Raw genomic sequence first — 281,041 nt, 5'->3', positions numbered from 1 at the left:
AAACGGGAACAGAATAAAATTGAGTGCACTGTACTGTTTAGAGAACAGACTTGACATTATGAGTTCTGGTCTTTATTTGTGCCTCTGCCATGCAGTTAATATGTAATCTTGCACAAGACACATCTTTTGTGACCATTTCCCCAGCTGAAGAATGGGGAAAATACATAAATGAGTTGTGCCTAAAGGCTTAAAGTGCAGTTATGGTCAGAAAAAATGACTAGTAATAGCTCTAATTTAAAAGGAATGCAAACAGTTAAAAAAATTAATAAGGTGCCCTATTTACCTTGTCCTTTTACAAACCCACATTTTCTATTTTTAAAAGTTTTCCTCTGCTGTTGCTTTGTGAAAGATTCACACAAGAGGGGAAAAGGGACGTATCCAGGAGAAACAATGAAAGCGACCCCCTTCTACACACACCCTTGGGGGGAGGGGAGGAGAATGTATTTATTTATTTTCTATGCTCTTTCATCTATAGCTATTTTGAAGAGTTATAAATAAATTGGAAGGTACAAAGCTTTCAGAAAAGTGAAATTTTATTTAAACTTGATAGTGTCCCTTTAAGATATTTGCTCCAGTATGCTTACTTTACCACAGCTTTCTAAAAGTCTACTTTCCCAGGTTAAGTAAGGTATCATTAGATTTATCACTGTCAACAACTCAGTAAAGGATGGGCAACTGGGTTTTTTGCTCCGGCTGGTAAATTTTCAAGACCATTTCAGAATGCCGTTTACTAAAGTTTTTACTAATATAATCCCACTAGCACTACAGGAACGAACAGTTGTGGAACCGTGAGCGGAATTCTGCTCATCAACTGTTATATTTCAGCTGCAAAAACACTGGTAATGTCAAAACCAGAGAGAATTTCTGTGTGACTTTCATATCCAGGAGTTTTTGGGGACTGCAACGCAAAGAATGTTTTTGCTTGTGAACAGAGCAAAATAGGAGCAAAAATGTCACTGAGATATAGCCACAGCACTCTGATACAAATTTCAAAGTAATTTTTTAGAATATAAACTGCACTTTTGGTCCAGTCTTCTCAACACATCTTATTGGGAGTTGTGCTTTTGCTAATAAGTCAATTGCATTGATGCAAGTGGGACTACTCATGATAATAAGTACTACCCTCAGGAGTCAGTGTTTGCAAAATTAGGACCTTAATTTGTAAAGCATGTTGACTTCATCTGGTAAAGAGGCCAGGCATAACTGACTTCATTCAACGTAAGCAAAAGCATGCACAGCTCCACTTGAAGTCAAAGAGGCATAGCTCCGATTAGGCCATGACTGAATTTGTTATCTCCAATCACAAAATTACAGGATTACGTTCTATATTAGCAGCTACGAGCTGAGATCCCAGTTCTGTTCCATGGGATCTGAACGTACCACAAACTGGTAGTTTCTGGCTTCAAAGAGATTTTTCACCAACTATCCCACCCATTTCCATCCTTCAGTGAAGGCAGGAGAAACGCTGTCCAAAAGCCACAATTCACTTTTAAATGTATCCAGAGTCACACAAATTCTGAACGAATTGAGGCCAAATCCTATAATCCTTGTCAAGTGTGAGTTTTTGCTTGAGGAAGAACTTAGAATTTGCCACAATAGCTTGAGGCTAAAACAGCAGCTTCGTTCAATAAAAGATGCAGGTCTTACAATTAAGAAGCAATCCTACTTCTTCAAATAAAAATCAGTTGTTTTCATAAATAAGTCTATGTAGCAATAAGTAGTCTTCCACAGCATTTTGGAAGCAAAAATCATGTGTAATTAAGATTTAATATCTTAGATACAATATTTGAGCAAGCAGAAGATTTTTCCACTGAACAAGATCAAGGCGGAGCGGTTTACTTGGGATTCCCACACAGACAAAGCGCCTTTTATCATTTGTATCTGAGATTTTATTCAAAAATATATTTAATATATAAAAAGTATAAAATATTTGCTACTTTGGTTTGGAACAAAAGCAGTAGCTCTACTGTGGTTTAGTCTCTACCGGTGTATGTTATTGCTAGAGAAAAGCCATTAATAGCAAGTTTTCAACCAAGAAAAAAAAAAATATCTGGTGGTAGTTTCTCCATCTATTTATTTTTTTAAAACGGTTCTTTAATGAAAACAGGTAATTTTATCACTTCGGAGAACATATCTGCTCTCATGAATTTTAAAGCAGGTATTGCTTTTCTCTCTATTTTCTTCCCAAAAGAAGAGCAGACTTAGGGCCTCAATCCTACAGATAAAAAGAACAGGAGTACTTGTGGCACTCCTGTTCTTTTTGCAGATACAGACTAACATGGCTGCTGCTCTGAAACCAGTCCTACAGATGCACATCACAATAGGACTGATCATGGGTATCTGGTAGCTGCCATGGCAAAAGGCCCTATAGAAATTAATACAGTAATAGTTACTTGGCAGAAAAACCATGATTGGGGGAGCTAGTGGGAAAAGGGAAGGTGGAAAAGCTCTCAATTTTACCTTTCATCAGACTTTTAGAGTTCACAGTTTAGCACTGAAACCAAATGCTAATTACTCCAAGTCCCAAGTAATTTGTATTGTGCCATGCTACATGTATTGGACAAGCAATACTTTCTAGCAAACACCAACATCAAATAGAAAGAAATACGTCTTCCCTCCCACCACTAACAAATACCAAGGCCTAAAATGTAATTCCTCTTATGCATTGATATATTCACCATTAAAAAGAAACAATTCAGATGATAAGAAGAAGGATGAGAGATGCATGCTCAGTGCAGCCATACCCCAACATCAGTCTCTTCAGATGTCAGTTGTCTAAGATATCATGGTATTTTTTTACTGTTATAAATTAGCACAGAACTTATAAATCTCTCCTTAAAATAAATCAACAGTCCAGCTAGTTCACGCAAGAAGGAGTCAACATAGCAAGGCAGAAACAAAAAATGGATTTGAAACCAAATATAGCTTTATACAAAATGGCTGCCAGGAGGTGGCAAGGTGTCACCTCTGTGGTCCAGCTGATCCTGGAGTCGCGCAAACTCAGCAAGTTCATTCAGTTCTTGAAACTGCCTGTCTGTTTTGTGGCTAACCAGTGACCTATAGAAGTGGACTGCAAATACAATGAAAATCAATCCAAAAGGAACCATAATAGATGTTGAGGCAATAGCTGCTGCTGCTCCTGGGGTGATGGTGGAATTGTTGCCATGGACTGACTCATTAGAAGGTGTCCCTTGTGGAAGAAATTTCACCCAACACAGCAGCACCACTTCTGCAAGGAAGAGCAAAGTCCCAATGACAGTGGAAAACGCCCAGGCGAGCTCAATGTGCCGGTGCATACGCTCATGCGGAGACTCATTAACAGAGTTGAGATTGTGCACATTACTAACGGCCTCTATATTTGGAAGAATGCAGGTGCTTATCATGAGAGCAAAGAGGTGAACGGCAACAAGCACAGTAGTACAGGCACTGAAAGCTATCAAGAGACCTGGAGGGTAGACATGTTTTGAATCTAGCTGAACCTCCACCATAGCCACCTGGAAAGGAAGAAGAAAGATTTAATACTGAACTGTATATTTTAATCTATCACTTTACAATCAACAGGTTTAACATTAGCCGGTTTGAACATTTCCATTTTAGATCAATACAATATTTTAATGATATAATTTAATTCTCACTACATCTGGACAATGAAAACAGACTTGTCAATGTCACTTTGATTGTCATGCAGTAGTACTATGCTGCAAAGTTTGAGCTCCAGACACTGCAGGGAAGTCCTAATCAGAGAGTGGATAAACATCCGATTTAAAACATTCAAAGCTGGATTTTAAAAAAACTAAAATAAATTTGAAATTATGGCAATTCATATTAAAGCCTAAATTTATTTTAAATCTTTTAAAATAATTTGAATGGAATGAGATAATATTCAGACAGTACATGTTTGCCAAATATTTTAAAATAAAAGTTAAACCACTGAACTGCTGGAAGTCAGTGGCTAAGCACCTGAAACTAGAGTTTGTTGAAGTTCTCAAGAAACTTAACAGCAGTAGCCTCTTCTCCTGGTGCAAAGAATAGTTCATTCAAAGTTGAGAAACCAGTTAGGAGTTGAAAAAGCAAAAAAGCTTTTTTTCCTCTTCAAATTCATGAACAAAAACAGGAGGTTCAGATCTACTACTTCTAAAAATACTGAAGAACATGGTGACCAGAAACAATCAGATCAATTCGTTAGCTTCCTCTAATTAGTTGTTTTAAATGCAATACTGTTTTGATACAAAAAAATAAATTTACATATCCAGCACATTACGGTTGTTTTTATTTAAATAACATTTTAAAAATGCACAGAAAACATTTTTCATTGAATTCCAATTTCCATCCATGCAGCTTGACGCAAGTCAAAAGTAAAAATTTAATGAAGGAAATAAACATCATTCATTATTTTACAACAAAACAATGTAAAAAAAATAAGGCTCTGAATAAGTGTTTAGCTATATAATAGCTTAAATTGTGAGAACATATATAGCATGTCTTCCTGGTTACGAAGAAATACCAAGAACAATCTAGATACTATATTTAATTGCAAATAAACGTTAATAGCAACCAATGAGAATGAACCTTTCTTTAGGAAAACAAAAAGAAAAAAGAGTACAAATGCAAAACAAGATTAAAATAGATATTTAAATTGAGATTTCCTGCTTGCCATGATTTAAAAAAACACTACTGATTTTTAATCAACCACCCTGCCTTAAATCCAAACCAAAACCAGTGTAAATTTCTTATCATGTTAGGTTATAATTGAAACATTTTAACTAATCCTACACTCTGGGCCTGAGGTAGCCAATGGGGCCACATTTCACTTAATCCATTTCTAAGATACATCTATTGTAAGACGCATCGTCAGTAAAGACAACACATAAGTTAATGCCAACAAAATAACTGCCCTGCCAATTCCAAGTTAATTTCCATAAGTCAGCCAGGCCTTGAGGATCAGCATTTTAAGGCTCTGTTAGGCCACAAGGGAAGTGAAACAAATTCTAAAAAAAAGTAGGAATACTTCACTGTATTTTTCCCCAGCCATACAAAATTAGAGATTGTCAGTTTATCCATCTCCTGCTGATCTCAACTACAGGAGTGATGCAGACTCTAAGGATAATAGCTATGTTCATACTGCAGTAAAAAAAACCCCGTGGCTCTCTGCTGACTTGGGCTTATAGAGCTTGGGCCTGGGGGCTAAAAATTGCAGTGCAGGTGTGCAGAAGCTCAGATTTTTGAGACCAACCACCTTCTGGGGTTTCAGAGGCTGGGCTCTAGCTTAAGCCCAAACATCTACACCGCAATTTTTAGCCTTGCTACCTGAGCCCTGCAAGCCTGAGTCTGCTGACCTGGGCCAGCCACAGCCATGCCACAGATCTTTTATTGCAGTGCAGCTGTGGCCTAAGATACATGGGGCCCAAAGCGTAAAGTGCTTCTCCACTATGCTAGGGATAGCCAAATGAGAATGGTGGAGAGGGTTGGGAAGGCTGGAAGGAAAAGCAGTATCTCTACTACTTCCTCTTTGCCTCTATCCCCCAGACATCTAGAAAGCCACTCCTCAGCTACATGGGACAGAGTCGAGGACTAGTTCCCCAGCACAGGCGTCTCCTCTCAAGTCCAAGCACATTAGTAAGGCCGTACGAACTAGCATGTGGTCACCATGCATAGCTGCAATCCTCCCATCCCCAAAGGTTATAGTGGAACAACTCCCAGCAGGAACCATGGGAACTGCAAAGCCAAGGGAGCCATGCCTAGAGGCCTCCATGTGGATGACCCAGGGTTGCAATGATGTCCCAAGGTCCAAAATAGATCTCAGAACATCCACAGGTTTAAGGGGTGGAACTCCCTTCCAGATCTGTAGGTGGGCAGGAAGAACCACGCTCTGGCTGTATGACTTGTAGGAAACTCCTTGAGTGAAGATTTGGAGCTAGTCTCTCAGGTGCACTAGAGCAGCACTTGGCAAACAAGGGGAAGGTGGACCTGTGTAGTTTTAGGCCACCTTTATTTCCCCTGATTTTGGAGTACATCTGGGGCACAACCAAACTACTGGGGGTGGAACCACTCAGGGATGCTCTAACTTGAGGAGGGTTATCACCGATACAAGGATCTACCCTACTAGCCAGGATTGCCAGGGTACACCCCAATTTTTCCCTTCTCGCTCCCACTCCAGAATATCCCCTACACCAGCTGGGCCAGGCAGGGCTGGCATTGGACCAATCTAGCACTCCTCTGTTTGGGCAGAATGCCTTAAAGCTGCATCATCATTGGAGTGGCACTTAGGAGCACAGTTGCCAACTTTCACGCAGTAAACAAGCACCTCGACTTTCACAGTAAGTAAAAAATCAAGCTAATCCCATTTGAAAACAAAGCCAAAACAAGCCCATCCCTAAGAACCCCAACATTCTATGTGACTAGATCCCCCTGGCCCGCAGTCTGGGACTGTGGTGGGCCCGCTGTGCACCGCAACTCTCTCCCCTCTTCTCCCCGCCCTTGCCCCTGCTTGCTGGGAGCTGATCTTAAAAAAAAGGAAGCAACAAGCTACAAGCAAAAACTAGCCAACAAGCAACTCACAAGCCAATTAAGACAAAGACAAGCCCAATTTCTGCGTTTTTTCCATGGGTTTGGCATATCTGCTTAGGAGTGGCCAAGGATGTGGGGTGAAAAGCTGACCCCACTAAATTCAATGGAAGTTTTGCCATTTACTTCAGTGGGGCCAGGATTTCACACCTGATCCTAATGAAGTTCTCCCCTGCCTCTGCCACATGAGGCAGAAATAGCTCAATGTTCCTTTAAATGTAAACTGAGAGGTTTCCATTCATTTTAGAAAACTTCACTTGATGGTCATGTATTATATTTATCATCCCTGCTGGGCCATATAAACTATTTCATTAGTCAGTGCAGAAATGCCCCTAGCAAGAGAGGAAACTTTAAAAGCAACTCTTTCAGAAGATTCTTATAAGCATTTACAGTTGCTTAGAGACTTTAATCCTGCCATTTCTCTTGAAAAACAAATACATTATCCTGATAAATTTGTCTGAGACAGAGCAGTTGCTTTTGAGTAAAGCAGAAATAACAGGAAAATTTCAGCAAGCAACCTTTATCAGAGGGCTTGACAAATTTGTCAGCATGTGTTTAAGTCCAGAAAGAAAAGTGACAGGCTGCATAAGGAATAGAATAGAAAATACTGAAAAGGTTATAAAAACCATGGAAGATTGTCATACTGTGGACAGTGCTGATCACCCGATATGAAAAGAGGATAGAGGAGAAATAGAGAAGGGGTCCAGAGACAGATGATAAAAATAGTTTGACGCATAGAAAGACAAAGACATTAACATTATTGGTATTCTTTAGTTTAGAGGCGAATAAGAGGGACACAATAGAAGTATACAAAATAATGAATTGTAATAGGAAACAACTTTCTTCCACAACAGTAAATCTGTGTAATTTTAAAAAACAATTAGCTATTCATATGGATGATGACATCCAGTTACATTAAGTAGGATTTTATTTTATTTTTTAAAAGAGGGGCTATAAACCCTCATGCTTCAGGGGATAAACTAACCACTATTTGACTAGGATAAGGAAGAAACTTTCCCAGTATGCAGGTTATTCCATCATTTTCCATGCTGAGGTTTTTTGCACCTTCCTCAGAAGCAACCGATACTAGCACTCCCAGAGACAGTCCCCATTTGTTGACTGTAGACAAATAGGCCACAACTCCCCTGTTGTCAAAAATATGCTTGCGACTTTACCACATTTTTCCTCTCTAGTCTGTTAACAGGATCTACAAGCCAACATCAACCATGCAAAGCACTGTGGCATGCCTGGGTTATACTTTGTCTAGACTATGTACTTGCTAAGATAAATAGCCTATACATAGATATTGAAAGGAGAAGTAATAAATAGGCATTTGTTGTCATAATAAAATCAGGAAAGTTGTAGGAAGTGTTTTAAAGGATTTAGTGAAAGACTGCAGGATAAATTTAAGTCCAGTTAAGAGGGAGATTCTACAGCAGCTCTTGAATAATCAGCGTTTACAAATCCTGAACTTCTTTAATTACATTGAGTACAATATTTGTGGTTTTAATTTAGATTGAACAAGCCCATCCAGATGATGTTTTAGAAGAGGCCCAGGCAATGCTTGACGACAGCCAAGAATGAGAACAGGCTGCTGATAAAGATATGAGAAAAGAACAAAAGACTCATTGTTACTTCTTCATTTGAATCATCTTTCTAGATCCATGGTACATGAGATGGTGTGTTTTGTAAAGCAGAGAAGCAGCACCAAAACCTACTTGGTTCTCAAGAAATTAATTAGTTCCTCAAAACTGCCACAATGTACACTTCATTCTGTATTTCCATTTGGACAGGATCCATTTTACTCAGGAGTTTGGACGCTGAAGAGGCCTTATAGGAAGAAATAATTCTGCCCATGAATAAATTAGAAGTAGGTGTTGACCTCCTTTGACACTATATTATAGAAAACCTAAGTCTGATCATAAACCAATTTCCAGGCTGTTTTAATACCAGATGGCCATGTTAAGTGGGCTGAAAGCCAAGCACACATTATCCATACTTTCATGTCAGTTACAAGAATTAAAGTCATGGATGGCACTCTGAATGAAAGTCCTCCTCCTGGAAGGTCTGTATTTATATTTTCTTCAGACCATAGCACTAACTCAGTGTAATACTAGTGCTCCTGTTAAATTAAAAACAGACTAGTACAGATGGGTGAATGAAACTACGTGCTGGCATAGATGTCAGCCTGGTATTGCAGAAAGAGGTGCATTCTGCTGGTGGGTGCAGTTAGGGTTTTTAATATGGGCTTGCTTGACTTTGCCTTCTATACATCCCAAGAGTATTAATTGAGTTTACAAATTTCTGTACATAGGGGTAGCTTTATTGGAACTAAGAATCATTTTCATGCTGCACTGAACACCATTTAAAAAAATTAAATGAAAAGGTGAGATGGAACCTGGTTTGCAGCCAGATACATGACTGCCATACTGTAGTGTGTTACAAAGAGGTCATTTTCCAGCAAGACAGCCATTCCCAAAACACTACCCATAAGTGCCAGGTTTACAATAATGTCCATTTAGTTATGGGGAGATGATTTCTTCCCAAAGTGACTACTAGTCTTGATCCAAAAAGGCTGCAGGTTTCATACAAGAAATTCCTTATAATCCTACAGAAGTATTTTCTAGCTCAACTTGAAAGGGAGGAAGGAAATAGCGATCTATTACGATGCCCTGTCACAGCTGAGGAGGATTTCTCCCATCAAAGCCCAAATGAATTGGCTTTTGGTAGGTGAACTAGATATGTAGGGGCTGCCCAGGAGAATAGAATTCTTCCTACATTTCCTATCACCCACAGGCTATAGTAGCAGCCACAGCCCTCCATATTCCCCCAAGTTTTTTGGCCAAAAGATGCTGAAGTTTAGTTGGACTGGTCACACCTTCACCCTCACTCCCACACAGTAAGTTTCTGCTGAGAACAGCTCTGTGAGATGCTGAGGGGAGGAGTATAGTGCCCTTGCCCAGCATCCCTATGGCATGCCCTCCCTGTACAGAGGAATCCCAGTGTTTCCATTAGTCTCACAGCTTTTTGTGCCTGCACAGGGGAGATGGGAAGCTGCATTTCCCTTACATACTCCATAGTAAGCTATAATGAATTTTCAAAAACATGTTTTGAAATACCCAGTCTTCTCAGTAACTATGTATGGTCTTAGTAGAAGCCACCACTCTACTTAACAGCTGGTGCTCTAGATAAATGTCATCAAGTAGGCCTGAGAACCACTGTGTGTGATCAAAATCCACATCTGGTAAATAGAAGGCAAATTCTAAGCCTAGCTCTACCGCTCTCTTGCCTTCAGTAAGTCACTTAACCGTAGAGCAGTGGTTCTCAAGCAGGGGTCTGGTGCCTCTTGGGGGGCCACAAGCAGGTTTCAGGGAGGCTGCCAAGCAGGGCTGGCATTAGACTTGCTGGGGCCCGGGACAGCAAGCCGAAGCCCCACTACACGGGGCTGAAGCAGAGGCCCGATACCCTGCCACCCGGTGCTGAAGCTGAAGCCTAAGCAACTTAGCTTCACGGGGGCCCCTGTGGCATGGGGCTTGGGCAATTGCCCTGCTTGCCACCCCCTAATGCTAGCCCTGGCTTTTACATGAACAAAAATAGTTGTAGCCCAGGTGGGTTGTGGAATTGTTATAGCATGTTGGGGGGTCCTCAAAGAAAAAGGTTGAGAACGCCTGCCCGAAAACACACATCATTAGGCTGAAGTCAATGAAGGCATGCTAGGTTACGTTAGATATATTTCCAAATTGGTGCAAGAGATATATGTACCTTCTGCAGAGAACTGCTATGAGGATTCATATGTGTAAAGCACAGAAGTGCCATGTTACATCAGAATATCTGAAGCTGATTAATGAAAAAAAAGTCCCTGTTAATCAGTTAGTGTGTGATTAGTTCATCCAATTTACACTGAACTTCTGAATATCAATGAAAATGGGAATGTATTTTTGTTGAGTTCGTTCAATTGACTCCCCAAACTCTAATTTAAGTAAGAGCCTCCTTTAAAAAAACACTGAGTCGAGAACACTATCAATGTCAGGTTTAGTCCCAAGAATAAAGCAGTGTTAAAGTGAGGAAAGAGACTGTGACCACATTATTCTCTTTATGCCTATTTGTGGAGTCAGGAAGGGTTTTGTCTGCACCTGGTAGCCCATGTACCACATTACACTCAAGACTCTGAATGCTGAATCACTGAACACGTAAGAGGATATCTTCACGAAACTGAGATTATTACTGGCACCGTGTAACTAAATGGAGTAAAATGAGTGACAGTTACAGAACAAGATGTTTGTCAGAAGTCTTGGTGACAAGACAAATTATAAGCATATTTTATTTCAATTTTAAATCTAAATCTAATATATACAAAACCGTTGTTTAAACTGTTTAAAGTAAATGCTTAATACCATTAGTATAAACGGGAACAGAATAAAATTGAGTGCACTGTACTGTTTAGAGAACAGACTTGACATCATGAGTTCTGGTCTTTATTTGTGCCTCTGCCATGCAGTTAATATGTGATCTTGCACAAGACACATCTTTTGTGACCATTTCCCCAGCTGAAGAATGGGGAAAATACATAAATGAGCTGTGCCTAAAGGCTTAAAGTGCAGTTATGGTCAGAAAAAATTACTAGTAATAGCTCTAATTTAAAAGGAATGCAAACAGTTAAAAAAATTAATAAGGTGCCCTATTTACCTTGTCCTTTTACAAACCCACATTTTCTATTTTTAAAAGTTTTCCTCTGCTGTTGCTTTGTGAAAGATTCACACAAGAGGGGAAAAGGGACGTATCCAGGAGAAACAATGAAAGCGACCCCCTTCTACACACACCCTTGGGGGGAGGGGAGGAGAATGTATCTATTTATTTTCTATCCTCTTTCATCTATAGCTATTTTGAAGAGTTATAAATAAATTGGAAGGTACAAAGCTTTCAGAAAAGTGAAATTTTATTTAAACTTGATAGTGTCCCTTTAAGATATTTGCTCCAGTATGCTTACTTTACCACAGCTTTCTAAAAGTCTACTTTCCCAGGTTAAGTAAGGTATCGTTAGATTTATCACTGTCAACAACTCAGTAAAGGATGGGCAACTGGGTTTTTTGCTCCGGCTGGTAAATTTTCAAGACCATTTCAGAATGCCGTTTACTAAAGTTTTTACTAATATAATCCCACTAGCACTACAGGAACGAACAGTTGTGGAACCGTGAGCGGAATTCTGCTCATCAACTGTTATATTTCAGCTGCAAAAACACTGGTAATGTCAAAACCAGAGAGAATTTCTGTGTGACTTTCATATCCAGGAGTTTTTGGGGACTGCAACGCAAAGATGTTTTTGCTTGTGAACAGAGCAAAATAGGAGCAAAAATGTCACTGAGATATAGCCACAGCACTCTGATACAAATTTCAAAGTAATTTTTTAGAATATAAACTGCACTTTGGGTCCAGTCTTCTCAACACATCTTATTGGGAGTTGTGCTTTTGCTAATAAGTCAATTGCATTGATGCAAGTGGGACTACTCATGATATTAAGTACTACCCTCAGGAGTCAGTGTTTGCAAAATTAGGACCTTAATTTGTAAAGCATGTTGACTTCATCTGGTAAAGAGGCCAGGCATAACTGACTTCATTCAACGTAAGCAAAAGCATGCACAGCTCCACTTGAAGTCAAAGAGGCATAGCTCCAATTAGGCCATGACTGAATTTGTTACCTCCGATCACAAAATTACAGGATTACGTTCTATATTAGCAGCTACGAGCTGAGATCCCAGTTCTGTTCCATGGGATCTGAACGTATCACAAACTGGTAGTTTCTGGCTTCAAAGAGATTTTTCACCAACTATCCCACCCATTTCCATCCTTCAGTGAAGGCAGGAGAAACGCTGTCCAAAAGCCACAATTCACTTTTAAATGTATCCAGAGTCACACAAATTCTGAACGAATTGAGGCCAAATCCTATAATCCTTGTCAAGTGTGAGTTTTTGTTTGAGGAAGAACTTAGAATTTGACACAATAGCTTGAGGCTAAAACAGCAGCTTCGTTCAATAAAAGATGCAGGTCTTACAATTAAGAAGCAATCCTACTTCTTCAAATAAAAATCAGTTGTTTTCATAAATAAGTCTATGTAGCAATAAGTGGTCTTCCACAGCATTTTGGAAGCAAAAATCATGTGTAATTAAGATTTAATATCTTAGATACAATATTTGAGCAAGCAGAAGATTTTTCCACTGAACAAGATCAAGGTGGAGCAGTTTACTTGGGATTCCCACACAGACAAAGCGCCTTTTATCATTTGTATCTGAGATTTTATTCAAAAATATATTTAATATATAAAAAGTATAAAATATTTGCTACTTTGGTTTGGAACAAAAGCAGTAGCTCTACTGTGGTTTAGTCTCTACCGGTGTATGTTATTGCTAGAGAAAAGCCATTAATAGCAAGTTTTCAACCAAGAAAAAAAAAAAATCTGGTGGTAGTTTCTCCATCTATTTTTTTTTAAACGGTTCTTTAATGAAAACAGGCAATTTTATCACTTCTGAGGACATATCTGCTCCCATGAATTTTAAAGCAGGTATTGCTTTTCTCTCTATTTTCTTCCCAAAAGAAGAGCAGACTTAGGGCCTCAGTCCTACAGATAAAAAGAACAGGAGTACTTGTGGCACTCCTTTTCTTTTTGCAGATACAGACTAACACGGCTGCTGCTCTGAAACCAGTCCTACAGACGCACATCACAATAGGACTGATCATGGGTATCTGGTAGCTGCCATGGCAACAGGCCCTATAGAAATTAATACAGTAATAGTTACTTGGCAGAAAAACCATGATTGGGGGAGCTAGTGGGAAAAGGGAAGGTGGAAAAGCTCTCAATTTTACCTTTCATCAGACTTTGAGATCACAGTTTAGCACTGAAACCAAATGCTAATTACTCCAAGTCCCAAGTAATTTGTATTGTGCCATGCTACATGTATTGGACAAGCAATACTTTCTAGCAAACACCAACATCAAATAGAAAGAAATAAGGCTTCCCTCCCACCACTAACAAATACCAAGGCCTAAAATGTAATTCCTCTTACGCATTGATATATTCACCATTAAAAAGAAACAATTCAGATGATAAGAAGAAGGATGAGAGATGCATGCTCAGTGCAGCCATACCCCAACATCAGTCTCTTCAGATGTCAGTTGTCTAAGATATCATGGTATTTTTTTACTGTTATAAATTAGCACAGAATTTATAAATCTCTCTTTAAAATAAATCAACAGTCCAGCTAGTTCACGCAAGGAGGAGTCAACATAGCAAGGCAGAAGCAAAAAATGGATTTTTAAACCAAATATAGCTTTAAACAAAATGGCTGCCAGGAGGTGGCAAGGTGTCGCCTCTGTGGTCCAGCTGATCCTGGAGTCGCGCAAACTCAGCAAGTTCATTCAGTTCTTGAAACTGCCTGTCTGTTTTGTGGCTAACCAGTGACCTATAGAAGTGGACTGCAAATACAATGAAAATCAATCCAAAAGGAACCATAATAGATGTTGAGGCAATAGCTGCTGCTGCTCCTGGGGTGATGGTGGAATTGTTGTCATGGACTGACTCATTAGAAGGTGTCCCTTGTGGAAGAAATTTCACCCAACACAGCAGCACCACTTCTGCAAGGAAGAGCAAAGTCCCAATGACAGTGGAAAACGCCCAGGCGAGCTCAATGTGCCGGTGCATACGCTCATGTGGAGACTCCTTTACAGAGTTGAGATTGTGCACATTACTAACGGCCTCTATATTTGGAAGAATGCAGGTGCTTATCATGAGAGCAAAGAGGTGAATGGCAACAAGCACAGTAGTACAGGCACTGAAAGCTATCAAGAGACCTGGAGGGTAGGCATAATCTCTTTCTAGCTGAACCTCCACCATAGCCACCTGGAAAGGAAGAATAAAGATTTAAAACTGAACTGTATATTTTAATCTATCACTTTACAAACAACAGGTTTAACATTAACAGATTTAAACATTTCCATTTTTAGATCAATACAATATTTTAATGATATAATTTAATTCTCACTACATCTGGACAATGAAAACAGACTTGGCAATGTCACTTACTGATTGTCGTGCAGTAGCACTATGCTGCAAAGTTTGGGCTCCAAACACTGCAGGGAAGTCCTAATCAGAGAGTGGATAAACATCCGATTTAAAACAAATTCAAAACTGGATTTTTAAAAAACTAAAATAAATTTGAAATTATGACAATTCATAATAAAGCCTAAACTTATTTTAAATTTATTAAAATAATTTGAATGGAATAAGAAAATATTCAGACAGTACGTGTTTGCTGCTGAAGTTTTAAAAATAAAAGTTAAACCGCTGAACTGCTGGAAGTCACTGGTTAAGCACCTGGAACTAGGGTTTGTTGAAGTGCTAAAGCAGCTTTTGACAGCAGTAGGGTCTTCTCCTGGTGCAGAGAATATTCTCTTTATTTCATCTCAATAACTAGTTCATTCAAAGTTGAGAAACCAGTTGGGAATTGAAAAAGCAAAAAAGCTTCTTTTCCTCTTCAAATTCATGAACAAAAACAGGAGGTTCAGATCTACTACTTCTAAAAATACTGAAGGACATGGTGACCAGAAACAAACAGATCAATTTGTTAGCTATAGATAATACTTCCTCTAATCAGTTGTTTTAAACGCAATACTGTTTTGATACAAAAAAATAAATTTATATATCCAGCACATTAAAGTTGTTTTTATTTAAGTAACATTTTAAAAATGCACAGACAACATTTTTCATTGAATTCCAATTTCCATCCATGCAGCTTGACACAAGTCAAAAGTGAAAATTTAATGAAGAAAATAAGAAACTTCATTCATTATTTTACAACAAAACAATGTAAAAAAAATAAGGCTCTGAATAAGTGTTAAGCTATATAATAGCTTAAATTGTGAGAACAGATATAGCATATCTTCCTGGTTAGCATGAAATACCAAGAGCTCTCTCAGGTGCACTAGAGCAGCACTTGGCAAACAAGGGGAAGGTGGACCTGTGTAGTTTTAGGCCAACTTTATTTCCCCTGATTCTGGAGTATGTCTGGGGCACAACCAAACTACTGGGGGTGGAACCACTCAGGGATGCTCTAACTTGAGGAGGGTTGTTATCACCTATACAAGGATCTGCCCTACTAGCCAGGATCGTCAGGGTGCACCCCAATTTTTCCCTTCTCACTCCCACTCCAGAATATCCCCTACACCAGCTGGACCAGAAGGGACTGACATTGGACCAATCTAGCACTCCTCTGTTTGGGCAGAATGCCTTAAAGCTGCATCATCATTGGCGTGGCACTTAGGAGTATCCAAGGTTGTGGGGTGAAATCCTGACCCCACTAAATTCAATGCCAGTTTTGCCATTTACTGCAGTGGGGCCAGGATTTCACCCCGATCCTAACAAAGTTCTCCCCTGCCTCTGCCACATAAGGCAGAAATAGCTCAATGTTCCTTTAAATGTAAATTGAGATGTTTCCATTCATATTATATGACCATCAGGTGAAGTCTTCTATTAGATTTATCATCCCTGCTAGGCCATCTAAACTATTCCCTTATCCAATGCAGAAATGCCCCTCACAAGAGAGGAAACTTTAAAAGTAACTCTTTCAGAGGATTCTTTTAAGCATTTACAGTTGCTTAGAGACTTTAATCCTGCCATTTCTCTTGAAAAACAAATACTTTATCATGATAAATTTGGCTCTGAGACAGAGCAGTTGCTTTTGAGTAAAGCAGAAATACAAGAACATTTCAGCAAGCAACATTTGGTCTCCTTTATCAGAGGGCTTCATTCATTCGTCAGCATGTGTTTAAATCAGAAACAAATGAGTAGTAAACTTATGAGGGTACATACATGTATGTAATCATCAGGGCTAAATTAATACACACTGAAATACTAGTTCTCTCATATTAAGAGTCACTGAAATAATTGGAACTAGTGTCTCCTATCAGTTCAATCCAAATATTGTCTCACCATGTCCCATTAGTGATTTAGACAAAAAAGATCTGTACTGAGTACTGTATAAATTAAATGCATCAGTCTTGTTCACATAATAAAAAAGCCTTCAAACTGTGGAGTACTATGAACACAGCAAGCAATGCGAACAAAAAGAACGAGAAATGGAAAGAAAAAAAATGGAGCCATAACAAGTAGCAACAGACACTCAATTTGTCACTTTCCCTTAGCTGTATCAAACTATGTCTAATTAGATTTCCTGTTCATTACATTTGTATTGAGATGTCTGAGGACACAAATCAACTGGAAAGGATCACTGGATGCATTTGCCAACTTATGCTTTTACACAAACAGCTACAACATACATTCAAGGCCTGTGATCAATAGCTAGTTTCACATATTACAATATACCCTTGACAGGATAAATGTACAGACCTTGTGATTTAGTTTATTACTAGGTTATAAAAGTTTTTAAAATGTGGTTTCTCAACTGTGAGAAGTTTCACATTTTAGAGACATGCGTGGAAGAGAACGATTCAAGACATACCATGACTGGCCACATACACAATATTTATTTTATCCCAGACTACGAAGTAAGCTTTGATCTAGAGCAACTTTTTCAAACATCAGAGCACAAGTTATAACTGGTTATTTGTGGAGCTCAGATCTATGGAATAGGCAAAAAGCTTTAACTGGATCCAGGTTAGACAGGAGTCAGTCTAAAACACACACAGACACAGATCATTATATGCAGCCTGTTCACTGCTGGTGCACCCTTTTCCTGTTCCAATGAATGTAATGGAATGCTGGGGCATACTAGGCATGTTCAGCAGCAAAGTAGATGTATTCTACCTACAGCATTTATATTCACTAAGCAGTGAAGAGTTTCATTTTCATGCACATTAATTTATCTTCTCTCCATTACTTTACTGGTGCTTGTCTTGAAATTTGACAGCTTAGCTGTCAACTCTATTTTAGCCTCAAGAACATTCCATAATTTAAAGACAGCTCAGATATTCTATGCTAATATTTAAAGGAAGATTAATATGACCAAAACAGACTCCAAGTAAGCTTCATCAAATGGATAAGGATGATAAAGACTCCAAGCCTTTTAAAAAATCATGGTTGAAGAATCAAGTATTTAATTGCCCCTTCTAGTGTAAAGGAAGTCTCATGCTTCAGCTAGTCAGTTTCCATGAGATGCGGATTAAAAACATTTAATTTCAGAAGGAGGCAGGAATATTTGGAATTCCAACATGCCCTCTGTTCTTGGGCAGCTGATCTCTCCCTCTAGAACTATTTAGGGTGCTCACATGAGCACACCACACAGAGCTGCCTTAATATCAAAAATGAGGGATGCAAAACAAATACTCTTCCTCTTGTTGATTTAGGGTAAGTTTATCCTGGGCTGCAGAGAGTTGGGGAACCATGTTTAAGATGCAGTGCTCAAACACTGTTTCCAGTTTGGCATTGCCCATATTCACCAGCAAAACAAAACCTTGTAAGAAACTGGTTTAGCTGAAACAACATTCAAACAGTCCTTTAACTTTGTCCCTGACCCAGCAAAAATGGTGCATCAGGTGGCAATAAAAAAGCTGCAGAAAAGAGGGGCATTAGATTTATAGACAGTCCACAAAGCTGTTACTGTGTTGGACGATCATGTTATAAAACTGTTTATTTTTTGCCAAAGTGGCTGGCACCAAACTGGATGCTACTAACCATGTCAAAGAACCAGGATATGCCTTGTAATCTGATTTAAACAGCTTAAACCTTGGTTCCATCCACCCAAGCAAAGTTTCAGTTTTTAAATTGGTTGGGTTGCTTTTATAACATGGCTGCTTAATATGGTAAATTTTGTTGTGGAGACAGGCAGTTATCACAAGAGGTCAGTCAGAATCCAGTGCAAGAGCAGGAAGGGTGTAGCTTCCTCCAGCTCACAGTAAGTGTACCATGTGATTACTGCGAGCAAACTTGAGACTGTTCTCTTATATAGAGGAATTACTGCTAGTGTCAATACATTTTAAAAAACTGTCCCAAGTGTCAGCCTTTTGGATTACATGAATTTAATGGATAGCAAGGACACCACTACGTGTGGCACTAATTAGCCCCATTTTTGGCTCTCTCAGTAGAGACCAATGAATGAACCAACCACATAGTGCCATGATTCCTGGTACCAGTTCCTGACATTTCCTTCAGGCCTGGAACCAGCTGGGTAGATACAGACTATATCAGATACTGGAACAGGAAAAAATTAACTTGGAGCCAAGATGAGTAATAGGAGGGCTGTCGGGGAGAACTCTGCTCCCTCTGAAAGGGGCTGTGGGCAGATACCATTTGCCAATGTGCAAGATTACTAAAACCGAAAGGACCCAATTTTGTTCAAGAGATGAAGACCTGAAAAACCAAATTCAGCATTGATGTTTGAAAGGTAACAGCCTTCCTTCCCGTGAGCATGCAAGGTCTAGTTAAAAGCAAGAAATACCACACACACACACAAACAGCTGCTCCCCTGATACCCACCCAATATTTCATGGGCTAGGAGTGCTCCAAAAAGGGAGCTGTGCGATTTGCCCTGTAGCTGAGAGCCTTAGCTCAGTCAACAGCAAACTGTTCCTGAGTAAGGATCACCAGTGATGGTCTCCAAAAGGGGAAAAGGGGTTTTTGTCCAATCTTTCCCCTAGACAGAAGGGCTGATGGAACTTACAGAGGGTAATTTGGGAAGGGAACGGGCAACATGGGAAACAGAATGGAGTAAGACTAGAGAGACTCTCCATGGTTTCAGAAACAGAAAGGACCTCATGAGACTGAGAAGAAAGGAAGAGAAAATAATGTTGATGTATGTTGATTTGGCTAGAGGTATTGTTAAGCAAAAAGGAAGTTTACTGTGTGAAGTTACATTTTTAAGCAATGTGGTAAAACTAGATATAAGCATCACATGCTGACAAGCAGGAAGCAAGAGAATACTTCCTCCCTGCCTTTCCCTTTTACTAACTCTGAAAAGTAAACAGATGCTTCAAGCCCATTTCAAAATGAATTTTTGCAGAACCTTTTACTAATGTGCATTTAGGGCTTGTCCAAAGCCCATTGAAGTTAATGGAACTACAACCCATGGACAAAATTAAATGAGTTCCACACAGTTGGAGTTGGGATTTTTCAAGAGTCTGAAGTGTTAGGCACCCAAATCTTATTAAAATTCAGTGAGATTTGGGAACTTTACCTTCAGCTCTTTTGAAACTCCTCAGTTGAATACTTAAAGATTTCACACAGGAAGGGAGGCTAAACCATGTTTCTGTCTTGGCTAATCTTGACTGCTAGCAAAACTGTACACACTAAACAACTTTCCCCTCTAGAAGAAGTTGTATTCTCACCCTAATTACAGTTTAACAGCTTTGAATGATTCCAAGTAATTTCCTTGTGGACCATGCAGCATTATACATTACCACACAGTTTGGCACAGAGAGGCCTAACTAGCAGCTTCTGCTACAAATACTGCATACTGTTGAGTGCTATTGGACAGAAATTACATTATTTGTGCATCTGACAATATCATCACACCACCAACTGGCAAGGGGGAAACAGTGATGCGCTAATGAACCTATTCCCACCAGCAACAATAAATAAATAAACAAACTAACACTCCAGTTTATAAGAAGCAGTGATCAATCACTTGGACAACTGCAAAGGAAGCTTGCTTATGGTATGTGTCTACAGCAGTTTGGGAGAAGTAACTTTCCTGGCATGTCATTTTGTCAGTTTCACAAGAATAGCAGCATATGAATTAGTGTTGTGCTTCAAGTTTCAGCACTGTTGTTATGTTTTACAAGCCAAAGGACTGTAAACTTAACATTTTTACTATTAGGGATGGATTTGTTTTCACTAATTTTGAACCCAAATATAGTGGGGGTCAGAAGTCTGACTAATGTTTTTGGATGCATGTTTGAGGAAAGGCTTGAATAAAGAGAAAAAATCCTGTGAGAGAAAGAATAATATGGAGCATAGATTGGACAGAGTGAGAAAGAAGCATACTAATGGACAAACTGAAGCCTTGTGCACACACCATATAAAAGCCATCCACTGGGAATGAGGGAGTCCTATTGCTAATCAGAGACACCCCCTTAGATTTAAAAAAAGTAAACTCTCCTTGGGGAAAATAAAGAAATCAGTTTTAGGTATAGGGGGCAAAGGTTCAAGTCAGTGAACTCTACTGCCAGCACTCCCCTGCCTGTGGGATTCAGTTGTTAAGAGCATCCCGATATAGCAGAAAGGCTTCAACAAAGGGCCTGGGGGACGAGAACCTGATTTTTGTTGTCATTTATATTAACAAGAGAGCAGTAAATATTATTTCCAGAGGGTTTTGACTGAGTCATAGATTTGGATCCTGTCCACAATCACTGGTCCCCACTTTCTATAGAAAGCAGAAAAGAAAGAAACCCCCCTGCTAACTCAAGTGTATCTGTATTATTTAGAGAGGACCCCTTTTCCCCACCCCCAAAAAGAGGGACTCCTATTTTTGGTAGCCAGGAGTTTATGCTGTGGTATGACATAGTAACAAATGGCCACTTGTGTTCCCTCTCCCACAGTTAACATCAAATACTAGCATTAAAGTGTAATTAAAAGACTGGTTTCAGAGTAACAGCCGTGTTAGTCTGTATTCGCAAAAAGAAAAGGAGTACTTGTATATAATAAGTATATAATAAGATCTTCTAAACTTTCCACAGTATGCATCCGATGAAGTGAGCTGTAGCTCATGAAAGCTTATGCTCAAATAAATTGGTTAGTCTCTAACGTGCCACAAGTACTCCTTTTCTAATTAAAAGACTGTCTCCTTGAGTTTAACATGACAGGTGCTGTCTGCATGGAGCACAGAGACAGCTTTGCAACTACACCACCACCACCCAAGACCACATTAGATTTCAGCTGGCTACAAAAATCAAAAGCTGTGTTGTGTTCTTCACCCACCCAACTTCTCCTATGGTTGCTATCACCTACACACAGCCATTTCTCCAGAAAGAGTTGGACTGCACTCCTCAAGTTTACAGTCAAGTTGCAGTGGATCCCATAAGGCGAAAATGGTGATGGTGAAGTGGTCATGGGTGCAGAATCTGATTTCCAAGTGATTTCCAGATTTTCTACTGGCCCAGACTAGATCTCACATAACAATTGCTGTCACTAGCATTCCCATCTATGATTCAACCGAGAGTGATGGAGCAGAAGGGTAAGGAGCCAATGGCGCTATTAAACTAAATGACTCATTACTAGATTTCCTATATTTAAACTCTGCAACTTTCAATAGTTTAGGGAAAAACTGGATTAGGCTATTAAGATCGAAATCTCACATTTCTCCCCCCCATGAAGCTAGTAACATTACTAATTTCTTGTAATATGGAAAGTCCCTTCTACAGATCTAATGTCAGCCTCTAAGTGGGATATTACTTGAGACACTAATCGCTACATTAATAAAACTGAATGTAGAATTGTCAATGCAAGTGCAACCCAACAAATAAGACTGCTCTCATCTCCCCTCCTTTCCCAGTCTTCTTCTGCCGTTCTTTGTGATCTCTTTCTGCCTATTATACATGTTCAAGCAAGAAGTAGATTAAGGTGCACATTTTTAAAGGATATTTAAGTGTTGCTGCACTCAGCACCACAATGCCTAACTGATTTAGGAGACTATCATTTTCAAAAAGGATTTAGGAATGTAGGAGCTCAGATACAATTGAATCCTAAAACCTCTGGAAAAGAGACTTAAAAATTGCTCTAGTCAGTGCTGGAACACCTAATATCTTTACAAATTTCCATTCCAAATTCCAACTTTCAGCACCCAGCTATTTCACGTCTAGGGCTGCAAACAAAAAAAAGTTTACAAAAATATTGTATATAGGATTTCCCCCCACCCCTGCCAGTTTTCATGTTCAAGGACAGCTGTACTGATTCTATCTCTATCAGTCTTCATGACTGTGCTACTCATTCTCACGGAGAGAAACACTTAAAACAGAAAAAAATGATGATTAAAAAAAAAAAAAAAGACTGAGTCAGTCTTCCTGACTAGTATCTATACCATTCAGTGAGACTTATTGTAAGGAGCTCATACAAAGCCTCCTGACAGTACAGGGAAGCCAAGGGACATAAGCATGTTCATTAGAAATTGAAAGGATAACCAGTCAGAGTCCCCTGAATCCATTACTAATTACTTTAAAACACAAGAAACAATACACTGAAATAGATCATTTATTCATCTAGCCTAGAATCCTGTCTTCAAGAGGTTTATTACTACATCAAGTCTGAGGATAGCAGAAATCTTTAATACTTGATAGTGGCACTGTTAGTAGAGAACTAATACACAGGGATTATTAAACCCCATTTTGTTTGGTAGTCTTGGCCACAAAATTAAACACAACTATAATTAGATTAGATACATCTTGAAAAGGTAGCATAAATTAATCAATTTTGTTCTGTAGATAAACTGTGCAAGGGGGGGCCAGGTTGTTTCTTGCCCTTTGCATGAGATACAGCGTGTGTGTGTGTGTGTGTGTGTGTGTGTTGCATCCCCACCCCAACAATGGCTAAACACCACCCTTTGCAGCATCCAAATTCTGGGCCTGCTCTAAATTATGACAGTCTTGAATGGCCATCTAGACACTGTTCTATGGTCCAGAAAAGCTGGAACACAGAGCACTCCATCCACCTCCCATTCCTCAGCCCATTATGTCCCTAGGCCAGGGCTGTGCAAAAGGGCAACACATGGTTGCTCTGCCAACCCTATGCCAGCAGAAGAGCCATTTTATATAAGGGATATTCCCAAGGGTTGTGTTCTGCCCTCTTAACGCTGGAGCAGTGTAAGTGGACTGTAGAAGGGGGGACAGAATTAAGTCCACAGTATATTACTACAACTCACTGAAATACAGCAGTTGAGGATTATTTTATTAATAAAATGAGAGAAGCATACTTAAAACTAACAATTACCTCTTAATAAGAGCTTATTGTAAAGAAAGGCTTTAGAATTAGCTTGTAATCTTTATGGGTCATGGACAATGTCTTCCTATGTGTTCGTACAGCACCTATAGCAGTGGGGCCAGGATCCTGATAGAGCATTTTGATAATACACCTTTGTTGGGGGACGTCAGAGTTATAAACAAAAACTCTGATGGAGTATTCAGAAAGATATATTTGCCACACTTCAGAGGCAAGAGCAGATGTTTCTTTTGCAGCACTCTGTATTTGGAAGCTTGTATACTAGTCAGCTAGATGACAATACAGCCACAGTTTGTACAACTGGATCCATCTAAGAGGGTCAATGACTTTGTCCAGTAAGGAATGTCCTTCAGTATAAAGAACCACATAAATCTTCCTGTTACAATAATTTAAATTCACAATTTATGCTAAGGTAGCTTTACAGAACCTATTAACAGACGCTCATGTTGTTTTTTATTTCAACAACTGTTTGGATTTAACGAATTCCCCCATAGTATGTGCAACTCAAATACCATCACATTATACCAGTGCATGATCACCTGACAACGAAACAATTTAAGATGTGATATTCGATCAGCCTATTTTTATTGTCCAAGCAGAGTGAAATGTAAGACTTAAACAAACCATGTAAGTGAAGGGTCAGATTAAAGTTTCTTTCAGTTTAAATATACTAAAGAATAGTAACACCAGCATCAGATTATTGTTTTTAATATTTACATACTTTTAACCTGACTGTGTCTTTAATGAACAGCCTTCTTCATTTTGGAACAACAACAAAATGCAATGTTGACCGTTACTATGTAGCAGTAACACTCTCCAGCATCCACAATAAAAAGCTGAGCTAGAATGACCTGTTACATTGGAAACGCAGTACACGGTAACATATTTGACAAAGATGAAGAAAGTTAACCGTGAAAATTCTCAGGATTTTTAAGAGGAAATTAGAAACAATGCAGAGAAATTAAACAGTTCTTAAAAACAAATTGAACTAAGTGGCTGATATATATATAAACCATGTGGCACATTACAATTCCTAGGTATAGCAGTACCATTATCCTTCCTACCTATCTCTGGCTCAAGCATCCCTCCTACAGCAATACCTGACTCTTAGTTTTGGCTCTAGCAGCCAGGTAGGTGTGCAGAACTCTCCTACATCCAGGGATTTGGAGCGGAGCCCGTGGAGCAGCTCTGGAACATTGGAGCTGCAGGTTTTTGGCTGGAGCTGGAGCGGAGCCGGAGCACAGCTCCAAAGCCCTGCCTACATCCAGTTAAACCACCACAGGTTGCTAAGTGACTAAAAGTAAAAATATATATTTAATTTTGTCTAATCAGATTTAGTAATCCTTTCCCATCTGAAGGGCCTTCAATTTGAAGTAGTGTCACATCCAAGCTCATACCCATCTAAGCTGAGTCAGAACACCAACCCCTTGGCAGCCCTGATTAGACTACTACTTGCACTTGTAATATATCTTTAACTCAAGGATCTCAAAGCACTTTAGAAAAAATAATCCTCACAATACCCTGTGAGGTAGCTATTATGGCATTTTACAAGTGAGAAACTGATACACAGATATTAGCTGTCTTGATTTAGTTCACATAAGTCAAATGCACAAAATACTAGTTAACGTTCCTTTCCATTGTTGTATCATAGTAACAGCAGAATGCAGCAGAACAGACACAGACTAGCTTAAAATTCAGTCCCTAAAGCCCGTTCTGAACTTGAGAATTTTACTTAAAAAAAAAAAAAATCCCATTGATACAACTGTTGGAATGGTGGTATTAGAAGATATGCTGCTTTAGCATCCCTGCTGCTAGATACCCTGCTTCTAAATACCACTCAAAGCAAATCTAATTGACATTGTATTTTAAATGCCAGCAAACTGCCAACACTAAGGCTCCTAATACTGCCAACACAAATGGAGGTGAAAAACAGTATAAACAATTATGGGTAATTTTTGCAAAGTTTCTCTAGTGCGGACAAGGTCAGAACCTAACAGGTTCTCTGTTAGACCAGTCAAGATAATTAACTGCTTGGTTACTCTTGCTCTTTTTAAGGGCCCTGTGCAGACACTGCAACTTACAACCTAACTCACCACTTCCAGCAACCTGGGGCTTTGCTCATTTGTTGGCTCTGCAAATCATAATGCTGCCCCAACTGCAAGTCTCCAAGCCCCAAAGACTTCCTCTTAAAAATCTGTATGTCACAGATCCACTTGAGTGTCCCCTCTTGGCCCACACGCCAGACCATTGTGAGGTGACCCAGCTGCCGAATCCTGTGTTTTAAGACTCCAGCATCTGAAAGGAGCCCAGGCACTGTCCCTATTTTAGGGCCTCTGGGCACATTCTCAGCGTGCAGATTTTTAATCTAGTCCTCACAACTGAGAGTTCAGACCGTGCAGCCCCCTGTCCCTGGAACCAGTGCTGGCCCATTAGACTCACCCCCCATAGCTTAAACACACCCTCACCCAGAACTCTATAAGAGAGTTTACCTCTTCAAGGGCACACGTGATAGATGTAAGTGCTTGACATACACACAGACTTTGCACATGATTCTGAACCACCACTGCTCTATTTAATAGCACAAGAAACACAGATCTCCATAAAAATAATAAGCTCTGTATTCATGTCCCTGCCTCAGTTTCCTCATCACTGCAGGGCACTCTTTGGGAGAGATCAGCATTGCCTGGTGCCAGCTGAGCTCCTTCTGTTTGCAGTGCATGGCTTGGGTTCTGAAACATGGAGTCTTTATGCCCCCAGCTTGCCTCCTCTGATCTTGTCTTATCCATCCCCTGCCTATCTATGAATCTCTCTGCACCTTCCCCCAGTAAATCCTTTTATATCCTCCTGCTCTGTTGCCTTCATCTTTGTCCTGCTTGGAGAATTTCCATTCTCTCCACTGCTGCGGACAAGGGAAGAGAAACCCATTGTCCCAAGATGCCTCACCCTGAATAGATGGTTGCTGCATTCTGATGATACACCACTGTACCTGGATGCAATGGTGGATACACACAGACAGGCATTCATGATACAGCAATTTTTATAACTTCATATCAACCAGAATTCATAAATTGTAAATAGGTTCCCCAAATCATCAGACTGGTACTGGGCACTGTGTGACAAGGGATGCTAGACTAGCTAAATCCTTAGGCCTACTTCAGTGATGCAGTTACTAAATTACAGTCTGCAAATATCAGAACCGAGTGTACATTTCTCTCAAATGAGTACACACATTACAGGTCAGGACAGGTAACATCAACACAGAATGATGTTAATATAAAAAAGGCTTTCAGCAACCATCACTGCAGATACATGGAATTTGAAACCTGACTTGAGCATTTGCAAATTTTCATTTGTATATACGTAATTGACCCTTGAACTACATTTACATTAGTACACACTCCATTTGATTAAACACATCCCAATTAATCAGGCTAGCTGTTTTATTAAAATTTATTCCTGGGTGCCAGTTTGCCATTCATTATCATCAATCTAATAGTTGCTACTTGACCACACATGTATGAATTTAGCATAGTGAACATACAGTCAGTTAGTGCTAAAGAATTAAGGTATGTTTAGCAAAGTAGTGTGGTCCAGTGTATAAGGCATGGGAATGAGAGTCAGAAGACCCAAATTCTATTCTTGACTCCTCCTACTGATTCACTGTGTAACTTTGGGCATGTCATTTAGCCTCTCTGTGCCCATTTCCCTCCACTCCAAAAGTGGAGGTAATTATACTTAACTGCTTTTTAAAAAAAACACAGATCCATGGTTAAAAAGTGCTTTAGTGGTGTAACAGTCTAATGCTGGAGGCCGAATTGTCTCTGCACTTATACCTGTGCAACCTTACTGGAGCTAGTGGGGTTGCATGGACGTAAATGAAGGCAAAGTTTAGCCCCTACACTTTAGCCTGGGAAAAGCGAACCACAGCCACAGGGAGCTGCGGGGGGCTGTACCTGCGGACAGGCAACAAAAACAAAATGTCTCACGGTCCGCCAGCGGATTACCCTGATGGGCTGCGTGCCGAAGAGTGCTGACCCCTGGATTAGAAGATTAAATGCAGTGAGAAGCATTTGTATTTCTCTCTCTCCCCCCTTTCTTTTTAAAGTGGCCTTTTCTCTTAATAGGGAGATTAGGGTGTCCCAATTAGAGGACTACTCTATGGGATTGTTTACATGGTGGGGTTATGTGCTTTGCAGGGGTGTGATATCTAAAGCATGCTAAATTGTTATGCATTAATTGGTCCACATAGACCTGGCTGGTGTGCACTAAAGGTTCCCTAGTACACTTCAACATTGTACTTTTTCAAACAGCACTATGTTAAAATGCACCAGCAGGGTCTACATGGATCTATCAGCATGCAACACTTTGCTTTAGAAATGCTTTAGAAATCATACACTCGTAGAGGCACATTATGTCACGATATAAACAAACCCCGTAGCAGCAAAGCAATGGAGTCAAAGGTTGATTCCCAATGGCAACTTACTAGATTTTGAGAGGGGCAACTTCCCAAAAGTTAAAATGCAATGGCTATTCAGATTCAACATTTCCCACTACTGAGTAACTGGACTCTGCTAATTCACAAGTGAGTTTGCCCTAGAGTTACCACTGATACTAGTTACTATGGTAACTAAAACCAGTAGTCTGCAACTCCAGGACATCATACACTGTCAAAGAAGTCATTGTCAGAGAAGGAATGAGACTTAAGGCCATCACCCCTTTATATCCAAGAGTCACTTTTAGTAGTCCATATTGTATATAATTACATTCACTGCATATAGTTAAATTAATACAGCAATTAATGGATAAAAGTAGAACTGTGCTAGTGAGCTAATGATGAAAACAAGTAGTATTGGTGTTAATTAACACAGATTTTCTTTCAGCTCTAAAAAAAGTCATTTAATCTGCAATATTAAATCCCTTAAATTTTAACAACATACAAACTAGAAGACAATAGAAACTAAAGTTCTTTTTCTCATTATCACCTACCACTTTTAAAATAAAATATGGATGCAGGAAATTGCCATGATAAACTACTCAGTCTCATCAGAATGGGTGTTTAGTAGAATACACTGCAGTGTAATTGTGCTTAACTACCAGCCTGATGCATGGTACTCAATGGAGAACTAACTGCTATTCTGAGCACAGTTGCCTGTCAGTCAAATGGATGCCTGTCTACCAATGCCACTAAAGAGTTGCATTCTGTTTTTAGCCATTGAAGTATGACAGTGACATTTATTTGACCGTCAGGAGGTTGTTTTACACCAGTCACTTTGTTCTGTTTTGATATCAAATTTGAGTTATGTTATTATTTGAAATAAAAGCAATTTCATGGTTTACAATCTAATATAGTACTCATGTCAAAGGCAGGTGGTCTGCCCTTTTCTCAGCAGTGTTGGAAAATGCAACACACTTCTAAATACAGGGTTTTAGAGGTCTGGTTCCTACACCAATTAAGGATAGCTGAAGGTTTCCAGCCCAAAAGAACACATTCTAATTAAAAAAAAAAAAAAGGCACTGAAAGCGAGAATGCTGTTTCAAAACAGTGTGCTGAAGAAAAATTAAAGAAGACATTTCTAAAAATATACACAGAAAACCTCCACAATTAAACAACTTTTGCAGCGTTAAAAATGGTTTGTAATGGAGTCCAGCAGGCCACAGAAATCTCCCGTGTTACCGAGGAGCTCATCCCCAGAACTTTTGAGGGTCAGGATTTTTTATTACATATATAAAATGCATGCATACACCTCAGAAGAGAAAAAAATATTGATGATATAGATTCTTACATAAGAACAACCATACTGGGTCAGACCAAAGGTCCATCTAGCCCCACATCCTGTCTTCTGACAGTGGCCAATACCAGGTGCCCCAGAGGGAATGAACAGAACAGATAATCATCAAGTGATCCATCCCCTGTCGCCCATTCCCAGCTTTTGGCAAACAGAGGCTAGGGACACCATCCCTGTCCATCCTGGCTAATAGCCACTGATGGACCTATCCTCCATGAATTTATCTAGTTCTTTTTTGAACCTGGTTATAGTCTTGGCCATCACAACATCCTCTGGCAAGGAGTTCCACAAGTCATGTGAAAAAAAACCCTCATTTTGTTTGTTTTAAACCTGCTGCATATTAATTTCATTTGGTGACCTCTAGTTCTTGTTTTATGAGAAGGAGTAAATAACTCTTCCTTATTTACTTTCTCCACACCAGTCATGATTTTATAGACCTGTATCATCTCTTTTCCAGGCTGAAAAGTCCCAGTCTTATTAACCTCTCCTCATATGGAAGCCGTTCCATACCCCTAATAATTTCTTACTATTTAAAAAGCCATGGTTTTCCTAAAAATAAGATTCAGGAGTACAACTGGAAACCCGTATGACCAGCATAATGGGCAGTTAAAGGGACAGTCAAATTTAGTTCTAGTCAGGTTTTTATTATTTAGGAAGTAGACTAGACACTACATCTGCCCTTGAGTCTCACAGTGTGCGTGTTTTAAATATTTTTCTATTCCCTGTGGCTATGTGAAAGAACCACACAATCAGTGAAACTGACTGAGGAAGCAGCAAAATTGATTATACACAAAATTCTATCAAATGGCTGAAAATGAACATAGAGAAAGAGATAGTCTCTTTCAGTTTTAACAACCTTAGGCATTACATGTAACAGTGGTGAAAATACTGGATACAGAAGTACTATTTTTACACTGAAGTTTTCCTTTATAATGAAATAAGATAAAGCAAATGCAGTTGTGTTTCTTATTTGAGAGCCGTGAAGTAGGTATTAGGGCTATTTAACAGATTTAAAAATCATTTAGCAGTTTTTCCACTTCTTGAATGACAGCACTCTAATACTATCCAGTGAATCCAAATGAATTTAAAACCACACAGAGGAAATGGGCTCTAGCAAAAACATCAAAAATAGAAAGATTCTGGTACAATTTGCTGTGTGCGGTAAGACTTTTGCACTAGCTCAGAACCCCCATGAAGTCAACAGGAATCCACATGGGGCACAGCAATCCATGCAACAAATTAGAGGATGGGAGACTTAATGTACATGATTGTAGGAGAAGATGCCTATAAGCTGGACCTAAAGATACATGATCTTCAAGCCTCCAAGGACTTACTCATGCTCTTAAGTTTATGCACATTAGTAGTCCTGAAACAGTGGTATAGTCAATGGGACTACTCACATGTGTAAAGTTAAGAACATGTGTAAGTCCAAAGGATTGGGGCCTTAAGCTTTAGGTGTAGACTAGGCCTAGGTCAACCCTAGCTACACTGCTTAGTTGATCTAAACCCCAGCACAGACATCCTAGATTGACAGAAGAGTTATTCTAAGGACCTACCTACCAGCTCTCGAGGGGGTGGATTTACTACACAGCAATGGAAAAGAACCTTTCCATTGTGGTAATAAGTGTCAATGCTACAGCAGTGTAGCTGAAGTACTGCAGTTGTGCAGCCTAAGTTAAGTACAGTGATGATGCATTGTCCAAGAGCCTGATTCTGTACTCAGCACTGTGCCCTTAACTGCCACTGCCAACAGGAGTAGAAGTTGTTTATATAATTTCAGGGCCATAACCTGATAATGAAGAGCAGTGGTATAGCAATTAATACTAACATTGCATGTGAAAATGAACAAGGTGGCATTAAAAAAAAGCCAGTTCAAAGCATGTATGTAAATAACTCATTTTTCTTCAAAAATCAGCCTGAAAAAATGCAGGCAAGATTTTGTGGAGAAATTGTTTATGGAAAACTGCTTTATTTTTGTAAGATGCAAGATATGTTCAATGTTGTCCCAGTCTACAATATGCAGAATCCCAAGTTTACAGTGAAGGGGAATGGAAGTCCTGAATTATTTCAATGCACTGGAACACATGGATTATATTCTGGTTATAATGAACCCATTCTGGGAGAAGCTACTGTACCTGGAAATAATATACTCCAGAGATGTGCTCACTTTTGGATCAATGGCAAGGAAGACAAAGCAGTCAGTAAGCCAACCAGCAGAATAATAAAACCCAGGAGCAAAATAATTACACATTTTGGACAGTGTTAGTAAACCAAAGATGGAAGAAAGTGGGTTATGGAAGAAGCCAGTGTATAAATCACAAAATAAAAAATGGTGATATGCAACATTTGCTGTGCAAATCCTTCTAGACCGTTTGAATCATCCTCCAAACCACCTCCTGCTTCATGAACAAAAGACTAAATTCTTCCCCCTCCAGCTTAACTTCAGCCAGGGAGCGAGCCACAGGCTGGTGCTGACAGTTCAGGGTTCAATTCTCCCAAACTCATTGGAGGTGGAAGCACCTGAGCCAAGACGTCCCATTTAAATGGGGGACCAGACACCCAGCCAGTGATTTATCTGGGGAATGCGAGGAGAACGCGATGGGGACCGGGTCCGCAGAGAGGGCGAGGCAGACACATCACACGTCGTCCAGGAACAAGTAAACGGCGCATCCTAATAGATTTAGCTCCTGATAACACAAAGGGCGGGCACAGGCGGTATTTACGGTACAGAGGGGAATATAAACCCACTGGGGGCACCAGAGCCAAGAGTTAGCTGGCCGCCCTGCAGGGTACGGTACGCTGGGCCGACCCAGCGGCACTGCTGCCCCCCGGGTTACCTGTAACCTGCCCCCGCTCCCCCAGAAGAGCGCGGCGGCCGGCGCCTGCCCAGCAGGCGGGAAGGAGGGGAGCGCTCACCATCGCGAACCCCGAGAGCAATGCGGAGGTGCGGCTGGAGGCTTTCAGCTTGGCCCGGCTCAGGTAGAGCTTCCGCCAGGACAGTGCCTGCATCGAGTGCTCGTTCAGGCTCATGGTCTCCGGCCGCGGCGGCTCGCAGCGGAGCGGGGGAGGAGAGGAGCGAAGAGAGGGCGCCTGGCCCGGCTGCTAATCCCGAGGCGCCGCCTCCTCCTCTTGCTGCTGCTGCTGCTGCTACTTCCTTCCTTTCCTTCCGGCTGCAGAGATAGGCCAGCAGCTGCACCTAGCACCCCCCGGCCCCAGCTCCGCTCCGCTCCGACCCCTGCCGCAGCTCCGCGAGCCCACGCGCCAGCCGCTGCCCCGCCTCGCCTCACTGGGCGCCGCGCACACGCCTCGATGGCGTAGCCCCGACTCCTAACCCTTCCTGCCGGATGCGGGCTGCCCCGCCCTCCGCGTGAGGGGAGCGGCGCGGCGCGGCGCCGGGCGATGTAGGTCCTACTAGTTCCCTTCCCACTCCCAGAGGCCGGGCCTTGCGGCTAGGTCAGCGCCGACTGAGGGGCTGGTCCTCCCCTGTCCCCCTTCCAGTCAGGCTGGCGCCTCTATTCTTCCCTCCCTCCCTTCCTTCCTCTCGGGGTAGCCTGGGCTGGAGCCCCTGCCCGTCAGTCCCCCCCGGCCTCCCTCCTTCTGCTCACGGTAACCTGGGCTGGAGCCCCTCGCTCCCTCCCCACCCAGTCCAAGGAAGTTTGTTTATATATGTGTGTGTGTGCGTCACTGACTTTGGGTTCCTTGGTTTGTCTGAAAGTCAGGTTCAAGATATTTTAAGTTGAACAGGGCTGCTGCTCACCTGTCTCTCCATCATCTTCAAGTGGAGTTTTGGGAGCTCTGGGAGGAAAAAAAAAAAAAGGCTTAAAGTGGCTCAAGTTGGGCATCCAGTCAGTAGCCGCTTGTGAAAGTGTCAGAGGGGAAGCCATGTTAGTCTGGATCTGTAAAAGTGGCAAAGAGTCCTGTGGCACCTTATAGACTAACAGACGTAATGGAATATAAGCTTTCGGGGGTGAATACCCGCTTTGTCGGAAAGTGGTGGCCCTAGAGCTGCAGAGATGAGCTTGGCAGGGGAATTAGGTGGGTTGTCCTTGTCCTCTGATTTATTTATGGCTTATTTTGTTTACTACCGAGTGCTTAAATCACCCTAAGGTTATGTCTATACTGCACACCCCTGGCAGCAGCATATAGGCTATGGGGAGCGTACACGATGCAGTGAAGAGCAAACTGTCTACTTTGGTATGCCTACACTGCAGTTAAAAACCCATCGCTGGCCTGTGCCAGCTGACTGAGGCTTGCTGGGCTCAGGCTCAGAGGCTGTTTAATTGAAGTGTAGAGGTTCAGGGCTCCCCAAGCCTGGGCTTTGGGACCCTCTAACCTCACAGGCAATGTTCCCTCTAATTTTCAACAGGCCATGTGCGCAAAAAATTTCTTCTGTGCTGCTGCCAAAGCAAAAAAAAAAAAAAAAAAAGCCAGAGTGCGTGCAGTGTTTTGCCGTCTGCGTGGGGTTTAATATCTATGTGCGTGCGCATATGCGCACAGCTTAGAGGTGATAGTGCTCACAGGGTCCTAGAGACTGGGCTTCAGCCCAGTCCAAATGTCTACTTCAAAATTAAACAGCCCCTTATCCTGAGACAGTTGGCAGCAGCCAGCCACAATTTTAATTGCAGTGTAGACACACCTACTGTGGTGTGTAGCTACAGATGGCAGTGGGAAGCTTCTGGAGCCTTTCCTCAACCACTCCCCAGTGCATTTCCCTGCAGTGGGGAAAGAATCCAGCAGCAGGATACAACTCTGCTAAACACAGCAGTGTAATGGGGGAGGTACTGCTTAAGGGTGTAGAGAGCCTCGTAGAGTATATGCCAACAAGGTTTAGGCCTGTGCACAAGTACTCCTTTTCTTTTTGCGAATACAGACTAACACGGCTGTTACTCTGAAACCTGTCTTTAAGTAGTGCTTCACTGTCTACACTGCTATTTATATCAGTGCGGGGGGGGAGGGGCATGTGTAGTGTCTGTATGCTACACAGTGCAGTAAGATTTGTGCAATGTAGATGTACCATAAATCTTCATTACGTCACTCTTTTACATTCCCTATTCTAGACTTACTGGGTCAAATTAATCCCCTCATTAAACATCCAGATATTTTCCTCACTTTCAAATCCAATCTGGCACTGCAGACTGGGGACAGGGGTTGCAAATTCTAATATTCCAGCACAGGCAGTTGAACTCAACTGCCAAATTCCAACTGCCATGGAACCTTCTGATCCCAACATTCCAAGCACTGGCAGTTGAAGTCCAACCACCAGGCCACCTTCCTTTCACTGTATTTTTTATCTTCCTGGTAAAATATATTATTTTTACATTTATAGCAATGCATAATCTCCTTCCTTAGAAGTTTTTAAGGTCAGGCTTGACAAAGCCCTGGCTGGGATGATTTAATTGGGGATCGGTCCTGCTTTGAGCAGGGGGTTGGACTAGATGACCTCCTGAAGTCCCTTCCAACTCTGACATTCTATGATTCTAAGATGTAACCACCTGAATCCTAACCCATGCTTCCACTTAAAATTAATGTAACACCTAAGTACCCTTTGGGAAATTTTCTGTGCCCTACAGTTGGTAGCAGATAAGTCAGAATCAGTAAGTACTGTTGTGCAGCAGACAATAAATGTTGATGTTGAGATTTTCCACTTCTCACATTTGTCAACTGAACAGGTATGTCTGTCCCCACCCCTTCTTTGAGTCTCTCTTATAAAAGCTATCCTCACCAGAATTTCTCCATTCAATGCTTTTCCAGCTTAATGTTGAACTTTTTTGTTGTTGTTGTTGTTTGTTAATATCACAGAACATATCCCAGGAATAAGTAGTGTACATTTTCTATGTTTTGATTAAACTATTCCCACTCTTGCTATACAGATTATTCTATAGCCAAAAGTCTACTGATCATTGAGTTGTCAATACTATCTTATTAAGTTAAGAGGAATGTACAAGGGAGCCTACTCGGAGATTGTCCTTAGGATTTCAGTTAAATCAGTAGAGAGTCACTAGAGTGGGAGAGGTGTCTATTGTGGAATCACAACTCTAAGTCATATTTCTGTGACTCGCCATTCACCCTCTGTAAAATGGGCTTACTTCCTATCTCTTATGAGGTAAACTCTCATGAAATACTTCACAATTTGTTAATATTTGCATTTGTATAGTACTTTCCATGGAATGATTACAATCTGGCATATTGTTTATAGTGAAACTGAGTAAGATTTTAAAATTGAATGCATCACCACATTTACTATTACTGAGGTACAATGTATTGTTCAATGATCTTATTAAGCATTCACATTGTGGTTTTGCCTACAGAGTGACCAGGTCAAGGCCCTATTTGCTAGCTGTTGTATAAACATCCTGACAGTCCCTGTCCAAAGATAACAATTTAACAAAAAATGGAATTCCCACCCCCCACACATGCAGTTTTCCTGTGTAGGGATTGCAGACTATGTTGTGAGGAACAGCTTCCAAAATAATTCTGGGACTCCTCACTTGATCTTGCATCCAAAGACTGAGCAAAAGGTCTCAATGCCCTGCCTTTATGTATTAAATACTGTCATAACCATAAAGCTAAGGGTAGCCTAGAATTCCTCCTTACCTGTAAGGGGTTAAGAAGCTCAAATAACCTGGTTGGCACCTGACCAAAAGGACCAATGGGGAAAGAAGATACTTCCAAATCTTGGGGTGGGGAGGCTTTGTTTTGGTGTGTTCTCTTGGGAAGCAGAGAAGCATCAGGTCAGAAAACTCCTTCTCCTGTAGACCATCCTAAAAGTCTCTCATATTACAAAAATTGTAAGTAAAAGCCAGGCAAGGCATGTTAGATTATCTTTTGTTCTGCTTGTGAATTTTTCCTTTGCTGGAGGGAGGTTTATTCCTGTGTTTTGTAACTTTGAACTAAGCCTAGAAGAAGTTCTGTTGTGTTTTTTTTAATCTTTTGTTACCTGTAAAGTTATTTTCCATCCTGATTTTACAGAGGTGATTTTTTCTTTTTTTAAAAAATAAAAGCCTTCTTTTAAGAACCTGACTGATTTCTGTATTGTCCTAAGACCCAGGGGTTTGGGTCTGTGATCACTTTGTAACCAATTGGTTAGGATATTATTCTCAAGCCTCCCCAGGAAAGGGGGTGTAAGGGCTTGAGGGGGATATTTTGGGGGAATAGGAACTACAAGTGGTCCTTTCCCTGATTCTTTGTTAAATCACTTGGTGGTGGCAGCGTACCATCCAAGAGCAAAGAATTTGTGCCTTGGGGAAGTTTTAACCTAAGCTGATAGAAATAAGCTTAGGGGTTCTTTCATGCGGGTCCCCACATCTGTACCCTAGAGTTCAGAGTGGGGAGGGAACCCTGACAAATACCTTTTCTGAATGCATAGGCGATTTGTATAATACACTATTTAGCACTTAAACAGCATTTTTCACCTGAAGTGCTTATCCTGTTTTTGTAAGGCATAATTATTTATTATTTCTGTTTTATAGAAGGAGAAAGCAAAGCACAGAGAGGTGAAGTGACTTGGCAAAGGTCACGCACCCACAAAAGGGATTCAGGAATCCTGGGTCTTAATATAAAGGTACTCGTTGTGTCACAGTGAGCTTGTGTGGGTATGCAGAGGTGTAAGTGAGAAAAAGAAATATGCTAACATAGTTAAAGTAAGAACCTGAGAATACAAATGCACCTAGTAGGTAAGGATGGCTCTGCTTTCTATTCTCAGACACGGGAGAGGACAATCACATCCCAAAGGCAGAAGCTATTTTACATTTGGTTTACTTGCATTGGCTATAAAAGGCACCGAGGGATTGATTTTCCACCCCATGCATCTTCTGTTATTCACACTAGTGTAGAGTGTAAAAATACTGTCATTCTGATTTGGTATCATTTTACACATAAGTGACAACACAAGAAATCAGGACCTAAACATTTTGTTTTCTTAGTTCCTCTTTTCATGCTTCTCCTGATCTGTAAGTTCATTAATTTAGCTATATATCAAAAGACAATGATGGAGTCCATACAAACATGACCATTATTATACCTTTTATTTAATTTGTACTGCATATTTTAAAGTTACCAAATCAGAGAAATCAGATTGGTAACTTGAAGCTTCAGATCACATTTCCCGGGATTACAGGTTCCTAGCCCAGCAGAGTTGACCCAGCCCTTCATCCTTTCCCAATAAATCAATCAAATATTTAGTTTGGCGAGACATGGTCTTTTGGTCTTGTCTGCTGTATATGATCATTAAAGCCCCCACAGCACCTGTAAGAGTATGGTTTGCCCTTAAGGTTTTTTTCCTGTAAAATGTCTTACGCCCCACTCTTGTGCCACAAGTTATGCATTGGTTGGTTGCTGCCCTCCACCCCAGAGGGGGTTGCATCTCAGTACTTCTGTGCATATCTAACTTTCACATCCATTTGGATTATAAACCCTGTATAAGTGAAGAGTATTAACATTACTTTTTGCTCAGTTGTCTTTTAAGTCTGTAAGCACACATGCAAAGAAAACAAGTACAAAGAGCATTTTTAGTATTTCTCAACATGCAGTAGTGGGATTGTTCAAGACAACTAATTGCAAAGTCATAAGTAGTACCCACGTAAAGATTTTAAATGAACTACCATGCCTTACTTAGAAAGCTGGTAACCAACAGGCTTTAAATGTTTCCTCTCCCACCTCTTCAAACAAGAGCTCTTTAAGGCTCTGTGGTTTAGTTTGTGGGGGAATCTTAACTGTAAAAATATATTTGGGATCAGTGCTCAAAGCCTATGAAAGAGCACAGCTCTACACATATAGATAATAAGATTATTTAGTAGCTTTACTTGTAAGTGCACACGGTTTTGGTTGAACCATAAAATATTAAAGCAGCATAGTTAATCACTAGTTTAGGCTCCATTTCCCAAAATAAATTTATTTTAAAATGATTGTGTTCTAATGTATGAGGCTAATGCAAAAATCTGAAGTGGACTAATGATGTCTGGAAAGGGGAAATTAATAGCATGAAGAAAACAGCTACTCTGTGGGTGCTCCAGGGCTGGAGCACACACAGGGAAAAATTGGTGGGTGCTCTGCACCCACCAGCAACCATGCTCCCTGCCCCACCCCAGCTCACCTCCACCTCCTCCCCTGAGCGCGCTGCGTCCCCGCTTCTCCTCCCAGCACTTGCTGCTGCAAACCAGCTGTTTCACGACGTAACAAGCTCTGGGAGGGAGCGGGAACGCAGCGCTCTCAGGGAAGAGGTGGAGCCGGGACAGGGATTTGGGAAGGGGTTTGAGAGGGGGCAGGGCAGGGGTGGAGGTGGGGTGGGGCCAAGCACCCACTGGAGCCAGCAGAAGTCAGCACCTCTGAACTACAGAATAGTTAAGTCTGTCAGTTGTTCTAATAACACTTCCTTACTATAGGTCTGTGAGCTATAATAAAAATAAAATAATTGTTCAGATAAACAAGACTTTAGTTCTGTTTAGAAGTTATATTCAAAGTGGGCTGTCTACTACCATTTTCGATCCCCTAGGTGCAATTTTTGGGCATTATCCTGCTTGCAGAATTGTGTGTGTTTACTACACAACTTCACAAATGTTTTCCATTGCCTGTAGTGATACTTTTAGCTTACATAATGCAATTAAGAAAGTTAAAATAGCAAAGCCAACATGCTTACTTCCTTTGTGATTTTAGGTATATACAAGAATGCTTTTAGTCCATTGTCTCTCTAGTCTTTCCCTCTTTTACATTTCACTTAACTAGGAAAGGTATTGAAACATACAATAATCCTGCACACTGATGCATTGAAGCAGCAGTCTTGTTTCATTTCCCCAGCCTATTAATGCATGTTCATATATATCACATCCACATTTTCAAACAGCAAAAAGCCACCCGCATAGCCGTTAGAACATAAGAACAGCCATACTGGGTCAGACCAAAGGTCATCTAGCCCAATATATTGTCTTCTGACAGTGGCCAATGCCAGGTGCCCCAGAGGGAATGAACAGAACAGGTAATCATCAAGTGGTCCATTCTTTATAGCCCATTCACAACTTCTGGCAAACAGAGGCTGGGGCACCATTCCTGCCCATCCTGGCAAATAGCCATTGATGGACCTATCCTCCATGAATGTACCTAGTTCTTTTTTGAACCCTGTTATAGTCTTGGCCTTCATAACATCCTCTGGTAAGGAGTTCCACAAGTTGTGTGAAAAAATACTTCCTTTTGTTTGTTTTAAACCTGCTGTCTATTAATTTCATTTGGTGGCCCCTAGTTCTTGTGTTATGAGAAGGAGTAAATAACACTTCCTTATTTACTCTCTCCACACCAGTCATGATTTTATAGACCTCTATCATATCCCCCCTTAATCATCTTTTTTCCAAGCTGAAACCTCCCAGTCTTATTAATCTCTCCTCATATGGCAGCCGTTCCATACCCCTTATAATTTTTGTTACCCTTTTCTGAACATTCCCAATTTTTTTTTTTGAGATGGGGTGAACACATCTGCACGCAGTATTCAAAATGTGGGTGTACCACGGATTTATATAGAGGCAATATGATACTTTCTGTCATATTATCTATCCTTTTCTTAATGATTCCCAAGATTCTGTTCACTTTTTTTGACTGCTGCTGAACTTTGAGTGGATGTTTTCAGAGAACTATCCACAATGACTCTGAGATCTCTTTCTTGAGTGGTAACAGCTAATTTAGACACCATCATTTTATATGTATAGTTGTATAAACATATAGTTTATATGTATAACCCTACAAGACCTAGCCGCCGCCACCACCACATCCCTACAAGCCCTAGCATTGGCCTTTTAAAATAAACTTAGTTTGATCTCCAATTGTTAGAGGACAAACATCTTTTACTTTAACCAAAGTATTAAAATTATAATACTGTCTACCTACATTTTTTCCTCCAGCCTATGTACAATAAACTCCAACTGGGAAAGGACAAACCCAACAAAGTTAGTTCTTTTACTTCTTTTCCTAACTGCTGGTCATTATAAACCCTAGCATTTCTCTTTCCATCCCAGCCTCCTCTTGAGGTGCTAATTAGAGTCAGCTGTACTTAATTCACTCTCAGCTGGAGGTGCCTCCCTCAGCTGACCCTGAACCCTTTCTGGGAATGAATGCATAAAAGCCCAGGCTGCTGTTTGATGTAGTGGGGCCTTTACATAAGGGCACAATAGGGATAGAATTCCAGGATTCCTTCCTGAGGGCACTGAAAGATCTGAACATCCCATTGCAGAGGTGCACCTTTAATTCTGTGCCATGAATGTACTTTTGTATGCCCTAGAATAGGGATGAACCATTGTAACCCTCCAGCATTCTTAATGAGGTACAGTATTCGGCACAGAAATAGACGCATTCATGCCACCCTCTGCATAGCAGCTTTTCTACAGTATATTGTTAGCTGAATATGCAAATAGTTGTTTCCATTTGTTTCTGTTATTTGTTTCTGTCACAGAAGAAAACTGTGTTGGTGCAAAATGGAAATTAAAATGGAAGGTTTTGCATAAAAAGTATAACAGGTAAGAAACTCAATAGGCAGATGAGGAAAGGATTGTCAGCAGTCTCAAGCAGTGATAAGTCTAAGGCCATGTCTACACTAGCACTTATGTCAGCAAAAAACACACTGTTGAGCACCATAAGTTTTGATAGCATAAGCACTCGTGCACAGATGCTCTCCCGCCAACATAGCTACTGCCACTCGTTGAGCTGGTTTTATTATGTCGAGGGGAGAGCTCTCTCCTGTCGGGATAACACAGCTACATGAGCGCTCTTACAGCAGCACAGCTGTATCAGTACAGCTTCTAAGTGTAGACATGCAGAGCAGCCCTCCTTGGAAAGATGTGGGATGTAACTTCAAGTTGCAATCACCGAGCTTCCTAAGTGGGAAAAACATTGATCCAGGGCTGGCGGAGCCTTCCCAAAAGTGGAAGGGCCAGGGGCTTCTGCCCCACCCCTTCCCCTGAGGCCCCTCTTTTTCCCCTGGAGGTCCCACCCCCAGCCAAGTCTGAAGCCAGAGTGGGGCTGGGGAGCCTGTCCTGCTCCATTGGAGTTGGGTGGGGCCAAAAGCAGCCCCCAGCCCTTGTCCCCGCCCCTCGGGCCCCCCGCCCAGGGCAGGTGGAGGGACCCAGGCTCTCTACAGCTGCCTGCACAGCTCTTACCCCGACCCAGCTCTGGCCAAGGGGCAGGGCCTGGAGCTGCAGCCCGGCAATGGTAAAAGATGCACAGGCAGCTCTGGGGAGCTGGCGCGTGCCACAACTGCCCGGGCTCCTGGGTGGAGCTCCACCAGCTGCTGGCCTGGCCAGGGGGTGGGGTCTCAGGGGGAAGAGGAGGGTAAGGGGTCAGGGTCCCATGGTGAAAAGTGGGAGGGCCATGGGCCCCTGGCCTCCCTGTTCTGGTACCCCTGCATTGATCTGGTCTGGCTAGAGAGCCACAGAAGTATCTTTTCACATAATGTCCAAGGGCAGCAAAATGTTTAAACATCTGGCTTTTCATGTCCATCCAGGCTAAGATGCCTGACAGGTAGTCCATAGTTTATGAGGAAAGGAAAAAGGTTTAAGGATCTGATTTTAGCAAAATTTATTCTATTTATCAGGAAACAAATTTCCCTATGAGCTCAACAAGGGTGAAATTCACCCTGTCCCACACACAGCCTGAGTAAACATAGCATTGACAACTTTCATGATTCTATCATGAGTTGTGAGATAGTAGGTGTTTTTCTTAAAGCTCCAGCTCTTACTGTCACCTGAACATGGATAGGATGTAGCACATTGTGCACATAATGGTACTATAAATAATGTTACTAACATTAACAAAAACAGATTAATTGTAGCCCATCTCCCAACAACCCAGCCACCCCATGACCATATGAATACATTCACTAGTTTGTTTTATTTTTGTAAAGGAACATTGGAATTGTTGTTCCAATGGTCCACCTAATCCAGTACCCTGGTTGATAGTGGTCAGAAAAAGGGGCCAACACTCTCCCTGCAGAGGAATAACCTGCCCGGACGGGAAATGCTTCCTCACCATGAGGTTTAATACCACTTATAATTTTTGTTATTCCATCTAAGGCAAGTGTTGATGTTCTCATCATTCATATAAATGTCCAGTTCCTTTTTGGGTCCAAGTTTTTGATTAATTATAACACAAAGTGAAGAAAATATTATTTTATTGGTAAAATATATATTTTTAAAAGAAACAGAACAAGTCTTTTATGAAAATATTTAGTTGATATGATGAACCATAAAACATGGTTATGAAATGTTAAAATCAATCATTTCTGTCTCAATATAAGATTAAAAAATATCAATGTTCTGATGCTGGAAGCCCACAGACTTAGACTTTGATACTTCTGAAACATCTTTACTTCCAGAATTTTAGTAACATGTGCTCTAGTTTCTCTGTAGGTGTGTGTTTGTGTTTGCTTGATATGCCAAGAATTCCAGATTATATTGATCTGAAAAAAAAAAAAAAAAAGAGAGAGAGAAAATTTCCCCCCTGTCTCTGTGGTATCTTATTGATGGACTTTTTGTAACAGGGACTTATTTATTTAATTGATTGATAGATTTGTTCCTGATGATTCTCTAATTACAGTTATTTATCCTGTACTCTACTACTCTGGCCCCAGTCCTAAATGCATGCTTAACTTTAACCATTGTATTCCTGGCTTAAAATTAAGCCTGTGCATGCAACTTCAGGATTGGAATTTTAAGGGGGCAATAGATAAGCATGCATATTGATATATAATAAACATCACAACACCTCACAACTCTTCATGTATTCTTCCACATAACATCTCTGTGGCAAGAAAGACCTAATTTTATAGATAGGAGCTTTTCAAAAGAGACTAAACACAGATCCCCAAAGGTATTTAGGTATCTAACTCCAAATAAATCAATGACTGTTAGGGATCCTCAAAGGTATTTAGGCGCCTACCTCCTAATAATTTAAATGGATGTTGGATGCTTATATTCCTTTGAGGATGTGGGCCTGAGTGACTTGCCCAACATCACACAAGAAGTCTGTGATGGATCCTGGAATTAAACCTGGCTCTCATGAGTTCTAAGCCACATCTGAACAGTCTTTCCTCTCGCCATTTGCCATAGTTCATTGAGTCTTCAGTTTTTCTAATGAGACTGCCACCAAGGCCTATGATGTTGGCTTTGTGATGTGTTAGTTATATGTTTTGCACAATATTTTAATCTATCAATTAAAGTGTTAATTAACTGACTCTGTATGCAGAGGGGCTAAACAGGAGTCTATGTGAGTGACTGTGTTCTGTTGTATAGAAGTGCACAGAAACAATAAAGAACAAAAAGCTATTGCAACTGATTTTCTCGTCTAATTGGTCTGGGAACAAAGCTATGCAGAAATACAACTTGCTGTCTGCTTGTGAGGTTTCTATTGGCTTCTAAACTGGTATGACAGTTGTTTAGATCCCTTACTCTTTGGAATCTTCTTTTTTTTTCTATTTTGATAAAGGTTAAGCATTTTGTTAAGAAATGTCACTTAAGATATTTGTAATTCCTCAGTGTACAACAATGTGGACACCTGGGAACTGATCCAAAATATCTACCTTGTTTTACACAGACTTCCAAACTGCCATCAGAGAGTAATAACTTTTGATCACTATCAACCTAAACCAGATTTGAATTGGTGTCTTAGATGTGAAAAGCACTGGTTCCCCTTACCAATCCTAGCATTAAGCAGTTCTCCTAAAGCCCCGGAAACCCAAAGGCTGAAAAAAGAAAAGGAGTACTTGTGGCACCTTAGAGACTAACAAATTCATTTGAGCATAAGCTTTCGTGAGCTACAGCTCACTTAATCGGATGCTGTAGCTCACAAAAGCTTATGCTCAAATGAATTTGTTAGTCTCTAAGGTGCCACAAGTCCTCCTTTTCTTTTTGCGGATACGGACTAACACGACTGCTACTCTGAAACCTGCCAAAGGCTGAATGGGTCCTAAGTTTGTTAATATGAAATGGAGCCTTTTAGCACTACTTGAAATTCCAATCTATCTTAGTTCAATACTACTTGAAAGTTGTTTTCCTGTGACAGCTATTTAGTAGCCTATATTAAATAATTTATTACGTAAGGAAATTGTTTAAATACATTCTGCTACAAAAAGGGTATTTCAATCTCATAAAAGTATTTTAATAAAGCCAGCGAGAACTAAAAATAATAGATGCTACTGAAACAGAGCTCCTAAAATAAAACCCATCTTTTTTTATTGTGTAATTTTCTTTCCTTTGTAGCAGCATATAGACCAGGGGTTCTCAAACTGGGGGTCGGGACCCTTCAGGGGGTCACGAGCTGCCAGCTTCCACCCCAAATCCTGCTTCGCCTCCAACATTTATAATGGTGTTAAATATATAGAAGAGTATGTTTAATTTATAAGGGGGGTTGTACTCAGAGGCTTGCTATGTGAAAGGGGTCACCAGTACAAAAGTTTGAGAACCACTGATATAGACTACACCTTCCAAACCCAGAATGAATTTTATAAACCCTCTCCCAAAGGACAAGCATGTTGAGTTCCAGGGTTTACAGAACTGTAACTGGCAGCAATTTCTAAAAAAACACATGCCCACCTGAAAGAAAACGTTAAATACATTAGTGCAATTCCTTTTAAAATGAAAGCGAGTAACTTGTTGCTTTTTGCACTTCCCTTGTTTTCTTTATTGCCACTGATCAGCCCTTAAGAAAGCAAACTTCTGTGGAGACAGGCATGGGTTGATGTTGTTTTGCAGAGAGAGTTATGTGTGACTTTTTTCTGAGTATAAGTTTCACATGCATTTCACATTTTTGTGTGCTTTGTGCATGTAGCATGTTTCATATGCATGTCTTATAATCATGCACCCTGTCTCTGTGCCTCTTGTCTGCAAGTTTATCTCCATGTGTCTAACGTGCATGGTCCCATGTATGTGTCATGCACCCTAGGTACAGCCTAGGTGATTTTGTGCATCTTTCGGTATCTTTTGTGCATGTGTCTAAGGATAGATCGGTCTTCTGTATGTTTTCATATCTGCATCAGTGCTGTGCATGTCGGTAGGTGTGTCTCGTGTTGTACATGTGTATGCAGGTCCCCGTATGTGCATATTCTGTGCTTAAGCATATCTGTACACCTGTTAATGTCTTCGTATGTCTTGTGTGCATGTGTGTGGTTGCAAGTCTCTGTGTGAGCCTGTGTACTTTCTTTTCTCCTCATATTACAGAGTGGCCGCTGCCTCCAGCCCCTTCCAACCCCTGACACTCCAGCTCTCCCCATAACAAACAGCTCAGTGAGTCAGCGCCTGCGTGCAATGCCTGCTCACACTCGTGACCTAACAACAACACACCAATATGAGCAGCCAGCCAGCAGCGGCGGCGGCAGCAGCGATCTTTAGTGTTGGGTGCAATCTGGTCCCCCCCCCACCCTGCAGCCGCCTCCTCCCCCGGGCCTCCCCCCCTCCCCGAACGCGATCGGCAACAATGTTTACGTTCCGGGGATTATGACGCCTGCGCCCCACTCCACACTCAGTGTCTGAAAATGGTTCCTTAGGACTTTGCAAAACGCATCGACTCCCCCTCCCCTTCCCTCCCCCTTCCCCAAAAAAGTGCTGGTGCAAAATTGCAAAACTTTAGAGAGACCTGGATGGCTTTTGTTTTTCCTCCTCCCCATTGGGCCAAAAAATGCAGGACAGGAACTGTTGACAATTAAGTGATGAAACTCTCCAAAAAAATGGAGGCAGAGAAAGACTCTGGAAGAAGATTGGTGTGTAGCTGGCTTGTCTATTTCCTATTTGTACATTTTAATTGATTTTGCTTAATTATTTGCAAAGGGAGAAATGCATGTAAAAATGTAGGCAGCAGAGCTACTTAGTTTGCAAGAGATCAGCTTAAACACTTGGGAAGGGGGTGGAATTTAAGTGAGGGGAAGGAGAGGGTGGGACAATACTCTTTTTTTTTTTTTTTCCTGTTGGTAAAGGATTGTACTGATGAAGTGTGTGTTTTTCTAGGGCTAGCTGCTGGGGGGATTTTAAATATATGTACAGAGAGAGGGAGATCTGGATTGTAAAGTGCTTGGATTTGAGCAACCCCAATGGAGGCAGCTGGTGTATTTGGTTCCCCAAAGGGAGCTAGCTTTGTGTACAGCCAGCCCTCCCTTCTGCAGGCGGGTGTTTGCATGCGGAGTGTGTTGTGTGTGGTGTGAACGTGCGGTTCTGCCTTGTGTCCCTGCCGGAGAACCAGGGGCTGCTGTTAACAAGTTACACGCTGGCTCTGGGGGAAGCAGCAACAGCAGCACCGGCCTCTGCTGTTTTCACCCGGGCCTACTCCATACACACCCCTCATCGTGCATTTAACTCATTCCTGCCCTTTCTCCCTTGATTCCCCCCTCACTTTTTGTTCCTTAAACTGCACAGCTTGTGACTGAACAGAAATAACATGTGGATCATTGCGGGGGGTGGGGAGAGCGCAAATAAATCATAATGTTAAATAATGCAGTTTGTTTTTAACTCGTGGCTTCCGGTGTGACTATGGAAACACTTGGATTATGTAAATACTGCAACCTGAATAGCGTGTATCAGAGTAAATGGAGAATTTTGTGCGAAATAAGTTAGTTATATCTTACACAAATAATAACATGATCGGAAACACGATGTGTTAACAAACAAATACTGCCTGCCGTTCACTTTTTTACGGTCTTGCAAAGTGCAGCAGTGCTGGGCTTTGAATTAGTGATTTGTGTAAATCTCTTCACTTGTTTGGCGTTTAGAGATATTTCTCTCCCCCCCCCTCCAAAAAAAAAATTAGTGCAAGGGTTTCCTGTAGCCAGACACCTGGTGCTTTGGGTTAGTACGGTGTTATAAGGAGAAAGGGCGTGGAGATTCTTCTGTACTCAAGCTCACGTTGTATAAAGTATTGTTAATTTTGCAGCCTTGATCATGATTTTTCCCAGACCATGTTTATCCAAATATCCCCAACGTTGATACATTTTTCCTTCCCCAAAGTCCACTTCCCACCCCGGTCTATATAATTTGCTTTGTTTTCTAGCGATCTATTGGTAGAAGGAGATACGATGAGAATGAGGACCTCTCGGACGTGGAGGAAATTGTCTGCATCAGGAGTTTTAATTTGGAGGAGAAATTAAAGACTCAAAAGTATCATGGGAATTTCGTGCATGCCATGGAAGGGAAAGGTAAATGCCTGGCTGTCTCAGGGATGAATGGGTGGGTGCCTCTTCTTTGCTTTGATTGCTCTAGAGAAGCTGGTGGTGTCTCCACGTGCAGTTTGTGGTTTGTTTCGTATTTCCCGCCTGCATCCCCCATTCCAGGGAATCCGGTGACGAATCCAGGCCGAGCAGCAGGGGAGGGGGTAGAGGGATGGGTGTTTCACACTGGGGCCCTAGCTTGGACCTAGCCAGGAAATAAACACATGTATGCTTTTCTGTGTGCATTTCCTCTGTAGTCAGAGGTGGGTACGGGCGTTGGGACTGCTCGCATCATTCCCATGTAACCTGGTCACGGATGTGCAACTTTTTGCTTTGACAATGACATGAGTGTATCAGGATGTAGCTTGTAGAGAAACCCCAATGTCTCCCGCCTCCCTCAGCACAGGCTATTAGCGTGACCTCAGTTCAGCTTCCCATATTTTAGGGAATCAGGTTCGTGGAAAGGAGCCGCAGAAAACCCCCAGCCCCCACTCAGCCTCATGGTGATTCTAGCTTCTCCCTCTCCGCCCCCTATTGAATCAAGGTCCCATTTGCTTCCAGTTTGTCAGTTTCAAGGGATTCAATTGAGATTATTTGGTTATCTAGCATCAGGGGGTTTTAGAATAAATAACTTTTTTGTGTTTATATCATATATCAAATTACAGCTGCCCCTCCAAACTACCTGGATTTGCTTATGTGATTTAGCTACAAAGTAATAAATAATCGAAGTCAGCCAGTGCAGCTAGCAGCTCTCTTGCCTGCTGGGAAGGGATGTGAAGGGGATTGGTTTCTTAGGGGGATCAGATGGATTGAGGGCTGCTGTTGCAACTGGTCAACGTTATTTACTGTGCTATTACTAAAAATGACACCAAATTCCACTTCTCCTTCCAAAATCCAACCTCACTGGGGACACCACCGTCTGAACCAGTTATCTCAGTAATGTCCAATTATTAGCTTTGGCTGTATTTCTCATCAGATGGCAACAGCAATTGAACCACTAATTTAATTTAGACTATTTTCTTCTTTTTTCAAAGCTAAGCCTTGCAATGTACACTTTTAACTTGCTTCAGAAGAGCCATTTATGTGGTGAGGGAAATCATGTCTGCCTTCTTGACAATTTATTATTTTGTGGGGAAGTCTCCCCCTCCAACACCTGTTCCTTAGCTCTAAAAATATTCAGTAATTTTCCAGAGGGGGATTGGATTCTACTTTTCTCTCCAAAAATTCTTAATTTCTTTCATTGCTACTTGCTAACAGTATTACAATCCACTATTTCTCTTGCTTAGCAGCTTTGAGACTTCTGGGTAGCTTTTCCCCTTCTAGGGAACTTGAAAATAAATGAGTGTCTTTTGTTACTTTGTTTTGGTCTATGTCTACTTGTTCAGCCCTGCAAGAGATTTGAATGCTTTGTTGAGTCTTTCTAAATACCTTTATTTGCTCCATTTTCAGTTTGCCTCTTTAATTTTTCTATAAAATCAAGAGTTGAATGTAACCAAGGCAAAAATATTAAATTTGCTGATCCTGCTGCTGAGTGAGAGTAGAAATATCAAGATATCTGATCACATGGAATTGGTTGAATATTCTTAATCATCTGCTTCCTTGTTTTTATTTTTCATGGTAGCACCTCTTTGATCCCTGGCCAGGAATGTGGGTTGAAGGTTTTCTTCAGAGGTGCTGCAAAGCTGCTGTGTGATTTTTGGCCTGAACACAGAGCCTACCAATGCTACTTATTCACTAGTGTAATATGCTATGTATCTGCTGTCTGCTTCCTGAACTAATATTTATCCTTGACACCCCTCACCCACTCAGATTTTGTGTCTTGAATGTAGAGTGCCGTACTCAAAAGGGTTTTTTTTTTGTTAATTTATTACTAAAGCCAAATGAATATTTTTAGTATTAATGCATTGATTAATAAATTGATATTTTTGCTAATGGATAAATACTTTTTGTGTCTTCCATTAGTTGACTGAAAAATAGATTATAGAAGCTGTATTCTGATTGTTCTAAAAATAAGTGCAATTATTAAAAGTTAGTAAAATAATACTAAAATAAACAATGGTCTAATTTGACAGCTCTCGGTGGGGATGCTTTATCCACACTTCTTGTCACTGTTAATTGAATAAAAGAGGAAAAGTGTTGTAAAAAGAGAGGTTAAGAAACAAGTAAGAAGGGGAAATTTTAGTACTGATTTCCCTCACCCCCTTACAGTTGTTCTGATAGTAAATAGACACAAGGTGTATAAATCTGAGGATGGTAAATCTCGTGCAGAGTCCCATGAAGGATGTTCTTAGATAATTAAATTACTTAAGCAATTAAAAGTGGTTATGTATATGATGTATAGATTGGGTGTTTAGAACGGTTACATTTGGATGGCTGAGGAGACAAACGATACATGTTTTTATTTTTAAGCTATTTACATGTTTATTATATACAAGGCATCCTTTAGAGATGACACATAGGACTTACGCTCCTTTATGGAAGGAGGATTACAGATCACAGGTACGTGCTGTGTGGCCACTTCTAGATTTAATTTCACTTCTATGGCTGCAGAATCCAAATAGACTATGGAGTTCCTGAAGCCCCCTTTATTACCCCTCCCCCATCAGTGCTTATCACTTTTTCACTAGTCACTGAATCACATGCATCATTGTTTCAGGTATGACATATGGCATTCAAACCATTGCGTATAAACGTTAACAGTTCATCTTAATCCTCAGAATGAAATAATAATGTGATAGTGTTCAGTGTACAGACAACCAAATCTGTGTCCAGTGTTCTAGTTATTTTGGCATTAAATTAATAATTTCTATTGAAAAGAGATTTCCTCCCTCCCTCTCATCACCTTAACTATGTCAGAAATTACAATAAAATTTCCAGATTATAAGATCCATAGTGCAGACACACACCTGCATAACTTTAAAAATGCTTCATTTTATAAATGGAAAAGATCTATGTAGCTCGAAAGCTTGTTTCTCTCGCCAACAGAAGTTGGTCCAATAAAAGATATTACCTCACCCACATTGTCTCTGTAATATTCTGGGACTGACATGGCTACAATAAAACTGCATATAACTTTACAAATGTAAGTAGTCCCAATGAACTCAGTGGGACTATTCACATGTAAACTAATATGTGTGTAAGTGTTTGTAGGATCAGGGCCTTACACTGTACTGCTGTAAAGCCCAATAGAAACAGTATATTTCTTAAAACCCAAATATATAGCTTGATCCTTATATTTGCTCTGTATGTGCCAGGCCTCTTAGCAGTTACTTAGTTGTGAATTTTCTGTAAGTGTTAATTCAGCATTTTATCATAACCAGGGCTTCTCAGCCTAGGACAACTGAGAATCTCTGAATGCATTCTGCTTTATGTGCATCAGTGAATAGGAAAAATAGAGAGCAGCTGGGAGAGTATTGTCAATCACTCAGATTTTGCTTTTGACCTAAAAATGTTCACTCTCTTTGCAGTTCTCTTTAAGTGATAGTGAGCTTTTAATTTAGAGAAATTAAAATGGTGAATCTTGAAAAAATCTAGTGTGAAGTGAGAATGTCATTGTAATTGATTGTTTTTTATTCAAATATTCAAACAGATTTTACTTTTGAGTATGTGCAAAGAGAAGCTCTCAGGGTTCCCCTTCTCTTCAGAAGTAAGGATGGACTGGGAATTAAGTAAGTTACAACAAAATCTTACTTATTAGTAAATGTTTACAAAATTATAACTTTTCACTTATATGGTCTTTCATCTGAGGAACTCAAATGCATTAAAAGCATTAAGCCTCACAACACCCATTGGAGGAGGGTAGGATGATTATATTTAATTTACACATGAGCAGATTGAGGCAGGGAAAGGTTAAATGGCTACAGTGTGGTTGTATACACCGTCACAGAGGGAGTCAGGGACAAAGGTGGAAACAGAGCCCAAGGTTTCCAGCTCCCACTCTGTCCTCTAATGACAGGATATGCACTCTTCCAATTTTGACTTTTACGTTCTATGCTGTCTCACACAGTAAAAACAAGCTGTCAGATAAGTTACAGAATCTTTATTACTGGTGAAGCCTGAAGATTGAAAGAATGCACTATGATTTTCAGCTGGCAGGTGGAGCTTGCAGAGGCAGTGGTTAGAAAAAACATCTTTTGGATTCTGAACTGGATTTGGAAATGTTTGGGAGAGAATACATAGGGAGTCCCATGATAACATTTGTAGACATTTTTCTGACTTGAATTTTTCTCACTTTAATGCTTATCAAAGGGAAGGAGCATGTGTGCCCCAGTCTGCTGTGATGAGCTTAAACAGTTTTCAACAGCCAGACTTGACTAGCCAGTTTCTCTGACCCTTACGAACTGCTGATATCATTCTGGTGTCTCTTCCCTTTTCTAGTGGGAAGGCACTTGGCTAACTGATGCTGTACTCTGTTTCCCCCTCGTATAACACTAAGCACATCATGTGTGCAGCTTCTTCCAATAGATGGAATTCACAGCTAGAGGCTGTCAGAGTAAAGAACTGGGGCTAGATTTTTAAAGAGTCTAGGTAATTTTTGATGTGTAAAATAGGCACAAATCAAATCTGATAGATTAGGGCCTAAATGATCCATTGGAGGGGTCTGGAAGGGAATCTCCACTGGACAGTTGGTCAGGTGTATTGATTTGCCTCTTAGGGGAAATCCCAGGTTCTAATATAATTTTTGTTAAAATGTGCATTGATTCATGTGTGAGCTTGAAATAGAATTTCTTGAAGGAAGTGTAAATATGTACTTGGGATTGACTGCCTTTTGGTCAAAAGAATGTTAGAAATGCAATTTATATTCATTTCCAATGCTAGGAGTGAGATACATAAGTACATTTTTGTTATTTTGTATTCTGTGGAATAATATAATTCCATCTCATCTAAATGTGCACTTCTAAGTATCTATAAAAAGAAAAGGAGGACTTGTGGCACCTTAGAGACTAACCAATTTATTAGTTATTAGTTTATGCTCTAATAAATTGGTTAGTCTCTAAGGTGCCACAAGTCCTCCTTTTCTTTTTGCGAATACAGACTAACACGGCTGTTACTCTGAAACCTAAGTATCTATATTTCTTTTTGCCAAGAGTAGTTGATATGTGATATATATATATATGTATACACAAAAAATTGCATTAAAATACTATGTGATCATGTAATTGAAAGCTGTATCATAATGCATATGTACAAGAGGGCCAAATTAGGGTGGCATAGGCACCTTAATTCTGGCATTTCCTAATTTTTGAGTTCTTGACTTTGCAACCTTCGTACTCTTTTAGTGTGTGTGTGTGTGTAATTTCCTAGGTTTAAAAAAACCACAAGTAATAAAAACAGAAATTCCATCAAGTAGCATTGTATTGACACCAACATGGGTCTTGTCAGGGTTAGAATCTTTAGATCCACCACATAGACCTTTGCCACTTTAGCTAATGAAGTAATTTATAGCGGTAGTAGGTTGTCATCCTTTATGTAGACCAGCACTAGAGGAGGATAGGACACTTCACCTTGGGTTTCACAGATATTTGCTATAAGTGAAGGAATGGTGAGACTCAAGAATTTTGGGTTTCAGTCTGTGCTCTGGAGTGGAGTGTGCTGTAGTGGGCACAGACTCTTCTGATCTGTCTTCTTAAGTGAGACTCCTTCTGCCCTTTCCCACTTCTGGCTCCTCCTCCAGATTCTCCCCCTTCCCCTCCCGTCTTCTTGCCTTGTCAGTCCCAGTCCCGCTCCTTGGTTCCTCTCTCTCCCCTCTGCTTCCAGTCACTCTCCCCTCAGCTATGTTCCCTGACCCCAGTGGCTCCCAGTCTTAATCTCCCTCCCCGGGATTCTCGTCTCAGTTTCCTCCCCTGCCTCCATATCCTAGTTCCTTTTCCCAACCCGTACCAGTCTTCCCCCTGTAGCCCCGCTGCTTGTCAGATGTGTCTTTCCCCCCCTTCTTTCTTCTGCTTCACTTGTGGTCAGTCCTCTTGCCCAGCCAGTCCAAGTCTCCCCCCTCAGCTTCTCAGTCTGATCTCCATCTCTGCCCTTACTCACTGGCTGCCTGGACCCTGGTCCCTTACTCCTCCATTTCCTAGTACCAGTCTCCTTGCCCATCCAATTATAGTCTTCCCTTTTACCCGAATTCCTGGTCTCCTTCTTTCTCACTTCTGGTCCCAGTTTCCATCCCTCTCTGTCCCCCAGATTCCTTTTTCCAAACTATTTCCTCTGCAGACGCATCTCTTGTTCCTTCTGCATTCAATTCAGGAAGCTTCCTTTTCTACTTTCTGGGCCCAGAGGTGGAGCATTGAGAGCACAGGAGAGAGAGGCTCCTGGCTCTCAGGTCAGGTGCCTGGATTCACAGCAGCCCAGAGCTGCAATTGCAGGGTAACTCCTGCTCAGCCCTGTTTTGGATCATGACCATTATGGATGGAATGTTTGGGGAATTTAGCTGCTGAAACCTAGGAAGTCTCTGCTGAGCATGTACCAAACTGTGATTGTTTTTCAAAGTCTTGTAACTTGGCCAAATTTGGGGAGATTTTCACAGCAGCAGAAAAAGACACTTCTGACACAAAGGCCAGATTTCAAGTCCCTGCTCCAAAGCATGGGGGCACAAGACCTTTTTAAAAAAAAAAATCACCAGGATTTTTTTAACATAAATAAAATAACCATATTTTTCTCTAGCCTCGTTCTCAGAAGTGGCTTAACCATTTGGGCTTAAGTTATCCAGAAAAATTCAGCCTGAGGCAGACACCCAGCATGGAAAATTTCAACCAAAATACTTAAAAGTTCAGCAAAGTTATAACCAAGTGAAAACAGCATCTTATAATAGGAAGTGTTGGGCAACATTAATAATAGTTGGTGTTGCCAGCTCTGTCTGTAATTCCCAAAATATTTTTTACAAGATTAGAGTCAAGATTTTAGCCCCAGTGTCGTCACCCAATCCACATTTAGATAAACACATTTGTTGACCTACATTCTCCCTGCAGTGTCAAAAGATACAGTGTTGTTTACTTCCTGTCCCAAACTCTTGGGTAGCATTGCTGTACCTTGCCCTAGAGGAGGCTGCTTTTTAGTAGTTTGGTAGATGAAATGATCCCTATTTGCAGTATGCCAAACACTTTGAGATGAAAAGATATATTTGTGTGTGTGTATAATGTGTTAATATGACACACACTGTATACAATAGTTTTAGATCTATGTAACATTTAGAAATAGTTGTTGCTATGTACTTCCAATTCTGTTTGCTGTTAAACAGCTTGCATGTCTGTGGCTGGCAGATCTACAAAGTGTATTTGAACAGTTCTGTTGCCATGTATGGTTGTCCTCTTGAAGAGCAGGAAGTGTGGTAATTGATGAGGAGATTATTAAGAATGAAAGTAAAGTTAAAAAATTACCTTGGTGTTTTTCCACCTCATATTTCCAACCATGATGAGCTATTATTTCTAGTGGTCAGAAGCAGGAAATACAAGTCATGATCTTTTAGCAAAAAGAAAAGGAGTACTTGTGGCACCTTAGAGACTAACCAATTTATTTGAGCATGAGCTTTCGTGAGCTACAGCTCACTTCATCGGATGCATCGGAGCTGTAGCTCATGAAAGCTCATGCTCAAATAAATTGGTTAGTCTCTAAGGTGCCACAAGTACTCCTTTTCTTTTTGCGAATACAGACTAACACGGCTGTTACTCTGAAACCGATCTTTTAGCAGCCGTTGTCTTCCTTAGGGAGATATTTGGAACAATTAGACACTCCCATGATCATTGGCAGTTGTAAGATGATTGTAAGTTGGAGAGATGGTGCGTCTGAAAAGACATATTGTCTCTTTTAACCATCTGGCAGTCATACCACATTGTGCTGCAATTAATCAGAACTCACAAGCTAACCAGCCTTGGCGCAGGTCAGTACATGAATTGGAGACCTTTCTAAGGAACACCTACAGCGTTTCTCGAATGCGGCCACCACGGTTTTTTCTTGCGGCCAAAGCCTCCTGGGTGACAATAGGGGTAGGGGGGAAGCAGTGGCCCTTACCCCATTCTGGAGCCCCAAACACTGTAGGAGCAGGGAACCAGTATGTGTTCTCCAGCTTCCAAGGGGCCGTGGGGCTTGGCCTTCAGCCCTGGGGTGGTGGGCGGCAGGCTCTAGCTGTGCAGCAGTGGGTTCCTTTCCCCAGCCGCCAGGCTTCGGGCTTTGGCCCTGGGATCGCCCTCCCATGTTGCCGCTGGCCCCACTGCCTCCTCCAGACCCCAGCTATGCAGTGGGACCCCAGGCTCCAGCCCCAGGCTCACCCCTGCACCATTGCCCTGACTCCCACTGCCTCCTCTAGCCCTCCACCCAGCCCCCCATCCAGCTCCCCATCCAGGGCTTAATTTTGTCTTCCAGCTCGCTGAGGCTGAGTAAATCTGCTGTGAAAAGTGATATTAACAAATGTACGACTATCTGTTTTCACAGTAGCAGGCTTACTAGCTGGCAAGTCTGAAAAAAACAACAACCAAAAAACCAAAACATGCAAAGCATATTATTTGTGTTTCTATTCTGTTTAGGTCCAGTAAAGAATAGAGACAACTGTACATTATTTTTATTATTGAGTCTGCAAAACCCTACTTAAATAAATTACAATGGTTTGGACATGTATATTTGCATATTTATTTGTTTTTCCTAAAATTAATTAAGTATTTTAGGAAAAATCGTCTGAGTGGTCACACTCTGAGGCCACCAAAAAATTTGTTGTGAGAACCCCTGAAGGTGCTTCAGGAAGACATATTAGTGACTGATAGTTGGCACTCTACTCTGTGCATCTGTATGTATCAATACACATCATATCATTCAGGTACTGTTTTGTTGGAGGTGACATATTTTGTATGAAACAGAAAACTGAACGCTTACGGTCAGTACAGATCCCAAGGATTGTATTTTATGTTGGCGTGTTAACCCTAATGTTAGGCCAAATTCAAAGTCAGGTAATTACATTCTGCCTCCCTGATTTCTCCTGCAGTTTCAGCTGGATACGTTAGTCTTCTCTCTCTGCTCTAAACTGTTGTATAGTGTTTCTTTCTGTACAACTGTGTTCTATCCCAGGAGTGGCTTCATTTTGGTGTTCGGAAAAGTGATCCCTATATATCCTTTACCAAACTCATATAGTTGTGTGAGTTTTGTTAACCTGGGCCATGTCTACAGCTGTGCCGACGTAAGAGCGCTCATGTAGCTGCGCTATGCCGACAGGAGAGAGCTCTCACGTCGACATAACAAAACCGGCTCAGTGAGCAGCGGTAGCTATGCACACAAACACTTATGCCGGCAAAACTTATGTTGCTCAGGGGTGTGGTTTTTTTTCATGCGCCCGAGTGACAAAAGTTGTGCCGACAGAAGCGCTGGTGTGGATAGCCCTATGTCGGTGAGAGATGCTCTCCCACCAACATAGTTACCGCCGCTCATTGCAGGTGGTTTAGTTATGCCAATGGGAGAGCTCTCTTCTGTTGCCATAGAGTGGCTACATGTGAGCCCTTATAGCTGTGCTGCTGCAGCAGTACAGCTGTGCTGCTATAAGGTCTCTAGTGTAGATGTGGCCTCAGTGCTTTTGATGCTTTTGAAGCACTTTGAGATCCTTTTTTACAAGCTGCAGTATAAATGAAAATGATATTGCAAAGAAAAAGTAGCTGTTCTCTCCCTTCACCCAACCCCACTGCTGACATTCTGGATTTGTAATCAGACTTGACAAATGGATGGTATTTACTGAGGACACAGACGGTACTGGAAGTCTGTGGAGCTGCAATTTGTACCATACTGCAGGGTAAATCAGTTGTAATTGTGCAAGGGCTGAGCATAGCATCTGTGGTGGGTGGAATAGGAGGGAAAAGGGTACATTTGGAGCAGCAGGGATTTTTGTTTCTGTGGCAGCATATCAAAGCTTACAGAGGGAGGTATAAGCAGCCAGTGGAGATGGTGTAAATTAAAGCTGGACTTCCTAGCTGTAAACCTAGCACGAAGTGGGCTCCACAACATTGACCACTCAAAGAAAAGGCGTACTTGTGGCACCTTAGAGACTAACCAATTTATTTGAGCATGAGCTTTCGTGAGCTACAGCTCACTTCATCGGATGCATACCGTGCAGTTTCCACGGTATGCATCCGATGAAGTGAGCTGTAGCTCACGAAAGCTCATGCTTTTGCAGTTTCCACGGTATGCATCCGATGAAGTGAGCTGTAGCTCACGAAAGCTCATGCTCAAATAAATTGGTTAGTCTCTAAGGTGCCACAAGTACTCCTTTTCTTTTTGCGAATACAGACTAACACGGCTGTTACTCTGAAAATTGACCACTCAGTTTGCATTCAGCACTGTGGAATTTTCACTCTGGCACAAGACATGGTCAGGGGTTGTAGAGAATAACAAACCAACTCTAGGTGTCCTCTCCAAAGTACTGAGCATGTGGTTTCATTTTGAAGGGAAGAAAGGTATTCCTCCACCTTGTTTGTTTCTATAAGTACCACTAACTGGTGCTAGGGCAGTAGGAGTTCTCAGCAGATTGGGTTTGCCCACTTGCCTTAGTCAGGCCTGTCTTTTATTTTATTTGTTTGTGTATGATGATCTATACAAATGCTAAAAAGGGCACCTATCCATATGCACTAGGTGCCTTATATCTACAAAAAGAAAAGGAGTACTTGTGGCTCCTTAGAGACTAACCAATTTATTTAGTCTCTAAGGTGCCACAAGTACTCCTTTTCTTTTTGCGAATACAGACTAACACGGCTGCTACTCTGAAACCTTATATCTACAGTATTTCTATGTTATGGGGTCAAGTGCACCAGTTTAAAATAGTCACCTCAAATCCCCTTTGTCCTCAAATAGTTCTCCTCTTCCCCATTCTCAAGTGGTTGGGTAAAAATCTGAGCCTTGCAAGTGAACCCTGAAGGTTATCAGATTAGGTCTGTTTCAGACAAGGAAGATAGTGAATTCCACAGCTGTGGGGCCCTTGCAGAGAGAATGCAAATCACAGGAACAAAAAGATAACACTTACCTCATGGGGATATTGTGAGGGTTAATTGTTTGCAAAGTGCTTGAGATGGTCAACTGGAAGGTGCAATAGAAGTGTAGAATATTATTGTGTTTTGTCAAAAGACCTGACCACATGTAATTGCTGCTAGCAGGATTCTAGCACAGGCTCCCCACTTGTGAGCAGAGACAGTTTTTTGGTACTAGTGCTAATCAAACTAACCTCAAAAAGCCAATAATGTGTCGTGATACCACTCCCTGTCTTCCCCTGTCAAAAACAACAACAAAAAAATCTGGCCACACTGCTCAGAGAAACCATGCTTGATCCCTGCTAGTAATAACCTTGTGTATTGCAATATGCACAAATACCATAATCTTATTTCTATTTTATCCTCGTAAAGAAAATGTGGTCACACTTTGATAGCATTTAACATTGCTTTTTTTTTTTTTTTTTTTTGCTAATTATAGAATGCCTGACCGGGATTTCACTGTCAGAGATGTGAAGCTATTAGTGGGTAAGTTATTTTGAATTTACTGAACTAACTATATAGTTCAGTGTTGCTTTTAAATATTAGCTTGGTGTAAGTGCCCAGATATGTTTGTAGACACATGTGATAACTCACAGAATCTGGGAGGAGGCATGGAGAAGCAGTTCATAAATGAAAAAGGAGAAAAACCTTATTAGCAATTGTGCAGACCAAGCTGTGAACCATATGCTGTATAAATGGCCTCTTGTAAGTAAGGTGAATGCTTTACACTAACAGGTATCAGATACCTGTCCTCCCAGCCAAATGGCACCAGTAATTAACTGCAAATACATTTCTATCTTGGAAAGCAACAGTTTCACTTGTTGAGCTTGTGGCACCTTAGAGACTAACCAATTTATTTGAGCATGAGCTTCCGTGAGCTACAGCTCACTCCATTGGATGCGTGCCGTGGAAAGTGTAGAAGATCTTTTTATATACACACAAAGCATGAAAAAATACCTCCTCCCACCCCACTCTCCTGCTGCTAATAGCTTATCTAAAGTGATCACTCTCCTTACAATGTGTATGATAATCAAGGTGGGCCATTTCCAGCATAAATCCAGGGTTTAACAAGAATGTCTGGGGGTGGGGAGGATAGGAAAAAACAAGGGGAAATAGAAAAGGAGGACTTGTGGCACCTTAGAGACTAACCAATTTATTTGAGCATGAGCTTTCGTGAGCTACAGCTCAGCTCACGAAAGCTTATGCTCAAATAAATTAGTTAGTCTCTTAGGTGCCACAAGTCCTCCTTTTCTTTTTGCGAATACAGACTAATAGGGCTGTTACTCTGAAAGGGGAAATAGGTTACGTTGCATAATGATTTAGCCACTCCCAGTCTCTATTCAAGCCTAAGTTAATTGCATCAAATTTGCAAATGAATTCCAATTCAACAGTTTCTCGCTGGAGTCTGGATTTGAAGTTTTTTTGTTGTAATATCACAACTTTCATGTCTGTAATTGCGTGACCAGAGAGATTGAAGTGTTCTCCGACTGGTTTATGAATGTTATAGTTCTTGACATCTGATTTGTGTCCATTTATTCTTTTACGTAGAGACTGTCCAGTTTGACCAATGTACATGGCAGAGGGGCATTGCTGGCACATGATGGCATATATCACATAGGTGGATGTGCAGGTGAACGAGCCTCTGATAGTGTGACTGATGTTATTAGGCCCTGTGATGGTGTCCCCTGAATAGATATGTGGACACAGTTGGCAACGGGCTTCGTTGCAAGGATAGGTTCCTGGATTAGTGGTTCTGTTGTGTGGTATGTGGTTGCTGGTGAGTATTTGCTTCAGGTTGGGGGGCTGTCTGTAGGCAAGGACTGGCCTGTCTCCCAAGATTTGTGAGAGTGTTGGGTCATCCTTCAGGATAGGTTGTAGATCCTTAATAATGTGTTGGAGGGGTTTTAGTTGGGGGCTGAAGGTGACGGCTAGTGGCGTTCTCTTATTTTCTTTGTTAGGCCTGTCCTGTAGTAGGAGACTTCTGGGAACTCTTCTGGCTCTATCAATCTGTTTCTTCACTTCCGCAGGTGGGTATTGTAGTTGTAAGAATGCTTGATAGAGCTGTTGTAGGTGTTTGTCTCTGTCTGAGGGGTTGGAGCAAATGCGGTTGTATCGCAGAGCTTGGCTGTAGACGATGGATCGTGTGGTGTGGTCAGGGTGAAAGCTGGAGGCATGTAGGTAGGAATAGCGGTCAGTAGGTTTCCGGTATAGGGTGGTGTTTATGTGACCATTGTTTATTAGCACTGTAGTGTCCAGGAAGTGGATCTCTTGTGTGGACTGGACTAGGCTGAGGTTGATGGTGGGATGGAAATTGTTGAAATCATGGTGGAATTCCTCAAAGGCTTCTTTTCCATGGGTCCAGATGATGAAGATGTCATCAATATAGCGCAAGTAGAGTAGGGGCGGTAGGGGATGAGAGCTGAGGAAGCGTTGTTCTAAGTCAGCCATAAAATGTTGGCATACTGTGGGGCCATGCGGGTACCCATAGCAGTGCCGCTGATCTGAAGGTATACATTGTCCCCAAATGTAAAATAGTTATGGGTGGTCAAAAATATTATTTTGATGGCTTTATTAGAGCACATCTATGGTCTATGCATTGTTAGAATAAAATAGGAAAGATGAAATCATGTAAGAGAATGAGGAGCTCTTCTTAATCTCATGTTACTTAGACTGTAAATTCTTTAGGGGCAGAGACTGTCTTTTTGTTCTGTTTGTACAGTGCCTAATATGACATGGTATTGGTCCGTGACTGGGCTTCTAGGTGCTACAAAAATACAAATAAATAATATTTTAGCTGCTGAGAAAATCCACACTTCTGAGGTTGTACATAGTTGAATCTCTTCTTTTGTGTGTCAGAGGCTTAAAGCAGGTGACTTCTGTTAATGCTAGTTGGTTGAACCCCAGAATAAGGCTGTGTAGATTTACACCAGAGCTTCTGATCTGCCATCTGTCTGAAACTGGTGAAGTCACTGAACTGGTTATGTATAGAAGTTCTGGGAGAAGTGTCGTGTTGCATAACAGACTGTTACGTAGAAAAAACAATGTAAGTGGGAGAGTTGTCTCTTCCCCACGATTGATGTCTCTGGAAATGTTAGCGGGCAGAGATTCCTGTTTATATTGGCCAGGAACATTAGCGTGAGAATGAACAGCAAAGCAGGAGGATGTTTACAAATAATATTCCATTTTGTAAATTAATGGAATGGGAATAAAGAATTTATTTGAGAATAACTGGTGTGAGAAGCATGAAATTTCTGGTGTGAGAAACATGAAATTTCTCACAGTTGGGTGGAGTGGTCTCTGTATACACACCATGTCAAATGTGGAATATTATGTAGTAATCCTGTTATATTTGGATAAGCTCCTTCTACAGATCCCAAGCCTAACCTATAATTTGGTCAATAACATTGTCTCCCATTGTTTGATTCTTTGGTATCACAGGTGAAAACTTGATTTTAAAAAATTCCATCTAAAAATGTTTGTGGAATCTGCAGGTCTGCAGCTCATATCTGTCAATTCAAGTTTTTATGACATTCAACATCCATCACAGTAATATCTGAGTGCCTTACAATGCACGCAGGTCCACATTTAGGCCTGGTGGAAACAGGTGCAACTCCATGGGCTGTGGCTAATTTCTAAAATATGTATGAATAACCTCAAAGTTCTAAGCTTGTGGTTTTCAAACTTCTGTATTGATGACCCCTCTCACAAAGCAAGCCTCTGAGTGCGACTTTCCTTATAAATTAAAAACGCTTTTTTTATATTTAACATTTATAAATGCTGCAGGTGTAGTGGGGCTTGGGAGTGGAGGCTGACAGTTCGTGACTCCCCACGTAACAACTTTTTAACCCCCTGAGGGGTCACGACCCCCAGTTTGAAAACCCCTTTTCTAAGCTGTAGTTGAGTGAGATTTATACGAAATACCGTTTCAACTCATTTATCCAAGATTTTTGGCTTAGTGTGTATGGTATATTTTCACATGAGATCTTAAAAAACTGAGTTCATGTCTGATCTGTGTGAGAATTAAAGACCCATGGAACTTCTTCTTAGAGTTGGTGTGTCCCTATGTCTTTGGCAAAAATCCCCCACCCTTGTGAATTTAGAGGTGTTTGCATTTCAGTAATACTGTGTGTACAAAACTTGTGAAATGCTCGGGGGAGCCTTCAGGATAAAAGGATGAGAAAAATTACTTATATCTTTGTCAAAAGAATATTTTGTAAAGACACTGGGTAACGTTTTTCAGAGCACCTAAAATAAATCACATTGAGTGTTAATTGGATTTTGGTTCCTAAGTGACTTAAATGCCTTTGAAAATCATGTCTTCCTGTTGATTTAAAAATCTTATGTTATAAAGAAACTTCTTTACCTTCCTTACTAATAACTCCTATGGTTGGGATTTCCAAAGGGACCTAGAAGAGTTAAGTGCCTCAATCCCAGTGAAATTAATGGGTTTGGTGTCTAACCCCTTTAAATCCCTTTTTAGAATCCCAGCCTAAAGTATTAAAAGAGAATTTTAAAAATCCAGTTGACTTGTCACTCTTTTTGCTTCTTGTTTATTCTTTGCATTTCTCCCTTCTGAATGACAGTGAAGCTGGTGTCACTCTTGTGTATAGCCAGTGTCACTTCTGGTACATAATGTTTGCAATATTTGCATTTCATTATTTATTTATTTTAAAACAACTGTGTTCAGTGGAATCTTAAAATACTGTGGAAATATTATTATTGTTTTTGGGCTTCAGAAAAGTGTTATAACAAAATGTAATTATTGTACCCAATTTGACAGTTTTAACATTTTTCTAGAGACTGTGTGTGTGTGTGTGTGTCTGTGTATATATAAATATTACAATTTTATTTTCAAAGAATGACCACTTTAAATTAGAGAATTATAATAATCGTTCTAACTAAACATATTTGACTACTAACTCCAAATGAATGACATCTCAGATACTCTTTAAACCTGAAGGCAGTGGATTAATTTCAGTGATTGGAATTTGTCTGATCTGTGAAGTGGCTGTGAGCCAAGAGTATAAATGGAGAGAGGGAGAAAAACAATTGGCCTACTTAGGAACTTCAGACAATACTTAAAAGAGGAAAAACTCAGCTATAGTTTAATAACTAATAGGGCCTTATAACTTCATTCTGTAATGCGGATCTGAATGCTAGATCTGAAGGGCAGAATGTCATTGCCATTTGTCATAAAGTGCTTTACAGTTTCAAGAAGAGTGTTAGCGTCTACCTAATTCTCTTCAAACTTACTGTTTAAAGAGGTAAAAAATGTTGTTTTATTTTCATTTAGTTATTGTGTTCTCTTCATGAAGTGTGTTGAAAAACTTTGTTGCTTTTGTCTTTGCTCACCAAGGAACCATTCAGAAACCTATAAAAGGGTCTAATGCCCTCTTGAATTAAATCCATGCATCTAGATGCAACATTAAAAACTAGACATGGCAAAGCACTAGAAACTGTATTGTTGACAACAATCCTGCCTGGGTCCCAGGGGATGATGGACTAGATGGACCTAATAGATCTCTTCCATCTGTGATTTCTGTGATTCTATTAACTCTTGCAGTCTTGGCTGCAGCTTTTGATCTCAGAACAGAGGGTTAAAGGAAAACCAAATGCCTATGTTCACATTCCTTTACTTTTTTTCTTGGGAGCAGATGAACAGACAGACATGACTGTACCTAGATTTTGCTTCTGATTTGGCATTTGAAATGCCAAGAAATAGAATTTGAGCCAAAAATCTCAGTTCCAAATTGAGCATTTAAAGAAATATGAGTAATGGCTTGTGCCTCAGCTGTGAGTTTATAATTGTGTTTTACTGACACAGATAAAGGGAGAAACTAACATAAGATCCTTGACATTCTGAATGGAAAGGGCCTTTTAAATGGAAGTCTGTGGCCCCAGCAAGTGCAGGTTAAGTCTTCCATTTTGTCTTTGATTAGTAAGACAGACTGCACTCAGTCATGTCTGCTGTAAAGAAAGTCTTTATATCATAACTAATGAAGACATTAAGGGTCTGATCTTACCTGCAGTGCAGTGCGTGGCTAAACTGTCATTTGCTTAAGTGGGAGAAAAATTGGGCCTGAAGGGTGAATACTGCCCGTGAAATTAATAGTAGTTCATAGAGCAAAGGCCCAAGCAAGATTGCCCTAAGTTTGGCATTGGAGCATATTGTGCACTACTGTAATAGTGGCGAGTATGCTTCACGGACTCTGTGTGATGCCATGCTTTACAATGGGGCATGGTAAATAGTATTATCTTGGTTTTACAGAGGAGCAAACTGAGGCAGAGAGGTGAACTGATTTGCAGAGAGGTTTATGCAGCAAGTCCAAAGCAGTGTAAGGAACAGACCCCAGGAGTTCTGACTTTTGGTTACTATTGTAACCATTAGACTCTTTCATCCATGTGCAGTGTGTGTGTGCTTAATATATGACCTGTCTGTGAGCCTGATCATAGCCTCTCCTATGCAGAGGAGAAAGAGGGCATAGGACACCCCTTAATTAATTTAGGCAGGCAGATTTTGTTTACGCAAGTTGAATGTGGTCAGCGCAAAAAGGGTTAACCCCCCACCCCCATGACAGTAACTTTCAGTTTATATTTAATGGCCACAACCTGTCAAGAGCTCAATTGTGTCTCTCTCAACTAGTCATTCTGTTATTAAATATTTGTATTGCAGTGGTCCCCAGCAGCCCTACTTAAGATCAGAAACACTTGCTCTAGTTGATTTACAAATGTGAAGGAAGACAAAGACCCTGCCCCAAATTATTACACTGTGAGAAGATATGCAATAATAAAAGGGTGAGGAAGAGGGTTGTAAGAAGGATATATACACATTTTAGATATATAAATTAAATTGCTAAAGTAAGTATCAGCATCTCTATCTGCTCCTCATCCTTGTTCACTAATTGGTGGCTCTGCAGAAGTAGGTCTTGTGGTGAGATTTGAAGGACAAGGTAATGGCTCTGCAAGTCACGTCAGGGAAGGACATTCCATGCCTTAGGCAGCATGGAAGAAAGTGCAGAGACAGTTACGAGAAAACAGTATTTTAACTTTCTGGTTCTTGGGTACTAGCACAGTATATCTTGAGCTGGGCTGTGCAGATCTGTTTCTACTTTGTGCTAATAGTAGTCCAATCTGGGACTTCTAGGATTGCTATAGTCCAAAAAAATAAGCCCTTCCCTGTACTCTGGATAACTGCTTCCTAAAACATTTTGGTTCAGTCCTCTTGTGTGTTTGCTGCTCCTCTGGTTTTGGTCTTGTCTGCAAATTGTGTCATGGTTGAATTCACACCAAACTCTAAAGTGACTTGGAGAGATTTGAGCAGTGGGGTCTGGGCAGAACTAGGGAAACATAGTTTATAAATGTACAGTCCCACACTCAGGAAGGTGAAATAAACAGTACAGATATGAACTGGGATGAAGTCACATGACCAAGCAGTATAGAAAAGGACCTTTACTGTGCAAAACCCTTTTTCTCATTTATCCTTAATACAAGTCTAATGTTACTTTTTCCATTGAGCGGATGCTCAGGTTGTGTCAGTGGAGGTTTGGAATTGGGAACTGGGAGGGTGGATTGGGGAGGTTTTCTTTGGAGGAACTGTGCCACAAGGAGTGGGACCTAAAATTCAATTTAGGTCATGCAGGGAGGGAAAAAGTCTGCCCGCAAATCCTTATGCAAGTTTTGATTGAGACTGGCTATTCTCCCTGCATATGTAGGTTTTGTCCTGTCAGTGGGGGAGCCGTATATAAAGGAGAACGGGAGAGCTGAGTCAAGATTTTCTAGGCTGACTTGCAGAAGGCTTTTGCCCTTGGGGTGTAAAAATATGAATGTGAAATATTTCCATTCCTGGTAACATTTCTCCTCTTCTTGTTCACGTCAATGCTGTTTGTGTTCCAAAGTATGAAATGGATATATGCTACTCTCTGGGTTCTGCTTTCTTGTTATCCTGCAGTAGCACAATTCTGCAATGTTCACTTTGCAAACATTTTGGGAGGATATTTAAATTCAAATGAAAGTGTGAATTAAAAAAGGTAATTTAATGGACCCTGTTCCATTGTTTCTTGTCATTTAAAAAAAATACAACCAAAGGGTTTTACAAAATCCCAAGTTTTGGGCCTAATCTGATGGTGTTACATAAAGACATAGACAATGGAATAGACTGTGGAACTGGTTCCAGACAGATGGCCTTCACCCTAACACAGGAGGAGGATCACAACTAACTAACTAAGAGTTGTTGCTTCATTTTGTAGCTGTGTTCAGGACATGAACCAGGTAGGGCCACTAGTGGTATATAAAGGAGCAGTCTCCTTAACCCTTCCAGGGCCGAACTGAAGTTATATTGGGGCCCCTGGAGAAAATCTAAGCAGGGGCCCCTACATCTTCCACAAGGTCCTGAAAACTACACCCTGTTTAAGCCCTGCTTCCACAGAAGGGTCCTTAGGAAATAAGGCTTGCAGGGTTTGCCGCTTCTGAAGCGTTCTACTGTCCAATATTGCAATAAGATCCCCATGCATACAGGATATTGAAGTAACTTCAGTGAAGATAGGTTTGCTTCAAAACTGAGAAAAAGAGCCAGTCACAAAGTTTATGGGTATTTGGATCGGGGATTTTGACTATGCTCTTTTGAAAACGGTTCTCTCCTTATGCTATAGTACTATAGTTGTCTTCTCCATATCTTCTCTAGGATCATCCTAGCTGAGCTTAAATAGTTGCTTCCCATTTTTCGTCTAGTCAGTGTCACAGATTGTTACCTGCATTCCTCAGATGAAGCTGTTGATGAAGTCCCTCTGTGATCTCTTTTATTATTTTTCCCTTTAGAGTCTATTTTTTGGTCGAGTTTGGAGTGATTTGTCCAGAGAGAGAAGCTTCTAAAATCAACATGTTGTAATACTCTCTTTAAGGTTAAGCTTATAATTTTCTTTGTTTTACAATTCTTCAATTTATTTCCCTTCCATGTGTTCCCCAAACAGTGCTCTTAATAAGCACCCCCTTGTAACACAGGACTGACCTCCACTCTCAAAGCCCAGGATGGTATTAAAAAAGAGAGAGCAGCCTCACTTGTGAATCACTTTCCAAAAATAGTAACTAGGGCAGCACTCCTAGTCTCAGAATTATTCACTTTGCAAAACTCAATGGGCCAGATTCTTCCTCATATAAATCCAGTTCAGTGGAGTCACATCCGGGAGGAATTTGGCTCACTGATGTGTTAATCTGGCTAACACTGTAGTGGTGTCCCCCAGTGGATGATTGAAATTAACCTTTTGAAAACTGAGAGAGACTGGGAAGTGAAGTAATATCTTTTATTGGATCATCTTTTGTTAGTGTAGAGGACAAGCTTTTGAGGTTCACAGAGCTTGTTCTTTCTACCAACAGTGGTCCAATAAAAGATATTGCCTCACTCACCTTCTCTCTCTCATACCCTGGTACTAACACAGCTACAACAACACTACAAACAACCTTTCAAAAACGGACATTTTCCAGGCTGCCAGCCATATGAATTAAGAGACAGTCTGCATTTTCCTCACTCTTGTGTGTTTTAATATAATGTTTGGTGTGGGTATATTCTAATAATCTGTTGATCTGCATTAAGTCAACATTGGTGTGTTTGAATGTTCAACCTTAATGTCACAAAATTAAAAAGTGAAGTCCCAAAACAACTTGACCAGACCCATTTCACACATAGGCCACAAAGAATGTTGGATGACTGTGCCATCAAATGTATTATTTAAAGCCTGTGTGAAATAATACACCATATTTATAAAATCAATCTCCAAAGTATTGACTTTAATTTTGTAGTAATGACATTAGCCATTTGTGTTGCTCTCCCTCTTAAATAAGGCAATTCCTATAAAGCAGTGGGTCTTAAACTGGGGTGCACACAACCTCTGGGGATGCGAAATGCCCTTTCTGGGCGTGCAAGACATGCCAGATTTTTTTTTAAGATAGATCACTGAAAACACAAATTAAGCACAGGCATGTAAGTACACCTACTTTGTTTCATCAAACTTATGTATTTATTAACATTATACATTTTTTAATGATTATTGTAATATACAAACAAAAAATATATCTAGGTTTAAAGTACTGACCTACTTCAACAATTTTTGATAAGGGGTGCGAGAACATATTTTGAGAACCAAAGGGGTGCAGGCTACAGTAAAGGTTAAGAACCACTGCTATAGAGCATATGGGGGCTCAATTAATTGTCATTGCGGCTTGCCAGTGTAAACCACAAAGTTAGTTTCCTAGGAGGCAGTTTGTGGATTATTTTTAAATCATTGCTTAATCTAGTGTAAAATCCTTCTAAAGATAGAAGTCATTGGTGAAAGCTTGTGGGAAGAAGCTTTGATAGCTATATAGTTGGGGGATTCCTTTTAAAAAAAAAGTTGGCTAAGAAGGGATTTCAGCAAATAAGCTTGATCACCTTTCTCCACCAGCCTGTATTTAAAAGCTCTCAGGCACCTGCAGGAAAACCCCACCTGCTTATTTCTATTGCTCCATTTTTTCTCTGTGTGTGTGTGTGCTTGCTGTGGTGTGCAACTTGAAACTCCCAGTGAAATGGAGATAGGGCACAGTTTGTAACCTGGATGGTTTTGTCTTTGCCCCTCTGACCCGTCTGGATATTGAAATGTCATTTAAGACACTGACTTCAGCATACAGGCTGTGCTTTGTCTTTGTCAACTAAATCATATTTTGTAATTAAAATTAATGTTTAATCCACAGTTAAAGTCACTTCTCCACCTAACAATAACTAATGTTGCTGGGTTTTGCCTGTCCTGGGAGGCATGTCATTGTATTGTCTCTTTCTCACATTTTTTTAGGCTCACTTAAAATGAGTTTTAAAATTCTGATGAGCTACATAATATCTCTTGATGTAATTATATGGTGGTAGTTGTCCGTTCTGAGTAGTTTTCTCTGTCCCTTTGAAAGAGTTAAGGGACATAGGATTAGCAGATCAAATCATTGCTTCAGACAGATAGGTATTCTGCTCTTAAAGCACATGACTGGGTATGCATTGTTCTCTATGGGTGGGGCAGAAGGGCTATGTGACACCTGCTATAATCGGCAGACTCCCTGAAGCATGAAAACTGACCCTGCCTTTGCATATCTAACTACACATACACCTTATCATTGACCACCTGCTGTAGGGAGTGTCAAATGCTGACAATAGGCTTTGTGAACTGTTTCTTGCTTAAATATACCTACCATTATCCTGGAGCCCTGGTGGGCTGGCCTATATTCCACCTTGGTCCCGAGGCCCGCCCGGGGTATCAGTTGGCAGCTCCTTCACGGGGCCGTGAGCGCAGGCGTGTACTTGGCGCTGTTCATCCCAATCCCGGACACCTGCCGCTTTTGCGGCGTGAGGGAAACCCTGGCGCACGTCTACCTGGAGTGCGCCAGGCTGCAGCCCCTATTCCGGCTCCTCACGAATCTTTTGTTAAGATTTTGGTTGCACTTTTCCCCTCGCCTCCTTATCTATGCACTCCCTGTCTGTGGTCCCACTAAGTCACGGGACCTCCTGGTCAGCCTCCTCCTGGCCCTGGCTAAAGTGGCCATCTATAAAACCAGGGTGAGGAGGTTGGCCGATGGAGTCTCCTGTGACTGTGGGGCCTATTTCCGATCCTCCGTCTGTTCACACCTCTGGGCAGAGTTCCTCTGGGTGGCATCCACTGACTCCCTTGACGCCTTTGAGGAGCAGTGAGTGCTGTCCGGGGTTCTCTGTTCGGTGTCCCCGTCTGGTTCCCTTCGTTTGACCCTTTGACCACACTCCTGTCCCTGTTGTTCATTAGTTATCCCCCCGTAATTATTTGGTTTTCCAGGTCCTGTGGACCCCCCTCTTAGGCTGGGGGGGTCCTTCCTGGATCCCAATAAAATTATCCTGGAGAGTCCTCTTCTTCTCATACTATCTGGCAGTATGAATTAAGGAGAGACTGATCAGTTTTCTCTCTACTCTTCATGTTCTGAAGTACCTCAGTCACATCTCGCGTATCAATTCTCTTTTCAGGGCTAAACCCAGTATTATTTATTTATTTATTTATTTATTGTCAATTCTTGGGTGCAAGCTCCTTCCTGGATCTCTGACAAAGCACTTGAGGATACTGAGTTTGTGTGTGTGGTTTTTGGGAGGGGGGTGAGGGGGTGAGAGAACCTGGATTTGTGCAGGAAATGGCCCAACCTGATTATCATGCACATTGTGTAAAGAGTTGTCACTTTGGATGGGCTATCACCAGCAAGAGAGTGAATTTGTGTGGGGGGGTGGAGAGTGAGAAAACCTGGATTTGTGCTGGAAATGGCCCAACCTGATGATCACTTTAGATAAGCTATTACCAGCAGGACAGTGGGGTGGGAGGAGGTATTGTTTCATATTCTCTGTGTGTATATAAAGTCTGCTGCAGTTTCCACGGTATGCATCCGATGAAGTGAGCTGTAGCTCACGAAAGCTCATGCTCAAATAAATTGGTTAGTCTCTAAGGTGCCACAAGTACTCCTTTTCTTTTTGTATGTTCATTGATACACTCTCCCACCACTCTTCGGTCTGAGGTGGACTAGATGAAATTCTCTCCTGAGCCAATCTGTGTTGCTCAGCTGGAGAGGTTACTCTCACTTTTGCAGTAGCTTTGACTTGAAGTTCTGTTATTTCTCACACTGCAGCTGGGAACTTGATCAGCATCGTTTAGCTCTTCAGGAGTCCTAGGCCTATGGTACACTTAAAATTTAGATGGACATAGGCATGTCTGTGAGGGGTGTGAAAAGTCCACCCGCCTGACTGATGTAGCTATGCTGACCTAACCCCCTGGGTGGATGCAGCTGTGTCAACAGATGAATGCTTCCATCAACATAGCTACTGTTGTTTGGGGAGGTTATGTTCCTACACTGATGGATAAACCCCTTCTATTAGTGTAGGCTGCATCTGTACTATGGAGTTAGCAGTTAGGCCAGCATCGCTGCAGCAACATGGTTATGCTGGTATAATCTCTGTAGTGTAACCAGCATAGACAGAGCATCTTGAGTAACCAAAGGCAAGCCTAGCCATTTAGGGCCTCATTTTCAGGAATACACAGTTTCTGGCAGCTCTCATTGACTTCAACTGAAATTGTGGGCACACAAGACCTCTAAAACAAGGCCCTTAATTTCTCTCTGCTTCTGCTTGCCCATCTGCAGTGATAGTACTTCTCTCATCCTTCCAGGATACATTCGTTTACACTTGTGAAGTGATCCAAGATCCTCAAATAGAAAATACTATAGAAATGCAATATTAAACAGTGCACACACTTTGACAGACTGTTTATTGGGATGCCATGGAAGATTTTTACACTGCATGACCTCCACATTCTCCCATAGCCGAGAGCTCTTTGCTAGATTGAAGGAAACCTTGGTTCAGTTCTCTCTTCTAATATTGTTCAAGTTAGCAGCGATGACAATGTAGCAGTTCAGACATTAACCAAACAGTATTTTTATTTTAGCAAGATACATGTTACTGCAAAGATTAAGGAAACGAACTGTAATTCAAAACATGTGCATGGCAGAAGAGAGTTATGCAGGGTCTGACCAAAATTACCTTCCCAACTGTCTGCAAGGTAGATTTACAGGGAAAGTAGGAACAGATATTTGAGAAATACTTCTTTTAAAACACTCATGTGAAGTTCCAGCAAGTTTATATAATTAAATTCAGATGGCAAATATTAGATAGAGAACTGGCCTTCTACACAAGTAGAAACATTAGTAACAAAAGAGTGCAATGGTGCCGGTCACAAGTGCTACTGGTTGCCAGAGTGACCATTCTTCTGTTATTCCAACCTTACTTGGATTAGCGCACACTAGTTGCCAGCACAAATGCTGACCAAGCTAACCCCTCAAAAAGTTTTAACAAACATGGAGGGATGAAGTGATTAGGTCTTTTTCCCCCCCAGATCTTTTTTGTGGTTCTAAAACGTTAAATTGACAGATGACAGAAACGTCTACCTTTGGATTTTATACTGCCTCTTATCACTGTAGTATCTTAGCACCTTCTCCATAAAATCATTAGCAATAACAAAGTCCCTCCTGGACACCAAGGAGTCTCTGGCTCTTTCTCTTTTTAGGGTAAAAACTCTGCTTGGGATATTTATTTGTTACAGCTCTTTTTTCCTGTGTGTGTGTGTGTGTGTATATATAGATGAGGGTGTGTCAGTGTTGTGTCTTTCTTGCTATGGTGAAGGAGATATTTTTCAGCATTTCCTATTGATGATACTCTGCATTTGCCTGTTCTCCTCTGGAAGTTTTGTCCCATAGCTAGATCCCCTTGACCGAGAATCCTTTGTCCCTATCTGTCTCTCACTTCATTGTGGGCTTTATGATCTACATTATCCCAGAGGGCTGCAGCTGTCTGGGCAATTCATGGATTGAAATTTTCAGGCAGAGCCAGAAATAGAACTCAGTTACTCTTCCTCCTTGCCCTAGGGTTTGACTGCAAAACCATCCTTCCTCCTCTAAAAAGAGTACCTGTAATAACAGAAGGTTATAATAGTTGGTCCAGAAAGAAAAATTAAGGTATAGTCATTAGATGATTCACCATGAATCTGAAGTATCTTCACTTTTTAAACACTTGATTAGCCTAGTTAGAGGGAAGATTTTCAGCTTAGTCCCAGAATATTCATTTATGTGCATCATGGTTCTAAACGGTAATGGCAGATACCCTCTTAAGATTTGAAATCCCCCTCCACCCCTCACTTTATGGAAACATTCTCCCCACATCTCCATGACTCCAGATGCAGTCAGTTTTTTTCTTTCATATGTGCAAGGGTATGAAGGGTAAGGTGTGTATTGTGGTTTGTGTCAGAAGCATCCAACCAGCAGATGTAAAGGAGCCTGGAGACTCAACTGAGGCCCTGGGATGTCCATTATAAAAATGCAATAGCTATCAAAGGGGAGAAAGGAAAACGTGAAATTCAGGCTCTCTCTTTGTTCTAATTTGTGCTAGCATAGGAATACTGCAGTCTGTTACTTGAGAAGATTTTGTTATTACTAAAAAGATTAATATTAATTTTATGTGAATAATCATCATGGTTCCAGGGTTTTTTTTGATACAAAAATTTAAAAAGCCCCAAAAAACCCAAACCACTCACCTAGAACTGGATTGGCACTTTCTCTCAAAACAAAAGCCAGTTTGAGCTTGGCTTTGAAAATCCCCTTTATATGTTTGTAACTCCAACAAAACCCCATTGGGCTACTGAATGAAAACTGGCAAGTGAAAGTGACAATTTTGTTTTCATTAGTCAATATGAGTGAAATGCAGAAAGCAAACTGGACAGTAAAAGCTTTTTGAAAATGTACTACAGTAGAACCTCAGAGTTACAAACACCTCGGGAATGGAGGTTGTTCGTAACTTTTTCAAAAGTTTACAACTGAACATTGACTTAATACAGCTTTGAAATTTTACTATGCAGAAGAAAAATGCTGCTTTTAATCATCTTAATTTAAATGAAAGAAGCACAGAAACAGTTTTCTTACCTTGTCAACTATTTTTTTAAAACTTTCTCTTTATTTTTTTAGTAGTTTATGTTTAATACAGTACTGTACTGTTTGCTTTTTTTTTTTTTTTTTGTCTCTGCTGTTGCCTGATTTCATACTTCTGGTTCCAAATGAGGTGTGTGGTTGACCAGTCAATTCATAACTCTGGTGTTTGTAACTCTGAGGTACTACTGTATTTGTTTTATTGAAAAGATTCATTCAAATTCTGTACTCATAGACTTTAAGGTCAGAAGGGACCATCATGGTCATCTAGTCTGACCTCCTGCACATTGCAGGCCACGGAACCTCGCCCACCCACTCCTGTACTAGACCCATCACCTTTGGCTGAGTTACTGAAGTCCTCAAATAATGATTTAAAGACTTCAGGTTACGGAGAATCCACCATTTACATTAGTTTAAATCTGCAAGTCACCTGTGCCTCATGGGACAGACGGAACCGCCCCCTCCCCCCCCCCCCGCCAAGGGTCTCTGGCAATGTGATCTGGGGGAAAATTCCTTCATGACCCCAAATACAGAGATCAGTTAGAGCCTGTGCTTTTGTGCAAGACCCACCAGCCAGACACCTGGGAAAGAATTCTCTGTAATAACTCAGAGCTCTCCCCATCTAGTGACCCATCATTGGCCGTTGGAGATACTTAATCTACATACCACACAGACTATGCTGACAGCTTGTGCCTCACGCTCTCAAAGAAACTGCGGAACCACCTGATCAAGATCCTCTACAGCAAACAGGGAAAGATTAAGAATGAGCTCTCAAAAATGGATACTCTCATAAAGAACCAACCTTCCACACAAACTTCCTCGTGGCTGGATTTTACTAAAACTAGACAAGCCATTTACAACGCACACTTTGCTTCTCTACAAAAGAAAAAAGACACTAAACTTTCTAAACTACTACATGCTACAAGGGGCCACAGCAATGGTTCCCTCACCCCACCTAGCAATATTGTTAACCTATCCAACTATACTCTCAGCCCAGCAGAAGCAGCTGTTCTATCTCGGGGCCTCTCCTTCTGCCCCTCCACCCCCACGAACATGATACAGTTCTGTGGTGACCTAGAATCCTATTTTCGACGTCTCCGTCTCAAGGAATATTTCCAAAATACCTCTGAACAACATACTAATCCACAGAGGTCTCCCTGCCAACACTACAGAAAGAGGGATTCTAGATGGACTCCTCCTGAAGGTCGAAACAGCAGACTGGACTTCTACATAGAGTGCTTCCGCCGACGTGCACGGGCTGAAATTGTGGAAAAGCAGCATCACTTGCCCCATAACCTCAGCCATGCGGAACGCAATGCCATCCACAGCCTCAGAAACAACTCTGACATCATAATCAAAAAGGCTGACAAAGGAGGTGCTGTTGTCATCATGAATAGGTCGGAATATGAACAAGAGGCTGCTCGGCAGCTCTCCAACACGAGTTTCTACAAGCCATTACCCTATGATCCCACTGAGAGTTACCAAAAGCAACTACAGCATTTGCTCAAGAAACTTCCTGAAAAAGCACAAGATCAAATCCGCACAGACACACCCCTGGAACCCCGACCTGGGATATTCTATCTACTACCCAAGATCCATAAACCTGGAAATCCTGGGCGCCCCATCATCTCAGGCATTGGCACCCTGACAGCAGGATTGTCTGGCTATGTAGACTCCCTCCTCAGGCCCTACGCTACCAGCACTCCCAGCTACCTTCGAGACACCACTGACTTCCTGAGGAAACTTCAATCCATCGGTGATCTTCCTGATAACACCATCCTGGCTACTATGGATGTAGAAGCCCTCTACACCAACATTCCACACAAAGATGGACTACAAGCCGTCAAGAACACTATCCCCGATAATGTCACGGCTAACCTGGTGGCTGAACTTTGTGACTTTGTCCTTACCCATAACTATTTCACATTTGGGGACAATGTATACCTTCAGATCAGCGGCACTGCTATGGGTACCCGCATGGCCCCACAGTATGCCAACATTTTTATGGCTGATTTAGAACAACGCTTCCTCAGCTCTCGTCCCCTAAAGCCCCTACTCTACTTGCGCTATATTGATGACATCTTCATCATCTGGACCCATGGAAAAGAAGCCCTTGAGGAATTCCACCATGATTTCAACAATTTCCATCCCACCACCAACCTCAGCCTGGTCCAGTCCACACAAGAGATCCACTTCCTGGACACTACAGTGCTAATAAACAATGGCCACATAAACACCACCCTATACCGTAAACCTACTGACCGCTATTCCTACCTGCATGCCTCCAGCTTTCACCCTGACCACACCACACGATCCATCGTCTACAGCCAAGCTCTGCGATACAACCGCATTTGCTCCAACCCCTCAGACAGAGACAAACACCTACAAGATCTCTGTCAAGCTTTCTTACAACTACAATACCCACCTGCAGAAGTAAAGAAACAGATTGATAGAGCCAGAAGAGTTCCCAGAAGTTACCTACTACAGGACAGGCCTAACAAAGAAAATAACAGAACGCCACTAGCCGTCACCTTCAGCCCCCAACTAAAACCCCTCCAACGCATTATTAAGGATCTACAACCTATCCTAAAGGATGACCCAACACTCTCACAAGTCTTGGGAGACAGGCCAGTCCTTGCCTACAGACAGCCCCGCAACCTGAAGCAAATACTCACCAACAACCACATACCACACAACAGAACCACTAACCCAGGAACTTATCCTTGCAACAAAGCCCGTTGCCAATTGTGCCCACATATCTATTCAGGGGACACCATCACAGGGCCTAATAACATCAGCCACACTATCAGAGGCTCGTTCACCTGCACATCCACCAATGTGATCTATGCCATCATGTGCCAGCAATGCCCCTCTGCCATGTACATTGGTCAAACTGGACAGTCTCTACGTAAAAGAATAAATGGACACAAATCAGATGTCAAGGATTATAACATTCATAAACCAGTCGGAGAACACTTCAATCTCTCTGGTCACGCAATCACAGACATGAAGGTCGCTATCTTAAAACAAAAAAACTTCAAATCCAGACTCCAGCGAGAAACTGCTGAATTGGAATTCATTTGCAAATTGGATACTATTAATTTAGGCTTAAATAGAGACTGGGAGTGGCTAAGTCATTATGCAAGGTAGCCTGTTTCCTCTTGTTTTTTCCTACCCCCCCCCCCAGATGTTCTGGTTTAACTTGGATTTAAACCTGGAGAATGGTCAGTTTAGATGAGCTATTACCAGCAGGAGAGTGAGTTTGTGTGTGTATGGGGGTGGGGGGGATGTGACAAAACCTTGATCTATGCAGGAAATAGCCCGACTTGATTATGTAAAGAGTTGTCACTTTGGATGGGCTAGCACCAGCAGGAGAGTGAATTTGTGTGGGGGGGTGGAGGGTGAGAAAACCTGGATTTGTGCTGGAAATGGCCCACCTGTTGATCACTTTAGATAAGCTATTACCAGCAGGACAGTGGGGTGGGAGGAGGTATTGTTTCATGATTTCTGTGTGTATATAAAGTCTGCTGCAGTTTCCACGGTAAACATCTGATGAAGTGAGCTGTAGCTCACGAAAGCTCATGCTCAAATAAATTGGTTAGTCTCTAAGGTGCCACAAGTACTCCTTTTCTTTTTGCTGTTAGCAGTTCGGCTACATACCATTGTTGGCAGTCTCATCACACCATCCCCTCCATAAACTTACCAGGCTCAGTCTTGAAGCCAATTAGGTTTTTTGCCTTCACTGCTCCCCTTGGAAGGCTGTTCCAGAACTTCACTCTTCTGATAGTTAGAAACCTTTGTCTAATTTCAAGCCTAAACTTGCTGATGGCCAGTTTTTATCCATTTGTTCTTGGGTCCACATTTGTGCTTAACTTAAATAACTCTTCTCCTTCTCTGGTTTTTATCCCTCTGATGTATTTATAGACAGTAATCATATCTCCCCTCAGCCTTCTTTTGGTTAGGCTAAACAAGTCTAATTCTTTGAGTCTCATATCGTAAGGTAGGTTTTACATTCCTCTCATCATCTTGGTAGCCTTTCTTTGCACCTGTTCCAGTTTGAATGAATCTTTCTTAAACATGGGAGACCAGAACTGCACACAGTATTCCAGATGAGGTCTCACCAGTGCCTTGTATACCGATACTAACACTTCCCTATCTCCACTGGAAATACTTCTCCTGATGCATCCTAGGACTGCATTAGCCTTTTCTTGGCCGCATCACACTGGTGGCTCATAGTCATCCTGCGATCAACCAATACATCGAGGTCTTGCTCCTCTTCTGTCACTTCCAACTGATAAATCCCCAGCTTATACCAAAAATTCTTGGGCAGGAGGTTTTTCTTTCCCAGTTATTGAAGTCATGTGGCTCATCCTTTTGTCTTCATCTTTTTCCTTACCCTTCCCTTTAATGACTTCTCACTTTCTTTTTATCCATCTTCTTATGATGAGACTGCTGTACTGTACATGCCTCATTTTATACCCTAATTTCATAATAGGTCATGATGAAACGGAGATAAATCATGCAAGCGTTGATCACTTGAAATTATCCTGTTCCTATAAATCAAACCAGCACCCAATAACCAGGGATTTACATATTCAGCAGTAAGCTGTGCCAATAGGACTTGACAGATTTTTTTTTTTTTAATGAAAAGCATTAGATCTTTGAGGTAGCTAACTACACATGCAGTCACATATGTTGTTCACATGGTGTAATGTGATTTCTCAATTGTTCCTCTCTCTCTGATCCCAGTGCCTGAGGGTCTAGGAAGAAAGAATACAACCATTGATTTTCTGATGGAACTGGCAAAATTGTGGAACTTGACTGTTCCCTCTCTTGGGAAGAGTTAGAGCTAGGGCCGGAGGCTAGTCCCAGAGTTTGTGAATGAGTGTGTCAAGTCAAGGCTGCATTAGCAGCTTGCTTGGAATCTGAGTGCTGCACCTAATTTGTGTACAACTGAAGCAGTTTGTAGCTGCCCTCATCTGAAACTCTGGGACTACCTTGATTTGATTGGCTTCTACTCATATCAATCATATATTCCTGAATAAGAGTGCCTTTTTTTCCATTTTGGCTTAGCTCCCCATGTGGATTGTCTTATCCGCTTTGTGGATTATTTCATAATTGCTGATGCACTTTGAATTCACACCCTACCTTAATCTGAAATAACTTTAAATGTAGACAGGCTCTTAACTAACATGTGTTAACTAACACATCCTAGAAGTCTAATGTGCTAAATCTGTATTTACTTAAGATAAACTTCTCAAATTAAAGCCTGAACGCTAGATTTCTAGTACTAACGGTTAGCTAATATGTTGACAACACGTCTTTTAATTCAGGTCTAGACAGACTCTCAAAATTGTTGGCTTGATTTCACTGCTGATTGGTAGTGACTACGAGCTCTTGCTGTCTGATGGGTATTTAAGGTCTAAGTCCAGTTTGTAATGATTAAGTGGTTATGACAGGAAACCACTACCACAACTGGACCCCTTGTGGGCAGACTCAGCAAAAATGTCAAACAGGGAAACAGACATGGGCTGGAGGCCCACATTAGCAATTCACCATTGATACTGCGATAATGCCACCATTCTGTCAAATGCTTGGGCCACGTGTACCGCTGGTGGAGCTGCTCTGGTAATGAAATACAGGCTGCTGGAAAGTTTAGTAATGTAAAAAAGGCTACGAAAACTAAATTGCCCTCTCCACCTATGGGTGTGGTTCCTCAGCTCTGGGCACAATAGGAGTGGGGAGGCTGCACTATTCTTGTCTGTGCTCCATTGTACATACTCTGTAGGGAAAATAGATGACTTCAGTCTCTATTGCTGTTAAACTAGCATTTCACTTATTTTAAAAAAATAATTGCCCCAAACTGTGTGTTATCACTGTGGGGTGCAGTAGTGATTTGGACCAATACTGTAGGGTAAAGGAATACTTTTTAACAGGGTTCCTATTAACACTAAATTCCTTAATCTGTATGAATGCACTTTCTCAATATTAAACCTATTTCCTATTAAATAATAGAGCCCTTTGTCAGGAAGACCTTTTGGAAGAAATTGATGTCTCAAATAAGGGAAAGGATAGGGTAAAAAAAAAAATCAGAAAAAAATTTAAATCCCAATTCCCCCTCACCCCGCAAAAAACACAGTACAAAAGATCTTATATCACTTCTCCTCTCCTCCTTCTGTGTATGTTGTCTAGTTAGATTGTAAACTGTCCATGGCAGGGCTCTGCCTTACTGCAGAGAAATGGTTCTCAACCTTTCCAAACTACTGTACCCCTTTCAGGAGCCTGATTTGTCTTATGTATCCCAGTTTCACCTCACTTAAAAACTGCTTGCCTTCAAAATCAGACATAAAAATACAAAGAGTTACAGCATACTATTACTGAAAAATTGCTTACTTTCTCATTTTTACCATATAATTATAAAATAAATCAATTGGAATATAAATTTGTACTTACATTTCAGTGTGATACTTACCATATAATAGTATATAGAGCAGTATAAACAAGTCATTGTATGAAATTTTTAGTGTGTACTGACTTCACTAGAGCTTTTTATGCAGCCTCTTGTAAAACTAGGCAAATATCTAGATGAGTTGACTTACCCTCTGGAAAACCGCTGTGAACCCCCAGGGGTACACATACCCCTGGTTGAGAACCACTGCTGTAGAGCACCTAGTACATTTGTATGCTATATTAAATATAAGCAGTGTTCTAAAAATGACTGGCTGTCATACGAAAACATTTTCCTCCCTGATGTTTTGTCCGTCTGAAGTTTACCCCAAAAGCTCATCTTGGAATTAGAGTGCATGTTTTTGAAAAGTGTAAAGTTATTAATTGGCTCTGTAAGGTGTCACTCAGAGCATTATTCACTTTAAGCCTCTCTCTTTAGTCCAGTCCCATAAAATGCAGGTTTCATGAGACTTTTACTGGCTCAGAGCATGACTGCAGGAAGAGCTTAAGTACCATAACTTTTGTTACATGAAAAACCTAATCACATGGGTTATTGCAGTTTGATGGAAAATAATAAAATTGCAGACATCAAGGTGGGGGAAGGTGCATGACATACTTTTAAAGTTACATCTCCATAAGAAGGAAAGACTATAACCTCTCTGTGCAAAGGCCCTTTCTTCTGCAGGCCAGCCATGTAGTGGCACTGTGAGGGCTGAAAGCAGGAACTGGATAGGGACAGACATTTGGAAGGGGAGGGATAATGAGAAAAAGCAAAGAATGTCAAAGAAGCTGGTTGATGGCTTTGAAATATTTCTCCAGTAATGAGGGGTTAAACTGCACCTTCAGGTTGGGAAAATGCTGGGGCATGAAATTATTATTGTTGTAGATATGCAGAAGAGGTTTGTGAAAGTGTCCTTGTTAAAACTCTATTTTCCTTTGTTCTTTAATGCCCCCTGGTGGATCCTGTAGCTACTATATATATTAATTTCATTTGTTACTCTATTGCTAAAATCAGGAAGTTTTACTGATCACTAGGGTTGAGCGAGGACCTTTGGAATCCACTTTCCTAGGGATTATCCCCCTCCCAATTTGTGTTGTATTACAGTGCTTTCCCACAGCATAGATGAATATATGCTTGCCTTACTAGGAAAGGTCAGGTGAGGTGTAGCTGTGTGTGGGATCAACACCCGCATTCTGGTCCAACTAACTGGTGAACTTGGGCTTTTTGGAGCCCTACCAAAACACTGATTAACAGAGATTTCCCACAGTAAGTGACATAAATATCAGAAGGCTATTGCAGCTTGATTTCTAAAGTTCAAGCCCCTCTGAAGGACTTTTTTTTTAAGCTAGATTTGTCTCACATGAGTTTGGCTCATAGTTTCAGCTAGGTCAGCATCCTCCAGGCACAGCCCCTCTACTAGTAGTTGAGGATTATAGCTAATTCACTTCAGGGAGGCTCAGTCCTATCATGGACCAGTTTTTGGATCATCCCTACCCATAGGGCACATGGTCTTGCCTCTACTGGGGGAGACAGATTTCACCCTTTACTTGCCAACCCATGCAAAGGGTCTGTACATTTGAGGGAAGAGACCTAATATGCTAGACAGAAAACACAAAAGGAAGATTTCCCTCCGATTCACCTTGGTCATCACTTGCTCACATATTCTGGTCACCTATTACGTATTCCAGATTTGTTCAATCCCCACTAATATCAATGTGAGTTCCATACCTGGAAAGAGAGCAGAACATATTGAGAACTGGAGACATGTTGCCTGAATAATACTCTCATGCCATGTAAGGTCAAAAGTGGGTGAGTAGCTTTCCTCCAGTTGGAAACCTAGATAAAGTTGAAGCCCCTGCTCCACCAGCTCAGGATTAGGTGTATATATAGTCCCCTCGTGGCTCTCTCTCTCTGGCGAATTGTTACAATATGCAGTAAAGAAACACAGTGTGGTTACAAACTGCAGTGCAGATAGAAAAGAGTTTTGGCAAATGATTTGGGGCACAGGTCCAGCAGTTCCCAGGAACCTTTGTTAAGCACACTTCGTTTTCTGGAATGAATCCAGGCAAAATCATTCACAAAATATCCTTTGTAGAAACTTTTGCTGCAGCAAGTGTGGCACCTGTAATGAGCAATAGTGCCAAGAAGTGCAGCTCTTCCCCTCCATAGTTGTGAATAACAGTTTGCCTATTGTTGCCCCCTAGAAAGTGTGTATTACCAACAGGCAGGGATTAGGTAGTAGGAGAAAATTTTCAAAGCAAGATAGCATGGTCTAGTGTATAAAGCACTGGAATGAGTCATGAGCTATATATAGGTAAGGCAACTCAGCTACCCCATCTGTATGTAATGGGAATAAAGATATCCATCTGAGAGTAGTGTTATATTTAATTTGTTAATGTTTGTGCAGTGGCTTGCTAACCTATAGGAGCTACAAAGGGAGAGCATATTTGTATAGTTTGTCCATATTTTTTCTTGAATCCCCGTAATATGGATTATGCCAGGACTGCGGACCAGAGCAACCAGAACAGATTTTCTGTGACCGTAACATCATCCATGAGTCCCTTTTTTGCTTTCTGGTTCATATATCTACAGCTAAACTCTTTTTTCCTCCTTATTTGCTTTCTTTTGTTGTTAGGGGGTGGTGAAGAGCTTGTACCTCAGTTACTCTCCATCTGCTCCTCAGGGGATTAGCTTGTGTTCCATGAATAAGCAGCATCACATGTAGAAGAGAGAGATTTCTTTTCTATGAAGTAAAATGCCTTCCCTTGCAGCCTCGGCATCACTGTAGCTTTCTGCCTCTAAATCAAAGCCAAGCCTGCTGCAGAAAAACCCCCAACTCTTCCACTTCACCCAGTAACATCCAGGCCTGCCCACCCATGGGTTAGATGGGCAACTTTCCAGGAGCCCAAGGGCTACATAGTATATAGCAAATTGCAGGCAGCTTCCCTAGTTTGTAATGGAATGTGTGCTCTTTGTAGACTACAGCTCCCAGGATGCAGTGGTCCATGTGGAGCTGAGTGGTATGATGAAGCATTCCACATGTGACCTGTTGTTGCTGCAGCCTACCCTGCCTTATTAATATGAGTACATCTACACAGCAATTTAATACCCGCAGCTGGCCTGTGTCAGCTGAATCAGATTTGTGAGGCTCAGGCTGCAGGACTGTAAAATCACTGTGTAGATGTTCGGGCTTGGGCTCCAGCCAGAGCCCAAATGTCTATGTGGCAATATTTAGCCCCACAGCCTGAGCCCCCTCAGCTCGTGTCAGCTGAGCGAGCCCAGCCATGGCACATGCCACAGGCCTTTTATTCCAGTGTAAATGTACCTTATGAGGTTGCCTATGTCCCACACTGCAGAGCATTATGGTCTGCATTTGTCCAGCAGGCTGGACTTCGGCTGCCTATGCTTTAACTTATTCTTCGTTAGTTGCTAGCTGGGAGCTGGCTAATTTTTAGGGACTTGAGTGAGCACTGGAGGCTCTGTGACAGAGACAAGGGGGTGATTTGTGGACCCTGGAGATGGTCAGGGTTGGGAGTCCAGGATGAAGTAAATCCTGACCTGACCTGCCTCCCCACACCTGGAATCTGTCTCGGCTGCTTTCCAGTACTCTTGACCTGTTTCCCCTTACTGCTGGTTTCTAATTCCTTTCCCTTTCCTCTGGACGGGAACCAGTGGTGGGGGAACAGGGGTTTTATCAGGAGGTAAGAGCTAGAATCGGCATGAAGCCCAAGCAGCAAGGAGGTGGGTGGGGAGCATGAGGCCACTAGCCCATATTGGGGAGGGTGGAATGTTCTTGCACCTTGTGGTGATACTGTTGTAGGGAGGTTGAAAGGGTCTTGTTCTCTGACTCTGTGGGAGGGAGGCGGGACTCCATATATGGAAAGAGGAAGGATAGGTATTAAAGAAGAGTATGGTACTCTTACCTTCCTCATCTCAGTCCATAATGTTGAAGAAGGGAGTATTCAGGTACTTATCTTGAATGTTCAGATGGTTGATCTAAAGATAACTAAGCCATCCTGAGTTTGCTTTTCTTTTGGGCTGTGCCTTGCATTGCCATCAAGGCTGCACTTTAGTCTTCAGGGTTACAAACAGTCCCAGCAAGGTTGGTTCCTCAGTCCACAGCCTCACTCCCTGACACAGCTCAGAGTTATATCCTTTGCCTTAAGGGCTGCCAGTCTCCATCTGTCCTCTCCTTGCCTTGTGTCCTTCAGGATCTATGCAGATCTCAATAGATAGATTGGTTCTTTGAGCCCTCTTTGCACCCCCTATTGCTGTCTTTGGAAGTGCCACCTCCTGTGGAGGATGGAGGGAAGTATCTCTCCACTGGTTTTCCTGGTCCTCTTGTCAAATTTTTCTTCCTCTGCAAACAGGGATGGCCTTACAGCATTAATGAGGTTGTGTAGGATTTACCTATACAGGGCACCAGATTTCCAGAAATTGATTTACTAGTGATTGCCAGAAAGTCTGGCTCCTTTGTATTATTTTAACTGTGTTCCCAGCCTACTTGTAATGAGCCTGTGAAGAGAACATCAGCTTGTTAGTGAGTTGGACAAGAGTCTGAATGTAAAGATTAGTCTCCTTAAATTTTGCATCCTTGTAATATAACACAAATTACAATGAAATATCATCAGTTGGAAATTTTCAAATCTTGTGCGCCAAATAGTGCCTGCCAATAGTATGTGCACGAACATTGCATTCACATACACCACTTTTCATGGTTGTTATATTGCACCATGGATGTACATCGTACTGCACAATGCAGATAACAAAGAGTTCCTGCGCTAAAGGAGCTTACAATCTAAGTTAGGATGAATCAAAGAGGAGGTTAAAGGAAAGATTACAACAGGTCCAGGTGAAAGGTAAACTCTCAGGTTGGAGGGAGGTTATTAGTGGAATTCCTCAAGGATCAGTCTTAGGACCAATCTTATTTAACATTTTCTTTAATTACCTTGGCACAAAAAGTGGGAGGGCTTAATAAAATTTGTGTATGACACAAAGTTGGGAGTTATTGCAATAGAGAGGAGGAACATGCCTTCCCTTAAGAATATCATACAAGAAGATCTGGAAAACCTTGGAAACTGGAGTAATAGAATTGGGATGAAATTTGATAGTGCACAGTGCAACTAACAAGAATTTTTGCTATAAGCTGGGGACTTACCAGTTAAAAACAACAAAGAAGGAGAAAGACCTGGGTGTGTTGGTCAATCACAGCATGAGTATGAGCCACCAACCTGACGTGGCCATGGGAGAGGCTAATGCAATCCTAGGATGCATCAGACAAGATATTGCCAATAGAGATAGGGATGTGTTGTTACCATTGTACAAGGCACTGGTGAGACCTCATTTGGAATACTGTGTGCAGTTGTGGTCTCCTATGTTTAAGAAAGATGCATTCACACTGGAACAAGTGCAGAGGGAGGCTTCTAGGATGATCAGAAGAATGGAAAACCTACCTTACTAGAGGAGATCTAAGTAGCATGGCTTGTTTAGTCTAACAAAGCAAAGGCAGAGGGGAGATACAATTTATTTCCATAAATATATTAGAGGGATAGACTCCAGGGAGGGAGAAGTTGTTTAAGTTAGGGGCCAGTGTTAGCACAAGAACAAATGGATATAAACTGGACATCAACAAGTTTGGGTATCAGATTAGACAAAGGTTTCTAACCATCAGAAGAGTGAAGTTCTGGAACAACCTTTCAAGGGGAGCAGTGGGGGCAAACTTGTTTCAAGTTTTTGTTTGAACATCCTAACTTGTTTCAAGACTGAGCTTGGTAAATTTATGGAGGGGATGGTATGATGAGATTGCCTACAATGGCATATGGCCCATCTGGGACTGCTCGTTGCAAATATCTCCAACAGCCAGAGATGGGACACTATGTGTAGAAGGCTCTGAGTTACTATTATAGATAATTCTTACTATTATAGATAATTCTTTCCCAGGTGTCTGGCTGGTGGATCTTGCCCACATGCTCGAAGTCTGACTGACTGCCATATTTGGCATCACGAAGGCATTATCCCCCAGATCAGATTGGCAGAAACCCTGGTGTTTTATTGGGTGGTGGTGGTTGTTGTTTTTTTTTTTTTGTCTCCTCTGCAGAATGGGGGCATGGGTCAGTTGCTAGTTTGAACTAGAGTGAATAGTGGATTCTCTAACTTGAAGTCTTTAAATTAATATTTGAGGACTTCAGTAACTCAGTCAGAGGTTATAGGCCTATGACTGGAGTGGGTGGGTGAGATTGTGTGGCCTGTGATGTGCAGGAGGTCAGACTAGATGATCATGATGGTTCCTTCTGGCCTTAAAGTCTGTGAGGTAAGAGTGCAGGGGAGTGGGCTAAGAAAAGGGAAGAATGATCAAGAAGACAATTGCATTAAGTTGTTATAACACATTGACCTGCTGTCACCGTTGCAGGGCTAGTTGCACCTTTGTACCATTTCTGCTCTCTCAGTACACCCTTGTGCCTTTACTGATCGTGGTGGGGAATTCCACAGTTCTCCCACTCTTAGGGTGGGCCCTGGGCGACAGCATCCTTTATATCAACAGTTCTTACTCTGCAGGTCTGACTGAGTCTGGGCACCTGCAGTCCTTTCTTTCAGGAGCCTGTGACCAGTGGTGCACAGAACCAGACAGTCTTCTTAAAACAAAATTATTGTTTCTTGTAAAGTAGAATCAATGCATAAGAGGAAAAAAAGGATTTTTAAATAATAAACAGTCTACATGCATGTGTATGTTATCTAAAGCCCTACCATCCTTCGATGGTGACCTAGGCAGGCCTAGCTTCTCTGACTCCCCAGTTCAAGGTCCTGTGTCTCGGGCCATGTCTACACTACAGACTTTGGCCAATGCAAGTTACTTCAGCATAAAGCTGCCGCAGTTAGTGTGTTGCTTGTGCGCATGCACACTTGGGTCCTTGAGTTGCTACTGCGCATACTTACCAGGAGCGCTTGTGTCAATGCACAGCAAGGTATACTGAGGTTAGGCATCCCTGTGTGCAACCCGCCACTGTCCAGCGTGCTGTCTTTTGGGAAGTTTTGTCAATTCATCGTGGGGCAGAAATGAATCATGCAGGGGTGACTGGGAGCAAGTGTTCAGCTTCGCAGAGGGCAACTTTCTCCATCTCTTAATGTCATGTATATCCCATAATTTTCATGCCTTTTTAAAAAATCCCACAAACCCACACCTCCCTCCTTACTGTCCACCATCTCTGACAGAAGCATGGAATCTGCAGAGCTCTGCACTAGTGTCATAAGCATTGCAAGCATAGGACGCACGATTCTCTGGTATTTGCAGAGCTGCAAGAAAAAACGAATCAGTGGGGAATATGATAATTTCTTGGAGGATGGATTGCTGTGGAATATACCGAGAACTAATTCAAGATTGTTGGTGGCATTCATGGATCAGCTGCAGATGATGGAGCGCTGCTTCTGGGCCCAAGAAATGTGCACTGACTGATGGGAACGTATTGTAATACAGGCTTGGGATGACGAGCAGTGGGTACAAAACTTTCGGATGTGCAAGGCCACATTCCTGGATCTGTATGCCAAGCTTTCCCCAGCCCTCAACACCAGGACCCCAAAATGAGAGCTGTGCTAACAGTGTGGAGAAGTGAGTGGCGATTGCAAGATGGAAACTTGCAATGCTGGATTGCTACTGGTCACTGGGAAACCATTTTGGAGTTGGAATATCCAGTGTGGGAGCTGTTGTCATGCAAGTATGCAGGGCCATAATCTTCTTGTGCTGTGCAGGACTGTGACCTTCAGCAACGTGCAGGACATAATGGATGGATTTGCAGCAGTGGGGTTCCTGAACTGTGGTGGAGCAGTAGATGACATGCATGTCCCTATTTTGTCACCATTGTTCTTTGTTACAGAGTACCTCAAGAGAAAGATCTATTTTTCTATGATTATGCAAGCTTTGGTGGGTCACCGGGGATGCTTCACTGACATCAGTGTTGGCTGGTCAGGGAAGGTGCATGATGCTCACATCTTTAAAAACACGGGACTGTTCAGAAAGCTGCAAGCAGGTACTTTCTTTCCCGACTGGTGAATTACCATTGATGATGTTGAAATGCCAATAGTGATTCTGGGGTACCCAGTCTACCCCTTGCTCTTCTGGCTCATGAAGCCATATGCCAGCGATCTCGACAGCACCAAGGAAAGATTCAGCTACTGGCTCAGCAGGTGTAGAATGTCCCTTGTAGTAGATTAAAGGGACCCTGGCATTTTTTACTCACAAGATTGGATCTCAGTGAAAAAATATCCCAATGGTTATAGCTGCCAGCTGTGTGCTACATAATATCTGTGAAGCAAAAGGGGAAAAGTTGCTGCCAGGGTAGACCTGGAGCAGCTGTCTGCACGAACAGGCAGACACAAGGGCTATTAGAATTGCTCAACACAGAGCTATGCAGCTCAGGGAGGCTTTGAAAGAGCACTTTAACAGTGAGTCACAGAAATGTATTGTGGTGTACCATGCTCTACCTGGCCCTGCTGTTTTGGGGCCTATTAGGAATTGTGTGTTGCTTGGTGTACATGTATGACTGTAACACTGTCAATGCATCTATTCTGCAGTGCTTGCTCTACGTTTATAAATATTACACTGGGTTTGCCACTGATACTGTGAGTTGTGTCAGACTGTACAGTAACAAGTAAGTGGGTGCTTTCAGAACTGCTAGGCACTTTGTAGCATATGTTGTGAACTAACAAAGATGAATTATTTTCCAAATAATAGAATTTTATTCAGTAACAAAACCATTGAAAAGAAAAATCTGTGCAAGTTAAAATTTAATAGATTAAAAAACTTAAAACATTAATGGAACAGAACCTAACAAGGGGAAAGAACATTCATATTCATTTTACCCACATATACAGCAACTGTAGCTTTCACCAAGTCAGTGTATGTGAAGCTGTGGTTGTCCATAATGTCACCTGGAGTGGAGTGGCAGCAGGGGTAGGGATGTGGAATGTTGAGGGTGGTGTAGGGAGGTGCTGTAATTGAGTTCTCCATGAACTGGAAAAGTAAACAAGCTCAAGATTGTTGACCCTATAGGTTCACAAGAGTTTGCAGCTTCTATGTTGCTGCTGGAGAAGCTACATTACCGTCTGTTGTATCTTCCTCTTTTCCTGCTGGGACTCCTGGGCCTTTCTCCTGTTCGCTCTTTCCTTCTCCAGGCTGTCTGCAGTGTTCATCCTCCAGGCCCCTTGCTCACAGTCTGATGCAGCACTGGCTTGCAAGATCCAACTGAACGTGTCGTTCCAAGTCATCTTTTTTTCTCCTTATTTGGCTCAGGTGTTCCATGGGTGTGGAGGGGGAACTCCTCAAGGCTGCAGCAGCTGCAGATAAAACACCCAGAGGTCAATATAGTCACATTGTCAATACAGTCACAATGGAAAGTGAAAGTTAAGATTTAGAACTCCCTTCCCTTGCTCCCCTAAAGTTTTAAACAAGACATGCTTATTGACACTTCTGCTTCGGAATGCTTGTGCCCGTCACAGCATCAGCCAGGGTGAGTGTCGTCTACCAGTGGTGAGGGAAAGGAGGAGGGAATTGCTTGGTTGCATGAAACTATGCGTATAGGGCAATGGCACTGAATAATGGCACCATTTTCATAGGCAGTGGTGATTTTAGCTGATATCTCATTCCTGAGGGTAACAAAGGCGCTGCTGCTGCTGGTGTCCCAAAGCTGCCTGGGCCCATGTGTTGCTAGCCTGTTTACTGCAATGACACCTGCTGAAGTTAATGCTGACTGGTGTGGGAAAGAGTCCTAGCATGGAGGAAGAAATAAGGCTACCATCCCTAAAAACCTTTGGGAGAGGACTGCAGAGTACCTCTGCAAGAGTTTCATAGAGATCTCTCAGGAGGATTCAATGGACATCCCTGTGTACAAAACCAAATTGCTCCACATGATCCCCCTTGTCTAACTCTATGGGGAGGTGGAAAGCAAACAACATTACCTCTCTTTGTTGTACTGCTACCTCTTCTAGTTCAAGTAAATTAATTAAAAGTTGATAGCTGTGTCCTCTTTAGTTGGGGTTGCCATCAGTACGTCATTGTAATGGGAAGTACAATTACACATTTACCTGAGGTTCCTTCCCCTGCATTGGGCTTACCCATGCTCAACTGCTGGAATTGACTGGACTCTGGTGGAATCTCAAATGGGTCCTAGCTCATGGCCTAGTTAGAAACATTGCATGTCCCCCATTCTCCACTACCTCCTTCTCCTTGCTGTTCATGCCAGGGACTTTTGGCTCAGGATCCTTGGATGCATCCATGCTGGTTTGCAAGGTGGTTGTGGGGTCTCCACCAAGTATGTCATGCAGATCTTTGTAAAAGCAGTAGGTCTGCGACTCGGTACTGGATCAACTTTTGGCCTCCCTGGCCTTCTGATATGCCTGATGCAGTTCCTTCACTTTCATGCGGCACTGCCACTGGTCCATGTCATACCTCTTCTCCTGCATCCTCCATGCAATCTGCTCATAGATGTCCGTAGTTGTGCTTGCTCAGCCTTTTCTCCCCACAGGCCTGGGACATCCAATATCTTTATGTCTACTTTTAGTCAGAGTGCATATGGAGGATGTAGTTGGCATGATCAGCTTGACAGTTGCACACAACAGTGGAGAGCTGCTAGATGTGTTTGTCTACACCTTCACTAGCACTAAATCCACACTAATTTTTTTTAAAGTGAAATTTGATTATATGCAAATTATTTTAAATATGGAAATATTAAATAATTTACACATTTATTCACATGATAGAGACTAAATGACACTAACTTCCCCCCTGCCCCCCAAAGGGCAGTAACACTAGAACTTGGATTCCTGAGACCAGACCGAGGAGTTGAATCTTGGTCACTCAACATGCTGGCAAAGAGCGCTAACTGCAGGGCTACTGGGACTGACCCAGATATACATGCTATACATCTTTCTCTTTGGCTATGAAACTTTATGGACTTGGGTTCCTTTCCAGAATCATGATCATGTCTGTCAGTGGTATCAGTGCCAAAGGATGTTTTTAATAAAGTCATACGGTTAAAACTGTCATTCTTGCTGAAATATTGCTCCCAAGCACACAGTGGGCCTGGTGCTGTAGTTATTAATGAGTTTCTCTGATGGCATTTGCAAACCTTCCATTTAGTTTTAATGCATTTTATTTAGAATTATTTCTTCAGGTATGGAAACTGTATTGGAGGGCGTTTTTTTGGAAAGGGATGAGTTTATTTTTTGAAATCCTTTCTTGGAAATGAGGCATGTCTCTCTTGAGTTCGCTCTCTCTCAAAGACAAATGAGCTGCTAATTAGACTCTTATAACTTTTGGGAGAGATGAAACCTCCTAGTGGCCAAAGAGGACTGTATGAAACCGAAGACTGCTGAAACTGCTGTTTAGCATTCTGGAGCTAATGGGACTTGTGCATATGCCACTTGAGGAGCTGAAAATAAGCTTGTATCCAGTGAGCCAAACAGAAGACCCAAAGTGCTTAGTGCGCCCCCTGGGAGGTCAAGTAGGAATTTTTTAGAGCATTCAGAATCCCAGAGGTGATGCTCAGTACCTCACAGGGTCAGGCTCATACATGGCATTTTTCTCTTTGTGGACAATTTTGACCACAGTGTAGTAAAGGCATCTTGGATGTTTAGAAATGTAGAGGACTATCTATCTATCTTAGCTACTTATGTGGCCCCCATTACCATAGTATCTCAGCTCCTCACAATTGTTGGTGTATTTTTCCTCACAACAACCTATGTGAGGTAGGGAAGTAATATTGTCCCCAATTTACAGATGGGGAACTTAGCCACAGAAAAACTAAATTACTTGTCCAAAATCACACAGAAAGTCTGTGGTGGAGCAGTGACTTGAAATCTGGTATTCCAAGTCCTAGGCTGGTGCCCTTCCTCTCTGCTGTCTCAGTTTGTGCTGTCTAAGACCAGAGGGTGGGAAGATTTGGGTTCCTCTCGCCTGTTGCCAGGGATACACTGGGATTCCCCAGGAGCCTCAAATTGTGATTGCCCTGGACTTATGAATTCAAAATAAAACAAAAATAAATGTTTTTAAAGTGTTCTGTGTGTTTGCAGGAAGCCGTCGGATTGTGGATGTGATGGATGTGAACACGCAAAAGGGAATTGAGATGAGCATGTCTCAGTTTGTGAGATACTATGAAACACCAGAGGCTGAACGTGAGAAGCTCTACAATGTCATCAGCCTGGAGTTTAGTCACACAAAGCTGGAGAACATTGTCAAGCGCCCCAATGTGGTAAGGGGTCCTGTTATTTTGTTGTTTATTTTTAGCCTCTTCACAATCACGCAGCTACTTTACAGAATCATAGAATCATAGAATATCAGGGTTGGAAGGGACCCCAGAAGGTCATCTAGTCCAACCCCCTGCTCGAAGCAGGACCAATTCCCAGTTAAATCATCCCAGCCAGGGCTTTGTCAAGCCTGACCTTAAAAACCTCTAAGGAAGGAGATTCTGCCACCTCCCTAGGTAATCGCATGCTCTGTGTACATAGGACACAAATCCCACATCCCTTACGTGGGGCCTGATCCAGGAAGATGCTCAAATTAGGGCTGTCAAGTGATTTAAAAAAATGAATTGCGATTAATTGTACTGTTAAACAAAAATAGAATATCATTTATTTAAATATTTTTGGATGTTTTCTACGTTTTCAAATATATTGATTTCAATTACAACACAGAATACAAAGTATACCATGCTCACTTTATTTTTGATTACAAGAATTTGCAGTGTAAGAAAACAAAAGAAATAGTATTTTTCAATTCACCTAATACAAGTACTGTAGTGCAATCTCTTTATCATGAAAGCTGAACTTGCAAATGTAGAATTATGTAGAAAAACCAAACTGCATTAAAAAAAAAAATGTAAAATTTTAGAGCCTACAAGTCCACTCAGTCCTACCTCTTGTTCAGTCAGTCGCTCAGACAAACAAGTTTGTTTACATTTGCAGGAGATAATGCTTGCCGCTTCTTGTGTACAATATCACCTGAAAGAGAGAACAGGCGTTCTCCTGGCAGTGTTGTAGCTGGTGTTGCAAGATATTTATGTGCCAGATGCGCTAAAGATTCTTATGTCCCTTCATGCTTCAACCACCATTCCAGGAGACGTGCATCCATGCTGATGATGGGTTCTGCTTGATAACAATCAAAAGCTGTGCAGACTGATGCATGTTCATTTTCATTATCTGAGTCAGAAGCCACCAGCAAAAGGTTGATTTTCTTTTTTGGTGGTTGGGTTCTGTAGTTTCCGCATCGGAGTGTTGCTCTTTTAAGACTTCTGAAAGCATACTCCACACTTCATCCCTCTCAGATTTTGGAAGGCACTTCAGGTTCTTAAACCTTGGGTCGCGTGCTTTAGCTATCTTTAGAAATCGCATGTTGGTACCTTCTTTGTGTTTTGTCAAATCTGCAGTGAAAGTGTTCTCAAAATGAACAACATGTGCTGGGTCATCATCTGAGACTGCTATAACATGAATTACATGGCGGGTGAAACAGAGCAGGGAACATATGGTTCTCCCCCAAGGAGTTCAGTCACAAATTTAATTAACGCATTATTTTTTTAACGAGCGTCATCAGCATGGAAGCATGTCCTTTGGAATGATGACCGATGCATGAAGGGGCATACGAATGTTTAGCATATCTGGCATGTAAGTACCTTGCAATCTGGCTACAAAAGTACCATGCAAATACCTATTCTCACTTTCAGGTGACATTGTAAAGTCAGGGAACATTGTAAAGTGCAGTTAGGTAACAAAAAAAAAATCTACATTTGCAAGTTGCACTTTCACGACAAAGAGATTGCACTACAGTACTTGTATGAGGTGAATTGAAAAATAGTATTTCTTTTGTTATTTTTACAGTGCAAATATTTGTAATAAAATAATATACTTTGATTTCAATTACAACACAGAATACAATATATATGAACATGTAGAAAAACATGCAAAATATTTAATAAATTTCAGTTGGTATTCTATTGTTTAACAGTGCGATTAAAACTGAGATTAGTCACGATTAATTTTTTTAATCGCAATTAATTTTTTTTAGTTAATTGCGTGAGTTAACTGCGATTAATCGACAGGCTTAGCTCAAATAGCTGCAACTTCCATCAACTCCAGTACTTAGGACATCTGTCTTTACCCAAGCAGGTTGCTGTTGTTATTGACAGCAGGACTGAAGCCTAGGGAAGGGGTGGGCTTCAGAGTCCGCACTCTGGCCCAAGCTGCAATTTCAAAGCACTATTTATACAGTTATTTTTAGAGCATTGGCATGAACCCTCCTAACCCAAGTTTGTCACTCCGGTCTGAGAGGGTCACTCCAAAATGCTGTGTACGCATGCCCTAATTGACACCATCGTTATAGAATTAATTCCCTGGAGGTTGAGGGTTATGTGTGTGCTCCAGCATGCTCTCTGCCCACATAAAACAGAGGCTGTGGGTTCAGATTGCAAATCAGGTGAATGCCATGGATAGCAATATCCGGATGCAGGAATTGTATGAGGATCTCAGCTATCTAGCTATTACCTGTGAACACCAGTTCTGTGTCACACATGGCCATGGTATTCATGGAATTGGTATGTTTGCTATTTCTGTGGGCTGAATTATCTCCCATTGGCTCCCTCTGAGGGTTGGGTATGCTATCTACAATACCTGGTAGAGATGGGAAGTTCACTAGCACATAAAATTCTTGCAAAATTGGGTGTTGGGTCTGCCTCTCTATTGGGAAGCTGATCCTGCAGATCATACCATTCTGGAAGTCCTCTAGGGACACAGAGGCAGGGGACTGGCTGATACCAGTAGCATCCTTGAAGGTCCTTTGAAAGGACGCACAAGTAAGGATGCTGGATACAGCACTGACCTCTACTGGGATTGAGAGGAGATGGCTCCTCTGGGTTGGCCTCTCTAGCTCCCATTACAGCAGCTCATTACAAAGTTGCTGGATGGCTTCAGAGGTGAACCTGTATCATTTTGTGACCTGTGCCTCAGTTAGGTCTTGTAAAGTCCTCTGAGGCTTACTGATCTTCTTAGGATGGTAAGAATGACACTTCTGAGTTTGAAATTCTTTTACATATTGCCTCCTTTCCTTGAGTTGTCTTTTGCTCCACTGAGGCCAAATGCTGTACTACAACCTCTGTCTTGTGCTTGACCCTCTTTTGCCCTCCCTTTTTCGAAACCTGGTTTGTGTGCCTCACCCATTTAATAGAGGTTAAGGTCCAATGGGCCATTATGATTATCTAGTCTGACCTTCTGCATAACACAGGTCAGAAAACAATGAACCAGAGATTTATCCCTGCTTCACATTCCATGCTGGGATTTGATCCCATTCCCTATGACACCCAAAGCAACCGTTATTTCAGTAATCCATGAAGCTATCTCCACTCTCCATATCCTTCCCTTCATCTCTATCCAGTTCTCTCTCACTCTGTTTTGCTCAGCTCCCAGTATTTGCTCTTGTCCACACTTTTGAAAATATTTGGCCTTGAGACAAGGACTTTGAAGAATTCTGTATCCAAGTGTTATCCAAGGAAATGTTAGGTAGGCAGTAATGTAATTACTCATGGTGGAATTTGGCCAGATCACCAGGGTAATGTTCCTTGAAAACATACAATATCAGAATAATTCAATTTTTTAAAATTGTGGTTTTGATGTGCATGATCACAATTTCTGGGATACAATCTACACATATGCAATTGAATACTGGCACTGTGGTGATCCCACACCAGCAATGGTCCAATCCCAGAAGTGCACTCAAGTGCCATTGAGTCAGAATCTGTGCCCCTTGAATTCAGTGGCATAACTCTCTTTGATTTGAATGTTTGTAGGATTTAGTGGGGAGTTAGAGTGCTCAACCCCTCACAGGTTTGGGTTTCTGATTGAAACAGTGAGTTTTATTAAGGAAGATTTCACCATCTCTGAGCATATGCAAACTGCCAATCTGCCATTGTTGCCAATCACTGTTCCAGCTTTGACTGCTGGGAGTACATCCCACCACATGTTTACTGACTAACCATTGGTTCTGGTGGGGATTTTAGGTGGACTTAGTCGATTGGGTGGATAATATGTGGCCGCAGCATTTGAAGGAGAGGCAGACCGATGCCACGAATGCTATTTCGGAGATGAAGTATCCAAAAGTGAAAAAGTAAGTTTCTTCTAGTTTCTAAAAAATTCTAATCTTGACCTCCCTGGTTAATTCCTGTTTGAACTCACATGCTGGTAGCTGAGGAAGTATTGATTTGTTCAGTGAGCAAGGGTGGATGCTAGCTTGACTAACCTGCTTGATCTGTGTAATATTAGTGGTCTTCTACAGCTTTGAAGGAGATTTTGTATTTTGTATTTGGGAACTTTATAATGGATCTCTCATGTTCTTATGGCTTGTCATTGGTTTTATAACTGTGGATACATTCTGTCTTTCATTCTAAAATACTACATCAAATGCTCAGTGTAAAGTTTGGGATTCACTAAATGCAAATAATAAATATTTTAAAAACCTTGAATTTTTTCTTTAATATTTTAGACGAGAATAGCCACTTGTCCTGCCCTGCCCTGAGAATGGCAGGCTAGCTCTGATCTGGAATACTGGATCTTGTTGGTAAAAGAATTGTTGTAATAAATCACTTCTTAGGACAGCAAAAAGGTCAGAGGGAAGAATTGAGCCTTTCACCTCTAGGCTGATGGTTCAAAACCATCCCAGGTGATTAATGGCCAAAAGTTGTAACAGACTGAGGACTGTTTGGTGAAATGAGCTTGTGCATCTCAGTCCATTTCCTAATGGGTAGGTGTCCCCATTGAAAATTCCATCACTTTAGTTGGTGCTAATTGACTTTCTTGCTGGCATTCTCAACAGAGAAGCCAAAGATATAATAGGCTACAGAGACTGAACTTTTTCACTTCAGAGGTCCTAATTGAGGCATATTTGAGAGGTAGTATGAGAGAAACTTGCACTGTCTCTGCCTGTCTTATACCAATTATGTGGATAAACTTACGGCATCACTGCCTCTTATCATGATGTCACTAAGAGGAGAGGAGCTGGGGTGTGTGGTAACTAGCCAAAATAGAGAAAAATTAAGGAAATCTCTGATGAGTGACTGGAATGAAGCTTTCACTCCAGTATTTGATAGTTTACCCCAGTTTGGATGTTTCCCTTGAAACTGTTTTTCATGTAATGGTGGGGAAAAAAAGATTTGGGGCCTGAAAACACACATGGCAAATTTCATAGGATTTAGTATGCTAAGTGAGACATAGGCTAGCGTTAATAACAGAAACAGCTAGTGACCCTTCGAGTGAATGAATATTACGTAGTGCTGAACTTTTAAAGTAGGTTTTGTATTGGCTGCCTATTTCTGTTTTAGAGGCATGTTCTAAATATTAAACGTGGTACTAAAGAGACAAAGTGGGTGAGGTAATATCTTTTATTGGACAAACTTCTGCACTAAAGCTTTTGACACAGTCTCCCATAGTATTCTTGACAGCAAGTTAAAGAAGTATGGGCTGGATGAATGGACTATAATGGATAGAAAGTTGGCTAGATTGTCGGGCTCAATGGGTAGTGATCAATGGCTCCATGTCTAGTTGGCAGCCAGTATCAAGCGGAGTGTCCCAAGGGTCATTCCTGGGGCTGGTTTTGTTCAATATCTTCACTAATGATCTGGAGGATGGTGTGGACTGCACCCTCAGCAAGACACTAAACTGGGAGGAGTAGTAGATACGCTGGAGGGTAGGGATAGGATACAGAGGAAATTAGAGGATTGGGCCAAAAGAAATATGATGAGGTTCAACAAAGGCAAGTGCAGAGTCTTGCACTTAGGACGGAAGAATCCCATGCACTGCTACGGACTAGAGACCAAATGGCTAGGCAGCAGTTCTGCAGGAAAGGACCTAGGGGTTACAGTGGACGAGAAGTTGGATATGAGTCAACAGTGTGCCCTTGTTGCCAAGAAGGCTAATGGCATTTTGGGCTGTAAAAGTAGAGGCATTACCAGCAGATTGAGGGAGGTGATCATTCCCCTCTATTCGACATTGGTGAGGCCTCATCTGGAGTACTGTGTCCAGTTTTGGGCCCCACACTACAAGAAGGATGTGGAAAAATTGGAGAGAGTCCAGTGGAGGGCAACAAAAATGATTAGGGGACTTATGAGAAGAGGCTGAGGGAACTGGGATTGTTTAGTCTGCAGAAGAGAAGAATGAGGGGGGATTTGATAGCTGCTTTCAACTACCTGAAAGGGGGTTCCAAAGAGGATGGCTCTAGACTGTTCTCAGTGGTAGCTGATGACAGAACAAGGAGTAATGGTCTCAAGTTGCAGTGGGGGAGGTTTAGATTGGATATTAGGAAAAACTTTTTCACTAGGAGGGTGGTGAAGCACTGGAATGCGTTACATAGGGAGGTGGTGGAACCTTCCTTTGAGGTTTTTAAGGTCAGGCTTGACAAAGCCCTGGCTGGGATGATTTAGTTGGGGATTGGTCCTGCTTTGAGCAGGGGGTTGGACTAGATGACCTTCTGAGGTCCCTTCCAACCCTGATATTCTATGATTCTATGTAAAACATGCTACTGACAGCCAGGAATTACTGAGTTCTAATCCCAGCTCTGCTATTAAACCAATCCATGAGGTTTTGCAAATCACTTAGGACCAAATTCTAAACTGTAGTGCCTAAAGTTAGGCAACTAAAATCTCATTTAAGTATTTAATTAAACGTCCCAATTTTCAAATGTGCCAAGCAGAGGAGACTCACATTTGATGTATTTCAGTTGCTAACTTTAGGCACTCAAGTTTGAAAACTGTGATTGAGATTTTCAAAATAGTGTAAGGAATTTAGATACTTTTCCCATTTAAAATGTTTTAAATTGGAAAAGTGGCTAAATCCCATAGACTGCTTTGAAAATCCCAATCTTTGGTGTTACCTTCTCTCTACCTCTGTTTCCCCATTTGTAAAATCAGAATAATATTTACCTACCTTGCAGAGGAATAAATTAATGTTTGCAAAGTGCTTTGAAGATAGAAGACATTCTGTAAATGCTCTTTATATAATAACACAAGTCTGCAGGTATCCTTCGGGTACTGAAGACGTATGTACATATCTGCCACAGCACTCATTTTGTTGGCATCCTGAAAAATCCAGGGATTTTAGGGTTAATGAACTTCGTTTGAAAATTGCAATCGTTATTTGGTGGTGAATCAACTTTCTCTTACCTGTGTGAAGTTTTCACTAATCGTGTCTTCTTGATTTGAGGAGCTATTTATTTCAATTCAAATGAGTACAATCAAACCTTTCCATCCAGTTTCTTGTGATTATTTCTAATGCCAGAAATAGCTAAAGAGAATCACAGTAAATATCTATGAACCTTGGAATCTATATTCAGGAACAATTTGGTTTTGCTATTATTTGATTTATTTTATCACTTAAATGCTGTTAAGAATTATTTCGGTTTTTGTTGTGTTGGCTGCAAAATAATTGCTGAAGTATGTGTGATTTCAGCTGCCAGAAATAAGAACATTACTGTTGGGTTCTGTATCAAGACTGGGGGATTGTTTTCTATGGGGAAAATGCTTAATACGTTTCCCCCCTTAAATTAAATTTTAAAATCTTTCATCAGAAAGTTGCATGGGAGAATTTTCTTTGGAATATAAGAATTCCCATGCAGGTCAGAACACAGATCTATCTCATATGGTGCCCTGTCTCTACCACTGACTCTGTACCAGATGCTTCCATGCTAGAATTCCATACTGGACAATTAGGTCCTGATCCAAAGCCCTTTATAGTTAGTGGGGTTCTTTCTATTGACTTTGAAGGACTCTGGATCAGGCCTTTATGAAATAGAAACTTACTTTATCAGTCCTAACTGACAGGGGTTAGGAAGAGTTGTTTTATGCTGTGAGACCTAAGAGAATGTATCCCCAAGTTTTATCCTATGTAGTATAAGTGTGGATGGTCTCATTATTCATATAAATTTCCAGTGCTTTTTTTAAAATCCTACTAACCTCTTGACCTCAATGATATCTAGTCATAATTCGTTTCACTGCTTAATTATGTTTTTTAAAATTTAAATATTTTCTTCTATCTGTTTTAAATATAAACTGCCTTTCACTTATTCTGGTATTATGAGTGGGTAAATAGGATCAGGTGCTCATATCTTCTCTATATACTCATTCATGTTATACACATCTGTCATGTTCATTTTTATATGTCTCATCTCTAAGCTAAACAATCTCACTGTTTTCAGACTCTTCATATTAAATTCTTTTTCTGTCTCTGAACATTTTCATCACCTTTCTCTGAACTCCTATTTTTGCTACCTCTGACTCCAGTTTTACTTCTGTACCAATGGAGTTTCATTCTTTGTGTATTCCACTGCTTACCACAATGTTTATTGCACTCTCTTCTATTGAATGTGTCCAAATTTCTCATAGTAACTAGCATATTTTCAAAGTGAAAGCCAGTTTGTTCTGAGTTACCAGATGGTAATTAACATACAACAAGGATGTACAGTTAAAAAGTGAAGTGCAGCATTTATTTCACTACGTAGTGACATTAAACACTTGGGGAAGGTGAAAGCCCAAGGGCTAGGAAAGGTTCTTATCCAAGCATTCTGCACAAGCCTAATCCTGCGAGGTGCTTAGCACCCTCAATTCTCATTGACTTTGGTGGAAGTTGAAGGTGCTCTGCACTTTAATAAAATGAAACAGTTTGTTTAGGTGCCTAAATATGAATTTGGTTTCTAACTTCAAGGGACTTGACTAAAGTCACGCAGTGAGTGAGTGGCAGATGATCAAATAAAATCCAGGCACTCTGTCTCCCGGTCTCCTACTCTAGCCATTAGACCATGCCACCCTTACATTTATTTGTATTATAGTAGTGGCTAAGAATCCAATCAAGGTTCAGGGCTCCATTGAGACTGTACAGATAAGAAATAAAAAAAAGACAGTCTGTGCCCAGGAGAGTCTCAGTCTACATGCCAGACATGATGCAGCAGACAGACAAACAGGGTGGAGATGCAGATGGGAAGCCTATGGAGTGTCACAAAGGTGGAAGTGATGTAATTGCAGTGACAAACTAGCAGCAGCTTTTTGAAGGGGCATGATGGGGGTCAGTGTGACTGGCATCAGGACCATACAGGAATGGATTACAGTAGTTGAGATGCAAGATGATGAGGACTGAACAATCCATGTCAGTGCTGGTATCTGCGTGATGCTGCTCCTTAATTTTAGAAAAACACTGGTGTTTATCCTGTGCATTCCTGACTTCTGGAGTCTAGAAATGGGACTGTTCCACTCTGGTCCTGTCCTTAAGTGTGGCCGTAATACTGGGAGCTTGCTGTATGCTATACCCACCATTAGAATGATCCTTACAAACAGAAAGCACTCTAATGACAGTGATTGTGGTTTTGCAGACACAGATGGTATCACCAGACACAAATGTCTGTCTTGGCTACTGTGTGTAAAGTTCTGTGCTGGGAATGGAGTTAGAGAATGCTCCATCTGCTCTGCTGGTTCAGTTATTAAAATGCACTTGGAGACCTCTCTGGCTTTCACTTGGATTTGTACCATTAACTTTTTAAAATAATTTTATGTTGTGAGGTTCTTATTTGCCCATAAGTAAATGACTAATATCTGAGAGAGAACCTAGCAAACTGCAGTAGTTGGGCAGCCATATTAGATCAAAACTAAAGTAAAATATAAAAGATTTTCTAAACACCACCTCTAATTTAAAAGAATAATAAGATACAAGTAGTTGGGGGACTGAATAGCTAAATGATAAAGTGTCTTTCTTTCTCTTGCTCATTGATTTAAATTCAGGCCAGGTTAATAGAGTTTGAAAGTCGTTACAGTGTGATGCATGTTCGGTGGCTTATGTTAAATGAGTTCAGGAGGTCTCAGTCCAGCTTCTAGTGCCGTTCACATCACAGAAAACACTACCAACTGTTGGCACAATCTGCCTGCATTGGTCACGTTTTCAGCAGAGAGGCCCCTGGGTTGTATGGACACGTCAGTAGAACTACTTTTGTGCCATAGAGGTGGCCCCTGCAGGTCAGGGTAGACAGCATAGGAAGGTTGTGCTGCAGCTGCCCCTTTTGTGGCTACATGGGGAATTTGATTTCCAAGGTTGTCAGTTTGGCATGCTCCATCACTACTGACACCCACATTTAAAACCAAACAAAACCCTAACTATTTTTTAAAGAAGATTTTTCTGAATAATTAACCAAGAAGGACTCTGCCCTCTGAGCAGTGTGATGACAATATTTGAGCCCCCGGAGATAACAATTCAGAATATGAATGAATGCTTTGCAAAAAAGCAAGATTTTCAGAGCTTTTATGAGAGTAAGGACTGTGTTTTATTAATATAAGAAATGTATAAATATTATGGGCCAGATTCTTGGCCCCACTCTCCTCCTTTTGCACTACTCAAGTGATGTGACGAGGGCAAAAACTGCTTGTAGCTCCCTAGCTGGAAATCCACCTGGCATAGGGGAATCCTCAGTGAGCATAGAGCCATCATAGCTGGTGCATCCCCTTTAGCCCAGCATAGGGGCTGGGGAGGGAGCATGGTCAGCATGAGATGGGCTGGCCTCCAAGCTGGATTCTGTCTCCTTTAATGCACAATGGCTATGCAACTGCCTTGATTAACCCACCCCTCACCAAGAGGGGAGACTGGAACATCATGGGAGATGTAATTGACTAGAGAGCCTGTCCTTTGGAAACAAATGGGAGCATAAGGCATCTGAGCTACGCCTCCCATGAGGCACTACAGCAGTATTTCTGACTTGGGTTTTCTATTTTTCACCAAAAACTAAACATTTTCCATGAAGGGGGAAAAAACCCCTAGTTTACAAACAGCTGAAATATTAAGCCAGTGTTAAATCTCCCCCAAAAGATGGAATAAATAACAGCTTTCCTTATGAGCACTCTGAAACTCTCCTGGTTTCATTTATGTTTTCATATCCTGAGCTGCACCTTCTGTGTCAAACTGTGAGCCTGATCCTGCAAACCCTTATTTTTATGAGTAGTTGTTATTCAGTGAAGTAGTCCCATTGAAGTTAATGGGACTAGCTGACTGAATAAGCATTACTTACCTGAGTAAATATTTTCAGCATTGGGCCCTATATCATTAGATTGGCAAGACTATTTGCAAGGTAGTAGTAATAGAGACCCTAGCCCAATTCACAGTTATGGGTGTGGTGAAATAGTGACAGATGGTTCTAAAAACAGTTGAGAAAAATAATTAATAGATTTTGTGTTGCGGGAAGATTTTTCAAAGGGTTAGGGATCCACAACTGCACTTTGTGCTTTAGAAAATTTCCCCTTTACTTAATAATTGACCTTAGCTATTATAGAATAAATCACTGCTGTCTTTTGTTAAACAAAGATGGTGTTTCCCATACAAATAATTCACCTATCCACTAAAATAAGATGCTGGTCTGATTTCATACCCTGTATCAGGGTCAGTCTTATTCCTCTTCTTTTTGGCTATGTTTTATCAGTACATGCCAATATAGTCATCCCTTTGCTGAACAGGGATAGATTTAAGCATGTGATTAAATATTTTGCTGAAATAGAATCTAATTATGAACTGGGGTGTGCCTCTCGAGGCAGAAATTTGTCCACTGTGTGGAGGGGCTGCTAATAGATTGTGGAACTGGTGATCCTGGAATACAGGCTGACACTGTTTTCAGCATGCTGTATTTCTGATGGCGCTTTCTCTATTTTTTATGAATTGCTTTTGGTATGAAAAGCACTATATGATTATAATTATTCTAAGTAAAGGAATATTAGGCTGATAGGCAAAAGTTCTTATCCACACCCATTGGATAACAAAGCTTTTCAGACATGACTGAACAGAGTAACACTGTGTCAGAAAAAGCAGACATCATTCTGGCATGTATTAGCAAGATAGGGTTGCCAACTTTCTAATCGCACAAAACTGAACACCTTTGCCCTGCTCCTTCCCTGAGGTCCCATCTCCCGCTCACTCCATCCCCCCTCCCTCCATCACTTGCTCTCCCCCACCCTCACTCACTTCCACTGGGCAGGGGTTTGGGGTGTGGGAGGAGTTGAGGGCTCCGGCTGGGGGTGTGGGCTCTGGGGTGGAGCCAGAAATGAGGGGTTCAGGATGTGGGAGGGGGCTCTGGGCTGGGGTGTGGAAGGGGGCTCTGGGCTGGGGCAGGGGGTTGGGGTGTGGAAGGGGGTGAGGGCTGTGGGTTCTGGGAGGGGTTTTGGGTTCAGGAGGGGGCTCCAGGCTGGGGCAGGAGGTTGGTGCAGGAGGGGGTGCAAGAGGCGGGCTCTGGGCTAGGGCCAAGAGGTTTGGGTGCAGGAGGGGGTTGGGATGCAGGAGAAGGCGAGGGGTGTGGGCTCCAGGAGGGAGTTTGGGTGCAGGAGGGGGCTGGGGCAGGAGCTTGGGGTGCAAGCTCTGGGAGAGAGATTGAGTGCAGGATGGGGTTTGGGGGTGGGAGGGGGTTCGGGGTGTGGGCTCTAGCTGGGCAGCGCTTACCTCAGGTGGCTCCCAGAAGCGGCCAGCATGTTCGGCTCCTAGGCGGAGGGGCCAGCGGGCTCTGTCCACTGCCCGCCCCTGTAGGTGCTGCCCCTGCAGTTCCTATTGGCCACTGTTCCTGGCTAATGGGAACTGTGGAGCTGGCAATTAGGGCGGGGGCAGTGTGAGGAGCCCCTGTGGCCACCACTGTGCCTAGGAGCCAGACATGCTGGCTACTTCTGGGAGTTGCGCGGGGCCAGGGTAGGCAGGGAGCCTGCATTAGCCCTGCTGTGCTGCCGACTGGAGTTTCAGCAGCCCTGTTAGCGGGCTGACCACAGCCACCAGGGTCCCTTGTTAACCAGGTGTTATGCTCAAAAACTGGATGCCTGGCAGCCCTATAGTAGGAGTGTTGTAAGTAAGACACGAGAAGTAATTCTTCCGCTCTACTCCACTCTGACTAGGTCTCAACTGGAGTATTGAGTCCAGTTCTGGGCACCACATTTCCGGAAAGCTGTGAACACATTGGAGAAAGTCTAGAGAAGAGCAACAAAAATAATTAAAGGTCTAGAAAACATGACCTATGAGGGAAGATTGAAAAAATTGGGTTTGTTTAGTCTGGAGAAGAAAAGAATGAGAGGGGACATAACAGTTTTCAAGTACATAAAAGATTGTTACATGGAGGAAGGAGAAAAATTGTTTTCCTTAACCTCTGAGGATAGGACAAGAAGCAGTGGGCTTAACTTGCAGCAAGGGTGGTTTAGGTTGGACCTTAGGAAAAAATTCCTAACTGTCAGGGTGGTTAAGCACTGGAATAAATTGCCCAGAGAGGTTGTGGAATCTCTGTCACTGGAGCTCTTTAAGAGCAAGTTAGACAAATACCTGTCAGAGATGATCTAGAAATACTTAGTCCTGCCATGGGTGTAAGGGACTGGATTAGATGACCTCTTGAGGTCCCTTCCAATCCTACGATTGTATGATTTGTTCTCAGATTAATGCATTAATCTCAAACACCATATTATATAAAGCTCACAGAACTTGCAGTAGTTCAGAGCTGGCTGAAATAACCATCAATATTTCAAACAGATACTATTGTCACAAAGATAAAGATGTGTGTTGCACTTTGACAGGTACCAAAAGGTCCTTATGATCAGTATTTGCCAGGGTAGACTGGGCTGGTTTGCTGCACATTGGCAATTTAGCACATTCCCTGGGGACTGCTATTTTATGCACATTTCTTTTTTTTTAAAAGGACTTATTTGGTTCTTAAAGTTCAAAGGTAACCTTGCAAATGTATATCAAGTGTAAGCTGTGGTACTGAGATCTACAGGCAGCCTGAATTTATAGCACTGAGGGTATGTCTACACAGCAATGAAACAGCCCTACAGCCCAAGTCGGCTGGCATAAGCCAGCCACAGGGTTTTCTTTGCTGTGTAGACCTACTGTGAGAGGCTTGAATTTCTTCAGTTCCTCTGTTTGGGCTGTTAACAGCAAAATCTTAGGGTGTACATTATTTTCTTACTACTCACAGCACACAAGAAGAGGAATAATCATACTGTGAAGATTCGCACAATCCACTGTGAGCAGCATTTTCATTTTGGCATCACGTGTGGGTGGAGTTTGGATTGGGGACAGTGTTTGGGAAAGTACCACTTTTTATTAATTTCCAATCTGAGCTGTGGGTATGTGTGTCTAGAAAGTCTGACTCTGCAGTTGCTTTACAAAACATGGGGATCAACCTAGGTGCACTCAGAAAATATGGGCTTTCTCTTGTTATCTCCATTTTGTTTTTGTCTGTCTGAGGTAGATCATTAGCTCTTCAGGGCAGGGACGTCATCTTTTAAGTGCTCTTAAAGTACCTTAAAAAGAATACAGACTAACATGGCTGCTACTCTGAAACCTTAAAAAGAAAAGGAGTACTAGTGGCATCTTAGAGACTAACCAATTATTTGAGCATAAGCTTTCGTGAGCTACAGCTCACTTCATCGGATGTATTCAGTGGAAAATACAGTGAGGAGATTTATATACACACAGGTTTCAGAGTAACAGCAGGAGAGTGGGGTGGGGGGAGAGAAAACCTTTTGTAGTGATAAACACCCATTTTTTCGTGGTCTGTGTGTATAAAAACATCTTCTGTATTTTCCACAGTATGAATCCGATGAAGTGAGCTGTAGCTCACAAAAGCTTATGCTCAAATAAATTGGTTAGTCTCTAAGGTGCCACAAGTACTCCTTTTCTATATACACACAGAACATGAAAAAATGGGTGTTATCGTACACACTGTAAGGAGAGTGATCACTTAAGATGAGCTATTACCAGCAGGGGGGAGGGGGAGGGGGACACCTTTTGTAGTGATAATCAATCCACTCCCAGTCTTTACTCAAGCCTAAGTTAATTGTATCCAGTTTGCAAATTAATTCCAATTCAGCAGTCTCTTGTTGGAGTCTGTTTTTGAAGTCTTTTTGTTGTAATATTGTGACCTTTAGGTCTGTAATCGAGTGACCAGAGAGATTGAAGTGTTCTCCAACTGGTTTATGAATGTTATAATTCTTGACATCTGATTTGTGTCCATTTATTCTTTTACGTAGAGACTGTCCAGTTTGACCAATGTACATGGCAGAGGGGGCATTGCTGACACATGATGGCATATATCACATAGGTAGATGTGCAGGTGAACGAGCCTCTGATAGTGCGGCTGATGTGATTAGGCCCTATGATGGTGTCCCCTGAATAGATATGTGGACACAGTTGGGAATGGGCTTTGTTGCAAGGATAGGTTCCTGGGTTAGTGGTTCTGTTGTGTGGTGTGTGGTTGCAGGTGAGTATTTGCTTCAGGTTGGGGGGCTATCTGTAGGCAGGGACTGGCCTTTCTCCCAAGATCTGTGAGAGTGATGGCTAGTGGCATTCTGTTATTTTCTTTGTTGGGCCTGTGCTGTAGTAAGTGACTTCTGGGTACTCTTCTGGCTTTGTCAATTTGTTTCTTCACTTCAGCAGGTGGGTATTGTAGTTGTAAGAACGCTTGATAGAGATCTTGTAGGTGTTTGTCTCTGTCTGAGGGGTTGGAGCAAATGTGGTTGTATCGTAGAGCTTGGCTGTAGATGATGGATGGTGTGGTGTGGTCTGGATGAAAGCTGGAGGCATGTAGGTAGGAATAGTGGTCATTAGGTTTCCGGTATAGGGTGGTGTTTATGTGACCATCGCTTATTAGCACCATAGTGTCCAGGAAGGGGATCTCTTGTGTGGACTGGTCCAGGCTGAGGTGGGATGGAAATTGTTGAAATCATGGTGGAATTCCTCAAGGGCTTCTTTTCCATGGGTCCAGATGATGAAGATGTCATCAATATAGCGCAAGTAGAGTAGGGGCATTAGGGGACGAGAGCTGAGGAAGCGTTGTTCTAAGTCAGCCATAAAATGTTGGCATACTGTGGGGCCATGAGGGTACCCATAGCAGTGCCACTGATTTGAAGGTATACATTGTCTCCAAATGTGAAATAGTTATCGGTGAGGACAAAGTCACAAAGTTCAGCCACCAGGTTTGCCGTGACATTATCGGGGATACTGTTCCTGATGGCTTGTAGTCCATCTTTGTGTGGAATGTTGGTGTAAAGGATTTCTACATCCATAGTGGCCAGGATGGTGTTTTCAGGAAGATCACTGATGGATTGTAGTTTCCTCAGGAAGTCAGTGGTGTCTCGAAGATAGCTGGGAGTGCTGGTAGCATAGGGCCTGAGGAGGGAGTCTACATAGCCAGACAATCCTGCTGTAGGGTGCCAATGCCTGAGATGATGGGGCATCCAGGATTTCCAGGTTTATGGATCTTGGGTAGCAGATAGAATACCCCAGGTCGGGGTTCCAGGGGTGTGTCTGTGCGGATTTGTTCTTTTGCTTTTTCAGGGAGTTTCTTGAGCAAATGGTGTAGTTTCTTTTGGTAACCTGCAGTGGGATCAGAGGGTAATGGCTTGTAGAAAGTGGTGTTGGGGAGCTGCCTAGCAGCTTCTTGTTCATATTCCGACCTATTCATGATGACGACAGCATCTTCTTTGTCAGCCTTTTTGATTATGATGTCAGAGTTGTTTCTGAGGCTGTGGATGGCATTGTGTTCTGCACGGCTGAGGTTATCGGGCAAGTGATGCTGCTTTTCCACAATTTCAGCCTGTGCACGTCGGCGGAAGCACTCTATATAGAAGTCCAGTCTGTTGTTTCGACCTTTAGGAGGAGTCCACCTAGAATCCTTCTTTTTGTAGTGTTGGTAGGAAGGTCCCTGTGGATTAGTATGTTGTCCAGAGGTGTGTTGGAAATATTCCTTGTGTCGGAGACGTCGAAAATAGGATTCTAGGTCACCACAGAACTGTATCATGTTCGTCGGGGTGGAGGGGCAGAAGGAGAGGCCCCGAGATAGGACAGATTCTTCTGCTGGGCTAAGAGTATAGTTGGATAGATTGACAATATTGCTGGGTGGGTTAAGGGAACCATTGCTGTGGCCTCTTGTGGCACGTAGTAGTTTAGTGTCCTTTTTCTTTTGTAGAGAAGCAAGGTGTGTGTTGTAAATGGCTTGTCTAGTTTTTGTAAAGTCCAGCCATGAGGAAGTTTGTGTGGAAGGTTGTTTTTTTATGAGAGTATCCAGTTTTGAGAGCTCATTCTTTATCTTTCCCTGTTTGCTGTACAGGATGTTGATCAGGTGGTTCCGCAGTTTCTTTGAGAGCGTGTGGCACAAGCTGTCAGCATGGTCTGTATGGTATAAAGAAAAGGCGTACTAGTGGCACCTTAGAGACTAACCAATTTATGTATGGTATGTAGATTGTAATGGATTTTTTACCTTCAGTCCTTTTGGTACAATGTCCATCTGTTTGCATTTGGAAAGGAAGATGATGTCTGTCTGTATTTGTACGAGTTTTTTCATGAAGTTGATCGATTTCCACTCCATACGGCTAAATGCAGTGCCTTGCATGATGACAGGTTTCAGAGTAGCAGCCGTGTTAGTCTGTATTCGCAAAAAGAAAAGGAGTACTAGTGGCACTACAAAAGGTTTTCTCCCCTCCCCCCCCTCCCCGCCGCTCTCCTGATGGTAATAGCTCATCTTAAGTGATCACTCTCCTTACAGTGTGTATGATAACACCCATTTTTTCATGTTCTTTGTGTATATAAATCTCCTCACTGTGTTTTCCACTGAATGCATCCGATGAAGTGAGCTGTAGCTCATGAAAGCTCATGCTCAAATAAATTTGTTAGTCTCTAAGGTACCACTAGTACTCCTTTTCTTTTTGCGAATACAGACTAACACAGCTGCTACTCTGAAACCTGTCATTAAAGTACCTTGTGTGTATACCATACTTAATAATTGGCCAGGCTCGTCAGGCCACACTCTCAACTTGATGGCATTTCTCTGTCTCTTATGTGATAACTTTTGAATGCCACATTTGATCAATTCCAAAATTATAGAGAATGTTCTAGGTGTTAGTGGCTATTGATTTTGGGGAACACCGAAAGGGAGAAAATGGGGGACACATGGATCTCCTGCCATCTTGTTAGCACAGCCACAGCTTCCAGCACATCTGCAATTGTCTGTAATCAAACAACTTGTTGATAGCACCCGTTATCACTTTCCAATATGACAATACCACCATCTTATCTCTGCCAATCCTCCCAAATTAGTTTAACATGTTGACAGCCTGAATGACTAATTTTCCAGACAAATCGTAATGGGGGAAGGAAGGGGTGGCATGCGCACAGGCCCTGGGGTGGGGGAGATTGCAGGACCTTGGTCGGGGGAGGGAATAGGGGTACACAGAACTCCTGACGAAGGGGGAGGGGGGTTGAGGGACTCTGGTATGGGGAGAGAGGGGTATGTGGAACCCACACAGAGACCTTGGCTTTGGGGGCAGGGGGGACACAGCCCCAGGCATGAAGGAGGGGTGAAGGGGAGAGTTGCAGGGAATTCCTGAAATAGAGTGGAATGGGAGGGTGGTAGACAGGGAGCTTGTGGGGTGCAATGAAGGGGTGCAAGGAGACGCTGGTGTCTGCAGTGAACAACCTTCAGAAGCTATGAAGTGTGGAACCTCCTAATTATTAATGGTCTTGCTGTAAGTGGTGCTTTGTTTTAATAGGATTTAGAAGGAAGCTGGGTTGTCTTCTGTAGGAAAAGCTGGTTATGGTGGATCTAGCTGCTCTATTCCTGACTTGTGTAGTATGATAGGAAAGAGAATTAATGTCTATCGAAAATAATGTCCTGGGTGGCCCACTGTCCTGATAATGGTAAATGTTACTGATCTTGCACATCCTGCCCAGCAGGAGGTGTGCATGCATCCTACCATGTGGGAGTGTCTGGTTAGGTTTCCTGGTGGGATCCCTTATTCACTGCGCAGGGTGGTGGTGGTGAGGAGATGGTATGCAAAATATCATGTCATGCAGGAGAGACACTAATAGCTAGATTTCCTGAGTGCTAAGTGTGCTGGTGAGCTGGGTTCAGTTCTCCCTTCCTGCTTCTTGGAACCACTGTGCAGCCTGAACTTTATGTCCTACTTACAAACTAATGTCTACTTTGGCCCAATTGAAGGGAAAGGTGGCTGCAGTACATGAAGAATTCAGCTTCGCGGAACTTGAAGCTGTGCTGTGAGAGCCTTGAGGGAGCTGTGTAGCTGCTCTCTTTAGGCACAGGGATAGCCACTGCCATGTGGGGCCTTTAAGTGCACTGGTGTTGAGGGTGGGGTGGAGTACAGGAAAGCAAAAGAGTCTGGATGTGCTGGCCCCATGTCTCCTGGGTGACAATGGTTTCTTTTGTCTTGTGGTGTAATTTGTGGCTTTCAGTTACAGGGAGTTTAGTTTCAGAGTAGCAGCCATGTTAGTCTGTATCCGCAAAAAGAAAAGAAGTACTTCATCGGAAGTGAGCTGTAGCTCACGAAAGCTTATGCTCAAATAAATTTGTTAGTCTCTAGGGTGCCACAAGTACTGCTTTTTTGTAGGGAGTTTAGTGTCACTCAGTGGGTCAGGCAGTTATTGAGGATTCTCCTAAAGGTGCCTATTGTTTCCTGTTGTTTTCTTCCATGTCACATTTTCAGATGCACTAAGTAAAGGCTACAGTAACAAGGGGAGATGTCAGGAGCTGTGTGTTTAGGATCCACCATGAGCTTTGGCCGCAAGAGTCAGCTCCCTTCGAAGTATCAGTGGAATTGTTAATGGACTGTGTGTGTGAGCTACCTCGTTTAGGAAAGACAGTACTATTAACAAATAAACCAACTGCCTCTCTTATCTCCCCCTCACGACTACCTTGTGCCTCACAGAACACAGAGCACCAGCCACTGCTTGTTTTAAAAAAAAAAATCCAACAAATAAACAGAAAGCTGTAGCCTGCTTCTGCGCTTTGGTTTGGCACTTGTAGTTGGCTCATGATTTTGTGGTATTCGGTTTCAGGCTTAGGGATTTCAACCAGCCGGGGTTTGCTCCTGGGAGGAAGGAAGAGCGAGCTATACTTTTCTCATTGGCCCGAACAAAAACAGAAGCATCTGCTGGGGTTTGGGAGTGGTTTATGGGCTGAGCTTAGTGGCAGGGGAGTCCTTGTAATGCCAGAGGGAATAGAGCCGTGTGCTGTGCTGTACTTATAACGAGAGAAAAGGAAGGAACTGAGCTCAGGGTAATGGACTTATGTGTGTGTGTTTGCTTGTGTGTCTGCCTCCTGAGTTTCTCTGCATGTGCCTCTGCATCTCTCTGTTTTCAAGTGTGTTTGTAACTCAGTGTTGGTCTGTTTCTTCCGTTGTATCTCTGCATGTGAGTGTCTCGTGTTGCTGGTGGGCTTGAAGCTGTGAATGTGGATTTGTGTGTCTGAACATAGTATCTGTGTTTGCTTTGAATCTGTCTATATGTTGTTCCTGTGTTTGCCTAAGGGGTTTTCTCCATCAGTGCTGTTTCTGTATTTGTTGTTCTGTTTGCTTGTGAGTTTGTGGGTCTCTGTATGTTGTCTCAATGGGTACTACATTTCCTCAGATCTTTTCAGAAAGAAAAATGTAATTGTGCATCAACTAACTGTTGAACAGTTTCAGGATACTAGAGAGAGCACAAAATAAACTCTAGCAGGGAAAGGGAGGCTTTTAAAAAAAAACAACACCCTAGATTACAAGCAGCTGCATATTTAAAAAACCCAACCAGGGGTGTGTAGTGAGATAAAGTTGAGTCTGCAGGGACTGGAAATTGCAGCACTTGTGAAGAAACAAAGCTTGATTAATTGTTTGTGCTTGTATTGGGGGGGTGTGTAACTCTGACGAGATTCTCTATGTCCTACTTGAAAGTGCGTTCCTACATTCACGTTACCTGCTCCGGCCCAGAATGCTTAAGGCAGAGACTAGAACTGTAACTGAAGGAAGCAGAGTAGATGTTGTTTCTAGTTTCCTTTCATCGCGGACATTTTGTTGTGGAAAAGCTTAAAAACTTGAGCTCTCTATCCAAATTAGAAGCCGTTAATGTTGAGAAGCTGCCAGCTGAGGTTAGAGTGGTGTCTGTGTAAGATTAGCTGTAGCATGGAGCTGGGCTGAGGAGACCATGTGACTGCAGTGTACATTGGAAGAGGAAGCTGTAGAGGTCAATGCAAAGGCATTGTGCCAGAGTCTGGCAACAAGGGAGATTGCTGTATGGCGGCAGATCGCTTTTCAGACTCCTAACGCTTTCATTAACTGTTTGGTGTTGGACAGAAGCATCCCTGTTAGATTAACAACAGAAATTTAAGGATGGAATAACTTGTTTGTGATTGGTTTCAGTTGTGGATGGAAAGAAAAACTGATCTTTCCAAATGCTTTGTAGGTTTTATTAACCACCGTTTGTGGATCTTTCACTGAATCAACCTTTCTTGGGAATGGAAATTATTCTGTTTAGAGGAGTTTCAAGACAACATGCTATTAAAAGAAAAAAAGTCGAATGTTTCCAGCTATCTCTGCATCAGTGTGTTCTCAGTTACAAAGCTCATTTTGAGCATTTTGTGGTTTAACTGGAAATTTAATTAATTTTTTTCCCCACCTTCAGTACAAAGAGACAGCCTCAAGTTGTAGGTTGACGGTTATTTAAAAACAAATAAAAGCCCAGGAAGTATAGAGAGGGCCATTTGCAACAATACAAAGTATCTGACTATCGACAGGCAATCCTAGGTGGGCAGTATTGCCTTGGACAATTTGTTTTAATTTGGTATGTTTGTAATTGATTTTGTGGAGACTGAAAATAATGGAGTCTATAATAATTTGTGTTTGATTTAAAAATTTTGTTCTTCCAATGTTTGTCAAGACCTCCTTTGAATTGATACATTCCAGGTTATTTTTGTTTTATTAGCAATTATTCTACATCTGACTTTCTGCAGGCTGGTATAAAGAAAGGAAACTTCCTTTATAAGCTTCTTTTTTGTTTTTAATTTCCATCTGACATGTAGTCAGCAGCATCCTGGGAGAGGAGAATAAAACGAGAGATTTAAAAAAAATGTATTTGGGAATGAAGGACTCATATTTTGAAACGGAGCATATTTGGAGTCTAGACAGCTTCTTGGCTAGCTGTGATTTTTTGAAGTATCTGAAATACTCCAAGGGTGGAAAAATCTCTATCTCTGCTTCAAAATGCTGCTGAAATTCCAGAGTGGGTAAGAGGAGAGCATTATTATTGTACAAGGAGAGGTTTTAATTGTGAGACGAAGGCACAGGACTTTTTTGAAGCACACAAATTGACTGTCTTCATGACAGCATTGCGTATCATTCTGTCAACTCCAGCACTGGATGGGGTTGCTAGGCAGCAGGCTCTTATGTATCCAACCTCTCTCTGATTTGCTAGCCTTCTGCAGACACATGGTAAGGTCCTTTCTAGCCTATCATCTAGAGGGACTTTTGCACGCCGTCTGCATACAGCTGAGATTCTCTACCTGAATGTGATGAGAAAAAGACACAGTTAAATGAAACCTTTTTTAATCACTTTCTGATACTGTTTCCACAACTTAAAAAAAAAAAAATAGCCATGAAAGGGCGACTGGAACAAGGAAAAGAGGTTAGTGGGTTAAGTGGTGTGTGTGTTCTCCATTTGCAAAAGGTGCCTGTTGTGAGAAGGGCGGCTGTAATTCGGCCATTAGTTACAGATGGTGGCTGGAGACTCGAGATTCATGCAGTGAGCTGAGAGCCGTTGTATATCTTTGCAGCAGTGTTGACATTAAACTGCTCTGAAAAAAATAGATCTAGAGGGCACAAAATGCAGTGATCTGGTACTTTGGAATACTGCAGACTGATACCTTCAATTATTCTGCACAGATATGTTTGGAAATGGGAATGAAAACAGTTTATTTGCCAAATGAAGCTTCCATCTCACTGTCCCCCGCAAAAGTTGCAGTGGTAGTAGTTAGGTGATTGATGTCCAATGGGATTTATATCCAGATGAGATTTTTCAAAACTTTGTTCTTTGAATCAATCAACACACAACTTTTGGTGAAGGTTATGGCTCTTAGTAATGGAGGAGATCACACCTGGAATAGAGAATGGCGTGGTGATTATTTTTGACCAACTTAAGTTTAACGTTTCCCAAGCCTTTTATAGCTGATAGCTTTCTCTCCAGACAACTGAATAACATACAGAATTATAGGCATATTTTTCCCAACAGAAGTCCAGTTAGAGTCCTGTTTTTGTCCTATTAATATGACTAAATGAGGTGTCTGTAGAGATATAACAGCTTCATTGGCTTGAGATCTCTACATATGCAGCTACACTGCAAATTAATAAATAAGCAGTGTTGTTTTCAGACTGCTTATTGTAACTCTTGATTTTTATATTCCCCCCACCCCAATGTGCTTTTCAGGTACTGTTTGATGAGTGTGAAAGGATGCTTCACTGATTTTCACATTGATTTTGGTGGCACTTCAGTGTGGTATCACGTTTTCCGAGGAGGGAAGGTAAGTAGACTTGACAGTATAACATCTTTATTTTTGGGGATTTCTTGTGAGGCCTGTTCTGCTCTTTGTTTGTTTGTTTGTTTTACTTTTGCTTGTAAGTGATCAAACTGTAAATCGCTTGGCTTGGCTTGGCTTGGCTGATGAACATGGAGTTTGCTAAACAGGGGAGATAGCCCTTCAGTCTGTGAAACAAGTACATTGAATACTCCAGGGCACCAAAATATCAGAAAAGTTTGATATGAAAAAGCTTATTTTATGCTTCTGGGTACTGGAAGTGTCGTGTAGCATGTAACTGGCCATATACCACAGCTGCATCCATGTGTTCATATCACATCTCCTTAGGTTGCCAGAATCTCTGTGCCTCTTCTTAGCTTTCAGGATCCTTTAAGCATGTGCATGCATATGTACAGGCACACCCACTCATTCAAAAACAGAAGTACTTGAATATGCAGCATAGAATCATAGACTCTCAGGGTTGGAAGGGACCTCAGGAGGTCATCTACTCCAACCCCCTGCTCAAAGCAGGACCAATATAGCACAGATAGCTATAGCCGCATTCTTCTAGGTATACTGGTTTAGATATAGCTAGTCTTTTCTGAGATTTCAGTGGAGATAGGTACTATGTGTATTGAAGTAAGTGCAGCAAATAGAACATCTCTGTGCTCCAGATATTGTTCATCTACATATCTAACTGAGCTGAAAGTAATATTCTATTACAAGGTTGTCTGGTATATTAAGCACTTAGTGGACTCCAGTTTACAGAGATGATGTTTTGTAGAAGCAGTGTGACAATTGTGAGTAATCTTGCTGCTTCCATCGTGTATACCAGTTACTGCTATAATCTGTTAGGGACCTCTGTGTACAGTACATGGAAAATTTATACTTTATGTTGAAAATACATTTGCTTATGTGTATTCACATCATTGGCACCCTTTAACTTCGCTGAAAATGCTAGCTCTTTATTTTCATTGCTTGTTTGTAAGAGTTAAACTTTTGTTTTATTTTTAGATCTTCTGGCTGATTCCGCCTACTCTGCAGAATCTAGAACTTTATGAAGAATGGGTTCTGTCGGGAAAGCAAAGTGATATCTTTCTGGGAGACAGGGTGGAACTATGCCAAAGAATTGAGTTGAAACAAGGCTATACGTTTTTTATTCCTTCAGGTAACTGTTAATAACTGTGACTATTGTCGGAATCATTAGAATCATTATGTTTATTAACAGTTCCTATCCGTAATATAAAAACATCTCATCTAAGCCTCCTTTTGGTTCTTCTGTTGGCCATCTCAGCAGGAAGGCTAGGGATTGAATGACTCAATCCCATAGAGATGGTCCCAGAAGGACATGCATGAAGCACATTGGTGAGGAAGTGTGTTGTACCTGGTCTATGGATAAAAAGAGGGCTTTGGTGTGCAGCACTGTCAATCCAGCATTCTCATCTGCACTGAATTTACTGTAAATATCTGTTTAAAAAAAAAAAAGTCACAATTAATTATTTTTGTCTGCCTGTTTGGAAAAATACATTTTTCTTCTTGTTGTGAGATATAACTGTGCTCTTAAATATCTCCTGCATCCAGTCTGTGATCTTTTCCAGGCAGGTTTCACTTGCAGTTTAATAATCCTCAACCAGACTCTCAGTCTCTGAGCCAGAACTCAGAGATGGGGTGTGATTCCTTGAGACACATTGTAGTTGGGATTCTCTCACTCGGGAAGGGCAGGCAGTATCTGCACCACTGCCCTCCTTCATGGGTTGTGTCTGGGAAGAGTAGCTTTAATCTCTTCAGGAGCCCAGTCAATGGAGGTTGTGCTGAATCTACACATCTTCCAAGTAGCATGGCCACACTGCCTCCTTGAACACACAGCGCATCTGGGGGCTTCAGTACCTGGCTCAGGGCCCCTTGGCACAGCAGAGGTGGTGGGTCTTTTTCTGCTGATGGGGAAGCTTTAACCCTGACTTATGCCAGCGGAATTGGGTTAGCCAAAGGCTGAATCAGGCCAGTGGTGTTCCTCATATTAGAGTATGCCATGCTTTCTTCTCTTTGGCTGTAGTGTGGCTGAGTTTGTTTACAATGGCATAACAAAGCTACCTGCCTGTAGCAGATCTCGCAAGGTAAATATTGGCAGCTGTCCTACTTGATGGCAATGGAAGTTGCTTTAGAAACAGGATCAGGTTTAAATCATGGAGACATGAACAGTGCAGGGACTTCAATATACAGTCAGGGGATCTTTCTTGATAAGAGGGAGCTGTGTTTGTGTCAGCTGTGAGGGCTTTGCTGCTTTGGTAACAATTTGGCAAGGATTGTGACAGGCAAAATGACTGTGGGTGTGGGGTAATGAATCCATTAAAGGAATTAGGTCTTCCTTTGAAGTGGGTCAGAATGTGATATTACTGTTTGAATTGAATGTTTTAATGTGCCTATGCTGTTTGCATTGATCCTGTTAGTGCCTTTACGACTTATCTTCACTCCCTCCTGGACAACCTCCTACTAATAAGTCGTCTTGTGTGTTAGTTTAGTGATACTCAGCAGATGAAATGAAGCAAATTGTGTCCTCCTACTGGGAGCTTAAATAAGGAACAATGTAATATGGTGGTTGAAGAGGGATGAATCCAAATATATATATTTAATATAGTTATTGATTTCCTGAGAAAGGCCAATGTGCAGAAATTCTCATATCTCAACCATTTCAGGCTCCATGCTGTTTAGAAAAGGTTGTCCCAAAACTCTTATGAATAATTACCCCAGAGCACCAAGCATGAACTCCACAAAGTTTTTACAGTGAGAATGTTTGTGTTGGAAAGTTTATCCGCAAATTCCTTATTTCATTTATGCTGAGGGGATGGGTTAGTTGAGGAAGAGACTATTTTTAGGTTTCTATTACATACTGAAAGGCCCTATCAAAAAAGACACAGGGATGGTCTAGTCAATTGAGCACATTCCTGGAGACCAGGAACTTTTTGTGCACTTATCCTGGCTGTGACGCTGACTGTCTCCTGTGGCTTTGGTCAGATCCCTTAACCTCTTTGCTTTGGTTTCATCTCATGTGGTTATGAGCATTAATTAGTTAATGTTTGTAATGCACTTCGTAAGAACTATGTATGTATGTATTTATAGATAGTGTTCCTGTTGTCATACCTGGTGCCTATTAAACAACCGTATGTAATTCAGAATTGGTATAGATGAAACCCACCCAGCCTGTATTTATTCATGAGACAAGTGCTCTCTGGTTACAAATACAAACTAAGAATATGTAAAATAAACAGATTCATCTTGCACGGTTTCCTAATAATTCCCAATCTTGGATAGATTCTGGATGGAGGAAATTCTACAGCTAAGGGCCCTCCCCTAAGAATGCCATGCTTCCCACTCCTGGAGTTTAGCCTTACAGTAAGTAGAGTATACAGGTGGAATGCAGCAGCTGTGATAGAGCATATGAGGAGAGTCTGTCCCAGGCCACTTATGGCTTTAGAGAGGAGAACAAACACCTGAATTGCACCTGGAAACAGGCCAAGAGCTAGTAGCGCACTGTGTTGTGTGTTTGTATTGGCCTGCTCCACTTGAGAAGCAGGAGGACACATTTTGCACTAGGTGAATCTTCCAAGTGTTCTTTCAGGGTAGTTCTAAGACGGTGGTTCTCAAACTTTTGTACTGGTGACCCCTTTCACACAGGAAGCCTCTGAGTGCGACCCCCCCCCCCCAATAAATTAAAAACATTTTTTAATATATTTAACACCAGTATCAATGCTGGAGGCAAAGCGGGGTTTGGGGTGGAGGCTGACAGCTCATGACCTCCCATGTAATAACCTCATGACCCCCTGAGGGGTCCTGACCACCAGTTTGAGAACTCCTCTTCTAAGAGCACATTATGTATCCTAGTCTGAAGATGACAAAGGCATGGAAGGCTGTAGTGAGGTGTGCATCAGAGATGTAAGGTCACAGATTCCTGGATGATAAAAGGCCCTTCTGGCCTTTGATAATCAGCAATGGATCACATAAAACCCTGAGACTGTAAATGGCTTGGACAAGGATGGTGGTAACCGTTACTGGAGGGAGTAGTTAGAATCCTCATCAGTGTTTCAAGGTATTTTTCTGTGCCCAGCATTACCATCTTAATCTTTTCTGGATTGGGTTTAAACCATGTGGCTTTCATCCAGGGCCCGAACTCAGCAAAGCACAGAAAGACTGCAGGATCATGGCTATGATAATGAGGAGGAACTGAGCTAAGTATCATCAACATGCTGGTGTCAGTGTGGCCAAGACATGTCTCAGTTTCCCTTAGCAGACTCACATACACATTTAGGATATGTCTGCAGTGCAGCTGGGAGGTGTAATTCCCAACCCAGGTAGATGTACACATGGTAGCTCTGCTCGAGTTAGCACCTAAAAAAGCAGTTTGGCTGCAGCAGCACAGAGGGTGGCATGAGCTAGTCACGTGACTACGTCCTCAAGGGTCATGTGGGACTGTACTTGGTTCGCTAGCCCAGCTGCTGCCTGTGCTGCCACAACCAGAATGTTCATTTCAGCCTCTAGCTGCAGCAGAGCTAAAGCATGTACATCTGCTCCTGCTGAGAATTACGTCTCCCTGCTGCTGTGAAGACCTACCCGAAATGGGAGGGGACAACAGGACTGTCTCCTGTTGGACCCTGTACATGAAAGTCCTTGAGGAGAATTAACAGTGACTCTCACAGCCATCTAGGACCTTCCCAAAGAAATGGGTGGAGTCATTATAAAATGGTCCCAGTCCACCTCTGCCAGTTCCCACTGGTGAGTTGGTGACACTTCATGATCAACAGTGTCAGCATATGTCTACACTACCAAAAAAAAAACCCACCCTGACTTGGGCTTGAGCTACAGGGCTAAAATAGTGTAGAAGTTTCTGCTTGCACTGGAGCCTGGGCCCTGAGACCCATCCCCCTCACTGGTTTCAGAGCCTGGGCTCCAGCCCAAGCGGGAATCTCTGCACTGCTGTTTTTAGCTCCATAGTCAGAGATCCATGAGCCCAAGTCAGTTGATCCAGGCTCTGAAACTTGCTGCTGTGGGGCTTTATTTTTTTACCCAGAGCTGTAAGACCTAATAAAATTAGTAAGGAACCTGGCCTCTTTCTATTAATCAAATGGAGATAATCAGTCCACTGTCAGTATTTAACAGATAATAATAACCAAAGAAATAGTGTAGTCTCTGAGGTCCCAGGTCTAAAGCTAGATTGATAGGGTTCCAGGACAGTAGAGAAATCTAGGTGAAGCTGGAGTTGGTTTGTCAATAGCCTTGCCCCAAAATGGAAGGTTCAAGATTGGTGTGACTGCCACCATCAAGAGATGGTTTCTTCTGTAGAGGCCTAGCCACCACTTGCTTTAGAATGGTAGGCAACTTGCCTTCATGGAAGAAGGCAGTAGTAATTTCCATTAATAATGGTCCTAGTGTCACCCCAAATTGGCTTTTAGTAGCTATAAGGGACAGTGTTCTGTCTTGCATGTGGCTAAGGGGCCAGCACACCCTGAACCTCCATCAGCTAGATTGAATGAAATTTAGCCAGGTAGAGGGCATGTTTGATGGTTCTTGCTTTGATATTGAGTCCACAAACTGATACCTATCTGATTGATCTTATCTTTAAAGTAATGGGAAATTCTTCATAACGAGAGAGTTCATTCTGTTTCCATTTGGAGGCAATCACAAGGCTGCTCACCACACTGAACATTTTTGCTACTCTAAACTTGACAAAGATTACATGGGGGAGGAAAAGCTTAAGATGATGATGCCTCTCAGCCTGCATCATTGCCATGAAATAGAAAAAAATTCTCTTGGTCACAATCAGATCAAGAGCTTGTCTAGCAGTATTTGTGCTCTAGATTCCTTCTTTGTTGCATGCCTGTGTACTAAGGCAACATGCAAGGGCAGTGTGTGGGCAGTGGATGTTTGGAGTCCATTACAGTGATGGTCATGGACAAAAGATTGTAGCTTGCCCCTAGGACCCTGATGCACTGGGCCAGTGGTTGAACAGCATTATCAGAGAGCTCTGTGAATCAAGAGACTACTTTAGCCACTTCTTCTCTGGCCTCTCTCATATATGGATTACTTCCCTCCAGTCCATTTGAAATACTCTCCCCCACTCAAAAAAAGTAGTAGTAATCAGACGATGTCACCCCACCTTTCAATCTCTTCAGTGACTCCCCTTTGACCACTACCTCAAATTTAAACTTTTTGTCCTTCCCTTTAGTGCCCTGAAACCACCTCCCCTGCCCTTTGGCCTTCATCCAGTGTCTTGTTTCTCATCTTGTCTCCTGCTACCCTTCCTCTCCACCTACAAATCCAGCTTTGGAGCCTCATTCATCTTCTTCACCCTTTCTCCTTCTCTCCATGCTTTTTTTCCTCAGTCACCCCTTATACGTGGAATGCCATCCCCATTCTTGGTCTCCAAGCCACCACCCTTCACTACTCTCCGTACTCAACGTACTTCTAAAAACTCACTATCTCGAAGTTACTCACAAAAAGTGAGTTATGTTAACATAATAAATAAAATGAAAAACTCATCCAATTTCTAGTCCACTTCCTCCTCTGGATGTCCAAGCATGTCCCATCTTTTCTGTGTCTGTCACTTAAATTGTAGGTGATTTGACCATGCCAAAGGCATGATAATACTACACCTTCCCTTATATATTCCTGCAGTCATAGTAATGATATAGAAGCTTGGATTGTGTTAGTTCACTCTTCTTCCTAGATTATTTGCAAGGCCTTCATTTTTCTGGGGTCACATTTTCAAAAAGTGACCTCCATTTGTGTATCTCCTTGTGCCTGCGCAGACGTAGTGCATCAAATATGTATGTATTAGTGTTTGGATGCACAGAGTTGCACTGGTACGGGTGGAAGCCCCTTATGAAAATCTGGCTCATGATATTTTCTCACTGGCTTCTGTCAGAGTCGTGAAAATAAAGGGGATGAAGCTACTAGAAGTATTGGGGCTATGGCCTCTGCAGAGGTGGACTGAAAACAGCCTTTGAATTACTTAGTATCAGAGGGGTAGCTGTGTTAGTCTGGATCTGTAAAAGCGGCAAAGAGTCCTGTGGCACCTTATAGACTAACAGGTGTATTGGAGCATAAGCTTTCTTGGGTGAATACCCATTTTGTCGGATGCATTACTAGGTATTACTGGTTACCGGAATGTGGATGAAATAGCAAAAGCTGAATGCGTAGATTTTCTTTTCGCCCTTTGGATAGGGCTTTCACGGACTTCAGTGAAAGTCACCCGTGAGCACTGTAGACAGAGCACTGTAGACAGGCTCTGAATTTGACACTCGCTGTTTTGTCTCTAATTGCAGGGAGAATCTAGTACAATTCAGGGGCTCAGCCTAAAGAGAATTTGCTTATGCTCTTTCAGATGGTAAGCTTTCCATGTTCATAGTTTTAATTTGAATACATAGAACACATGAACAAGTTGCAGTCTGTGATCTGGAAATTTAGTGAGACAGCTTTGAGAGAGAGCGAGTTCTTTAGTAGCCAAACCGTCTTGGGTTCTCATTTTATCAGTTCTTATAGCAAAGGAGTGATGAGCTGGGCCATTAGTTGATTGGGAGACCACCAAGGAAAGAACAGGAAATTTTGTTGCTGACTCGCTAAACAAAACTCTCCTCCTGAATTCATAGCCCAGCATAGTATTAGGAGGTTATTGTGCTACTGGAGGTGCCATTTTTTGTGTGAGACATAAAATCCCAAAATTTGACCGTATATTCATATTGCCATTAAAGATCCCATGGAACTTTTACAATAATAGGGGTGTCAGCTTTGAAGTCCTGTCAAAAATCCAAACTGGATAATATGCTTTTAACTGGATATGGCATTCTTCTTCACTTCCTTTCTTAACTCGTTTAGTGTTGCTGTATGGTGTTAAACAACAAGCGCATCTCATCCCAGAGCTGACAACATTCTGTTGGTGGGAAAAAGTGATTTCCTTTATGTATAGTTTTGTAAAACGCTTTGGGATCTTTTAGAAGGAAAGACCCTGTGTGACTGTAGAATATTATTATAATCGCTGGAATTTTTGGATAGAAGTGAGACTCTTACAAAGTATGTGCAGTGTTCTGTGTTGCTCCAGAGCATTCTTGTTTTCAATCAAACACAGCAGTTATGATGTTCCCTCTGATGAGGCTGTTATTGGGTGAGAAAATGGATGGAAGGGGAAGACAGAATCATAGAAATGTAGAGCTGGAGGAGTCCTCAAGAGGTCAGGTAGTCCATCCCCCCTGCACTGAGGATATATGCAGGGGCCTTGGGTGTGATTCACAAAGGTTCAGGGTGCATTAAGTACGACAACAGTGATGTCTGATGTGGATGGGATTCTATTTATTATTAGAATGTGGACCCTAGATCATGGCTCTGTTGACTAAGCCAGGCTGTATGTGAGAACTTTAATGGATAATGTTTATACCAAGGGCAGCAGTAATTGCACAGTAAAAGTATGACTGTTAAAATGCTTTTAATTGAGTTGCTCTATGGATGCATAGCCATGCTGCAGATTTTGATTTTCCAAGACTTTGCTGGTTGGGATTTTATACTCCAAAACTGAAACCAGGGGTGATTCAGATCTAGGTCTCGTTATATCTGTAATGGGGTGACTACCTCCAAAGTGCCCCCTCGTGGCATGGGGTAACCCTGCAGCATCCCTGCCTCATTTTCCCTTTGCTCAGGGCTCCTCAATTTCACAAAAGCTTTCTTGTAACCCGTATCACCCTTACTTGGGCTGGTTTAATATCACAAACAGTTCCAAAATAAAGTCCTCAAAGTCCAAACCATGTATTTTAAGGTTGATCTACACCTCTACCCCGATATAACATGGTCCTCGGGAGATAAAAAATCTCATCGCGTTATAGGTGAGACCGCGTTATATCGAACTTGCTTTGCCCCCCCCCCCCCGTTCCTTGTTCCCTGACCGCCCCCTCCAGAGCCCCATCCTTAATCACCCCCAGGACCTCCCCTGCTCCCTGTCCCCTGACTGCCCTGACCCTTATCCACACACCTTGCCACCTGACAGGCACTCACCAGCAGCGGCGGGAAGCGGAGCAATGTGGCCCCAGCCCGCTCCACTCTGCCACCTCCCAACCGGCGGTGGGAAGTGGAGCGCTGCGGCTGGGAGGTGGCGGAGTGGAGTGGGCTGGGACCGCATTGCTCCGCTTCCCGCTGCTGGTGAGTGCAGGGAGGTTGGGGAAAGGTCCTGCATTCACCTGTGGCGGGAAGCAGAGCACTGCGGCTGGGAGGTGGCGGAGTGGAGTGGGCTGGGACCGCATTGCTCCGCTTCCCGCTGCTGGTGAGTGCAGGGAGGTTGGGGAAAGGTCCTGCATTCACCTGTGGCGGGAAGCAGAGCACTGCGGCTGGGAGCTGGCGGAGTGGAGCGGGCTCGGGCCCGGGCTGCTCCGCTTCCGCCACTGCCGGTGAGTGTGGGGGGGATGCCTTCCCCCAAGCCCCCTCCCCTGAGTGACACGGCTGGGGCTGGGGTGAGGGACGCGGAGCAGGCTGCTCCCACCCCCACCGTCGGCCACTCTGGGACTGTGGGGCCACCAGAAGTGCCCCCCCCAGCTCCTGCCTCCCAGACCCTTGGGGGGGAGTCCCTGACCGCCCCCAAGACCCTCTGCCCCTTATCCAACCCCTCGGGCTCGGCCTGGCACCCTTAACATGCTGCTCAGGGCAGTGTGTCAGAGCTTTACCGTGTTGTATGCGAACCTGTGTTATATCAGGGTAGAGGTGTATTTGCCCTTCATCAAGCCACTCCCAGGCCTTTCTGCCTGGAGTCTTCCCTTGGTAGACCACTCCCAGCCATACCTAAGGGGAATCTTTTCCCCCCTGCTATTTCAGGGTCCTCTGCAGGAGCCATCTAACTCTCTGCAACCCTCTCATCCCCACTCTTAGGCCTTTCTGCCTAGGGTCTCTCCCCAGGCCTCCTCTTTATTTACCCCAGAGACCTAATTGGGCCACACGATCCATTGGTCACATGACCTTCATTTTCCCTATCTGAGGAGGATAGTTGTCTGTGCCACAAGTGCGACTGACAAGGGCCAACCACTCTGTGGCAATGTGTAAACCTCAAAAATGCAAGGGTTGCAAAGGAAAGGGTTACTGATAGATGGTTCTGGTTTTGGCCCAGCTATTTTTATAACCATCAGTGTTATGTTCAGTTCTAAATTCTTAGCAGCTTCTTGTTCATAATGGATGGTGGTTGGTGGTCTAGGGGCCTGGGTTCTGTTCCCAGATTGTCCATAGACTCGCTGGAGATCTTAGGCAAGTTACGTAGCTTCTTTTGTGCCTTTATTTCCCCAGCTGAGGGGGGGGGGGGCTCTGAGGTTCAATTAATATTTGTAAGGGGCTTTGAGATCTTCTGGATAGTCTTGAAGGACAATATACATCCGATGAAGTGAGCTGTAGCTCACAAAAGCTTATGCTCAAATAAATTGGTTAGTTTCTAAGGTGCCACAAGTACTCCTTTTTCTTTTTGCGAACACAAACTAACACGACTGCTACTCTGAAACCAATATATTAGTGGTTAACTGTTCAATTTGCTGAAGGCAGAGTTTAAATGATGTAAGGCTTACAGTTTCTAAACTACCTGTGATGTTATTGGGGACAAAGTTATTTTTTTTTTTTACTTGTCAAACATAAGGAAGAGTCATTGCAGGTATTTTGGGCTGTGGGGCACTATCATGACCTAACCACTCCTCTCTCTTGGGATAAGAGATATCAGGAAGGTGGGACATCCTGGTGTAATTCCCATTGGTTGATTATCTCACTAGACAGTTAGCCCTTTTGACCTTTATTTTTGAAACATATTTATGAGATTTTCTACCCAAAGTTCTGCAGAACTATAGGAAAAGAACAGTATATTTTCATTACAATATAGCAAACATTTGTTCAGTTGCTAAAGGAAACAGATGCATCAGTGCTCTGGCTTGGAGTCTGTAGTCTACTCCTTAGCTTTATAAATTAAATGCCCTTTTTTATTATTCTCAGATGCCTCATTAAAGATACAGTAGGAATTTGCAAGCCCCCACAATCTAGTAACAAGTTTGGAATGTTTAATAATGCCTGTTTTATAGAACTTCAGAAGATAATGAGATTCTATCTTTTTTTAACCATTCAGAAAGGCCTTTGTTGTTAATTTTACCTTCCAGGTTTACCTGAGGTGATAACAGCTAAATAATCGAGTGTATGGTAGGAGCAATAGAATGATCTGTAATTGTGAACTAGAAGAGGTTAGCTCTGAACCTCCTGACTAAAATGCCATCCCTGTATTGACTATGGACTCTACAAAGGAGGGAGTGTTGGGGAAAAAGCAAGTGTTCATTAATCCCCAAGAACTGAAATAATAAAGATCAACTTTAGGAACACTCAACCTGAGTGGGCTTTTCTCTTGTTGTTGCTTGATAATTGGGGCTACAAAAGGTGAACAAACTGTTTGTACTTTTTAATTCCAACCTCTTCTCTTTGTTGCTGGTGAAAGGTGCTGGGTTTACAGCCCTGGAGTCTGAAGTCCTTTGCCTACAGAAAAGAATGGTACAAGTAGTGGCAGTGTAGGATTTCCCTGCTGTACCCTGACAATTTGCCTCAGCTCTGAGCTATAGGAACTGTCTCCAGAGGAATTAGAGGGTAGATCAGGTTCCATTTTCATTCAGATCTTCATCCCTTTTCTGAGACTACCAACGTCTGGTGGTGCTTTTTCAATTTCTGTCCATTAGAAATTAGACTGAATCTCATCAAATAGCTATCAAATTGTACCACTACCAACAGGGGCCAGGTTGAAATGGATGACCTACAGGGAAAAGGGTTTCATCCATTACCAGTCTCTGGACCCCTGCAGTCTCTCACACAAACAAATCTAATTTCAGTCTCAGGTAATAGTAGGTGGTTTTGTTTTCATCTTTCAACCAAAATGTGCTATTCCCCCTGCTTTTGATTTTTCAGTCCTTAATCCCTTTGTTCTAATTTTAGTCTCATGCTATTTTAGCATCAAAGATGGAATGAACTTTGCTAAGTTTTTTTGGTGTACTTTGCTTTTATGAGATTATTACTGAGGGGCAGATAATATCTCACAACCAGCAATAACCCATGAAAGATTCATGCTTTTGCAGTAATATCAGGGCTTATGTCCTCTGTAGGCTCTAAGGGGGAAAATTGATTACAGACATACTTAAGGGATGTCTTCTGCAGCGTGCATAGCAGTATTTACAGGGCAAAAAATTCAAACGTGCATGAGCTTGTCTAACATTGCATCCACTAGGGGGTGACATGATCACACATGCAAACAGATCTGATATTCCATCCAGTAGTAGTACTGGTGACCTATCATAGCAGGACTCAGAAATAAATGTAGTGTATTATTACATACATGATGATAATGAGGGAATGCCAGTGCCTTCCGATTATGACCTCAGTTACCTTTGTAGCTCCATTTTGTTCACCTATTCAGGAAAACCCTCTTCCTTTTTAAAAACCCACTTGTGTGGATGCTGCACATTGGAATTGGGAAGCTCAGAAAGCCACTTCATGTTCTTGTTCGCAACCTAGTTGTTTCGTAACTTGCTGATGTCTGAGCTGTGGGAATGAATCAGATGTAGCCGCTGAGCTTGTATGGTCCCTGAGCTTGTTTCCCCCAGTATTACAATCAGGAAATGTAAAAGGTGTTTCCTACTTACAACTTCTCTCTCTGTACTCTCCTCTTCACCCCTTCCACTCTTCTAGCACTGGCCTCATCTCTTTCCCCTACACCAAATCTGGTAAGTGTTAGTGCAGGAGTCTTCACCTTGCAATTTCTAACCTTCTGGACCAGACTTCCTGTGTCATACTAACTTGTCAACTTTCCATCTTATTTCTGATCTCATCTGTAAACATCTCTTCTCTCTTGTATACATCTCCTAGTGTCGGTATCTTTCTATTATCAACTCTGCGTTCATCAAGCAGGCCTGAAGTATTTTAGGATATCGTGTGTCTGAAAGTGGTTGTACAACATTGGAGTCAGATTCTGCTGGACCCCGCATGGCTGTGCAAGGAAAAGAAAAGCACAAGCATCTTCTCCTCTTTCTTGCTTCCTCTTGCAGGTGCTGGCTTGAATCCCCTGGGAGAGCATAGTCCCTGCTTCCTCTTAGGTCTCCCTGTGAGTGTTAATTATGTAAAAGGGATAGGAAGTCCAAAAAAAGAGCATGGACCTGGGTTTGGTCCCCTTCCTCACCAGCCAGCGGAGATAGCTGAGTGCAGAGAGAAGAAAGTGCTGTGTGCTTTCCAAGAAAGGCGAAGCTGCTGCACCCGTTTGCACTGCCTGGGAGCCCACAGAAAGTTCTGGTTGACTTCCTGGTCTCCAGTGGCTGGATTGGCCCTCCGCACCCCCTGTAATGTGCCTGAAGGACATTCTGCCCCTACGGTTCTGTTGTGCTTTGTCAGCAGATCTGAGTGTACCCTGCCCTCTGAAGTTCTTTTCTGACTTCAGTGGGTTTAATGCTGTTATTTCAATGTCTCATTACTGGGTATGAGTCTGTTAACAGCACTAGTGTCATTTCTTGTTTGTTTTATTAAAAATGTGTATTTAAAGGGGCTGATTTTCAGCCTGGTCTCTGAGTTTTGGGCCCAGATATTCCGAGAAGGCCTTAGCTGGACCAGTTTTGCTTCTAACAACTACAGGCACAGATACTATAGTAAGATAAGTAACTACTTGATTTGTGGCCTTAAGCAGGGACTTAAGCATATTACCCACAAAAGTAGAGGCTTCCTCTGAAAATTGATCTTCAGATTCTCTGTTGCCCTCTTTACTGGCTCTTTCTCAATGACAGGCTCAAAAATGGGCATTATTTACTCCCTTGTCAGTAATATTTCTGTTAAGGATTTATTGTGTCTGAGGCACTGTTCACTGGAGCATTGACCTGATGGTTAGGTAACAGCTCCAGAGGAACAGTCACTGATCACATCAGGGGCGACTACTAGTGAGTTTGGGGATCATTAACACAAGACCCCTTAGTATCTATTGGGGCTTGTGAGGCTGAGATTGAGAGGTCTGGGGAGATATGATGAGACTAAAATCCATGGGGGAAGAAATAATGAAAGCAGTAGCAATCTCAACTATGATTTCCCCCGAGAGAACATAATCTGAGCAACCTAGGCCACTTTTGATATTGTATGGTGGAATTAAAAAAATATATTTTAAGGTCTAAGTCCTGTGTTGATATTTTTTTGCATTCTCTGTAAAACGAAAGAACCAAAAGCAATAGTTTCTTTCTCTTTCTCTTCCTCCACCTCCACTTGCTGTTGCTTCTAAAGCCAAGTTCTTCTTTGAGTGTAGGTGTCTGTGTGCTCCAGTATACAATTGTTGGAGAGGTTTCAGAGTAACAGCCGTGTTAGTCTGTATTTGCAAAAAGAAAAGGAGTACTTGTGGCACCTTAGAGACTAACCAATTTATTTGAGCATAAACTTTTGTGAGCTACAGCTCACTTCATCGGATGCATACTGTGGAAAATACAGAAGATGTTTGTTTATATACACACAAATCATGAAAAAATGGGTGTTTATCACTACAAAAGGTTTTCTCTCCCCCCACCCTACTCTCCTGCTGGTAATAGCTTATCTAAAGTGATCACTCTCCTTACAATGTGTATGACCTTGATTATCAAGGATTAACAGGAGCTTACAGCTGTATCAGTGAGCCTTTTGGAACCCATGGGGTTCCCACCCTCCAGTCAAAATCTCTGCAGCCATCTCAGCCGGCTCAATCTGCTGAGCATCAGGAGCATCATTGCCACAAGCACGATAGTGTTGGTACTGAGACCAGTGCCAAGGGATCCCTTGCACAGCAGTTGCAAGTGAGCTAGGAACTGGACCAGCCCCCAGTATTGTTAGCATCCTCTTCCTCATCTCCTGATAAGGCAATTGTGGTGGAGCCTGTTTCTCCACTTCTGGACAATGTTAAGACTCATCAGTTGCTGTTAAAGAGGATGGCTATGGCTCTTGATATTCACCTGGAGGAGGTCCAGGAAAAATCCCACAAGCTGGTGGACATTCCATTGTGCCCCAACTAGAATAGCTCTTCCAATAAATTAGGCTTTTTTAGAGCCTACCTATATGCTTTGGCAGAGCCCAGCTTCCCTGCCCCTGACTGCTAAAATGGCTGTTTAAATCTGGAGAGAAGATGCTATGTCCACTCCCACGGGTTCAAGCATGTATATAATCCCCCTCCTCTATGCTTCCTTGTAGTGGCAGCTGCCAAGGAAAAGGAAAGATGGGCTCATAGGAGCGACATGGGCACTAGGCTTCAACCCCAAAGAATAAAGAGGACAAGAAGCTAGACTTATTTGGGAGGAAGTTGTATTCCACAGGTGGATTGTGCTTCACATTGCAAACCAACAAGCTTTGCTGGGACACTATAATTTCACCCTGTGGGATATGCTTTTGAAATTTAAAGACTTGCTTCACCTCATCTGGGAGCCTCAGTTCCTCACTTTGATAGTGGAGGACAAAATGGTTGCCAGAACAGCTCTGGTGGCATGTCTTGATGAAGCAGATTCTGCAGAGTACAGCATGGCCTCTGCCGTCACAATGAGGTGCTCATTTTGGTTGGACTCTTCTGGACTCCCTCCAGAGCTGCTAGAGCCAGTGCAGGACTTATCCTTTGAGGGGTCATTGCTCTTTTCAGAAAAGATGGACGAGACTCTGCACAGTTTCAGGATTGTAGAATGAGCCTGAAATCCCTCTGTGGAAGGGATTCTGTCTTCATCAGTGTCAGTGTTTTCAGGGATTTATTTCTTGAGCCCAAGACCTATCCAAGAAAAGGAGCAGAGGTTACAAATGGTGATCTCCACCACCACTTCCCTCTGTTTCTACAACCACTGGTGTTTGCAGAGGCAGGCAGCTTCTTCCAACAGCTCATTTTGATAGGTAGGTCAAGAGCAGTCTACCTGTTCTGAGAGTGCCATCCTTTTCTGTTCTAATTTTTGCAAACGGTTTGTCCTATTTCTATCATGCTTGGACCCACATCACAACAGATGGGTGGAATCTAAGCACGGTGGAAGTGGGATATTTGCTTCCTTTTATTTCTACCCCAGATTTCTGTCCTCTTTCCCTCTTCAGGGACCTCTCCCACAAGAAAGCATTACTGCAAGAGGTACAATTGCTTGTTTTTGTAGGTGCTATAGAGGAGATCCCTTCTGTTTTCAGGAAAAAGGGGTTTTACTCCCAATACTTCCTGATCCTAAAGGCAAAAGGGGATCTTTGACCTATTTTAGATATAAGGCAGTTATTAAAAATATGGAAATTGTGGATGATCACTTTAGCTTCTCTTATTTCCTGGAGATGGGACAGGTATGCTGCTCTCAACTTAAAGGATGCCTACATTCATGTGGCAATTTATCAGGGCCACAGAACATTTCTAAGTTTCACCATCTGGGGCTGCCATTATCAGTTCACAGCCCAACTTCTTTGGTTTCTCAGTTGCTCCTCTTTTATTTACAGACCATATGGTAGTGGTAGCAGCTTTCCTCTGGAGATGGGGGGGGGGGGGGGGGGGGCTGTTGTGTGTGCCTGGATGACTGGCTGATAAGAAGTTGGTCCAGGTTGCAGGTGGTGTCCAGTGTCTGCATAATCTGGTCCACCTTCAACATGCTCAGCCTGTTAATCAACACAGACAAGTCAGTCCTGTCTCTGATACTGAAAATAAAATTTATTGGAGTGGTCCTGGACTCCACAATGGCCAGGGCTTTGCTACCACAGATGAGGTTTCTTGCACTGCAAAGCCTCTTTCTGGACTTGAAGGCTTATCTCTCTCCATGGTAAGACTTCTGGGGCACTTGGCCGTGTGCGCTTACGTGGTCCATTACTCCAGACAGTGCTTCAGATCCCTTTAGGGCTTGGTGGCAGAGATACATTCTCCAAGAAGGCACCATGTAGGTATGTTAGTGCACATACAAAATTGCATCTTATCTTCCCAAGATTTGGTGGTTAGACCCAACCAGTGCATGTGGGGGAGTTGTGCTAAGGTGGGGTGAACGTGCTTATCTTAGTCACAGATGCCTCGGATCTGGGATGGGGTGCTTATGTAGGACACCTGCAGACACCAAGTCTCTGGTCTCCCTAAGATCGCAGTCTGCACATAAACATCAGGGAGCTGCGGACTGTCAGTGTAGCTTGCATGGCATTCCTTCCTTGCATCAGGATGAGGGACGTATTGATGCTGACTGACAATACAACAGCCATGTTTTATGTAAACAAGCAGGGAGGAGCCTAGTCCTCACTACTCTGTTGGGAAGCAGTCTTGCTCTGGGAGTTGTACATCAGTAACTCTATACTGCTGATGATGGCCCAGCTCCCGGGGGCTCAGGATACACAGGCAGATTGCATAAAGAAGTTGTTTATCAACCATCATTAGTGGTCCCTTCACCCAGACATAGCAAGGTCCATTTTCGAGCTCTGGGGAACATCTTAAGTGGATCTGTTTGCCACAAAGGTCAACAAAAAATGACACCAGTTCTGCTCCAGAGCAGGTCATAGCCCAGGTTTGCTGATGGATGCTTTTTTACCGCCATAGTCAGCGGGTCTCTGTACACTCTTCCCCTGCATAGCTCTTCTGCTCAGAGTTCTGTGCAAGGCTAAACAGAACAAGGCAAATCTTATAGTGATTGCCCCAGCTTGGCCCCACGAGCATTGTTTTTCTCAGTTCTCAGACCTATCAATCAGTCCCCCATTGCTCCTGCTTCATGCAGACTTAGTTTCACAAAATCACAGCCACCTCTTCCACCCCAACCTTAAGGTTCTTCACCAGTCGGCCTGGAGACTTCATGGATAACATTGGTGGAGGAGTCCTGCTCCAGAGAGGTGCAGGAGGTACTGCTGAATAGTAGAAAACCATCAATGAGGACAGCTTACCTCGCTAAGTGGAAAAGGTTTTCTGTCTGGTCAAGGCTGAAAGGTGTCTCCCCTGTCTTGGTTCTATTCAGCATATGCTGGACTATTTTGGTACCTGAAACATCAAGGATTAGTGATTAGCTTAGTTAGGGTACACTTAGCAGCTATGTCGGCATTTCACCCTCCTGTGGATAAACACTTCCTTTTTTCCAGTCCAATGGTTGTAAGGTTTTTAAAGGGCTTGGACAAGGTGTTCGCACACATACAGAGTCTTATTCCACCATGGAGCCTGAATTTAGTCTTAACTGTGCTGATGGATCCTCCCTTCAGCCCTGTAGTGACTTGCTGTCTGTTACACCTTTCAATGAAGGTAGCATTTTTAATAGCCATTACATTGGCCAGGAGAGTAGGGGAGTTGAGGGCATTAGTATCACATCCTCTGTATACTTTTTTTATGTAGATAAAGTTTACCTTTGTGCCCATCCAAGGTTCCTTACAAAAGTGGTCTCCTCTTTTCATATTATCCAAGTAATTTACTTACCGACCTTCCTTCCAAAGACTCATGGTAACAAGGGAGAAGAGCTATTGCAGACTCTAGATGTTGGAAGAGCATCAGTGTTTTATGTGGAACAGACTAAACCTTTCAGATCTTCATTTCAGTTGTTATTGCATTTGTGGACAGCATGAACGGCAGCCTAATTTCTACACGGAGGATTTCAGCGTGGATGTCCAGTTGTATTTGCTCATGTTACCACTTGGCTACTGTGGAGCCGTTAGATAGCATATTAGGTCATTCAATTAGAGCCCAAGTGGCCTGGCTCATGTGTATTAGACAGTTGCAAAGCAGTAACCTGGTCCGCATGTCACACGTTTACCTCGCACTATGCAGTTTCTCAACAATCCGATGATTCTAAATTTGGACAAGTGGTCTTCCAGTCCTTGTTCAAATAGATTCCAATACTGCCTCCAAATAAAATTGCTTGTGAGTCACCTACAGTAGAATGGACATGTGCAGTCACTCGCAGAAGAAGAAATGATCACTGACCTTTCTGTAACTGCTGTTCTTTTAGATGTTTTGCACATGCAAAACACGATAAACCCTCCTTCCCATTGCTATTGGAGTAATTCCAGTAGGAAGGAACTCCGGAGGGGGGCGGGGTGTGTCTGGGTTGGCTTGACCCTTTATGCTTGTGTGATATGCACGAGACAGCAGAGGGCATGCTCAGGCTGCTCCGTCGGATGCTGCTGAGGGTGAAAATTCTCTGAGAACTGTGGACTGGAGTGTGCAAACACCCACAGTGGAAGGCACATGTGCAGCGCATCTTGGAGAACAACAGTTATGGAAAGGTTAGTAACAGTTTTTTCAGCTCAGTGAATTTTTACATTACAGTCGTAAATCTCTGACAACAGATTTTTTAAATAACCTAGAACAATTGACAGCACTATAAAATTCCTTAATAAAGCAATCAAATCCAGTGTGTACAGTTCAGTGTGGTGCGATGTATTGTGAGGAGAGGAGTGTTGCCTAACAAAGCCCTGACTGGGATGATTAATTGGGGGATGGGTCCTGCTTTGAGCAGGGGGTTGGACTAGATGACCTCCTGAGGTCCCTTCCAACCCTGATATTCTAAGATTCTAATGGTTAGATCAGAGGACTGGGAGTCAGGACTCATGGGTTCTATTCCCATCTCTGACACTGCTTCACTGTGATCTTTTTGAGCCTCAGTTTCCCTATCTATAAAATGGAAATAATTATACCTACCTCATCAGAGTAGGTTGACCCTGAGTTGCCAGATACTACCCCATTCTACCCAACATGTCAGTTTCTGAGACTTGGTAGCAGCTTAATTTTTTACGCACAGTCCCAACCCTTTCCCTTATGTCATGTGAATCTTTGAATCTTTGATCATCTGGTAAAAGCAATTAACTCCAAGCTCCATAACTTTATTTAGGATCCCTCTCTTTCTCACACCTCCATATGGCTATGGAAAGCTTTTAAATTACATTTATATGTTTAAGTGATATATTTAATGTGATATGGTGCACTGATCTGCTTGTGAAGAGGCTTTATAGTCGTGCTGCAAAAGACCATTAGAGATGTCAAAATCTTCTTTACTCAGTTGTGGTTTTGTAAATTTCGTGGGCACTATCAATTGCAGCTTTCATCCAAGCCAGTTTATAAGTGTTGTCCCTCTTTTCCAGGTGGGGAAAGTGAAGCACAGAGAAGTTAGGTGACTTCCCAAGTGTACACAGAGCCTGTGGGTGAGCAGTGAACAGAACACAGGAGTCCTGTTTCCCAATCTATTGCTCTGATTGCTAGGTTACCCTACTTACTCAGCAGTTTTTTATATATGCATATCCCAGACTAGGGTATTATTTCTTGTAGTAGTTGCCCTGTGAGGAAGGAAAGAAGCTAGACTGATTTGGAGTGACAAACTTCCTTGTTGATTGTGAGTGAGTCAGTGATGGAATTTACTATACCTATTGTAAGAAAGATGCAATAATAACCCAGAGTTGCCATTGGGCACCTGTAATTTTCGCTTCATTAGATTCATCATGTGGAATTAGATTCGTAAAGTCAGAAAAAGGTATCAAGAACCAGGCTTTGTGTTCCCGGAGAGAAAATTTTAACTTGAGTTTTTTCTCGGTCCCTCAACTACTGAATGCTTCTCAGTGAAAGCACTGTGAGCCAGTGTCCTGTCATATATGATGGTTCAAGGGCTTCCGAAGCATAACCCAGCAGGTCTACAAGCTCTACCAGGGGAAATGCTTTTGTGCCTTGTGGCGGGAGAGTTCACCCTGTAGGCCCAGGTTGCATTTTCCTGCTGCCTCGCTGATCCTGAGACGAATGAAAACCTCCCCAGCTTTAATGGGAAGCAGTGCACAGTTTGGAAGAAATTGACAGCCCCTTATGCCCCTGCTTTCTGGTTTATTAATTGAAATGCTTATGATTTAAAACAAGAATTAATGTTACAAATTCCTGGGGTCCCAGATCATTAATAGGATCAATTCCTTTGTCACTGCTGAGATCAGAGTCTAGAGTCCTGTGTATCCCATGCGTCAGCTAATCACGTGACAGGCAAACAGTGCAGAGGAAGGAATGCAGAGAAGCCAGCTGCCTGAACTGCTATGGCTTGATCTGATTGGATGGTGAGCATCCTCTCCTCCCTTTGGAGTCAATTAAGGGAACTTTCCTTGCACGACTGAGTTGTTAGCAATCTCATCAGCTGTAGTGGGAGAAACACTAAGGACTTGCCAAGTAAAAAGATTTTCAGTTGTTTCGAAGAATTGGTAATGGGATATGGAGCTTTCATCTCTACAGGATGGCTGGTAGTGACCTGAAGTTGCTACTGTCTGATGGCTGTTTGGGGGCTTGTGTGATATAAGTTTGGTGTGTCTCAATCCATCTGCACATCACAGATCTGCCACCACTGTTAACATGATTTGTGCCCCTGTTTGGTGATGTCAGAAGAGAGACTAAGAGCCGAATGGGCTATGGAGAGTGAACTTCCTTCTCATCTATGGGTTGTGGTTGACTCACATTGTTGCAGCAGCATAAGGGAAGCTTGCTTAGCCTCCACCCATGTTGTCTCTGTTCTGTGGCTAAATAGAGGAATTCAGTCTCCAGAGTTGTTATACTATACACACATACAAACACTGTCTTGCTATTACAACAGTCTTGAAGTGTGACCTTGAGCAAGTCATTTAATCTCTGTGCCTCAGTTTCTCTGTCTGTAGAATGGGACTAATAATATCTGTATTCCTCCTGGTGGTCTATGAGAATTTGTGATTGATTGTAAAGTCATTTGTGATCCTACATAGCATGAGGCATTCTCAGTTCTTTGCTTTTCCTCTTTAGGATGGATACATGCAGTTTATACTCCAGTAGATTCTCTCGTGTTTGGTGGAAATATCCTGCATAGCTTTAATGTTCCCATGCAGCTTCGCATCTATGAAATTGAGGACAGAACAAGGGTAAGGATGCTTGATTCTCTTTCTAAGCATGCAGTTCCTTGACAGTATCATGTATAAAATCCTTTTCATGTCCCTTTCTGAAAGATGAGAACTAGCGGTATCTCCATATCACAGTGGTTGGAACAAGAAAGGTAAATGCCACGCAACAAGACCCTCCAAGTTGGCTTTTCTTGGTGGGATTTGCTCACCTATTTGCCCCCAGTTCCCATTGACTAGTCACTGTTGAGTCTCTTGTCTGGTTTTATGTCCCCCTGTTGACCCCCTGTAGTGTAAACCAGGGGTTCTCAACCTTTTTCTTTCTGATACACCCCCCTTCCCCCCCCGCAACCTGCTATAAAAATTCTACAGCCCACCTGTGCGCCAACAACTATTTTTCTGCATATAAAAGCCAGGGCTAGCATTAGGGGGTAGCAAGCAGGGCGATTGCCTGGGCCCCATGCCACAGGGTGCCCCGTGAAGCTAAGTTGTGCAGGCTTCAGTTCCGGGTGGCAGGGTATTGGGCCCTGTGCTTCAGCCGCATTTGATGGGGTTTTGACTTGCTGCCCTGGGCCCCAGCAAGTCTAATGCCAGCTCTGCTTGGTGGCACCCCAGAAACCTGCTTGTGGCCCCCCAGGTTGTCCCGGACCCCTAGTTGAGAACCGCCAGTGTAAACTTCTTTCCTTTTTGCATGGAGGTACATTGCCCTTTAGGGTACACTTTCCCCTCCTGGTGTGAGCGAAGAAGACCAGAGAACTAATGGAACTAACATGGTTCTGCTCCCAGAGTGGGATGGGGGAGCCATACAAAAGCTGCACAAGGGAACTACATTACTCATTGTTTGCACTCTGCAGAGCTTTCTTCCACAGCAGCTCTGCGCTAGTGCAGGAGAAACTTTGGGAATTGTGGAGGGCGGGGCGTGCATTGAGTCCACACATATGGCCAAAACACCCACATAGTGGAGAGAGTATCAGATCATGGAGTAAGTGACTGTGTGAGTTCTACGCTTGGAGGGTGAGAACTGGGCCTTTGGTTAGGATCCTAGTTACTTAATAGCTATAATTATTTTGTAGCTAGATAAAATAAGACTCATAAAAATCTCAAAAGTGTGATTCTGTTTTAGTTGCCGTGTGTGTGTGTGTGTTTTTTCTTTTGTTTTTTGTTTGTTTTTTTTTTGGATAGCCCGCCACAGTATTGTAATGTAGATATTCAAACATCAGTTTATGTAAGTTCCTTGCCTGAGGATGTTGTGAAGGCCAAGACTATAACAGGGTTCAAAAAAGAGCTAGATAAATTCATGGAGGATAGGTCCATCAGTGGCTATTAGCCAGGATAGGCAAGGATGGTGTGTCTAGCCTCTGTTTGCCAGAAGCTGGGAATGGATGACAGTGGATGGATCACTTGATGATTACCTGTTCTGTTCATTCCCTCTGGGGTACCTGGCATTGGTCGCTGTCAGACGACAAGATAATGGGCTAGATGGACCTTTGGTCTGACCCAGTCTGGTCGTTCTTATATACAGTCCTGATACAGTTATACTGGTATAACCCCCTGTGTGGACACCCTCATTCCAGTGTAAGATTGGCTTTGTTCATTTTAGGTTATATCACTTGGGAAGGGATTTAAGCTGAACTGAAATAAACCACTCTTATACTGGAATAAGTGTCTACACTGAGAGAGAGGGTGTGTGTTAGTTATACTAGAATAACTAGTAAATCTTTCCCATATAGAAAAGGTTTATTTAATACTGTAATTTATTGAAAACGAGCAGTATTCTCAGTGCTGTTCATTCCTACAAGAGGGCATGATCCCTGCCCCTAGGGATTTCAGTCTAAATTAAACACTTCTAACAGAGACACAATACGCAGGGTGAGGGCCTCGGCTTCAATTGTGCACATTTTGCTTAGTGACTCTACACCATTTCCTCACCAGCATGAAAAGCCTTTTTCCATGCAGCCTCTCTCATTCCAGTGTTCGGACACCAGGACGCTACTCTATTACTTTCCAGGGGATACAAAGGCTGACAGGTCTTGTATTGCTAAGCATTGATGAAAGGTATTGGTTTCCTGGAGGAATTTGGAGAGAGGGAGTATTTGGCACATAGGAAGGAATTCTCAGCGGGAGAGGTGGCATGGCAGAAAGGGGCAGTTAAAAGGGAGATCTGGGCAGAACGAAGGGCGTGAGAGTGGGTGTAGGAGGAATCAAGAACAGAGACGAAGGCAGGAGTGGAATTGTGCATGGCCTTGATGGGGAGCATGAGAAGCATAAACTTGATGTAAAAGGCAGTGGACGGATTTGAATAGGGGAGTGCTAGGAGGAGAAGCTGATCTTAGCAACAGCATTTAGAGTAAACCAAAGGGGGAGGTAAGATGAACTCTAGGGAAGCCACAGAGAAGGAGGTTGTCGTAATCAAGGCCAGAGGTGAACAAGGCCTAGCGAATGGTATTCGTGGTAGAGCAGAAAGGAAGGATTTTAGAGAGATTGTAGCAGAAAGATTGGCAGGGGTATATTGGAGCCTGGATGTAAATGAGAGGAGAAAATCTAGAAATCTGGGGGATGAGGACAGTAGACCTGTCACCAGTGGCGTAGACAAGGGGAAGAAGAGGGCTATGGAGGAAAGATGTAAACCAGAAACAGCGTGTGAATGAATTACATAGAAAGCCATGGAGAAGATGGAAAAGAGACCGATAATATTACTGCAGCAATAGAAGAGTAGGAGCATTACTTTCCTAGGGAGTTGAGCACTCACTGCTCCTATTGACTTCAATCAGAGTGGTGGATGCTCAGCACCTCTGAAAATCAGGTTCTTTCTTCCAAGGCAGTTTGGGTGGCTCTTGACTTTTCAAATGTTCATCAGTATTACACTAAGGGAGACATTGGCCAAGTCCCAGCGAGCAGTTAGGTGTCTAACTTGCACTGAGAAGTTGGACACCTACCTGCCATTTTAACTTTGAAAATCTCCCTTAAATTGTTGTTTGGAAAAGGATGCTTTCCAAATTGGAAGCCCACATTTTAACCTTTAATTTTGTAGGTTTCGTCTAAGATTGTTTCTGCAAAGTACATGTAATTCTTTATCATTTTCCCCCTAAATAAATGTTTCAGTGCTTAAAAGGAAAAAAATAAAAAAAGTCTGCCAATGGCCTAGAAATCAAACAACCCTACAGCAACAAACTCAGCACTCAATGCAGCTATATGATAACAATGTATTATACTCAATCCAGCATTCCTGAGCAATCCTACAATAACAAAGACATGTAAACAATCAAATGCTTACAGGTAATCCTACAATAACAAAGGTGTGTATGCAACCCTATGCTAATGAATTGACCTGCAATAAAATGTGACAGAGAAAATAAAAATACATATGTTTTTTGTAAAATGGTGATTAAAAAAATCCTGAAATCATTATACAAGTTTCTCTTAAGAGTAAATGTTTTCAAAATGAACAGAATGCCAGAATGTACTATTCAGTTTACTTTGTGGAACAAATATTGTAATTTCTTCTTTATTTGAATAATCCTCACTGAGTGGTATAGCCAGATCGTGTTTAATGTACTTGAAAGCGAGTTCGCCAGTGAACAGACTGCAGATGGGTTTCTCCTGAGTATTGATCTTTCCATTGTGTGTAACACAGAAGTAAATTACACGATGTGATTCACAAAGTAATTGCCACACTCAGATCAAAGTGTAATCTGGGTGTGTTTCCCCTCTTGATTTTGCACAGAGCAATTTTACAGAGGTTTCACTGTGTTTAAACCTGCTGTATAATGCTTAATCATCTTTGATTGCTGGTATTCAAAACCATTTTTATGCTAGGTGCAGTTGTTATTGTCTTAGCAGCTAAGACAAGGATAATACATCGCTGAAATGGTAATGCTGATTTAGAGCCCAATAAAACCCCCTAGCTTGTACACTTGTCATGCTTATTCTATCTTAATTTCTCATATCCCTGGGAGATTTTTAAAGAGGGTTATAGCCATTTAAAATAGTTTTTAAGGAGTAATATAAAACACGTCTATTGTTGGAAACAGCTTCTAATGTGCAGTTGAGGTAAACAATTATTCTCTAGCCTTGGAGTTTGTAGAGATTTTCATTTTGCAGTCTGCCTTTCCTAGAGGCCAATTAACAGCTAGTCAAATAGGCCAAGCTCGTTTAGCTCTCTGCTAGACTAGCTTGGGTAACTGCAAAGGTTCATCATTTTGGCTTAGGGGTGTTATAGATTCAGTATTACCGAAGGAGAATAAATGTTAAGCTATTCTCAGCTGATCTAGATTTAGTCACATTAATGTATTTGAACCTGTATGAATATACAAGCATTCAAAATATATACGTAAGGTGGTCACTCACAGATGATGGTATTTACTACTGATTCTGTTTTCTGGAACCTAAAGTTAAAATTTAAAATTGATAAATTAATTTTTTTCCCAAATGAATTAAAAAATTGTTTTAAAATATTACGATGAGAATGATTCAATGCGAGTAGAAGATATAATGATTTTTTTAATAGATATAGTGGAAGAAACTAATACTTTCTAGGGGAGAACGTGCCTCGCATGTGCTTGGTTTTTTTTAGTTTTTTGTGTAAGTCTCTAAAATAATTTCACTTTGAACTGTAGAAACTATCATATTCCAGAGAGAATTTTTCTCACTGTACAGGAATAATTAAAAATGTATTCAGTGGATAGTAAATTATTAATCATAGAAGTTAGAGCTGGAAAACGTCTATTAGATTATTCAGTCCATCCCCCTGCTGGTGCAGGATTTAGTCCCCCGGCAGAAGATACATTAGATAGTAAATTGTAAACTGATCACAGATAACTTTTGGCTTCATAATTATTTTTTTTAAAAGTTCATTTGACCTATGGATATACAATGGGAAAAGGTATGGGCATGTACATCATACAGTTCACATCTATTACAACTAGTAAATATCTAGGAAGGTCATAAATGTGCATAAAGCACATTTAAGAAAGTTTTGAACCACTGTCAATCTTAGATTTACTTCTACAGCAAAAGGCACCATAGACCTTTGTACAATATCTATTACTATATATGGTAGCTCTTACTTTTGAAGGTTTAGAAAGCAGAGCCATCTCAGGCAAATAGTGAATTACAGAGGCATGGAGGGATTTGCTGTGGGTTGGAACATTGATAGTGAGGCAATTAGGAACTCAAATTGAATATTAAAGATTGATATACATAATGGGAGCACTGCATGCATTACTGCCTTGTCTTTCACATTGAATTAACATTGGTAACAACTAAATTTGGTGAAGCTCAGAATCTGTCAACAAATGTTGAGCAATGATGTCTTTAATATTCCCAGGCATGTGGCTGAAAACCTTTTGAAGGCTGAGGGGTGGAAGGCGGCTTCCTGTTTGTAAGTCAATTCTTTGCAAATTTTGTTTCCTGCAGTGCTCTCTTGGAAAAATTTGAGTTCCTTTATTAGCATATATTTTAGCATGGCTAATTTCCCTTGTGTTCTGTAATAGTGATAAGTGACATGATCTCTTCTTTCTGATATGTAACCAAACCAAAAGGAAAAAGGATTCTCCCATACTATAATGCCCTGAGGTTGAATGTTGTTCTCGCATCTAGGTTTTGGTTTTTTAGAAGTACAGTGCTGTATAACACACAACTTAGGGAATGTTTGGAACGATGCAGCAGCAATCAGTTGCATCTCTCTCAGCAACATTTGACAGCATCTGGGTTCAGATTTGCCAGCTACATTTGTGCTGAGTTTATGAGGTCTCAGCTCTGGTGAACACTTTGGATTACTTATACTCTACCTTGCAATGCACTTAGTTTCCTTAATGACATGTTGTTTTACTGTTTAAAGTGTTTCAGTTTCCCCTACAATGGGAGCAGATGCAAGGTTTTTTGACTATCTACTCTGGGCACAATTTTCAAATGTGGACATTTTAGTAGAACATCTGAATCCCACAGGTGGATGCTCAGATCATGCAGGCAGGTGTGTAAATGTCTGTTTTGCACAGCCAAGTGCCAGCATGAGTTTCCAGATGCTGTATTTAGTCGTTCTATTTAGACTCCCATGTTTAAAGAAAATGGACTGCCTGTGATAATGATCCTTTCTGGTGCAATGCAGTTTTCATTAATGGTGGGCAGACATGTGTTAGACCTGTTGGTTAGGTGAGAAGTTAAACTGCATAGAATGTGTTAAGAGCAGGTCACATAATCTTGCTGCAATGTATGCAAGCTAGGTTTTATCCAGCTCACAAAATGCAAATTCAGTGCCTGAAGGAGTAAGAACTGTTCAGTGTAAGTACCTGTGCATGCAAGGTATATGGCATTCATTTTTTTAAAAAACACAGCAAATATACATATGTATTCAAGCACAGCAAATGTACACACGTATTCCCAAATTGGAGGTTCCACAGTGTCTTCCTTGGCACAGAGACCTCCCTTACTTGGAAAACTGTTAGAGGGGAAAAAAAAGCAGTTTCTTTTTCTTTTAAACATGAAATAAATATCACAGATATACAGCACTGAGAAATCAGCGTCTAATACGAAAACGGCAAGGCTGGGAGATAAAGGGAAGGGGATATCCTGGCAGAATTTTTTGGTAGAATCCCATTTTTCTGTTTGATTCAGGGCAAAAGTTGATTGACTACCAAAATATTAAGAGTAGAACAAATGTAGGGGCCATTTTTTTTGTATTTAATGTTTGAATGTGATATACCAACAATCAAAATTTTGTTTTTGTTCCATTGTTTAATCAAATGGTGGTATTGTAAAGACCTGAGTTGACAAGGATCGAGTTTCCTGCTTGGCTCTTTGTAGGTAATAATGCTGTTTTGACAAATCATGGAATAATTTTTAGGAAATCAAAAGAACCCACATTTATTTTAACTTGAATTTTAGTGACTAACATCTGTATGTGACCACCCTATGTTTATACAGTAGATCAGTAATACCTTAGGGGGCCATGCATCAGTTTCATGATTTCCCAAGACCACAACACCCTCCTCACTTCCCCCATCAACCCAAGAGGGTACAAATTAGTGAACCAAGAAATGATGCTATCATAGTAGGCAGGCAGGCAATCTCCTCATTTTGTATGCTGAACACATACATCTCACTCGGCTCCCACCCTCTTTCCCCTCCCCCTCCTGCATACCGTTTGTGCTCTTGATAACATGATGAAAATGATGACTGGCCCTTGTGCTGCAAACTTCTCTCCCTTCCACATGGATTGACAGTCTCAATCTTGCTTTCAGGTGCATGCCAAATTCCGTTATCCTTTCTACTATGAAATGTGCTGGTATGTTCTGGAGAGATACGTGTCCTGTGTGACCCAGCGCTGCCACCTCAGCAAAGAATACCAGAAAGAATCAATGTTAATTGGTGAGTGAATCCTTCGAGTGCATATTCAGAATGGACGCTGGCACCTCAGACTAGTCATTGCTTTGACTTTTGCAAAGCAGACTGTAAATTAAATTGGAGAAATCTAGAAATCCTAATGAATTATTTCATTATTTGGGGATGGAGAAGATTTGAAGCTCAAGCATTTCACTGAACCGCCACCCTTCCTTGAATGATATTTATTGAGCATTTCCATGGCAAATGGATCTCAGAAAAATAATTTCAGATTTGTTTATTTCTTGGTTTCAGTAATGTTTGTGTTGAGGTGATCTGCCAAATGGTTGAGGATTTACTGTTGCATTTGGCATATTACCTTAGCAGCCAAAAAGTCTGCATTGCAAATGTGTTCTGTTGGGTTGGATAGTTAGCACTTCTATAGCACTTTTTGTCTACAAAGTGCATTACAAGCAGCCACTAAATCTAGCTTCTTTTTTCCTTCTTTTTTTACATCTCTGGTTTTATTTTTCCCAAACTGGTGACTAGTTTATTTAAAAAAATCAAACAAACGTACATTATCAATAACTTAGATGCAGGCAGGGCAAAGAAACCTTTAAAACAATAACTGAAAGTGAACAGTGGCAGAGATTTATGGATGGGATCAAAGTGGGAAAGCACCAAGGGTTGATACTGACATGAGCTTGGAGTAAGCTTGAGGTCTAGCAGTACAGCTAGAGTTCTAGCCTTGCCTATCAGCTTCATTTATTTTATTTCCAAAGGACCACTGGGCCATGTCATCTTGCTTTTAGGCACAGAAAGGCTGAATGTAGCACAAGTATCGGCTAGGTCAGGCTGGTGCATCTGGAAGTGGAGAGAGGAACTAAAGTATTTCCATCCCACCCTTATCCCCACTCCCGGCCATCATTGTGAATACCAAATGTTTGGGAGCCCCAGAGGTTTTGGAGAGAATGGCCAGCAGTCAAGATATAAATGGCCACCTAATGCATCCTGACATTTCAGTGAGGGGGCTGCATGGGTGGTAAGCATCACTCTTTAGTGAGCCGTGCTGCCAGGGAGTAGCGTGGAGAAGCTGACTGTCTGCACAGATACTCTGAGATCTGAAGGAGCTCCCTGCAGATCTCAGCATATCTGTATGTATGGAGGGTCCTATTCTGCAGCCCCTCTGTGGGCCATCAAACTTCTCCGCTGAAGGATTAATAAGTCAGGAACTCCCAAAGCATACTGTGTGGCGTGCTGACTAACTCCTCGCTTCTGGCTGATTTTGTTCTGGGGGAAGAAGCTCTTTAAAGAACCATTGACAAAACTGTCTGTCCTTGTATCCCCTGGAAAGTAAAGAAGCAGCGCTTTGATGTCAGAATGCTGGCATGAGAGGTGCTGTGCTTCTGACATTGAGGCAGGGGTGGAGAGTCATTAAGTTGTACAGTGAAATCAACACGTTTTAGAATGAATGAGGTGCATGGAGATGGGATGGCTCAGGAGATTGAACATAAGATATGGAACCTTCCCCATCTAAATCACCAGTGTGAATCCAGGTCAGCCCAGTAGTGACTGTTGGTGATTTGGTCACCCATGCGGAATGTGTCTCAGGTTATGTCTACACTAGATAGCTTACAGCGACATTGGTACAGCTATGCCACTGTAAGATCTCTTGTGTAGCTGACGGGGAAGAACGCTTCCATTGACATAATTAAACCACCCCCAACAAGCAACGGTAGCTATGTCGCTGGGAGAAGTTCTCCCGCTGACATAGTGCTGTGCACAATACCAGTTATGCCTGCGAAACTTTTGTCGCTCAGGGTGTGTGTGTGTGTGTTTTTCATACCCCTGAGCTACATAAGTTTTGCTGACATAAGTGGTAGTATAGACATGACCGTAGTCCACTTCCTAGTGGTGAGGCATCCAAGGTGCCAAATAGGCTCATTTTGGCAATCTCAGTAGGCTGAATCAGCAGAATAATGGGCCACGGAGATTAAATTGTCTTCAGCTCTATAGATGGTGCTTTTAGGCCAGGATTGAGGCAGTATGGAGAACCTTGGATTGCCACTGCCCATACTGTAGGAATTCTGTGGATGCAAAGAGAACTTTTGGTGTCCCCAGGGCTGTCAGTCCAGCCCTTTGCACCAGCACTAAAATTATTTAGGCTCAAAATTGTATTTTGGATCCAGAATACTGGGATGCCTGCTGCAGGAAGAAAATGTTGTGATGGAAAGAGACTGTTCATTGTGGGGAAGGAGATAGAAATGGGGAGTTCAGGGTGATAGAGTAGGAATCAGTGCATAGGTGGTGATAAAGGGAGCAGCCATCTTTAATTGGGCCCCAGTTTTCCTCCAGACTTACCCCCAATTTTGAGAGACATGCTGCTTCTCTATGGTTTGAACTGGAAAGGGTACTTAGAGCCTTCAAGGGAAAAAGCCTCAGTAAAAATAAGTCCAAAGATCAGTAATAGTTTGAGCAATCAGGATAAGAGGTGAATGATGCAAGTCAGAAGTGCTTTGAAGGACTGCTGCCTATAGAAATACTTGGATTTAAAGAGCAAAATTCTATATCTCTCTGAGAAGAATGCTGGTCCTCTCCACTGTGTGACTATCACATTGTCTAGGATCAACAGACACCCTTTCATCCACCCTGGGGCTCTGCCAGGACAGCACAAGCCTGGCAGGAAGAAGAGGCCTGTGTCAAGAGGGGGAAAGTTTGGAAGCCTGAGTTGCAGTGAGCACTGGCATGGGGCATGCCTTCTCTCTCTGGGTGCTGTGGGAAGCAACTTGCACTCCTGCACTGTGCAAACCCCACAGTGAGACACATTGTCTCCTTACTTGGCTATTGGGCCTGGGGAATGAAAATGGGGTTGATTGTAAGGAAGGCTCCTTTTTCCTATGGCTTCAAAGGTTTCTCAAATATTCTTTAAATAAGTTTCCAAATCCTGTTTAAATCTAACTCTCCCTGATTTTCAGTAACCTGTTGGAAGCTTAAATTTGTTTCATTATCTCCATCATGCACACATGGATTTGTTATGGAAGGACTTTTTGCTGGAGCTGCCCACTGGCTTGTTATGGCAATGTTGTTAATATGCGTGTGTGTGTGTACGTACGTGTGCAGTGCACACATCGTCAGGTTGTTCATGAGTTTGTTATTGTAGGGTTCCTCTTGAATTTTGTACTCCAGATATTTGTTGCAGAGTTGTGAAGGTTTCTTTATTATTATAGGAATGCTTCTCAGAGCAGGACTGAAGGTACTGATTCTCTTCCTCCTTGTTTGAGTTCTCTCTCTACTTTCCTGCTCTTCATTTGCAGATTGGTAGTAGCAGCTAATTAAGAGCTAATCCCCCAGTTTGATTAGACCCTTCTGGAGTCTCACATTTCTCTTGCCCTACCATCTTACTGGAACCTGAACCAAAACTCCAGATCCTAATGTAGTAATACCTGCTAGAATTCTTCAGCAGGGATAGAACCTGGGACCTTCAGCCGTAAAATCACACCACTGCTATGTGCAATGGAGGGAGGCATGATTACAGGCACTTTGACAGTATATTATGTTAATACCACCAGACTTCAAACATGTTAGGATCTTAATCTGACCTTGCTCTCTTGAACAGACGTGTACTTTTTACTCACTTAAACAGTCTCTGTCTACAGCATATTTTATCACCTGGCTGCCACCTTCAAATTCAGTTCACTAGCATACTAAACAGTGTCCGTCTCAGTGCTGATTTCTGTCATTGACTCCTAGGATCTTCTGTCTAGTCTAAGAAAAAGACATTTATTTATGCATCTTTGTCATAATCTGTTTTTTATTCCCTGTCAGACTGTACCTTTTAACTGATTATATAAGTGTGAGGGGCCTTACTAACGGCTGTTCAAAAGGCCAAGTTTATTATATCATCTGGATTCCCACTTTTGGTATTTTGGTGGTTTTTTCAAAGAATTCTAACAGAAGAGAGAGAGGTATGATTTCTCTTGGTAGGAGCTGTGATTCTGTGTCCCTATCACATTGTACTACTTAGGATATTTCTCTGTCCTGCTCTTAATTATACTCTGTCTGTGCTCCCTGTACCGAGGTGAAGTTGCCTAGTCTGTAATTTTTGAATCACCTGTAGTTTTTTGTTTGTTTGTTTTTTGTCCTGCCAGTTGGAATCAAAAAGGGCACTCTATATGAACTTCCTACCAGATTTGACATGTGCTGCTCCAAGATGGAAATGCCTACAGGATTCTTATCCTTAGAATTGTTGAGTCTATGTTGGATGTTTTCAACAGCAGTTGACCTACGTGTGTCCTTCAGTCAGATGTGAATCTTGAGACTAAACTGATAAAGAGTAATTGGGAGAAGATGTGGTGCTAGTCATAAAATACTCTATCTGTATCCTGTAGCTTTTAAGATTCCCACTGTAAGATGTTTCACAGGATGGTTTGCACTGTACATACAGCCTGATGGGTAATAGAAATGTGCCATATGGAATGATGGAGAAGCCATTCCTTTTTTCCTTCACACACAGTATAGTGGATTTCCCACTGAAAGAGAGTTTATGGATTATGTTAGGTGATTTTTATTTGGGAAAATACTATGATTAGATTCCTCGATGCCATCATTTCCTTTTTTAGGCTGCTATAAAGAACTCACTCGCTACCTCTCTGACACAAAGTACCAGACTTTGGAGCTGAGAATGGCAATTCCTAGTGTAGCAGAAGAGTATATATTGAACACACTGTACTGCTGAAGGGAAAGTTAGCAACTTAATCCTCTATTGAAGAAGGTAACTATGTATAATCATCCCTGTTTTGCAGACGGGCAAACTGAGGGAGAGTGATTGTGATTTGCCCAAGGCTATACAGAGAGTTATTGCTTTAGAAATTGGGAGTTCCTATCTCCTTGTCCTGTGCTAAGACTGATCACCCTTTCTTTTTCTGGATTACAACACCACGCAATCTCTCTGTTTTCCATATCCAGAATTGTTGTATGTGTGAGCATTTTTTCCCCTGTCCTTTTTTGAAAGGATTTAAATTGTGTTAGGAGGGAGACCTACAGTGAGTGATTCTTGGCCTGGGGGTAGCCAAAGACACTCAGGATAATATGTGATGATAAGAAAGTCAAGTTTGTATACTGTAGTGTTCTGGATTGGCACAAACCCTGATGTGCATATGAAGCAGTGACCCCAATTCACAGAGGAATACATATGCTTATGATGCTGGGAGACACCACTTCTTTATTTAATAGATTGCTTTAAAAAGTAAGCACAGTACAGCATTTAAACATTTTAAAACACTCAATTAGGCCCCATGTGCAGTTCCATGGAGGCCATTTAAACAATGTTTCTGGTAACATGGCTTTAAAGTGGCAATGGGGGATGGAACAAACCCTGTTAGATCTCTTCTACAAATTGTTTACCTATGCCAGGTGGGAGCCCGGGCTACAAAATAGCTTTTAAAAATAGTTATAATGCAGTGTTGGCTGGTGGAATGACTAAGCAGAGGAAACCACAATTGCAGTCAGCAGGGTCTTTTCCTTTAGGGAGATTTTATAAACAAGAAAAAGGAACAAATAACATACTTAGCAAGGGAAACAGAAAACTCCCAGTTGGGGATTAACCCTTTGTTTAACACTGAATCTTAATCCCCCTAGTTGCACCAGTGCAAACCCCATTGTACATGTGCTGTACCTGGACAGCTTGGGGCTTGCTGTACACCAGTTGAGTTTATCTACACTGGGGGCTTGCACTGGTGTAGCTGTACTTGTGTAAAAATGCCTAAGGTGGACAGGCCCCTGGACAGGCCCCGGGACAGACCCCAGCACACCATAACTAATGGGATGTGTTGGCATAAAAGTCCAACCCTCAACTCTTAATGAACCTGTAATGGCCAGTCTCTGGTTGCGGCATCCTGCCTCTTTCTTCCCCCAACTTTCTCTGTGTGTCAGGCAGCACGAGGGGCCTCAGCATGAGTGGGATGCTGAGCCTGCTCTTCATCTTTATAAATTATCCCTTTTCAAGTCTCCCTGTTTATGCTTTGGAGAATGGGGGGGGGAACGTACTGGGGAGGTCACGGGGCAAAATGAGCCCAAAGGGAAGACAGCTCCAGGAGCAGGAGAACTGCTGAGGAAATTCCCCCTGAACCAGCTGTAAAACAGGCTGGAGGAGTGGGACAGGGCAACAGAGAGCTGCTTTGCAACCCTTCAGCTCCACTGAGATTTGCACAAAGTGGGGGTGTGGAGAGATGCTGAATAACACTGCCCACTGAGGCATAAGCACATTAGGACATATGCCTAGTGTCCCAGCTCCCAGAGCTGTGGCATGCTGAGAGAATCTCCGCTTTCAGTGGGGGGAAAAAAACATTTTTAGCCCTTGTGCTAGCAGAGAAAAGCTTGCAACCATAGAACCATAGAAGTGTAGGACTGGAAGGCATGAACCAAGTGTAACCAACACAACAACATTGGTTGAGTGCAGATCGCCTCCAGCAGAGGGAGGAACAGCAGCCAATATAATTGGGGAGGAAGATGCCTGACCTTACTATTATTCCCAGATTGGACCAGGGCTCCACTGCTTTGAGGGGTGGGGCCTGGGTTTATTAGCGGAGTTAGGATGCCCCACTGGGCTCCACTCCTTCCCTCTGGCCTTTTGGTTCCACTGATTAGATCAGAGATAAAAGGTGGTGGTGTATCTCATGTGCCACCCACTAGTGGCACCAAAACATCATTTGCAGTAGATGTTGACAATATGATCTCCTTCTCCTTTCTTAGGTGACCTACCCCAGTTACAGCTATCAGTGGCAACCACCTAGCATAGCTGTGCCTATACAAAGACATAGTGTAGGCAGGCAAAGTCCGTGTAAGCCACGATTTTCACTGTTCCACATGGTCAAGTAGACGAAGTTGCACTGGTGCAAATTACAATTATAACTGCTTTTCATATCCACACCTGGGGTTCTGCTGCAGCTACGCTGGCCACCAATCACCAAAATCCCTCCAGCGTAGACAAGACTTCCATACTTTAATCAGCTGTGAAGTAGCTAACATTGCTGAAATTTAAATGATCAGAAAATGTGTTTATGAATATGTTTTAATTTAACAGAAAGGCTGTGTGGCCTCTGGGATAGGGCACCAGCCTGGAACTCAGGAGAACTGGGTCCAGTTCCTGGCTCTGCTTCTGGTTTTCTGGGTGACTCTGGGCAAATCATTTCCCCTTCCTGTGCATCAGTTTTCCCACCTGTAAAATGGAGATAATGACTTTTACCTGCTCTGTAAAGCATTTTGAGGCCTATGAATGAAAGCACCTAGTGTGGACAAAGAAAAAACAGTGTTAGCTGGCTGTGGGTAATCATAGTGGTGTTTGACTGTGCATTAATTAAAATATGTTAGCTTAACGTTTTCTCATAGTACACTTCCTAGCGTAAACAGACTCTAGGAGGGCAGCCTGGCACTGGGGAGAGTTAGCAGAAACCAAAGAAAGTGGCTGCTTCTGAGTGTTGTTGTCAATCATTATATCACACCGAATAAACTATTCAATGCACTAAATACTGAATTTGATTATGTTAAAGCCTTTACAAGGGGTGGGGGGGGGCGTATTGGAAGGGACAGAGAGAAGGGGATAGAGAGAAGGAGGATATTTACCTTCACTGTAACCAGGGCTTGACTGGGTTAGGGCCTGCTGGGTCAGTGGCCCAATACTTTTTTGTTTTGGTTTGATTTTTTTTGTTTTTTGAGGCTTCTGTCTTGTTCTCCCAGAAAATCAGTTTAAGCCTTCTCCCCAAAAAATAATTCTCAATCTAATAAGATTGTGAGGAAAACATTCTGTGATGTCTGTTTGTTTGAAATAATAGCCCAGTAGCCTTGATAAATGTGAAATGCTCCCTTCATTTCTATCAGGTGTTACCTAACTGAACTCATTTTCGCAGCGTAGACAAAACCTCATGAGGATTTTTTCCTAGCATGCCTGAATTTAGCAGTTAAGCAACAACTGTCTGCTTGCTGCATCTTTCAGTCTTCCAGCTAGTAAGTACAGTTTGTTTTCTGAGAAGATGATGGCACATTCTTTCACTCACAGTCAGAACCTTCTCTGTCATAGAGGTTCACTTCCAATCTCTGTGATTCTTTGCTTCAGTATTTGTGGGAAGTTTGCTTATTATTATAATGCAGCCAAATCCTGAAGTCCTTACTTAGGCCATGTCTACACTATCAAGCTTGATGCAGCACAGCTGTACTGACGCAGCTGTGCGCTGTAAGATCTGTCATGTAGCCTCTATGCTGACAGGAGAGAGCTCTCCCATCAACATAATTAAATCATCTCCAAGGAGTGATGGTAACTATGTCGGTGGGAGAGCGTCTCCCGCTGACAGCGCTGTCCACACCAGTGCTTCTGTTGGGTGTAACTTATGTCACTCAGAGGATTTTTTTTTCATACCCCTGAGTGACATAAGTTATACCAAGTAAAGTGCTAATGTAGACTTAGCCTTAGTGTTTTAGTCCTTCCTCAAATAAAAGTTTTGGGTGAAGAGAAACTGTGGAAAGACTCAAAATTTGGACTGCTGAAAACAAGTAAATGAAAACAAGGAGATGAGACACTTCATTGCTCAGTCACATGTTTATTGCTGTATCTCTTCTCTCTTTTTTTTTTTTTTTTTGCATATGTCTGTCTAGGACTGGATCCTACTCCCGTTGAAGTCAGTGTCAAAAGTCCCATTGACTTGGTTGGGTGCTGCCTACACGAGCATTTTTAACTAGAAATTCCCACCAATTAACACCAGTTCATCTCTGCTAGTGGTAGTAATGGGGAAAATGCTAGTGTAGACAGGATAACCATATTGTTTTGTAGAAAAGCAGGTATAAACAAAACTGCAGTTAAAAGGCTTTTAGAGCCTTGTTCAGTACCCTTCTTGTAATGCTGTCATCATTGGAGCTGCTCTGGGGTCAGCAGCAGTGGGTATTTTCAGGGGAAAAGCCTACTGTAGACGAGACCTAAGAATGTAAATTCTTCGGAACCAGGGACTTCGGGCTAAATGCTGAAAAAGAGTTAGGCTCCTAACTGCCATTGATTTCATAGGAGCCTAAATAGAAGTTAGGAGGCTAACTCTTTTTGACCATTCAGCCTCTTGTCCTTCTATTTATCTATAAAGCAACCAGCATGCGTTTGGGGCTGTATTCATAATAGTAATGGTTATTCAGTTGTGGGACACTGTGTCAGTCACTTCACTTCTCTGTGCTTCAGATTCACATCTTTAAAATAGGCATAATAGTATTGATCTGTCTAACAGAGGTAATGAGTGTTCTTGCAGTGCTTTAAGATTATTGGATGATAGAGACCATATAAAACCAAATATTTGTATGTTTTATTGACGACGATCTGCAAAGGAAAAAAAATAGTTTTTGCTTTGTAATCTATAAAGAAGGCCTGAAAGAATGGCAGTAAGGTGGTTTTTTTTTTCCCCCTGCTTGTGTTTCTAGCTTAGAAATATGAATGTCAAATCTGATCTCACCTGTTTTTTCTGGAAAATTAATGATACGTCTCAAATATATGAATTGTGATTTTTTTCCCTCTACCCTTAACTGAGGGAGTTTGGAGATTTGAAACTTTTTGAAAAGCCATATTGTTCAGTCATTTGCGTGAAATAGATGTTAATGAAACCCAGCAAAATCAGTTTTAAATTATCTGAACAAAACTCACTTCCTAGATGTGTGTAAGAGTTACCAGGCACGACCATGTGCCAGTCTAATCTGGTGATCGCTAGTCCTGACAGGAGGACTGTTTAAACTACAAATTCATCAGGATAAAGATTTAATTTTCTTTGTGTGTCTTTCAGATGCCACAAGAAAACCCAGCATAGACAGCTTCTCATCAGATTCCTGGTTAGACATGGATGAAGAATCTTGTGATGCTCATACCCGGGAGGAGAAAGAAGACAATTTGGATAAGAACACAAAGTCCTTGGGTGATGGTTGCTCCTCACCCAACAGCACACACTCTGAAGGGAAGGATGTTGCAGGGAAAAAACAGAAAGCCACAGTAATGAGGTACCTCAAAAGAACTTTGTCCAATGAGTCAGATGACAGTGTAAAGTCAACAACCCCCACGGACTATCCCAAAACACCAACAGGGTCGCCAGCTACAGAAGTCTCAACCAAGTGGACTCATCTCACAGAGTTTGAACTGAAAGGTTTGAAAGCCCTAGTAGAAAAGCTTGAATCTCTCCCAGAGAACAAGAAGTGTGTTCCGGAAGGCATTGAGGATCCTCAGGCACTTCTGGAGGATATGAAGGTGGGTATAACTGCTTTTAAAGTTATAAAATGTATATTCCATAGGCCGTGCACACAATAGAAGTACACAAAGTGAGGCCTGTAGCGTTATGCAAACACTTGTCCTCAATGTGAGGGAAGCCCACAGAGACAAGTCCTAGCATGCAATGGTCCCCTCCTGATCTGAATGCCACTCAGATCTGGAAGGAGAATATTGCATGGTTGGCCTTCTTGTCTGCATAGACTGCTTCTCCATATTACAGATATGGACATCTACAATCTGATCTGCTTAATCAGGTCCGTTCTGGTTGGAACTGCCCTCAGTGTCACAAAGTTTGTGTACCCTTGCTATGCAGTGCATGGTATAGCCCATGTACATAAACACATACATAGAGAGAGAGTCTTATTTTATATGTATCCATGTATTTTAATATGCCTTTTTAATCCACTGTGCTTTCAGGTATGTCTGATTAGCTGATTTAAATACTTGATCTAAATTTATTGATTTAAATACTTGGTCCTGGTACAAAAAACAGACCCATCTAACTTTCTGAAAGGCATTTTCTTTCCTTAGTTTCCCCCTTCTCTTTTTTGTTTCCTCCATTGCCCTCTGCAGCATGATGGTTATTGCCTAATGGTACAGTGTACTTTCTTTGGAGATGGTGGGATAAGTGAGTGGCTGCTAAGACAGAACTAGTCTTTAGGTAATAGACATAGCATCTGGGATTGTGCAGGAGTGATGACCTCATCTGCTTTAAGGGCAAAGGGGAAATCTCAAGAATAGGCAAAAAGCCTAATTTTTAACATGGTCTAGTTCGTTCTAGTCCCAACTCTGTCACCTTAGGTAAGTTATTTTATCTCTCTGTGTCTTTGTTTCCCTGTCTCTAAAATGGGGATATTAATACTCACAAAGGTGATGTGAAGATGAATCCATTAGTGTATTATTTTTATTTATTTATTTATTCATGTTTGAGCAGTTTCAGCTAGAAAAAGCAAGGTTAAAATTTCTATTAGCCCTTCCTTTATAAATTCCATATATTTTTTAAAGTATATAACCCATTCATAATCATTTGCTCTGATTTCGAATGATGAGTAGTAACCCCCACTCCTGTGCTTCGACCACTAGTCATTGCTGCCTCTCTGGACAATGTGGTTTTATTTATTATTCTTTGCACCACAGAGTAAAGAAGATATGTCCTGCTTATCATGGCTTATACAGCTCTCGTGTGAAGAAAAATGTGTTGTAGAAGTATGTTGTAGAAGTTGTGTTGTAGAAGTATAGGGTCTGTACTTTTTCAGCATAAACTATGTCACAGCTGCTTAGAAGCAGCCCAGATGCCATTTAAATAAAAAAGCTATAAACATATAGTGTGTAGCACAGCCATCTTCCACAAACTTGGAGCTTGGAATCACAATACATGGTACTCATTTTGGTAAGCCACAGAGAGTGCAATTCTGATCGCTGCTTGTAGAATTGGCTACTCTGTATATGTTTTGTGTGTTTGCACACAATCATGGTAATTGATTTCACAAGCTGCTTTGTGATCTGCCCCTATATAATCTGAAATAAGAATTAAGCCCTGAGACCAGGGGTTGAATTGGGCAGAGAAGAAAGGTTGTGGTACACATCAAAGCTTCACACAAACCCGGCTCCACTTACAAAATAATCTGCATCCTTTTAAATGCCAAACTGAGATGCTACTTACAGTAAACTGTGCAGATGTTCAAAATATGATTATGCATGTTGTCAGCTGTCCCTTGGTGGGGTTTGTATATATCCATGGACTGTGCTGGGGTCCTTTGGCTTGGTTTCCCGTTGCTAGAGGTCAGATGCTCTGCTAAGGTACTTAGGTTTGGCTCCTTCTTGATTGGGGAGAAAAATAAGTGGCAGTATATCCCAAGTTTCATCCTCTTGGGGCACCAAAATGAAATGTCACTCTCAGTAGATTGTGCAGATTTTCAAAATATCATCTCTCCCTTTTCTTTGTGCTTTGATCAATAGTGTAATAGACAACAGTGTTGACATTTAAATTAGCATCACTGGGGAGTTAACACTTCACTGAGATGAACTGGGTCAGTTAACATCTCTTGGAGTGATTATTTTATGTTCAGTGCAAACTCAGGCAGGCATCACTGTATTGATTAAACTTGGATCACATTCTGTAAGTTTTATTTGCAACCATGAGATGTATAGAGACTTGATTTTTAAATCAAAGGTAAGGTGCTGGAGAACAAGAAGGCAGTTAGGGAGAGGTATAGTTAGGAGGAGAATTAAGCTTTTCGTACTTCTAAGTTCTTGAATTTGAAAGGTTATGAGAGAGTGGAAATGTTAAGGTTTAGAATGAAAGATTTTCTGTCATAGGCTCAGATTTCGATAAAAACAGAATACATTCCAGGCTGGAAATTTGGTAGACTACGGAGAGGTCCTGGTTATCTCATGTAGTGTGAAAATGTCACCTAAGAAGAAACTACAAACCATGGCAGTTTATCACCACAGACAGCCAAATACAGTGACTGCCTTGACAACACCATTAAGACTGTCGTGTCAGATGTCTGGTTGCCAGGCTGAAGGGAACACCCTTTTGGTCACCTTCCAGAAAAGGACGATTCAAAAAATTTAGGGGCTCCAGTTAGACAGACAGTAAGGTGCCAGCCCCATATGTCTGCCTAGTTCATTACATTGTGACAACTTCAGTGACGGCAGCAGATAACAAGGACAGAAGGGGAGATGTAAGAATTCATTTTAGCTATTAACTTCATACACACAGCATAGAGAACTCTTCCTCAAAGTGCATTATGTGAAGTTTGTTTCTTTCTGTCAGCAGCATGAGGGTGAGTTCTCTGAATATGCCAGTGTGAGTTTGTTGCCAAGAGAAAGGAAGAACACTCCTATTTCAGCAGGCATCATTGCTGTACCTGGCTTGGAGAGACTTGGAATGATTTCAGTTTCTGGTGCTGCCAAGGAGGTTGTTGCTATCTGGCTTCAGTACAAATTCTACTCTGGTTCCTATCTGTACTGAGAGATCCCAGTTTTATGGACTTTTCTGAGGTGGGGTTGGGTTTTTATTTTTTAAAGCATGGGTTCTCAGACTTCCTCATTACGTGGACCATGATGGTGTCATGGAGCATCTCCCCTCCCAGTCTCAATTGCATAGACTAATTTCCATCCCACTGGCAATAGAATAACAGCCCTGGGTCAGCTACAGCAACAGCTTACATGGGCAAGTAATGTCAGGAAAATAGGCAGTGGAACCATCACCATATGACGAGTCAGCAATCCATGGACCACAATTTGGGAACCATATTCTCTTTTGATCAACTGCTCACAAGGGGATGCTCTCTCTATATATGAGAGATCAACCAATGTTTAGGGATGTATTTTTAATTGACAGATTTTGTGCAGGAGCATATGTGTGCGTTTACTTCTTAATACTTACGTGTATGTCCTAGTATAGGGCACATGCAACACACTCCCCTACTTTCTCTGACCCACTGGATATAGCCTTTCATCTCTGATTCTGGGTCACTTGTTCAGATCTAATCTTGTTTGGTAGTGACTGAAAGGTGTTGACAGGCCTCTGGGAAATGCGCTTAGTGATCTGAGCCCAGCTCTCAGTGAACAGGTGTCCATGTCAGAAAAACACAACCATCTCTGACACTAATTGACCCCCTTGCTGTCAGATAAGTTAAGGATTGAATTGAGCGTGGAGCTGAGCTCTCCCCTTTTCTGGATGGAGACACATTGGAAAGGCAGTGTGGGGAGTCTTACTCTGGCACTGTCCATCTGTCTTGTCGATAAATGGGATTTCAATCTCCAGGGCTGTTAGATTGTCACCTTTCCGGATGGCAGTGTCCCCATTGAATAGTGTCAGATGATTTAGGAGCTCATATGCTGTGTAAGGAACTGACACAAGTTTAGTTTTCAGTTTCCCTTCTTATCAGGAAAATGAATTACTTCACTTCAAAGGGTCTCTTACTAAATTAACAAATAGGCTTTATGTAGCTAATGAAGTTGTATTTGCAATACAGAGCAGTAATCCAATCTCCTATGATTTAAATGTATCCCTGCTTAAGACAGGAGGGTATGAATTGTATATGATTTACCCCAACTGGTTCTGTAAAACTCCACATCACTGAATACAGTAGTTTGTCTCACCTGTTTAATTACCTATGTCCTGTTTTCCGGAGAACATTGTTTTCCTGAAGCATAAAGAAGACTAAAATGTTATATAGAAAAAATCCTTTGAATGGACTACATTAAGAAATTAACGTGCTATAATATACTTTTTTTTTAAATTATTCATAGAAGAGACTCATTTGAGACTTTCTAGATACAGCAGAATCTTTGGATATCCCTTCAGAGAAGTTGTCTCTTTATATGCAGGTCTCAAAACTGAGTGTAGACATTTTTTTTTTTTGGTAGCATGTAAATTACACACAAAAAAATGACATTAAAGGAACATTAAGAACATAAGGACGGCCATACTGGGTCAGACCAAAGGTCCATCTAGCTCAGTATACTGTCTTCTGACAGTGGCCAATGCCAGGTGCTTCAGAGGGAATTAATAGAACAGGTAATCATCAAGTGATCCATCCTCTGTCACCCATTCCCAGTTTCTGGCCAACAGGCTAGGGACACCATCCTTGCCAAAGAGCGGAAAGTCAACATGGATACAAATCAGGATTAATTTCTTTGATATCAATTTCCTAGCTAGGTGCTGCCCTATAATAAGGATATTAACTGCAGCGCTAGGTTATGTGGTGGGAAGCCTCTGAAGCCCCAGACTCTTTGAGGCTTTAAAAACTGTTACAGGAAGTTTGAACTGCATCCTGGACATACAAGGAGCTGTTGCCAAAATGCACGTAGCTGGTGGTGAAAGTAATTTTGCCTTTAAGCTTCTAAGAAGGTGTTACAAACAATAATGAGATTAACAGTTTACCATTTTTATCAGACAACACCTGTAATAAATGTCCTTTTAAGCATCCCAGCTCTGAAAAACTGCAGATTGTCCAGACATGGAGGACTTGCTTTACAATCTCAACAGTGGTTCTTCCAGGGAGAGCTATTGTTGCTGCATGTATGATGATAGATATAGTCATGTGACTCTTCAACCAGGAAAGAGACATAAATATCCAGACATAGGGCTGGATCCTGCCTGTGCCTGCATGTTTCTGCAGGGAGGAGAAAGTTTTGGGGCAGTCACATATTTTTGTGCAATTATCAAAAAGGGATGGAGGATCCAGACTGTACATTTGCCATGGTGCACAAAAGACTAGGAGAGCTGCCTGCCTAATGCCATTTAAAGTGCAGTAAGGGACATGACCGAGTCACAGTACAGATGTCTATATTCTCCTGTCCATATGCACAACAATCACTAACTGTGAACCTTTTGTTCTGCGAAGGCAGCAAACATTCCCCCATGGTGCTTTAAACCAGTTCTACATATGGCATCCTGCCTTCTCCTGGTAGGATGTCTTACTGCATTATCTGGGTATGTGCCAATGCCTGCTGTGCTCAGGCTGTTAGTTGGACGATCCGGTCCTTGGCTACATAGCGCCACCTTACCCATGTCAGTTTGATCTTTACAAAAGGACAGCATGTGTAATTTCTTTGTGTTATTCCAAGTGTATTTCCTATTAAAAACAATCAGTGTATTTTAAGATCCTTTTATATAGTGTGTGAAATTTCTAATGATTAAAACTCCACTCTGGGGACTGGGGATGCCTGGTGTCTATTGTTATCTAATTAAGCTTTTTCAAGAAGTTAGTGTAATTGGGAGCAACGCCATTGACATGTTTGTGGTTATCTTATCAATTCAAATATGAGGTAATTTTCAATGCACAGATCTTATTTACTTTATTAGAATGATTTTTTTTTTTTTAATTTATGAAGGCTCATTTGAGCTTCAGTTTTCAGCAGACCATTGGAATCTTTGTTCGACTTTTGACTCTTTAAGTGGTTGTTTATGGATACTCGAATCCAAACTGGAGGACTCTGCCGCTCAGTTTGTAAATATAGGGGTAAGCACAGGGAGCTGATTATGGATATTCCCACTATCACAATTTATTATATATAAAGACAATTTCTAATTAGAATAATCCCGTGTCTCTATGTTGAGTTACATGGTAATGAAAACAACTTCTTCGAGTAGTGTCCCTGTGGGTGCTCCACTTTAGGTGTCTGTGTGCCCCTGCACCTCTAATCAGAGATTTTTGGTAGCAGTGTCCCGTTGAGCCCGCACATGTGCTCTCCCTCCCTCGTGGTCTGCCTCGAGGCTATTTAGCACTGCACGGGCGAACCCCCCCACCCATTTCCTTTTCTATCGCCTTTGGCCTCTGACCAAAGGAGCAGTTGTCCCTTCCTTATCTGTGTCAACTCTGACATCATAATCAACAAGGTTGACAAAGGAGGTGCTGTCGTCATCATGAATGGGTTGGAATATGAACAAGAGGCTGCTAGACAGCTCTCCAACACCACTTTCTACAAGCCATTGCGCTCTGATCCTACTGAGGGTTACCAAAAGAAACTATACCATCTGCTCAAGAAACTCCCTGAAAAAGCACAAGAACAAATCTACACAGACACACCCCTAGAACCCCAACCAGGGGTATTTTATCTGCTACCCAGGATCCATAAACCTGGAAATCCTGGACACACCATCATCTCAGGCATTGGCACCCTGACAGCAGGGTTGCCTGGCTATGTAGACTCCCTCCTCAGGCCCTACGCTACCAGCACTCCCAGCTATCTTCAAGACACCACTGACTTCCTGAGGAAACTACACTCTATTGGTGATCTTCCTGAAAACACCATCCTAGCCACTACGGACGTAGAAGCCCTCTACACCAGCGTTCCACACGAAGATGGACTACAAGCCATCAGGAACAGTATCCCCGATAATGTCACAGCAAACCTGGTGGCTGAACTTTGTCCTCATCCATAACTATTTCACATTTGGGGACAATGTATACCTTCAGATCAGCGGCACTGCTATGGGTACCCGCATGGCCCCACAGTATGCCAACATTTTTATGGCTGACTTAGAACAACGGTTTCTCAGCTCTTGTCCCCTAATGCCCCTACTTTACTTGCGCTACATTGATGACGTCTTCATCTGGACCCATGGAAAAGAAGCCCTTGAGGAATTCCACCATGATTTCAACAATTTCCGTCAACCTCAGCCTGGACCAGTCCACACAAGAGATCCACTTCCTGGATACTATGGTGCTAATAAGCGATGGTCACATAAACACCACCCTATACTGGAAACCTACTGACCGCTGTGCCTACCTACATGCCTCCAGCTTCCATCCACACCACAGCACATGATCCACTGTCTACAGCCAAGCTCTGTGATACAACCGCATTTGCTCCAACCCCTCAGACAGAGACAAACACCTACAAAATCTCTATCAAGCGTTCTCACAACTACAGTACTTACCTACTGAAGTGAAGAAACAGATTGACAGAGCCAGAAGAGTACCCAGAAGTCACCTACTACAGGACAGGCCCAAACAAAGAAAATAACAGAACGCCATTAGCCATCACCTTCAGCCCCCAACTAAAACCTCTCCAACGCGATCACCAAGGATCTATAACCTATCCTGAAGGATGACCCATCACTCTTACAGATCTTGGGAGACAGGCCAGTCCTTGTTTACAGATAGCCCCCCAACCTGAAGCAAATACTCACCAGCAACCACACAACAAAAACACTAACCCAGGAACCTATCCTTGCAACAAAGCCCGTTGCCAACTGTGCCCACATATCTATTCAGGGGACACCATCATAGGGCCTAATCACATCAGCCACACTATCGGAGGCTCATTCACCTGCGCATCTACCAATGTGATATATGCCATCATGTGCCAGCAATGCCCCTCTGCCATGTACATTGGTAAACTGGACAGTCTCTACGTAAAAGAATAAATGGACACACATCAGACGTCAAGAATTATAACATTCAAAAACCAGTCGGAGAACACTTCAATCTCTTTGGTCACTCGATTACAGACCTAAAAGTTGCAATTCTTCAACAGAAAACTTTCAAAACCGGATGCCAAAAAGAGACTGCTGAATTGGAATTAATTTGCAAACTGGATACAATTAACTTAGGCTTGAATAAAGACTGGGAGGGGATGGGTCACTACACACAGTAAAACTATTTCCCCATGTTTATTCCCCCCCCCCCCCGCGTTCCTCACACATTCTTGTCAACTGCTGAAAATGGCCCACCTTGATTATCACTAAAAAAGGTGTCGTTCCCCCGTCCCCCCGCTCTGCTGCTGGTAATAGCTCACCTTACCTTATCACTCTTGTTACAGTGTGTATGGTAACTCTCATTGTTTCATGTTCTCTATATATATAAATCTCCCCACTGTATTTTCCAAACTCTTTGCGGAGAAGACAGATTTTCTTTCCACATCCTGAAGGATTCTCAGACCGCACTACACTCCTTAGGAATCTACACTGTGGAACAGAAGAGAAGATTTTCCTCTCAACCACACCACAGATCACAATCTTCTCAATACTTACCATCTCTGTGCTCTTATGAGCCACAGTGTAAGAGGCCCAGGGGTCAAAAGTGAGAACAGTCTGCACCCCAGTCCATGACCTCTCAAACTGCCTCTTATAAGCACTTCGATGAGCTGGTCGGGGGCCTGAACAATGATACCTTACAGCATCAGCTGCCATCTATACACCTGTCACACCACTCAGAAGTCACCTTACCTTACTTCACAGTAGTTAGGACCAGCTCGAGAGCAAAGAGGTTGATTTCTAGCCCTGAACTTAGACTGCCTACTTCCATATCTCAATACAACCATCGTACAGGAGATTTCCTACTGCTTACCTTTGGGGCAGGATCATTATAGGTACAGACTGCTCCACACAGGGTATTCTCCAAGATTCACTTCATTGTAGTGGCATACTAACCCCAGTACAGTGACTGGACTTTATCAGCACCAACCTGATGAAGTACAAGCGAGAGCGCTCCTCACTACCCGCATTCACCACCCTGGGACACATGTCTCCCTAATATGCTGGGGAGCTCACCTACACAAAAACAAGATTCAGGACAAATGGTCTTCCACAGAAATGACCTTCCATATCACTCTTTTGGGGTTAGGGGTGTCAGGAATGCCTGTGCACAAACTCTGCCTTTCATCAAAAACAACACACAAAGGTTATGATGGACTTAATGTGACCTGTATGTTTTGTATAAACTGCCAAGGAGCTGCCAGATCTCCCTCCCTCTGCAAGACAGCATTCAAACTTTGGAATTGATGTACCCATCACAATGTGCTCATCTCAGCTGTCTACAAGGGATACAGAACGGGATAACCAACAGTCTCAGTTGGAATTTTCTCACAACGAGTGTATACTGAATTCACAGGTGCTTCAAGATACAGCCACCCTTTGAGGAAACATTCACTGGCAATTGCCCTCATATTCCCAGTGGACAGGGCCCACTTGTATGTCCTTTCCCAGTTTCCTACCCTATCCAAGATTCTGTTGAAAATTCAACTAAACAAAGCGAGAGTTATTGTGATTGCCCCTCTTGACCAAGTCTGGCTCCCTTACCTGATGCAGATGGCAATATGCCCTCCTGTTTCTCTGATGTCAGCCCATTCCTCACCCGCTCTCTCAAAACAATGGGCTGACCCTTCACCCCAACCCAGGGGTCCTCTGCCTCCAGGCTTGGATCTTTCTTTGTTCCAAGGCTTAGAAGCAGAATGCTCTGACAAGCTGAAACACATGTTGCAACACAGCCACAAGTTGACCACTTCACATACCTACCTACAGAATGGAAATGACTCCACGTTTGTACCATTCCAAACGCACAGACCCAACCTCATCTTTCCTCCCTCTGATTTTGCACTACATTTTAAACTCTCACTCAGCTCCCTTAAGGTACATCTCATGGCGAACATGGCTTCCCACTTGGAGTTTGCTCAACCACTAATGCGTAGACTTTTTAAGGGCACTGGGACTCTCTTCCACCATGTGACACCACCCGCTCCAGCCTGGGACTTTAATCTAGTTGTCAGAACTTGGACTACACCGCCCTCCGAGTCCAGGGCAACTTGTTCTTTCTTACACCTGTCCATGACGACAGCATTTCTAATTGCTATCACCTCAGCTAGGCACATAGGAGATATAGCGGCCCTGATGGCACACCCATCATTCATGGCCTTTGTCTTTAAAAAATAAATAAATAAAAAATAACAACTCTAAGGCCATATCCCAAGTTTTCCCTACTTTTTCTGCACTTTCCATATGAATCAACAGATCCATCTCCCTGTTTTTTCCCAAAACCACATTGTGACAACTGGGAGACAGTTGTGCATATACTAGATATTAGAAGGACATTAGCATTCTCCTTGGACAGGACTAAGGACTTCAGGAAATCCCCTAAACTTTTCCTTTCGTCCACAGAAAGATCCAAAAGCTCTGTGATATCTCCTTAAAGACTATCCAAATGGGTCTCTAGTTACATTAATCACTTAGCAAGGGCGCAACTTGCTTCCGTCCATACGCACTCCATGAGATCACATTCCTACCTCAGTCACATTCCATAGGATACCCCTATCTCCCCAATCTATAGAGCAATGATTGGGGCCTCTGCGAAAGTATGGACAGAACATTATGCGATCGCTGAAGATTTGGCCACTGACACCATCTTCAACTCCACAGTACTCTCTATAGTAAAAGACTCTGCTCCGAAGTCCCAGCCTCCAGTGGTGGGTACTGCTCCGGAATCTCCTAAAGTGGAGCACCCACAGGGACACTACTTGAAGAAGAGGAAGTTACTCACCTTGTGCAGTAACAATGGTTGTCGAGATGTGTGTCCCTATGGGTGCTCCACAACCTGCCCTCCTCCCCTCTACTTCGGAGTTCTCTATAGGGCTCTGTGGTAGAGAAGGAAGTGAGGGGGGTTCGCCCGTGCAGTGCTAAATAGCCTCGAGGCAGACCATGAGGGAGGGAGAGCACTTGCGTGGGCTCAACGGGACACTGCTACCAAAAATCTCCAATTAGAGGTGCAGGGGCACACAGACACCTAAAGTGGAGCACCCATAGGGACACACATCTCGAAGAACCATCGTTACTGCTCAAGGTGAGTAACTTCCTCTGTTTCCCATGGCAGAAGCGGTATGAGCCAGTGTAACCCACTCGCAAGACATCCAGTACAGAGCATCAGAACAAAAGCATTCAGAAAAAAGCCAATTTCTTTGCTTAATACCCTGGCCTCAAATTATCCATAGCCTGAAGCTTTGTTAGTAAGTGTTCAGAAACCTGAGGGCCTTACCTGATTCACAAAAAATTTAGCAGATTTCCACAGGAAAGGTAAGAATAGGTGTAGGGTTGCCAGTGGAGATGACAGTGCTCTTCATCTGAATGCTGATGGAGCTGACCTATTACAATTTGCAATGCTCCATCTTGGCTTAAGCGCCTGGTATCTGAAGTATTCAGATACCCTGATGATAGCTGTGTCCCACACAACTGATGGTAATTATTAATTATTTGTATTTCCATAGTGCTTCCATCCTTGTCATGGATCAGGACCCCATTGTGCTAGGTGTTGTTTAAACAGAAAACAAAAAGATGTCTTATGACTGCAGGAGGTAGTATTGGTGGACTTGGGTCTTTCCATTGTCTTCATATGGCTTCATTGTTTTTGGTCAATGTTTTTCATGTGCTTTTGAACATTGGCTACAAGCACACATGCGTGGTATGTTTTGTATTTTTTTTAAGAGTGCTTTACGAACCTAATTTTCCATTAATAGTACATGATGAGATTTGTAATTCCTTTGCACTCTGTGCAGAAGATTTCACTTTAAGTGAACCATGAATTTTAGCAGCTGGATAGAGAGGTTTATAGTGGATTGAATGTTTGGAGGTTTGGAAATTATCAAGTCATTTACAACCACAAAGTTAACCTAGATAGAGAGAAGTAACACTCTTCCTACTATTCATCTTTTAAGTTTCAAAAATAGCTCTCTGACTAATTAAGCTGCTTTCATTTGAAACAGAACATTCTGAAGGAACATGCTGATGACGACCAGAATCTTGCCATTTCGGGGGTCCCTGTGGTAGCCTGGCCTAAGAAGACCACAAAGGTAATGAGTCACATTTGCTATCTTTGCTTGCTAATCATTTCAATTCAAGGTTTCAGTATTCATTCTGCTATAGTTTGATAAGATATTTAGGGGCTGTTAGCTTTCTTATGATTGATCCCATATTTTAATTGGCTTATAAGTCAATCAGATGGTGAAACACAGCATTCAGATGCTTCCATAGGGAGAAACTGTTTCACTTCCAGTTTTAAAAAAAATCTGTTTAATCCTTATTTACGCATTTGAATCTTTTAAAAACAACTAGAAATTGTACTGTTTTCAGACACTTTTCACATTCATGCAACAAGAGCATTAATGTAAAAATTTGAAATTTGACAGCCAGTTATTAAACCATGATAAAGTCTGAGAATGTTCCACGTGCAGGGCCAGTGAGATTCCATGCGCAGGACCAGACAGACAGGCAGAACTGTAGGGTCTCAATGTGTGGATGAGACGATGGTGTAGGGAGGAGGGGTTTAGATTTATTAGGAACTGGGGAAACTTTTGGGAAAGGGGGAGCCTATACAGGAAGGATGGGCTCCACCTAAACCAGAGTGGAACCAGATGGCTGGTGCTTAACATTAAAAAGATTGTAGTGCAGTTTTTAAACTAAGGGCTCTGGGGAAAGCTGACAGGTGTGGAGGAGCACATGGACCAGACAGAGACATCTCTTAGGGGAGGATCTATTAATGGAGATTTTCTATGTCCTAGTAAGAAGGAGAGGATGGAAAACGATAAAATACAGGTAGGATATGATGAGAAAATGAAGTAAAAATCTTAAATGAACCAAACTGTACCATAGAATCTTTATAGATAGTAATTCCATGCTCTAATGAGAATATAGCAATAGGGATATATTACCAACCACTTGACCAGGATGGTGATAGTGACTGTGAAATGCTCAGGGAGATTACAGAGGCTATAAAAATGAAAAACTCAATAATAATGAGGGATTTCAACTGCCCCCATATTGACTGGGTACATGTCACCTCAGGACAGGATGCAGAGATAAAGTTTCTTGACACCTTAAATGACTGCTACTCGGCATAGCTAGTCCTGGAACCCACAAGAGGAGAGGCAATTCTTGATTTAGTTCTAAATGGAGCACAGGATCTGGTCCAAGAAGTGATTATAGCTGGACCGCTTGGTAATAGTGACCATAATATAATTAAAATTAACATCCCTGTGGTGGGGAAAACACCACAGCAGCCCAACACTGTAGCATTTAATTTCAGAAAGGGGGACTACACAAAAATTAGGAAGTTAGTTAAACAAAAATTAAATGATACAGCACCAAAAGTAAAATCCCTGCAAGCTGCATGGAAACTTTAAATAGAGTCTCAACTTAAATGTATACCCCAAATTAAAAAACATAATAAGAGAACCAAAAAAGTGCCACTGTGGCTAAACAACAAAGTAAAAGAAGCAGTGAGAGACAAAAAGGCGTCCTTTAAAAAGTGGAAGTTAAATCCTAGTGAGGAAAATAGAAAGGAGCATAAACTCTGGCAAATGAAGTGTAAAAATATAATTAGGAAGGCCAAAAAAGAATTTGCAGAACAACTAGCCAGTGACTCAAAAAGTAATAGCAAAATTTTTTTAAAGTAAATCAGAAGCAGGAAGCCTGCTAAACAACCATTGGGGCCACTGGACGATTGAGATGCTAAAGCAGCACTCAAGGACAATAAGGCCACTGCAGAGAAACTAAATGAATTCTTTGCATCAGTCTTCACGGCTGAGGATGTGAGGGAGATTTACAAACCTGAGCCATTCTTTTTAGGTGACAAATCAGATTTAGGTGTCATTAGAGACGGTTTTGGAACAAATTGATAAACTAAACAGTAAAAAATCACCAGGACCAGATGGTAGTCACCCAAGAGTTCTAAAGGAACTCAAATGTGAAATTGCAGAACTACTAACTGTAGTTTGTAACCTATCATTTAAATCAGCTTCTGTACCACATGACTGGAGGATAGCTAATATGATGCCAGTTTTTAAAAAGGGCTCCAGAGGTGATCCCGGCAATTACAGGCCAGTAAGCCTGACTTCAGTACTAGGCAAACTGGTTGAAACTATAGTAAAGAACAAAATTGTCAGACACATTGATGAACATAATTTGTTGGGGAAAAGTCAACATGCTTGTTGTAAAGGGAAATCGTGCCTCACCAATCTACTAGAATTCTTTGTGGGGGTCAATAAGCATGTTGACAAAGGGGATCCAGTGGATATAGTGTACTTAGATTTTCAGAAAGCCTTTGACAAGGTCCCTTACCAAAGGCTCTTAAGCAAAATAAACTGTCATGATATAAGAGGGAAGGTTCTCTCATGGTTGATAACTGTTAAAGATAGGAAACAAAGGGTTGGAATAAAAGGTCAGTTTTCAGAATGGAGAGAGGTAAATAGTGGTGTCCCCCAGGGATCTGTACTGGGACCAGTCCTATTCAACATATTCATAAATGATCTGGAAAAAGGGGTAAACAGTGAAGTGGCAAAATAAGCAGCTGATATAAAACTACTCAAGATGGTTAAGTCCCAGGCAGACTGTGAAGAGCTATAAAAGGATCTCACAAAACTAGGTGACTGGGAAACAAAATGGCAGATGAAATTCAGTGTTGATAAATGCAAAGTAATGCACACTGAAAACATAATCCCAACTATACATATAAAATGATGGGGTCTAAATTAGCTGTTACCACTCAAGAAAGAGATCTTGGAGTCATTGTGAATAGTTCTCTGAAAACATCCACTCAATGTGCAGTGGCAGTCAAAAAAGCAAACAGAATGTTGGAAATCATTAAGAAAGGGATCCATAATAAGACAGAAAGTATCATATTGCCTCTATATAAATCCATAGATGTGGTACTCCCATACCGTGAATACTGTGTGCAATGTGGTCGTCCGATCTCAAAAAAGATATATTCGAATTGGAAAAGGTTCAGAAAAGGGCAACAAAAATGATTAGGGGTATGGAACGGCTGCCGTGTGAGCAGAGGTTAATAAGATTGGGACTTCTCACCTTGGAAAAAAGACGACTAAGGGGTGATATGATAGAGATCTATAAAATCATGACTGGTATGGAGAGAGTAAATAAGGAAGTGTTATTTACCCCTCATAACACAAGAACTAGGGGTCACCAAATGAAATTAATAGGCAGCAGGTTTAAAACAAACAAAAGGAAGTATTTTTTCACACAACACACAGTCAACTTATGGAACTCTTTGCCAAAGGATGTTGTAAAGGCGAAGACTATAACAGGGTTCAAAAAAGAACTAGGTAAGTTCATGGAGGATAGGTCCATCAATGGCTGTTAGCCAGGATGAGCAGGGATTGTGTCTGGGGACCTGGCATTGGCCACTTTCGGAAGACAGGATGCGAGGCTAGGTGGGCCTTTGGTCTGACCCAGTATGGCTGTTCTTCTGTTCTTGTTAATGGTGGTGCCTGTTCAAAAACTGAGAATTGCTTATACATGTAGTAAATGTTTTTGACAGGAGAGAGGGTGTTTGACTCCTGTGTTCTAGTCCCAGGTGTGTAGCCTGTGACAAGTCACTTATGTTCTCGGTGCCTCAGTTTCCCCATCTGTATATTGTGAATAATACTCTTCTTCTTTCACAGGGGTATTGTGAAGCTTAATTAATGTTTATAATTCATTTGATCTCATTAGCTGGACAATGATGAAAAAGGACAGTGTATTTAAATAGTGGCATATTTACTAAATTCCACAGTTACACAACCCTAGCAGCAGCTTTGTTACATTAGAAAATGTTTTATAGCTATACTTTTATTGTCCTTTTGTATTCTATTAGCTTCATAATACATAGTTTCTCCAAAATATCACTGTCAACAAAGATCACGTTTCTTTCTGAAAATGTGTTACTTACTATTGCTACAAGTAACTCCTAAGATCACTAGAAAGAGACTAGAGAATAAAATTATTTTTCTCTTTTTTCCAGTTTGTCTACTCTTTGTATAATCTCTTTCAGCCCTTCCCTTCTTTGGTCAACCAATTCTCCCAGTTTACGTGGCTCTTTCACATAGCAACAAGGAAGAGTGAAACTTAAAAAAAATTGTTGAGATTGTAAACCTCAAAAAATGTCAGGGAGGACTGAGGCAGATATAAGACCTGAAATACTTTTCAGTTATTTTTTTTAACTTTTTATTTTTTAGATTTCAAATTGATCTCTCATTAAATACACACTTATGTTCTAGATGCAAAAAGAACGAGGAGTACTTGTGGCACCAGCAGTGTTTATAGTGTATAATATATATATTTTAAAACCTTTCTAGTTAAATAATTACCACAGAAATTAGGTGGCACCAGAGGAGCCAAATTAGTAAATGACATAGGTCTTAAAAAAAACTGTGTAATTTTATCCTGACTTGGGAGAGTGGAATGACCTTCAAGTACCTGCTTAATGGAAATAACATGTTTTAACAACCTGGGTAGCTACCTGAGAGATAGGGATGCCCTGCCATGAGGGCTCGCAGAGAAATCTCTATGTTTTAGAAGCCTTCTATGGGTATGTCTACACTACAAAATTAGGTTGATATTATAGAAGTAGATTTTTAGAAATCAATTTTATACAGTCGATAGCTTATGTCCATAGTAAGCGCATTAAGTCGGTGGAGTGCGTCCTCACTACTGTGGCTAGCATCAACTTATGGAGCGGTGCACTGTGGGTAGCTATCCCACAGTTCCCGCAGTCTCCGCCGCCCATTGGAATTCTGGGTTAAGCTCCCAATGCCTGACGGGGCAAAAACATTGTCGCGGGTGGTTTTGGGTATATGTCGTAAGTCGCGCCGCCGCGCCCCTCCCCACCCCCCCCGGTGAAAGCAACAGCAGACAATCATTTCGCGCCTTTTTTCCATGCAGACGCTATACCCCGGCAAGCACGCAACCCGCTCAGCTTAGCTCACCGACACCGCCGCTGTTGTGTCCTGGGTGCTGCTGGCAGCAGATGGTGCAGTAGGGCTGCTAACCATCGTCATACACCGCTTCTGCTGCAACTCTGCTCTGCTGCCATTGTTTCGATAGTGAATTTCTACATGTTGTCTGTCATGGGCTCCCGGCTACGTGTGTTCTTCCTCGGGAAATGTGCATGGTGCTAACGGTTGTCCTCCACCGCTTCCGTTGCAACTCTGCTCTCCTGCAGACGCCATACCACGGCAAGCATGGAGCCCGCTCAGATCACTGTGGCAGTTATGAGCATTGTAAACACCTTGCGCATTATCCTGCAGTATGTGCAGAACCAGAACCTGCAAAAGCAGGCGAGGAGGTGATGGCAGCGCGGTGGCAAGAGTGATGAGGACATGGACGCGGACTTCTCTCAAAGCACGGGTCCTGGCAATTTGGACATCCTGGTGGCAATGGGGCAGGCTCATGCCATGGAACACCGATTCTGGGCCCAGTAAATAAGCACAGAATGGTGGGACCGCATAGTGTTGCAGGTCTGGGATAATTCCCAGTGGCTGTGAAACTTTTGCATGCGTAAGGGCACTTTCATGGAACTTTGTGACTTGCTTTCCCCTGCTGTGAAGTGCAAGAATACCAAGATGAGAGAAGCCCTCACAGTTCACAAGTGAGTGGCGATAGCCCTCTGGAAGTTTGCAATGCCAGACAGCTACCTGTCAGTCGGGAATCAATTTGGAGTGGGCAAATCTATTGTGGGGGCTGCTGTGATCCAAGTAGCTAGCGCAATCACTGAGCTGCTGCTATAAAGGGTAGTGACTCTGGGAAATGTGCAGGTCATAGTGGATGGCTTTGCTGCAATGGGACTCCCTAACTGTGGTGGGGCGATAGATGGAACGCATATCAGGGACTGGACCACCTTGGCAGCCAGTACATAAAGCGCAAGTGGTACTTTTCAGTGGTGCTGCAAGCACTGGTGAATCACAAGGGACGTTTCACCCTTATCAGTGTGGGATGGCCGGGAAAGGTACATGACACTTGCATCTTCAGGAACTTTGGTCTGTTTGAACAGCTGCAGGAAGGGACTTACTTCCCAGACCAGAAAATAACTGTTGGGGATGTTGAAATGCCTATAGTTATCCTTTGGGACCCAGCCTACCCCTTAATGCCATGGCTCAGGAAGCCACAGGCAGGCACCCGGACAGTAGTAAGGAGCTGTTCAACTATAGGCTGAGCAAGTGCAGAATGGTGGTAGAATGTGCATTTGGACGTTTAAAAGCGCGCTGGTGCAGTTTACTGAGTCGATTAGACCTCAGCAAAACCAATATTCCCATTGTTATTGCTGCTTGCTGTGTGCTCCACAATATCTGTGAGAGTAAGGGGGAGACATTTATGGTGGGGTGGGAGGTTGAGGCAAATTGGCTGGCCACTGATTACGCGCAGCCAGACACCAGGGCGTGCTGTGCATCAGAGAAGCTTTGAAAATCATTTTCATGACTGGCCAGGCTACGGTGTGACAGTTCTGTTTGTTTCTCCTTGATGAAAACCTGCCCCCTTGGTTCACTCTACTTCCCTGTAAGCCAACCGTCCTCCCCCCTTCGATCACCGCTTGCAGAGGCAATAAAGTCAGTGTTGATTCTAAATCATGCATTCTTTATTAATTCATCACACAAATAGGGGGATAACTGCCAAGGTAGCCCCGGGGTGGGGGGGAGGGGAGGAGGGAAGCACTGGGTGGGGTGGTGGATGAGGGGAGGAGGGAAGGACAAGGCCACACTGCACTTCAAAACTTATTGAATGCCAGCCTTCTGTTGGTTGGGTGCCCGGAGCTGTGCTGCCCCCCCCTTCCCCCCCCGGGTTCTTGGGCCTCTGGGTGAGGAGGCTATGGAACTTGGGGAGGAAGGCAGGCGGTTACACAGGGTCTGCAGCAGCAGTCTGTGGTCCTGCTGCCTTTTCTGCAGCTCCACCAGATGCCGGAACATATCAGTTTGGTCCCCCAGTAGCCTCAGCATTGCATCCTGCCTTCTCTCATCTTGCTCCTGCCACCTCTCATCTCGCTCGTCCCTCCTGTCCTCTCATTCATTTTCTGCTTTCCTGGACTCTGACATTGTTTGCCTCCATGCATTCTGCTGAGCTCTTTCAGTACGGGAGGACTGCATGAGCTCAGAGAACATTTCATCACGAGTGCTTTTTTTTCGTCATCTTATCTGTGCTAACCTCTGGGATGGAGTTGATAGGGGAAGTGTTGAAACATTTGCCGCTGGGGGAGGAAAAAAAGGGAGAGTAGTATTTTAAAAGACACATTTTAGAGAACAACGGGTAGACTCACAGTGAACCAAGCTGTTAACATTACATAGCACATGTGCTTTTGGTACAGGGTCGCATTTTGCCTTTTATATTGAGGGCCTGCTGGTTTGGTGTGAGAGAGAACACTTGCAGGGCCGGGCAACAGAATTCGGCTTGTAGGCAGCCATGGTAAGCCACAGTCTTTCGGCTTCTTCAACCTTCATAACTTGGGAATGGTTTCAAACAGCAGCACCCTCCTTTCCCATACCAAGCACCTGGTGGGTTGGCCATTTAAAAGGAGGGGCTGTGGTTTTCGGGTTAACATGCAGCACAAACCCAACTAACTACCCCCCCCCAATTCTCTGGGATGATCACTCTCCTGAGGATAACACAGAGAGATAAAGAATAGATGTTGCTTGAATGCCAGCAAATACCGGGACCATACGCTGCCATGCTTTGTTATGCAATGATTCCAGACTACGTGCTACTGGCCTGGCATGGTGAAGTGTCCTACCATGGAGGACGGAATAAGGCTGCCCTCCCCAGAAAGTTTTTGCAAAGGCTTTGGGAGTACCTCCAGGAGAGCTTCATGGAGATGTCTCTGGAGGATTTCTGCTCCATCCCCAGACACGTTAACAGACTTTTCCTGTAGCTGTACTGTATTGTACTGGCTGCAAATGCATCCCAAGTCTTCAGGGCAAATTAATCATTAAACACACTTGCTTTTAAACCATGTATTATATTTACAAAGGTACGCTCACCAGAGGTGCCTTCTCCGGCTTCATGGTCCGCGAGCCCGCCTTGGGAGGGTATTGGCTCCAGGGTGATAAACAGTTCCTGGCTCTCGGGGAGAATGGTTTCTCTGCTTGCCTGCTGTGCACTATTCTCATCCTCCTCCTCATCATCTTCCTCATCCCCAAAATCCTTATCCCTGTTGCATGAGACTCCCCCCTTGCAGGTGTCCATGGACAGGGGTGGGGTAGTGGTAGCCCCCCCCAAATTGTTTGCCTCTTTAGTTTTTTGGTAGGCTTGCCTGAGCTCCTTAATTTTCATGCGGCACTGCTGCGGGTCCCTGTTGTAGCCTCTGTCCATCATGTCCTTAGAGATTTTTTGCAAGTATTTTGGCGTTTTGTCTTTTGGAACAGAGTTCTGATAGCACGGATTCGTCTTCCCATACAAGCGATCAGATCCACTACCTCCCATTTGGTCCATGCTGGAGCTCTTTTGCGATTCTGGGACTGCATGGTCATCTGTGCTGATGAGCTTGCCACGCTGGCCAAACAGGAAATGAAATTCAAAAGTTCTGGGGCTTTTCCTGTGTACCTGTCTAGTGCATCTGAGTTGAAAGTGCTGTCCAGAGCAGTCACGCTACCCCAAATTCGACCCAGCGATGTCGATTTCAGCACTAATCTCGTCGGGGAGGAATACAGAAATCGATTTTAAGAGCCCTTTAAGTCAACAAAAATGGTTTCATCATGTGGACGGGTGTAGGATTAAATCTATCTAACCGTGCTAAATTCGACTTAAACTTGTAGTGTAGACCAGGGCTATGGAAGTTTCATTTCTAAATAAATTATGAAATTATATGGAGTAAAAAAACTATTAGCCTAATTTTCAAAGGGGTCCTGGATGGGGGAGGAGGGACCTCTGAAGTTCTACAAGGAATTTTGTACTTGCAACTTTTTGCTCAGATATTTTTCTGCATTCATTTATTTGCCCACCCATACACAAAATATCTGATCAGAAACTTGTAGGTGTGTAAGTGATGGTATTGTTTAAGAGGCTGCTTTAGAAAATGTGGCCCATTATAATTAACTAATATTTAGGAGTTGACAAACCCATCAGAGCTGGGAAATTTAAAATGAGAATCAACACTCTCCTCGGCTCCTCAGCGAGTCTTTAATGGAGTGTTAGTTTTACTTGTACATTTCCTGGCTTTGGGGGTTTAAAGTTGAATAGATATTTTTGAAAGATTATTTTTATTAGTACCTTTATTCAGTCAAAGTCCACTTAACCAAAACTGTTAGCTGAAATTAAATTGGCTGTACTGAGCACAGTTGGTCAGGATACAGGGTTTATCTGTCATCCAAAAGCTGTTGCTATTAAAAGCTGCTGATTAAACCACATGCTACAGGGCAGTTGGCACAAATCTTTTTTTAATTTTTTTCTTTTCCTTGGTTATTGTTGTTGTCTCACAGATTCCACAAATCAATTGGTCTATGGTAGTGCAAGTCGTACTCTGGATGCCACTGCATGCAATGTGCTTGTGTTGCCACTAGCCCCTACTGCAGTAAATAAGAACAGTAAAATATTGTTATAGACTCTCTGTTTGAATATAAACGGACAGATCTTTACTGGTAACATTTTAGTGCCTATGTGACTTATTTTGACTTCACTTTTGAAAATGTGAGTTAGGCTCCTAAGTCACGTAAACATTTTTGAAAAGTTTACCCGACCACGATGGGCAGATGGAAGGTGCTTAGATACTACAGTAATGGTTAGCAATAAAAAACCTCAGGATATAGATAGGCAGCATACTCTCCGCTCTACCACTGTTGATAGCTGCTTATTTTGTCACCTGTTGAGAAGCATTAAGTGGAGCAAGACTTCTGTGACCGGAGGACAAACAATGTGTGGGATTTATAAAATAAAGCTAACAAAAAATGTGATCAAAGAGCTTTTGTGCTGCATCCCTTGGGATTGTGGCTTAGGGTAACAACTAGGATCTTAATACTGATGTGTGAGTTTTGTAGGTTTCAAAGTTTGTTAGGCTTCCTGTTCACCTTTAAATTGGAACCCTTGATGTTTATTTACAGTAACATTGTTGAGGATGAGAAATGCAACATATTTGTGTTTTAATCTTACATCTCCTTTGAAAACCCATTGGCTATGTGTGTTTTAATGTTTTTGATACTTTTAACTATTTTAAAAGTCAGTGCAAGCATCACAGTGCTGAAGAACAACCCTGCAATAACAAATGAATACACGCTAGCAAGCATGAACAAACATGGGGGGGAAATCTATAAAGAATCAGACATCGGTTTCAAATTTCCAAACAAGAACAAAGATTTAAAAAATATGAAAAATCCCTTTTATTGTTCTCTTTAAAATATGTTTTTCTTAATCTGTAATTAGCATGAATCATTTCTTGAGATAAAACACAAAAATGCATTTTGGGTGGATAATGGACAAATAATTGTGAGTTGGTATTTTCTCAGTGAAGTTTTGAATGGATAAGTATTCATGTCATACAAACCATCTCCACAATTGGTAATAGTCCTCTTGTATGGTAACAGAGAAGCCAATGATTGAATGTGATAGGGAGACTTGTCTTAAAGTTGGTTCTTTGAGGCCAGGGTTGAAGCACATTGGCTAGGCAATGTGGGGGGAAGCTTATGTAAGGAGAAAGTGGAGGCTTGCTATGGGGCTTGGTTATGCTATCCCCATCCCCTCTTTTCCATCTCAGAGCCCCTTTAATGAGGGAGAAGACTTGAAACAGAGGAAAAATCCTTCCTAGTAGTAAAACTGGTCAATAGAATGTTGAGTCTTGAAGGCCTTAAGGGTTCCATGACCGTTGAACACAAGACAGGACAGCTGAAGCCACATGGGAATTTTTGTTTTTGTAGTGCATGGTATATGAAGCATACCAAATATGTAACAGTTCCCTTCTCAAGAGCCTTAGAGTCTAATGAGACAGCAAGTATCCTACAGCATAGTACCACACAGAGAGAGAATGGCAAGAAGAGAGCATTGGAGCTGGGATGCTGGCTACAAGGGTGAGGAGTGTCATCTCATTCTAAGTTCATGAAGAAAAACTAGAGAAATGAAGTGAAGGTCAGGAAGAAGAGGCAGTGAGCAGATTACATGGTTCCTGCTGTCTTCAGGGAGAAGTCACCAGAAGAGATTTAAAAAGACAGAGCAACAGGTGAAGAAGAAAGAAGAAAGCCAATGCTGAATGCCAAAACTTACAAAAGAAAAGGGAAATGATTCTAAAGAAAGGATGGGAAAAGCCCAGAAATGAAGGGAAGAAGGACGGAAGTGAGAAAGCAGAGAAGGGAAGTAGGAAAAGTTTGAGGAGAGATGCAGAAAATGAAAGACCAGAGCAAACAAAGAGCAGAAGAAGAGAACCACAGGCAAAGCAGAAGACCCCTGTGGAGAAAGAAAGTGAATAATTTATACTGGGTAAATAATCCAGTAGTATAAGGGCTTGTTTAATTATGATATTGAATTGCTATTGAAAGAAAATTCATTTAATAATCTGAATTGCATTCGAATAATCTGCAAATAATATTTTCATATTTAAAATTGAGTCATAGTTAGTATTATGCATTATCAGCATGTATGAAGAGCCACCAGCATGCTCAGCTCTGTACAAGATGCAAAATAAAGCTAGTCCTTGCAGAATCTAAAATTCTGGGGTCTCTTGCTAACCCTCCCCCTCAAACTCATGATTCACAATGAGTGAACTAGTGGATACACAGGCATGTTAGCATAGCTGGGTATCAGGAAACACCCTGCACACATTGCAGTCCCCCTCCCCCCTTACAAACTTGTGCTGCATGGGGGATGTCTTCTGCTAAGCCAACCCCACTCTGTCTAGGCACTGTATTAATACAAATAATAATAGTAGGTCTCCGATTAATGGCAAAATATCTCTCTAATAAAGAGAGAACTTCCCTTCAGCTTAGTTGAACAGGGGAATGTTGTTTACCAGCCAGCATCATAACCTTCATGCTCCTTTTGAATTCAGAAATACAAGTAGTCCGATTTGGGAAATAGTGAGACATTTCCTTTACCTTTCAAGCCCATGGCATAATGAGTGGGATCCCATAGGGATCAGTTCTGGGTCCGGTTCTGTTCAGTATCTTCATCATTGATTTAGATAATGGTATGGAGAGTACACTTATAAAGTTTGTGGACGATACCAAACTGGGAGGGGTTGCAAGTGCTTTGGAGGATAGGATTAAAATTCAGAATGATCTGGACAAACTGGAGAAATGGTCTGAAATAAATAGAATGAAATTCAATAAGGACAAATGCAAAGTACTGCATTTAGGAAGGAACAATTATTTGCACACATACAAAATGGGAAATGACTGCCTAGGAAGGAGTACTGTAGAAAGGGATCTGGGAGTCATAGTGGACCATAAACTAAATAAGAGTCAACAGTGTAACACTGTTGCAAAAAAAAAGCAAACATCATGCTGGGATGTACTGTATTAGCAGGAGTGTTATAAGTAAGACAGAAGAAGTAATTCTTGCATTAATTAGGCCTCAACTGGAGTATTGTGTCCAGTTCTGGAGACCACATTTCAGGAAAGATGTGGACAAATTGGAGAAAGTCCAGAGAAGAGCAACAAAAATGATTAAAGGTCAAGAAAACATGACCTATGAGGGAAGATTGAAAAAAATTTGTTTTTGTTTTTGTTTTTTTTAGTTTGGAGAAGAGAAGACTGAGAGGGGACAGAACAGTTTTCAAGTGTGTAAACAGTTGTTACAAGGAGGATGGAGAAAAATTGTTCTTCTTAACCTCTGACAAGAAGCAAAGGACTTACATTGGAGGAGGGGAGGTTTAGGTTGGACATTAGGAAAAATTTCCTGTCAGGGCGGTTAAGCACTGGAATAAATTGCCTAGGGAGTTGGTGGAATCTCCATCATTGGAGATTTTTAAGAGCAGGTTAGACAAACACCTGTCAGGAATGGTCTAGATAATATAGTCCTGCCATGAGTGCAGGGGACTGGTCTCGATGACCCTTCGAGGTCCCTTCCAGTCCTATGATTCTATGGTCTCAAAGTGTACTAGAAATATTACCTTCATTCTAAGAATGGTCTTCATATTAAAGGATCCTCTGTGGACATCCACCAAAAATGCACTCTGTTCTGCCTCCATTGGTCTCTATCTGGAATGTATAAAATAAGACTGGGATAAAAGACCCTGCTGCCTGTTAATGCTCTAGGGTTCTTGGAGACATACAGCTAAATATGCTGTGGGGAGGCTCCAGAGTTAAAGGATTTGGGGGGGGAGGTGTGAGGCAGGATTTCTCTCACCCTCCAGCGATACTCCCCCTGTTGCTGATATAGGGAGCAGTTTCATGGGCTGTGGCTCTCACAAATTACCAAGTACTTTGGCATCACTCTGTCTCCAAAATTCTAATGCTGCAGAGCTAGAAGATTGCAGTTGTCTAGCACATGGAAAAATGGATTTGAAAATGTGATTTTTGCAGCCTTGGAAAGCCACTGTTGCTTGATAGCCAAGATAAGTGGTCCATTGATATGCACTGGAAACATCTGCATCACGCTTCCATTTTACATTCTCCAGCCGTCCTATGAACTACTCCTCTTCTCCTTCACTTCATGCTTTCTTCTCTTCTTTTCCACTGGCTGTCCTTTCCGGGAAGCTGCATTCCTGTATCTTTGGATTACTATGTAACTTTATACTGACTGAAAATCCAGAAAAAAATGAACTGGAAAAAAAAAGCCCCAAAACTAAAGGAACCCTAACTGCTAAGATTAACACCAGCCCTTTGAATTATGCAGTAGACCAGTTCATCCACCACTGAAATGTAACAACTGTGTATCAACACACAGGAACATTACACTCTGCATGGAGCTGTATCTTAAATCTGTTGGAAAAGAGTAGTTAGTGCAGAATTTAGTGTCCTGCTTAGTAAGCAGCATTTCTTTTTTGTGAGCATGTTAACCCTGCACTCTGTGACCTGCTCTGGCTACTGATTGGTTTCTGGGATAATTTTTAAGATGTTGGTTTTTAGCTATGAACCTCCTAATGGCCTGGGACCCACCTATCTATGAGATCATCTCTTTCTTCATGACACAGTGCTACAGCTGTGGTCAGTGGAGGCACGTGAGCTGAAGCCCCTTTAATATAAGAGAGTTGGGGCAGCTAGCAATGTTTCCTCCATTAAAGCCCTGGACCTTTGGTATTTGTTTCCTTCCCAGATCTGTAATAGCCCAAGTTTGTTCGCCTTCAGGATATTACTGCAAAGCCCACTTTTTCTGCCTTTGTCAAAGGGAGAGAGTGTTTCAGTAGGATTGGCTAGTGGTGAGGTGAGATGTTGGTGGGGATTGTGTGGGGAGGCAATTGATTTGTGTTATATTTCTATTGCCACTGTGTTATTTGAGCTGGGATAATTATCAGGTTTGTTTGTTTATTTTAGTAAAGATAGTTAAGGGTGTCCAGAGCATCGGATGGACTCTCTTTCATTATAGTTCAGTAAAAATTTGAGTAAATACACAGTGGTCTAGGACAGGCAGTGAAGATAACCTGTCCAACTGAAACTGTAAGGGAAGTTTGGTGGGCAGAATATCATCCCTGGTGTTAGAATTAGGGCATTGGGACTAATGCCTCTTCTCCTGAGAAGAGTGTTAGGAACTGTAACATCACCACAAGGGTTAGGACCTAGATTTAATGTCTCATCTGAAAAAGGGCATTTGTAGCATAACCAAGCCCCATAGCAAGATGCTTGGATAATAATTTAGTCCTATGACAGGTCAAGAATCTTAATTCATAAATACCACTATTAGTTATTGATTTTATCTGATGAATAATGCATTTTTAAAGTTTACTCTCCAAAAAAATCTTGTTCCGGCTTCCATATTATGCACGACTGCAGAAGCTCAGAACACAGTCATTATTCCAAGGTTTGTATGGAAACCAGACTGAGACTTTTACTGACTTCAGCCCCTGATAATTAGATATTTTACCTGATATCAGCTAAATAGAAGATTTAACAAAGATCAGTAAAAGAAGGCAAAGAAAAGTTAACCACAAAAATGCTTGGTTTGGGTCATTTTAAAAACCAGATTTCACTTGGAGAAGCATTTGACAAAGAAAAACTGGTTTTGGACAGAGAAATACTGATCTTGCTGAGCATTCACAGCTGCCACTGAAGTCAGTTGGCATTGCAGATGTTCAGCATCTCTCAGGATCAAGTCCATGGAGCAGACGGGTTTGTCTTTCCCCCATTTTGATTTTATTGCTAAAGGATATCTGCATGAGAATAAGATGTTGGCACTCATGTGCTTCTGCTGTTTGTGCCTCACTTCAAGTTATTATCTCAGTTTGTGACAACATAGTTTTCGTGGAGATTATGATATTGATGAGGCTTATATATGACTCCACATGAGATGCAGTCAGAGCAAATGATTCTTAATAGAAGAAAGGCCCTGCTTTCAAGTAGTTCTCGCTATGACCTGCTCTACACTTAAGTTTTATTAGTATAACTGTCAAAGGTGTGATTTCTTTTTCAACTGAAATAGTTATGCTGATAAAAGCCTTAGTAGGATGTAGTTATATCACTATAAAGGTGATTTATTCCAGTATATCTTCTTCTGCTGCTTCCTGAATCCAAATAAGCTGTACCCAGTATAAGCACTTTTTATATGGACTACATCCACATGGGGGGAGGAGGAGTTGTCATTGTAACTATACCAGCATAGTTAAAGCAGCAAAACTATCTAGTGTAGACAAGCCATAGTTATATGAAAGGAGGGAAGAACTAAACCAGAAAATATTCTGTATGGTAGAGTTGTTTCTAAAGATGTTTGTCAAAGGTTTCTTTTAACAGTTAGCTGCTCCATAATGGTCAGATTTTGGGGGTACAGTTATAATCCGAAAGTGGCTATAAAATGATGGGGTAGATCTAGTCTTTTCAGTCATTTCAGATCACTTTCGCTCCATTTATAAGTCAAAAGCATATTTTTTCTATCTGCAAGCCTTGCAAATTGTCCTTGGGATCTGAGAAGCAAGGTGGGTTCTTTCAAGGAGATGCATCTTCACTAGAAATACAGATTCTGCCATTAAAACTCGTTTATCAGCTTTGTCAATTATGAATAAGGCCAACTAGAATCCTTTCTACCATAGTTGTGATGGCTGGGCAGCATGGCTTGAAATGGTCTGGGTCATTTTTAAGGCTTACATCTTGTCCTCCAGAATCACCATTTTCTTAATTATGTCTCTAGCCTTTGTAGTTGGGGAGAACGCCTTGAAAATGTGAACCAAGTATAATTGATGCAGGGATGTATGCCTCAGTTTGCAGAGCCTGAAGCAACAGCTCTGAGAGCTGTGAAGTGCACCATTCATATTAATGGGGTATTAACTCAGATGTCCAGTTAAAATAATTTAAATGTCAACAGTGTTAACTTTCATTGCTGATTTACAGAGGTAGGTGATTTATATTATGATTTGCACAATCTGACATTTCATTTTGGTGTCACCTGTGGTGATTCTTGGGAGATGCTGCAATTTATTTCCCCCCTAATATGGCTCATGGAGTCAAAAGGCTCCAGGGGAGTAACAGAGCCCAAGGATGGGCATCTAAACCTCTCTCCTCAACTAGCCCAAGCATTCCCACAGAAAAATGGAAGCCTGGTCTGCCCTTGTTGCAGTTGGTGTGGGACCAAGCATCATCCTTCCTGACTCTAGTAGCTGCTGCTACTCCCTCTGTTGGAGGCTGTCTGCAGACTCAGGCAGACTTCTCTATATTGTTTACACTTACTTCGTGTTTTCAAGTTTTCTTTGTAGCCATTAGGGCTACAAACAATTTTTTTTCACGCAAACTTGGATTCTGGAACCCAAGACACCTGTCTGTTGTGCCTATGCCTTAATCTGGCCCTGCTTGTAGGTGTATTTGAACCCCCCTGTGGGGGAGCCAAGTCTGAGAAGTCAAGCAGAGTCTCTCAGATTATATTTTGAACATTTGCACAATCTGCTCTGAGTGATGTCTCATTTCAAGTGGGCAGAGCTTGGGAGAGTACTGCAACTCCAATTTGAAATCTGTAGGGTATTACCAACAGAAGTAAAGCCAAGGAGCAGATATCATTTTAAAGTACACAGAGTAAGAATAAATCATATTTATATAATTACTTTTCTGATCTTAGCAGCTCCTTGGATCCACAAATACAACGACATGCAGAGTGTAGATCTGATCTGGTGTTGCTATCTAAACAATTTTTTTAAATGCCAGTGTCTCCACCTAGAGTTCCACCCAGCACTTTGAATTTGTCCTTCTGGATTCTATTTCTTTTGAGGTTCAGAAGTAGTTGTCAAGTGGATGAGATGGTTTCAGCACTAAACATTTTCCTCACCTCTTTTTTTCTTCTTGAAGGGGCATAATCAACTTCTCCCTGACAAATATTTTACTTAATTTTGTCACATATAACAGCTGAGATGATTTATAACTGATGGAGATGAGAGAGAAAATACACACTTCTCTGACATTTGTTTACCTGATACCTTTGATTGCAATTTGTGTATAGCCATTATTATAATGAGGAGTCCGGTGGCACCTTAAAGACTAACAGATTTATCTGGCGTAAGCTTTCGTGGGTAAACTCCATACATCTGAAGAAATGGTTTTTTTTTAATCCACGAAAGCTTACACCCAAATAAATCTGTTAGTCCTTCAGGCGCCACAGGATTCCTCGTTGTTTTTGTGGATACAGACTAACATGGCTACCTCTCTAATACGATGTCATTATTGTTTCCGCTGTAAAGTTAGCCTGTTATGTGAGTCTTCTATAGGCCCAATTCTGAAGATTTAAGCATCTGCTTAACTTTATACACTGGGTGAAATCCTGGTCTCACTGAAATCAATTGCAAAATTCCCACTGACTTCAGTGGGACTAGGATTTCACCCTGTGAGTTAGGCCCATTAATTTCAATGGGACTGCTCACTCTATAAGTGCATAAATTAAGGACATAAATCTTTGCAGGACTGGAACCTTCAAGGCACAAATGGGGTCCTCATTAAGATGCTACTAGCACTGTGTGGCCCTGATCATGACTGGGGCTTTATATACTTTTGTATAAATATTTAACCCTTTAAAAATAGGAATGTGATTGTAGAAACACAAAAACTGGCAGGGAGACCCAGATGCAGAGATAGTCGTGGAAACTGCACCTAACTCACATTTTAAAAACCTGACTTTTACATGTAAAGTTTTCAGTGTCCCTTGAAAAGGTGATCTGTTTAAGGAGATGTGTAAAACAAAATGGAAGCAGTAATAAACAGAATGCCTTCTTTTACTGTCAATTCTTACGCAGCTGTGAAGAATATTCTGCTGAATACTGATACTGTGTAAAGCTAACACGTGTGTTCACTATCGCCCTCTAATTACATCAGAACACTTCACAGTGTTCCCTGGCCTGGGAAGGGATTTGTTGTTTGATTGCCGTTTTAGCTGCTGCTTCCACGTGCACCAGAATGTTGCAACTACAAAAACCCACAGCTTTGCATTTTAACTCGGGGGCTCTAAATAGCTCTTTCCACTATCCTTAACAGCTACCCGCTGCTGTGCATTGTAGGTATTTCCTTTTCTAAAAATAATCTTTTGCAAAAGACCACTCCGCCCTCACCTAAAAAAAATCCCAGTCTCCGTTTACATTTGCTTCAGCAACATCAGCCCCTTCGCACTATATGTGCATCTATTAGTTTAATTAACAGAAGGCTGTTAAAAATAATACCCTCCCCCAAGAACTAATTGAAGTAGGCAGCAACCCCAGATGTGTTCTCTCCAGCCATGAAACTGACTGAGCAGAGAGACGTCTCGGAAAGAAACCTGTTCTTACCATACACTCCTTACGCCCTCCCCTCCTTTATCTATGTCATCACAACCACTGGCAGGCCTTCTTTGTGTAACCAAATAGCTGCTGGATGGCAATTGGTCAGTCAGTCAAGGCCGGCCCCTTCCTGGATGGGCTTTATGAATATGCATGATTCCCTTCCCTTCGCTCTCCCTCCCCCCTCCTGCGCGTGTGTGTATGTGTGTGTGCGAGAGAGCGAAGCTCTGCTTCTAGCAGCAGCAGCAGCCTTGCTCCAGCCATGTCAGATTGTTTCAGCCTGGGCCCACCATGAGAAATGGCCATGTCTGTGAGTGCAGACGAGGAAGATTATGAATCGGAACAGGATCAGGTTAGGATCTTGGAGGGTGTAGACGGGAGGGGGATCTAAGGCAAAGTTTGCACTAGGAAGGAGGGGTTGTGGTGGGGAGGAGGTTGTGAGAATGCAGAGTTACTATGTGATCTGCTTTCACTAGAAAGCTGGGGGGGAGGGGGAAGAAACAATGTGAGATCAATGAATGTATCATCCTAGGGTTTCCCTGCCTTGCCAAGAAAAGAAGAGTGGGAGCTACTCATGTTAAAGGGTAAACACCTAGGGCACCTTACGTTCTGTGTTTTAAGGGCAGGCCTTTGAACTTAATGGGTTTTTAAAAATCAGATGCAGTTTTTTTTCTCCGAGACACACAGCTTTCCCCCACCCTAGCAGCACACTGCTGAGCATTAAAATGGACCCTTGTGCACACTGTACAAATTGTTTCATTTAAAGCTGTTTTTGGTACATGGCTGAGCTGAGCTGCTTTATAAATACCCATGCATATTAGGGAAAGTGAGGTGGGTGGGATTATGGTCTATGCTGTTCTGCTGTTTGTGACTGTAGATTTTTTTGCTGTCGGCCGGATCCCAGGAGGTACTGAGAATCATCAACTGGTATTGATTTCAGTGGGTGTGCTAAGCAACCCCTACATGATATTCAGCACCTTGCAAGATCAGACCCTGTATGCTGAGTTGATAGGCAAGTACAGTTACAGTATATGTGGGAGGGGTCTCCTTGTTAAGTTTTTATCATGTCTAGAATTATTTTAATAAGACTCCTCAAATATTTGAGAGATCTGTGACTTCAATAGCCTAATACGGAACTAGTTACTTCACCATACTTTGATGTATACTCATCTCCACTTCCAGAGGTGGAATAAAATAAAACAAAGGATGTCTTAAAAAAGAGAACTTTGCCAGTCTCTCTGCAAGGTTTATTCTTCTGAAGGTTTTTTTCCCTCTTGGGGGAGGAGAATAAACTTTAAATTTATGAAGTAATCAGTAAAATAATCCAGAACATATGTTCTAGATTGCATATTGTACTCTCTTGCAGAACAGCCTAAGTAATTAAAAATACGCTCTGAGTAGAATTAAACATATGTATGCAATTAAAACAGATAAACTTTTTCATAACCTAAGGTGTTCTGCATTTTAAAATAAATTTGAAAAATGATTATTCAAGAAATTGACATACTCTGCCATAAGAAGATAGACTCAAAACGTAGCCTGTTTCATCCTTAGTAATTTTGCTACTTGTTTAACCATTAGTTATTGCGCTAAAAGAAGCAAGGCTAAATAAAAAAGAATTTAGATTTAACAATTCCTTGCTACAGTTTCCCTGGCACTGCTGTATTGTATGTTGCCCAAAATAGTTAGATGTGTTGTATTACCAGTGTGCAGTGGTGATAGATGTTTGTGCACTAAGGTTCTATTGGCTTGTGGAGTAGTGGTGTCCAAGAATGGTCTTGGGTGACTAACTTTATTAAGAGTACTCATACATTCTGAGGACAGAGAGAGTTTACAGGCAACTATTGCCGCTTGATTCACTGCTAAACTAGACAAGGTGTTAAAGTTTCCACCTGCCCTTTTTTTTAAAAAAAAACTATGTCCTGCATATACCCACCTGGCTGCTTCCATTGGTTTGCTTGATTTTGATGTGACTGGTATATACTTTTAAAGTAGCTTAGCTATAAGCAAGAGGGCAAGATTCGTGTCAGTGGCACTATGCTAGATGTAACATGGAGGTAAAGTCACTACTGAAAATGATGGTGCTTAATTGATTTTTAAACGTGGTTATCTCCCTCAGATTTTCACTTCTGATAAAATCTGAAAGCCTGTTAACATTTTAAATATTACTAATTTTTAAAAAAACACACCCACTAAAATAGAGATTCTTTCTGCACCATGAAGCTCTATGAGGCCTGGTCTATACTTAAGTTTTACCAGAATAACTATTATGATTAGGCATGTGATTTTTTTTTTTTAAACTGAAATAGTTATACCAGTAAAATCCGTACTGTGGGTGCAATTATATTGACAGGTATAAGGCACCTTTATACTAAATAGACCTTCCCATATGGAAATAGGTAGACCAGTATAAAGCACCTTTATCATGATATAACTGCCTCTACTCTAGGAGGGTTGTATTGTTTTAACTTAACCGTTAGAGTTAAACATAATATATTGATAGTCTTGGTGTCTGCTGCCTTAAACTAGTTCCTTCCTCATTAGTGTCATCTTACCGAGAATTGCTGCAGTGCCCCCCCTCCTTCACCAAATCAAGAGTGTCTATCTAGTGTGAGGTTTCCTACCTTAAATAATGGAGGGGAAAGAGTTTAATGCTCAAGAACTGTTGACTTCTCTGCGTTTGTCGAATTCAAGGTTGGGTATGTGTAATGGAGCCACAGTCTTTTAGGCAGTTAATAAGGGTCTGTTTTGGTTCAGGCTAGTGCTTTTATTGCTCGCTGTATACTTGGCTAGGGCCTGATCTAGACTCAGAAGTTAAATTGGCGTAACTACAGTACTCATGGGTATGGTAACAATGCTGACCTAACCCCCAGTGTAGATGCAACTAGGTCAACAGAAGAATGTTTCAGTCAGTCTAGCTACCATCACTCAGGGAGGTGGAGTTCCTGCAGCAACAGAAAAATCCCTTTCGTCGTTGTAGGATGCATCTGCACGACAGTGGCAAACCTACAGCACCGTAGCTATGCCACTGCAGTGCCCGTAGTGTAGACATGGCCTAGGTGTGGAATACTTGTAAGACAACAAGTGTCTGTTTCTATCTAATGGTTCTCTAGTAGCCTACATAAAGCGAGCTTACTATTCCAGTTCCCAGTGGACAAGTGTACACATCTCTGAGCCCACGACCACAACTGATGATGTTTGGTAACCTGGCTGGTGTTCTTAGCAGAGATGAGGAACTCATGGGTACTCTGGAGACCCAACTCCCCTCTCATCCGTAGAGGTGGTCTTTGGAGTTTGGGGCAGAATCATGTCAGTGGGATATTCTAGGAAGCTTCTGCTGTCACTTCCTGTTCTGTGGATCGACAAGGAGGTTAATTTTACCAGAGTTTTCACCAGCACTACATTTGTGGGGGTTTTTTTTTTTTTTTTTTTTTAAATGAACTTAAGCTCCCACTAAAACCTTGACACTCAATAAATGATAAGGAATTAACTGAGTCAGAGGTCTGCTCTACTCTGTTTGGTAGTCAGTAGGTTTCTGTTGCACCGAGTAACATTGTAAGAGCTGATGGCTGCTATGTGCTGTGGTCAGAATTAAGATGTGGCTGCTTCTGGCTAACTTCTTGGCTCCTTATTTACCTGATGATATAACAAAAATATTTGTATTTAAAATTCCTCTATGTTGAGGTTCTTTAAAACCTGTCTTATTGAGAGGCAGCATGATCTAGTAGTATGAGCACAGGACTGGGAGCCAGGAACTCGTAAATTCTAGTCCTAGTTCAGTCACTGCCATCAGTTGTGGCCTTGGTTAAATGACTTGACTTCAATGTTTTGCCCATCTATAAAATGATGGGTAACGTACCAGCTGTGCAAGAAGGCTGTGAAAATTGGTTAATGTCTATACAGCACTTTGAAGATGTCAGACCGTAGATATGTGAAAAGTGTTTTTGCTATGAATGATTTGTACAATGCATGCACAGGTTTTTGTGTAATTAAATTCAAATTCCACATGGATCACAAGTGGAATTAGTTGGGTCTCATCCCATTACCTGCTTGTGTAAATCTCAAAACCACCACACAGTTTGGAACAATCCTGACTCTTTCAGGAAGGAAATCAGACTGGAATGATAGTAGAAGGTGTTGCAAGTCAGGGTTGAGGTGCATTGGCAGAGTTGTGTGGAGGGGATTTGCACATCCCTGCTTGGAGTGATAAGTGCAGAAGCCACTCGCACAAAAGCTGTCTTCTGGGCACCAATATCCCTCCTCTTAGGGGCAAGCTGGGTCCTCCTTTTTCCCCAGACCAGCACACCTTGTCCTTGGACCCCACCCTCCCAAGTAGAGGATGCTGTATGTGGGTGCCTGTGCTGACATAATGCCACCATAGCCCTGATGGAGTAGTGATAGCAATGAGGGCCCCCACACAGAGTTCTCTGCTTGGTGGAGTGGGAGGAAGTCCACCCACTTACGATGCTTGGGGCAGTTTACACCTCTTGGAACTATTATGTCAGGCCCTCTCCAGAGTCAGGCTGGTCTCAGTGCATTGATTAACCTCAGGTCATATTTTTTTAGCCTCTCTTCGCGACCATGAAGTTTAGAACCTTTTTTGGTAAAAATGCTGAGATTCTGATCAAAGCTGGGGCTTCAGGCATGGCCTGACAGTGCCTGTGCTTTAGTTTAGCTCTGGTCTAAAACCTACTCAGAATGGGAACAATCTCTTTGGCATCTTCACTGCCTTAGGAAAATGGTTCTCCAGCCATGATCTCGTAGTCCATTAATGACTCCGAACGAGCTTTGGGAGGATGCTGACTTTTCAAGTTACGTAACCCTAATCACATACGTTTAAAATATGTGTACATACATTAGACACTGGCTTAATGAGTTCTGAATACTGTTTCTGCTAGGTGCTTTTCATTTTAAATGACTATCTAGAAAGCCTTAAAAGTATGAACCTAAATTCTGTTTGTTTCTTCATTCTCTTCATGTCAGTCACTAGAGCATGTTCTGGTTTGTTGTAGGGCTGCTAATTAACCTAATTTTTCATTACAGCAAACAGCAGGGAAACATTTTGACTTTTGGGGAAGTAGGAAAACTGGGGGTCTGATAAACTTGACAAGCTTTCTCCCTTTTGTTCTCCTCCTCTAACATCTCCCACTACCACCACTGCCCTCCCAAAAGTTAAAATTCAGGGTCTCCATTCATAGTAAGACCACATCTTGCTGTTCAAACTAGTAGTCTTTTTCAGTCCTTAGTGCTTATAAGATCGATGTGCTGAAACTGCACCAAGGTATACGTAACCAGGCTGATGAGTAAAGGTTTCCCAACTCACCAAATGATCAAGCACATGTCATACCTAGGATAACTTGGTTTAAATCACTGATGACCTGATTTTTAAGAGGCACTGAGCACTTGCAGCTCTCATTGACTTCAGTGAGGTTTGTGTGTGCTCAGCACTTTTAAAAATCGGGTTACTAATCTCTCAGGGTATATCTACACTGGAAAAAAAACAACAACCCCACAGCAGTGAGCCTCAGAGCCAGGCATACAGAGCCACCTCCTTCGCTGGGTTTCAGAGCCTGTGTTCCAGCTGAGCAGGAATGTCTACACTGGTATTTTTAGCACTGTAATTCGTGCCTGTAGGCCCAGGCTCTGAGATTTGCTGCCTTGGTGGTGGTTGGGTGTTTTTTTTGTTTGTTTTTTTTGCAGTGTAGACATACCCTCAGTGCTGCCCCAGTTTTCCTGTCTGCACGATGGGGATATTTACTACTTATGTCACAGTGATAGGAAGATGAAACTAAATTTAGTTTTTGTAAGGGACGGACTTTGCAATTCACAGATAAGTGTTAGAGTGTTTATAGCCCAAATGTGCCTCAGATACCCAAACCACATGTGTGTATCAGGGTATGTCTACACTGCAATTAGACACCCACGGATGCCTGTGCCACTTGACTCAGGCTGTGGGGCTCAGGCTAAGGGGCTGTTTAATTGCAGTCTAGACATTCAGGCTCGGGCTGGAGTCCGGGATCCATGACCCTCCAATCTCACAAGGTTTGGGAGGGACAGACTGTTCTCTTGAGGTCATGGCAAGTTCATAGGCTTTGGACCTCAACACAAGACCAGTAGAGCATTGATGTTAAGGAAATCTGCAAGGCCTTTCGGGGGTAAGCTGGGACAGGGTATATTCCTTTATCAAAATGTTTAATTGTGAGGGATTGGGGAAGGAATGGTCACTCCTCCAGGATCCTCTGCTCCTTCCCCTACAACAGCCCAATGGGTCAGTGGCCCCTCACTCTGGCAGAAGAGGCATGGGCACAGCTTCCTTTGAAGACCCTTGGAAGTTGGAGGGTAAGTAACAGAATTGCTTGAGGTAGTCATTGGGATAGATTTGGACTGGCCCCCTTGGGATGGACTTCATGAGCTGAAAGAGATCTTTTCAGTCTAATTTCTGATTCCTTCCTTCACAGCCCTGGGACTGAGCCAGAGCTGACTTTTGGGGACTGGAAAATCAATGGGCACAGGGTGCGAATATTATCTTGTCAGGGAAGGATGGGGGCTCTGAGGTGGGAGATGAGGGACCCCTTATATCCTAAAGCCAATCCAAGACTGAGCTTGCTGCCTACTGCTTATTTGAAGATGGAAGGTCTGAGTCTCTTGGCTAATATCAGGCTGGAATTTAATGTCTGGCTTTTTGCCACACACTAAATAAAACACAAAAAGCCCCAAATCATGTAGGAGTGTCCTCCTTCAGTTTGAATCTGAGCCCCTTTCTAGGAAAGCAATCCACAGGCTAGATTTCATACTAGTGGTGTATTTAAACTACCAAGTTACAGCCCCAAGAAACTGTATACAAGGCCACTCTAGCCTCACTAACCAGGCTATCATTTGTTTAGACTATGGATTGGTTTTGGTCAATCAGTACAAATAAGGAAATGCGAATAGTCAACTGGGCAGGCTGGTGCTATTGTGTATTGTAGTCTGAAAGATCAAAGGTTTGCATCTCTTTATTTTTCTTCTGAGTATTAGGGATTTATAAGGAAATCCAGGTTGTGTGATTCTGTCTGGCTTCAGATTCAGTCTCTGTCCTCTCACCCCTCCTGCTTTGTTAGCTGCAGTTTCTGACCATGTTAAATCCCATTTGTTAGATGTTGTGCCCCAGCTAGCTGCCAGTGGTTGGGGCACAGGCCTGGAAGTCAGGGAGCCTGGGTCCTCTTCCTCGCTTTGCTACAGTGAGTACGTTTAGCCTAGAAAAATAGTTTTTAAATACAACTTAACATGTTTTAATTAACACTAATGTAGATGGTATTTAATGCCTTTTAAAAAAGATTAGCTGGTCATAGTCAGGCTTGGTGGGAAGAAAGTAGGCTTTTTCTGGTCAGTGATGACAAATATGAACCTTGTTGGTTATTTATATGTATTTTATTACATGGTACGCTCACTCTTTAAGGCCCTGCTTTGTGCTCCGGATTTTGCACATTACCTGTGGGAGGATTGGGTTTTTGCTTAAAGGAAGTGCTAGACCATAGTGTCAAAACTAAAGGGAAGATTGAGGTGAGTATAGGGAGAATATGCCTCTGTTGGGGTAAGGAACTCATCCCTTATTTGGGTACTACTAACCCATCCCTGCCAGAGCTGACTTTATCTCTGCAGTTCATATAAACACTTCTGGAAAGCAAGTATTCAGTCTTTAGAATGTCTGAAATGGTTTTTAAAATACCTGCTTTTGGTTCATTTTCTGGTGGGATGATGCCTCTTCTCAATGCAAGTCGCACACATTGTTTGCTGCTTTGCTTTTGTTCCATGCCATGTATTTTTCAGGAGCAAAACATGAACCTTTTACAGTTTGCTTAATATAAGTGTGTGATCTACTTGGTGTTTTCTCCCTCCTCAGTTATGATGATGTGTCTGTTTGAATGGAAAAATAAGTTAATAGATGCCCAGTTCCCTCCCTTCTCCCAGCAGAACCCCTGGGACATGGGTTTCTCGCAGGTGAAAGGAGAAAATGTGTGTTAAAATAATGGCAGCCTATCACAGGTAACTATAGAAATTAGATACAGAGCTTGTTAGGTCAAATCATATAGGGAGATTAAATATGGCTCTGTGTGGTTTTAATTGTGGTGTGTGTGTGTTTTAAGAAAGAATGGGGAAAGTTTACAAAACCAAATTAAAATGTTTCTGTTAGCCTTCCTTTTTTTAATTCCAGTGGATAGTTTTGGGGTGGGATTTTTTCAGATTTTGGTTTGTGTTTTTTACCAAACCTTCCCCTGCAGTACTAGCTACCCAAAGTTAGACTTGCACTTGTACAGCGGGAAGAGAAAGTGAAACTATTCTGCTCTCTTTCGACATGCTGAGAAATGCATAAGGTAGGCAAATCTCAAAAGTAATAAAGTAAATGGAGTTTGCAGCATTTTTTTGAGAGAGCTAGAACATGATCAGTAATGCAAGAAGGAATTGGGGAGAGTGGTTAGATATGGGGCCATATCTTGCTCAGTTAACCTTTATGATCCTGTAGAAGTCACTAGTGCAGATCTTTTAAATCAAGAAGAGAATTTGGCCTCTGTCACTTTCCCTTGAATGTGGAAGCATATGGCTGGATTTCTTGATCCAGATGCCCAGTAGTGGATAAGTGAATATGTTGCAATTTCACAAAGAATCTTTTAAGTTAAAAATTTCTCAGTACTTCTCAAGCTTCTGGAAACATGGAAAAAATGTGCTTTGTACAGCCTTTCCAGGCATCTCTGGTGAGAAAGTTTATTGCCCGTAATGTAGAATTCTAGTGTTTCATTTTTGAATACCTGTTTGGTGGTGTTGGAAGAGGGATTGCTGGAAAGTATTCTATGGTGCCTAGGGCTCATATCCTACTTTATCACTTATGTGAATTCAAATTCCTCTTCCCTACCATGATTTCAAAGTTTACAGTGTACCACCTAGCCCCTAAATTTACTTTCACCTCCTCCCTGGATACCTCCTTTTCAGATGGAGGAAAATAGGACCAATAGCATTATCGAAACATCAGCCTGGGACCTAGGAACTGCTCAGCTCTGACACAGATTCCCTCTGTAGCCTTGAGTAAATCACTTGGGCCCCAGTACTGCGATGAGCTGCGTATGAGTACGCTTGTATTGAGTTCAGTGGGGCTCCATCTGTGCAGAGCTCATTGCAGGATAGTGATCTTAATCTCTCTGCTTCAGTTTCCCCATTTGTATAAAATGTGGTACTATCTCAAAGGATGTCGAGAGGGTTGGTGACTCTAAAAGCGACAGTGTGTATGTGCTAAGTATATTCTAGCTATAAAGATGAGATGTGCATTAGAAATATACATAGACAGGAGACGTTGGCATCAATAAAAATCCCCCCCCCCCAAGTAAAAGGAGATTCTGTGTCTTAAGCAATAAATATAATGAGATATTCATCCTGTGTCTCTGGCATTTCCAGAACAGAACAGTTGGACGACCCAAAGGGAAACTGGGCACTGCCTCTGCAGTGAAGCTAGCTGCTAATCGGACGACTGCAGGAGCGCGCCGGAGAAGAACGCGATGCCGCAAGTGCGAGGCTTGTCTACGTACAGAGTGCGGCGAGTGTCACTTCTGCAAAGACATGAAGAAGTTTGGTGGGCCTGGAAGGATGAAGCAGTCCTGCATTATGAGGCAGTGCATCGCAGTAAGTGTCCAGTTGTAGCTATGGCTCTCTTGAGACACCTTGACAAGCCTTGTTCTGGTGGCTTGTGTCAGAGTGTACCTACCCATCTTTCAGAGATCCTACTGTCCCTGGTGACTAGACATGGGCTATAGAACTCAATCCTCAAAGTTCATCTCTCCTATTTTAAAAGCAGTCGGCAAAGCAAGCCTGGATCCCATTTGAGAGATGCTTCTCAGACCTCTTTCCTCCCCCTTCTCTCCAACCTTATTTAAAAATGTAATTTTGGATTCTCAGTAGGTTTGGTGTGGGGGTCAGCATGAAGAGAGGATATTAAAAATGTGCCAAAACTTGCATCTTGAATATGAACCTCTTTGAATTTCAGGATGGTGGAAAATTCAAGTCCGATTCAAAACAAAGGATGGGGGCGGGGGGCTGTCTTCTGCTTTGGATCTTGTCAGAATCCAACCAACCGTACCACCTCAACTAAAGAAGGTGGAAATCTTGAGCTAAAATCTCCCACAATGTTGACACTGTTGGAACCTGGATCTCAGACTAAACCAGATCCGGATTTGTATTTGCCACCTTCTCAGCTGTTCCTTTCACACTGAGTTGCTGTGGTGTTCCAGTGGTACATCCACTCTCTGAAGGGAGGAAACTCCAGCTTTTCTGTCCCATTTTAGTTGTGGTTAGCTGTATTTGTAAGTTTGAGAGTTTCCCCTGATGGATTCAAAGGCCTTATCTGTGCTGGGATCAAACTGTGCTGGGTATTATTACTATTTGCTTTTTTTTTTTTTTTTGAAGGAGAAGCACATTGTCTGCTGGTGGTGGTAATACTTCTGTAGTGGCTTCCGTCTGATCTTAGTTTAGTCTCCCAGCACACCTATGAGTTACGTACATTTATTAACTTTATTTTTTATTTGAGGAAACTGAGGCAGAGAGAAATTGTGCTTTGTCCAGGGTCACACAGCAAGTGAGTAGAAGAGCCCTGCATAGAACCCAGATCTCCTGGGCCTGATTTTCAAGAGTGTTCAGCACTCAGCAGCTCCCACTGTTCTCCATAGGAGCTGCTGGGTGCTGAGCTGTTCTGAAAATCTGGCCCTCTGGCTCCCAGTCCTGTGCTAGGCCATTCATCCCTTTTAGAACAGGGGACGTGGATTCACTTCTTCTGGGTATGTTCCTGGCTCCATCAGACTTGCTCCATGACCTTGACCAAGGTTCTTAGCCTCTCAGTGCCTCAGTTTCCTGATCTGTAAATTGGAGGGAATACCTCCCTCTCTGTAAAGTACTTTTGCAGCTCTAGCGTGCTTTTCATCCGAGTACTTTCAATGATTATTAACTGAGCTGTGACATGAATTTATTGACCAGTTTGGATGGAGAAATTTTTTAGTCATGCTAGTCAAATCTTGCTCCCTCTTCTTGTTGAGGGTCTACCGGAGGTTTATAACATGGCTTCACGGTCTCAATCGGTCAGGGAAACTGCTATCAGCAACCAGTTTCAATCATGGTGTATAGTCCTGATCCCTGTGAAGGAGACGGTTAGCAAAGTTGCACTCTTCTGTCAGCCAGTAGTTGCTTGAGGGATGCTCCATTTCTTCTGAGTAGTCCTAAACAAAGCAGGGCCACTCCTGCTTTGGGGGGAAAACAATGCTAAAACCATTTTCCCTCTCTCTGACCAGTTCAGGTGTGTGTCCAGAATGATCACAGACCTTCATGGAACTGGATTCTGTTCTGGGCATCTTTCCCTATATTCTATGGGAAAATATTTTTTCCTAGATCAGTTCTATTTCAGCAACTTTATGTCAGAGAGCTATAGTCTGATCACATGATTGGGAGTCAGGATGCCCATTGGTGCTAGTACCAGTGGGAATCTTATTTCCACTTCTCCCTTGCAAAGAAGGCCTGTAGAATTGTCTGGTTACAGTTTAAAATGGTTCATTTTGAACCATTGTAGTTTGTAACCGTGCCTCGTGTTCCCACTAGCCATCCTGCCTTATATAAACTTGGTCAGTGTGTCCTTCGGTTGTTGCAATAGCAGTACATTGTGGGTACATATCCCACAGTTTCCAGCACAGGTCCTCAAGGCGAGGCTTTGTGGAAGTAATAATCCACAGTTTGTTCTAGTGCTGTTCAATAGATTTTTGCTTTCCAGTTTAAAAATATCAATTGTATAAAGAACATAGGTATTTGGTAACATTACAAGCCTTAAGAGAACCTGTACTGCACTTCATAAAACAGGAAACTAATCTGCATGAAATGACTGAAGCTGCAGTAGCTCAGAACAAGAGAGGAGATGAGTATGTGAGATGTTGTGTGTTGCACAGAGTGGTTCTTCAAGGTGATGCAGGGGCATTGTGCTGGGAGGACCAATTGTAATGGTTTAGCTGCAATACTAGCAGTTTGTCAACATGGGCATTTCAGTGGTGTGGGGTGACCTGCGGCAGGATATAGAACTGGAGACCCTTGCCCCAAGCAAGAACAATTACAATAATGCTGACAATGTCTGTGCTTTTGCAAACACTTTTGTGCATAGACATAGTGTGTTACAAGCATGGCAGCTGCTTGCAATACAAAAAATTTCTAGTAGGCAGAACTTCTGTGGCTTTGAACTTAACTTCTGTCAGTTTTCCCCAACTGCAGACTGGAGATAATCTCACAGTGTGTCTGAGGATTAGTTAGTTAATGTTTTAGAAAAGTTCTCTAAAGATGAAGTGTGCTGCATAAGAGTTAAGTATTTATTGACATGGTAAGGTTTAGAAGGGTTACCAAAGTTTAGATATTAACAGTTGATGTATTGGGCAGGCTGAACAGTAGTATCTTCAGTGTCACTCATTTTATTTTATCCTGCCTGAGATTTCAGACTATCTGCAGATTTCAGTCAATGTAGTTATCCAATGATGGTTTGTTGGGATTTGTATATACTTCTAAAATAAATCCTTTGCCATGAAAGCCAGTTCTCAGCTCTTGAGTGGTTAATACATAAGTAGTGATATATAATGGATGGATACATAATTATAACCAGCTTCTTTTGAATGTCTTTGTTCCTCTCCTTGTCACAAGACTTGTACCATATTGCAGCAAACCAAGTACTTGTGTAACTCCCACCTGCTCGGTGTGGCACTCTGTCCTCCTCAGCTGTAGAGATGGAGTCTGCTACAGCCTGGACTAAGAGAGAGGTGTCTTTTAGCTCATGCAGTAAAGGCTCATGCATTTAACTCAAGAGGTCCCAGGTTTGTTCCTTGCTGATGACATCCAAGGTGGTCAGCGTTACGCTTGTATGTGTTTTAGTGCAAAGACAGTTTCCTAATTAGACTGACATTCTGGCACTTTGATACCAAGATAAGAGAAATAACTAAAGTAGGTGGAGAATTGCAGCATCTTAACTGAGATCTGGCCTGGAAGGAAGAATATCTCCATTGCTAGAAATTCACCCCTTTACCTCCTGTGTTCTTATACAGTGCCTACAAAATGGTATCCTAATCCTGATAGTGGCCTGTAGGTGATACTATGATATAGATATTAATCATGGTTAGATCTGGGAGTTGAGAGATTTGGGTTCTGTTCCTGGTTTTGCTGTGGACTTGCTTTGTGACCTTGGTTGATTCCCATAACCTTCCTCTGCTCTTTCTCTAAAATAGCGTTGCTGCCTACCTGCCAAGGGAGGTTATGAGGTATAATAGACCAGTGTTTTTGATGTTCTAATTTCTCTTCTTTCTTCTATGTCACTCTGTTACCGTAAACTAACTCAAAAGCAGGGTTCTGTATCTGTTTACTGTAAATTTCTAAGACCAAGACCAAGGCATATGTGCTGATGTAGTTAAGTGGGCAGGATTCATCCCTCGGGTTGTCCATTGACTTTAGTGGTATTACAGCGGGCCAGGATCATCCCTAATGTATATCATTCACTATTTGTTGCTCTGGAGCACTCATCCTGCCATTGACGTTCAGTGCTTCTTACATTCATTAGTTAGAGTTGGTGGCTCTCAGTACTTTATAGAATCAAGGACCCCATACCACAAACTGCTCTGAGATTAGTCAAATGTAAAATTAAATGTTTTGATAGTCTGCTCCATTATGTTACCTATGCCCTAATCTCTCTCTCTCATCTGTGCAAACAGCCAGTGCTGCCTCACACCGCTGTGTGTCTAGTGTGCGGAGAAGCTGGGAAGGAGGACACTGTGGAAGAGGAGGAGGGCAAGTTTAATCTCATGCTAATGGAATGTTCCATTTGTAATGAAATAATACACCCAGGATGCCTTAAGGTGAGTCCAGAGAAATGACACTGACAGTAGCAATAAATAGAGACAGTCACTTCCTTCAGTTATCAATAAAGTAAAACTAACTGCTTGAAAGCTTTTTTGTGAAAACTGTATGAGAATGTAGAGCTGGTGCAAGGTGCAGGTTGGCCGCTCGGGAGCCCAAAACCCTCTCTAAATAAGGAGCATTACTCAAGAGGATCCTCTTTGACATTTAGTAGCTAGTAACCCCAATGAACAGGGAAACCACTGCTTTCCCAAAAGAGCTTTCAGATTCCTTCCACCTCCTTAGTATTTGACATAAGTAAAGATACCTCTCCTTAGCTATTTCCAGGTAAATAACTCTGAGGTGAGGAGATGAACCTGTGAACTTTCTTAGAGCTTCGGAGTTATTTAAACAAAACAATTTGGAAGTTAGGAGATTAGAACATTGTGATTCAAATAAACCTAAATGTCAGTCTGGAAAGACACAGTGAAAATTCCAGTGCTGACCCAACATCTAGCTCTTCCTCCCCTTACAAATGGTAGTAAATGTGTGCCTCCCACCCAGCCAACCTAGCTACTATAGGAAAGAAACTGAATTTGTCTGTTTAGATGGATTACAATAATATGGTCTGGTTGTAAAATAGTACAGCCTGCATGCTGTTCCCGCCTGGCCCTTATTGGGTGTAGGGTGGTCTTAGGCCCAACTTGTGAGGGTGAGTAGGGTAAAGGTTTAGTTGTCTGTTCCATATGTTGCAGGTAAGTGTGGGCAAAGTTGATCTCTGGCCTAGAGTTGAGCATGGGGACTCGGGGCAAACTACGCATGTCTACACTGTGATTAAAAAAAACTTGTGACATAAAGTCTCAGCGTCTGGGTCAGCTGACTCAGGCTCGTGGAGCTTATGCTGCAAGGCTAAAAATAGTGATGTAGATGTTTGGGCCTGGGCTGGAGCTCAGGCTCTGAGATCTCTCCTCTTGCAGGGTCTCAGAGCCCAGGCTCTAGCCTGAGCCCAAACATCTAAACTGCAATTTTATAGCTTAAGCCCCATGATTCTGAGCCAGCTGACCTGGGCCAGCCTTGATTGTGCCACCCAGGTCTTTTATTGCAGTGTAGACATACCCACTGTGACTGGGGTAGAGGCAGGATCTTCCACTTGGATGAAGTCAGGAGACTGTATGAGAGATGTTGTGGTCCTTTGCCTGTACAGAGAAGGTTTGTCTCCCACCTTTAACTAGAGTGTTCTTGCAGTATGTAAGACTGTATGTGTGTGAGAAGGAGAGAGAGATGGCTTCTTTAGGACAGTGGAGGGTGTATGGCTGGAGCGTTCAGTGATTCAAGAGCAGAGTTGAAGCTGGCAATGAAATCTCAGCTAAGTATTTCTAGACTCTGACATTTGTAAATTGAAAAGTCTGTTTCACATGAGTTAAGACCACAATCCCCACACTTACTACCAACCTTTCTACACCTCAGAAAGGACAAATGGGTAGCTCAGTTCATGTGTTTGTCCAGACATAAACCTTGTGTTCAGCAGAGGCTAGCTCCGAGCTCATTGAGCTTTCCCAGCAGTGTCTGTGTCCCGGTAGTCTCTAGGGAACACAGCAGGTATGTTTTATACTTCCGAAGTACTCAGCGTTAGCCGAACTCTGCTCCCATTGACATCAATGGCCATACCCTTCAATGGGAGCAGAGTTAGGTCAATACTGAGCACATCTGAAAATCCCACCCTCTGTGTGGGCTTTTGCAGCCACTTGACTGGGAGACTTCTGAGTCACTCCATTCCAGAACTGATCCTGGGAGCGATTTCTCCAGCTTGAGTCACTCAACCATTCTCTTCATCATCGTCATCCCAATTTATGGTTAAAATTGTTTTGGTATTGCCACAGTAAAATGTATTCCAACATCCCCTACTCCCAGAAGGCAAGAGTTGGTGCCTGTGGGACACACTGTGACGGGAAAAATACTTCTGTTCCAAAAGGCCAGAGCCCCATGCTCTGAATAATGCTGTCTGTATTATCTCTCAGCTCCTTAATCTCTGGGTGAGGAATGGAACAATTTTCAGAGGTGCTCAGCACCCACAGCTCCTGTTGTAGACAGGAGGGTGGGGGAGGGCAGGCTGCAGTTGCTCAGCACTTCTGAAAATGAGGCCTTTAGTGTGTTAGCAAAAGAGTGGAGCTAGTGGTTAGCAGGGGAAGGAGCTGCGTAGTCTGTCCTGCAGGGCACGTCAGTCCTGACCTGCAGCACTGCTTCACTATTGCAGTACACCAAACTCACATGCCCAAACTACTCCAAATTTTCCTCTGTCCTTCCCTCCAGCAACACAGAGTAACATTATTCAGGATTTGGCCTGCAGGACAGAATCACTGTTTAGTGACAGTTGAAGCACTGACTTCCCCAAACCAAATTTGGGGCTTGCTGACATGCAAGCTAGCTATGCAGGATGTGGGTCAGACCTGTGAAATTCAAGCAAGTACTACTGCTGTCCTGCATATTCATGACCAGAGACTAACCAGCCAAGTGCTGGTTTGGTAACATAGAAGAATCACTTCCAGTGTCTGTGAAAATGGAAAAGTTTGAGATATTTGCAGTTCTGCCCTGGGAAAATAGGTGTAGGTTTTTTGTTTTGTTTTTAGCAAGTAAAAACAGATAACACACCCTAGGATTCCCTTCCCTATCCCTGGCCGGAAACACCATGTCAAACTGAGCTTTTGGGGGGCCCCTTACAGCTTGTCCTAAGAAAGTGTTGTGTGGCCTGGGAGACTTGTGTATCTCCTCAGCTTCTCTGGAGCTCCCAGAATTCCTGGTGACCTGTAGCAGTGTGGTATCCTCCAATGCCTTTTCTGTAGGTGATCCACTCAGGGTGGCTGCCTTAGTGACATTTATTTACAGGACGAAAAGGACACTATCCCACCAGGGATTTGGGAGCCTCCAGTGTTTTCAGATTTCTAAGGAACCACATTTAGTTTTTTCTCAATAGAAGAGTGTTCCCTCTTTCCTTTTAGTCTCTTCGTCATCAAGATGTGTTCTTGGGGCAGCTTATTTTTTCCAAACCTTGTGAATGAATTTATTGCTAATGAGTGCAAGAGGATGAATGGCATTAGGTGCACTGGTAGAGAAGCATGCATGGAGTCTAAGACCTTCTCTATACAAACACTGCTGTGCCAGTACACTTCATTCCCCACTTGTGTCACCCCCTTCTTATTCTAGCACTGCCATGGCACATGGCTTTTGCTTAATGTGGTCAGATAAACACTGTGATTCCCACAGCCTTTAATAGGACAACTGCATAGTTGTGTAGTTCCACATTTAGATACCTTGAATTGCTGTCGTCCTGCTGGACATTCAGTGCTGAAGGAGCTACAAGCTGTGGTTTAGACATCTACCTGCTGCTTGGTTTTTGACAGATTCAGTGGCAGGTTTTTGTGTGTCTCATTAGTTTGCCTACAACTACCCACATCTATTCAGTGCTTTAAACTTCACGCAAAGGGGCCTAATGGCCTTTGTCTCCTTTTAGGTAGAATTTGATCTATTCAGCCCAAGAAATAACTTGTTTCTGACTTGGGACTGCCCCAGGGGCTGTTTCCTAAAGATGGAGGATCTATATAACTCGTGGCACAGTCCCACACCTGTGAAGGGGGAAGGGAGGTTTAAGTGATAGTCAAGATAAAAACGTTTAAAATTCCTCCCCTGTTTGCTTACAATGCTTGAGATTATTAAAACTGAAAGGGCTCTTCAAAAACAAAACAACTGACTTATCACTCTCACTGGATAGGGAAACTAGAGCAGTCGCTGTCTGTCTGGTTCAGAGGCTCCACACTGTAGCCCTCTTAGTACTGCAGGAGAATATGCAAATAAGAATGAGCTTTTTCACTGACTTACAATAAATTCTTTTTTGGAGCTTTTCTTTGGACTGCATGAGTCTTCCAGGCCCTTTATAGCACTGTCCTTGCCTCTATTTCAGACTTAGCCCCCTCGTGTCCTTTACCCTGCTGGTAATTCTAGCCTTGATGTCTTATTGGCCTTGCTTCCAACCTGCCATAATGTATTGAATGTCCTCCTTACAAGCTACTTTGCTTTCCGTATAAATATAAATCTTCAGATGCATTTCTTCCACAATGTCAAGAAGTGAATCTAATTTTAACAGTTTTTTTTAAGTTTGTAATTGACTCAAGGTATGAACATGCCATAAATGAGTAGCCATGTGCTCTCACTACCATAATCCTTGTCTTTCCTCACCCCATCCCGACCCTACTGTTTAATTCCACTGTGCCATATCTAAAATAAGACTAAAGGTACAATTTTCAAAAGCACCTAAGTCCCACTTTCAAAAGTGAATTAAGGGCTTATGAAAATTTTATCCCATTAGCTCTTCAGGGCACGACCATGTTGATAATTATACCATATAGCCCTTAATGCAGTTTTGGAGACTGTCTTTTTTAAAAAACAAACACAATACTAATAAACTGGATAGAATGAGCTTTTCTTCTCTGTATACTACCTATTGAATTGATGAAGAAGAAATGGCTAACTTTGAAGGCAAGGGGGCTATAAAATAAAATTGCTAGGCACACCATATCTTTGAATGAAAGTTTCAGCCTGTCCCCTGTAACTGACCTGGCAAATTCCATTTTGTTGGTATTTGGGCTGCAGCCTGGCATGGGGTTATTTTCCTGCATGGAGTCGAGGTTAACATTTTAAGGAGCACTCTTAAGTACATTACAAAAATCCTCACTTTTAAAAACACTTTTCCATGTTAATGAGGATGGGAAGGAGACCTTTGTGTCTGTAAAATGAGGATAATGATATTGACTTACTTAGTGAAGTGCTTTGGGATCCTCCAATTAAAAAGCGCTGTATAAGAGCTGGGTGATTGATTATTTATTTATTTTATTATTAAAAGGCTGATCTTCTTGCCAGCCCACTGGAGGGAAATGAGTGAAAGAGTGTATTGTAAATTGGAGATGAAGGAGGGGACAGTCTTAGATTAGGCAACTGGACAGCCCATTTCTCTACAAGTACAGGATATGGTATCTTAATAGAGAATGCGTCAACTATTAAACAGGGAATACTCCTGATCTCAGCCAACAAGCCAAAATTTAAAATCCATCTCAAGTACCAAACTGGCCAGTCTGTTTTTGATTTTGGTTTTTGTTTTGTTGGTGGTGTTTGGTGAGTAAACTTACAGGGTTGGGAGTATGCATGTCATAGTGCCAACAAGGTAGTGCTGTTCCTTTAGTGCATCTATCCTAGAGCCACTGGAAGAGAAACAACTGATCTGCGATACAGGATAGCAGTGCAAAAAGTCTGTCCCCTGCTATTGTAATGACTACTTTGAGATGACAATAATCTGTATGTGGACTTGCACTGCCACTTAACACTATTAATTGCAAACGGGTTATGCCTCTTTCCCTCTAGGTGAAGGAATCAGATGGTGTGGTTAACGATGAACTACCGAACTGCTGGGAATGTCCAAAGTGCAACCATGCAGGGAAAACTGGGAAAGTGAGTTTCACTGGAATATATGACATAAGCATGAGACACTAAATCTGGTGTATTCTCTCTAACATCCAGATCTATTTTTGCTGTCTTGTTATGGCTATGAAACAAAAGCACTGTTAGTCTAAAAATCCATGTAGTAAACAAAGAGACACATTGTCAAATAACTTGAGACTATTTAAAAATCTTCTCTGCTTTTCCTTATTGTACGTCATTCAGCTGAGACAAAGAAAAGAAATTAGTCAGCACTCCTCTTGTTTGCAGTCATTTTCACTTTAGGATTCTATGCACTGACAGACTGTAACCAAAACATTGTAGGAAATCCTGCAGAGGAGGGATGTTTAAATCCAAACTAAAAGCTGTTGTTTTTTTAAATTTTGTAAATCTGTATTAAACAAAATCTGAAATGTCCCTTACAACTAGTGAAATATTATATTCTTTATTATCTGAGATGGAGGTAGAAGGTATGTTACAAATAGGAAAAACTCCTTAGAGGTTAAAATTCTTTACCACACTGACTGCTTGTGAATAGCCACTTAGTGTTTAATCAACTGCTTGTAACCAGACAAGCTTCAGATGAAATGCATTGTAAACAGCAAAAAAAAGACATAAGATATAAAGTTTGTTTGTGTTTTCTCTCTCTTTGGCGTACAAGCAAAAGCGTGGACCAGGATTCAAATATGCGTCGAATCTCCCAGGCTCACTGCTTAAGGAACAGAAGATGAACAGAGATAATAAGGAAGTAACAGATGTAGCAAAACGGAAAGGGGAATGTGAAGAAACCCCCAGGCGGAAATCTGATGAACATTCCAAAAAAACGCCTGTTGATTCTATTTTGAGGAGAAAGTCAGATGATGCGCATATGCGAAGGAAAAGAAAATTTGAGAAACCCCAAGAACCTGCTATGAGAAAACGGGTATGAGAGGATAGAACCTCATTTCCTTAATGTGCGCACACACACGGGCACTTGTTGTGGGTCAGGGGCTGATGTCTCTTGCACTTCTGCTTTGAGCTTTCCTTTGAGTCTCTTGAATTCCAGCAAGTGATAGTTACAAAGGAAATTACATAGTACTTTACATTTCTTTTTGAAAATTATCCATCAAGCAGAACAGTAAAGTTTATCCACCTGAACTTTACTTTACTTTACTTTTTTTATTCAGGGACAGAGAACACAGGGCAAAGAACTGGCTATTTACTTTAAAAAAGAAATTCTGAACTAAGTGAGCCGCACTGTAGGATTATTATTTTTTTTTTTAAATGGGGAGTGGTCAAAAATAGTTTCAGTCAACCCTTTTCATCTCTAGCCACTGGGTGGCACTCAATAGCTTTCTCTAACTAGCCATAACTACATAAGCAGTAGTCATACTTCACTAAGTAACTGATCCTTACAGCATCTGAGATAATATTCTCAACAACTTACAGAGAGCAGGAGGAATCTATCTATAGCTTTCAGCTGCAATTTGGGTAACTTTTTAAAATCTGACTTGCACAGTTTATTTGGGCCAGAAAGCATTCAAATGCTTTAGTTTAATTTAACGTCTAGGGATTGCAGAGTAGCTTGTCTATGGAAGTGAAAAGGGGGGACCTGGCTTTAACTTCGGTCATGAGTAAACGTGTGGTGATTTCAGTTGTGTTTAGTGGGAGTTTTTGTGCTAGTTTTGTAGTACACATAAATTCACTACGGTAAACAGCCCAAGATTTGAAATAGAGGTGATACAGGTAGTGATTGAAGTTGCAGAGGCAGAGTAGGGGGGCTGCATGCACAGTGGCAGTCCGCATGTGTTTGGTCTCTAGCCAGTGCTGTTATTCTCTAGCCAGTGCTGTTATCTGCTTGCCTTTATGGGCACTAAAAACTATTTGACTTAGTAGAGGATGCTGGTATGTGTTTCCTACATGCCTCCAGAATGTGGGACACTTTGATGGTTCTGTAGAGTGACACCACAGTACACTGGGGAGGAGATTATGGGGAGATGTTAAATGTTCATTGATGGACTTCAGCCATTGAAAACCACAAACCATTAGTATTCAGAAAGGCAAGAAACAAAGTGTGGCTTGATTATTGTATAGTGGGTTAATTTGCCTGCTTCATTATGCTTTGCTGTAACCATTCACCGAACCAGCTATTAATTGAAGAAAATTGGTATAGTATGAATTTTTACTAGATACCTACACAAAAAATAAACTATTTGTTTTCTTTTCTTTCCTGAAACAGCTAAAACTTGGTAAAGAAGAGAAACTCTTCAGGAAAAAGGTACTTTGACACCTCTTTAATTTGTGTGCTTCCACTTTTTTCCCCTCTTGTGTTCTGTGAGCTGCATTGTGGTTCAGTTTCTTTAGCAATCCCATTGCAGTGTCTTTGCTACCATTTTTACTGCATATTTGCATCTCAGAATCAGAAAACATCCTCTTTCTGGATTCACACAGAGGTTTCCACCTGAGATTAGTTGATTTTTTTTTTTTTTAAATATTTCCTATTGTACAATCCTCTACTAAAATGCTGTTAAAACAGTGTCACAGGGCGGCACAAGTTTCCTTCCCCTTGTCCCTGCGCCCTGTGCTTAGGCTGGCAAAAGAAAGGGTCTCAGACGCCTCTTGCAGGTGCTTCACCCGTGTTCTTTTATTTATAGTGGCTGTACAGTCCCAATTCCCCCAACACCAGTCCCTGCTCCGACCCCTCACTGGGTCCTCTGGCCTTTGAAGCTTGTGCCAGCCAGCAGAGACAGAGCCATGACCCTCCTATCCTTCTGCCTGGCTAGCCTCCCCCCACTGAGCTCTTCCCTGGGTTTATATGTCTTCCCAGTCAGCAACCCAGCTGGTTCCACTTGTCTCAGCAGATTATGCTGAGCCTGCCCTCGTTAGGGCCTGCGGCTGGGCTCCCGGCTAAAGGTCTTGGCCCATATACGCGGCCACCCTACAGGGAAGCAGGGGGAAGTCGGCTCTTTAGCAGGGCATCCAAAGGTTTAATACTTCTGCCCTGTGACCCGTAGGCTATGTCATTTTCAAAGACTAGTGGGTAAAATTCTCTTTTCTGTACTGATGTTCTACTCTCTCTCTACATGCACCAATCTTGCCAGACCCAATAACATAATTAATTTGTGTAATGGTGCATGAGGTAAAATCTGTCCTGACTTTGATGGTGACCTTGATGGCTTGAGGGATGATCTGTTTGCCTTTTATACACTAGCATATGATTAGAAATGTTGTAGGTCATTAAATTATCCAGCTCCTAGTTTCTGACTCTCTGATATCCTAGGATGGAGAATGACATAAGGTGACTATCGTGTGAAGAAGTTTCCATTTAATTAATCTAAATTACCTGTCACTAACTTTCAGTAACTTCTCGTTCTCCTGTAATAAATGTAAAAAAGGAGGAGTTGATCATCTTTCGCTAATCCCTCTGTAATCTTAATTCCCTTAGTCCAGTCCCTTGTAGCTTTGGTTAAAGCTCCAAAAAAAACCCCAAACTGTGCATGAATGATACATCCCCATTTAAAAGCTAGGAGCATGTCCTTTTATTAGATCCATACAGTTTATTGCAGCAGCATAGAAATTCTGGCATAACAATCAGTGTGTTGATAGTGTCACACCTCCTTTTGCCAACCCCATCCCTGTTTCCTACAGTGCCATTTCATTTTAGTTTTAACAACTGTTGACTTCTCTCTTGCTTGTAGTGATCAGATTAGACCCGAAATCTTCCCCTTTTTTGGCATGGTATTGCACATCTCTTGCAACTGTGTCCCACATACATCAGTGTGGGATTTGATTAAAGTAGACAAGTCATGTTTGATTCCTGCTTACGAAAAGTGACTGGATCAGGGAGGAAGGTTCCAGCTGACGCCTCCACAGCCCCACTTTCAGTCAAAGTTTCTGTGAACTTCAGGTCTCCTCAGACTAGCAGTGTATCAAGGCTGTCAGTAGGATCACCCATTTGTATATATACACACTATGCTGGAGAGAGACTGAGACAATGAAGTGCACTCCTTGGGACATAAAGGGGTAGCTACCACTCAAGGATCCAGCAGCAAGTGGCAGAATAGCAGTATGCCAGGAATATGGCTTAGTAATTGCAATACAGAATGTTCCAAAACTTGCTAAATCAAATGAACCCAGTGTTCTTAGCCTGCGTTGCTGCTTGGGTGAGTAAAACCATTGGTCTTGAGTGCATCTCAGGAAATACAGTGGCTGTTTTTTAAAATGGGAAATTTACTTTCTGAACCACAGTGTCCTGAGACAGTTTTCTCCTACCCAACAGAGATCTCCTGAGGAAGAGAGCATTTGTTTACATTGTGGTGTTACCTGCTGCATATATTAATTGTTTAACTGGCGCTCACTTTCTGTGCTACCAGCAGATCCTTAAAAATTAGATTGTCCGGATGTTTTAGGAATATCCATGTTAAATATAAAACAGTCCCCGGGAGTCCTTAGGGTTGCTCGTGAACTTACGATTTTTAATATACAATGCCTCTTTAAAATACCGTCTTAGGTGTGGTGCCACCAGTTATTAACGTTCCACTGTAGTCGGGAGAATGTTTGGATGTGGTCCTTTACCCTATTGCCCTCTATGCAGGCAGCTGGGAAGCATGTCCTCTTGCACAAGGTGCTGTTTGCAGGCCCTGTGACACGAACTCGTTAATTATCAGCTCTACTAAGCCTCAAACTCTTCCTTTTCAGAGGCGATCATGGAAGGCTACAGATGACCGACCTGCCATGGCCAAACCCCTGCGGCGTTTTAAACAGGAACCTGAGGAGGATCTGCCAGAAGCACCTCCAAAATCCAAGGAGAGTGACCAGTCGCGGTCGAGCTCTCCCACTGCGGGCCCCAGCACCGAAAGTGCTGAGCCCAGGGACAAGAAGAAGATAAAGATGAGGCGGAAAAGGCGGCTTCCAAATAAAGAACTGAGCAAAGAGCTCAGCAAGGAGCTCAATCAGGAGATCCAAAAAACCGAGAACAGCCTTGCCAACGAGAACCACCAACCCATCAAATCTGAGCCAGAGAGCGAGAATGAGGAGCCCAAACGTGCTCTGTGCAATAGTGAGAGACTCCACAGGTTCAGCAAAGGGTTAAATGGGACTCCCAGGGAGCTGAGGCACCAGCTTGTGCCAAGCCTGCGAAGCACACCTAGGGTGATTACTCGGCCACCACCTTCACTCTCTCCTCCCAAATGCATTCAGATGGAACGCCATGTAATCAGGCCACCCCCCATCAGCCCTCCTCCGGACTCACTCCCCCTAGATGATGGGGCAGCCCATGTGATGCAAAGGGAAGTCTGGATGGCTGTCTTTAGCTACCTCAGTCATAGCGACTTGTGCATCTGTATGAGAGTTTGTAAGACCTGGAACAGATGGTAAGGAGCTGAGGGGGATGATGCTGGTTTTATCTTACTTCATGATGTGATGCATGGAGGTATAGGATAATCAGCACTTACTAATTTCTCTTCTTCCTGAAGGGGATTTAAGCATGTGTGAAGTTTTAGGGGAAGATGATGCTCTCCTCAGTTCACATGGAGTGAGGGTATGACCACAAATGCTGGCCTTTAACAAAATGCAGTTCAATCAAAAATAGTGTAAATATTTCTAGGTGAGGTGTGTTTGTGCAGGAGCTGTTCTGCTTTTTCTTGAGAACTCGAGATCACCTACAAGGCTGGTAAACACACAACCACATAACATCTCTCATGCCAACTGTATTCCAAAATCCTCTAGTTAGACAACAGCAGAGAGAGCAGTGTACTAGTATAGGAAGTAGAGGTTCCTGAATCTGGACATCATTAGGTGCTTGCCTGGCTGCCATTAACTTGAGTCTTTCCTCCATCCAGTTATTAAATGCCTCCTGAGATTCAGACAAGATATCCCTTTGCCCCCTGATCACTGATTTAAGAGGTGCTTCAAGCTGTTCTAAGATCATCTTTGCATATACAGGGCACATGTGGGAAAGAACTTGTTTGTTGTATTCTCAACCCTCTGCTTTTTAACAGCAGTTTCATTAGTAGAATATCTGAGTGTATTTTCCATGCTAATTGTTTTATTGTCATTTATGGTGTGTCTCTTTGGGCCTCTTATATAAATTGACTCAATAGGTCAATGACCGTAACCCAACAATAAGCTATAATGTATATTATGAATCTCATAGCCATGTTTATACACTTGGCTGAACTTCCAATAAAGCATCCTCTTGGCTGGCTGCTCAGTTGTATCAAAACTCTAATATTTACCCAGACAGGCAGATAACAGACTCTTTCATGGCACTACCCAGTAATGAATAGGATAATTGACAAACTGATAACTCCGTGGAGAATAAGGTCCATGGAATTGCTTCCACTGTGGATTCCTTTGTGATTTTACAAGAAGCTTGTAAACCGATTTTCTCCAGCTAAGTACAGTGTTTCCTAATGCTAGATAATTCTCGCAAGTTCGTTAGGATTTTTGCATGGCTCTGTTGCACATAGCAAACTATAGCAACATGGAAGGGGCAGAGACACAGAAGCTGTGTGTGTAGGATTAAAATAGAGATGCAGAGCAAGAGATGGAGATTTCAATCTTACAAGACTCACGAGTTTAGCTAAAAGGAAAACTGGGGAAATCGGAACAGTCAGTAGCACCTCCTTGGTCAAAACTGACCTTCAAGTCCAAAGGCTAAGAAAAATAAGAACTTATTCTGGTTTGTTGAAGCTATACGATGGGATTTTCAAAAGCTCCTCAGTGACTTAAGAGCACAGTCTCACTGAAAGTCAATGGGACTGTGCTTTTGAAAATCCCTCCCATAACAGGGTTTCATCTGTTGGGAAGAAATCCTTACATTTTGGCTTTGATGAAAACACTTGAAGAAGCTTTCAACTTGTGTAACAGACTCTGCTTGAATGTATTCATGAGCTCTCCCTAGCCTCTTCAAACAGATCTCCCTGCTGCTGCCATTACAAATACATACACTGGTTTCTCAGCTATTTTTAACTCGTAAGACATTACAAAATTCAAACCAAATACCAAATTAACAATTGTGGTGTTATTGTAGGTGCTGTGATAAAAGATTGTGGACCAAAATAGATCTAAACCATTGTAAATCCATCACTCCACTTATGCTCAGTGGCATTATCAGGAGACAGCCTGTAACCCTTGATCTTAGCTGGACAAACATATCTAAAAAACAGCTGAGCTGGCTCATCAACAGACTCCCAGGTAAGTGACATTGTGACTGGTGTATTGATCCCAGTTTAGATATTATGGGGTCTCTAGGGAGAAATCTCTGTGAAATGTGTAATGAAACAAAATTTAAAATGATACAAAAGGGATCTAAGTGGCCTCAGAGAGAAGTATTAGGACACAGAATCCTACAGCAATAGTATGACTGGAAATTTTGTGGTGATTGTTCAGAGTCCTATGTGAAACGAGTGGGATAGGTCCTAGTGGAAAAATGTCCAAATCATTAGTATAAGCAGCCTTGTTAGCCAGCCTCTTAAGAGAAGTTTAGGGTCAAATGGGTGATGGAGAACTCTGTCTCCAGGGAGACAGTCACCCATAGTGGTGGATATTCCAGATCAGGGGTGAAGTACAGTGACAGGGCATTGCGGGGACATTTGCCCTGTCGCTGCCTGTGTTAGCTCTGTTCTGTGGTCAGAAGATTGCAGACTCTTTGAGTGTCAGGATCTGTCACCAGTGCTACATTTATCCTTAAAATTAACCTAAATTGGACTCTACACTAGGATCAACTATGGCATTTCCTTTGTTTGTATCTCCAGGTCTACGAGACCTGCTGTTATCAGGGTGTTCATGGATAGCTGTCTCAGCACTCTGTAGTTCCAGTTGTCCTTTACTCCGAACCCTGGATGTTCAGTGGGTGGAAGGATTAAAAGATGCACAAATGAGAGACCTCTTGTCACCACCAACAGATAACAGGCCAGGTAACAGATGGATTTATTAATAAATGTAGCTTGGCAAGTGTCTTTCATGTGCCAATAGGAGGTAGCTGGCTTGCGGGACACGACACTTCTTGGGGCCATATCCTCAGCTGTAATAAATCAGCGAAGCTCCTTGACCTCAGTGTTGCTACTACAGTTTACATTAGCTGACCGTCTGGGCCCTGTTCTGTAGAATGCGGACGTATGTGAGATGTGTGGGCCAGTACAGCTACAGTGCTGGACATCCTGTGCTAAGTTCCTCGATAACAAGCTATGGCCTCTGGCCACTCACTTCATCTGCTGTGCCAGCTTTCCCAACAAATGACTTTCCTCCATTCGGGCTGCAAACGTGTATACTTTAAAAGTGTGGAAATCTTTTCTTTCAGTTCAGAGGAGCAGTAGCTTTTTTTTGGCCTTATCAAGGCCTCATATCAGCTCAGAGCAATATTGTGTGATCTACCAAACATGCTGGATCTAAACTTGCAAATGCATAGTGCTTGTTCCTATGAATAATTCCATTAAAGTCTTTGGACCCTTAATTATTTTACTGGGACCACACTTTTCCCCCATCAGGGTTTGGATTTGTTCATATGCCCGTGCAAACAGGAAATTTATTCTAGACTCTTGCATGCTGATGGCTACAAATAGTTCTATCAAAATCATTAACAAAGCTATCATCAAAAATATTGAGCCAAAATGCATTTCACATCTCGCAGACTGCACGACTGGAGCTGAAATAAGTCTCAGTCTTCCATTTTGACTCACTGTTGAGTTGGGCTTGGGTTTGTCAGACCTCAGTTTTTGTTCTTTTGTTCCCATTATTGTGTGGAACCTATGCAAAAGGGGAAAGTGATTGACTGCCAGGGGAAACAGTGAAAAGGACTTTAGATAAAGTGCTGTCAAATGCACAAGCTAAAAGTGAAAAAAACAGGAGGAAAATGTACTCTCACTGATGGTTACCTTGAGGGCTTCTTGAAACAGTAGGTAACTTAAATCACTTCTGTGTATGTGTAACTGTCCATTTAAGTAAATTGGGGGCATTGGCACCATAAGTTACAGTGCATTTTGTGTGGGGTTGGTTTTCAGTCTGCTGCTGATTGCAAAACGAGAGAAGTTTAAAAAAACAAACAAAAACTTTTGTAAACTTTTGTCTTACAGGTCAAATTGACAACCGAAGTAAACTACGGAACGTAGTTGAGCTGCGTTTGGCTGGTCTGGATATTACAGATGCTTCTTTGCGATTGATCATTAGGCACATGCCTCTGCTTTCCAAGCTCAATCTTAGTTACTGTAACCATGTGTCAGATCAGTCTATTAACCTGCTGACTGCAGTAGGAACCACCACGCGTGATTCCTTAACTGAAATTAACTTATCAGGTATGTGGTTGGAGGTATGAATGAGGCTCTGCCTAATTGAACTAGAGCTTGTAGTGGCATGAGAGATGCTGGATTTGTATGAAATATAAGAGTACGAATTGCAGGGGAGAGAGTTGACTCAACTGTCTCCCTCCTTCCCCCTGAAAGAGCTTCATACACTCTATTAGCCACATACCCCCCCCGCTAGCTCACCTGACCTTCCTGGGGAAAACCAACTAGCAATTCTCCTTTGTCCACTTAGCTTTCTTTTATGCTGGAAAATTCACTCTCTTCTGTCTCCAGGCTAGAAACCACCACACTTTACTTTATCCATCCTCCCTGTGTGATTGTAAGCCCCCTCTGCCACCACTCATGAAACTGGCTTGTTTTGCATTTTTATCCAATGTGACACAACTGGCTGCAAAGACCAGAGAATTGTCATCAAGCTGGTGGGCTTTAACCCATTGATTGTATTGACCAGTGCAATGATACAAGAGCAAATGGGGGCATGTCACCAGTCTGTATAAGTTGTCGTTGTATTGACAAATTAAGACAAATTGATTAATTTCTCTCCCCTTTGTTGTTTTCCTGACAGATTGCAATAAGGTTACTGACCAGTGCCTGTCCTACTTTAAACGTTGTGGAAACATATGTCAAATTGACTTGAGGTACTGCAAGCAAGTGACAAAGGAAGGCTGTGAGCAGTTCATAGCAGAGATGTCTGTGAGTGTTCAGTTTGGTCAGGTGGAAGAGAAACTTCTTCAAAAACTGAGTTAGTTAAAGGACAAGTGTGTAAATATTGGGGCAAGGGGTGGGGAAGGGGCTAAGAACATGTAGGGATTTTATTTTCAATTGGGAAACCAGAAAATATCAAAGATTGGATTTTACAGTCCTGTCAAGGAGAGAACATCATTAAAACTACCCATGTTAAGAATTTCAACCTGTGCCATTTAATTCAGTCTACCTGGGATGTCCTGCACTGGCTCTTATGCAAATTCATAAGGTGACTGTTATTGATGATAAATGTTCACACCTGGAAGAAGACGACTGACCTGTTGTTTCAAGTACCACAGCATGTGCTTGGGTAGTGTAAATTTAATTTCTGCTCTTCATTTCTTAAAACAACAAAAAAAAGTCGGTGTCATTAAAGTGGACCACACGCTGCATTTCTGCCTCCTTACCACGTTTGGTTTTACATCTTACATTATGCAGAACTATTTTTGTACAAAATTGTTTAAAAGTTATTTATGCAATGTTTGAATGCATTACCAGTGTTTTGGTTTTGGATTGCCAATTTTTATCTTTACAGTAGGCGAGAACTTAACCTATACTTCGTAGACAAGGTATCCATCCGCAAACGTGCCCAGGTCAGGAAAAGTAGGTTAATACTTTCAATTTAAAGCATGTTTTAATGGAAGTTTATATCCTGCTTTGTATACTTCAGAAGTGACATAAGCATGTTGTGGAAATAAGGTGTAAATGATAGTTGAAGTAAGACACTATGCCAAGTTTTATCTGTATAGAAATCACCTTTTTCTCAAAATTTTAAAAATTCCAGTTTCAGCTTTTGCACATAGGAGGGTTTCACTCTGTAGCATGAGCTCTTGTACTCAATATTAAATTAATTTATACAGTGAGTCAAGCAGTAGAATAAATGGTCAAGCATAGTCTTTTTTTCCTCTTTCTTTGAAGTGTGAGTTGAGTTCTCATTTAAGGTTTATAACATGGTTATTTCCTGATTGTAAAATTCTGCATTGATAAGTGCCATTGTTGTAAGGTGTTGTTTTCGTAGAATTTCCTGATGCAGTTTTACCTTTGTTGAATTTGTATAAACAATTGTACAAAAACAAGACAAAAAGCCTAAGAGGGTTTCTATTCAAACTTGAATTGATAAAAATTGTTCTGTTTGATGCAGAGTCAAAAGTATTTACAGTGCAGTTCTCATCTGAAGAGTAACTTTATTAAAAACAAAACTGCATACCGCTTTCTTACGCAACAGCTCTGTTCCCTGTGTGTACTCAGTCATGACTTTCTGCCTTTAGGAACAAAACCAGATTGTTCACTGTGTTTTGCTCTTAGCCATGCAAAGCCACCAACTAAGACTGAGGTGAGCAGGATTTTATTTCTTTTTGTGTGTGATCAGTCGTGAGGTTTCAGTTATGCATAAGCAAAACCATTGAGCAGAAAATGGCACAGTGGACACAAAACACTCCAGGGTTGCACAAGTGTAAAGTGACCTACTCTGGCCTGAAGCATCTTTCACTAGTTGTGATACATAAAGTCATGTCTCTCTAATATATCAGAATTCTCTAAGCATGCTGATAAAGGAGAGAGAGTTGATCATTTTATTTCCAAAAAGTCTGACAAAGCTCCAAGGTTCTGGACCAGAACCTGTGGTGTTTAATACACATATAACCTGAGAAAATAATAAACAGTAAAATGGCATAAATTCCAGGTAACACAATTATTTAGATGAGACGAGACTAAAGCTCATGAACAATTTCAGAAGGACCTAACGTCTCACTAGCTGGGAAGCAAAACTGCTAGATGAAATTCTTTGACAAGTGCAAGGTAATGAATGTTGGAAGGATGAGCACACAACTACCTGTATATTGCAGGGCACTCAATTTATTATGAGAAGACCTGGATGTACTCCTGTGGCCAGTTCAGTGAAACCATGTGCACTGGCAGTCAAAAATGAAAATGGTAGGATGGATAAGAAGACCTGGAAAATGTCAGAATAGACTGAAGCACTTTCACTGTTGGACTTGTGAGATGTGGTTCATCTAAGCTCGTATTTTCATCCCAGCATGACTCATCTCTCCTGTTATGTTTGCAGTGCTGGTAGTTAGAAAAAACATCTTTACTTATAAAGTGAATACATCTTGATGTGGAACCCCCTACTGCCATTCTTAATTGCTTTTATTTGAAATGATTTTATTCTGAAGAATGACTGACTAATTCTGCTACTTCAAAATTCAGCTTTAATGGAATATCTGTCCTGTGCTATGAACATTTTGAGAACCAACAGTGCGCCTGACCATTGCAGAATGTACAAGACATAATCTCTGCTCTAAGAACCTTCAGGTAAGTAAACAGTACAACTCGGTGTAATGCAGCAAGTGACTAAACAACGGAGGTAGCCAAGCAGCATGGATTTTGTAACTGCTACATTAGTTGCTGGATTAATGTTGAGCTTTATAGAAGTGTTTTGTTTTTAAACAACTGGTAGATGCCCTGCATAAAAAATTGACATCAGGCAAGCTCACTCAGTTTCACCATCTGCAGAGTGGGTGTAATAGTATTTCTTTTGTAAGATGCTGTAAGATCTACTGATAAGAACTATGAGATCTAGGTATTTATATGTAGGGGATAATCAATTTGAAAAAGAAGTTACTGTGCTCCTGTCCATTTCCTTTTTACATTTTTCCTGTCTAGTGCCTATGTAGTAGCTAAAATAGAGGCAAATGACTGACTTAATCCTGACAGGTGGCCGAAGAAGCAATCCCCTTGGGGGAAGAGGGGAGTTGGAGAATGGGGCACCAGTTGGGGCCTGCCTCTTTAGAAAACTTTGGACTTGCCTGAGAGTTATGGGGAAATGGTACTCGCATGTTTATAGTTCTTGCTTAAGTTTCATTTTCTATACTTAATTTATAGGAGAGGTAGAGCTAGATTTTTCATTTACGTGCTGCTACTTGTCCCCATTGTGGGAACTCGGAGCTTCTGGAGGGCAGATACTTTGTCTTAAAATAAAGCTTTGCAATCAGTTTGCTAATTCACTTCTTTCCAGCTGTCAGGCAGACTGTACTGAGTGATTCTAAAAGAGGCTTATCAGCCTCCAGTTTCATGGCGATTAAGCCTGCAATCGGAGTTGATAAAGGATTTTGCTGTTCAACTGCAACTACTGTAACCCAGACCGTCATCCTTTAACGTTCTCTTTAAACTACTGCTCTGAGTTTCACTATAAGGCATGTTTTCTAATCATTTCATCATTCTTGTAGCTCTTCTCTGAAACACCTTCAATTTTCCAAATTCTTCTTGAATAGTGGACACCAGACCTGGACACAGTACTCCAACAGCAGTTGCCCCAGTGCCAACTAGAGATAAAATAACCTTTCAGCTCTTGAGATTCCTCTGTTTATGTGCCATGGGGTGGCATTAGTCTGGTGGCCAGTGTCATACTGGAATCTCATTTTCAGTTGATTATCCACCACAACCCCCAAATCTTTTTCAGAGACATTACTTCCCAGGCTAGAGTCCCCCAGCCTGTAAGTATAGCATTCATTCTTTGGAGAGATATATTTAGATTTAGCCATATTAAAACATGTAAGTGTACCCATCTTACTGAGTAATTGAGATTGCTATGTCTGTGATCTGTACTCTTCATTATTTACAACTTTTGTGTCATTTGCAAATTTTCAGGGATTTTTTTTATAGGTGATCCACATTTTTTATCAAATAACATAGAGCCAAAAACTGATCCCTTTGGAACCTCACTAGAACCAGGGCTGTTCAGTGATGATTCCCCATTGACAGTTACACTGATGCCAGTTTTAATATGTGCCATGTTAATGTTATATCATGGTAGTTTAATCATAATGTCTCATGGTACTAAGTCAACTGCCTTAGAGAAGTCTAAATATATTACATCAGTTACCTTTACAGTTACCTTTGGTTCCTCTAAAAGAGACAGATCCTGTCTATTTTCCATAAACCCATGTTAAATGTAATATAAAAATGCCAATCAATTATTAAGCCCTGTGTCAGCTGCTCCGTGGTCTTCCCTGGGATGGATTGATAAACTGACAGAACTATAATTACCTGGGTCATCCTGTTTTCCCTCTTTTTAAGTAATGGGAACAACCTTAGTTTTGTTCCAGACTTCTGGAACTTCCCCACTGGTTGAAGACTTATTGAAAAAGTCAATATTAGTGGTGCAGCAATCTTCTCCATCAGCTCTTTTAAAACTCTTGAATGCAAGTTATCTGGACCAACTGATTTTGAAGTGTCTGACTTCAGCAGTTGCTGTTTAACATCCTCCTGAGAAACTCTTTCCACTCCATTAGTATCATAGCACGTACTTGTTCTTTTTCCTAAATACAAAAATATTTTTACTGAATACTTGTAACACTTCCTTCTAGTAATGGACCAGTACCATTGTTAGGATTTTTTATTCTTAATAGACTTAAATTCCTTAAGGATGTTGGCCCTAAGTTTCTTGCTGTAGCCCATTGGTTTCCTTATCAATTTTCTACAATAACATAAGAATGGCCATACTGGGTCAGACCAAAGTCCATCCAGCCCAGTATCCTGTCTACTGACAGTGGCCAGTGCCAGGTGCCCCAGAGGGAGTGAACCTAACAGGTAATGATCAAATGATCTCTCTCCCACCATTCATCTCCACCCTCTGACAAACAGAGGCTAGGGCCACCATTCCTTACCCATCCTGGCTAATAGCCATTAATGGACTTAACCTCCATGAATTTATCTAGTTCTCTTTTAAACCCTGTTATAGTCCTAGCCTTCACAACCTCCTCAGGCAGGGAGTTCCACAAGATGACTGTGCACTGAGTGAACTTCCTTTTGTTTTAAACCTGCTACCCATTAATTTCATTTGGTGGCCCCTAGTTCTTATTATTCACTTTCTCCACACCACTCATGATTTTATATCTCTATCATATCCCACCTTAGTCCCTTCTTTTCAAAGCTGAAAAGTCCTAGCCAAACCCCTAATTGTTTTAATTGCCCTTTTCTGAACCTTTTCTAATGCCAGTGTATCTTTTTTGAGATGAGGGGACCACATCTGTACGCAGTATTCAAGATGTGGGTGTACCATGGATTTATATAAGGGCAATAAGATATTCTCAGTCTTATTCTCTATCCCTTTTTTAGTGATTCCTAACATCCTGTTTGCTTTTTTGACTGCCACTGCGTGGACATCTTCAGAGAACTATCCACAATGACTCCAAGATCTTTCTCCTGATTAGTTGTAGCTAAATTAGCCCCCATCGTATCATATGTATAGGTGGTGTTATTTTTTCCAATGTGCATTACTTTACATTTATCCACATTCAATTTCATTTGCCATTTTGTTGCCCAATCACTTAGTTTTGTGAGATCTTTTTGAAGTTCTTCACAGTCTGCTTTGGTCTTAACTATCTTGAGCAGTTTAGTATTGTCTGCAAACTTCGCCACCTCCCTGTTTACCCCTTTCTCCAGATCATTTATGAATAAATTGAATAGGATTGGTCCTAGGACTGACCCTTGGGGAACACCACTAGTTACCCCTCTCCATTCTGAAAATTTACCATTTATTCCTGCCCTTTGTTCCCTGTCTTTTAACCAGTTCCCAATCCATGAAAGGATCTTCCCTGTTATCCCATGACAATTTAATTTACGTAAGAGCCTTTGGTGAGGGACCTTGTCAAAGGCTTTCTGGAAATCTAAGTACACTATGTCCCCTGGAGCCCCCTTTTCCAGGGTTGTTGACCCCCTCAAAGAACTCAAAGCTTAGTAAGACATGATCTCCCTTTACAGAAACAATGTTGACTTTTGCATAACAATTTATGTTCTTCTATGTGTCTGACAATTTTATTCTTTACTATTGTTTCAACTAATTTGCCTGGTACTGATGTTAGACTTACTGGTCTGTAATTGCCAGGATCACCTCTAGAGCCCTTCTTAAATATTGGCGTTACATTAGCTATCTTCCAGTCATTGGGTACAGTAGCTGCTTTAAAGGACAGTTAATAGTTCCACAATTTCACATTTGAATTCTTTCAGAACTCTTGAGTGAATGCCATCTGGTCCTGGGGACTTGTTACTGATAAGTTTCTCAATGTGTCCTCTAGTGACACTTTAATCTGTGACAATTCCTCAGGTTTGGGAATCTCCCTAACATCCTCAGCCATGAAGACTGAAGCAAAGAATTCATTTAGTTTCTCTACAATTACTATCGTCTTTAAGTGCTCCTTTTGTATCTTGATTGTCCAGGGGCCCCACGGGTTGTTTAGCCAGCTTCCTGCTTCTGAAGTATTAAACATTTTGTGGTTACCTTTTGAGTTTTTGGTTTTTCTTAATACATTTTTACATTTAAATTTGTATGGCTGTGTTTATGCTCCTTTTTATTTACCTCACTAGGATTTGACTTCTACTTTTTAAAAGATCATTGCTTCTTTTACATGGTTAAGCCAGAATGGTGGGGTTTTTACTGTGTTTAATTTGGAGTATACATTTAAGTTGAGCCTCTATTATGGTGTCTTTGAAAAGTGTCCATGCAGCTTGCAGGGATTTCACTCTAGTCACTGTACCTTTTGTTTAACTAAGCCTCATTTTTGTATAGTTCACAGTGTTGGGCTATTGAGGTATTTCTCCCCTCCCCCCCCAATGTTAATTGTTATATTATGGTCACTATTTCCAAGTGGTCCTGTTATAGTTACCTCTTAGACCACATCCTATGCTCCACTCAAGACTAGATTAAGGAGTTGCCTTTCCCCTTGTGGGTTCCTGTACCAGTGCTCCAAGCAGCAAGATTTTCCTAGCTGTCTGATTTATATTATGGTCAACTTCCCCTTTTTTTCACTTGTTATACATTAAGTAGCTGCCATCACTCTATACTTGATGTAAACACCAGCAGGATATGCTTCAGGCAAGGCCCCTGTTTCAACTGAAGTGATTTTTGAAGGGGGCTGGCTACATCAGGATAGCATTGAAGCTTATTAATGTAAGTAAGCAGACTCCTTCAGTCATTCACAAGGTGGTACTCAATCTTGTTACATTACTGAAGAGTCCAGTTCAAGGTGAGCTGTAGTGTGAGTATTGTGCACACCTGGCTAAATCTAAGGGGTGCAAGAGATTTTTATACAGCTGCTCAAAAGCATGCAGTCTGGCCCTTCTAACCTCCACTGGAGACTTAGTCAAATGACACTTGAGGATAGTGAATAGTTTAAAAAAAGACATAAGACTGATCCCAGACCAGTTACAAACCTTTATTAAACTCTCAGCCCTTGTTCAGAATGGAAGTAATGTATATGCTACATTCCCCTACATTAACTTACCAACTGAACAAGTCAGTACTTTTTTAGAAAGTTTTTTTTAAAAAAAAGGCTAGTTTTGTTCTCTTCTGAAAAATAAGCAGTAATGTCAGTTAAAGATTCTCTGTAAACTGCATATTGAGTTGTACCAAACAGCAGCAGCAGTTTATACTTCCTGTTACTTCTGAAAGTATTGACAGATTTGCTAGTTTAGCCAATATCCAGCTTGTGCATAAAGTCTGAGTAGTTTTTTTCAAGAATGATTATCAGGATGTTGTGCAGTAAAGATTTCAGGATTGTTTTTTTGGTTGGTTATTTTAGAGAGAATACGATAAGTTAGGCACCTAAGAGTTGAAAATGGAAAACCACCTACCACTTTGATTGAATTGCAGCACAATTTAATGGAAACCAAGCAGCAGTGCTAGAGCTAAGCCCCCTGCACCTACTCCCTCCCTGCAGCAGCTTTGTCAAAAGGCTACAGAAATCCCCCCTACGGAGTCCTGGCTGTAGAGCATTCAAGTCCTGAGTAGGCATGGGAGGCAGTGTACCTCCCATGATCTACAGTACAGAAAACCAGAAGTATTTTTAATGTACTAATGGCTGCAGTTACCAAAACACCTGCCTTCCCAAACTAGATGAACACTGGGAATTGAATAGTGGGTTGTAGAGAAAGTTGAAAGACACCCACATATAAAAAAACCCAAACTATACAATATGGCAATGCTGCATTTGCCCAGTAAGACTTGTGGGTGAAAATTCAACTCAGCTTAAAGTTGTCACTGGATAACACAGGCATTTCAATAACTGCCATTAGCTCTCCCCCTTAAAAAAAAAAGTAGTTATACTATTAAGTATCTAGCCTACAAAGGTAGTGGGCAATACTGGCTGCCTACTACACTCATTTACCTCAGAATCTATTCCCACTGAGCTGCAGGACCCTTTAAGGGAAATTCTTGTATTCTAAAGAAATTATTGCCACTGATGGTGGTTTGATACTATCTAGGAGCTGGACTGAATAACCTATTTCACAGGGGCCAAACAGGTAATTGGCAATTTTGTTCACTACCCTAGTCTTGATTCAAACACCTGTGAGCAAGCAGCATATTAAAAAAAAGCTACGATTCCTCTTAAGTTCTCCCCTCCCCCCTTCCTTACTCTCAACCCATCCCCACCCTGGAAAAAAATGGTTAAGGTTTGTAATACTGTAACTCCCAAAAGTTAGCATCTACTAGTTTCACTATAATTGATCTGTATTCACATTAAGTTCCTAGTATGTAGAATTCAGTCCTTGCAAAATTAATAGAATAGGTTTGAATGAATTTGGGACCACTGAAGTTAACCCCTGTTCCCTTTGACTACATTTTATTCTTAAACTGAACATGGAGTAATTAGCATTTGGATGCAGTTAAACAGAGCTCTGTAGGACTACACAGTTCACTTTGACAAAGACTGTTAGTGGACAGTATACGTGTAATCAGACCGACATTCGGCACAAAGTAATAAGCAGGAAAATAGATTAGATTAGCTTTACCTTTATGCAACGGCAATGCTTTCTACAATCTTAGTTTATCGACTGTTTTAACACCCTTGTAGCACTAGTGTCAGAACAGTTACATTCTATTTAATGCTTATTAAATACTACACAAGTCTATTTGCCAGGAGCAATGCATATGCACCAAATGAACCAGGCTAGAGTCATCCAACAATATGGTCATGGTAAAGCAGTTTTCTGTTGACTATACTGGACCCTTCAGCAAACTAATGATTACGGTGTTCTTCAGAAGAGAGCACTAAGTGATGCTAGATCTGCTGTAAACACTTCATGGCTTTATAAGGTAACTCAGGCAGCTCCTGCAGTACATATCACCAAACTGCAATTTTAATTACAATACAGGAAAGTGTTTCAAATGCTTCTATAGCCTGCTGTTCAAAATGTTTGATTCATATTGAAACTAATGTTCGTCATAACAAGCTTCATCAGTCCTGCCCCCAGAAATACAGGAACTCCGGATGGCTATAAAATGTGTTTTTGGTCTTAAGATTTAAATACATGCACTGCTCGTACAACATACTGTCTACAGATCGGACACTCACTCATTCTTTTGCCACACTTTGTGCAGGTGACCATGTGACCACATTCCAGAAGAACACAGTCAATTACTGCATCCATGCAGATCCTACACAGATTATCATCATTCTCATGCAGTTGTATCTTCTCTCCCTCTGCAAATCAACAGACAGGGTTAAGATTTAGAGAAATTCAGGCCATGGCAAAAGCAGCTAAATTCTATCCTAGACATGTAGGAAACTAAGTTAACTCATTTCAGCATCATATCATTTTCATCTGCATTTACAGTAAAGCTATGATAAAATAAAGATTTAGTTTACAACCATTATAAACTGAGTAAGATTAAGCTAAGTGATGCAGAGTATGGTTTTGTCCTTTATTTAGGATCAAATAGCCTCTGTGATGTCACATGGTCCAGTGAAAAGTGTACTGACTAGGATTCAAATACAGGTATCAATCCAGCTCTGTCACACCCACTGTCATAGCAGGGTCAAAGTCATCCCACCACTGGGCCTTAGTTTTATATCATTTGTTAAACATGGAGAACAATACTTAACTCCCTCTTTGTAAAGGACTTTGATCACTACAGATATGTATGCAATATTAACAGGGCTAAATACAACCTTACAAAAATTGCTATTGGGACATAAGATTTATGAAGCATTTAGTAAAGATGTAGAATTAAATGAAAGAGCAGTCATGGTGTATGATGAAAAGTAGATTGGGTGTTAATCTTTCACATTTTGTAAGATGTTAGAGAAACAGGAAAAAAAATCTTGAAGTTCACATTTAAACTGTCCCAAAATGATACTGTAACTGTTTGAGTGGCAGAATTGTGACAATTTAACTCAGTTGTGCTTAGTTTATAAACACAGTGCAACCATATTTGTTAAAATGCTAGCTTTAGGAAAAACACCAGAAACTTGATCAGAAAACCATCACTTGTCCTAGCAATGGCTTCACAGCTATGCCACAGAGAGAGACTGGTCCCCTGGCAGAGGGATTTTTGCCAGTGTAGCTTTTATCACTGAAGTAGTAACATCACTAAAAATTAGGAGTTCTCTTCTGAAATAGTTTTTTCTATGCCAAAAAAATCCCACTAACACTTTGTGAAACCACAGTGAAAGGTATGGGGGTGCAAAACTATTTCATTTTCTCTAATGGGTTGGTTTTCAATAGTGCAGTTGTTACCAATTTAACTACTCTGAGGAAAGCTGAAGTGAGAATGATCAAGTTTATTTAGCTTCAGCAAAAGTCATCAAAACAGTACAATCTTGGGAACTAATAACACATACTGATCAACAGTGTAACTCACATGCCAGATCTAGCATAGCTTCAGCTATTCTGGACACAGCTAGTACAGTTAAAATAGCTTTTCAGTTGTTGCAGCTGACAAAAGCACTCAACACCCATTGTCAAAGCCAGTCACGAGAGAACAAGAGTTAATTTTGAGAAAAAAAAACAAGAACAAAAACGAACACCTACGTGTCCTGTGATTTTCCTCACTCTCTCTGTAGAGCCTGCTCACTTTCTCCACAAGTTCCCATTTTTCGCAGCATCCTGAATAGTTGACAAAATTACGAGCAAGTATTTCCTTCAGCTGTCGAACACTCAACCTTTCAATATCTTCTAGACTTGAAATATCAGACAGTGATGCTCTTGCTCTTTTTCTGGACACGCTAGGGGTCTGAAACACACCAATTATTTCTTATTTTTAATTTTAGCTAATCCCTGCTATAGTTTAAAGAATTTACTTTTTTTTTAAAACAATATTTTCAAATATTGATGTTAACACGCATCACCACAGCCTAGTTCACTCAAACTAAATTAACAGTGTTAAGGCTCTGCATGGTTTTCTATGTCAGATGCCAAATAGGTCTAGTTTACTCTTTAGGTGGTTCATATTTCTCACCTGCTCTTCTGCATTTTCTTCTTCTTCCTCCTCCTCTTCGTTATTTGCTGAAGGCATCCCACCTTGTCCCTGCATATACAATGAATCAGATCAGGATAAACAACCCCCTCTGGTACAGTAAGGAAAATGCTTTAAAACAGGTAACAGATGACACTCAAATTGGAAAGCTTATGCTAACGTTAGCTGTTACAGTTTAAAGTGATCACAGTCTTGTCCCAATTACCCATGTTCTTCCATTTTCAAGTGCAGGATGTAAAAAAAGTATTTCCTGAAGACCCTACACCTGCCCATTGGTATATTTAAAAAAAAAAAAAGTAGCAGACAGCACTTTTATAAGTTCATTGTAAGACCACAACTACTGGTACTGTACCTGTACAGGTGGTCCATTTTCTGTGCTTCCTCTTCTATTTGTAATTTCTCCTTGAGAGGATGACACTGATACAGACAGAGAAAATGGATGTGTAAAAAAACTAGAAGTCTGTGACCTTGAAGAATGCAAGCTACTAGTGTCTGTATCCTCAGAACCTAATCCATGATGGCAGAGTACAAGATCCACCAAGTCGTCTTTTTCTCGACAAGTATCTGTTGGTATGTTTCTAAGGATCAGATACTGACGCAGATCCTTGACTTTCAGTCGCATTAACTGAGGCCGCTGAAATGCTGTCCCTTGTAACAAGTGACACGTAGAACATCTTCTGAGATTTTCTTGTAAGACTGAACAAACTGAGCAAAAATCCTTCTTGCAGTCACAACACACGTGCTAAACAGGAAGACGAAAAAGCCATTAAACTGTATGCCAGATATTCACAGGAATAGAAAATAAATCTGTATTTGCTATTTCCTTCCCTCCCCCCCCCCCCCAATCACCCACTGCTATTCTTATGCTTTCAACTGACAATCTTAGTATGTTTTCTGACAGGTTTCAGAGTAGCAGCTGTGTTAGTCTGTATTTGCAAAAAGAAAAAGGAGTACTTGTGGCACCTTAGAGACTGACCAATTTATTTGAGCATAAGCTTTCATGAGCTACAGCTCACTTCATCGGATGCATTCAGTGGAAAATACAGTGAGGAGATTTATATACACACGGTTTTTTCGTGTTCTAAGGTGCCACAAGTACTCCTTTTCTTTTTAATGTTTTCTGAGTGGTCTATGAAACTGGCCTGTCAAACAGTTTTGCAGGTACTCTCCAGAGCATTTGTAGGACTAGTACATTCATCAAGACAGTTAATCCATTTTAACAAGACAACGCTAACTTAAATACATACTTTTAGTTAAGTCAAAAGGACACCCACTTGAAATCTAGTCAATTTCAAAGTTCTATACCTGCCACCAAGTCTGTTTCTATTTTCTGGGGAATGTTTTAGTTTCTCTCTTTCACACACACGAAATAGGACTACAGGAGAAAGTATGATTATACACAAGGTGCGTGCAAATGCACAATGTAAAAATGATGAAAAAAGTTGATCTTTCAGGTTTAGTGATGTTAGTCATTAATTCTTACAGTAATAAGAGCAATTTCAGACAAGTTTGATATAAAGTGAGTGGCCTTTTAAAATGCTTTCCCAGCAGAAGAAAGATATATGAAAGAACTATTGTCCTCCCCAAGTACTAACTGTGCAAAGCCATGCAGACCTTCCATCCCCTCTACTTTATCGATTTCAGCTGATGTAGCCGAAGTTAGAGGAACCAGAAAGCTGTTGGGGGTACCTTTTTACTTCCAGAATACAGATCCAAGGTATACACCAACAGCTGCATATACTAGAAAGTGGCAGGGTCACAAAGCAAACAATTTGGAGAATAGCAGCTCTGTGATTGGAAGCCTCTTTGTCCTTCATGATACTGCAACTGCAAATTCTGATTAAGAGACTGCATACAAGGCATCCTCTTTCTGTGATGACATGACAGTGTACACAATTCCCACAGGCCTCATCTTGACTAGAAGAGAGGTTTCTGAAAATGTTAGCCAACATATTTTAAACATTTTTCCCTGACTAGACAATGGAGACTACATGGGCAATGTCACAGAAGACAATGTATAATGATTGCAGTGCAACAGTCATCCAGCACCATTAGAAACATTATTGAAGCCTTGATGTATTGTTCCGCTTCCATTCCCAGAGAACTACATTAAGATACTTAAAATTACTGAGACTCAGTTCTGATGATTCAAGATACTAACCAGTTTCTAAGCTGGAATCTGGAAGATAGCACTTTCTACACTGTGCTATTAGGAAATTAAGTCATGGGAGACAATTATGCCTTCCTCTGAAGCAGTGGCTAGAAGTATAAGTTGCACTTCCTAAATAAAGTCTCCATAGAGCTCCTCTATAAAGATATTGACGAGGACCCAGATGTTTTGGGAAGACAGTTCAATGGCTAAATAAAGTGTAAGCTTTAATCTTGACCTCAAAAAAAACCAACCAAAAAACCAAAAACAAAAACCACTCTTAAAAGCAGTTATACATCAGAATAATAAAAGAATGTCACTATGGGTATTAGCAACAAGTCTCATATCCCAAGTCTACAGACTCAGGCTCATGCTACAGCACTAAAGATAGTTGTGTAGACATTTTGGCTCAGGCTGAAGTGTGGGCTCTGAAGCCTCCCATCCCATCCCAGGGCACCAGAGCCCAAGCAGCTACGTGGCTATTTGTAGCATCATAACACAAGCCTAAGTCTGTAGACCTGGGCTCTGAGACTTACAGCTGTGGATTTGTTTGTTTTTGCCATGTAGATATACCCTGTATTTTTTTCCAGCTTGCAAAAGCCTCTCAAGCAAGAATGTGATAAGAATATTTAAGGGAAGAGATGAACTGTAAAGGACAAGGTAATTTTCCAATTAGACTCTTATGTCCCCTACGCTCTAAGTAGAGCCAAACATTGTAAACACTATAATTGAACTACAAAGCACTACCTACATGTCCATTTCACTCAAAGCCATGTAGGATAATCTCTGTATACAAAAAACACAGGAAACTACAGACACCAAACTTTTACATAAAGCTCTGATTTAGATTTACTATTTCTAATATGAAAACGGAAAAGTCAATGTTATATACTCAACCCTTCCTGGAGACATGCTAAGGTCTTAAATTGGCATCTAAACTCATCTCTCCTACCACAAGAAACTAGACACCACAGGGAATAATATCTCCAAAGGAAAAATCTGGAGGGAAAAAGATAGGAAAAATTCTCTTTCCAGATATTACAGGTCAACCCTACAGGAGAATAAATTGTAAGGGACATCCACAGTAGCAAATAGAAGATGCAGAAGTTAGACTTAAATCAGAAGTTTACTTTTCCTGACTCTTCAGGCTGACAAATTTGAATGGCAATTTTTTCCAACAAGAAAGAGGGAGGGGTGGGGAGTAGACTGAGGGCAAGGATGGTCTAAGGGCAACTCTGATGGTCACTTCAGACACAAGTGAAATGGTCCTGCATTTAAGAAACAACTTGGAGGACAGGGATCATAGGAGCTCTAGCAATTAGCCTCAGATTCCTGATTCTCCAGTCAGAACAGGCCTCACCTGAATCCCATTAAAGTTAATGGGAGGGCTCCCAGTGATTTCAGAGGACCCTGAATCAGGCTTAAGTTCTAGACAGTGTTTAGTTTAGAGAACCTGAGGTAAACAGAGGTTCTAATTCAAGAGATCTAGTTGCATACAGGCAGGGGGAATTGGTATATCCAAGAGTCACATGAGTCCCTTAACACGACTACCTCAACTACCATGATTAGCCTAGATATCTCTCTCCTCACATTCTTTGGAATTTTAATAAATTAGCTCTAGGAAAGCTTAGACTGAGACATTATGGACCCTTAACTGCTGCTCAGGCACATTGCCACAGAAGGAATGCAGAGCACAGTAGATTACTAAAATGGGGAAATCTCTGCCAAGAGATTGATCTGTTGTAAGAATCTCTGAATATTAGATTTTCTGTAAATCAGACACAGCTGGGCTTCAGTTTATTCTAAGTTAGCTGCAGAGAACTGGGTCACTGAGTGGTCCAGATAATGCTGGCCTGCCAAATTGACTCTAAATTTAGAGATTACACTATTGTTCTATAAATACATAGAACAGTCAGTCATCTATACATTGGGTTTTGAAATACATCCATAGTTTAAACAAAATTCCAATCAATTTTATTTGGTAAATTTTTCATTAACTCACCTGTTTGACTAAGTGAACTGATAGGCTACTGCAGTGGATTAGGTTTTCAACTTCCTAGCCAACCTTATTCCTCTGACACAGGTCTAAGACCACAATTAAGTTCACTTTGTTTCTAAGGAAAATGCTACAATACTAGTTGTCAATTTGAGACTTTTCTGTTGCTCAGCTTCTCCCTCACTCAGTTGTTCAGCAACTTCGTTAGTTATTATTTTGAACAAGCAATATAGGAAAATTTCTAATCCTGTCTGACATCAACTTCCTCTGTGACCTTGAGCAAATCATTAAAACCCCTCCTCCTGGTGCCTCAGTTTTCCCATCTGTAAAAGGGGAAAATACTTCTCTCCTGACATGTCTACAGATTAGTTGGTGTTAGTAAAGCATTATTTAATAAATTATACTCACCTTTTTCCTAAAAACTGAAAATGAAAGCCCACAGGCTTTGCAGACTATACTGGCTCCTGAAGATGGATATGCTGAGAAGTCTGTATTTGGTGCAAATCTGAAAGGGCCAGTACCTCCCCCAAATCCTGGCTGTTGGCCACGGACAGCTCCGGTACCCATGACTTCATTCAGCAACCCACAGCAGGAAGCCCACATGGATGTGGCTCCCGCCTGAAAACAGTAAAGGCAAAAAGTTTTAACTCCATTTCAAGAGTCTTACCTGTGCATAACTTGTTTCATAGATAGATTCATAGATACTAAGGTCAGAAGGGACCATTATGATCATCTAGTCTGACCTCCTGCACAACGCAGGCCACAGAATCTCACCCACCCACTCCTGCGAAAAACCTCACCTATGTCTGAGCTATTGAAGTCCTCAAACCATGGTTTAAAGACTTCAAGGAGCAGAGAATCCTCCAGCAAGTGACCTGTGCCCCATGCTACAGAGGAAGGCGAAAAACCTCCAGGGCCTCTTCCAATCTGCCCTGGAAGAAAATTCCTTCCCGACCCCAAATATGGCGACCGCTGAACCCTGAACATATGGGCAAGATTCACCAGCCAGATACTACAGAAAATTCTTTCCTGGGTACCTCAGATCCCACCCCATCTAACATCCCATCACAGGCCATTAGGCCTATTTACCATGAATATTTAAAGATCAATTAATTACCAAAATCATGTTATCCCATCATACCATCTCCTCCATAAACTTATCGAGTTTAATCTTAAAGCCAGAGAGATGCTTCATTCTATTACATCATCATCCCACTAGTACTGTGTATGAATTCCCAGAGTACAGTAACTTAACACAGTAATAACGCTTAGAATGGTCTCAGTCCTGTGCTTCCCAACTGGGGTCTGGGCAGTTAAAATAAGCAAACGGCCTCTTTTGAGAGCAGTTGGTGGGGGGCACTGCACAAGCAGGCAAGGTAGAGAACTTGAGACCGTCATGTTTCAGGAGAGTGGATCCGTGAAAGAAGCAGACTAAGAATCAGTCAGCAAAGACACAGGAACCCACAAGGAAGACTAGCAGTTAATGGAAGGAAATCAGAGTGAAAGGACTGAAGGATTTATGCACCTTTAAGGAAAACACCAAGCAACGAATTTTAAATTGGTATGTTTAAAGCGGTTTTGTCTTTCAAGCCTTTACCACACTGGAAGACACTGAAAAGGGAGAAGATTCTCTTACAGCTAAAGAGAAAGAAAATGGAATACGCGTGTTTGTGATTTCAAGATTAAATGCTAGTGCAGGAGCCTTTATCAGTGAGGTATGCATGGAAGTGCACAGACATTTTATCTGGAGACTGACGGGTTTCTAACTCACAACTCACATTTTAGCCACCAGCTAGACTCATTCTAAAGTGAATTTATAAATTTATTCTAAAATGAACTGAAAACAACCTGATATTTGTGGTAATTTAATGCAGAATTAAATATATATAACCCAGGAATTTTGTACCCTTCAATATGATAGGAAATATTCCTCTAATTTTGAGATTCCAGTTTATAAGAGTCAATGGGAAGCTATAAGAAACCCTGTCACAAATTATAGATATTTTATCTAAATCTTTCCAAGAGAAAGTTTCAGGTAAACTTGAAATTCAATGAGAAATGGCCCTCATAGTGATTCTGTACATCTCCAGCCCACACAAACCGTGTGCCTTCAGTTTTCCTGTAAGAAGTTTTCAACATCTCTGGTTAAATGTGTCACTAAGGTGCTAAACATTGTCAGGGTTAGGACCTTGTGTTCCTTTACAGCTGTACTGCACTCAGCACATTATAGGCACTCCCAGAACCAAATATTCATAGACAAATCTAATGAGCCCGATCTTGCAAGCACACCATGTGCAGAATTTACACTAGACGTAATAGGAGAACTGTATATAGAGTGCTCCCAGGACACTACCATAATTTAAAGCTTCCCCCACACTCTTCTGAAAAGGAGTTAAAAATTTTCATCCTACTACAGAAATACCTGAGAATACTGGATTTTTCAACCCATCTTAAAATTCTTAGTCACAGTGTTTCCTTTAGCAATGAGATCCGTGAATCTAAGAACTCCATCTTTTTGCTCCTAAGCAGCTATCACATGTGTGTCTATTAAAACCTTATGTTCATCCCTGTGTGGATTAAGTCCGTCACTGTCAGTATATTTTCAAGAAGCTTATTTGAAGTGAAAAGGCTCAATTTAGAGGGGATTTACTGCCAAAGTGTTGGGCAGTAATGATTTAACTACCATATAAAAATCCCTTTAACTTACATTATGGAAAATGTTCCCACTGAGGTATGTAATCAGACATTCATGCTTGTTTACACATGTTAAGCCAGTCTTCAAAGATTTACCAATATACAGTCAGCACTTTAGAAACTGACAGTTAAGGAACTTAAGTTCTTATTAACCCAAACCTCAATTTTCCTCATTTAATACCAAAAAGAATGTAGATTAACCAATACTCGTTTTCCTGTGCAAATTTCAAGTGCTCTCTGACCATCCTAGTTTTACTAGACAGGAATGGAGTCATGCTGAGAAATTTATTTATTTATTTTTTAAAAGCAACCCACAAGACATACACTTTTTAATTTATGAGGACTAAAACACATGTTACAAGCACTTTTAATTATTTCTGTAATAGACATGTGAGATTCTGACAAAGATAACATTAAACAAATTGAAACTTAAAAACCACAACTGCCAGTCCAGCATTCATGAGTAATAGTTTATAGCTCGTAAGACAGTTAAGTACATTAAAGTAACTGCAATTCCACTAAAGGGCACTTGCATGGTTCAGTGGGAATAGTACTGAAGTAAGGATTAGCCAACTACCAGTATCAGAACCTGGGCATCCGGGAATATTGTAGGATATAAAGGATTAATTTTAAAAGAATCTTTGTAGATCTTGTAAAGTGCAGATTTATTAGCAGTCATCAGAAGCCCTTGAAAGAAGGTGGCTTAACTGGAAAAACAGACCTGAAAGGTAACTGATAAGATTGAAGGAAGAGGATGCCCCAATTATCAGAGATCGTTAATAATAAGAAAGAGTTGTTTCTGCATGTTGAACCAGCAGTGACTCCAAATGAGCTAAAAACCAGGTTTTGGCCAAAGTTAGCAATTGGCAATGACATCACTTGTTTGTTAAAGGATAAACTCTTGAGCTGATCACTGCTAATACTTGCCACACCAAGTTAGAACCAACCAACATTGGTCTAAGCACCCCTAGGTTTAGCTCTTTTGTAAGTATTTTGATCAAAGGATTATAAATGTTTTGTTACTATTTGAATGTAGTATATTGCTAATTATTTAGTGTTTTAGGCATGTTTAGATCAATTGTATAAATACCATTCAGCCTGAGGATCTAATGAAGGAATTTATAATGTCTAGTAGTATCTTATAATTCCAACATGTATGAAAGCCATGGTTCAAAACACTTATGTCAACATAATTAAAAAGGACACTTAAGTAGTTACAGCCAAATAATTAGGGGGATGGAAGGAAGTGTGTTGGATTTTTTTTTAAAATATATGAAATTATTGGAGGAGGAGGAGGGAGGGAGGAATAAAACATCCTCCTGTAGTGAATTTGAACACTGCAGTTTGTGTTAGCAAATAGCAACATGATAGTGAAACTATTCATTTAGTTCTGGTTGTACCTTCAGTGAAGCTGGCCTAGAGTAGGTTCTCCCCTCCTCCAACCCCAGCAGATAAGGCCAGAAGGGTCTTCTGATCATCCATTCTAGTCTGACCTCCTGCATAACACAGGCCACAGGATTTATTTCAATTATTTCCTGTTTGAACTAGATACAGCAGCTCCTAAACTTTACTGATTCTTAGAGAAATGAATGGATGGAACAATCAAGCTCAAATACTAACAGAGCATGAACAACAATTTGGGAACCCCTGAACTTAAAGCATCTCTTAGAAAAAACCTTCAGTCTTGATTAAGATTTCCAGTGATGGGGAACCCACCACAAGCCTTGGTAAGTTTTAATGTCCAAGTGGAGTTATATGCAAGGCCTAACCAAATAAGAGTAAAAAACAAAAAAAAATCAAATTTAATTTGACCAGTATTTAAAACTTGGGTTAAAAAAAGCAGATAGAATTTTCTCGACTGCTTACCTTTAATAAGGAACTACCAGCATGTTTCTGTAAATATGGTATAAAATTGATCAAAGTTTTGGTTTTTTAATCAATATTTAAGAATGAATTATGCATAAAAGATAAGGAAGAACAGAGAGGGCAGTTGGTTGATCATCTTTTTTGTTGGGTAGCAACAGCCTTAGGAAAAAGAAAAGGAGGACTTGTGGCACCTTAGAGACTAACCAGTTTATTTGAGCATAAGCTTTCGTGAGCTACAGCTCACTTCATCGGATGAATCCTATGAAGTGAGCTGTAGCTCACGAAAGCTTATGCTCAAATAAACTGGTTAGTCTCTAAGGTGCCACAAGTCCTCCTTTTCTTTTTGCAAATACAGACTAACACGGCTGCTACTCCGAAGCCCAAGGAAAGATAAGGATGGCAAGGATGAAGAGTCGCAACAATCAGGCTACCAGCTAGTTAAACATCTGTTTTTCTATGTTTATCTATCCAATAAGCTGTAGCAGCTCTCTACACACCATAATCAATACTGGGTATATATTTAGGAAAAATATATTTTGTTTCTCGTATGTACCAATCATGGATTACTTTAAAATAAGAACTGATAAAAAAAGTAGTGTTGATTAGATTTTATGTTGTATGCTTGTTTGGCCAGTTTTAATTGAAAATCCAAAATATATATTGCATGAGGTCTTTCTACAACCCATCTAATCAACAGCTGATTCTTTGTACAGAATCAATGCTGTGAAAAGGTAACTAAACCACACACACTGTAGAGAATGCCTGAAAGTTTTGGCCACCCTGTTTAAGAATAAAGAAAAGGAGTACTTGTGGCACCTTAGAGACTAACCAATTTATTTGAGCATGAGCTTTCGTGAGCTACAGTTCACTTCATCGGATGCATACCGTGGAAACTGCAGCAGACTTTATATACACACAGAGATCATGAAACAATACCTCCTCCCACCCCACTGTCCTGCTGGTAATAGCTTATCTAAAGTGATCATCAAGTTGGGCCATTTCCAGCACAAATCCAGGTTCTCACACCCTCCACCCCCCCCCCACACACACACAAACTCACTCTCCTGCTGGTAATAGCCCATCCAAAGTGGCAACTCTCTACACAATGTGCAGGATAATCAAGGTGGGCCATTTCCTGCACAAATCCAGGTTCTCTCACCCCCCTCCAAAAACCACACACACAAACTCACTCTCCTGCTGGTAATAGCTCATCCAAAGTGACCACTCTCCCTACAATGATGATGAGCTATTACCAGCAGGAGAGTGAGTTTGTGTGTATATGGGGGAGGGGGGGGAGAAAACCTGGATTTGTGCTGGAAATGGCCCAACTTGATGATCACTTTAGATAAGCTATTACCAGCAGGACAGTGGGGTGGGAGGAGGTATTGTTTCATGATCTCTGTGTGTATATAAAGTCTGCTGCAGTTTCCACGGTATGCATCCGATGAAGTGAGCTGTAGCTCACAAAAGCTCATGCTCAAATAAATTGGTTAGTCTCTAAGGTGCCACAAGTACTCCTTTTCTTTTTGCGAATACAGACTAACACGGCTGTTACTCTGAAACCTGTTTAAGAATGAGACCATGCCAAAAGTAAGAAAGATGTATACAAAAATAACTTATTAACTTTGCTAGATAGCATCTCCTTATCCTCCTTTCAACAAGAGCCCTTAACTATCTCCTCCATGCCCAATACTTTCCTTTACAGGACTTGCGATCCCCTTATATTATTATTATGTATATAGGAGGCCTAAAGACAGCTTTCAGCTTGTTTTTTCTATAAGTTCCATCCTAATTAGAAGTTTATAAAATATGACATCATAAGAGTCAAGAAGTGACAGTGAAGCAGGGTGAGAAGAAGGGATTATTAGTTCTGGTTTAAAACTTTTGTTTTTGTTATCAATATAACTTAAATAGCTAACTTTGCGAACAACAGAAGCCTTTGTTAAGGATTCAGCACCTTTGTGCACTCAAGGCATTAAAATTTCACAAAACAGATTCTCAGGACTTCCAGAAATATTTAGTCTGGTCATCCCCATCTGGAGGACCGCTGGGATTTCGAAATTATATATTATACACACACACATTTATTTGGGGGGAGGGAAAGTTTGAAAGACTGTTTCAAGGCTTCTTTATCTATTAGACACATACCAAAAAGGACAAGCCTAACTTTTTTCATCCCCCCCACCAAATCCTCTACAGTTCAAATTTAATGAACTGCAGATTCTATGCTATGCCCTAATGCACACCACCACCTCTACCTCACACAAATACATGTGAATGCTCTGACCCATAAAGACGTTCTACTAAATCTTGCAGCGTATGCCAGATCATGACACCAGGATCTGGTGCAACCCAAGATCTGTGAACATTCACCAAATTCAGGAGGCAAGCAGCTAGTACTAAAGAGCCCTACAGCAAGACAAAGTCTCAAGTTCATCATCAAAAGCAGGTCCATTTACAATCTCTGAGCCCTTCACAGCTAGTGGATGGTATCTGGCAGAGCCGCTTACCTCTCCTCCAGGCCCTGTACAGCAGTGAAGAGGTCAGATCAAGCTAGCCCTTCAGGGTATGTCAATGCTGCACTGCAAACTCGTGTCCGCTCTTATGGGCTGTTTCCAAGCACATGCTTGAGCAGCCACGCTGCGCTGCCAACAATTGCTGGAACTGGGTCTCCCAGCCGCACTAACGCGTCCACACAGCGCGACACCCCCCACCCCCGCCCCACCCTGGGCGGGCGGCTTCAGCGGCAGCCAAACTGCAAAACGGCCGGGCTCCGGCCCGAGTCACACCACGACCCGGGCCCTGACCCAGCTCCCTGGCAAGATCCCAGCGGCCGGACCCCGAGGGTCCGCACCGCTGAGGCGGGGCGGGCCGGGAAGGAGGCTGGGGCTCAGCCCGAGCGGGAGCCGGGCGCCGGACCCGGGGCAGAGCCTCCCCACTACCAGCCCCCCGGGCGGGGGGAGGGGCCTCTGGGCTTCGCTCACGGGCTGCCCAGTCACGGGGGCTCGGGCCCAAGGCGCGCGGGGGAGGGCAGGACCGCGGGCCGGGCACCGGCACAAAAGCCCGCCACTCCCGGCCGGGGGGACACAACCCTGGCGGCTCCCCGCAGCGCTTCCTCGGGCCCGGGGACTAACCCCGCCGGCGACCCCCGCCCCTCACCTTCATGGCCGCTCCCGCCTCTCCGCCTCTCCGGGGTGCGGCGAGCCCAGCACCTTAACACCCCCACAGGGCCCCGCCCTGCGCGGCCTCCAGAGGGGCCGCCTCACGGAGGGCGGGACATGCCTCCTCCTCCCACCCCCATTGGTCGCCCCTCAGCCAATGAGAGCGAGAATGTCCAGCGGACTCACCAATCCGAGGAGAGGGAGGATCCATTCCACGGGGAGGGGGACGAGTCCATTCAATGGGGGGTTGTGAGAGTGGATGTTAGCAGCAGTCCGTCCCCTCAGGGAGAAGCTGGGCCGGGTGGGGCGGGGCAGAGAGGGGCTCGGCCGAGAGGGGCTCGGCCCAGGGCGATCCCTGCTGAGGGGCCAAGCCTCGGGGGCACCCCCATCACTGCAGCACCTGACGGGACAGTGCAACGGCGCTGCACCTGCATGAGTGGGGGAGATCGCCGCACCGCCCGGCTCCGGACCGGACCCGAACCGACGTCCCACCGTGGGCCCCTCTCTGGACTGGACCGGACCGGACCCGACCTCCCACCGCCCCGGACAGCCCACGTGGGCCCCTCTCTGGACTGGACCGGGCCAGAACCGACCTCCCACCGCCCCAGACACCCAACGTGGGCCCGTCTCTGGACTGGACCGGGCCAGAACCGACCTCCGAGCACGGGCTCGTCTCCGTACCGAACCAGAACTGACCTCCCAGCGCCACAGACACCCTGCATGGGCCCGTCCGTCTCTGGAACGCACCTGAACCGACCTCCCACCACCCCGGGCACCCCATGTAGGCCCATTGCTATAAGGGACCGAAACAGACCTCCAACGCCCCGGACAACCTGTATGGGCCCATCTCTATAATGGACTGCAACAGACTTCCCAGAGCCCTGGGAATGCCTCTAAAACAGATCGAAACTGACCTCTCAACACCCCAGACACCCCCCCTCGGCCCATCTCCATTACAAACAGGAATCAACCTCCCAGTCCCCGACATGGTCTCATCTCTATTATGGACTGAAACCAACCTTCCCTGCCGCCCTAGACATCATGCCTGGCCCCATCTCTATAATGAGCCAGAGCCTACCTCCCAATGCCCCGGATGAAAAGCCTGGCCCCATCTTGATAACGGACCAGAATCAACCACGCCCGCCACCCCAGATGCCATGCCTGGCCCCATCTCTATAACGGACCTTGCAATGCCCCAGACACCACACTTAGACCTGTCTCTATAAAAAAAGACTGGAACCAACCTCCCAACACCCTTGACGCCACACCTGCCCCATCTCTATAACAGATTGGAACCCACTTCCCCCACTCCCAATGGCGTAGACTTCAGGCCTGGATCCATCTCTGTAATGGACCAGAACCGACCTCACCCACTTCCAATGCCCCAGAAGTCATGTCTGGCACTATCTCAGTAATAGACCAGAACCAACCTTATCCCTGCTCCAAGTGCCAAGCCTGGCTCCATCTCCACAATGGACCTTAACCAGCCTTCTCTTGATCCCAATATCTGGAATATTATGCCTGTCCTCATCTGTATAAAGGACATGAACCAACCTGGCCCATTTCTAATCTTGACATATGATTTCCCCCCCTCCCCGCCAGGATAAACTATAAAGAGTTATAGGTCTGTGAGCAGCCTCCTGAGAAGTGAGATCCCTGCTTCATCCTGATGACAACCACCTCCATGAAAACACCAGATCACAGCATGCCACGCACCACTTTTAACAAACGACCGATAGAGGCAATGGATCACAGCATATCATGCTCCATCTTGACCTAATCTGCCTTTCATCATCTATCTACCTATAGTATTTCTAAGGTGCCCCTTGACACGTAAGCTTGACTCTACTATAGCAAGGAAAATTCTATACAACCCCCTCATCCCATGTTAATGGAACATATTGGTTAAGAATTTATATGCTCAGAAATCTGGAAATCCACAACAAATGTTTTCACAGCAAATGCACATAAAGCATAAAGTTAACAGCTGATACAGCAATACAGAATATTACATAAACTGAAGGGGACAGAGTATAATTGCTGTGCAACTATAATTTATTCTTCTGACCTTTGAACAACAAATTCTCCACTAACACATTGTTTTATTTGCAGCGAATGCATAAAATAATGCAGTGTTCTCTGAATTTTTGGCTCTGTTGAGCCAATCAATTGTTTTTTTATTTTGGAACAGATGTGCAGCAAAATGCAAAGTGATTAAAGAGAGAGTAAAAAAAAAACCCAGATTAAAAAGCAAGAACAGGAAAGTGAAAACAAGAGAATATCAACATCTGGAGTCAGTAAGAGAGGCAGGAAAAACCATCCTCAGTATCCCAGCTATGCTGTAACAAAGTGTAACTCAAGATGAAAAAGTCAACATAGAGGAAATAGAGGGCCATAAGAAAAAAAGTTAATAAAAGGCATGCACTCAAATTTTCTCTCATAAATGCAGGAATGCAAACAGCTCTCTGAAGCCAACTTGGAGGTAATCAAGCATCCCTAGTTATTTAAATTCTCATAGTACAATCAATCTAGTGTTTAAACACGTTTTGGCAAGTCAAGAATGCTTCCATAAAAGGATATTGATGAAAGAATGGTGGGGAATTACCTGTTCAGACAAGCTCAGAGGTCTTGTCTGTCACAAAGAGAAAGTGAAAGCACATCAGCAGCAAGGCATCATCTGAGGAGGAACATTTATAATCTTCTGGAGAATTAAGGTGCCCCCTGTGATGAAGTAGGATTTTTTAATATGTTTATGAATCCTACATATTCCTTGTTACTGTGCTTTGTATGGCTACTTAGTAGGGGGGAAAGGGTTGTGTGTCCTCTTGGGGCAGAACAGGAGACAGTGGAAGCCCCAAGGACTGAACAATCAACACTTAACATCTGGAATTTCCAGCAGGTGGTATGTGAACTCAGAGTGGTTCACCTTGAACTGACACAGGAGACAGAGCCTGAAATGGAGTTCATAGCAGCTTGGCTGGCTGATGGCACTGGCTTGGCTAAATGGCCTATGTTGTAACCTTCATTCCGTATGCTAACCTAACCTAACCGGGATGCCGTGTTCCAGTTGACTAATCTCCCTATGTTTTGAAAAGGTTGCTGGGTGTCACTGCATATACTTGCTGAGGTGCTTGAGTCCCTGAAGAGTATACAAATCTGACCAGCAGTCTATCTCAGTTGGACTTGCTGGGCAGAGCTCATGGTGTGAAGCAGGAGTGCTCAAGCCCAGAGGCTCATCTGAGAGACAGTGAGGCTGTATGTCCTACTTTGAAGGCAGAGTGCAGGCAAGGCCTTTCAGAATTTCCCCACATGGCTCTGACAAGCACCTCAGTTCTGATTTACAACCACCACTCACCGACAGTTCTAGTCCAGAGATAATGTTAAAGTAGTTTTGTTACCAAAACAGAATTAGAAATCAAAACTCTAAGGGCAAAAGGCCAAGGCATTCGCTGTTCCACCAAGCTTTCTGGTCATAATCTTTAAGTAGCAGAAACGAAGGTTTACTATTTGGCATCCAGTTTCAACTAACTCCTAGATTCCCTCTGTTAATTAATCTTTCCTGCCTTGTGCTTTGAATACATAAAATCATCTGTTGAAACTGGATACATGGAGCCCAGTCTTTCAGTTTTTAACAGCAATTTTGCCCTGAACCAAAAAGTGAGTTCTCAAGAGTTTTAAAGGAGAGCATGGCACACAAGGTAAGGAAGGAAATTCCAGCCATAAAGGGATAACCAAGAGTGACAGGAAGTGAAATTTTGGCCAAGAATACCCAGGCAAACCCCTACTCTGCTATAAAGTGTTATGGGATCTTTAACATTTGTACAGAGCAGACAGGACCTTGAACATTCAGATCTCACTCAGGAATTAACCCAAAATCACAATGTGAAACTCCCATCAGAATTACAGTCTCACCTGCTTTGACATCAAGACCACAGGTCTCATACCATATTGATGCAAAACCAGAAACCGATGAACATTTTCACTCCAAACTGGGCCCAGGCTCACTGGAAAGGTTCATGCTCCTCACCAAACTTTCAGTGAACATATCCAGGGCTTTTTATATGTTGTAAATAAAACAATCAAGTTTTGCATCATGTCAAATTTTGCTGTAAGTATCTTGCACAGCTAGTTAACACACTCCAAAAGCAGAATTTTGTTTAAAAAGCCTAATGGGTGTAATGCAGGAACAAATAATCGCATGTGCATTGCTGTTTGATGGTGCTTTTCCATACACCCTTTATTCTGAGATGTTTAATTTATTCTTCTGGTGTGCTGAATTCTTGTCAGGAGTGACTATTTGTTTTTGCTGTGAATTAATTTTTTTGCTCTCTGTTGTCCTCTCCCCATCTGCCTGTCTGAAAGGTTATTTGAAACTCTTTTTATTGACTCCAGTTATTCATGATATCTGTTTAATCTGTGCTGCTCCAGGAACCATAGGGTGCACACAGTAGGTTATAGCATCAGAGTGAGCAAAGAGGCTGTGTGAGGTCAGCAGCTTCAGAGATCAGTGATAGCGTCTGGAAAGAAAGAAAGAACTCTAATTTAATTTTCCTAGTTGTGACTTTTACTTTACTAACCATGACTACCTTTGATGCGTGCACAATAGGACTAATCCTTGAAGATCTATGGTGCAGGAATTTCTGAGAATCAGAAAAGTGGTAACTGTTCCCTGAAAAACAGTCCACGCCCAAGAGAAAGGAATTAGGAGCTCCTTGTTCAATGGCTTTGGAATACCTTTTAATTGTTATGCAACATTTTAAAAGCCTATTAAAAAGTTTTGCCCCTCTCTACACACACAGACCAAATCAGCATGGACAGTATATGGATGTGGTGTGAAAAATTACTTTTCAGTATAGGACACTTATCTGGGACACATCGAATGCTTATGTACTTTAGCCCTGGGAGCTAGGTATATATATTATTTCAGTGGGTAAACTGAGGCAGATAAATTAACTGACCCACCTATGGCTAAGTAGCATGCCAGTGACAGAGCCAGGAGTAAAACGCAGCAGTCTTTTCTCCTATTTTTTTCCATCTGACAACTAACAATCTCTTTCTCACTTAAGAAATTGCTTAAGCCCATTTTAATTAATATTGGTGTCATTTTTTGTCCTTCCACCAAACTCAGGCAAAATATAATCAGAGAAAACTGATCCATAAAAGAGGAGGTTATTCATTAATATTTCAAATTAATAAATAGTATTATGCTAAAATGCTGAACCTAATTCTGATCTCAGCTACACCCCTGAAGTAATGGGAACTACTCTTGATTTACACTGGCCTACCTGAGATCAGAATCTGACCCACAGATTCTTCCTAGCAAACGCCAGAGCTCCTGGAATTCTGCCCTTAGCAATGGCGCTTTAGGTGTGGACTTAATGCAAAAATCTCCAAATGTTGAATGTTGTGTATTTGAGCCTAAAGTGACTCAGAAAACTCGAGGCCATTGTGACAACTATTTAATTGCCATTCTAACCCTAATGTGAAGTGATTTTGATGAACAGATTAGAATTGTAATACACCATTTGGTATTACTTCTCATGTAGTAAAATACCTAAATTGCATTTGTATAGATTATTTTTATGCAGGAGACTTGAGCTCCACCTGGGAGCCATTATACAGTTGAAAAGTGATGTATGTCAAGGTTCTATTAATAAGAGACTTGCCCTCACTGGGCCCTCTGGCTTTGCCAAAGCAGCATTAAAAGATTTAAATGTTTTACTTACCTCTGCCAGGATACCGGAAGTAACAATGACGTGTGACAACCTCTTAATCCTCAGAGGTTTTGCACAATTCCAGACAGCAATCCTGAGAACAGATTACTGATGGGAATCACTTAATTTTTGGTTTCCTTTTTACAAATTTACTGAACCTTAAATGACACATCTGAAGAAGTGGGCTTTTTACCCACAAAAGCTTATGCCCAAATAAATCTGTTAGTTTGTATCCACAAAAACAATGATGAGTCTGGTGGCACCTTAAAGACTAACACGGCTACCCCGCTGATACTTGAACCTTGAATTGAAATTCTTGTGGGTCTTTAGCTGGGAATTGCAGTTCAGCTACTACTTCCCATGCACATGACCTCGCTTTTGGGATATGTTTACACTGCAAGGTAAGCCCAGGGTTAGTAGAACTTGAGTTACCAGATCCTGGGTTTGTTAACCGAGGGCGTGAGCATCTAGGCTCATTTATAACCCCAGGTTAGGAATTGTTGAACCCTGGGTCCCAACCTGGGGCTCTTCATTATGCAAGCCCAAATCCAACCATCCATATCTCAGACTTCCTAGTGCACTCCCAAGATCTGGCTGCTTTAACCCTTTGTTCCTGGTGCAGTGTGGGAACACTTGACTGTTCACCAAACTTGACTGTCCAGAGGACAAAGAAAGTCAGTCCGTGGGATTCTTTTGGTGGGGCTGCATCTACACTGCAAAGCAATAGGGCTTGAACCCTGGGTCCTGGCTTGACTCAGGTTTGGACCCTCCACCCTCATGAGATCTTGAGACCCTGGGTCTGAGCCCTTGGTTAGCACAATTTATGTGAAGATGGAAGGCTTGAGCCTGAGTTCAAACCCTGGGCTTACATTGCAGTGTAGACATACCCTTGGTGTTCAGAACTTTATGCTTCAAACCAGGTATTCTTAAATTAACTTTTGAGCAGGTTTTTAAATCACTGATACATAATCCAGTGAATTAAAATTGGATTAGAAGTCAGAAATTCCTGAGTTGAAATGCCAACTATGACATGTGCTTGCTCTGTGACCTTGAGCAAGTTACTTAACCTCTCTGGCTCAGTCTTAATGGGTGTGGTTTTTAATTGTGTAATCTGAATTGAGTTGGCTTAACACTATTGAAAAGTCCTCTCTTAATGCTCACTAAGGCCTTCTCTAATCTAGTAAGGCCTGGGCTACACTTAAAAATTACATCCTCCTAGCTACATTGCTCAGGGCTGTGAAAAATTTCATACCCTGAGCACCAAAGTTAAGTCAGCCTAGCCGCTGCTGTAGACACAGGTAGCTCAACATAATTATTTTACCGCCTCCTGGAGAGGTAGATTAACTACATCAATGGAAAAACCCTTTCCGTCAATTTAGGAAGCATCGACACTGTGGTGCTCCAGGGGCACAGTTGCAGCATCACAGCGGTGCACTATAGTGTGGACGTGGCCTAGGGCCGATCTACACCCAGCTTTTGTATCAATTTAACTATTTTGATTAGAGGTGTGGTCTTTTTTACTAAAATAGTTAAATTGGTATAACCCCTACCATGGACACAGTTTTATCACTATGAAGGTTGTTTATATAGGTACAGCTTATGCCTCTTACGGCCACCTTTAACAAAATAACTCCACCTATACTAGTAGGACTGTAAAAAAAGGTACATTTTCTGTGCATATAAAAGCCCAAGAAGAGAAAGGTGGGAAAGCATGAAAAAGTAGGAGTAGGAGAAAGAGTATAGAAGTATACTGGGAGAAGTATAGGAAGCAAGAACAACAGTAGGAAGGAAGTGAGAGTAAAACAGCAAAGGGGACACAATTACGTGGAGCCTAGAAGGTGAAGCCAATCACCTTAGACATAAAATTCACCCATTGTTTTAAAAAGTCACTCCGTTCCTAAAATCATCTTAAATTATTAAAAATAACAAAAGAATTTTAAAACACTAATTCAACTTTTTACTATTTATGCTGATTGAGGACTTTTTTTTTTTTTTAAATACAGATAAGATAATGAAAACAGACCAGTTCTCATGCATTAGGCCAATATTATTGTGGTTGCATTCATAATATTACAGGAGAATGGATAAGTAACAGTAAAAAAAAACCCACCCTTCTCCTTGCAGACTGTGTTAGTAAATTTTGGTGCTCCTGGCTCCAATGACACATAAGCATTGCTTGTAGCTGAAAGCTCTTCTTGGTTAAGCTATTTTCATCACTTATTTAATCACTGCTATTCACTTGTGTAATACCATTGGCAAGATGCTTTCCTACTTAATTTCCTACTTAACACTTTTTCTGAAGAAAAATAAAATTAGTAAAACATGTAATTTATGTTCTCAAGGTAATTTGGGCTGGAAAATGAAGACCAGATTCACAACCTCATTGCAGTGTTTCTGTAATAAACTCAAGTGTCTGGAATAGAGTCTGGAAAAAAGATGAGAATTTACATTTTGAAATGGCTCCACTATTAAAAGAGGAAATGGTAAATGACTGAATACTCTGTATACATCTTACTCATGCATTCTATTTCTGACTTTATTTCCTGTCCCTTAATATTTACATCCGTAAACTATGTGCAAAATTGAAGAAGTTTCAATTTGGAAGAACCTGCAGCATTTCAAGGAAACCTTTGTCTTTTTCAGTTTGAGGGTGCTGTCAGTGGCTCAGGTATTTGCTTATTTATAAAAAGTGTCTATCCAAACTTAGACAAGGCTTATCCTGCTCAACCTACTCCCTCAAAACAAACTTGGGAAAATAGGTCTTGCAGAGTGCCCTGAAAGTCTGGTCAACACATCCATTAATGTTTGTGAAGTGCTCAGATTCTATGGTGATGGAGACGTAAGAAGAGAGAGCAAACTTTGGCTCTCTCTGACTGAGGAAGGGAGTTAGGCCCAGATCCTCAAAGGTATTTAGGCATCTAACTCCCATTGATGTTAGGATTTGAGGATCTGGACCTCAGTTCCACAGTCAAGGGCCTTTTATTGGGAATATTCCATCCCCAGCACTGAGATAAATATATACTAGGGTCTAAATTGATTTCAATTGCCGTGTAACAGATACTACCTAAATATCACATTAATGGACACATTAGATATAACTTAGGTCAGTTAGAGGGAGAGAAAGAAACACGAGAGAGGCATTCTCTTTGATACGTACGATATTCTGATCATCTAGAGAAGAGTGCATAATGCGTTAAGCTTTAGTACCCTAGTTATTCATTGTAGAACAGCACTGCTGCTTCAGGAGAGGTTGCCTGTCCTCGAATCCTGAAAAATCTATATGATGTCCAAGGTCTATTTGAAGGAATTATTTGTATGTTGCTCTCTTTGCATTATAGGATCTCAGCAGATGTACCAGGACGGCATACGTTATAGCTGAGAAAATTAAGAGGCAGCCCTTAAAAACTGGGACTAGATCTTGCTGATATTTGGAGCTCTGACTGTAACAAATAGTGAAACAAAGGTCCGTGCATGTTTGGTATGACGTACTTTTTGTGGAAGTAAAGATAATTAAAACTCTTAATTAACGTAACTCATGAATCAATCCCCCTTATAAACTGAAAAGCAAATGGATAATTATTCAAGTTAAGAGACCTTTGCCCATTTAATTATTTTATCAACTGTATATCAAATGCAGAATTGCTCTTCAGACCCAGATCTTATTTTTAACTTTTATGTTCTTAGTGGAGTTGCTCCCTCTAGAGAGCATTTCCACTGAGGGTTTCTATTTCCTGCTCTCCTGCACTGTAAGAGCTAACAAGATTACTGTATCATGCTCCCTAGCCTGGAAGATGCTATTTTTGTTCATTCAAAATCCTTTTAAAATTATATTAAGGTGCTCAGGATGCCAAGCATAGGAAACCAGATAAAAGAATGAAAACTATCAAGAAATACATTTTTTTCTACCAACGCTCAGCACTGAAGATACTCTCTGCAAAGATGACTTGAAAAGAAACAACTTCAAAGAACAGAGACTTTGTGATAGCTCTTCAGCTTCAAAAGTTAAAGATTTGAGGGAAAATGTGAGTATGTTAAGTAAAGGACATTCATATGAAACAGCTCAGACCTGTATTTCTTTTAACCATAGATAAATAACAATACCACACAACGATATGGCATTTTACAACATTCATTAAAACTCCCACCATCCTTGTGAGGTTTAAGGGCCCAAGACTGCTCCCATTGAAGCTGCTGTGTTTTGCCAATTATTTCAATGGGAACAGGGTTGTGCCCTGATTTATTCCTATTTGTAAAACACATCCATTTTCCAGAGGGGAAATTCAGCACCAGTGTAAATGGATGTGACTGCACCTCCATTGAAGTCCATGAAAGAACTAAATTTGGCCCACAGGCCAAAAACCAAATTTTCAAAAGTGGCCAATGATTTTGCATGCCTCAGTTTTTGAATACCCAGTTTAAAATTCTTGTGATATCCAATTTAACTGAACAAGGAATTATTATTATTATTAGCAAAATGTAATTAATGAAATCAGAATTTCGCCAGGACGCTGGGGTTAACGTCCACTCTTGATAAAAGTACCATAATCTATAAATGACAAGAAAAGGTTGGCTTAAAACCTCTTCCAAGAGACCTGATAAAAAAAAATAGACACACTGGTGTTACTTCAATGTCCAAAGGTTAATTAAATTTGTACAGTGCACATCTTTCTGAAAATTATTAGATGTATGTGGAACAGACAAAATAACGAGGATCTAGGACACATAGTTGGATAACAAGAATCATTTAGCATTAATGATAGTTCATAGGGTCTTGGTGATTGCTTTATAAATCCTAATGACTCCTAAGTAATCATAATACAGTATTTCCTTTTATTTCATTTAACAGTTCATGCTGGCAAAGATGACCGCAAGACCTACATTTTCGCTGCCTTTTACTTCTTTTAAGGTATGCGCCAGGAACCTTAGAAATGTCTTATTAACTGAAACTTAATTATATACCAGCTGACTAAATTCTTACAGTTTATTCTAGTAAACAAAAGGTGATTCCTTTAATGAGCATATAAATAATTCTTAGGCATTTCCCAGGGTGTCCTAAAACTTTTTCCTATTTAAAGCTAGCAGTTTCATCTTTGATAAATTTTTAGATTCTGCTAATATTTAATACTGGCAGTTGGACGCTAAGATCTGCAAGTACAATCCTCATCCACAATTGTACTTAATGTCCCTCCATTTGATTTTTGTAGAACACAGAGTGGAAATTAATGCCTATCTGGTTTATCATTAGAGTTGATTTTCTGACTCCATATACGGGTGGAAGTTTGGAACTTACCATTTTTTCCCCAAAATTCTCTTATTTCGGTTGATGACACTACCTCTGTTCCATTGATTCTCCGATTTCCTGAGCCAATGCCAGCAAAAGCAGCATATCCAAACAATCACTGAGAGAAAGGGGCAACTTCAGAAAGGGCTGACTCAGCAGACTAAGACACCAGCTGGTTGGTAATAGTAAACACAAAAGAAAAAAAAAAGAACAATCATTTAAAATCTTTTAAGGATGGGATAATAGGAAAGGAAGGAGAAGAGAAAATGAGGAAATCTGCCCTAGATCTACATTTAACTAATAGTGAATTTTGAGAGCTCTCCACAAAACATGCTGAAATGTCATCAATATAATTGGGAGATTTGATTTGGATAAGCATCCAATGCAAACTTCGCAGCCTATGCAAACTTTGACCAGATCTATGTAGTTTCCTTTTTCCCCCATCTTGGTTTGTGCAACCCATCTCCTAGTTACTTCCTGACCCCATTCTCTAATCCCTGACCCATGTCTGGAACACCCCCTCACTGTTCCCATACTTTCTAGCCAAGGCAATGTATTCTATTTTCAACCAATCCTTTCAAAGTTTTAGCTTTTATATCCACAGTTCAACTGACCATTATATTTAGATAAACCTCTAACTTCATCAGTGTTAGTCAACTCTTGTTAATTTTTCTAATGATGACCAACTATGAAACACTAAATTGCCTTATAAAAATAGTTTGAGTATTCTACGATAATTCTAAAAAACTCTACAGGCTTAATTCAGGAATAACTCAACTGGAGTTAACAGAGACATACTAATGCAAAACCAATATAGTTCAGAAATCTTACAGTAGAGATGCTGCAGCATTTTAGGCAATTAATGTATACATTTAAAATAAGGGCTATGATCAGTTTTCCTTATGCGCCCTCCTTATACCTGTGCAATTTCTTAACCATTTATTTTTCAGTTTATGGCCCATATTCTTACCATAGTTACACTGCCATAAATCTAAAGATAGTCCATTGTAGCCAATGGAGATACTTTTATATTAGTTTGCATCAGTGTAAATCCAAAATCTGACCCACTATAAGCACCCATCAGTAAAATCTGAGCTCCATACAAAATATGAGACAATTTGCTGAACACGAGACAAACTAAATAAAATACTGACAGGTTTCAGAGTAACAGCCGTGTTAGTCTGTATTCGCAAAAAGAAAAGGAGTACTTGTGGCACCTTAGAGACTAACCAATTTATTAGAGCATAAGCTTTCGTGAGCTACAGCTCACTTCATCAGATGCATATCGTAGTTTCCACGATATGCATCTGATGAAGTGAGCTGTAGCTCACGAAAGCTTATGCTCTAATAAATTGGTTAGTCTCTAAGGTGCCACAAGTACTCCTTTTCTTTTTTTAAATAAAATACTGGTTCTGCTCTCTTTTACAATTGTGTAAATCAGGAGTAACTCCATGTACATCAACAGAATTACACTGATGTAAAATTGGTGTTAGATTAGAATCCAGTCAACAGTGCTGAAGTGAATTCATGCTAAAAAGAAACATTAAATATATATTATACCATCACTGAGGAAATATGCCACTCACTTGAATCTCATATCCCTCTTTGACTTGAGAAGTACCTTCCCCAAAGTACAATAGCTCTTCCAAAGCTGAATGGCCAGAACGCATAAAAGAATCTATAAAACCTTCTTTATATCCTTTCAAATGTTCATGCAGGGTATTTTAGGTGTCACAAATGATACGTCAAATCTGCTAGAACATCTGCTAAATTAAGTGCACTGGTCATATTATTATGAGAACATAAAATAAGACAGGAGATTACAGACTTTCTCCAATCTAATTGCTTATTTGGTACAAGGCCATTTATAGTTGCTACATTATTTCTAAAAAGTGATTTGTTGAGATGATCAGCTCTTTAATGCTGAAAAGCCCGACACTTTCTTACATGGAATTTTACCCACATCAGTTCATCCAAGACAGGAGTTCCCAAAGTCATTGCACTGCGACCCCTTCTGACAACAAAAATTACTACATGACCCCAGGAGGGGGGACCAAAGCCTGAGCCCACCTGAGCCCCACCACCCCAGGTGAGGGGACCAAAACCAAAGCCCACCACGAGGGGCCCCAAAGACGAAGCCCAAGGACTTCAGCCCCAGGCCGGGGGCCTGTAACCTGAGCCCCACCACGTAGGGCTGAAGCCCTCAGGCTTCTACTTCAGCCCTGGGCGGTAGGGCTCAGGCTTCTGCTTCGGCCCCAGCAAGTCTAACACCAGCTCTGGCAACCCTATTAAAACAGGGTCGCGACCCAGTTTGAGAACCGCTGACCTAAGGAACTGTTAAATTTTGTTTTCAGTCTTCTCATACAGTTGATAATTGTTTTCTCCTGTAACTAATGTTCAAATGTGAAGACCTTCAAAATATTTGTTATCAGTCCAAATCCTGTGACTGATGTTTCAATATATAAATACCACTTTATGTGCTTAAGTGCCAATCTGATGGCCAAATGCAGAACCTATGCATTCTGTTAACATGCTGATCTTTAAAAATTAGGCTACAAAGATGCCTAACATCAAGTACACAAATCCCATTAAATTCCAATGGGAGCTGGGTTCCTAACTCTCTTTAGGTTCCTCTGACAATTCCAATCCTGCTGTTTAACAGTCTCTGTCCAGTCCATCCAAAAACATTCATGCATTAGATCAAACATCCGTTGTAAATGCATAAACATTCATTACAGAATTTGAACATCCTTATAGCAAAAGCCATGATATGTTTTCAGTTTGTTTGGCTGTCAAAAATATCACAAGGCTCAGTTCTGACAAGACTATTTTCAGTGACAATTTACTGCTATATCCAGAGGCAGAGGATTCAAACTACCAGCTTTACCTCCAGGACTGGTAAAACAACTAGGGAAGAGGGTGCTAAGAGTAAGAACATTAAATTTAGCCCATAAACCCATTACTTAAGTCTTTTGGAAGGTTTAATCCCCAATTTTTCATCAATACACATTCCTGAAAGAAATGAAGCACAGTACAGATTTGTAAAGAGATCTGCCAATGGTGTCTTCTCTTTGGAAACATTACACACTGTATACAATCATATAGTAACTAGCACATTTTAAGAAATCTTTACAGACTCTATGCACGCATTCCAAATAAATATATATCATCACACCATTAGTTAACATACTAATTTCCTTGCAATGGAGGGGCTAGGTTCATTTCATGTGCCTTTGAAGACTGGAGTCCTAATTTGTGTCTGGAATATTCAGAAATGCTGGTCAGAACACAGATCAAGCTCTTCAAGCAGCTCAATTAACTCTCATTTTCTTTATCGATTGGGTACTGAGACTCCACTGATCCTCTCAAAGTCAATACACATCTAGTGCCAAGAAAGACTGCTTTCTTTGTTTATGCATAGTTAGTAATCCTAGTTCTCATTCTTTGATGAGTTATTCATGATAGCTTTAAAGCTATCAAAGCAATCATCTGTTTTCCCTAACATGTTACCTACAATGGCAAAACAAGTAGAGTTATAGTTTGTAATTTTCCAAGAATTAGATAGTATGATGCTGACAGAGACAGCAGGTAATGCATAAATTCTGTAACACTGCTGCCTTCCCATCTGTTGAGGGAGCGGAATAATCACTGTAAATATTTGGCTGTTGGTGAACCATTGTATAATAATATATTATAAGCTTTAGTAATGATAAAACTCTATATTTAGTATGCACAGTATGTGCAGTGGCATATGCAAGATCACTGATCTACTCACCCTGTTCCTAATGTCTTAATGATGTCATAATTAATTCATAATGACATATTCAGAAAGTATTAAACTATTTGAAAGAGAATGTACTATATATACCACATGGGGGTCAAGTGCAGAATTACTGTGTTACATTTTAAATGCTCTTGGGGTTTATATTAGGGCTGTCAAGCGATTAAAAAAAATTGCAATAAATCGCACTGTTAAACAATAATAGAATATCATTTATTTAAATATTTTTGTAAGTTTTCTACATTTCCAAATATATTGATTTCAATTACAACACAGAATAAAGTGTACAGTGCTCAGTTTACATTTATTTTTATTACAAATATTTGCTCTGTAAAAAACAAAATAAATAGTATTTTGAATTCATGTAATATAAGTACTGTTGTGCAATCTCTTTATCATGAAAGTTGAACTTACAAATGTCGAATTATGTACAAAAAAATAACTGCATTCAAAAATAAAACAATGTAAAACTTTAGAGCCTACAGGTCCACTCAGTCTTACTTCAGCCCGTCGCTCAAACAAGTTTGGTTACATTTGCAGGAGATAATGCTGCCCGCTTCTTGTTTACAATGTCACCTGAAAGTGAAAACAGGCGTTCTCATGGCACTGTTGTAACCAGCATCGCAAGATATTTATGTGCCAGATGCACTAAAGATTCATATGTCCCTTCATGCTTCAACCACAATTCCAGAAGACATGCATCCATGTTGATGATGAGTTCTGCTTGATAACGATCTAAAGAGGAGTGGACCAATGCATGTTCATTTTCATTATCTGAGTCAGATGCCACCAGCAGAAGGTTGATTTTCTTTTTTGGTGGGTCAGGTTCTGTAGTTTCCGCATCGGAGTGTTGCTCTTTTCAGACTTCTGAAAGCAAGCTCCACACCTTGGATTCTGGACGGCACTTCAGATTCTTAAACCTTGGCCCGAGTGCTGTACCTATCTTTAGAAATCTCACATTGGTACCTTCTTTGCATTTTGTGAAATCTGCAGTGACAGTTCATAATTCAAACAACATGTGCTGCGTCATCATCCAAGACTGCTGTAACATGAAATATATGGCAGAATGCGGGTAAAACGGAGCAGGGGACATACAATTCTCCCCCAACGAGTTCAGTCACAAATTTAATTAACACTATTTTTTTAACAAGCGTAATCAGCATGGAAGCATGTCCTCCGGAATGGTGGCTGAAGCATGAAGGGGCATACAAATGTTTAGCATATCTGGCATGTAAATACCTTGCAATGCCGGCTATAAAAGTGCCATGTGAACGCCTGTTCTCACATTCAGGTGACATTGTAAACAAGAAGCGGGCAGCATTATCTCCTGCAAATGTAACCAAACTTGTTTGACCGACGGGCTGAAGTAGGACTTAGTGGACCTGTAGCTCTAAAGTTTTACATTGTTTTGTTTTTGAGTGCAGTTATGTAACAACAACAAAAATCTACATTTGTAAGTTACACTTTCACGATAGACATTGCACTACAGTCGTTGTACGAGGTGAATTGAAAAATACTATTTCTTTTATTATTTTTACAGTACAAATATTTTTAATAAAAATAATATAAAGTGAGCACTGTACACTTTGGATTCTGTGTTGTAATAGAAATCAATATATTTGAAAATGTATTAATATTAAAATATTAAATAAATTTCAATTGGTATTCTATTGTTTAACAGTGCGATTAATCATGATTAATTTTTTTAATCGCAGTTAATTTTTTGAGTTAATTGTGTGAGTTAACTGTGATTAATGGACAGACCTAGTTTATATTTTACCTTTTTTCTTTTTCAGAAATACAGATAGTTTCATATTTAACAAGGTTAAAACAAAATAATTCTCAAGTTGTACCAAACAATGAAAAACTTCAATACAGTAGAACCCCTATTTTAAGAATTAATCGAGTACATAAAATCAAAAAGTTCATAAAATTTAACATCTCAGAATTACAGTAGGCATGGTGTATATGTTACAGTATGGTGTACTGCATTCTTGTCCTTCAAACCACTGCAAAGCTATTTCCAGTGCACTGAAGGCAAGAGAATGTGAAGGAATGTGGACTTATTTGTCATTGACATCACCTTTGTTATGTGATTTTCTTTTTCCTTTGGGAAAAATGGTTCATATAACTGGTGGCATATAACAGTTCATATAACTGATGATAATAAACATTGAGATTCTACTGTGTAGGCTAAAATACTCAATTGTCCACATACTGTTGAGCCAGATCCTGTTGTGCAGCTGATCTACAGTGGAGATCAGGATGCTTGTGAACAGCTAGCTCTGTTCAAGGGCAGTTGTCCTAACATACTTTGGATAGGCAGAGCCCCAAAGGTCCAAAACTACAACCCAGAAGAGGCAAGGCACAGAGTAAGCCCAGTTTTTCCTCAGTCCCTTATCCTGGTACACTAGCCATAATGAGGAAAAGTGGTACATTGCCTCTACACCTCTGGAAGGCAGCCTTGAAGTGGTATAATTCCCCCCAACACACACATATATATATTTCATTGGCTTTTTTGTCACAAAGAAGCTCCCTCGACCAGGCAGTCTGGTTTCTTAGGAGACACGAAAAAGAGAACGATGTATGTGGAGAAAAGGTCCCCAAACCCTCCACCTGCCCAGACCCCCCAGCACTCCTCCCAAGTGTCTCCCCTCCCAGAGTGCCCCCCTCTGCCCGACACTCCCCTCACGCAGATATTCCCCTCTCCACTCAGGGCTCCCCCAAGTGCCCCCCCTCCTGCAAGTGTCCCCCCACTCCGCCCAGCGCGCCCCCAAGTGTCTCCCTCCATCAGGTCCCCACTCGTGTTTCCCCCCCTTCCCATGCCCCGCCCCAATCTCTCTCCCCGGCCCCCCAATCTCTCTCCCGGGCCCCCCGCTATCTATGTCTCCCCCTCAGCGCCGCTCCCGCCATACTCCCGCCCCCGCATTAATCTCTCGCCAGGGCCGGGCTCAGGTTTCCCGCCGGCCCTGCGCCGCCCTGCGCCCTGCCACCGCCGCTTCGTCTCGCTTCGCTCCCTGGCTCTGGTTGGCTGTTTGCGAGCTCACGTGACTGCGAGCGGCTCCTACGATTGGCTGTTCTGGGGGACGGTGGTTGCCCGGGAGATGGGGATGGCGGCCTGGCGAGTTGGTGGAGGCTCTTGAAGCCTCGGGCTGTGGTAGCAGCGGCCGCCTGGGCCCCCCTCGCCCGGCTCGGCCATGGCCAGCGTGCACGAGAGTCTCTACTTCAACCCTATGATGACCAACGGGGTGGTGCACGCCAACGTGTTCGGCATCAAGGACTGCGTCACCCCCTACAAGATGGCGCTGCTGGTGCTGCTCAGCGAGCTGGGCCGGGCCGGGGCCCAGCTCAGCCTGCTGGAGAGGCGGCGCCTCAACCGGCTGCTGCTGCCGCTGCTGCAGGTCGGGGGGGCAATGGGCCGCCTGAGGAGGGGGCAGGCGCTGGGAGGGGAAGGAGCTGTAGGGCTGGGACGGGGTCTTCCCCAGGTGGAAAGGGTTGGGCTGCCCCCAGGTAATAGGGGCTGCCTGGGGAGCGTTTGGACATCCCCAGTGCGGGGGCCGCGGGAGAAAGAGGCAGCAAGTGTTTCTAGAGCATGGATCTTCCTCACGGATCTAAGGGAAGGTGGGTGCCCCCAGACAAGGGAGGGTGGAGAGGGGCTGTCCCCCAATAAGGGCTGGGGTTGGGGATGGGGATGGGGATTCTGCTGCAGAAGAGAGTCCTCCCTGCGCCTCACCTGGGCAAGCGTGCGTTTGGTACTGGGCAAGAGGAATGCTGCTACTGTAATTAGGGTGGCTAAGAATTTTTGTGCCTGGGCTGTTATGTTTTTGTGATATTATGGAATCATAGGAGTTATCAAGTCCAGCCCCCTGTGCTGAGGCTGGACCAAGTAAACCTAGACCAGGGTTTCTCAAACTGGCAGTTGGGACCCCTCGGGGGTCACAAGGTTATTACATGGGGGGTTTGCGAGCTGTCAGCCTCCACCCTAAACCCCGCTTTCCCTCCAGCATTATAATGGTAAAAAGAAAAGGAGTACTTGTGGCACCTTAGAGACTAACCAATTTATTTAAGCATAAGCTTTCGTGAGCTACAGCTCACTTCATCGGATGTGAGTTTGTGTGTGTGGTTTTTGGAGAGGGGTGGGGGGTGAGAAAACCGGGATTTGTGCTGGAAATGGCCCACCTTGATTATCATACACACTGTAAAGAGAGTGGTCACTTTGGATGGGCTATTACCAGCAGGAGAGTGGGATGGGAGGAGGTATTGTTTCATGGTCTTTGTGTATATAATGTCTTCTGCAGTTTCCACAGTATGCATCCAATGAAGTGAGCTGTAGCTCACGAAAGCTTATGCTCAAATAAATTGGTTAGTCTCTAAGGTGCCACAAGTCCTCCTTTTCTTTTTACGAATACAGACTAACACGGCTGTTACTCTGAAACCTGGTATTCCACAGCCTCCCTTGGAAGTCTATTCTAGAGCTTAACTATTTTCCAGATGTTCTTATAGGTAGAAAGCTTTTCCTAATCTTTATCTCTCTTGCTGTAGATTAAGCCATTACTACTTGTCCTGTCTCCAGTAGACATGGAGAAAATTGATCACAGCCCTTTTTATAACAGCCATTAACATGTATAGTGATGCAAAGCTGCTGTTTTTTCTGGGTCCAAATTGACTGTTTGGATTTCTAAAGTTGATTTATTATTTTGTATAGGGTCCTGATATGACATTGTCACGATTGCATAAGGCTATTGAAGAATCCTGTCCTAATTTAGCAAATTCTGTGCAAATAAGGTAATTTATTTGATTTATCCTTTGGCTGGGGACTGTATCCTGTTTCCCCAGAGAGATAGGGCCATGTCATCTAATTGCTTTTCCTTTTTATTAGCATCTGTGATTTTATATGATTGATTTAATCACTTTCTTTAAAGTTTGGTAACAGAAACGTAACAGATATTTTAAACTTAGTTGATTTTTAGAGAATGTATTTCCTTGGAAACTAGAAAGGAAAAAAAAGACAGAAAGGAAGTGTAGCATACAGCGTATTTTTTCCTTACAGTAACTACCACTCAACCTATGCTTTTGATGATTTAACATGTTGTGATTTGGTGCATTTTCCTTTCCACGTAAAAAAGAAATCACATGCAATTTCTTTTTTTAAAGTGATCAGTGATCATTTTTCCAGATGTTCAAAAATTTAGAAACACTTTTGGTATAAGTGAACTAATAACCATTTGGTTCCATTTAGGTTTGTGTCTCATTCTTCCAACACCTGAAATAAGGAAGTTTTTTTTCATGTGAGATTTATTTTGGTGGTCAGGATTGGAAGGGAACATTTCTATAAACTTCTTTTCCTGTTTAGGATAAAACTGATGGCAGAAGGGGAGTTGAAAGACATGGAACAATTTTTTGATGACCTTTCAGATTCATTTACTGGGACAGAACCAGAAGTTCACAAAACAAGTGTAGTAGGTAAGTATTTTATATTCTTTCACTTTTGTCCTGGAAATCCATTCATAATACAGATTTTCTTTTTATATTTGAAAAACAATTACAAGCACACCACTTAGGACAAATACTCAGGCTTTTAATAAAACTGTATACAAAGAATGCATCTGTTCAAAAATGTTTCACATTGCAACACCATTAGCGGTTCTTATTGGTCTTAATAGGAGTTCTGTGATCAGATTACCTGTGGAATTGGGCCCTACGGTAAGCTTGACAATGCACCTGAGAGGCAGTGAGAATTATTGGGCCACTTTTATAGATTGGTATACTGAGGTGAAGTGAAATGCAAGTTGACACTCCCAGTTAGTGCTGGAACCAGGAATACTGACTTTCAGTCTCTGATCTAAAACTACTAGGCATCACAACTAGCTATCTTTCTCTGTGTTCAAATGTAACATATTTTCCTTGTATAGGTTTATTTCTGCGCCACATGATCTTGGCATACAACAAGCTTTCTTTCAGTCAGGTCTATAAACTTTACACTGCACTTCAACAGTACTATCAGAATGATGAGAAAAAAGCTGGAATTGATGAGACCGATATGGAGCTGACAAATACTGAAGAACTCGAAGGGAAAATGGAAAAAGAAGAACTCGATGTACCTCTAAGGTAATTTTTAATGATTTCCGTAAAGTCTTTCCACTTTCTAGAGAGTCTTCCACACTAATTGTATTAAAAATTCCTCTTTACATGTCAAAACAGGGATTCAAAACTTTGTCCCACCGAAGGCCACACTCGCATTAAAGAAGTATCCTACCTTTTGTTAATGTCACGATAAACCTTATGCGTGTGTTTATCACAGGTAACTAAGCAGGCACAGCCTTTGGGATTCTAACTCGGGTAGTAGAGCAGATTGTAACTGCTTTGATCTTCAGTGTGGAGGCATAGCCTATATAGACTACAGGTTCCAGAAAGCAATTTTCAATTACTATGTTTTTATTTATTTAGATTAAAATAATAAAAAACCACTTATACAAGGTTCTAGGTGCTCTAACATATAATTAGTAGTACAACATAACTCCCAGCAGCATTAAAATGATAGATCAAATAGGAACTCAGCCAGCCACCTTAAAAAAACAAAACTAGAAAAACCAACCCCCCTTCATCATTCTTAGAAGCTAACCTCAGCCATCTCCAAAAACCCTATGGAATAGTTAACCTGGATGGAACATCTCATGCTCCTTTTGCGGTTCAATGACAAGACAGCACAAAGCTCTAAGCAAGCTGGTCTGCCAACGGACTTCTGCCTGTCAGCTTTCCACCCTCTCCTTTATTCTTTTTCTCTCCCCCCGCGCATTACATTCTCCAACAGATAAAAGGAATACACTGGCTTTGTTTAATATTCTTATTTACCAATTTCTATCTACCGCATTCCTTGCTCTTGGGCCTTGAGTCCAGTCCTGGGAGGCTTCTCACGGTTCATGTCATCTGGGCGAGATTCCAAGGTTCATGCCCTTGAGAGGAGCTGTGTGTGCACAGCTCCTGCACAACACTCTGGGTGTGCCCTGAATGTTGCCGAGTGCCTGAACCTTGTATGAATCCTACATCCCCTCCTTTTTTGTTTATTTGTGCTCGGCCATCTCATGATAGCCATCAATTTGCTTTTGCAAGCCAATTAACTCCCGGACAGACGAGGTCATAACTCGTGGAGCCTGCCAGGGCAGGTCTCGACAAAGCCTTAACAAAAAGGAAATACATTGCACACAGCAACAGCAAAAAATAAGCTTAAGAAGGTAAAGTGTAATTGGCCGGGCCCCAATTAGCCATGCTAGAGTACTGGGAAGAGAGGTTCGCGTAAGCAGCGAGCATCATCTCATTCCCAATTTCCTCAGGGTGATGACATACTGGAATAAGGCATGTACCTAACAATTCTTCAGCTGCTACAAAATCAGATAAACAAAAGTGGGTAACATTTGCTATTGAAACCAGCCTTTCCCATAGGTTACATGTCATTCGGGCCTGTAACGGAGGAAGCGCTCCCAAGCCAACCCCTACAGGAAATAGCAGACACAAAAGGCATACAATCAATACAGAATTAGCAGTAATTTGGGCGAGAATTGCCACAAGCAAAGTCTCAGGAGTCTCTGGCTGTTGGTTTGCTGCCAGTCTTCGTTGAGCCGCGGCGACCAATGCTTTTACTGCTCCCCAAGTCACGGGCTGGCTTGGGACGCTACGCCTCCTCCGTTTCCGTCCCGCCGTTGTCGACCCGGGAGGCACCAGATTCTCCTCCAAGGTCAGCTGAAACTCCGGTATGGGGTTCGATAGCCCCTGGTGCCACGCCATGCTGTTTCAGTGCCGGTCACACACACCAGGCCGGAACCCACAACGGTCCTGCAGGGAGAGATACAGCAGCATATCCCCGACCCCAGGTGATTAAAGGTACTGGGCCCAACCATTGCGGATCGGGCAGCTGACGGTAATAGACGCGGTCTTTCCAGTACCTCGGACTTATGAAAATGCCAATCCGTGGGGGTCTGCTGAGCTGCGTTCAGCGTTAAATTATTTAAAGTAAATAAAAGGATATGCATTTGTTGCTGAATGTCTCCTAAGGTTCGGAGACGCAGCTCCCCTTGTTTTAATTGTTTGTTGAGCAAGGTTTTTAGCGTGCGATTTGCACGTTCAACAATAGCTTGGCCTGTGGAATTATAAGGGATCCCGTGTTTGAGACGGACGTCCCATTGGGCACAAAAGGTGGAGAGGGCTGTGGAGCAATAGGCTGGGGCATTATCCGTTTTTATCTGGCTCGGGCGACCCATAACAGTGAAACAGGCTAGCAAATGGTGAATAACTTTGGGAGTGGCTTCCCCACGCTGTGGGGTCGCCCAGAGGAATCCCGAATAGGTATCAATGGAAACATGTAAAAACGAATAGGGGCGGTATTGTCGCACGTGAGTGACATCCATTTGCCACAGCTGATTCGCTGCAGTACCTCTGGGGTTAACGGCATAAGAAAAGGTAGGGGCAGCAGTGGCACAGTGGGGGCAGGAACAAACAATAGAACGTGCATGATCAGCAGGAATGTAAAACTGCCGGGCCAAAACAGAGGCAGACTGATGAAAAAAGAAATGGCTTTCGATGGGGTCAGAAAAAAGGGAATTTACCTGACCACGTAACACGCGATCAGCGCGCGCATTGCCTTCAGTGAGTAGCCCAGGCAGAGGGGTATGACTGCAAATATGAGCAACAAAATAAGGGAAATTACGAGTGGTGAGGAGATACTGTAAGGACAAAAACAGGCGAAGAAGGTCTGCATCGACCTGAGGGGTGATGAGGGCAAGGGGTAAATGATCAATTACCTGATCAACATAATGCGTGTCCACAATCAAATTAAAGGGACAATCAGCAAAAAGTTGAAAGGCCAGAATAACAGCAGCTAGTTCCAAGGACTAGTGAAGCTCTCCAAGCGCTATGCATGTATATGTTGTTGTACAAATGAATGAAGCGCTTTCAGCTTTTCGAGGGGGAGGGGCCACTGGTCAATCCATACGGGCTCTAAGGATTGCCATACCAATGGTAATGCGGATGGCAAGGTGGGTGAGGGAGGATTTTGGGCCATTATATATTAATATCGAGGGTGGTGTCCAGCTTTACAAGTAAGTCACGGCCCCAAATATTGAGGTGGACAGGGAGTACAAAAGCGCGGATTGTAGCAAGGGCACGGCCTCCTGGTTTAGAGACCGTGACCCAAGACAAACTTTGGCCCCCGGGTTTGCTACCCCCGATCCCCCACAACTCTTTAGAAGGAACTGTTGGCCAACCGACTGGCCACTCCGGATCACAAATCACCGTAACATCCACTCCAGTGTCCACCAGCCCTGTAAAAGGAACATTATTTAAGAGAAGTGTTAACTAAGGTTTCGAGGGGTGGACCGACATTGTTAGAGCAACAAGTGGAGAGGATGTGTTGTGAGACGGCAACTGAGACAGCATCGATCCAAAGCCGTTCCTGCCCCGGCCTCGATCCTCTGCGGCTGGCACCTGATAGGGGACTAAAATCAATTGCGCAATTGACCGTCCACGCGGGAGCGACTGCGGAAGATGGGTCCACACCTGAACCTTAATAACACCAGTGTAATCAGCGTCAGTGACCCCTGGGATGACAAAAAAACCCTGTTTCCCAGTGTGTGAGCGAGGGAAAACCAGACCCACAAATCCGGCGGGGAGAGGTGCCGTCACTTGTGTAGGTATGGCGCAAACCTCCCCCGGCAACTGAAAATCAGCGTCCTCCTGCATAATCAAATCCAGCCCTGCACTTCCAGCAGTCGCCGTCCTCATGGAATCTATGGATTTTAAGGCAGAGGAACAGTTGTCTGAGTGGGAAATACCCCTGTTTGGCCCTGGGTTCGGGGGAGACCCGTTGTGCGGTTTCCCGACCCGCTACGACACTGATTAGCCCAGTGATAGCTCTTCCGACACTTGGGGCACTTCTTTGAGGGGCGGGCGGGCGCCGTCGATGAGCGGCATTCCCGCTGAAAGTGACCCTCCTTACCACAGCGGTAACAACGTTTCCCCTCCTTCCCACTTTTTCTGCAGGGCGGCGGCCAGAACCCCAGCTTTATGTGCTTGTGTGCCGATGTTTTGGCATGCCCGCAGCATGTCTGACAGCTCTAGAATTCCAGAGGCTTGTGCCGCCTGGAGAGCACGGCGGCAATCATTCACATTTTCAACCGCCATTTTTAACAGGATCTCCTGAGCTGCTGCAGGGCTATCCACCTGTCAGAGGATAGCCTCCTGCAATCTGTTGGTAAAATCCATAAAGGACTCTGATGCACCCTGACGGATACTGGCAAAGCTTTTGGTAGGCTTGTCTGAATCCGGGACCTTCCGGAAAGCATGCTGGGCGCAGGTGGAAATAATGGGGAAGATGGCCTGAGGGAGTTGAGACTGCATCTGAACGGTAGCAAACTGGCCCTCCCCTGCCAAGTGCTCATAAATGATACCTTGCTCTCTATATACCTGGGCTTGGCGTTCCGCCATCTGCCGATACTCACTAAGCCAAATAACATACTGACTGGGCGTCAGCATCATGCGCAACAGCGCCTTCCAATCTTCAGGGATCAGGGTGTACCCAGTACCTAGCCCTTCGGCCTGACTAGCACGTATGTATGTGGTCTCACTGAAGTCACGAATCGCTTTCTTTACCTCTCTGATCACCGAGTAAGGCAAACTGACCCAGTTTGCAACCTGGTTGCCCTGGCCATCATCTTGCCAGGTCACCGGACAAACTGAGACCAGATCAGCCAGCTCCTCTGCTGTAATATCTGAGCGAGTCTTCGCTGCGTGAACCATTTGTTGCACCAGCGAAAGCCCCTGAGCAGCCGCGGACGACCCCCCAGGGGGCCCTGGAGCATGGGGCCCCATGGGGGGATGGTAATCACACACCGGCTCCGGTGGGGAAGGCAAGGGAGGTGGTGGTAATAGAGGCACTGGGGGCGAAGCAGCAGGAGGGATGGTTGCAGGAGCGGATGGGGGTGGCGGGATCGGCAGCCCCTCTGTTGGCGCGGGAGAGGGCCTTTCCGAGGCGACACGCTGTGTCGCATCGCCAGGAGGGGGGATGGCTGCAGGAGCGGACGGAAGTGGCGAGATCACCAGCCTCGCGAGGGAGGCCTGTCCGAGGCGACACGCTGTATCGCGTCGCGGCAGAGGTGCCAGGCATGTAAAGCCTGCACGGGCGCCCGAGGCTCTTTGTGCAATGTCTGGCCCAACCGCTCCCAGTCCGCTAGCTTAAGGGTTCCGGCTTCAGGGTACCATGGGCATTGGGCACTCACCTCCTGCAGCAGGAGAGTGAGTTCTTGAGTGGGGCAATCATGCTGAGCCTTATGCAGCAAATACTGTAGCTCATTGCGGTGTTGCACTTGCAAAGCAGAGAGGGAGCTTCCCATACTTACCACGACAAAAAATACTCACCGGGATCCGCAAAGCGGATGAGTGACGCGTCTGAAACCCTTGCTGGGCGAGGTGAGTGCTGAGGGCCCCACGTTTGGGCGCCAGTTGGGCGCCAATGACAAGACAGCACAAAGCTTCAAGCAAGCAAGCTGGTCTGCCAACGGACTTCTGCCTGTCAGCTTTCCACCCTCTCCTTTATTCTTTTTCTCTCCCCCCTCGCCTTACATTCTCCAACAGATAAAAGGAATACACTGGCTTTGTTTAACGTTCTTATTTACCAATTTCTATCTACCGCATTCCTTGCTCTTGGGCCTTGAGCCCAGTCCTGGGAGGCTTCCCACGGTTCATGTCATCTGGGCGAGATTCTAAGGTTCGTGCCCTTGAGAGGAGCTGTGTGTGCACAGCTCCTGCACAACACTCTGGGTGTGCCCTGAATGTTGCCGAGTGCCTGAACCTTGTATGAATCCTACAGTGCTCCAACTATTTTTATTGTAAGGTGGCTTGCTTTATATTATGGCACAAAAGGAGGTAGATGGGAATTCTATACTGCACTCTCATCTTTCTACAATGGCACCGTTCATTAATGGTGAATTCAAATTCATATGAAGAGGATGGGTCATGGTCAGTTTTTGCAGAGAGCAAGATAAACTTTTTTTATATATTTTTGTGCTGAGATGGCCACTCAGTTTCTTTGGTGCCACCATGTGGCAGCATTTCTGAACTGCAACTCTAAAATCTGCAATAATTCTATTTTCAATTAAGTATAGTACCACCGTATAAGATGGCGGTGCCACTTTCTCTCCCTTCACTTAGCACTTCTGATTTTGTATGTCCCCTCTTAATACTATTATTAACGCTAACAATGAAGATTTTGATGTAGTAAAAGTGACTTTTTTTTTCAACGTAATCTTTAAATAAAAGTAGTTTTCATATACACATTGTGTTTTCAGCAGTTGGACTTTTCTGTGTCCTTGAGCTTTTCTGTGCTTTCCTGAAGGCAGGGAATCTATCTAATTGTTCTCAGAGTTTTACTTTTTGTTGTATTTTTCTGTTTTCCCATTGAACAAAGTTCTGTTTCTAGCAAAGCAGTTGCTTTTTGGAACTAATCTTGCTGTGCACAGTGCCATGATCCTATTTGTGATCAGCTTCCTTGAGGAGATCATGAACATTGCTCACATTGCTCATAGTCTCTGCTGACTGAAGATTAAAATTCAGGCATGGTCTCTTTACCAGTTGAGACATCAAGGTGGTATGTTTGTTTTTCTTCAGACATATTTGTATACTGTATTTAGTTTTTGTCTATTAAAACCTAATAATTGTGTGGCTGACTACTGTATTGTGGCTTCCATGTGCCAGGTTTTATTCTTTTATTAAAGTTTAATCTCTGTACCCCTGGTTACTTTTCACACTTGCAGTTGAGCACGGATGATGTACCATAATACTTTATAAACTAAAATTGTGTGTGTGGCCTCTGATAAAATGTAATTATTTTTTGTATCTCCCTCCAATGTTCCTATTTTATTATAGCTACAGTATAAGCTACACAGCAGTAGCCTTCTGATTCTTTTTCACTGCTTTTATTTTCTAACCATTGTTTGTTTAACAGGGAAGAAGAAATATCTTGTAGTGGGCCTCTCTCCCAGAAGCAAGCAGAATATTTTCTTTCTCAGCAGGTATGTTAATTCTGAATAGCGCTGGGCAATAATTCATAATGTAAATTTCACCTCTGTGTTTTATGAATGATCAACAAACGTCACATTTTCTTGTATGAATTAGAAATTATTTTGTTGAATAATTCTCGGTTTGTATCTCGTGTGGGAATAATTCATTGTGAGTACTTGAAATTCAAACTGTTTTAACTAGACACATAAGTCGTGGAATGAGTGTTTCAGAATCAGGTTTCCAATGGAAATATTTGTAGTTTATACTTTCCAATTGGTTTCTCCAAAATATGTTTAAAATTTCCTGTTTCATTGATCATTCCTGCAAGTAAATATATGCAGAGAAACTAAACACACACAGAGCACAATCAGACCTCTGGAGCATGGTAGCAATATTAAATATATACAATAGCATAAAGTACTTCTTATACATTTGAAGGTCTCTTAGTAATTGTTAAATGCTACTGGTCTCTTTAATTCTACATCTAGTGTACAATTTTTGTGTACACTCTTGCTGCTGTGCTGTTATATAAATTTATGAATTTAACTACAGTGGTATATTTTCACTTCATTCTAGATTTTTAACTAATTCATTATATAGTAATCATGCATGTGTATAGAAGTCACCTCTTCAAATAAAATGACAATATTATGGAGCAAGAGAAATGGGAATGTTCAGTGATTTTTCCTGAGATTTGGAGTCTTGTGATCACATATGATTACTATAGTAACTGGAATTTTTTTTGAGTTTCCCATTTATCAGTATTCTTCCCAAAGTAAATAAATGAATCGTTTTTGTATAGCTACCTGAATTTTTTTGTGAGCAGTCAGGTATAAATTTAAGTCAGAAGTCCAATATAATCAATCTCCAAAGAGAGAAACTTGAAGAAATCTCTATCTTAAACCAGTTTTTCCATGTTAGTCAAAGTGATTGTGGTCTCTAAATGTGAGTACTACAATTTAATTGAGAGTAAAATCGCCATTTGCAATATTTAAACATGATAGCAGACACAACCCTTATGAAATTTTATGTAACTGAAGCTATACAGATAATAAATTGACTAGCATCTATTTATATAATGTTCTACCACTCCATTCCTAGTTACTTAACAACAATTTGCCCTTTTATTCTAGGCTTCTTTATTAAAGAATGACGAGACAAAAGCTCTTACTCCAGCATTTTTACAAAAGGAATTGAACAATTTGCTGAAGTTTAATCCAGACTTTGCTGAAGCAGTAAGTGTCTTTCCCCCTCAACCCAACATGCTCATGGTACAGTTCTTCCTATTTCTAAAATACAGTTTATTTTGTATAACTTGTAGTGTACACTGAAATACAAAACATTTGTACATATCTGTATTATCTCTGTGTATGTTAATATAGTATTTTAGGATAGGACTCCTTCTAAAGACACAGAGAGCATAATTCAGTTAGGAATTTACACGTGTCCAACTTCAAGCACAGGTTCCATTGACTTGAGTGGTGCTACTCTAGTGCAAAAAGTTAGGCATGTGTTTTAAGTTCCTTTTTGAAATGGGGCCTGAGACTTACTTGTCTTTCTGACATTAAGTTGTCGTGCGTAACATGAAACAGTTTACGCTCCTAAACGTTGTGAATATAAGAAATGTACCAGTGATCAGTACTAGATGGAGTGTACACTGGCTATTAATTTCAGGTCTGGTTATTAAATGATCTGAATTCTGAAAGCGAAATGTTTGACAGAATAATGTCAGTCATGGGCCTGTACTACATGTTTTGGGCCTGATCCTGTAGCCCGTACCCATGTGAGCAGTCTCACATGAGTAAGAGCTGTAGGTTCATACCTTGTAGATAGACATCTTGCCTCAGGACCACTGACTGGTGGGGAGATGTTGAAAATATTAGCTGTGATGAGCAAGCCTTTCCTTGTTCCATTTTGGAGCAGGGTCATTTGATATAAAGGAAACATGGTCAGCTTTATTCCAGTAGATCTGAACTGTATAAATCGTGTAGTTTGCATTGATGTTTCCTGCTAAACACACACTCATTCACAGACGATCCTACTGCCACCTTTCTCAGTAAGAAGATACAAAATAAATCTAAAAATTGTGTTACCAATTCTGTTTTAATTAAAGCTGATTCTGCTTTAAATTTTAGCATTATTTAAGCTACTTAAATAGTCTTAGAGTACAAGATGTCTTCAGTTCAACGCACAGCCTCCTTCACTATTTTGACCGTTTGATTCTCACTGGAGCAGAAAGCAAAAGCAATGGAGATGAAGGTTATGGCCGAAGTCTGAGATACGCTGCTCTTAATCTAGCTGCGCTGCATTGTCGGTTTGGCCATTAGTAAGTTAATACATCTTGCTGCATAGTTAAGAAACACAAGTTGCTACATCTCTTATACTGAACAGATAGACCTTGTGCTGCTATTGTTTTCTGAAAGTTACATAAGGAGAGGAGGAGGAGGACTCTGTGTAGTTGGGGAGCAAGCACAGATGGGCTGTGATTATAACCGTCCTTGAATCTTGATTTGATTTTAACATCCTTTTGGTCCTCCTGTTGGCTGAACCATTTGGAATATACTAAGATTTGAGGTTCTTTTTATGTCCAATTATAACGGTTTCCCAGGGAATTAGATCTTTACCTGCTGCACTCCCACGACCACATGGGGTCAGAAGGTGTGAGTGCTTGCTTATAACTGATACATGTTCAGGAGCAACTGTAGCTGCCAACCTATTACTCTCACAATGATAATGATCAGATGAGTTGGAGAGTATACTTTGCAGGTGGTGTTTTTTTTTTTTTTGTTGTTTAATAGTCTCTTGGTAGAGGGGGGTATTATTGTTTGCAGTGCTGTAGATGTGCATGGTGTTCCACATACACATGAGAGAGGTCCCTCCCCACAAAGAAACTTGTAATTTAGGCCTGCATACATTGCCACCTGACTGGACAAATCACAGTTGGTAGTGATGGGAGGTGGGTCTGGAAGATTATGAGTATAAACACTTTCTACCTAGGCAGGTATTTTATATGGCACTCATCAGAATAATATCAGAGCATATTTGAACATATACATGTGCTTTAAGGCCCAGTAATGGGTTACAATTAATTTCTCATGAACTGTAGAGGCTAACAAAAAAGTAGATATGAGGAAATACTCTCATCTGAACTGTTTAATTGGAGTTCGCTTCTAAGTGGGATATGTATCCTTTAGATCAGCATATGTTTGAGACTTCATAATACTACTTGTCATTGTTAACAGACTATTAATGTGCTCTATCTTTGATTTGTTGATAGTCGGCAAGCTGAGCTTGCTCTCCAGGAAGCCATCAGAATTGCACAGGAGTCCAATGATCACGTTTGCTTGCAGCATTGCTTGGTAAGGCAGCCATGCTTGGGGTGGGGGGAGAGGAATACATTGCCTTTGTCTTAACCATCTGTCTCTCGACTCAATTAGACTTTTGTTGCATTTGCTGTAGCTATGTCAAGTGTTTGGTAGTAGTTTAAAAATTATTTCCCTGCCTCAGGATGACTTTTTTTGGTACTTTATTTCTTCAGTAAATATCAAGGAGCTGTCCTGAGGCTTGGGGGTTTTTTTAGTTGTGCAACTCTGCTTGATTTTAGTGGGGGGTCATGCATTTAAACCCCATACACAATGCTTTGAATATTTTAGTCTTTGCACTTTTAAGAACTTTGTTCAAGATAATTTTTAAAAACCTTTTTTCCAGTATCCCTCTGCTCTCCTGAGAGTGAGCATAAAAGGCTCTCAGCCAATGGAAAGAGGAAAAGGGCAAAGATTTTAGTCTCTCTCTCCTTTCTGGCAGCTTCTTTTTCAGTTCTTTCCTGTCCATAATAGACTAATAGAGTGTTACAGTGATTTTTTATTTACAACCTAGAGAGCACTCAGCAGAGGTCCCTGTCTAAATCTATGCAGTGTAAATAGTGCTTTGCTAAGAGGGGTGATCCACCTGATGAAGATACCTAGTCTATGGCAGTTTCTTTGCCTCCCAAACACACTGCAGCATTATGGCACAGTTTTAAGCTCGGCTTTTTGGCTCAGAAAGTTTCAAGCACTTTGTTGTATTCAACCCATGAGAGGAGAAAAGAGCTCCTGTTGTCCACTTGATATGAAGAAGGGTTAACATATCTATCTGAAGGGAGCTCTCGAAGTGACACAGGTCACCTGTTTCTCCTTGGGGAAGCAGAGCAGGTTCTAAGGCTTCAGTGTCTTGTTGGTTTTGAGACTGTATTAAGGAAACTTGTACGTCCAGGGTGAAAAACACCACTTTCTAGCAAGGCTCATTCCATGAGAGTGAGTCTGTCTCTTGCGCTGAAAGAGGATGTTATCCCAGAAGTCCTGTGTAAGGTAGCCATATGGGTGCCTTGCATAACTTTCTATACCATTCCAGACTTGAGATGGAAGCCTCCTGGGCTGCTGCCTTTTGTAGGAGGGACTTTGATTCAAAAGTCAATTGTGTTTTGTTTTGTTTTAAGTTACCACACAAGTTTTTTTTTGTGTGTGTGTGTCTCTCTCTCTCTTGTTGTACAAACATATGTTACTATCATGCCTTTGCAATGATGTTTTTATCTTGTTCTCATACCAGAGTTGGCTGTACATTTTGGAGCAGAAGAGATCAGATAGCTGTGTCCTGTTAGAACACTCTGTGAAAAAAGCTGTACATTTTGGATTGCCAGTAAGTCTCTCATCCCTTAACTCTATTCAAGGAGAAGGGGGGGTGTGCACTCACATATAGTGTATGATCTGTAGCTTTTCTTTTTGCTGATCTTAGGAATCTATATAGCTGAGATTTAACCCAATCTATTTTAGATTTCAAAATCTGCCTCTTTCGTTCTGTCTGTCTTTCTTTCTTCTTAACATAATTAAATTAAAAACCACAATGGATTTGCTTCCATAGGGATCTTCGGCTTTCACCCTGTCCCAGCTGCTGGGTCTTGCAGGGCAGCCCTCTCTCAGCAATTCTTATGCCAGCTTCCTCCACGTCTCCTGGCTGTTAGAATGTGTTTGTCTATCTCTCGCTCTAGTTTTTCTGTTTGAGATAAAAGAACGAGCTGCAGTAGAAGGAATAGTGTAGCTCACATGGGGGAGACTGAGAGCAGACGTTAGATTATTTAGAGAGAGGGCTACTTTGTGACGCCCAAGAACCAATAGAGAACCCAGCCACTAGATTGCTGGGGATGAGGAAGTAGAAGTCATGGGGGAAACTGGGTTGCAGTGAGGAGTCAGGTGGGGTGCATATGACAAAGGATTGGGAACTAATTGTGTAGATGGTGTATCAGCCATGGAAGGTGGAAATTGTATTTTTTTTTGAGGGAGTGGCAAGGGAAAAGCAGAAAACTCTGTGTGTGTGTGCGCATGTGAGTACTTTTTTCACTGGAGTGACTCAGATATAACCAGCTGCAGGTCTGTGGGGTGGGAAACTACAGATTCCCTTTCCGTCCCATTACAAGGTGGTATTAACTGCGTATATGAAGAAATCTCTGTAATGGCATTTTGTTATCTATATTGAATAATAACTTGCTTTTTTAGGTGGGAATTTTGATAGTTTGTGCTTCCTACTTAGCTGTAGCATGTATATGTTTAATATGTTTGTTTTGATTTTCCTCTCCATAGTATCTAGCTTCCCTGGGAATACAGTCCTTGGTTCAGCAAAGAGCTTTTGCAGGAAAGACCGCTAATAAGCTAATGGATGCCTTAAAGGACTCTGATCTGTTGCACTGGAAACATAGCTTGTCAGAGCTTATTGATATTAGTATAGCACAGAAAACTGCCATTTGGAGACTATATGGTCGCAGGTATTTTCTCTCATCAAACTCAGATTTGTTTCTTATATATGTTTTAAATGTTTCAAGCAATGCCTTTACCATCAGTCATACAAGTGCACAAGTGACTGCATCTGTTTAATGTGCTGAAACCAAGTATATAGGCTATTACTCAGGCGAGGTTGGGGGAATTGTTTTGTTTTCCTAGTTCAGCTCATTTAAAACACAGTCTGGAGGAACAACGAGGAGTCTGATGGCACCTTAAAGACTAACAGATTTATTTGCACAGAAGAAGTGGGTTTTTTACCCACGAAAGCTTATGCCCAAATAAATCCCTTAGTCTTTAAGGTGCCACCGGCTCCTCGTTGTTTTTGTGGATGCAGACTAACACGGCTACCTCTCTGGTACAGTCTGGAGGAGATATTTTAGTCTCAATGTTATATCTGTAAATAGAACAAAGTTTTAATGTCTCTATTTACCCATCCTCAACATCACCTTATAGAAACTATGTTCAGGTCTTAGCTGGGTTGATGCCTTGTTCGTGAGCACTCGATATGCTGGCCCAGTGGGGAGGTCCTGGTAGCAGTTACTTACAACAAAAAGGGGAAACTGTAAAGCTAGAAGCCCAGAGAAGCAGTCTGTGTCAACTTATCATGACTTTGGAGTGTAGATTAAAAATCTCTGATGTTTGTTGCCTGAAAGTAAATGAAGCTCTTCTCACTGTAGCACCATGGCACTTCAGCAAGCCCAGATGTTGCTGAGCATGAACAGTCTAGAAGCTGTCAATGTGGGTGTTCAGCAGAATAACACAGAATCTTTTGCTGTAGTATTGTGTCACCTGGCTGAGCTACATGCCGAACAGGTGAGGCTTACATTGAGTTGCACAAAAAATCACGTGAGTGGGGAAGAATCAAAGATCTGTGATTAAAAAGTGGCTTTTATTGATGAACTGTGTGCATGTGTGGTTCTGATCAACATTTTTGGCAGGTGAGGGAAATTTAGCTTTTCTTCTTAACAGCTGTTTATGTCTAAGAGTACAGGGATGAAATTAAGGAAAGGAAAATAGTGCTTACGCTATTACTTGCTCATCATACTCCTGTTCTTGTGTGGTAGGGATGTTTTGCCGCTGCTTCAGAAATACTGAAACATTTAAAAGAGAGATTCCCTCCCAGTAGTCAGCATGCACAGGTAACGTGTGGCTTTTATTGCATAGAGAAAATACACATTCACATGACATTTTAACCAGAGTTATATGTTGGGGATAAGATCTGATTTTCAGTGCATCTTAATTCCACTGTATCTGTATAAAATGTGTTTTCATTAGACAATCTGAATTGGCTTCATGTAAATCTTGTCACTAGTGGGAAACCTAAAAAATTTTGCACAAAGACGCAAGCCATGAAAACATTATGTACCACAGTTTGAAACTTGAGAAAGTTATCTCACTAGTGCCTCAGAGTGAAGAGCTATTTGTATTTTCCTTCCATGCCCTCTGTTCCTTCTGTGCAGCTTAGCTGTAATGCTAGCTACATCATATTTACCTCCCTCACAGGGGATTATCAGGATTAAATATTTGTAAAGTGCCTTGAAGTTCAAAGTGCTATACAAGTACTCTGAGCTAAGAGAGGAGGCTGTGATCTGTGTGGAACTGGGAAACACCCTAATGGGGTAAATCTGTGGGACAGCATCTACATCATTTTAAGGCTTTCTAGATCCAACAAACTTATTTTTTCCAATCTTTCTTTTTCTGCGTTACAAAGGGAGTCAAACTGCCACAAAACAAGTATTCAGGACATAACTAGAGGAAAGAGTTTTATTTTAAATGTGATCCTGTAAGCTCTGTTGCGGTTCTTTTGCATATTTCTTTAGTAGACCTACACATTTCTGCTGAAGGTGTTTATTGATACAATGAAGGTGTTCATTGATACAATGTGTTACATCCAACAAACTTGGACAACTTCTTTAATAAACAGGAATATAGGCAGTTATGTCTGTAAATAGCGTGCTTTAATATTAGGGCTGTCAGTGATTAAAAAATTTGTGCGATTTAAACAATAATAGAATATCATTTATTTCAATACTTGTGGATGTTTTCTACATCTTGAAATATATCGATTTCAATTACAACACAGAATACAGAGTGTAGTGTTCACTTTATATTTATTTTTATTACAAGTATTTGCACTGTAAAAAACAAAAGAAATATTTTTCAATTCACCTAATAAAAGTACAGTAGTGCAATCTCTTTATCATGAAAGTTGAACTTACAAATGTAGAATTATGTACAAAAAACTGCATTCAAAAACAAAATAGTGTAAAACTTCAGAGCCTACAAGTCCACTCAGTCCTACTTATTGTTCACCCATTTGCTCGGACAAACAAGTTTGTTTACATTTGCAGGAGATAATGCTGCCTGCTTCTTGTTTACAATGTCATCTGAAAATGAGATGAGGCATTCACATGGCACTGTTGTAGCTGGCATTGCATGATATTTATGTGCCAGGTGCGCTAAAGATTCATATGTCCCTTCATGCTTCAACCACCATTCCAGGGGTCATGTGTTCATGCTGTTGACGGGTTCTGCTCAATGATAATCCAGAGTAGTGCGGACTGATGCATGTTTGTTTTCATTATCTGAATCAGATGTCACCGGCAGAAGGTTGATTTTCTTTTTTTGGTGGTTCGGCTTCTGTAGTTTCCACATCGGAGTGTGACTTCTGAAAAACATGCTCCACACCTCGTCCCTCTCAGATTTTTGGAAGGTTCTAAAACCTTGGGTTGAGTGCTATAGCTATCTTTACAAATCTCACATTGGTACCTTCTTTGCATTTTGTGAAATCTTCAGTGAAAGTGTTCTTAAAATGAACATGCGCTGGGTCATCATCCGAGACTGCTATAATATGAAATATATGGCAGAATGCAGATAAAACAGCAGGGGACTAGAATTCTCCCCCAAGGAGTTCAGTCACAAATTTAATTACTGCATTATTTTTTAACAAGCATCATCAGCATGGGAGCATGTTCTCTGGAATGGTGGCCAAAGCATGAAGGGGCATATGAATGTTTAGCATATCTGGCACATAAATACCTTGCAATGCCAGCTACAAAAGTGCCATGCAAATGTCTGTTCTCGCTTTCTGGTGACATTGTAAATAAGAAGCAGGCAGCATTATTGCCTGTAAATGTAAACAAACTTTGTCTGAGTGATTGGCTGAACGAGAAGTAGGACTGAGTAGACTTGTAGGCTCTAAAAGTTTTACATAGTTTTGTTCTTTAATGCAGTTATGTAACCAAAAAAAATCTACATTTGTAAATTGCACTTTCATGACAGAGTTTGCACTACAGTACTTGTAAGAGGTGAATTGAAAAATACTATTTCTTTTATCATTTTTACAGTGCAAATATTTGTAATAAAAAATAATATACACTTCGATTTCAATTACAACATAGAATACAATATATATGAAAATGTAGAAAAATGGCCAAACTATTTAATAAATTTCAATTGGTATTCTATTGTTTAACAGTGATTAAAACTGCGATTAATTGCGATTAAATTTTTTGATCGCAATTAATTTGTTTGAGTTAATCTCATGAGCTAACTGCAATTGGCAGCCCTATTTAATATCTGTTGATTTAACTTTGGATCGCAAAATGAACATTCAGCATTTCTCCTTAAAACTTATTTCTGTACACTCTTGGTTTAGCTGTGGATGCTGTTTGATCAGAAAATACAGTTTGATAGAGCTATGAATGATGGCAAATACCATGTCGCCGATTCTTTTGTGGCAGGAATTACAGCACTTAATAGCATAGAAGGAGTGTACAGGTAAGAAACAATCAACCTACAGAAAAATCTTGCAATAACATCCCACTGAAATAAATAAAGATGGAATAAAGTGCTTGCTGGAGATAATACATTATTTTTCTCGGCATACCTTTCTTCAGTGAACTACAGTAATATTTCCTTCTTCTTTAACTCTGCCATAACTATCCTAAAACAATGATCTTGGTATAATCCATTTTACCCACCTCCCTAGGGTTATTTTAATGGCTACAAAGCATTTACGCCCTAATTTTTTATAAATTTATTCTATGATTGCATTAATATATTTATTTTGAAATCTGTTCACTGTGGCTATCCCAAGAGCTAGGTGCAATACCTAATTTGTATAAAAAAATTAGGAGACTTGGGGTCTATTCCTGGTTTTGCCATTGACCATGGGCAAGTTACTTCATTTCTGCCTGTTACCCCATCTGTAAAATAGAGGGAATACTTCCCTTCCCTTTATAAAGTGCTTTGAGATCTGTGGATGAAAAGGGCTATATAAAAGTTACATGTTATTAACAGAACATCCCCACCCAGGCCTTGGTTATATTTTTACACACTTGGGTAGAAAGTACTTTTACAGGTGTAGAAGCTGAGTACACAAAACACTAGCGTGCTTTTCCATTGCATCCAAGTGAAGGATTGAGTCTAAAATATTAACATCTGGTAATGGAATTCTTTTTATTGTAGAAAAGCCATTGTATTGAAAGCTCAGAATCAAATGTCAGAGGCGCACAAACTTTTGCAGAAACTGTTGATCCACTGCCAAAATATAAAAAACACTGAGATGGTGATTAGGTAAGAACAGTTAATTTCTAGAAACTTCCTTGAATATTAAAGCTACTTTACACTAATTAACATCAATAGTCACAATCTGTTCTGTACTTCTTCACTAATTCGTAGTTTATCCACCGTTTGGATAAGAGACTATTCTGATTTATTAAATGTAGTATAGAAGAATTATTAAATGTAAAACTTTGGGTGGTGATAAAATGAAGCATTACCGTGGCAATACAAATGTGCTTTCATTTGCTGAGCTAAATGAACTTGCTGGTACCAACACTTTTAAAAGTCATTTGGAATGGCCCCTAACTACACGTGCTTGCACTCAGCAAACTGAGTTTTAGCTCCGAAATGAAGTATGATAGGTAAACTTCCATCATCAAAGTGGACGTATGAATTGAATTCTTCATGGACAGTGTGAACATTCAACTTTCAGGTTGGGGGGGGTTACCTATGGCATGTGTGGGGTATGAGTGGTTTGTTTGCGGGGCGGGGGGGTTATAACAAAATAAAAAAATGGATATAAAGGATATTTTGAAGCTGAAATGTAGTAGTCTTTTCAAACTAAATTCAAAGTAGTTTCAAGTACTAAATCTGTCAAGGGTGGGTGTTTTGCAACCACAATTTCCTTTAATAAAAGAAAAAGGGGGGGGCGTTAATTCCCCTGTTGAGTGAAAGAGCCACACAAACCAACTGTGCCTAAAATAGACTTAGAGAGATTGTTTCTCTCTACTCTGTGTAATCATAATTTTCAGTGTTACTTATCACAATAGTATTTTATTCATGGTAATTGGTGGAATCCATTTTAAGGATGAAATTCAAATGTATTGTGCATGTGGTATTGTAACTTATTAAGAATAAATGAGAGGGTACTATTGGGGATAAATAATTGACTTCCACTTACTTGTTCTCTGGAGGTTAGTGTGGTGGGGAAACACTTCAAAATTTTCAGCAAAACTGAGTCACTTTACATTTTTTTTTTTTCCCCTTCTTTTTGTTTAGTGTACTTCTGTCAATAGCAGAGCTTTACTGGAGATCTTCATGTCATACAATAGCACTGCCTGTCCTGCTTCAGGCTCTCGCTCTTTCTAGAGAATACCGTCTACAGTACTTGGCCTCTGAAACTGTTCTGAACTTGGCTTTTTCCCAGGTAAGTTTGATACATGTTTTCACAGGCTGCAAATCAAACATTTATGTTGTCAATCTGGATATCATTGCTATTGTTGTTAGATTTAAGAACATAACCCTGTCAGGGTTCAGTTATTGCTTTTAAAGAACGAAATGTATTTCAAAATGTGAAATCTTTCAAGGAAGTCTATAAAAACAATTGAATGTCATTGAGGCTTTTAGGTTCAGTATGTTATAAAATATGCAGTTATAAGTTGGCACTGCCTTCACTTTTCCAATTGATATTTCTTATGCCATCTTGTTGGCTTTGCAGTAGCAGAACTTGTTGACATGAGCTGAGTTTAAAAGGAACACAGGTTAATGGAGTTCATTCATATTGCTTATTCTGGGCAGATGGGGATCCTGGTTGTCAACACTGTGCAGTGTCTGCCAGTCAATTCAGATTCCTACTGGCATTCCCCACCACCGTGCCTCATCTCTGCTAATGGGAACAGTTTAAAAGATTATGGAGAGAAGCTAAAAATCTTGTCTGGACTATCAGTTCTTTTTAAAACAGATGTGGCGTTCAAATGGCTTAGTTGGCCTCACCAGAAGTGGCTGCTATTTCCTGTGGGCACCAATTTCAGACCAGCAAAGTATGTTTCTCTTTCAGCTAATTCTTGGTATTCCTGAACAAGCACTGAATATTCTGCATACGGCGATAGAACCTATCTTGGCTCACGGGGCAGTACTGGATAAAGGCTGTGCCATGTTCTTGGTGGCCAAATGTCAGGTTGCTTCTGCAGCTTCGCTCTCTCCACAAAAGAAGACAGAAGGTAGAGTGAAGAATAATTATGCACATTTATACTTCTCGACTTTTGAGCTCAATCCAATTTAGATATTTGAATTTTAATAGTACAAAGATATATCATCATCGGTAATAAAATAAAAACAAAAACAAGGGAGGTAGTGTTACCGAATGGGAAGATCGGGGGGGAGGGTCTGAATCTGGACTCACAATGTCACTGGGGCCAAAAGAACAATGTCCATCTTGAAAATGCTCACAATTTACAATAGTTATTGTTAATCTGCACACTTTATCATCCATACCTTGCAGCAAAGCTTGAATAGCAAAGGCTGTAGTTGTATGCCCATGTTGCCAAGACCATTATTTTTACAAAAGATGCAATAAAATATTTCTCGCACGTCAGCAAGTATTTTATAAATTGCTAAAATCTGTGCTTTTAATTTGAAAAATTAATCCATAATGGGCCTCCCTAGAGTGGGATTGTACTGTTTATACGAACACAGTTTTAAATATTGAATTTCCTCACCATTTTGACAGCTCTGGAATTAGCTATCCTGAACCTAAATGAAGCCAAGACTTATTTTGCAAAAGTGGACTGCAAAGAGCAGCTCAGAGACGTTCTTTACTTTCAGGCCAGACTCTTCCACACCCTGGGCAAGACCCAAGAAAGAAACAAATGTGCCATGCTATTCCGTCAAGTGCACCAGGAGCTGCCTGCTCACGGTGTTCCGTTAATTAATGCCTTTAAGTGAAGTGTTTTAAAGCTGAAGCTTCCCTCTGCGTTTTCCTGCTGACCCTCCGACCCCCTTTTTTAAATGTCTTCATTATGTTCAATCATCACTGCTTGGAAATAATTACAAATAAACTATGTTCTTCTGTTTAGAAAACTTTGTTTTTTGCTTGTAATGATTTGTGGAAAGTAGATGTTTGCACACTTCTCATTTTATTCTGTAAATAAGTAGTCGTCTATTGTAGTCACAAAATAGGAATCAGATTTTTAAAGAAAATGCCTGTGTTGTTCACAGATTTAACGCTAGGACCAAAACTAAGAGGTATTGGCAGGAAAGGGTGTGGAGGAGGGAGGGGTAGTGATGCAAGAAATTCCTGTTGTAACTAATGAGATTTACACGCTGGTAAATGCAAACAGTATGGAGATATTAGAATAGAAATTACAGACAAAGGTTCTTTCTGCTAACTTAAAATAACTGACATTTCTTTGAATGTAGAATTACATTTAAAATGTGTCTTTGAGTTTAATCTGTCTGCAGGCACTATTTCTAGAGATATTAGCAGAAGGGAAAGAAATAGAATCCTATTGATGCAGGACCTTTGTCCCACTGCTTGCCCTTTCTGTTGTGCTAGACAGACATATATGTGCAAAGAATAGTAGGAAAAAGTAAAACATAGTAGATTCATTTTGGTGCAGTGAGGGAACCTATATCCACTTAAACAAGAGTTTTTATTGCAGATGCATTAATGAATGTGTTTCATGGGCACTGGTGTATGTGCACTTCACTCACTCCAATTTCTGTATCGATAAATGAGGACAACAGCTAACTTAAGGCTTAATTCACCTATCGTTGGATCCATCCTTAGAAGAAAACTTTTTAATTTTAAATGTTACTATATTGTGGGATTTCATACGCTTAGCTAGTGTGTGTGGGTGGGGTTGTGTTTAATATTGGGGAGCAGTCTGAGTCCAGGGGATAGAGATTCAGGAAATCTGAGTCCTGTTCTTGGCCTGTGGGGTAAGTAGTTTCACGTCACTGTGCCTCCGTAGGATACTTTTTGCTCCTGTAAAGCACTTTGAGATCTACAGATGAAAAGTGCTAAATTAAGAGGTAGTTTATTGTTAACTGGTGCAAACAAGATGAAAACTAAATCTACTGACTTCAGCGGAGTTACTGTGATTTATTTGGTATAGATGAGATTTTAAGGGAGGCTGAATAAGTGTAGCTTAATATTACTTTAAACCGTTCTTTAGTTTACATCACGCTGTGGATGTTGGCAGATAACTCGGTGTTTCAACTCTAAAACAGTAGCTGCATTTGAGACCTCAGTGAAAAGTGACTCTGGTTCCACGCAGGAAGCTTTATAAGGACACCATTTTAAATAAAACCAGTGTTTTGGCCATTATTCAACCCCTCTGATGGGAAAGCACTTGAACTTCAATCCATAATCCTGTGAAATAGTCGACTCTAGAACACCTCCTAGCACTTGCATTACAGTTGTAGGTCTGTCCAGCTTCTATAATGATAAAGGTTTCTTGTCAAAATAATAAATCTCAGTCATATAGTTAATATTGATCTGGAAAATGGACTGATGTTGAAGTGTAGAACCTTGAAGTGATGCCTTTGAAGAGGTCTGAAAGCAAAACAGAAGGTGTGAGGCGATGCTGTGTTCGCTCCGTGTGGGGGATGTGTCTCTGAAGCTTGCCTGCTTTTCTCACTTTGTGAGATGGTC

The 281,041-nt window shown here is 41.8% G+C and overlaps 4 protein-coding genes and 1 long non-coding RNA gene across 19 annotated transcripts; 3 read left to right on the top strand and 2 right to left on the bottom strand.

The window, feature by feature from the left end:
* Positions 1-515: 515 nt before the first annotated feature.
* LOC140898831 (calcium release-activated calcium channel protein 1) lies at positions 516-32,715 on the bottom strand. Of its 3 annotated transcripts, none has more exons than XM_073313313.2 (2): positions 32,200-32,715; positions 516-3,494 (listed from the first exon to the last, which is right to left on the bottom strand). In XM_073313313.2, the coding sequence occupies exons 1-2, from the start codon at positions 32,311-32,313 to the stop codon at positions 2,928-2,930; spliced, it is 681 nt and encodes a 226-aa protein (XP_073169414.1). In that variant the 5' UTR covers positions 32,314-32,715; the 3' UTR covers positions 516-2,927. The 3 variants fall into 3 exon arrangements, with proteins under 3 accessions (XP_073169414.1, XP_073169415.1, XP_073169413.1); XM_073313314.2 differs by lacking the exon at positions 32,200-32,715 and adding an exon at positions 13,639-13,887; XM_073313312.2 differs by lacking the exon at positions 516-3,494 and adding an exon at positions 7,316-14,455.
* A 12,895-nt stretch (positions 32,716-45,610) lies between these two features.
* KDM2B (lysine demethylase 2B) lies at positions 45,611-221,613 on the top strand. 5 transcript variants are annotated; one of them, XM_073313300.2, is made up of 22 exons: positions 45,611-46,009; positions 47,290-47,434; positions 51,036-51,114; positions 58,874-58,920; positions 92,432-92,610; positions 96,403-96,509; positions 115,628-115,721; positions 116,730-116,883; positions 137,434-137,549; positions 144,764-144,890; positions 154,649-155,103; positions 167,116-167,202; positions 195,393-195,617; positions 199,712-199,855; positions 205,245-205,332; positions 205,973-206,241; positions 207,538-207,576; positions 209,997-210,670; positions 212,332-212,495; positions 213,056-213,217; positions 214,373-214,591; positions 215,166-221,612. In XM_073313300.2, exons 1-22 carry the CDS (start codon positions 45,959-45,961, stop codon positions 215,345-215,347), a joined length of 3,807 nt encoding a protein of 1,268 aa, XP_073169401.1. In that variant the 5' UTR covers positions 45,611-45,958; the 3' UTR covers positions 215,348-221,612. The 5 variants fall into 5 exon arrangements, with proteins under 5 accessions (XP_073169401.1, XP_073169402.1, XP_073169404.1 ...); XM_073313301.2 differs by lacking the exons at positions 45,611-46,009; positions 47,290-47,434 and adding an exon at positions 49,400-49,945; XM_073313303.2 differs by lacking the exons at positions 45,611-46,009; positions 47,290-47,434; positions 51,036-51,114; ... (1 more) ...; positions 92,432-92,610; positions 96,403-96,509 and adding an exon at positions 111,982-112,451.
* Positions 173,843-238,576, bottom strand: RNF34 (ring finger protein 34). Of its 5 annotated transcripts, none has more exons than XR_012155117.2 (9): positions 238,466-238,576; positions 231,155-231,364; positions 226,954-227,343; positions 226,584-226,652; positions 226,157-226,358; positions 224,698-224,826; positions 219,392-219,663; positions 193,675-193,862; positions 173,843-174,362 (listed from the first exon to the last, which is right to left on the bottom strand). XR_012155117.2 is itself a non-coding variant. In XM_073313310.2 (7 exons), the coding sequence occupies exons 1-7, from the start codon at positions 234,916-234,918 to the stop codon at positions 215,666-215,668; spliced, it is 1,098 nt and encodes a 365-aa protein (XP_073169411.1). In that variant the 5' UTR covers positions 234,919-234,933; the 3' UTR covers positions 215,507-215,665. The 5 variants fall into 5 exon arrangements, 2 of the variants coding, with proteins under 2 accessions (XP_073169411.1, XP_073169410.1); XR_012155118.2 differs by lacking the exon at positions 238,466-238,576 and adding an exon at positions 237,817-238,016 and having other exon boundaries at positions 173,844-174,362; XR_013634732.1 differs by lacking the exons at positions 231,155-231,364; positions 238,466-238,576 and adding an exon at positions 237,817-238,016.
* Positions 238,577-238,805: 229 nt separating this feature from the next.
* Positions 238,806-249,255, top strand: LOC140898832 (uncharacterized). Of its 2 annotated transcripts, none has more exons than XR_012155120.2 (4): positions 238,806-242,575; positions 247,520-247,644; positions 248,017-248,203; positions 249,028-249,255. It is a non-coding gene; the product is annotated as an uncharacterized LOC140898832 (long non-coding RNA). The 2 variants fall into 2 exon arrangements; XR_012155119.1 differs by lacking the exon at positions 238,806-242,575 and adding an exon at positions 246,195-246,664.
* Positions 249,256-256,318: 7,063 nt separating this feature from the next.
* Positions 256,319-279,465, top strand: ANAPC5 (anaphase promoting complex subunit 5). Of its 4 annotated transcripts, none has more exons than XM_073313305.1 (17): positions 256,319-256,644; positions 257,949-258,028; positions 258,597-258,706; positions 259,156-259,351; positions 266,235-266,301; positions 267,424-267,525; positions 268,426-268,616; positions 269,568-269,649; positions 270,875-270,964; positions 271,903-272,084; positions 272,778-272,913; positions 273,165-273,239; positions 275,759-275,880; positions 276,571-276,678; positions 277,666-277,813; positions 278,444-278,606; positions 279,116-279,465. In XM_073313305.1, exons 1-17 carry the CDS (start codon positions 256,441-256,443, stop codon positions 279,328-279,330), a joined length of 2,271 nt encoding a protein of 756 aa, XP_073169406.1. In that variant the 5' UTR covers positions 256,319-256,440; the 3' UTR covers positions 279,331-279,465. The 4 variants fall into 4 exon arrangements, with proteins under 4 accessions (XP_073169406.1, XP_073169407.1, XP_073169408.1 ...); XM_073313308.2 differs by lacking the exon at positions 256,319-256,644 and adding an exon at positions 256,737-256,864; XM_073313306.1 differs by lacking the exon at positions 273,165-273,239.
* The last annotated feature ends 1,576 nt before the right edge of the window (positions 279,466-281,041 follow it).

Source organism: Lepidochelys kempii, chromosome 15 (genome assembly GCF_965140285.1).
Source record: "Lepidochelys kempii isolate rLepKem1 chromosome 15, rLepKem1.hap1, whole genome shotgun sequence".
Taxonomy (NCBI): domain Eukaryota; kingdom Metazoa; phylum Chordata; order Testudines; family Cheloniidae; genus Lepidochelys; species Lepidochelys kempii.
Note: the sequence above shows the minus strand (reverse complement) of the source record. Positions and strands in the feature narration are given on the sequence as shown.

What these genes read in the sequence shown, in the direction of transcription:
- LOC140898831 (XM_073313313.2), bottom strand. Translation starts at nt 32,313, where the DNA reads ATGAGCCTGAACGAGCACTCGATGCAGGCACTGTCCTGGCGGAAGCTC. An exon ending in TGCTCTCGGGGTTCGCGATG is followed by an intron (nt 3,495 to 32,199) that starts GTGAGCGCTCCC and finishes CTTCCTTTCCAG; the next exon opens with GTGGCTATGGTGGAGGTTCA.
- RNF34 (XM_073313309.2), bottom strand. Translation starts at nt 234,918, where the DNA reads ATGATCAGAAGACCCTTCTGGCCTTATCTGCTGGGGTTGGAGGAGGGG. An exon ending in CTAGGCCAGCTTCACTGAAG is followed by an intron (nt 231,365 to 234,840) that starts GTACAACCAGAA and finishes TACTGTTTTCAG; the next exon opens with GCGGGAGCCACATCCATGTG. An exon ending in AAGAAAATGCAGAAGAGCAG is followed by an intron (nt 226,359 to 226,583) that starts GTGAGAAATATG and finishes GGTGTGTTTCAG; the next exon opens with ACCCCTAGCGTGTCCAGAAA.
- KDM2B (XM_073313300.2), top strand. Translation starts at nt 45,959, where the DNA reads ATGAAACTCTCCAAAAAAATGGAGGCAGAGAAAGACTCTGGAAGAAGA. An exon ending in TACACCCAGGATGCCTTAAG is followed by an intron (nt 199,856 to 205,244) that starts GTGAGTCCAGAG and finishes CTTTCCCTCTAG; the next exon opens with GTGAAGGAATCAGATGGTGT. An exon ending in AACCTGCTATGAGAAAACGG is followed by an intron (nt 206,242 to 207,537) that starts GTATGAGAGGAT and finishes TTCCTGAAACAG; the next exon opens with CTAAAACTTGGTAAAGAAGA.
- ANAPC5 (XM_073313305.1), top strand. Translation starts at nt 256,441, where the DNA reads ATGGCCAGCGTGCACGAGAGTCTCTACTTCAACCCTATGATGACCAAC. An exon ending in CCAGTAGTCAGCATGCACAG is followed by an intron (nt 273,240 to 275,758) that starts GTAACGTGTGGC and finishes CTCTTGGTTTAG; the next exon opens with CTGTGGATGCTGTTTGATCA. An exon ending in TGAACTTGGCTTTTTCCCAG is followed by an intron (nt 277,814 to 278,443) that starts GTAAGTTTGATA and finishes TTTCTCTTTCAG; the next exon opens with CTAATTCTTGGTATTCCTGA.